This window comes from Ischnura elegans, chromosome 9 (genome assembly GCF_921293095.1).
Source record: "Ischnura elegans chromosome 9, ioIscEleg1.1, whole genome shotgun sequence".
NCBI classification, from domain to species: Eukaryota; Metazoa; Arthropoda; class Insecta; order Odonata; family Coenagrionidae; genus Ischnura; species Ischnura elegans.
Genome location: NC_060254.1, coordinates 85,213,140 through 85,501,497, shown reverse-complemented (window position 1 = coordinate 85,501,497; position 288,358 = coordinate 85,213,140). Strand labels below are relative to the sequence as shown.

At 38.0% G+C, this 288,358-nt stretch overlaps 8 protein-coding genes and 1 long non-coding RNA gene across 19 annotated transcripts; 4 read left to right on the top strand and 5 right to left on the bottom strand.

Annotated features, from left to right (window-relative positions):
* Nucleotides 1-43,180: 43,180 nt before the first annotated feature.
* On the top strand, nt 43,181-53,483 carry LOC124165302 (brain protein I3). The gene is made up of 3 exons (XM_046542654.1): nt 43,181-43,538; nt 48,377-48,597; nt 52,341-53,483. Exons 1-3 carry the CDS (start codon nt 43,487-43,489, stop codon nt 52,470-52,472), a joined length of 405 nt encoding a protein of 134 aa, XP_046398610.1. The 5' UTR covers nt 43,181-43,486; the 3' UTR covers nt 52,473-53,483.
* A 3,496-nt stretch (nt 53,484-56,979) lies between these two features.
* LOC124165393 (UBA-like domain-containing protein 1) lies at nt 56,980-72,794 on the top strand. The gene is made up of 4 exons (XM_046542785.1): nt 56,980-57,172; nt 67,961-68,038; nt 68,476-68,581; nt 71,223-72,794. Exons 1-4 carry the CDS (start codon nt 57,065-57,067, stop codon nt 71,345-71,347), a joined length of 417 nt encoding a protein of 138 aa, XP_046398741.1. The 5' UTR covers nt 56,980-57,064; the 3' UTR covers nt 71,348-72,794.
* A 4,839-nt stretch (nt 72,795-77,633) lies between these two features.
* On the bottom strand, nt 77,634-79,053 carry LOC124165322 (small nuclear ribonucleoprotein F-like). Of its 3 annotated transcripts, none has more exons than XM_046542678.1 (4): nt 78,972-79,053; nt 78,796-78,849; nt 78,592-78,720; nt 77,634-78,281 (listed from the first exon to the last, which is right to left on the bottom strand). In XM_046542678.1, the coding sequence occupies exons 2-4, from the start codon at nt 78,799-78,801 to the stop codon at nt 78,150-78,152; spliced, it is 267 nt and encodes an 88-aa protein (XP_046398634.1). In that variant the 5' UTR covers nt 78,802-78,849; nt 78,972-79,053; the 3' UTR covers nt 77,634-78,149. The 3 variants fall into 3 exon arrangements, with proteins under 3 accessions (XP_046398634.1, XP_046398635.1, XP_046398636.1); XM_046542679.1 differs by having other exon boundaries at nt 78,976-79,041; XM_046542680.1 differs by having other exon boundaries at nt 78,959-79,017.
* Nucleotides 79,054-79,119: 66 nt separating this feature from the next.
* Nucleotides 79,120-80,759, top strand: LOC124165321 (adenosine 5'-monophosphoramidase HINT3-like). Its single transcript, XM_046542677.1, has 5 exons — nt 79,120-79,308; nt 79,391-79,508; nt 79,644-79,710; nt 79,794-79,920; nt 80,001-80,759. The coding sequence occupies exons 1-5, from the start codon at nt 79,231-79,233 to the stop codon at nt 80,037-80,039; spliced, it is 429 nt and encodes a 142-aa protein (XP_046398633.1). The 5' UTR covers nt 79,120-79,230; the 3' UTR covers nt 80,040-80,759.
* A 3,197-nt stretch (nt 80,760-83,956) lies between these two features.
* Nucleotides 83,957-193,040, bottom strand: LOC124164856 (ADP-ribosylation factor-like protein 4C). Of its 3 annotated transcripts, none has more exons than XM_046542064.1 (5): nt 192,761-193,040; nt 144,420-144,511; nt 92,785-93,072; nt 91,409-91,715; nt 83,957-89,909 (listed from the first exon to the last, which is right to left on the bottom strand). In XM_046542064.1, exons 3-5 carry the CDS (start codon nt 93,007-93,009, stop codon nt 89,701-89,703), a joined length of 741 nt encoding a protein of 246 aa, XP_046398020.1. In that variant the 5' UTR covers nt 93,010-93,072; nt 144,420-144,511; nt 192,761-193,040; the 3' UTR covers nt 83,957-89,700. The 3 variants fall into 3 exon arrangements, with proteins under 3 accessions (XP_046398020.1, XP_046398022.1, XP_046398021.1); XM_046542066.1 differs by lacking the exon at nt 192,761-193,040 and adding an exon at nt 145,013-145,450; XM_046542065.1 differs by lacking the exon at nt 192,761-193,040 and adding an exon at nt 144,900-144,970.
* A 19,256-nt stretch (nt 193,041-212,296) lies between these two features.
* LOC124165384 (uncharacterized protein CG7065-like) lies at nt 212,297-226,417 on the bottom strand. 4 transcript variants are annotated; one of them, XM_046542773.1, is made up of 5 exons: nt 226,342-226,394; nt 226,109-226,247; nt 225,823-225,893; nt 217,419-217,552; nt 212,297-215,737 (listed from the first exon to the last, which is right to left on the bottom strand). In XM_046542773.1, exon 5 carries the CDS (start codon nt 215,702-215,704, stop codon nt 212,801-212,803), a length of 2,904 nt encoding a protein of 967 aa, XP_046398729.1. In that variant the 5' UTR covers nt 215,705-215,737; nt 217,419-217,552; nt 225,823-225,893; nt 226,109-226,247; nt 226,342-226,394; the 3' UTR covers nt 212,297-212,800. The 4 variants fall into 4 exon arrangements, with proteins under 4 accessions (XP_046398729.1, XP_046398727.1, XP_046398728.1 ...); XM_046542771.1 differs by having other exon boundaries at nt 226,109-226,417; XM_046542772.1 differs by having other exon boundaries at nt 226,237-226,417.
* Nucleotides 226,418-227,297: 880 nt separating this feature from the next.
* On the top strand, nt 227,298-228,276 carry LOC124165386. Its single transcript, XR_006866220.1, has 2 exons — nt 227,298-227,579; nt 227,794-228,276. It is a non-coding gene; the product is annotated as an uncharacterized LOC124165386 (long non-coding RNA).
* A 6,675-nt stretch (nt 228,277-234,951) lies between these two features.
* LOC124165385 (mitochondrial Rho GTPase) lies at nt 234,952-274,128 on the bottom strand. Of its 4 annotated transcripts, XM_046542776.1 has the most exons (19): nt 273,653-274,128; nt 272,999-273,051; nt 268,809-269,122; nt 266,308-266,416; nt 264,136-264,349; nt 255,859-255,909; nt 253,684-253,785; nt 253,540-253,581; nt 251,832-251,997; nt 251,112-251,232; nt 248,996-249,224; nt 248,066-248,204; nt 247,071-247,176; nt 246,808-246,907; nt 246,257-246,412; nt 246,050-246,139; nt 242,846-243,021; nt 239,492-239,578; nt 234,952-236,231 (listed from the first exon to the last, which is right to left on the bottom strand). In XM_046542776.1, the coding sequence occupies exons 3-19, from the start codon at nt 269,113-269,115 to the stop codon at nt 236,102-236,104; spliced, it is 2,325 nt and encodes a 774-aa protein (XP_046398732.1). In that variant the 5' UTR covers nt 269,116-269,122; nt 272,999-273,051; nt 273,653-274,128; the 3' UTR covers nt 234,952-236,101. The 4 variants fall into 4 exon arrangements, with proteins under 4 accessions (XP_046398732.1, XP_046398731.1, XP_046398733.1 ...); XM_046542775.1 differs by lacking the exon at nt 272,999-273,051 and having other exon boundaries at nt 273,653-274,125; XM_046542777.1 differs by lacking the exon at nt 272,999-273,051 and having other exon boundaries at nt 239,540-239,578; nt 273,653-274,123.
* A 3,208-nt stretch (nt 274,129-277,336) lies between these two features.
* LOC124165666 (40S ribosomal protein S15Aa) lies at nt 277,337-285,277 on the bottom strand. Its single transcript, XM_046543147.1, has 4 exons — nt 285,146-285,277; nt 284,599-284,733; nt 284,112-284,277; nt 277,337-277,492 (listed from the first exon to the last, which is right to left on the bottom strand). Exons 2-4 carry the CDS (start codon nt 284,729-284,731, stop codon nt 277,399-277,401), a joined length of 393 nt encoding a protein of 130 aa, XP_046399103.1. The 5' UTR covers nt 284,732-284,733; nt 285,146-285,277; the 3' UTR covers nt 277,337-277,398.
* Nucleotides 285,278-288,358: the final 3,081 nt, after the last annotated feature.

The following is a 288,358-nucleotide window of genomic DNA, read 5'->3' as shown; positions in this document are numbered from 1 at the left end:
TTAAAACTCAAAGTTACTTCGGGAAAACCCAATTTTCCTCAACCCATTTATTAATTACATGAGAAGAACTCAAGCAGCTGACGATATCCATCAGATATCAAAATAAGGTTTATGCATCCAAAACACGTTATTATTACACGATGGATTTTGACAACGTTACATAGATATTCTATTTGTAACATCCACGACAATTTTTAAAAATAACGTTAATTATACATCCGAGTTGTAATATTCGTGATATTCTTAATTGACATTTAATAGATAGTACAAACGTATTAAACTAAAAAAAGGAACGAGAGGACTGAGTCTTAATGCAATAAGGGTTATTAAAAGAATTATTGTGTAAAAAGTTAACGCACATGCTCTTTTTAATCAATTTTACCATCAATTCAAGTAGTAGCACTAATTTCCTTAAAAAAAATTTTATCCAAACAATTTTCAAAGGTAACAAATGCTCTGTATAAAATTGAAGAGCACAACATTTTTGACTGTAGGTCTGAGGATAAAACCATTATTAGCATAACCATTATCTACTCTTTATATGTAGTGAAGATATCTAAGAGATGTTGTGATATGGACCTCGATTGATTGCCGCTTTGTTATTCCTTAGTATGCTGAGAATTAATATAATACTGTTATTATTATTTATGCCAAGACCATGCCTTCTCTGCTCATTTCTGTATTTTCCATAGCCGATTGTAATCCAGATCTTTCACGGTAGGTAACTGTCAAAGAAATCGTATTTCAATTAAGTAGGAGCGGCGGCCCATGGTCTATAGCTTAGATACAGGTGTAAAGCGGAAGATATTGACCTCACAAACAGTTGATCTTTCTTCACCTCCAACTAAAACCTATAAGGGGAGATATTCTACCCATCTCCTAGCATTCACTTATTCTGAATTTGTAAAATTCGATTTATACGATCTGGAACAATGTAACCCTCATCTTTCAAACCAATCGTCGGTTTTCACGTGATAATGAGGGAAGGTATAAGATGAAACGAAAAATGATAAAACGAAATGAAAAATAGTGCACCAAAATACAATTTTCCATTCGGTGATAGGTGTGAACCAATTTTGGAATACACATCAACATGGATAGATCTTATTCTTACAGTTGAATTGACATTAAAAAGAAGAACTTTGTGCTGTCACATGATGACGCCTAACGTTGAAACCACGGTCGTGAATAAATATTAATGTGAAAGCTCAAAGTTCTTGTTTTTAATGTTAATTATGAATCGCTTTCACCAAGTTACGCCTCAAACAATCAATCTTACAGATGGAACTTAAAGCTGAAGGTTATAGCGCAGAAAATTTCGAATAATGGTGATAGCCTCAATATACGTCACAATAATGTCATTTACGTAGTCATATGAAGTCCTCCATCAGGTAAAGTTTTTATTCTACAACCTCTTTCAATCTCGAATACGGAATGTACTGAAATCGGTCGTGTGAATAAAATTGTTGACTAAAAATTGCTAGTAAGTTTTAATTTACGATATGTTAGAATTTCACCACATAAAGCCTGAATCAAAAATAAAAAGCCTGAATATTTTTTCTGCGATCACAGCATGATTTTTGACTTCGAGACTTAATGTCTGAGCGAAATCCAAGGGCGAAGTTTCCATTTCGTTGAGGAAGGATTTTCTCTGCGACATGGTCATTGCGCTTTCCTCAGGCTGTCCAAAAGTAGTACATGTACACGATATTAAGAACTAGAAAGCACAAAAATAGGCGTGGAGCTTTATGTAGTCGCAAATAATAAAGCACTCGATTTATTTTATCAAAATTTATTGATAAATTTTATCGAACATTTAGACATTTCATAATTTGGTCAATTGTACGAAAGAGTTTGGTAAAAATAACTCGATACGCTTCAGAGTTTGGTAACTTTCATCGAAGGGATGATTAATTTTACGAACATGCTTGCTTTTTTCGTTACAATTATCTAACTCTATTGATTGTTTTGATAGAATTTACTAATCGCTTTGCGAAATCTATCAAACGGACTGTACTACGATACCACGACTACGCAGCGAACCCTGAGAGTTTATACGCTAACGATTGAAATAGAAATAAATAGTATTTTTATCATAGATAAAGCCGCGACATCATAATTTGCATCGATGATCTAAATCTAGCATTTTAAAACATTGGTAGCATCAGAGCCAATTATTCCCGATTTACAAATAATGGAAGTGTTACCGACGAAGACGGTACTCTAAACGTAAAAGCCGAAGTAAAATATTAAAAATCGTCCCTAAAATAACAATGTACCAAAAATAATGAAATTTTCAGCGATAAAACTTAGCGTTTCGTAATTTTGTAGTGTGATTCGAACTAGGCAGAAATAAATGCCTTAGCCTTTGGCATTCCTACGTGCATATTCCTCGAGAATCGTTACTACTTTCTACCTCTGATCCCAAGTTAACAATGACTTCGAATGAATTGGTGCAATACGTTAGGAGAAATTAAATTCAATGGGAAGGCTGCAATTATCCTACGTCCGTGACAATTCTCAACAGGCTCTTGAATGTTTTATGTGAAATGGCGTCCAGTTTCACTTTCCGCGCCTGGCCATTCCAATATATTACGACGACGTTAAATCTTAACCTTCCTTCTCAGTTTTTTTTGTTTGGACTTTCCGGCCGATATTCCATTTCACTAAGCCATGACTTCACCTCTACTCAACCAGAAAATTAGCCTGATTTTCACGATTCAGCTTCCTTGAATTCTTTCCAAGTGCTCATTTTAGTGTTTCATTATCAAGGCATTTCCTATTGTCTCCTCAAGTCTGTAATGCACACACTCCATACTTCCTACACTCAGTGAGGGGTTCTTGTATACATGCATGCACAACCAAGGACAAAAATCACGTTCCCTGACAATTCTGACAGCCTTCAATATCATAACTCTAAAACTTAACATGGGTATAGTCCCTTCTTAATGGTCGCTTGCCCATTTTCACTACAGCATTATACACACATATCGTGAGACTTACTTATTCAATTTACTAAATCCAGATATTCTCTAAACTCAATAACTTGTCCCAAGACTTGTCCCAATTCTAGAATGAAATACACCAAAGATGATGCAATGAGAAAAATTGCTCGATGTGTACCAAATACCACCAAATAATCGCCCACTAAATTATTCAACCCGAAGGTTTGCCTGAATAGGTGAGGGTAGAGCTCACTCCGGACCAATCCACAGGCGTATAAATTGCACACATTTAGGGTAGGTAGTCATAATTCCTCTCCCTGCTCCAACTATTCCATGAAGATTTTTTTGGGGGTGCCCGAAGTGTTCTCCTTAAATTTAAGTAGAAGTGATGTCAGGCTACGGCGATACTCGAAATATTCATTATATATTTTTCTCTTTGCTGATACAAATATTCTCAACAATAAAATACCAAACTGTCAACTTAATCCTTTAAATTCAACCATAAGAAAAAACCAAAAGAATGACGTCCAAATTTTAATGGGACGAAGGAGGGAGAGCGAGGAATTGGAAGAGGGGTGATTTCTATTTTCGTGATCGTCTACATGATGGTGCAATCAATTTTTTACTATTTTTACCAATGATGAAACTTAACTTACTTTAATGTCTAATAGATCACAAAGTCAATATTTCATTCGGAGGGCTGTGTGTCCCTTTGTACATTGACTTTATTAGTATCTCTTTTTTATCAATTATACAACCCTAAGGTTAATTTCGACCGGTGAAGGCTGGGTGGAGTGATTGATTAGATATCAAAGGGCTGTGGGTTAATACCCCAGTGAAACCTTCGAACACCCCCGAGCAAAAAATCCCCAAAGGAACTGCCCCCCTACTAACGCGAATGCGTGGATTTCACACGGTAATGGGTTATTACACGGCGAGCTCTACTCTGAACTATCCAAACCAAACTTCGGTTTGAAGCTAGGAATGAGAGTAAGCTAATGCTTCTTCATCTTTACTGGCCCAACCTCCCCATGCAAACGAGTTTGCCACAGCAATTTAAAAGATCTCCTCTTGATCAACACTTCACCTTGGAGGATTAAATGTATTAAAAATTACTCGATAAGTATAAGAGTTGTTCTATCGTAGGGACTAATACATCCTTTGCCTTGACTTAGACCTCGTTCGACTATTTGAAAAATTGTCTTTAAAATAAATTAATGCGGGTCTATTTCGATCCCAATCCATCTCTAATGCCGACCTATCACTTGACCTTGCTTAATGTGACGAATGGAACAAAATGTCTAGCGAGCGGAAAGTTATTATGCAAATTAGGTCACAGAATGTTAAGCCGTTACATTGTTGGCTGGAATAAATCATTTATTTTCAAGACGATTGATACGAAGGCCAATCCACCCATGCAAAACCTATGATTGATCAGACCTCGCTTTACTTCGTTAGGCAAAAAGGAAGTATCAAGAGATATTTCCGACTCAATATCCTCGAAGCTTTTGATTGATGGATATTCTATGGCTCAGCGCGTATATTGGTTTTATTAGTCGCAGAAGAGGATAAATTAATCCACTAATTTTGAGGACGTATCACTCCTTATCGATCGAGTTAGGATGAGAATCTTTACAGGAGCGTAGATCGAAGTATAGGCTTAATTTACTTAGTAAATTCGACAAAGGGTGGGTGCAGCCATATGTAAAAAAAAGCAATAATAGCCATTTCGACGAGCGAGAGGAAAACGGCAAATAATTTGGACAATAATATGACCGGAATGTTGAAGTTAATATCTTGTCATTTGCACTTTACAGTGACAAAATAAAGTTTAAGTTGAGTAGGCAGTGTAATAAAAATTTTACATGTAATACTTATAAAGCCTGATTCAATTTCCACGAAGAGAAATTTGTGAGTGGCCCGGTAAAGTCAAACGTTTTCTCAATCATCAAGCAATTATATCGCATACCTCAGAAGGAAAAGTAAGAAAGATCTAGTAACCACTGCATAAGGGTTACGCCATATTGGGAGAGTACCGCGAGCCTCTGGATTTCATCCATGAAAGATGTGACTCGCGAACTCGCCAAAGTACTCGACACTATCACATTATCCATTGAAAGCAACCTAAAAACCTCAAAAATTAAAAAAAGTAAGAAATATAACAGAACAGGGGCGAGAGACAGCAAAGATATTTATGTCAAAAGCTAAACTGAAGGTGCTCAGAAAAATACAAATCTACGATCTTCAGTCTGACAATTAATTTTACTTTAATCGCGCCCATACGCGACAGAGACAACCCTAAACCATTATCGTCAATGGATATGCCCCTTTTCAACTAACAAGTCCATTCGTGACGTGATTTTTATGAACTACTCTTTGCAAGTTCGAAGGAGGCAACAGAAAAAAGGGAAATGCCTATAGCCCAGTAATGATTTTAAGTTCTTTCCAAATAGGCAATCTGCAAAATCTGCGAAAGCAACAAATAGTGCCTACATCATACTGCTTCAACCAACCTACAGTAACAAAAGACCATTCCTAGTCTTTCTTAACCCATAATTTCCTTTCTCTCTATGCAAACGTCCAAGACTCTCTTTGCTACTCAAGACTCATGGTGGAGTACCTACTACCTACGCGAAAATACATTTATCACAGCATTAATATGTATTTAAAGCCTAACATTTATAAGCATGTGTTTTCCAAACCATGATAATAGACAATGTAGATATTTGGTTACTCTCAATTCTTTTAGAATAATTGCACACGATTGTCGTGCTAATTGTAAGGTAAACTGATTGGTCAGAAGGCATCACAAAAACTCATTCCTAAAACCTTTCTTTCACGTTGTGTTCTTTTGAGTTCAAGGGGAGCTGTTTTTGCAGCTGGAACCATTACTTTAAGGGCAGTTTGCACATTTTTGGAACAGCGAGGCCTCCATAAACTTTTTTCCGCATTAGAAAAAAAGGAGAACAGCACGAATCAACAGAAACTTTAAAGGTTAAGAAACGAAGGCTGAAGAGGACAATTGATCTTTTAAGCCTCTTGTTACTTTCCCGTTGAAAATCAGACTTGTCCTCAATTTTAAACAATGATATAAATGCTGTTGAAACCTTTGCCTTCTCCCAAGCGATTTGAAGAAATAATACACCGGGTACTCAATTTAGTAAATATGCGCGAAGGTTTTCTCGTATCGTTAAACGTACTGGAAAATAATAATGTAACCGCATTGCCATTTCAACCTCAAGACCTACGATGCAACAGTTATGAAAATGTTGTCACTAGGTACCTACCCTGCAAGTATTAAAGACGAATTGTATATTTTCGATGCAATTAATGACTATAATTGTAAACTACTAGTCACCTAAATTGAGTTATTGTAAAATAAATGCCTTGATAAGTAAATAATAAAATAATCGCCATTAAAACAATCAGGACTGATGTCAGCTCTTCGAATGGAAAAAATATTAAACTTTATTATTATTACATAAAAATTAAAATTAATTCGTATGCCGATTTGCATTCGCGTGGATATTTCATCGTAGCTCGAGCTTCCAATTGAGTGCAACTACTTTATTGCTTTAAATGTGATTCCACAAAATTTGGCACTGACACAAATTAACGATAAAACCATGCGAGCTAGCAATACAAAAAAATCCACCTATCCCAACTATAACTAGCAAATTAAATATCAGGTTGAAATGTTTAACTTAGGGTGCGATTCATAGACGGCACTTTAGGCTGAAGTATACTTTAGCCGGGCTAAAGTCTGCTTTTTCCGTTTCATAAACGCCACTTTAGAGGAAAAATGGCCGAATCGTCACTTTACCGTAAAGTGCCCAACCGGAGCTCACTTTAGGGCTAAAGTGTCCTTTACGGACGAATAAATATGGCTGCACCGGCTGTTATTGAAGTTGAAATATGAAGATATTTGGGTTACGGAAATGAATATGAACTAATTTTTTGGTGAGAACACAGCAGCAAACTGGCGCGTTTCAAGAAATAACCAGACAAGTAATATATGTCTTTTCCCGGAATATATATAGAGTCGTTATTGATGCAGATGACCCAATTCTTATATTTTGAATTTTAACTCTATCGGTCGTGTGATAATTACAACACAGTAAGTGGTTGAACTGGTTGGCATAATTTATGCTGATTTTATATACAAGTTAATTGTTAATTTTTTAGGTTATTTATACGTTTATATTCTAGAATTTTCCTAAAAGATACTTGAATATGATAGCAAAATTCTGCTTACATTGGCGTCAATAGCCTTCGTAAACAAAGACTTGATTTTCATATCGTTTGGCCAGCCAAATACTAGTTTCTACATCTTGCATTGCATTTTAAGCGTTTTCATTCAATATTTGCTTAATGTACTCTTTCCGTATGCCTCCATATCACGTTTATCATGTTTCTGTCGAGTTTCTGTAGAGTCGAGTTTCTGTTTCATTTTTCGACTATGCATCTGAATGTTTACAATGATGATATAAGATCTCGTCATGAAAGGCAGCAATAAAAAGTAAAACGTACTTTCCTTCATAGTCATATTATCAGCAGCAAAGCAATGTTTTCTCGAGGATGTAGGATTGTTATGAAATGTTATTTACACAGCATCACAGACTTCACTGACATTTTTACTGCAAAATTCGTGAATGGATACTCGGGTTAGGTATTCACATACGTCGAGGCATTTTTTAAAGTAGACAAAGAGATATTTATTGATATAAGTCCATTCTCACATTCAACATGTTTCATTGCGTGGCCATTCATTCATTGGTTTTGATGATATATATATTCTTGAATGTACATTCTCGTCCATTTCTCTAGAATATATAACCCCTTAGTTCAACATTCCAAGAATTGAAATATTGGTAAGCACAAAAGAATTCAACAAACACCCATACTTCATTCAAAATATGCGTCCAACTGAGACAACCACTGACCGGTAAATCTTCAAATTAATTGGTAGTTTCAAGTTAACGCGAGAGAATTTCACTAATTCACCCACCTTTAATGAACGTACACCATCAAACTTCGACTAACATGTAATCCAAACAACCGTATGCAGTTAATCATATAAAATGACGTGAAAATATCAGCATTTGAATAATTACTTCGCTGGAAACATCGAAGGGCATTACCAATGCACGAAGCTAATTAAAAGTGAGCTTTTATTCAGCCAACTCAGTCATTAACGTACAAAAAAGCTAGTGGGGAAAAGCTTTCAATGACGCAGTATTCATTTACATATGCACATAATATGAGAAAACGAGAAAATGCAGCTTAATAAATCTTAGCAAAATACAACACGAAAATCCAGTCGCCAGAAACATGTAAACAAGTACGCATTTAATATCGTGTGTCATCTTTTTCTTCACTTTTTCGCAGCGTTCATTACCAACACTCAAAAATTTCAACGCATGATCGAGACTTTAGGAGCTAAAGTGCCACTTTATAAAGTGAGATCCTTGGGACGACTCTGAAACGAACTTTAGCTAAAGTCTCACTTTACCGTAAAGAGAGACTTTGTAAAGTGAGCAATTTCAGTGTCGTCTATGAATCGCACCCTTAAGAAGTAAAGAAAGGGGTAGGTAAATAACTTATATTCGCGTGTGAGGAAAAAGAAATATATTTCTTTCGAAACAGTCCTCCTTCAACAAAATCTGTTTTCACATTAAAAATTTTACCCTTAACGCGTCATCCCGATATCTTCCATATGAGAGAGAGAAAGACGCCAGCTCTCATCTTAGTCGACTGGAAACCAAAGCACGCGGTGACGTAAGTCAACAAGGGAATTTACCCCTTGTGATTCAGGTTCACTAGGATTACACCCACCCTTCTCAGTAGGGAGTCATATTGCATTCTGATGAAGTTACGATTTGCGCGAGCCTCTGTGGGTTCAGCCAACTCTCAGGGAATCTGTGACGTGGGTCCACCTCCATGAACTACCGTACCGGGCTGATTCTCTTCATAACGTCATACTTGAGGCAAATCCCACCGAGCTTGGCGGTCGAATATATTTCGAGAGTGTGACGTCGGAGAGCCCCCGCCGTTTACGATTACCTTGTCCGGGAAAGCCCTCAGGCATCAGGGAGGAGCTAAAACACCCGGAAAGGAAGATAGAAAGGGAAAAGGAACATGCGGCATTGTATAGCAGGTAAGGTGGGCGAACCTAAGGAAGGGAGACAGCGCAGAAGGAATGGAGATAATGACGCGTGAACTTTTGGGTCGTACAGATGACGACAGCATGAGCGACCGTATGACAAGGCGGTCATTACCCTTGAGACGCCGTACGTGACGTCGCTCCGTGACGCTTATACTCCTGAAGAAGACTTATAACACTAACTTGCATATTGTGATTAATTGGGATTTTTTGTTTGTCGAACATTCCGGAACGTAGTCCTCCTCCAATTAATCCATTACCATTGCATAACGTTCAACAACAGTTTTTGTTAAGCATAAGGCATGGTACATGCCGATTTGAAGTCATTTTACCTCCAATACATCAGGTTAATTTGCGTACATGAAGTTAAGCGATCACTATCAATATTAAATCATCGCAACTTGAAGATTCATGTTCAGCATTATACCTAAACATTCAAGTTTAAACATAAAGTACTTATAATGTTTTTGGTTTTACGAATATTGATTTAAGCCAAGACGTCTCCGTGGCATTATTTTACCAGAAAAATGATAATAATGTTAACTATTCTTTGAAAAATTACAGCTTTTGCTTGAGGAAGATGATTTAAAAAAATCTTTTTGGTACCAAAAGTAATCGGGAATGTTCTAAGATTGCAATTCTCAGTAGGTTGGTTGCCTTTCCATTTCCCTTGATATCTTCCATTTGTTTCCGTAAAATCCTGGGAGAATCTATGCACTCAATCGCCGCCGCGTATTTCCACCAGAAGGTTCCCAGGGCGCAGTCTAAAACTATGACTATAGCATTTTCACCATCAATCTGATATCGAATAGATGTAGGAGCCTGAGAATATCGGTAATCTACTATCTTTCATGCCTACTAATTGTAAGTAACTGGGAACACTTCTTTTCATAAATCATTCATATTTCTAAGAAAGTAGGTACTACTTTCTTAGAAATACTATCCTGGAATAGGAATGTTTATCATGCTGCGTTCCAATTTATCCATAGTCATGGAGGTTGTTTTCTAGGAAATAAGTCTAAAAAAGTGGTATCGAGGAGAAATACCTGAGGTATCTAAAAAAATAAAGGATACTCAAAATTACTTAGAACAGATTCGTATTGCAGCACCATAGCATATTTCTCGGACAAAAAGCAGCTGAAATTTATAAGGTAAAATGTAATCACCCAGTAGGAGCAATTCTTTTTGAAAAAATAACTTACCTAACTGACATCATGGATCGCGTCACTCGTTTAAAACTTAAATTTTTTTCTGGATGTATGCAAGTGAAATTCACAAAAATTTTCCTCTACCTCCAATGTAAATTAGTAGGTAGTAAATTAGTAAATGTAAGTTAGTAGGCTAAACTACAAGTCATCTAATCTATTTGTGAGTTCTAACGCTGCCGTTATAGTCTCTTATTAATCGTGGAAAAAGACATTCTGAATCTATCTGTTCTACAATCTGTCTCTCTTATTTTATTTACATGATCACATCAATCGTCTATTATGTTAGCGTTCGTATGATATGGCTCACTTCGTCGGAAAATACACCGCTCTTGATTTTATTTAAAGGTTTAGTCTATTTTTCAGTCTAGGGTCTGACAGAGATTTCACTCCGAGGTTATCTAAGAGGTCAGCTATACCATAGAGTAAGTATTTCTTACTCTATGGTAATACTAACAAGACTATCGTAGCGACTTTTCACGTATCTGGGAGCTCTCCTTTGCACGCGTTCTAGCTCTGTTTTTTAAGCCTATTTTATGAGGATCCCAATCTGTGGCAGCGTATGCTAAATGGGGTTTAACGAGGGAGAAGTGGCTAATTTCTCTCACGTAGTCGTCGCAATTTCGTAATATCCTTTCAGCAAAACCCAATTTGCCATTAGCATGACCTGTTACTTCCCGAATATGTTAATTAGAAGGCGTCCTCTTATTGTTAAACTTCATAAATACTCCTTGCGTCAATGACGTAATTTTTCTCTCAGTAAAATCAAGCGTACTTACATCATTTGTGAACCCTCAGCAATAACGCCATTAACTTTTTTGTCTTGCCAGGAAGGATGTATTAAACCAGGGGAAAGGACTTGAGTCACAAGATTTTCCACCGGAGATCATAAACTGATGAAAGAGCCTCCATGCGATTTACAACTCTTTGTCGGAGCAAATTTTGTTGTTGATTATTAAAAGAGCCAATGGCATTGTACCTAGATTTTGAAATGAGTATCCTTCACTTTTCACTTTCAGAAAACAACCTCTCTTTTATCTGGGTACTGAGGGGAAAATAAGTACTTGACGGCTCAAGTTTAAAGCTATTTATTTGATTTATTTTTCCGACCAAAGCGGATGAGGTAGTTTTCCTACGAGGCAGACGATGAAGACCTTGGCACCCCTCGCGTTTTCTACGCCTCTGAAGCCCGTGATATCTTAAATTTGCGCATTAAATTAGCTCCCTTTCGCGAAAATGCCGTTAACGAGACATTAATTACCTATATTTCCGTTACATTCCACCTCCGTCCTAAACGAAAAGTGTAAGCTGCTAATAAGCTTGGATCTTGGATGCCATCGAATATATGTAAATGGCGAGCTAATTTTGACAAGGAGTCTGAAATGAAAGAAAACCAACGCTGTTACTAGCACCCTGACTTGTAAATCCTCATACAGATGAAATGAAAATGCCTTGAATGAAAGACTTACGGTGAAAATGGAGACAGCGATAACTGAAAATGAGGAAACCCAGGTGGAAGTAATAAAATAAAGGTTAATAGGGCTCTTGGTGTATATATCATGCCAGCAGAACTATTAGGTCTACCAAACATATGGCAATTAATATTTCCGTTTCCTATTATACATCTACATCTACAAATTACCCTGCGAGCCACCTCTAGGGTGTTTGGCAGGGGGTGATCAATCACCAGCATGCAGCATGCATTTGGACTCCCACATGCACACCGCACCGTCCAAGAAACGTCCCGTATAATAACAAACTATACTACTATATGCTGTTAGAAATAGAATATAGAATAGAACTTCAGAAACATGCAGTAAGTTTTACAGAGGTTAATTATAATGATATCTATATATATCTAATATATAATTATATCTATCGAAGGAGTCAGTAAGGAGTATTTCGAGAAAGCAGCTTAATCCCGCAGAAAATATTATTAAAGAAATAAACAAGAAAATACCATATAACAATTAGTTTTCTTTCGCCCGCGGTAATTACCGAAAATTGTCATTTAAATAGTTTTACCTTTTCTTTTTCTTGGTAAAATTTACCGAGAAGAGCAGATTATTGGGAGATTAATGCAGGGAATGATTATCTTTTCGAGTTTAAAAGGTATGACAGTCAGTTATGCATCTTCGTTGTACAAACTCACACTTCAAAGAATTGATTATATGATAAAGTATTGTTTCATTAAGTCATAGATTCCAAAAAGGCATCTGAAAGGATGAGTGGGGAACATTAATTAAAGAAGCTATTATTGTAGGCAAAGGGTAATGAAAAATCATGCACAATTTGTCCATATCTCACGCAGCAAAAGGTAGGGCTGCAGATAAAGGGAAAGGACAAAGAGTTACTAGTCTTGGTTGAACTCGGTCATCTTATCAATTTAGCGAGTGGGGCATGATATTTGCAAGAGACAACAGACAGCTAAAGTCATTCACGCCATTAGGAAGGGTAGGTAATGTGGATGGAGAAAAACCTGGCATCAGCATTGGCCTACTCCAAGGTCCCAAGGAGCTTTGCGTCTCATCTGACGGACGGAAAGCTGTCCCATCACCGGAATTAGAACCCGGGCCATTCGGATGCGAAGTGAACACTCTATCGCACCATCCCGAGCCTCAAAATTAGGGCGTATTCCAAGAAACATGTAGTAGAGGTCATGCGAAAAACAGAAAATAAGAATCAAAGCAGACCCAGGCATCTGATTTGAGCAGTTTAATTCACTGATGGCCAGACGCTCTAGGTCTATCATCCATCGAATTCCATGTCGCGGTATGTCATAACAATGTTAATGTTGCCCACAAAATGAATAATGACGAGACTAAGAAAAATACGCTGTTTTATGAAAAGAATACATCTACATCTACATAATACCGTGCGAGCCACCTCTAGGGTGTTTGGCAGGGGGTGATCAATCACCAGCATGCAGCATGCATTGGACTCCCACATGCACACCACACCGTCCAAAAAACGTCACGCATACTAACAAATTATACTACCATATGCTATTATAAGTAATAATAAAATTAAGAAACATGCATTAAGTTTTACATAGGTTAGTAGGCTACACTACAAGTCATGCAATCTATTTATGAGTTCTATCGCTGCAGTTATAATCTCTTATTGATCGTGGAAAAAAGACATTCTGAACCTGTCTGTTCTACAATCCTTCTCTCTTATTTTATTTATATGATCTGATCTTCCGTAGTATGTTGGCGTCCGTAAGATATGGTTAACTTCGTTAGAAAAGACAATGATCTTGAATTTATCTAAAAGGTTTAGTCTATTTTTCAATCTACGGTCCGACAGAGATTATCTATCCCATCCGAGTTTATCTAAGAGGTCAGTTACACTAACAAGACTATCGTAACGATAACTGGTAGATGGCACGCAGGTAGTGCCTAGGGTGTATGCTATTGTCAGGAAGTCATTTAAAATGTATTTCTTCAAGCAGCTGGTTGTAATTAATTTTTCATATCAATCCCTAGATGACACACTGGCCCGTGCTGGGCCGCCGGGACACCGGGACGTATGCCGGTGCGCCCTCCCGCCTGGAAATCTTTGGCGCCCCCCGATGGACCCCTCCTGCACAGTGCTGGCGCCCTCTGGCCATGGCCGTCCACCGCCCTAAGGAGTGGTCCACAGCACTGGCCTGATGACACATGGTGGCAGCGGTGGGATCCGAACCCACGTCTCCGAAGAGACTGGTGCCTTAAACCATTTATGTTAACCCTTTATAACCCAATGTTGCTTCTAAGCAACATCAAAAATGTTTAAACTTTCAGCTCTATTTGGGGATATCTAAACTAAATATTATTTTGTAGTGTAAATTTTAATGACGAAATATTTAGCTGCTAGTATAATTATAATTGATTGTAAAATTTTCAACTTTTCAAAATGAAAAATCTTGAAATTTGATTCCTCCCAGAAACAGCTCTGGGTTAGAAAGGGTTAATGGGCTAAAACAAAAGTAGGCCAAAATATGAATGTGATAAAAGCATTTAATAACGATAACAACGCATGTACTCCATACAGTATGCAGTACGTTAGAAGACGCAATGGTAAATATGTTAAAATTGTATGGGCTAAGAGGAACTCTAAAAATAGAAGGAGAGTGAAGCGCACAATTTTTTCAAAGATCAGTGAAGAATTTAATAATAAGGGTAGCGTATTTCGGTGCGGAAAAGTGGACTCAAGAGACCAAATGGTGAGCATACGCTTAAAGTGTTGGAGATTTTGTCATTAAAGAGGACGAAAAGGGCGGTGGGTTGAAACACGAAAAAGCTCTTTAAAACGATACCTCAGAATAAAAGTACGAAAAGCGGGTGGAAACGTTAAAATCAGTTTGGTGAGCATAAGCATCACCTACGAATGGCACACGAGGTAAAGCCAGCCATAGCATTACTCTTCGACAAATACAGTATCATCGAGACAGAAGACATCGTAGGAGGCAGAGGATATAGGGAACCTAGAGCTAAAGAGACCACTCAGATGCGATTGAAAGACGAACATTTTTATGGAATGGAGGAGATTGACCAGTGATCATGAAACTAAAGTAAGCGTCCATGACCCTCTTTATGCCTATTTAACCCACTTACCCGAGAGACACCTCTGATAATAATATAACGCGTAACGCAAAATAAACATAATGTATTCATTTTACATTTTCTCACATTCTCTCAATGCCACCACAGAGTCATTCAAGTCTTTATCTGTAATTTACGTCGAACACTCACGACTGTCAATATTTACGTTACCCGACCGCGTATCTGTTTGACGAATTCAGTAAAAAAGTAGAACATTATGTAATGCTCCAATCAGGGATGATAGGAGAGGAGAGATAGCGAAAATGGTTGATTTCGACGTGTCTGAAACTGAAACGAAACAATTATCTTACAGAGAGAGCGCTAAACACACTTGAGTCGTTTATACGGCAGGAATATGAGATTATCAGGAGGAATCGATTTGTTATGCGCCTAAGTTATAATTAAGATAAAACTTCAGATTATAGAGTTTAATAACAAGCAAGCAGAAAATTCAATTCTATGTTATAATCAAGAGTTTTTTTTCTGCTTTTCGTTAGAAAATCTTATTTCAATTTTCATTCTATATTTCATTATTCCAATTATAGGAAAAATATTAGGATTTCAATGTCAATTTCAATTTCAACAGTTTTTAGGATAATAGCGGTTTTATCACATTAAAACTTCCCGATACCAATTGGTATTTCATGTTTGTTATTTCCTTAGCACCTGCCCTCAAGATAAATTATTCCCGGATTGTTCCATACACAATGCATGTTTTTTTTCTACATTGGTGCTCTTCAGTTATATTTCACGGTATTTTACACAAAGGTAGAGACGAGAAACATTTTTATGGGCATTAAGAAATTTAATAAATTATCTTTTATATTTGAGATTTATACATTGCGCTGGTAATAGCAGACAATAGGAGAATTCACTCCCACGATGTCGTAGTTTTAACACTAATTTTCCAACTCGAAGAAAATAAAGTAAGCACATAAAGCATTAAAATAATACTCAGATTATATTTTTTATAGTTAAGGTAAAAATAACTTCTTCGCTGTTAGCTATTATGGTTAACTCAAAAATGGAAGCCATCACTTATGAAAAATATCCATTAGAGAGGATAAATACACTGTAAGTACAGCGGTCAGATGTTGGAGGAGTCCTTACGTTTTGCAATACTGAAAAGAGAGAAATCAAGATCAATTCCCCTTAATCACGGTCATTAACGATATTATTCACTTTGAGAAATAGACATATCGATTTTCCCAAGTTTCACTATGGTGGAAGTTAGCAGGTATCCTTGACCAACACAACGGACATGGAAATTAGATGATGACATCAAGAAAGTCTGGATACATTTCTCGTTCCACTTAATTACCACGGGAGCTCACTTCACAATAGAGATGAACACATTGATTTCATTCATACAGCGATTTCGTTCATACGTACATCCTGTACTCCTAAAAAAAACCCGGAATTCTAAAACTTTCATCCCGTTTGTTGACTTCAAGTTTACTAAAGCCTGAGTTATACGATCATTTTTAGTAATGACTCCAATAATGGGTTTTAACATCTCCTTCTCCAACATTTGGCCCGTCGCTTTTTTTGTGACTGAAGTCGCGCTGAGAGCCTTTTAGCCAATCAGAACGAACGGCAGTATTGCGCGATTGTAATGCCACGGTCGGTTTTCAATGGGACGAGAGTGTTACAAACGCAATTTAACAGAAATGGAATGGAGTTCCGTTTCATACGGCGCCCGAGAGTTCGAATTTCCTAGTATAGAAATGACATTTTAAAGCAGACATTGTTCGACGAAAACTCTAAATTTTCCCTTAATTTGTCTTCAGGTCAGGTGCCTTGCACACATCGTGGAAAATGAGATAAACTTGTTTCTGGGATCAAACATCCTGCACCGCAGGTGAGAATTTAAATTTCCAATTTCAGTCCTTTATTTCAATACATGAGGACTCTAGTTAATGGCATTATTCATTTTCCATACTTTCAATACTTCGCTCAATTCTTTCATTTCTGAACAAATTAATTATAATCTAAATAAATAAGGCTTCTAATTACTGGAATCAAATCACATATAGTCCACATAATATTAATTCAACCGATTAAGGCGTATCGTAAAAGAAGTTCGATGTATTGAAGTGAAGTGAAAATTACCAATAACTGTGAAAAAGTGTAACTACCTTTTATTTCAATATTCATATTATATGCTCGATATAAACGCATGTCTATCTTAATGTCCGAAATATGTAAATAAGTCTTTAATTCGTTATGATAATTTTCATCTTGGCAAATTAATTTGCCTACTAGGCAGAATGTAAATTTTTAAAAATACTGCATGAAACAAGTGACTTCAAGGATGAAGTTCGCCATGAAATAGCGGTGTATTTTATTTCAATGCTCATATTATATACTCGATATAAATACATGTCTGTCCAAAGTTCTCAACTTTGTAAGCAGGTCTTTAAATCGTTATGATAATTTTCATCCTGACAATTTAATTTGCCTAATATGCAGAAGATAAATTTAAAAAAGCACTGAATGAAAAAAGTGACTTTATACGCAGTCACGCGCTCGGATGCAAATTTACAGAGACCAAGGATGAAATGACGGTGCATATAGAATGTGAAAAAGCTGTAGAGAAAATCAATTAAAATTCCTATTAAAAACGATGGAAATCAATTTCAAAGTCAAGATTCGTGGTTTACTGAAAGAGCAAAAATCATTCAATGGGTCTCATGCCATCAGGATTCCAATGCACCGTAAAACAAAAAGAAAATTGAGTATTTTAAAAAGAGATTTCTAGTTGTTGGTCGCGTACACGATATAGAAATCGTCAAAATATTCCAAGCAACCAAAAATTGAAATAAGTCATTACGGTAAATAAAACGTGCCTAGTGTCCTACTTCTTTCTCCCCTCTTTGACTAGTTATGAGGTTAAGGGAAGAAGGAGCATTGGGTACGGAGGAAGCGTTCACAAATTATGAGAAGATATTGCGGAAATTATGACGTATTTCTCAGATTCTTCTCCTTGTCACATATTCGGGCGAGAGGAGGGTTTTATGGAAGTTGAGGAACGGAGGTAGGGTCAATGGGAACTATTATTCTTGTCCCGGCAACGCTCCTCATATATTGGTGATTAGTACCTAACTGGAGTTTCAGGTCTTCCGTATACCTCTAGAAAATAAGGTAATAGGTGCATATTTGGAAGAGGCGACCGACATATTTGGTCATACTCCCCATGAGGTAAGTAATAAGGGTATAGAGAAACCTGGTGACAAGGTGAGCATGGTCATTATCTATTTCCATGGCTTGGTCTTCGAGAAAGACACGAATGCGACCAAGGCTTAACGTCCCTTATGAAGGACGAAGTGCTGTACTTGAAGTTGCCTCCACAAAGCGCTCAGCCTGGGATCGAGCAGTCCTTGGAAACCAACGCCGGGAATTGTACCCCGGGCCCTCTCTGTTGACTGAAATATTTCGTGAATAGGGTGGTTTCCTATTATTTTTTTTATTGCCTAAATCGAAAGATTATTACTCCTGGAGTGCGCATTTCAAGCTAATAGATTTTCGAATGACGATATCTATTTTTCGCGATTAAACGAAAAGTGAAAAATTTCAAGCGCGCGAAAACGCGACGGCTAAGTAGGAATGATGGGAAAAGTCCGTGTGACATATTTCTGGTGCCAGCTGTCGGCGTGTGAGGTGACCTTGGGGCGAGGCCTGAGCGCTGATACGACGCCGGCTGCAAGCAGGTAGCTGAGTACCTTGCTAGCAGGTAGCGCTTGGCTTAAATAAGGATTATTATTCCCCTATCAAACGAAAGCAACTTTACGACCTTAGGCAATTTTAATAGGTGATTATTAAGAGATCCTGACCCTGACCTCAGTGCCTCATGCATGCATTGGTAATCTCAGATGATGTAAAACTCCTGACTATTCGTTTAGCATCTGTATCCCTGTGACGTCACGTGGAGTGGCATCGCATGGGCGCCAATCTGGCCTTTTTCAAATGAGGTTAAAATTGACCATTAACATTCGACTAAACTGGGATTTCTAAAATCAAATAATTTTTATATTATGAATACACTAATGGTGGGTAAGGAATCGCAATAAATGCATTTCGTTTTCTTTGATGAAGGAAACTACCCTAATATGACAGGATGCACTGAAATAAATTTCACGACCAACGGGCGGAAGCGCAAGAAAAGGTTTGAATAACCGCAGTTCAATGCCCTGATGATAAGCAATTCCTATTACGACACCTGCGAAACTTCGCAATAGTGCCCAGCCGACCGTGGCCAAAAACTTGCCGCGGTCGGTAACAACTTCAGCCACCATTACAACTACCTACATCGGGTCAAGAAGCCTTGGATGCACGATGCATGAGCCTGCACAAGTGGACGGGTGGGTTTTACACCCATCGAAGTTGCATCGTCTCAACACCATATAATCGCGAAAACCAAATCATAGGTCCACGATATAGCCCACGTGCATTAATTTTCCGCCTCCAGATCACGCATCAAGCCGCGCGGAAACATATATCTAACTCAAAAGCGAAGGAAAAGAGAAACTAACTTGGTTTTCACAGAAATTATCAAGCTAGCACGAGAAGCAGATGTCTTAATAGCATCCACAGTTAGACATACTTCCGTGGTGAATAAAAATCATATTTTGGGGGCAAGATTAATGTAAGGTGAGGTCAAATATTTAAAAAAAAAGAATATCCTATGATAATATTCAAAATAATTGTGACAAACGCCCAGTATCTTCTCATTCCCTGGAACATGATTTATTTAAATATTTCAATTTGCGGTATATACTTATTTTTTCCCTCATTACTGGGAGGAGACAACGGGGCCCATATATTTCGCACCCAAACGTAAGCCCTGACGTATTTTATAGGATATTTTACGTATAATTGCTTAAATCCATAGTTTTGCGTCTTTTTTCATGGATGGAAAGTGTGCCCTTCACATTGCACGAACTTTGAGTTCGGAAATAAATTCGACACGAACCCATCCAGATGAGATCTATGCAAGTGAGACATACACGACAACAATTGGCATAATGCTTTCGCAAATGATGGGCAGTCACAAACGGACAGAAAAATGAAAAAGACATACAGTACTATAGAAAATAATGGTCAGTAAAATATAATCAGCTCTTTCGGGACGATTCGCAACCCATGATCACTCCTTAACTTCCATATTAAAATTACCCATTGATGGATGCTAGAGCGAAATATGTTAACTATGCTCTTTAACTGAGGAATCGATAATATTTTTAATATATTGTGATACTAGAAAAATACTTAAGTATTCAACATATTTTTTCCCTTATATAAGGAAATAACTTTCGCAACCAAATACCTACCATTGCCGACAATGTTCGAAAAAAATTATAAATTGACTAAGTCAACAATGAGTAGTCAAATAGGCAATTTTACTGAAAGGCAATTTGCTGCACAACACGGTGAAATCCTGATTGGATTCACATTAATTTCCGTAGCAAAATAATTTTCACGTAATGGAAATCAAACCACAAAACTTGACCTTTACGCCTAAGGACCGTAGTGGCTTACTCGGTGGGCCGGAAAGTAAAAGGTTCTATTCCCGGTCCAGGATTGTTTTCCATACCGGTGACTGAGTTTTTCATCGCCGTTCACGCGGTAAAATTGAAATATACTTCAGCTCTTATGACAGACAGAATATGAGCACCAGCTACGTCATCTTTAAAGGCCTCTTTAAATCAATATTTTCCCGCGGCTTTTCCGATTCAACACCTCGATTCAAAGGAGGTGGTATTTAGACAAGGCTATATTTTTTCGGATGAAAGACGATATTTTTCAGCAAATCAATACTCCACCTGGTTCGATAAGGGACCAAATTAATCGCAGAGGAAGACGTACTCACTCATCAGAAGGGCTTATTTCTGCCGACACACTGTATAAGGTTTTTTTTCCAGCAGAAAATACATAGCAATACAATAACACATTTCACAGTTATTTTGCCCAACAAGAGTAAAAATCAAAAGCCTGAACTCATTTATCATACACATTAACTAAACATCATGCGCAATTTCAATCTCTCAACCAACTCTTAATAGGAATTTGCAATCGGTTGTTACAGATATTACATTTTGTGAATTTTATTTTTTTAAATACTTACCTAGTTTTTGGGAAAGAAGGATTTTATTTTAAAGACAGCTAATCACTACGGATGGTAACCCTACAATAGGTATCATTCTTTAGGGTGCTACTATCCCACCAAAAAGTATTACTTGTGATTATTTTTATTAATTCTGTAAACTTAATTCGTAGTGAAATAAATGTTTTGGTTCTATCTTTATTTTGTGCTACAAGGAAACATAGAAGCTGAATAAGATTTTACTCAACATGTCGACTAGTGTGTGTTTTTGCATAAAACTTACTTTTAGATTGCGTTTCTTTCCCATAATTATAGCTGAACCGTATAAATGTAATAACTGATTGCAAGGCTGGCACGGTGCGTGTCACAGACCGCCTCGTCCGAGGTATCACTGGACTACGACAATGCTTCCCGCAACTTGCCGGTTCCAAACATGAAAAACTTATTCCGCATTCGAGTTTATGACCTTTAAAAATGAATGTTGTTCCGACACTTCCTCGACCATGTTACAGGAACCAAAAACGGGTAAAACTGGTTTCCGATTTTTTCGGAGGGCGTTCCCGTGTATTTGTTTTTTCTTTGGCGAATGATTTTTCTTCCTTCTGTCCCACATTAAATCTTTGCTTAAAGTGCTCAGGAAATTTAGAACGACGCGTCGGCGGACCAAATCGAGAGACAAAACAAGGCGTCAGAGGCGTGATTAATTATTCTGATGGGGCCGTCGAAATTTATTCTGGATACAGTTAAAAACCAATCTTGATTTTAAGAGGGAGATTTGCATCGTTAAAAAGAAAAATACATGAATTACTTTATGTTTAAGTAAAATAATTGGTAATTTGGGAACACCTGAGAAGAGTCTGGAGGCCTGTTTACACGGTAGGTACATAGCTCGTAGAAGTTCATATCTATATGCATGAACGCGAGAATGAACACCAAATTGCACCATGTAACCACTAAACTTGTGCAAATGCATGAACGAAAAATAGAACCTGTTCTAATTTGATGCACGCATTTTTACACGTCCCGTTCCGGTCTGCAAAAATTGTTCATGAAATCAGATATTAACTCGTGCGTGTTAATGCAGCACGTAAACAGGCCTTAAGAGGAGGAAAGGAGAAGTCTCGAATAACTCTCAATATGGAGCAACTAATGTTCACGTCGTGAAACTTGATGGCCAAATAAAGGCAATCGTCGCAGGAAATGTGTACAGCAAGAATGGAAATGGAAGAGATCAGATGAAATACATGCATTCTGCGATGGAAAATGTTACGTAGAAGAATTTCGAAATTGTTAATAGGTTAGCTCTCAGAGGAATTGTCTGGAGAACTGCATCAAAACAGTCTTAAGACTCGTAATGATGGGAGCTCCACGTTGACCAATAATATTCCGCCAAAGCCATAAATTAAGAGGGGACATTACTCAAGTTCGACCGATCGTATTTTTTCATAATATCTTGGCAAATTATACTATTGATAAAAATTTTAACCATCACATTGAAATTTATACCGTTGCAGTGAAGTTTTCTCGGGTTTCGCACCGGGTCAGGTCCTCCATTTCTCCTTCCAACGTTTCGACGGACAACTCCTCCATCGTCATCAGGGATTCAGAAATCCAATTCATTTCTTCCATTCATTCAATTTCCAATCCAATCATTGAGAAATGGAGGACCTGACCCGGTGCGAAACCCGAGAAAACTTCACTCCAACGGTCCTAATACTTGACATGTTGCTTGCTTCAAACTTAGTTCTCTGTTTGAAATTTTCGGGGTGTATAGAATAGACACTTGTCAACAGAATATCTTCTTTTCAAATATGAAATTTTCTTGTCAGAAAAAATACCAAGTTTACTGTGCAATCGATATTTTCTACCTATATTATCGGTATAACCTGAGAAAACTTCACTGCAATTGTTCGCCGGGGAAAAAAACAAAAATTATATCATTAGAACCGTTCGAGCGGAAGTGATGCTTTTGCTTAGGATATCATTATGAAAATTTGTTAACTAGTAACGATTTTGAGACAACGTGTAAGAGAACCAGAACTAAGTCGAAGGGAGAGAATCCAAACACACCAAAGCCCGTAAAAAATAGATCGAAAGAACCCATACGACAGCAGCCCGCATCGCGTGAGGGTAAAAAAGGTGTTTCTCTTTCTCCACCTCGGCTTCCTCGGACATTATGGTGGAAGTGAACTCAAGGAAATTCTCTCCCCCCACCCCTTCCCTGGCGGATTCGTTTCCTCCCGACATGCGCGGTGGAAAGATCAGCCTCGGCGGTTCGGATAAAGGCCGCCCCTAATTCTCACCAAGGACAGAGGACGACAGTCCCTGGACGAGAAGGCGGGGATACCAATTGGAGGAGTGGTGGGAATGGGCTGGGTTTCAGGGCTTCGCTCTTTCCCTTCCGTCTCATCCCCCCCCCCCCCCGCCTCTCTCTCTTCCGTCAACTTTTCAACTGTAGTCTTCGGCCCACCAAGGTTTTCTCGTAATGTTCCCGAACAGGATAGCTCCTTCCGCGTTACCCATCCTGTAGGGGCTTTCTCTAACTCGTTAACGTTTTGTTGTTAACGGGTTGTTAACGAAAGTCCTCTCTTGCAACGACACCCTCTTATCGAAAGTGTGTTTCTGTATCTCACCTTAACGACAGCTCGTCGTTGCAAAACAAGACCACGGCTCGTCGATAGCAAACAATACACCGTCGGCGCCTGCGAGTGAGGCTAGAATTTTCAACCAATCACATGCCTAGATTTATTCGTTCGGTAGCATTAAGAAGCAGTGCCTAACTACGGTAACTAATAAACGATAAAGAGTCACCATAAATAAACAAGAAGCTGCTAAAGAACGCACCGGTCGATTTGGAAAAGAATAATAAATGATGGAGAAAACTGATGAGTACCATTTTAGTAGTGGATTCATATACTGTTTTTATGATGTGTCGTAATATATTTTCATGATGAACGAAATAAAGTAAGGGGGAAATTAGTGTAAATAAGCATGTATATTCAAGGATTCAACAGTCGTCGATGGAAGAATATCGGCAACTTTTGGTGCATTATGTATCGTAATTTTCAAGTATAATTATCTTGAAGAGGACTCTGTCTGCTACTTACTCGTTCACCTACGCCTATAATAATTTTTCTCTCGCGGTTATAGTAGTGACAAAATTATTTTTATTAGTATTATAACGATGTAAATTTCGGAGTGCATCTTCAGCCACGGCTTGTTTACATCGTTTGCCTTATTTCCGCTATAAGTCCACAACTTCCACAGTGGTAGTTATTCAATTAGAAAAACTTATTGACGCTTTCATCATATTTTGGGATGTTTGAAATCAATTCGTTTATAAAAAATACCGAGATTACGCGGATGTCATGGAAGGAATCATCGCGAGTGTTGTGATTGTGAACTCGTGTCACAAACGTTTTTTAGTGTCAATTTCTTGAGTAAAGATTACGCAAGTGTTAATGATGTTGGTGTTGTTGTTACTTATAATTATATTCTACGCAAAGCGAAGATAAACACAATAAAGTAAACATAGAAAAAAATGCGCATTTAAGGAAGAAATGTAAATATTTTCATAGTCACTCACCATATTGAGGCATCGAATTACTGATTAAACTCACACAAAAGCAAAACGTAGCATAGGTTAATCGTTGGTAGCCACAATTCGGTATAGAAAATCACTGCAATCAGCAACTGCAAATGATATTAAAATAAGTGTATGCATGTATCCATCAAAACACAGGCATATTATTCGTTGGGACTTAGTTTAACAGCATTGCAAAAGTTAAAAGTGACGACTAATGAGTTCTGAGTAAAAGAGGGAAACCGTTATTTTTTTCGCGAACGGTGGCTTTAGCCAGCCAAAAAAGGTATCAAAGATCTGTCAGTGCTAGGGCCATATCGGGGGTTATTCAAAAGGTTGTTCCGAATTAAAAGTCCTTCGAAAATTAGGATTCTGAGTATTCCTAAGTCGTTCTCTCTGCACTAGATGCTTGATTATATTTGCTCTATCCTCAAGAGTGATTAGCTCCCTACCTAAAAAGTGAAGTCCCATCAATCGAGCCGAAAGTAACTACCGATTAAAATGTTCTAAGCACCAAAATTGGGATGTGTAAATATTATTTTCACACCAATTTTCACAAGGTTAATAACTTTCTTAAATCTACTTCAAACAGCATGTTTACTCCCCCGCAAAAACTAATGTCTCTGTTGCCACCATTTATACTAATTGATTACAGCAAAACGTTTTAAAGCTTTCCATCTCCTTCGCAAAAGTGTTCCTACAATTTTTCAAGTGAATATACCTTTATCGCTTTGTTGTAGCAGAATTAAAACTTTAAAACCGATACCGAAAAACATTATAGCGGGCGTCGATAAGCTTAAGACGTGCACTCAAGCACCCGGATAAGGTATCGACAATTTTCGTTAGTGCTACCGAGAAAATATCGTTTAGCAAGCGTAGAGAAAACCAATTGTCGTTAGTTAAGATTTTCGATAAGCTAACGACGTAGCAACGTCGATAAGACTTGCTATCGAGTTAGAGAAAGCCCCTACTGGTGTCTTAAGGCATTTGATAGTGACCACCTCGGAGTGAAAAAAAGCCATTTTCTGCCTCTCTGCATGCGACTACTGTCGGCGTCAAAATGATGTGCCGCTGTACTTTGCAAATTTATATCTGGACTTCATTGCATGCCATAATAATGAATAATACGTCATTTTAAATTAAATTTTATTTTCTATTCTGATTTATTTTTTGTTTTCTGAAAAATTCAAAAATGTAGATACGCGATTGCAATAAATGACTCCGCGCACCGTAAAATTAGCATTTTTGTGAACTTCATGAACTTTGTAACTCAACTAAGGGAAAACTACTACGTCTCCAGCATTCATCTCCCACAATGAGTTGCAAACATTTATGTAGATTAATTGAACGTTTAATTTATTTGCAATTTTTTTAATGATCCGAAAATATATGATTTTTATGTTGTATAGATTATATATGGGCATTAAAAAAATACGCCGGTGCGACGAATGCTGCGTTGCGGCGTCTTGCGCGCAAAACTTTGCTTCCTGGTAACTGGCATTGGCCCAGCTAAGCCCAAACATTAAATTAAAAACATAACATTAATAGAAGTTATTAAAATTCACAAATATCAATATTTTTTACGGATTGTGGATCATAGAAAAATTGGAAATAAATTAGGAAATGTTTCTATCAATTTTATATTTTCTTCCGGGGTTGACTGTAGGACTAGATAGTATTTAAACATTTTTGTTATTTTACAGCAAAATATGCCTTCTAAAAATACAAAACAAAAAATACAATTCATCTACATAAATGTTTGCAACTCATTGTGGAAGATGTATGCTGTAGACGTTGTAGTTTTCCCTTGGTTGAGTTATAAAGTTCATGAAGTTCACAAAAATGCTAATTTTACGGTGCGCGGAGTCATTTATTACACTCGCGTGTCTAAATTTTTGAATTTTTTATAAAACAAAAAATAAGTTAGAATAGAGAATAAAATTTAATTTAAAATGACGTATTATTAATTATTATGGCATGCAATGAAGTCCAGATATAAATTTGCAAAGTACAGCGGCACATCATTCTGACGCCGACAGTAAGATTGAGATAAAACATCCATTATCTAGTCATAGTACCACAGTTCTTATTGGCTGAGTAAGACGATAGTGTTTGTTTCGTGACGATAATGTCTGGACCCTCTGGATGGGAATCCTACACAATTACTGCTGTGACACACCAACGTGATGCCCGCAATTGTATCATGATCTGACCGTGGAACTTTAGATGAGAGAGTCAGGCGTTTGTGTTCACTGTCTTCATATTTTCAGGATGTCATCCTCGTAGCTAGGTATTTTGAGACCTTATTAGACAAAAGTGTTTGTCTATTCATTCCTTACTCCAATTGTGCTCTCATGCTAGTGTTACTCTCCAACGAAAACAGATATTCCAGGTGCTAGCTGCTGGCAGATGCGCAGAATTCGAGCTCAATATGGATTCTGCCGAGTAAACAAGTATGAATTAGGTCTAAATCTGCTAACTATAACGTGAGCAACCTTTTAGGCGTGCAGCTGGGGACTGTGAGGATAATATACGCACAGTTAAAATCCATGCACTAACTTAGTGATTCAACCCGAAGGTTGATTGACATATTTGAGGGCAGAGCTCATCCCAGACTAAGCGTGTTCAAGGATATTCTGAGTAAATTCAGAGTGTATGAGCCAGTTCCTTTAGCTTGGCCACCTCAAAAGAAGAGGATTTTGGTTTAGCGGTGTCCGAACATCGCCCGGAAGAGGATAGTTTCCTTCATCAAAGAAAACGAAAGGCATTGATTGCGATTTGTTACCCACCATTAGTGTATTCATAATATAAAAATTATTTGGGTTTAGAAATACCGGTTTAGACGAATGGCAAGGGTCAATTTTATCCTCATTTGAAAAAGGCCAGATTGGCGCCCATGCGATGCCACTCCACGCGACGTCACAGGGACCTAGTTTCTATACGAGTAGATAGGAGTTTTACATCGTCTGAGATTACCAATACATGCATGAGGCACAGAGCTCAGGGAAACATCTTTTAATAATCACCTATTAAAACTGGCTAAGGTCGGAAAGTTTCCTTCGTTTGATAAGGTATTAATAATCGTTATTTAAGCCAAGCGCTACCAGCTAGCATGGTACTCCGCTACCTGCTAGCATCCTGCGTCGTATCAGCGCTCAAAGTCTCGCCCCAAGGTCACCTCACACGGCTGCAGCTGGAACCAGAATGACGTCACACGGGCTTTTCCCAGCATTCCTTTGCCGTCGCGTTTTCGCACGCTTGAAATTTTTCACTTTTAATTTAATCGCGAAAAATAGATATCGTCATTTAAAAATCTAAAAGCGTGAAATACGTACTCCAGGAGTAATAATCTTTCGATTTAGGCAGTAAAAAAATATTGGGAAACCACCCTATTAAAAAGACGCGCTATGAAAGTAAACTCTTCCTGAGTCAAGAGTTTTCAGAGCTGAACCAGATTTTCGTCGTTGACTCACCCTTGTTACCGAAAGCCGCATTTGCTTTCACAATTCTCTTCCCAATGTCCTTGACAATGCGCCACTCCTCTACCAGCGAATCACCCCCACGATAAAATTGATCCGTCAATTCCATTCATTAGAGGTATAATTTTATGTTTATCATCGTTCCTTAGATAAAGACAGGTGCGTGGTATTGAAAAATGGAAACACTTCCGATGGAAGTCCAAGTAATTCAGTCCCACTTAGCATACCCGGAAGTCAAGTGTAGCAGGCTGCATATTAATCACAAAAAACAGCGTGCTTATTTAATGCGCAGTCTAATTCTAATGAAAATAAAAAAAATACATTTCAGCGTCAATGAATCTTGGCCAACCGAGGAGGCGCAGTTAGATATAGACACCTCAGCCAATAAATCACAAGATATATGTAAACATATGGGCTAAAAAATCATGGCGAATTTTCATAGGGATCGTATTTTACAGACGGGAATATCTAGCACATTCTAATAATTTGAATCTCTAAAGGCGATAATTTAAATAGCTTCATGAAAAATGAAAAAGCAGGAGCAATTTCCACAATTTTACATTTTTTGATACTACCGGTTTCGCTTTTCAGCATCATCTGATGATGAAACCGGCAGTATTAAAAAATGTAAAATTGTGGAAATTGCTCCTGCTTTTTCATTTTTCATTATGTCACGTTTCCACTCCATCTCGCCTGAAACCTCAGACTATGATCTCTCCAACGCGGTACATTGATCTCAGAGCGTCGCCGTCAATCCGATGTGCAGAGGTGCTCGCCGTCTGGTCTACGACCATGATGCTCGCGAGTCATTCGATCATCCACTCGTTCCCGCTGGTTGCATGCCATTGTATGATCCTTGACTGTATATTCCTTGCAGCCCAGTCATCAGAACACTTTCGTAGCTTCGAAAAAAAAAATAGGCCAGATACTCAGCGAAAATCGATTACGCAGGCCAACAAAAAATTTTGTTTGAAAACTTTTTTTATTTTAATAGCTGATCCTTATAGATTTTTATCTGCCGAATCCAAACCTGGCCTTAGCTTTTTTGTATCACCCATAGTTTCCAAACAATATGTATTTAATATTTAGTCTAATACCCCTATACGGTATATGGGGAAATCAATGAAACACTGTGTTACATCATAAAATTGTTTGTATTTACCTTTCACTACATCGAGATAAAATTGTTTGTATTTACTACAGCGTGATAATACAGGGTTCACTTGTCAACTGGAATTGGTCTTCATTTTCTTTCCCTTTTTTCCTTGAAGCTTATTGTGTAGATTTTTCTGCGATGAATCGCTTGCTAAACTTCTCGGTGAAGTACCAATAGTAATCCCCCATTATCTTCGTTCATTAGACCTAATTTTTCAATTTTATTATAACTATAAAAAAAGCTGTTAAATTCTAAAAATATTGTTTGATTTCATAAATTTAACTGTAAAGTGTGAATAAATGGTGGGTGATACAACTTTAAAACCATCATATTTCGATTCAGCAACTTTAAAAACATAAGAGTAAGGTATTTTCAGTAAAAAGGTTTTTTCATTGTTGGCCTGTGTTATCCAAGTCAAAATACAGGCTTGGATGTTACATTTTGTAACTCCCAGTGGCATTGTTACACTTTATGTAAAACAAGCAAGACACCCACAGTTTGAGGAGCTGTATCGTTCAAACGAAGTGAGCGATTTTAATGCAGAAAAAAGCATAAGAGAAACTCTTCATTTCTACATTTGACTCATCCACACAGTCATTCAACCCGAAGCGTCGCGACGGTTGGTTTGGATAGGTTAGAATAGAATATAAAATGAAATTTATTATTCCGGGACAAGTCTGTCCCTTAGGCATATATGGTTATTAGTATAATGGAGTCAGACATATTACAAGAATAAGTAGATTTATATTATACATCGATTTTACAGAATGCGACTAAATATATGGCAGAGTAGAACAAAAAATACATATGTATATATAATTAACAGCAAGACAAACGTATGAACTCATAAATACATCTGATTTTATTGAATGCGACTAAATAAATGACAGGTTTTTTTTTTTTTTTTGAGCGCACCGTGGCTCACCCCGTACTTACCCGTACTCACCCGCTACAGGCGAGTGAATATCACACATACAGAGGAGGGGGCAGTTGCTTTTCCTGAGTCACCTATAACTTCAAGGATTTTTTTTTAATTTGGCGGTGTCTGGAGGCTTGGCTCAGGATTGGACTATAAGCATTAAAAAAAGCCACTGCCCCTTAAGGTGCGTTAACACTGTGTAACATGTTATGTAAAACAAGTTACATATAACATGTTTTACGAAAAATTTACAAATCCGAGCAACATATTTCATGTAACATTGTGTTATGAAACAAAAATTCGTGTTTTACAACAAGATTTTGGTTTCCCGCTTCGTATGGAATACCAAAAAATTGTTGTATAACACGAATTTTTGTTTTATTACACAATTTTAAAAGAAATATGTTGCTCGGATTTGTAAATTTTTCGTAAAACATGTTATATGTAACTTGTTTTACATAACATGTTACACAATGTAAACGAATCTTTAGTTTTCACTGTACTAAATTTCTTCCAGATAAAGTGGCCATATTGCGCGCACAATATTAAATGATTTTGCATTAATCACTCGAAATTTAAACGCATGAAAGCGAAATCCCAATGGTAACAAACGGCTTCGTTTATGCCATTGATATGCAACCTGAATACTAAAATTACCTGCATTACTTATAATGTGCAGCATAACAGTATCAATTAATTTTCAACTAGGCCATTAATTTCGAAATTCATAGAGTTAAGCGTAGTTAACTACAACATATTCAAATTTAGTGGTACAAGCAAAATATCCCCTGAAAGTAGCTAAGAATGGGTCGGGCTTCCGTTAATAAAGACCACTTATTTTTGAAATGAAAATATGGGAATACCAAGCGTCCAAATTTGGGAAACTTGACTTACGAGCAAAAAATTTAGCTAAGGTATCATACTTAGCCGTAGAATAGTAAGCCTTTAAAAGAAATTGAAAAATATCCAGAAATAAAATCACTTAGCAAAGTTACACACATGGGCGTACCCAGCGAGGGGCAGGGGGGGAGGGCAGCCGCCTTCCTTGGAAGCAAAAATTGCAAAAGTCTTTAAGCAAAATCAGCACTAAATTGAAACGAAAGTATTCAACAAATTTTTACTCAAACACACGAAAAATGATATGTATTAGTATAGGATATGTAACTAAAATAAAATTGTTTTTTCAAGGAAATAATCTCATAAACTAATAAAGCCCTGTTATAATTTTCTTAAAATGTAGGTTTCATTCACCTTTTCCATGCTAAAATGTCACAACTTGGCTTGTCTCCACCCCTAGACCACGGCATGCCCCCACCCCTGGACCATGGCTTGCCCCCACCCCTGGACCATGGCTTGCCCCCCCCCCCCCCTAGTTATGATCCTGGGTACGCCCTTGGTTACACAGAGAATTTCCACTATCAAGGTTACCTTAAAAATGACAGTAGAAGTTGTAATCCACGTCCATGGTCCTTGGGGACCATGACTACATCGGTGAATCAATGGAACTTTAAAAAGTGATTATATTTCTATATATCGTTACGTGGTTCCATAAAAGGAAGCCTAATAAGATGATGTACATTGAAAAACTATTGGAAAAAATAAAAAATAACACATAAGAAGAATCTTCTCACAGCTGAGAGCACAAGCATAAAGTAAGGAAACAATTCATCAGATGCTACATGTGGAGCATGTTTCTCTATGGAAGCGGGGCTTGGACGTTGACAGCAGCAGAGAAATGAAGAGTGGAAGCATTCGAAATGTGGCCTTACGGAAGAATGATGAAGATAAAATGGATCGATCGTGTAAGTAATGAAGCGTGGGAGAAAATAGAAGTCTTCTAAAAACCTAAAGCAGAAGACGGAACAACTTAGAACTTGTTGGTTGGCCATATATTGAGACAAGGGCGTAACCAGGATCAAAACTAGGGGGGGGGGGGAGGAGGGGAAAGCCATGGTCATTCAATTTGTACCATTTTAGCATGGAAAAGGTGAATAACACCAACATTTTAAGAAAATTATAACCGCGCTTTATTACTTTATAAAATTATTAGCTTGAAAAAATAGTTTTATTTTAGTTACATGCCTTATACTTATATAATTTTTCTTGGGTTTAAAGAGAATTTGTCCAAAACTTTCGTTTCAATCCCGTCCTGATTTCCCTTAAAAACTTTTGCGTTTTTTGGTTCGAGGGGGGGTACTGGGGAGGGTGCTGGGTACGCCCATGTAATGAGACATGATTGCCTGGTGAAAACAATAGTAGAAGAACAGGAGGGAAGGAAGACGGGTAAGAGTTACATAGGACATGTTATAAAGGATGTGAAAGAGAAGAAATACGTCGCTATGAAAAGTCTATTGGATAGGAGAGAGGAATGGAGATATGCGTCAAACCAACCTTAGGATTGTTGACTAACGATGACGATGAATAAAATATTTCGGTCTTCCAACTGAGTCTTAGATACTTCATTTCTCCCCACTCTTTGCATCCTCAATCTTGAGAGTTACAAGTTATTTCCATTTATTTCCAAATTTATATTGAGTTTCAAGAGCCAAAGCTGAAGATAATGGGCAAGTTTAAAAAAAAATGGACGAAACGAAGCTTCTAACCTAATTGCAATGCCGGGATACTTTGGTAATGCTTTTGGATGAGGTTCAACAGCTATGCCATCGCAGATACCAGGCAAACAATCAGGGGCGCCGACTTATAAAAAATATTGGGGGGGCCCATATCGGTGGTCTTGCCCTAGGAAGAGGTTAAATTGAAAGTATGTCGCAGCACCGAAACACTACCATGATTCACACCACTTGATTCAGTTAACCTGATTAACCATATCATTATTTGTTTCAACACTCATGGTTGAATTTATTTTAAAAGGTAACTATCGTCAAGCATGGGAAATAAAAATCACCAATATATTTTTGTGATTTCACAAAGCATAATATAACTTAATTATTTTCTTGAATTATTGAGGGGGCTCCGCCCCCCCAAACGAATCTTTGAGGGGGCCTGGGCACCCTCAGGCCCCATGGAGTCGGCGCCACTGCAAACAATACTGACGATGAGTTATACATAGAATGAGCAAAAATCGAGTGTTTTTTTCCAAAAAGAATACTTAGATGTCCCCATCAACGCTATACGCTGGTAAAGCCATCTATCTTTATTTGAAAGTGTTTTCTCTCGAGCCTCGAGGGTCACACTAATAATCAACGATTTTCATGTCTTGTTCTATAGCTGAGTTATGACATATTACAACAGATTAATATTCTAAGCGAGTAAAGCAGACCCCATCGAAAATAAGCTCAAAGGTTAGTGGAAATATCGAGTTGAAATTCTACCATAGCACTGATAGGTACTTGTATATGGCTCACAGTTGTATACATACGGATAGTAAAGATGACAGAGCTGGGATTTTTTATGCCTATGGCTTTGAAAGAACCGGTACAAAATCAATTCAAAGACATTTTCCAGTCGAAGACCGGCCAAATTGGTCCAGCGGCTAAGAACGCCTGGTGTCCGAGTTACCGCTCGACTCTGGAATAACGAATTCCGCCTCCTCAATCAACTACCAATCCATTTTACCCCAATGACACGCCTCTCCAACCACGCTACCCCACCCCACCAACGGTCTCGCATAAAAGTAAAAGGGAGAGCAGGTGCAAGTGATTCCGACCGAAAAGTGGGCCAATAGAGCGATGAATGGACGAATGGCTGCGAACTGTGGAAAGGAGCCAAAAATCAGGAGGACAACTTTTTTGCGCTGCAGCTCTGTTTTCGTCTTTATGAACGTGGAAATGCGATGTGACCCTGGAACCGCCCCTCCCCCCTACTGTGCAATATTCACGCGACCGTGTCCTAAGGCCTGGTTGCATGATACATTAATACGTACAAGTTAATGCCTAAATGTATGAACGCGTCAATGAACACGAAAATGCACCGTGTAGCCACCCAACTTGTGCGAACGCGTGAACGAAAAATAGAACCTGTCATAATTGGTTCATGCATTTGAACCCGAGCGCGCCGGGTGGGAAGCCAACACTCTAGTAACCACACCAACCCTATCCCCATTTTCGGAGAGGGATGGGTTGCATCTCTTGACCACCCCACCCCTCACTATGGCCGCGCTAACCAGTGCTAAAAGCACGCGATAGCTTATCTTCAATAGTGCTCATGATTCCGACGAATGATCAATGCCGAATTTAGAAACAAGAGGCCCCAAAGCAAGATAAGCATAGAGGCCCACAAACAAACGTTTGCTTCTCCCTCCTCTACCCTATCACCCATGGATCCCAGATTTCTTATTGTGAACATTTATAATAAGACACTGAACAAACTTGAATATAAAACTGTGATATATCAACCCCAACCAATCCAAGTTGTATTCAGGACATTTGAAAATTAACATTAACAATAAAATTACTTATTATTTCAAAAGAAATTTCAATTTTTTCTTGAGTCTGCGAAGCCCCAAAGCGACTGCTTTACTTGCCTAGTGCTAAAGCCGGCACAGCGAAATATGGGTGGAGAATGCGTAGACGTTTTCTAATTTTCGACTTCTCATCCCCGTCAATATTTCGTCTTGGCGCCCTCGTTCTTTTTGCCAATTCATTTCTTCCGTAGCCTTGATCTGTAATGCTTACTGTCCGTCCCTCCTTAGTTTAAAAGAGCATACTATCCCTCCTGAATGAGCCAATAGTTTGTATCACCTCCTTTTAATAGATTAATTACGCATCCTCGATAATAAAACTCTATTGAGGACTCCTTAAACCGTAATTATCTGCACACAGTGGCTAACCACAGAATAATAAAAGGAATAACGTGGCGAAACTCGAAACCCAGCACAGGCTCACGGCAGGGGCATGGAATATTCAATTCCTCTCTCCGTGAAGTGGTACTTACAGATGCGGAGCCGTTGCGTTGTTACTTCTCATTGTATTTAAACCAAAGCTGACCCAGGGTTCCCCTCCTCTCGTATACTCGAAATACTAAATTAATTGTTCGATTCACCTCATATAGACGCTCTATTAATAGGGTGGTTTCCTATTATATTTTTATTGCCTAAACCGAAAGATTATTACTCCTGGAGTACGTATTTCACGCTTTTAGATTTTTAAATGACGATATCTATTTTTCGCGATTAAATGAAAAGTGAAAAATTTCAAGCGCGCGAAAACGCGACGGCTAAGTAGGAATGATGGAAAAAGTCCGGTGTTGCTTCCCGCTGCCGCAAGTGAGGTGACCTTGGGGCGAGGCTTTGAGCGCTGATACGACGCAGGATGCTAGCAGGTAGCTGAGTACCATGCTAGCTGGTAGCGCTTGGCTTAAAAAAGGTTTATTAATACCTTATCAAACGAAGAAAACTTTCCGACCTTAGCCAGTTTTAATAGGTGATTATTAAGACATGTTTTCCTGAAGTATGTGCCTCATGCATGCATTGGTAATCTCAGACGATGTAAAACTCCTATCTACTCGCATAGAAACTAGATCCCTGTGACGTCACGTGGAGTGGCATCGCATGGGCGCCAATCTGGCCTTTTTCAAATGCGGTTAAAATTGACCTTTGCCATTCGTCTAAACCGGTATTTCTAAAACCAAATAATTTGTATATTATGAATACACTAATGATGGGTAACGAATCGCAATCAATGCCTTTCGTTTTCTTTCATGAAGGAAACTACCCTATTATGTAATATACGCTAGTATGCGTAATATAGTTAATGACCGTGAGTTGTGCATGCGGCGGTCCTCTTGCATGCTGCATGTTGGTGATTGGTCACCCCCTGCCAAACACCCTAGAGGTGGCTCGCAGGGTATTATTTGGATGTAGATGTACACTAATCAAAGCAATAGCATGGTAATTCAGGAGGGGTCCTTTTGGAGGCGCTACACTTAACACCGCACCCGAATAAAGATTTCGGGTCGTTGAACCCCTTGCTAGAGCATGCGCAGATTTTATTTTCGGGTGATGGGTAAGATTAATGTAATCTTAGGTTAAATTATTTTAAATAAGGACAACCCATGATATTATATATTCAAAATAAATACCAAAATTAAAATAGAGTACGACATTATTAGTCTATGGATAGGAAGTACTGGGATAGTCCGTAGTGATAGACAGCTGCAATGCTTTAAAAATTTTCCTCATTTCGGGAGGGGGAAGGGCTACTCATTAGCTACTGCCCCCTCTCCTTATGTAGGCCCCTGACTGCTTGACAACCTCCAGCTCGCTATGACTATAGGTATACCTATCAGGGGCGCCGACTTATAATAAATATTGGGGGGGCCCATATCGGAGGTCTTGCCCCGGGAAGAGGTTAAATTCAAAGGGTGTCGCAGCACCGAAACGCAATCATGATTCACACCACCTGATTCAGTTAACCTGCTTAACCTTGTAATTATTTGTTTTAACACTTTGTTGAATTTATTTTAAAAGGTAACTATCGTCAAACATGGGAAATAAAAATTACCAATATATTTTTGTGATTTCTCAAAGCATAATATAACTTAATTATTTTCTTGAATTATTGAGGGGGCTCCGCCCCCCCAAACGAATCTTTGAGGGGGCTCGGGCCCCCTCAGGCCCCATGGAGTCGGCGCCACTGATACCGATCAAATCTTGTTTTTGCTTCATTGAGTACCGGAAGTTTTTTTTAACGAGTTGTGGAGTATTTAGTCAAGTGGACCCAAAGATTTAGACGGGTAATGCCGGCACCAGGTTTCTATCAACGCATTCTCCATCACTCGTATTTTTCTTCGCAGATTACCAGAGAATTAGGGGTACGATCACAATCGAGACTTAACGCCCTCGTCCAAACCACAGACTTGACGTGAAAAACCTGTATTTTACGGAAGGCATATGCGGGACTACCGCCTGAAGTGCACTTTACCATGAAACTGGCTGTCATACTATTACCGAGAAGTTTCTTTAAGTCCCCTCAAAGTGGCACCTCCAACGCATATGAATAATGCGGAAACTTTAGGAAGCGTTCATGTATCCCTGCGGAGATTTTTATCGTGCGCAATCCACTGCGGCGTGTAAGGGAAATTGAAATTCCTATGGATTCCAACCGAAGGATGAAATTATACGAAGATACAGTACCTATCACAAAGAAAACTTCTGTCCTGAATAATCTGAACACTGAAAATGTGATAGAGGGTTCTATCCCCTCACAGTTACTTAGTGTTTACTGATACGTATTTCCAAGAAGTATTTAACCACAAATTATGGCTCATATAACCACAACATGATCGTAAAATAAACATAAATTTTATGATCATTTTTGGACTCTATTAGATATAAGAAGAATTCAAATAGATCGCACATACTAACTACGTTTTTCTACCTTATATTTGAGTTTCTTGAAAGTTTCCTATAATTACATTAAATTTTTACGTCGGGTTATTTCCCACATAGCATTGCTATTTATCTAATCCAAAATGATCAATTTCCTCCGTGTATAGATACCATTTTTATTTATTTATTTATATTTATTTACTTATCAAATTGTCCACCTACAGCATAGGTTGCCATTTTATAGTGGCACAGTATAACAAACATAAAAAGCACAAACACAATCAAACATAATAAATTTAAATAAATAACAATACATTGAAGTCAACTTATTGACCTTATGTGTTTCTAATAAGGTAGGAAAGAGCGCGGTTTGTAAAGGAGTGTTTTGGAAAGGAGAACGGGCCAATGTCATCTGGAACGGAATTCATGAGGGAAGAGAGGCGGGAGAGGATGGAACGTTTGGTTAGTGACAATCTGGGAATGGGCACATGGAGGAGCGAATGCGTTCGAGTGGGTCTTCATAGAACTTCAAAATTTAGATTGGAGACGAGATCGGGACAGTCTATGGCAGAGTTCAGAATGGTATGTATTAGTTTTAAATCAGATTTGAGGATTAAAATTGTAATATTAGGTATAGAGAAAGTGTGCAAAACAGTATCAGCGGACATATCACGAAGATGAGGGGCTCTGCATTTAACTATATTAGTGAAAAAAATTGTCACACTATTAAGAGCCAAAATGTTGGATGGGGCTGAGGTTGTCCAAATAGGGGAGCAATACATTATAACGGGAATGGCAATAGTTGAAAAATATGCGCGTAATGCAAAGACTTGTAAAATGCTTTTACTTAAGAACAATGTATTTTCAATAAGTGATAATTTTGACAGTCAGTAGCGGTTTCTTTACTTTTATGGCTAGACAGTAATCTCTCATTCCATGGCATTCCCAGCAGCTAGCATTATCCAGTTCATTTACTATGGCATTTATAAATGCTCCTCGGACCAGTTCTCTGTCTCGGGTCAGCGGTAAACCCTCAAGGCTCCTGATTCACATGGTCAGGATGGTGGTAGCGTATTGAGTACAGCAATGGGCTACTACCCCCCGGGTCCCGGGTTCAACTCTTGGGTGAAGCCATTGGACACCCCGAAACAGATATCTTTGAAGTGTGAAGTGGTCCAGGAAAAATAACTGTCCCCTTTGCCCTAAATTTATGAAATTCACACACCTGTGGCTTATTACGGGTTGAGCTCTATTCTCACCTAGGCCATACTTACGTTCTTGTGAGAATCCCTCAGTCCCCTCCAATGCAATGTAATAATCACATCGTTACCCGATAGTGTAGTTTTCCACCTCACGGGAATACTTAACGTTTTGCATACGATTAGAAGAAGGGAATTGTGGAGCACCATATCTCTTCGAAGGACCGGGTGAATATGCGATGTCATAGAAGGCAGAATCACGTGATATAGAGGTAAACATTCAAGGATGATTCCACCGAGGAAGACCAAGAGCTATGAGTACTTGGGGGAGATGAAGAAGGGCGCAAGGGAGAAGAAACTCAGGGAGCTGAAGGAACTATATTGGGAAATGGAGGGCCGTAGTACGCCAATCTTGGGTTTGCAGTGTTATGAATGAATGAATTTATGGCACCGCCCCGATAGTTCCGAAAGAACTTCTTTCCTCCAGTGAGAGATACCTATCTGGCGGTGGTATGTGAGTGGAGATGTTGCGATTTCTTTTCTTTTCAATGCTTAATAAACTGTCCCATGTAACTCAATTGGGGCCGTGCCTTCTTCCCTGTGGCCCACCTTTTCTTTGACGATTTTTTTCATAAGGCCATCATGCCACGTAATGCGGCCAACAAAATTGTTCCTTCTTCTTATGATTTTGAGAAGACTTCTCTTTACTTTCTCTCTTCTAAACACTTTCTCATATAAAGAAAAATTGTAATTATGTATCCAAATGAGCAACAATATATTTTTAGAATATATTTCGTTGGTGACCATAATGTCCACGGTGCTTACTTGCGTCTATTATCACGACTTATTTATTCAAACATACCTAAAACAAAAAATTCCATTACCTACCTCATCTGCGTACATCCCTGAGCAAGGGCCTTGAGCTGCGTGCTTCAATTAATCTTTTACACTTACAAATTAGAGCGACTCTATAATTACTTTGAATTTGAATTGCATATCAATCATCAGAATAAAGACAAGGTGCAACAAAGTAGAAGCAGACAAGAAAGTCTCCGTTGGGATGTGAAGGGAGGATATAGATCAGGGAGACAGGTTACCCACTCAACACTCGACTGGAAGAACATGTACAGTCCTGCCGACTGGGGCAAACAACAATTCGACAGTGGCTGAAACCTTGGAGCACGTGACCGACTTGGAAAGAACCAGAATCGACGCCAAGGTAGGGAGATACAAACCGCGACTTAATCACGAGGCCATTGAGATATAGAAAAATGAAGGAAGAACAGTGATCTCCGAAAAAGTCACTTAAGAAACCCAATCTATGAATATAAGAGATTACGTTTGTTTGCTGACACATTCAAATTTTTTTTCCTGAATGAGAAGGTTTTCATGCCTTCTAATATGTTGTATCTTCCCCTCAAGGCCTCCCCGCTGATGCAGATGTTTTTGCAATGAGTTTAGTGCAGCGGTATAATTTTTTTTAAAGCAATAGGGTGGTTTCCTATTACTTTTTTTGCCTAATTCGAAAGATTATTACTCCTGTAGTACGTATTTTACGCTTTTAGATTTTTAAATGACGATATCTATTTTTCGCGATTAAATGAAAAGTGAAAATTTTTAAGCGCGCGAAGACGCGACGGCTAACAATAAGTAGGAATGCCGGGAAAAGCCCATGCGACGTCAGTCTGGTTCCCGCTGCCGCATTGTGAGGTGACCTTAGGGCGAGGATGCATGCGCCGCGGCGATGCAGGCTGCTAGCAGGTAGCAGAGTACCCTGCTAGCTGGTAGCGCTTGGCTTGAATAAGGATTATTATTCCCCTATCAAACGAAGGAAACTTTCCGACCATACGCATTTTTAATAGGTGATTATTAAGAGATGTTACCCTGAGCTCTGTGCCTCATGCATGCATTGGTAATCTCAGACGATGTAAAACTCCTATCTACTCGTATAGAAACTAGGCCCCTGTGACGTCACGTGGAGTGGAATCGCATGGGCGCCAATCTGGCCTTTTTCAAATGAGGATAAAATTGACCCTTGCCATTCGTCTAAACAGGTATTTCTAAAACCAAATAATTTGGCCTTACGGAAGAATGATGGAGATAAAATAGATCGACCATGTAAGTAATGAAGAAGTTCAATGAAGCGTGGGAGAGTAGAAGTCTTCTAAAAACCTAAAGCAGAAGACGGAACAACTTAGTTGGCCACATTATGAGACATGATGGCCAGATGAAAACAATCGTAGGACAGGTGGAAGGGAAGAAGAGCAAGGGACGGCCCCGAATGAGTTACATCGGACAGGTTATAAAAAGGATTTAAAAGAGAAGAAATACCTGGCTATGAAAAGACTAGCGGAAAGAAGAGATGAATGGAGAGCTCCGTCAAACCAATCTTAGGATTATTGACTGACGATTATGATGAATAAAAGCATTTCGGTCTTCCAAATGAAACTTAGATACTTCATTACTCCCCACTCTTTTTACCCTTTATCTTCAGGGTTTCAATCTATTTCCGATATGAAGTGTCAAGAGCCTAAGCTGAAGATAATGGGCAAGTTTTAAAAAAAAATTGGACGAAACGAAAGTTTCTAACCTAATAGGAAAACCGAGATCCTTCAGTAATGCACAGATACAGGGATGCCAACTTAAAAAAATATTTGGGGAGCCCAAACCGGGGATATTGTTCCGGGAAATTTTATCAGTAGTGAGTTTTAAGTTTTTTTTTAAGCATTTTAGAAGAGTCATATGATAAACAGTAGAACCCTGATAACTCGAATCTCGATATCTGGACACTTCGGGGAAAATCGACAAGCCTGAGACATTTTTTCCTCACACCCATAACGAATGATCTCTGCATTTCTTCAAGGCTTACTTCCGCGTCAGCTTGTTTGTAGACACACCTTCGACCTGAGGACGCTGGCAGGATAGCCAGCGAAACTGTTGTCTATAAACAAACTGACGCGGAAGAAAACCCTGAAGAAATGCAGAGATCAGATCATCGCCGCAGAAACCTATGGTCTAACACCCATAACGAATTTTTAAAGTGCTCGGGCCCCCTCAGGCCCCATGATGTCGGCGCCACTGCACAGATACCATACTGACGATATAATACTGACGATGAGTTATACCTAGAATCAGCAAAAATCGAGTAATCATCACGATAGTCGGCAGTCGGAAAATAACACAAATTTATAGGATACAGATTTCCTTGTAGTGCATAGGGTGTCCATGAGCACCCCGGGAAAAACGTTTGTCGCATATACTTTCTTGAAGCAGGGATGATGTGCAAAATTATTTATATCATTTATATATGAGTGATGATCAGTTGACTTTGTGGTGCATTGGTTTGGATGGCATATATTTTTGCAATTAATTCGTTTCTATTGGTGTACTCCGGAAGACACCAATGACGTTCTGAATAAGTACCTCCTTCAGGAAAAAACGCATTTTAGCGGTTTTAAAATTGAAAAATCTTATAAAATGCTGCCGAGATTTGTCTTATTAAAAAAAATAATAACACTGAATTTCTACAAATGCGCAAATAAAATTAGCTAACTCGGGGAATAGCGAAGTAGCGCCTGTACCACCACCCTAAAATTCATCTTAGCTGATAGAGAAAAAAGTTAGACAAGACCATTACATACCTAATTTTTTCAGTCCAGAAGTCAAAACTATCATTATTCAGTATAGTTCACGAAACGAAGCAATGAGTGATTTCACAGCGCTGGCAGATATAAGCCAGATTAACATTCGTGTACCCGAGAGCCGTGTTTGTTTATTCATAGAATTGTCGATAATCATTCGAAAAACGCGTAGTTTGATAACGTCATGACAGTGTCGGCCAATTGAGTTGAAAATAATAAAAGCTGACACCACATGCCACGTCCAAATTTACGATAGTAACAGATTTCGACACATAAAGAAACTTACCTACTAGCAAAGTATAGTTATTGCCATTAAAAATCAATGATTCATTCGACGACAGGTTATTTTATGACAGCGTACCAGAAGAGCTCGGTAATCGAGAGCGATGATGTGTACGACGAACGCATATTTAAAATTTTACTTTCGAGAGAGTATAAGTGTTTTCTTAGGGTGAGATTAAAAGTAAATACAAATATACGAGGAGTTGGAATACCCAGTACTGCTTTGCCTGAGGAAAGGAAACTCAAGTACTACACTATTTTGGTTGAAACTGACGAGAAAGTTAGCGTCATTAACGATGCTATAATCTCTCAAGCTCTCGGTCGTAAAGCTGCTGGCGGTGAGAACATATGATTATATCACAGTGAAGGCTTTCTTGGTAAGTATATTGGACGTAGTAACTGAGCCATGTATGAGAAAGTATCGTGAGTACATAATATTTTAATCTCTTAATTCAAATTTTGTAAATATTACACTAAATACTTTGAAGGCCTTCAGTTATTCACAAGCTCCTCTTACTGATGAAAGTTCAAATTGATTTTTCAGTTCAAACTACCCACACATCCACTAACGACCCCGGCGGTCAAAAGAGTAACTACCTCGGTACCCCTTCCACCGACCTTGAAGTCACGAGGGTGTATTATTTTCGTTATTCACCCTGCGGGAAATGAATTTGACGTGTGTTGGAAACGGTAGAAACATGATAATGTATTTTCATTAGAAGAGGAATTATCGTGACAGGAATAAGTACAGTGGCTAAAAAAAGGCAATAATTGCTTCTGTTTCGCTCATAAGTTTGAAATATAGCATTGTCAACCATTATCAATCGACTTCTCCAAGGGTCTCAGGAGAAGTTTTGTTGAAAGCAGTGTCGCAGTATCATCATAGGCATTGGTAACAGTATTCGCTTGCAAATCTCAGCTCTTAAAAGTCATTGCTATGCCTAAATCCGACCCGTACGATCCTCCGCCGCCGTATACACCACTTATAGGTCAGTAGATATTACGTAACGTATTGTATTTTAAGCGTAATTGCCTGAATGATATGATCTTGTCACTTATTATCCATCGATGACGCATTAAGCTATATCGCTTTAATGATCATCGATGCTAACTTGGCAAAAATATGTAGTTTTTAAAATATCTTTTCTCATTGTTAGCTCAATATTTTAACGTTAAATTTAAGCTAACTAAACCAGGAAGAAGTAAGACACTAAGTAATAGCGAATACATTTGAGGATTAATAACTTCAAAGTGTATCAATTGTTAGCGTCTTTGAATGTGCGAATAACTCATAAATGTATTATTACCATTAAGCATTTCCTCATTATAAATACTCCTATCTATCGGTATTTCTCATTTGTGTTCCCATCCAATTTCCTTGAATGCTGAAGGTGATAGTCGCTCTTTCATTTCCAATTTCCTGCTCTCAACACTGCCATTTGATCCAGTGAATGATATATTAAGAATAAAATCCAATTCCCAGAGTTCTAACGGCCCTTTGAAAATACATCGATATCTCCAGCTCCATACTGAAATAACCGCTGCTGTTGTTCGTCTGGGAATTTCTTATCTTCCTCCAATTTCTGTTTTAATTTAATCGTTTTAGAATTCCAGTGGTACTGTACAACAAATTACCATCCCTTCTTAGGGAGAAATGGCTCATATTAGCTATCTTTTCGAGCATCAGCTCTACTGTCCCACTCATTGAAATATTATTTGTGTCGCTGTAAGCATTGAATAAAATTTAGGAAAACTATGTTTTGCAAAATCTGGCTGTTATTGGCAGCACAAAAAATTAAGTATACTGTCATCATTGTATCAATACCTGTGAAGCCAGTGTGTTAGTCGAAGTGATCTTGTGAAGAAGGAATTGTCGAAGTTCAGATTCATGTTTGCATGCCAAAAGCTCTTAAGCTGATGCTTGTTCCCAAGTTTTACATCAATGAAACAATATTACATCACCTCCAAACAAGCAACCATGATGGCCTTAGAACATTTGGTTTTTAATGCCTACAAATTCTAATCCCTCATCGGATTTTCTTACCTTTGTAGTGCTAAAACCTTCTGAATAGCAAATCTAATTATTGACTGAGAAGTTGAAAAGAAAAAAAAATTCTCAATTTTCTATTGATGAACATGAATTCGTTCGAGAAGTCTTCTTTTCCTTTTGGCTTTTCCTGTGACAATCGGTGAAGTATGCTTCCTCAGCATGATGTTTTTAAATCCAGCATGGTAGTGTAAAAAGGCTCTGGGCTACACTCTTTTAAATCAATTTGTGTTGGTCATTTTAAAGGGAGAGATGTATGAATTGAAAGGACATACAAAAACTGCAGCGGAGTCACTAGTAACACCTGGGAATTTGTATTCCCATTCAACTCTCTTCAATACTGAAGGTGACAGTGGTAGGAAATAGTAAAAAAGACCATCATGTACGTACAAAGACACAACAAATACTCAGGAAATAATTGCTCTTGCGATTAATTTTCTGAGGAAATCATCCTTTTTCTTCATACATCAAGAGAAGAAATATTAACTCATTTAAGCAGTTGAGAAGTTGGAAGGGGGTGAAACCAAATTGACATGATTTATGTGGCTTAGATGCATTTACCTTAGACTCATGTGGTTCTTGACCAGAATCCATTCAAATTAAATTAAAAATGTTATTTCAATTTAAGTGGTGTTGCTTTGAAAATAAATATAGTCATAGGGATATTTAGGGGGGCACGTGCCCCCCCTGACACTTTAAAATTTTTTTAAATACAATTATCATTACGTTCGTTTTGTTTTGTGTATTATGGATCCTAAATCATTTAATTTCATATAAATAACTTTCATATTTAAATTAAGAGAAAAAGTTGTACAGTACTTGTTGAATGTTGTTTTTAATCTCAATTATGAGAAGACCATTTGCCTGTCAGGCCCTTGTGCCCCCATCCCAGAAAAAATCCTGGATCCACCCAGTGGTGTAGTCAGGGGGAGTCTAGTGGGCCCAGACCCCCCCCCCCAAACTATATGCACAAATTATTTTCCTTCATAAAAGAAAAAAATATATATCGAAAAATAATGATTTTACAAAATGTTTCTTTAGCAAATGAAGTTTTTTTCGATTAATAAAAGTAGTTTAAAAGCTATCACTTAGTACTCTGTTTTTATTAAGTTTTCCCCCCTGGTTTTGGACCCCCCCTCCCGCTGAACGAAATTCCTGGCTATGCCATGGTTTTGAACGTTCAGCCCTTCAAACCTCTTGTTTAGCCTTAACTCACTGATGACATTTTCATTAAGCTGAAATTGATGGGAACACTAGAGATTGCAAATATTTTTGTGGGTTTCTAGAAAAGTTCTTGGGCTTTCTCTTTGATGGCTAGATTAATTGTGTATTTGTGCTCTTATTTTATGACAAATATTATTTACATACATTACAAGTCATTTGAGCCATAAATTGATTATACCCCATTGTTTGAATCAGTATGTAGTGTAAATTATAATGGCATTGAGAAAATGGGCCCTTAGTGATGTGATGAAATTCTTATATGCAGAAATATATGGCAAGTGGGAACTATGAAGGAGTAAAGCCATTAACATACATTTCAAGAAGCTTTGAAGAACAAAATAAAAGAAGTTACTGAGAAATCAGAGTCAGATAGCTGGAATAATATTAAAAGTTGTCTACAGGAAGCTGCAAAAGGAATGTTAGGGGAAAGAAAAGTTTTCCAGAAAAAGCTGTGATCAAGTAAAAAGTGTTTAGGTCGATTTATGGAAAAAATAGTTGTAAATTTAAATATGTACTTTTAAAAAGATTAGCTTCACAAATTTTAGGCATTTATGGAAAAAATTAGTGTGGTCTGGATGCCATACATCATTCCTCTGCATAACTAATCGCAAACTTCAGGACACACTGTATTGAAATTGAGTTGAGTGATTTCTATGCAGCCTTGATGTCTTTTCCTGAGTTTACTCCCTCACTCCATATTATATCCATGTTATTTTTCATTCCAAGATATCTTCTTCCTTGTACCATGGGTAAAATGTACAGAAAAAGCATGATAATGTACAACAAATGACTTCGACTTTTGAAGCCTTAAAATTTCTTGCTAATTTCCCCATTAATTCAAACCCTTGCTAATTTTTGCACAAATTTTTCCAGGCCTTTGCTTATTTTTTTCATGAACACTGACATTGTTTTATGGGCGTTGGAATCTCAACCTAAGTGTTCCGTATGGATGACTTTTTCTGTATATAGACGGGCCTTTAGACTTTGTTAAAGAAAAAATAAAAACAAAAATGTGAGAACAGGAGGACAGATGTATTACAACTTAGCTAGAAAAAAGACTGCAAAATGAGAAGATCTAAAGAAATGTGATTGAAGGACCTGGACCAAGATTTTCAAAATAATATCTCACATGAAGAATTGGAAGCTGCTTGTTGATAGAGAGGAACCATTTCAAGGAAAAGATACAACATTCAGTGCTATCTAAAATGTGCAAGAATGGAAATATTTTGATTGAAAATGAAGAGCTAGTGAAGAGATATAAAGTATACCTGAAAGAGTTATGTAACAGAAGCAAATTCAGAGCAAAAATAACCAAAGAGGTAAGTGTACAATAAAAAGATGCCCAGGGGGTCAGAATTTGAAGATCAGAAGCTGATGAAGCAATAACAAACCTGCAAAGGTATGGGGCATCAGAAAAAGATGATATTCCTGCAGAGCTGATTAGAAATGCAGGAGAGAAGGCTTTAACAAAGTTCCACATATCCATCTGCAAAATTACTCAATAGGACCACTCTCAATGAGTAAATGAACCAGAACTTTCATTAAAAGTGGTTAGCAAATTTTTTGTTTTATTATTAATTATTTCTGAACTTGCGAGGGAGTACCTACATGTGGAAGGTTTTTTCTTTTGCCATAACGTATCTTACCCTTCCATCTACCAAATCCTTTTAATGGATTGTGATTTTGGATTGGTGTAAAATGACTATTGAAGTAAAAGTTCTCTTGATAGACCAAGAGACGATTAATTGATGCAGGTCAAGAGGGGCATGACAAAGAAGAACCACAAGATAGTGAAATACTGACATATTACTGGAAGAAATGGAGGGCTGGAGTTTGCCAATACTTATGACTTTATTAGAAATATATGTGCATATCAATTCATGAAAATACTTCTGGGCTAGAAAATGGTCTTGAGGAAAATGTTTCTTGTGGTAACACTTAAATAAATAAATAATTAGATGACTACTCATAGAAACACAGAAAAAGGGACACTCACAAAAGTTTTTCTCAGACGTTTTGGTGGGGTGACCCACCATTCTCAATAATGAGTGAGAAGGGACTTAGAAAATGATAGATATGACAAAGTACAGGATATATGCCCTGAACACCGTGTGTAGATTCATCGGGCTTAAACGAGTATGTATCCAAAACTCGATTGTTTCAGGTGTAACTTTGTGAAAATCCATTATAAAAAATAAAAAATGTATGGTACTTTTTCTCACAATTTATCTAAAACAACAAAATAACTATAAAAATAATGATTTCTGTACCTGAAGAAGTCGCCTCTGCAAGGAAACCGGTCGTCGTAAATAAATTGTGTGAAAAAGTACGTACATTTTTATTGTTTGAGTATGTATCTATTGAAAAAACTCAAAATTGTTGGTTCAAATGTTTTACGTACGAATTGCATCTAAATTTAATTGTAGTGAAAAGGGCAGACTGTTATGCTAAAAAAATTATGCTGCCCAGAAAATTATTCCTTTTATTTTTCAACCTCGTGCCTCCAGAATAGATATTTATTGTGCTAAGAGTCCTAAATGTCACCATCTTATTCAGGTGATACCCAGCCATCAGGACCACACTACAGTGCACCAGATCAATATCAGACCGATGACCGTAATCCTCCCATTGTTAGTCAGCCCCCGGGATACCAGCCCTATAGTGGACCTGCACCTTACCCTGCCGGACCTTGTGGGAATGCACCATGTTATGGATCTATCCGTACTGTGACAGTTCCACAAACTATCATCATTGTCAATGCATGTCCAGCATGCAGGGTAAGAAATTTTTTTAGACTACAGCCTGAATAAATACTAAGTTACATTAATGCTTGAAAATTTGCTTTTGGGGGTGCCTGACAGCAGGGGCGCAGCTAGGAATTAAGGCTAGGGGGGTTTTAGGCGCAACTAATACTTACGGGTGTTGGGGTATTGCATACCCACCAGGGTAAGCAGGAGTTGCGGGGGCCCTCCTCCAGAAAATTTTGAAGAATAATGGTTCAAAATGGCTAGTTTTACGGCTTACTGGGGGATTTTTTATAAATCCTAACACAGTAGGGTTGTTCAAGCCTATCAGAACGGTCTCAAAAAACGAATGGATTTCACTTCTGATGTAATTTCATTTTGATTGGGATTAATTACAGATGCGTTGAAAAAGTAATGGTGGAATTATTAGCAATCAAAATTCGAACAATTTCAACGCCGCCAAAAACGGTCCGCCATCTTGAAATAGAGGTGATGCCGTAGAAAGCCTGTACGCCTGGCCTGGCTGGCCTGTACCCTCGATGCCAAGCTGAGCACTCTGCATGCCGACTGGACATTGACCAAGGTTATTCCTTATTTTGAAATGGCCTATGTTGTGCATGAAACTTCCGGATGGATCAAGGCGACATAAAATCCATTCTTCAAGTTGGGCAGGCGAAGTATGTAGCGTTGACAGGAATTGAAAGTTTTGTATAGCTGCATTTGCTAGGAAACTACGTGCAGTGAACTTTCATTGTGCCTCTAGTGCAAGTGAACACAATTTGTGCCCTTAATGTACCCCTAAGGGAATGATTGCCCCCCCATTTAATTTTATCCCCCAAAACTTCCCCCTCACCGTGCCACTGCCTGACAGAGCCATTATTTTCAGCTTTGCTGTCTCTCTCTCCTATACTCTGTTCAAAATAGCTTTGTGGTTAAGAGGGTGAGCCTTAAGCAAATGGAGGAGGGTGCCCCGGGTAACATCGGTTTCTGTCAATGGGCTCTTCAGATATGGGAGGGGGGTTCTGAGTGTGAGGCATTGAGAAAACATGGTGCTGCCAAATTTTTATACTTTCATCTACTTGTTTAAGGAATACGTGAACCACTTATCTTATTGCATGGCTGAGATAATGTACAAGGATCCTCATTTGGATGCTACTGAGGAAAATCTCCATTCAAATACCTAAGCTTAGAGAACAAGGGGGTGTATTGCTGCCTGGTATACAAATTGTTTCTTGGTCATTTAAGTGATTAAAAGAACCAGGCAAGAATTTGAGCGTGCTAGTTAGTCTTCACGACTAGGAAAATGCAACATTTTATCTCTGCGGAATTTTGGTGCATAACATGTATGTACAAGTATGCTACATATGCGATTTCATGTGGGTACCACTTAAGTCAATGGTGGTCACCAAAAGTTTGTCTAGTGTTCAAAGTACAGCTTTATCTTAGGCATTGTGGTGCCCATTAATAACATGAGGAGTTGAGTGGTTTGTGGAGGGAGTCCTGCTAAATCTCACCCAATCGCCCATTAAAGGGGGAGGAGAGTATCAGCAAATATCATTTAATTTTTAATTCACAAGAAAAAGTGTAAAACAACAAGAAAACTAAGTGAAATCAATTAAAACATCTCTCTTCACTAAAATATGGCTAAATTGTTTACAATGGTATTTATTGCAGCCATGCAAAGTCTCATAGAAGCCCTTGTTAGATGGACTGCGTGAAACAAGTGACTTTGTATGCAGTCACATTCATTGTTGCAAAGTTAAACTGTAAAGGATGAAGTTCACGATGAAAAAATATTTGACTTAGCCAGGATTCGAACCTGGATCTCCCTATAGCTGGTCAGGCGTGTTAGCCAGTTGCTTCACTGAGAATAGAATGGCAAAGTTGTGTTTTTCTCTCCAACAGTGGCTTAGTAAGCACAACCTTTGCCTCATGTGATACAGTGTGGAATTATGACATCAACACCTTGCTTGGTAAAACCCATCCGGAAGTTCGCTCAGAGAAAATGGCTTGGTGGTGTAACTGGCTAACATGCCTGACCAGCAATTGGGATATGCGGGCTTTAATCGTGGCTACGTCTTATATTTTTTCACTGGGAACTTCATCCTTCCGTGCATTTACCTTTGTTAGATCAACATGGGCAAGCAATGATGAACACTGCGGCAAATGAGCTGGGTGGCAGCCACTTATGGTTAGGTCTTGACCTGGTTTGTATATGACCTTGAATTTTACGATAGGTCTCAATCAATGCTGTCTCTCATTCAAAATGTAATATCATGGTTATTATGATGCATGTATGAAAAGACACATCTACAAAATTAAGAAGTGCTGCCCATTTAAGTATTTTATTGTTCGATTTTCTCATTGTTATTCAAGACTACGTTCTTAGTAGTTTTAATTAAAAAAAATTAATATATTTTTTTAGATAAATCCTATTAATAGCATATGCATTTAATAATTCACAAAGAAAATAAAAAGGAGACTTGGTTGATTTCCACTGATTTAATTCATCCGTACGTCATGTTTCGAACCATAGAGGTCATTATCAAGTACAAAAAATTTGAATGGTAAGCAAGCACATATACTCCTTGAAGGGAATGGGGGAGAGAGTGGAAGGAGTGGGTGTCAGGAGGGGGAGGGGAAGGTGTTGGGTTGGAAACCCCAAGTGGAGGTTGTATTGAGAATTGAGAAAACAACTGTTGGAGGATGGCACTGGTGAGATGGAGGGAGGGAGGGGGGGGAGGTTGGTTGACTCGAAAGGGTTTTCCAGTGAGTTGGGGTTAAGGAAGAGGTAGGTAATTAGTGGGTGTGGAGTGGGGTTGTAGGGTTCTGGATTTTTGTCCATCCTTGATGTTAAGGAACACTTGACTTGTAGGAGTGGGGAAAACCTTTCAAAAAGTATGTCGTTAAGTAATTGACCATTGGTCATATGCCTCTTTATTTCTAGCTCCTCAATTTTGTCCAATTTCCTCCCTTTCCTCTCTAAATGTAGTATCTCCAGTACAAATTCGCTTTCATGATTTTCTTCCTAAAGATGTTTCGCAAAATGGGACTGCTCCAGATTGCAAATTAGGTAGCACCTCTTATGTTCTGCTACTCTTCTCACCAACGTGCACCCCATCTGTTCGACATATGTCACACTGCAGTTTTTGCACTTTAATTTATAAATGCCACTCCTTTACAAAGGTTGCACTTTGTCTTTCGTATTCCCCAGGAATTTTTTGAGATTGTCACTGTTATAGAATGCACACCTATATTTATCTTTCGGGAAGAGGTTTCCTATTTTCTCCAAAATCATGCCATAAATTTTGTGGTACTTTCTTAGTCAGTGAAATTTTGCTGAAGTTATTTAAAACAAAATGCGAGATTTTGTTTGGCTCCTGTTGCATGATTTTGTTTGGCAGGTTTTGCTCTGTAGCAAACATGTCACGTTTTGTAAAGGCTAGCGTGTCATGTTTATTGGGGCTTTTACATGATAACTTCTAGGCTTGAGATTGAACCTGCGTTATGTTGTTTGGGACCACGTATATGAAATATTCTATTTATGCACCTATATACTAAGCTCATGTACAAAGTACTTATCAAAGCAAGACGGATGGGAATTCTAGCTGTGATAAGAAGGAAATAAAAGAGGCTATGAAAAGTAATATTCGAAAGACTAATAATTATTCATGGATAAAGTGATGGGCAATATTATGTAATTATTTATATTTATGTAAATCCAATGGTGTGAAATTGAAAATTAGGTGATTAAATTTGATTTATATTCTTTCCAGATTGGAGTCCTGGAAGATCAGTACAATGCACTTGGCATACTATGTGCTATACTGTTTTTTCCCATTGGTATTCTGTGCTGTCTTGCGACAAAAACAAAGAAGTGTTCTAACTGTGGTGCCTACTTTGATTGAGGATCATTTTAGGTCTCATTATGCATACTTGGCATATTGTTCTCCAGTTAATCCCTGGTTTGAATTTTGGCTGAAATTACATCACATCTTTTTGCCATTATGCACTACTCCTTAGAGCATAGTGGAACAATCTCAATCAAAGTGATACTGGACCTACATGAGTATGGGTGAAATAACGTATTTGGGGTTTTGGTATGGCTTATAAAATACTTTTCTCAATTTCATTTATAGTTGTTTTTTTATAGAGATAATTTTTTTCTTACATTTTTTGCCCAAGAATGATAATGGTAATGCTAAATCAGGCATATTTACCAAAAGCATTCCAAATATTTTAATAATACAACATATGTTTGTTTATAAATTATGTCGAGGAGTATTAAATTTAGGGTATGGATTAGAGATTAAGAGTTGTGAACTTTTGAGTGAAGAGTTGTGAATTTTTGCAGTCATATTATGTATGTATTAACATGCTCATAATGTACCGATGGATTATATTCTATGTTTCCCAGCATTGAATTGACTCCTTAGGTCAATGTCAACCAAAAAATATATTTGATATTATGCTGGATGAGTTCAGGCTACTAAATTTTTGAGTGATGGACAAAAATGATTTGTTATTGTTGTATCAGTTAGATTTAATAATATTAAGTTTTTTTGTAACTTGTACTGTGGTACAGGCAGTATATGTTAGTTTGTTACTTGGTCTTTGTAAATAGTTATAGTTTGTGATGCATTGTGACAATAACCATTCGGATCCTAGCAATCTCAATATAAATTAGTTTATTTGAAAATTCTTGTTAAAGTGGGCTAAATCATAGTTTTTTGGTTCTCTTTCCGTATACATATTGCTGTGCCAGTCACAGTTGTATTTAATTGTGTCTCACCCGTGAGTGCTCTGGTCTTCCTTGTATTTGTTTCATCTTTTAACGGCATGGAAAATCTAAAATAAGTTTTATGAAATGTATTGATAACATTTGGTATCAATATTAATTAAAGTTATTTTGATATAGATATTTGTATTTTATTTACCTGTACTAACTACCTTATATTATTGTAGCTTGGTATATAAAGTGCATATGTATTTGGATTTAGATCGTCAACATTGATGCAAATGTAACCAGGCAGGCATTGTTAGTATTAATTCAAGGTAGTATAGTGGTCAAAGAAGGTTTTTTTTCAGGGAACAATTTGTGTATCACACCATCCTGTCCATTGAACCTGCCTCTTTACAACAATTCCTTTTATCCAAGAACTCTTCTTTTTCCTCCTCCATATTTTATTTTAAGCATGTTATTAAAGTATTCTGCTGGTGAAGGTAGATTTGAGAATTATTTCAGCTGTCTCCCTTTTAGTTGCAGTTTTCCCTCATCAATTCACAAAAAGACCTTTTCATTGCCTAAAAATCATATTTTTTTCCTATACCCTGTTCACAAAGCATTCTTCCCTCTTGCAGAGTTTTTTTTTTTACATCCCCTCCCAACTCAGTAATTGCTCTATCCTAATCCTATCTCCTCTATAATCAATCTTTCCTCCCCTCCCATGTCTAGCACTTAGACATTTTTCTTCCTCTCAATCCACTTCACTTTTTCCGTTCTCCTCCACACTCACATTGTGAATGCTTCTAGGCTCTACCTGTCCTCCTTCCTCGATGTTCATGTTTCCCCTCTTTTAGGCACTGCACTACAGTTTAGATGCTTGACTAGACTTTTCCAAAAAATCTTACCTGATGATCCTCTAATCAGGTCTTTCCTATTCATGTACGCCTCCTTTGCTAGTGCAATTCTCTTTTTGACGTCTTCACTGCTGTGCCCATTTCCCTCTAATGTGTTACGTAGGACTTCCTAATTTCCTTTCTTCTCCATCCAACTCACCTTATGTTTTCGCCTCCATACCTTCCACCCTCTGCATCCATGTTTCAGCACGGATAAGTGCTATGATTTAATTCAGACTCCTCACTGACCTTTTCTTTACACTCTTACACACAATACTCTCATCAGCTTCTCTCTATTCATGACTTCCCCCAGTGTTCATCCAATGTTCTTTGTAATACCACTGCTATAGGATCCATCTTCCAACAGGCTCCCAAAATATTCTATGTGCTGTTCCACCAGTTCAAGTTTGTGATCATCAACTTAAAAGTTAAGCCTCACTCCTAGCTCTTGAAAACTTTCAGAAGTACACGACTATGACTTTCTTGGGATAAATCTTTCTGTCATGTTGTTATTGATGTTTACCAATGGCATTCATCACCTGCAAATATTTGGCTGACATGCATACCAGATCATCTTGGAACCTTTCAGAATTAAACATCAACTTCATCCACTTTGACTCTGACTTTTTACTCTATTCGTTCCTCCATTACTATCTCAATCATTAGCAAACAAATTCCTAAATAGGTTTGAAATACAAGTTGGCCTGTAAGGTGTAAGTATTTTTCCCCAAGAATTTTGTGTTCTACATGGAGAGGTGGAAGCCCTACCTGAAATGAGACCTTGTATGTACTGCAAATGGTTGAGGAGTTTTGCCAAATCGTGTCACTTTAAAAGAACAGAAAGTATATGTAGAATACTTTGAATGCAACAGTGTGGTGGAGAAGATTTGGGTTGTTTCATATAAGGACAAAAATAGTGCTAAAAGTATATTGGCATCTAGGATAATTTGTGTGAAACAGAGCTCCTCTTGAACCAAATACATGAGGACAGGGCATAAATCAGAGAGGAGAAACTTGAAATTTTATCACTCCATATGCAATACCAATAGACAGTGAATGAAGAGCTAATCTTTCATGAAGTTAGCCCTATCCAGGGTTATGTGCAAGGGTCAGAATCATGAGTTTTATTGACTTAACCTCGGCCCACAATGAGTAATATACCGATACTACTTAGGAAAAATTAATGCTATTAAAATGATGAATCACATATTTTACATCTAATTTTCTCACTCCCACAGAAAGTTATAAATACACGAGCTGAACGAAGCCAAATGCATTAGAATTCTCTGTAACAATAATAGCCTGAAGAATGAACTTAGATTAATCGATGCCCAATTACACTTCAGAGAGAGTTCATAATAGCATAGTTCAAGGTTACATTACATGTAGGCAGCGAATCGAATAGATACCGCTCTCAGCCTGTACAGCACTATACCCACCTTATTATTGTGATACAAATTAAAGCACGGTCATTTTCGGAGCCAACGAAATTCATGGAATTTAAGGAGTAACTTCCATTAAAAATGAATATTGGCATTAGCTCACAGAAAAATAACGAGAATATATCATTAACACAATCATGGAGAATAAATTATATGTAATGTATTAATCATGAACACAGTCATTGGCTGTACGATTTGTGATTACAATATACATGTATACGCACCATGAACATACATACATATATGCATGTTCATGATACGCACTATCAAATAACCAAGTGAAAAATAAAATTACGTATATTATTATTGGTTGCGACGCGAAAAACTATCGCATGATAGGCCATGCAAAAAATTCTTTTCTTCATTATTATTGACATATGATATTGAGATATGTTTACATCATGTGCTGCATAAGACGGTAGCAGACACTAATTTTCAAATGACTATCGAAATAATTAAGATGTTGCCTTGTTGCCACACTACTCCCTATTGCTGTGGATCCGATCATACATTGGATCCACAGATATTAAAATTACATGGGATCATTTCATAATGTCACCAAACCATGTTACCCGAGCAGCATACTAAATTCCCCATAGGCTTAGACTAAATCGCTTACCCGCTTTTTATCATGCTCGTATAGGAGCATGATAAAAAGCGGGTAAGCGATTTTGCTAGTGTCAAAACAAGTCCAATCTAGGAAAGTCCCATTACCAGGCACAAAATTCAGTCTGTGGCATGTACAAAATGACATGAGTCTTAACATAAATAAATGTAGTGTTTAGGTGACGATACCTACGAAAATGATATCGCAGTACTGCAGTGGATTACATATATGAACTTCCATGAACACTACTTCTCATAATGACATGCAATGACACACGACAGCGATTCTTCAGTAGAATAAGTCGGCCAGTGGGATACTTATGCTCTCCTATTAACATTCGCGCAATTAGTTGACGTAATTCCTCATTCTAAAATATGATTTACATCAATCATGCTTTACCTCACGCTTACTACAGTAGTAGTAGTAGTAGTAAATTGTAATAACAGTAACGCAGAGCAGACAGAATGCCGTCATCCTCAGCTGGGAGTAATCGTGATTACGATCATTGATAAATGAAATTACACCCATACATATATATGGCAACACCGTTTATTTACGTTGACATGCATGACCCGATTTCCGCATTACCAGCATAACGGGGTAGTTTTACACGGCAATGGAGGAAGAATAACAAGGTGTGCAGGGGGAGCGACCGGAAAACGCAAGAGCCTTCTTTGGACGGACCAATCGCACTAAAATGCTGACGTCATTCATTGTCGTCCATGGAGGGGGAGGAGGAGAGGGCTGAAGGGGAGAGGGGATGAGTAGGTTTGAAAACAAGTCGGTGTGGTGTTGTGTTACGGTGTGATCTCGAGGTTCGTATTTGTGTAAAATGGACTCTTTGAAAGAGCAAGTGATGATAAATCAGTTTGTGTTAGCTGCTGGCTGCGCCCGAGAACAGGCGAAGCAACTGTTGCAAGCGGCACATTGGCAATTCGAGGTAATGTTTTTGTAAACAAATGTGGATCTTACATGAAAATGGCTGCGGCTCTGTATTGAGTTTGTGAGGGTTAATGGCTCTTGGTGGTCAAGGGTTTCAAGGTTGAGCCCTCGTACGCTGCGCTGACTTAAGTCAACTTTGTTTATTATGTTAACTATAGTTTTATTACATCGATAGCATTCTAATTTACAGCATGCATTAGAAATTATCGAGTGATGAATATACAACGTTGCCGTTTACAGCCTATCTTTCACCAAGACTAATTGTGAAATTCCTCAGTATGGTGGATTATAGTTGCTAAATTAAAGTAGGGCGCGTTGATCGACGATGTCTTAGAAGCAGAAATTATAGTTCTCGGATCCAAGGCTACTATCGTCTTATAATCGTATTGAACATCTTCACCCAAAAAACTAACCTTTCGAATGGTGCATTGCATCCGGTTTCCCGATGATAATGGAATGTTGTACCGGTTTGTCATATTCATTGATCTTTCCGTTCAAGGCTAAGACCCATGTCGTAACAAGTGAAATGTATACGTAGTAGTAGTGCACCTTGAAACCCTACTAGGGTTAGTGTTTGTATTAAAGTTTTTCAGAATGTTTTGATTGCGCTACTTCCCTAACCTTAAGCCTATTTTTAATTCTCAATGCCAAACATGGGCGAGTAATGTTCCTCACTGTGATTTAGTGGATGAACTGGGCGTAGCGTCAATTTCCTCTCAACAGTAGGCGAGAGGGGAATGTTTATCGGTCAACCTCGGCGTGAATAATTAGTGTTCGGTCAAAGCGTGCGAGACAGGTGCATGCATTCCGCTTGACTGCCAATATTCGTCTGCGGGTTTTAACATATACCTCACAACTTAATTTAATAAATAGTGTAAAGGGAATGGAACTACGTGAAAATTGATGCGTTGCTTGTTACAGCAGGAGATATTATAATTCTGATAGCTTCATTAAGAAACATATAAAATAGATTTCTGAGCTCTAATTTCATATGATGATATTATGGAAAGGGGTGTGTCTGGGTTTTCTGTGTACATAATATAAGCTTATGTGATTGCCCATGTGAAGTCAACGAGTCACGTGACTGTGTATGTGAAACGTACGATTTTATTTGTTCGAGACTTCTCGGACGTGCCCCGTATTATTGACTTGCCAGGAAATGAGAACTCGAGAGCTGTTGGCCTCTCTATGAAAGAACAGTGTTGTAATCGAGTAATAACGCAGCCGGCGTCTACCAGCATGTATTTAGGGCGCATTTAAATTTCATACGCGCATTTTATTGTATTCTGATGCGGGATACGTTTAAAGAGAAAATTTGTGTTATAATAATCTTATTTAGCGATGAGTGATGAATAAGGAGCAGTATTAGAATCTCAGACTGTCGTACAATAGACCCACCGAATTTTAATTCCATGAGGCCATTCAAATGCCGCGATGTAGAACATTCTTACTTCAACTGTAAGGATGTCAAGAAAGTCGCTGTATATTCGCTAATATATGACATAGGTTCAATAGATGCTTGGTAATCCGAAATTTGAGATATTTACTGGCTGAAATGATACAGAACTAACATCAGAAAAATCTGGCTGGCCATTCCTATTTTTAACAACTATAAATGTATTACAAACGATCGGGGAATGTTGAATTATCAAGTCTAGTCAACGGTATTTCTCATCTCATTGGTAGAAGTAAGAATAGAAATTCTGTCGGGAGCAGAAAATAAAAAAGTTGCCGTCGTATTATGATTTACGATAGTGGCTAGCCATTTGGTTACCTGTGTAACAATGACGTAAATCGGTGAGGTATGCGTTCCAGTAGCGTCCTCTAGAATTGTATGTATTGAATGAATTCGTATCGCCGCCCTCGTTCATATTTATTTTTATGCTAGCTCTCGTGGATCTTTTATTTACCTCCCGAGCTTAATTATTCCTCGCGCATTATTTATACCTTGAGTTCTCAATTAAGTTATTCCTTCATTCGAATCAAAGATATTTCGTACGAACGTGGTAGATAAAAATGGGGTTAATACATTATTCCTAATGACAAAGAGAAGAAAAAATACGGTTGGTGATATGACTCAACTAGGCTGAACATAGTATGTCCTCATGCGAAACGTGGGGAAGGGTAGGAAATAAGTGAATGCAGCTTTATGCGTAAGTCCGGCAAATTCGTTTCCCTCGTATAGTTGCTCACATATCGAAATGTCTTGGGAGTTTTTATGCTACCTTTTTTTACCTTGATCATGCTGTTGATCCTGAGGGAAGGTCATGTTAATTATCTGATAGTCTCACCGAATGTATGCGTCTATGCATTTTCGGAAGACAATATTTCAGTACATATTTTATGTTCTATTATTGTGGCAAAAATCATAATCCAATCTACCTCTAAAGTTTATAAAGCATTTAAGAATTATCAATGCTAACATAGTATCAAAATTTGGAATTTTTTTATCAATTGCTATTGTATAGGAAATTATATGCTACTTTTGTTTGAAGGAAAATATGGCGATGCTTGAAAATTCAGTAGCGATCAATTGCCTGAGAATTGGATCATTCACTCAGACCCAAAAGTAGCACTTCATTATAAGAATTCCATATGTTGAAGAGAAAGACTTGTTTTGATGGAGCAGGGGTATCCCTCGCATATATGAAGTTAGAAACAATTTAGTTGCAGCTCTCTTTTCATTAGATGGTTATGTTATTCGAGTATTGTATCATTGACTCATTCAGCGAGAGTCACTCATTGGGGGAAGAGATAGATCTCAAGAGTGTACACAACAAAAAACCCACAAAGTCGATGCAAGGAGGATAGTAGCTGAGAAGTGGTGACTGTCTTAGCAGATTTAGGTGATATATATCACCAACTTATCTATAAAATATTTAAGACCATTGATTTGTTCCCCGCACATACGGTAGCTCAAATAGTTAGAGGCAGGCGTAAAACCAAAAAAATACTAAGTTAAAAATATTCACTAATTTAAAATAAAGAATGAATGTTACCACCCACTTTTCATAAGTTGACGATGTCATGAGAGTCAAGATTCATTCAGGGAGAATCATTCATTGAGATAAGGAAACACTCACAAGAATGTGAACAATGTGAAACTGATGCGCCAGGCTGAGGAAGATGAGGAGATCCTCTAGACAGGAGTTTGTGACATCATTAACTCAATAATGACAGGGTTAAGGATATCAATATTTTTCTGCAGTTACCTTAAGATGTAGTTGACAAGAAAAAAATGGGTAAGAATTGATCTCTTTATATTTTAAGATGTGTATCAATCTACAATTAAATAATGGTGAATGAGCCCATTGAAAATGAATAAACCTATGGGAAAAATTTAGGCTGGTACCACATTAGTGTCATGTATTTTGGCTTCCCAGTATGCACTCAATAGGTCATTCCATGTTGGAGAAATTTCAGAGATTGTCTGATCCCCACTGAGGTGCTACATGAGAATTACAAGTGTTGCATTCTTGTATGTTGGATGGGATGTTCAAGTTGTGGGTCTCTTGGTAACTTTAGTTAAGATCATTTTAATGCTGTCACTTAGTTGCCTTGCCAGTCAACTGTTGCCTTCCCTTGTGGACTGAGTGACCTAAACTATCAGTTACCTCTAAAAAATTCCAATGCATAGACCTACTATTAAAAAGAGTTTGCAGAGACAAGGGGAGTGAGTTTCCTAAATTATAAAGTTTTAGAACATAAGTTAGGAAGTCAATGTGAATCAGCCCCTATAATGTCAATCTTATTGTACAATATTTTGGTTTGTGCAACATATTGTGTGATTTTCAAAATCTTGAAAATATATCGTGTAAACGGGATAATAATGTGCCATCTGTTAGCAATATTGCACAATATCCTATCAGTCTCTAGCTGTCATTTGACCTAGTTATCTAAATCACTCATTATTGTTGTGGGTGACAAGAAAACTGAAAAAGATTATATTGTTGAATTTATTGAGGTGTATCGTGGTCTTCCGGCTCTGGGATATGAAGTACAATAATTATAGTATTCATGCAAAAAATGGGCAGTAGTACAATGTGCTGATAGAAAAGTACCACGTGAAATACCCAGATGCTGAGAAACAATTAGTTGTAAAAAAAATAAATTCTTTTATAATGAACGTTTACGCAACAAGTTGACTTCATGAAATTCTGGCAGGGACTGTTTGCACAATGTGGTTGTTGGTCTGTGCTTGCGATTGTGCTATGTATTGCACAACCTTCCAAGTCACCTCCATATGGTACAATCTATTGCACATACAAGATACATATTGTAAAATAATATTGATCATCTAGGGCAGTGGTTCCCAACCCTTTATGTCTAACCTTTTAATTTTTTCCATTTTCGCGACCCACCCCAACCCCACCCATGATTACACACACACATACAAATACCTATGTATGCGTTGCCAGATCGTGCACAAACACTGTTACGCTATTGTTTTCGTTTTAATGTAATAGGCAAGCATTGCACCAAGATTTTTTATGTTGAATTAAAACTTTTGGGCTATATCGCCGCATCAGATTTTGGGTGGCCCCAACGTTTCCCAACCTATGCTGGTCACTTTCTCAAGGGAATCTGAAGAGGTGGGATTTAAAATTGATATATATAGGTATACGTGTCAGGTGGTGGTGGGAGGGGAGTGAGAGGTTGGAGGAGTAGGTTGTCGATTATTTTTCCTGATTACTGGTTGCCAAGTACGGCTGATTTTAAGGCCAGTGTCTCTGTTGAAGTTGTTTTTCTTCTCTTTTGATATTTCTATTGCTTCTCTTACGAGTATCTGTTTAAAGCCTTTCACTCTCGCAACAATTTTTGCTTCCTTAAGGTCGATTGTGTGGCCCAGCGCTGCGTGTTCGGCTACCGCGGACTTCGTTGTCTGCCCCAGTCGAATTGCTCTCTCGTGCTCCTCTAGACGTGTTTTAACTGATCTGCCTGTTTCGCCGATTTAGTTCTTCCCACAGGTCTGGCAAGGAATTCGGTATACCCCTTCGACTTGTAGTGGAGTTCTATCCTTGACGGTTTTCAATAGATGTTTTATCTGTACGTGAGGCGAGAATATTGTCCTTATCTGGAATTTGCGTAGGATATTTCCTATTCTGTCAGTCGTCCCCTTAATGTATGGCGGGAAGGCTTTCTTCTGGTCGCTGAGGTCATTTACAGAGGAGTTCGCTGCTTCTGCGTTTTATATTTATATTTATTTAATAAAGTTATCAGAAAGAACAACGAGATCAAAATCAACACCGCATAAGTTTTAATTCAACATGACGAGCACCCGCGAAAGTTTTAACGAAGAATTAAGATTTTTTATGTTAAAAAAGTAATAAAAATGACACATACATAAAATTAAAATTATCTGGTGAATCAGTTAAATTTGGTACATTTTCAAGAGCCATGCCGCGACCCACTAGTGGGTTAGGACCCACTGGTTGGGAAACGCTGATCCAGGGGTTGCCATCACAATATTGTGCAACCCACATTGCACAATAATATTGAACATCTATTGGCTGCTTTAAAACCATAGGCTTAGATAAGGATGGTTACTCATGGATATTTCTATCTTACTGTTGGCGTGGCCAAACTCAACAGCTAGATGGCACAGCCAGAAATTGCCCTTTGTCAATATTATCTAATCATTAGGGGACAACTAAAAATTTTGAATTTGGTGGAGCATGCGTAAAATTTAAAGTCATTCCGTGGACAAATTGTGAAGTATCGTTTAATTAATTTTTCAGGTCTCTGCAATCATTTAAAAACTCAGATAAATTATATATTTAAAATCTGTTTTATCATATTTTACCATAAAATTTGGATCATTTTTCCTGAATTGAAATAGTAATTTTGATCACAATGCATAAATATGTGGAAAAAACAGGTAAATTATTCTTTTTCATCAAGCCAGTTACTTATAATCACAAATCAGTAGTTTCTGGCAGTTGCCTTTCTCTCAAAAAGTTAGAATTGTGTCCACCTAAAATTATAGTTGTGTTGATATCTTCATGGAGGTGAGGTAATTAGAGCAATTGTTCGCATTATGCTCTCAATTTTTCTGACTTAAAATATGTGGATAACCTCAACTATAATTATCAGGAAATGTCAACATTGTAATGGTACTGACTGCCACTTTCAAATTGCAAATTTTTCGAGAAGAGTTAAAAGCATTGTCCATATTTAGAAATATATGAATCTGCGTTTCATTAGTTTAGCTCTGAGTTAAAAATACTGCAGGAAAATTCAGTTATATCCACCAATTACACCTACTAGTATCATTTAATGTTAACAGTCAATGAAAACTATTTTATGAAGTGTGTAAACTCCGAGGGACACATAGGGGTGTTCAAAATTTCTATCGAGATGATGGGAATACATCACTTGACTGCTTGAACCTAAAAAAAAAGGCTCCTGAGACTAAGGAAGATATCATATTTAAAATTGATCAATGAACAAATCTCAAGAATCAGTTGAAAAGATTTGATAAGGAAGTGGCAGACTTGAGGTTAGCATGAATATCAGTTTAAGGAAAGGCCATAGTCTGACACTCCCAACAATGCTTATCAGGCTCGCAACTATGTTTTTTTCTTTAAGGGGGGGTCAGGAAAGCCACTTTTGGTGTAGGGGAGTGCTGGGGTTCAAGCTCTCCAATATCTTTTCCCTGGAATGCACCATCCTGATCCCCCTCAGAGAATTCTCTAGCTACGACCTTGGAGTGCAGCCTTCAATATACTTAGCTCTACACACATGCTATTTATATAAGGTCTCGTTTCTATTAATACTTATTTCTTCGTCCAACAGAATCTTGTCCATGAGAGATGGGCTCTATAGCCCTAATGATTGTATGATATAAAAGCCTCATCAATTATTTGAACTATCTAGAAATTGAATTTTGCATTTGTGAAAACAAAACTTCAAAAAAAGAAATAGAAAGAAGAGCTTTAGAGTTGAAGGCTAATAATATGGACCCTTTACATGGTGTTCATAGTGTATATACTTTGTGAAGGAATCATCATTAACGATAAGATTAGTTTGATGTTACTCTCCACACAATTCTTAAATCAGCTGCTCTTTTTTTATGCTTATCTGATTCTTCTCTATCACATTCTTCAACACCTACTCCAGGTCTTCCTTTGTTGATCATGACATCCATTTTTTTCCGATGTGTTTTGTGTTCCTCAGCAATTACATGACCATGATAAGTGGATAATGATTAAGCAAATTGGATGATATCTCATTTTCCTTAAAATTGAACACATGAAAAGTAAGGTCTCCATGGCCCATGCTTCGCCGCATGAATTTCTGTGCAAATTCTGGCTACCCTGTCATGTTTGTTGTTCCTTCCCCCTTCCCACTAATGAGGTACTTAAATGGTACCTCATTAGCAAGCTCATTATCGGTGAGGCAGCCATTAGCAATGAACATCCCGATTTTTACCCCTGCCAAATGTAGTTTTTTTTAATTTTATGGTTTTATTTTTTATTTAGTTTTAGTATTCATATAAGTTGTGGGAGACTTCATCCTTTGAAAAACAGCTGAATGTTCAAGGTTTATGTGTGATATTAAGGTGGTCCTTATTTTTCCAGTTTTCAAATTTCTTTCGGGATATCCCCTCATTTTGCGCCAATTGGTGTTAAAACTTAACCCGTAAAACATTATTGCAATTGGATAACAGGAAGATGTGCTGCATCGCACTCAAAGTTGAGAAATTTTGACATTTTTGGCTGTTTTTCAGATATGAATGTCGATTAGAAGGTGCTGGTATTTTTCAACTGATTTTATAAGGTAACCAACGATGCATTAGACATTTGACATTCGGCACCTAAAATATTTTCCAATTGTGACCAGTGGTTCCCGAGATAAGGCCCCAAGAGTGAGTGCGTGCCACCCCAGGCCGACATGGGTGGCACACAGGTTGCATACGCTCAATATTTATTGATCATTCTCACTCATCATAAAATTCTTTAGATAAACTTTAAACTTCGTCAATATAACCTTGAATGCTATATCTATCAGTGGTTATTGCCAAAACGGGCTAGTATTTGTGTTTAGTGATTTATTCTCCATAGGTTTTGAAATAGTTATAAGAGGGGAACTTAGTGTCCGAAGACTTCCCGACCTTCGCTTTGAAGACACAATTTAAAACCAGCTTGTATATGATGTGCAGGCATGGTAGAATCGAGAAATGGAAACTAGAAATGCTGATCAAATATTCTTAATTCGTCATTATGAGAATTATTTTGTTGACTATAAGTTGCCATGTAATGGACGGATGCTAAGGTTTCTTTTCTATAACTTTCTAAAGGTAATTTTAAATTTATGATCTTGTTCTAGGCTTACATTGAAAGAAAACGAAGTTTTTTGGCAGAAAACGCTGTAATTTCAGCACAGCATCGGAAATTTGGAAATTCTTTACCATTAATGGTGGTTATTGCAAAAGTCAGGACGAAGAACTCAGTCGCAAATGGAAAAGTAGTTAAAATTTGTGCCAGCCCTCGATAATCTCCTCAACATCGCCCATGTTGATCGTTAAGACATGATACCTCTAGAATAAGACAGACTATTCCTTCTCAATAAATGAGAAGAGGGCAGACCAGAATATATGCTTAGACTGTATGACTCTTTAAGACACAGAGAAAGGAAGGCTATCCTGTGACTCTAACTAGAGTAATTACGACTACGGTGGTCTACATACAAAGGGGTGAAAGATAATAATTTGTTTTTATTTAAACCTGATGTAAACCAATCAATAATTCTAAGTACTAAACAGTTTCTGTAAAACCGTAATTTTATCATATGCAAATGTGGAACTAAATTACTCTTAGTCTTAAAATTTTGAAAAATTTTCCTAAATGTAGTTAAACCATCCCCTCAGAGGACAGCAATGACGAATGTAATGTGTCCAAATGGTTTTGAGGAAGAGAAGAGAACACTGCCACCAGTTCTTCCTACAGCCCGACGGTAAAGCAGGATCGAAGAGACCTGATCACTACGCGACTTGTCGCAGGTTTCGATAAATGCAAAGTGAGGGAAGCTGTTCGTATATTGCTAGCAGCTGCTCAAGCATTTCATCAAAATATTGATGAATTTTTCATAAATTGCTCATCTATCCATGAGGGCTGTGAGTGTAGCCTATGTAGAGCATTCGTATTAGAGGAGCTGGTTGCAGTTACCATAAACTGGAATGGGAAATTGCTTCCAGCATTGATGGGCAAAGAATTGATGGATAGGTTCCCTGTCATAGTCACCAATCCAGGAACTAAGCCTCTACTTGGGGTTACAATTTCTCAATTAGGCAGTGGGAAATATTAAGCCGTTGCTGTGTATCAGCTGCTGAATGAGTGGAACCTACATAAAAATGTCCAAGCATTCTGCTGCAATACAACTGCGACCAACATTGAGGGACTCATTTGCGCATGTCCTTTAAGAGAGCAGCTTTTCAAAAAGGATACTCAGCTTCAACCATGCCGGCACTACATATACAAGCTGGTTTTAAAAAGTGATGTGGCACGAAGTTCGGGAAGTCTTCGGACACTAATATTCCTCTGTTTTAAATACTTCAAAACCTATGGAGAATAAATCACTAAGCCCAAATACTAGCCCGTTTTGGCAATAAACACTGATAAATATAGCATTCAAGGTTACATTGATTAAGTTTAAAGTTTATCTACAGAATTTCATGGTTTTATGATGAGTGAGAATGATCAACAAATATTGAGTGTATGCAACCTGTGTGCCACCCATGTCGGCCTGGGGTGGCACGCACTCACTCTTGGGGCCTTATCTTGGGAACCACTGGTCACAATTGGAAAATATTTTAGGTGCGGAATGTCAAATGTCCAATGTATCATTGGTTACCATATAAAATCAGTAGCAAAATACCAGCGCCTTCTTATCAACATTGATATAGCCCAAAAATGCCAAAATTTCTCAACTTTGAATGTGATGTGGCACGTCTTCCCTTTATCAAATTGCAATAATATTTTACAGAATATGTTTTCACCTATTGGCGTAAAATGAGGGGGTGTCCCGAAAGAAATTCGAAAAATAAGGACCACCCTAGTGTGATGTATACATTGGCAATAACCCTCTGGAAAAAATTTGTGGATTTCTCTATTTTCCGGGTTATCGCCGCGTTTCGTGGCCAGAGGTGACGACAGTTTCGCCAGGATTCCACCAGGCATCTCTGAAAAAAAACTGGAGATCTTACTTTTCATATGCTCCTTGTATATGAGTTTCAAACACCTCATTTTTGAGAATGAATTGCACGTCTTGTATATCTTTAGCTCCTACAAAGAAAATCCTGAGGTAATTAAATGTATTATTTTGTTTTTTAACGAGCAAAATCAGCCAAATGCGGTGAAATCATCAAAATGACAGTAAAGGAATCTTCAATAAAGTATTTGAATGGAAAATGAAAAAGCAGGAGCAATTTCCACAATTTTGGAAATTGAAAGGACCTTTGGAAATTTTGGAACTTTGAAAATTGTGGAAATTGCTCCTGCTTTTTCATTTTTCATTATGTCACATTTCCACTCCATCTCGCCTGAAACCTCACATTATTTGAATCTTTGATGGGCCATGGTCATTGGGAGAACCTGTCTTTTGGTCTATGGCTTTCAAAGTTTGATGTTTTCACTCTTAAGTTGTGTGAGTAATGTGTGACATAAATTGAGTGAGAGCACATTAGATATATTATATTGTTACATCGTTTGCTCAAAATGTTAAAAAAATTAAACCCTCCATTTGATACTTTTCCTAACGAAGAATATTGTTTTTATTTTTGTTATAGACTGCACTTAGTATCTTCTTTCAAGAGGCAGCCATACCCAGCTGTCACCACCAAGCACCTGGAGCTCATTTTGGCCAGGCAAGTTATACTATTTTTTTTAATAGTTAAAAATGTATTGACCAAGGGCAACCTACTTCAGTGTTGACCTCTTGATTGGTCTAATTGCATCCTTATTTATTGGAGAGACTTATCGGCTTTCCAATGGTTTCATTGGAACTATAAGAGTCAAAATTGCACATGAAGTGCATATTGTTGAGTTATTGAAAATTATACAATTCTGATCATATCAGATAAATTGAAAAATATATTTTTTTTCTTATATTACAGTTGATGCATGTAGTCAAAAGTTTCCGAAAAAGTGAAAAAATAAAATTGAAAGGTTTTAGTTGAAGTAGCATTTGAGTGACTTAATTTAAAATAGTGAAATATCTGTGAAAAGTATGAGTTTATAATATTACAGTACAGAGTATATAATATTTAAGTGGATAAATTCTAATAAAGCTATTTTTTAATAGGTGTGCACCCCATGTAACACACCTGCAACTCCTCCTAATTTTCCTGATGCCCTGCTAGCGTTCTCTAAGATGTCTACAGCTGATAGAAGTGTGCCATCTCCTTCAGGTGGGTATAGTGTGCTTAGAAAGCATTTTTTTTCTACTCACTGTTGAGAAGTCAGTCATGAGAAATTACTGTAAAGAGAACTTGATTTTATGTCCTTGTGATTAGTGTATTATGTTTGTTATTTAACCTATTGTAAAACTTTTCATACTCAAGTCTTTCCCCCCGTCATGAAGATTTCTCTATCAACTAAGTATGATGTATTCACCTTATCTGTTTGACAGATTAAACATAGCCCTAAAAATTTTCTGCTATCACTTTACCAATGTACCATGCACGCTATATATTACTGAGTCACTCACACGAGTGATTTTTCCCATAGGTTGGTTGATAGGCAATTCATTATTAAGTATTAATATTCAATGAACACGAGATTCCTAAATTTAGCCAATCCTTTATAATTTTTAAAATCTTATGAAACTTGGAATGAGAAGGTCTGCTGAGAAAATATTACTACAGAAACTGTTTTTACTTATTTTGGTATACTGACCAGCTTTTGACACAAAAATAGTCCTGTAGTAGATTTGCAGGAGAAGAATTTGTTGCAATCAGTTCGCACTTAAAAGTCAGAACAGTGCACTCATTTTAATCAGTGAGTTTAAAAGTAAAAGAAATAGGGAAAAAATGACTTATTACTTTACCGTATATACTATTGAAATAAATATTTCATTTATTGACGTTAAAAACTATAAAAATACAGCATACTCTCGATAATCCGGCTGTGGTTTATCCGTGCATGAGTTTTAAACTTTTTTGATGTTTTCCACTATCTTTAAAAAATAAAAATGATGCAAAAGCACAAGGATATTTGCATTTTAATACTAGGCTACACCCGGACTTATTATTTCTTATAGAATTCCCTTCGTAAAATAGAATTATTTTATTTACTTGCTGACAAGGAATGTTTCAAGTCTACTTGTAAATCTGCTATAGCAGTGCTGATGGCGATCAGCGGCGGTAAAAAAAAGCTCTTGATTAATTTTTAAATATTCTTCAATGATTAACTAATCTTAAATTAGGAAAAATGTCATTAACGATCTTTAGGTGCGTATTTCATATCGAAAATTTGCGATTACTGCCGTGGCCTCGCATGCGGTTGAATACGGCCCAAAGGAGCCGGAGATTTTGTCGCACTTGGACATGGTTATGCCGCGACGAGTCAAGGTTAAACTGGAGAGAAAGGGAATAGTAGAAATGAAGGCAGTGAGGGAAGTGGTAGTAGAGATAACATGAGTCATAGTCAGGCACTCTCCTTCGTAGACAATTTTCTATAACTCCTGGTTACCTATAACCACTGCTGTGCAATGGCGTGATTGCGTGCCCGTTGCCTTCATGGGAGTTCTGTGTTCCTGTTTTCTAAGCATCTCGGTGCACGGTCGCGCTCAGTCAGAAGCATTCGTGGAAACCACTTTTCTGAATCCGTGATCTAGCAGCCACAAATGTGTGGTTTTCGGAAACCAGGTTTGGCACGGAGCAGTAGGAATTCAAGTACAAACATGTCTTCGCTGCTTTTAAGATCGCGGTTGGGAAAAGAAAGCTCTTAATGATTCCAGATAGCAATCTAAAATGACAGATGATGTGCATAAATAATATTTAATTGTATGAATTATGAAAATCAAATGATATTCAAGTGAAAGTTTGGATTGTTTGTGTTTTCCGATTATTCGTGCTGCCTCTCCCCATCATCAGCATGGATAATCAGGAGTATGCTGTAATAAAATCCTCTCAGTCCACATTTCAAATACATAAATATTGTGCTCATTATAATCTGTCATAGGGCAGTTTTATCACTGCCACCAGTTCTTGAGCTTAGAACCTGTGCTGTAACAATTTGTACAGAAACCAATTTAAAAACTTTTCACTCATTAGCCAAATTTCAAAGGAAAATGTAAGATTTGAAATGAAGCTGGGTAAAATAAGGTGCCTATTGAAGAAAATATTGACATCCACGCTTGAAAAGGTTTATAATTCCATTGGAAACTGTCGTCCACTTTCAATAATTAGGCTGGCAAATAATACTCCTCACTTGACTAGCTGAATGCTTAGGCGTTGAAAGTATGCTGCATATTTATGCGGCAAAAACTATTGATGCATGACAAATGTGCAACACAGAGAGTCAGTTGTAGTATAGTGAGGCATTATTGGAAAGTTAATGTAGTACCATGCAAGAAATAATGACTGATTTTCGAATTGTGGAATGAGCTTCCCAGTACTAAAACAGGTTGAACCTCTCTTGTCCAGCTCCTTTTTGGGTGGCTTTCTGATTGCTAAGTGGGAGTATTATTACATCAAATATGAAAGTCTCCTGGCAGCGTCAAATTTTCTGACAAACCTCTGATTAATGTTGTTGGAAGAAAAATATTCTTTGGCATATTATTATTATTTATTGGCATTATATGGCAATAGCCTGGTTCCAAGGGTGCCAGACTGGAGAGGTTCAACGAGTAGTAATGTTTGTGTTTGGAATTCCTCACGGCTCGATTTTGATTAGTGTGAATCATTTTATTGTTTATAGTGATGTAAATGAATGGTTAATGATTAAAATGCTGCCTATTAGACAGTTTGGTACGAGGAGAACTGGAAGGATGATGTAACCACGTTTGAAAGCATTTTGATGAGTTAATATTTTGTATTCTACATTTAGGTCCATATTCAACATCTCCTGCTCAGCAACAGGGTCTACCTATGGGACGACATGCCCAACAGACCCACCCAGTTCAACATGTGCAGGCAGCTACAGGAGGTCATGCCACTGAGCCACAAAGATAACTTTCCCACCAGGAGAGGATGTTGAAAATGTGTGGGTGAATTGGACATGCTACTTTGGAGGTGGATGGAGTGTGGGTGTCCCGCTACGAGTGAGCAAAAGCTATTAGCTTATGGTGTACTGGGTAGGATGGCGTGATTGACGCCATTGCAAAGAATAGCTTCTGAAGATGTTGACAAAGAAGGCAATCTCATTCTGTTGGAGTCCTCCTCCCTCTTACTATAAGATGGGGGATATGGAGCAAAAGCAGTAGCATATAAGCCCATCTTGATGTGGCCATGGATGTAATAATGTATACCCTAGAGAATGGATGAGTGAGTAGTTTCTTCTCACTCATATATCATGCTGCATTCTGTACTATAATAGATGTAATAATAATATTATTATAATTGGTGGGAGGAGCCTGGTGACAGTGCCAATATTGATCGGAGCATTCAAGACTTGAGGAGTTAAGAACCAGCTTTCTCGAGGTTGAAAATTATCTGAGAATGTACAGAATTCAAACTACTTTGATGTTCCGTGGTGTAATCAGTGGATCAATTGGTCTGCTAGTGCTATCAGCATGGGTTTTATAATTTGACCTTCCGAAGGTTAATTAGTCATCCAAATGTTGGATCCCCTGTATTGCTTTGCGTTTGATGCCCAGCACCAGGGGAGAGTGATACCCTATTATGCATAAGTGTAGCGCAAAAGACGCTCATAATATAGAGCTTTAAACTTAGTGTACAAATTGTGGGATACCAGGCGAGTAGCAGTTCCTCAGGGGAGTTGGGAGTCATTTTTGAGTGAAATTAAATAATTAATCATTTTCACTATGAGAATTCTCTTTTCCCTGCATTCTGCACTTGCCCTGGGGTGTGTCATTATTCTCAATATTTCCTATTTCTCCGCCAAATCTACGTATATCTGTGCTAATTGACATGTATTGAAAGTTAGTTGGATTTGGTGTGGTGCTTCAGGAGTGGTGTGACTGATGGGTTAACATGGCTGCAGTGGTTCTAAGAAGAACAAGTGGCTGGAGAGAATGGGCCTAGTAAGAAGAGAAGTAGTACCGGTTGGTTATTAATTCAACACATAAGACTTAATGTATAAAATTCTGTGGAATGTTCTTTAACGAAGTAACCATGAGCTGGAATAGAGTTTATGTTTTGAGGTATTTAGAGATGTTTTATTTGAATGAGAATAATTCACAAAATATATGATATATTGTTGCATAAGAGCTGCAAGAATATAAAAAGAAACTGTTTCTGTTATATTATTGTTTTCTTTGAATGCTTAATCTAAGTCAGAGTTTTACTCACGTTTTCACTTCATTCACTGTGAGTGTACCCATATTTTCATTGGAGGATGGTCAACCCCTTGCTAACTCGCAAACTTATTCATTATGACATTGGCTGCTGAAGGAATATTTGTTTTAATTTTGAATAAAATTTGTTTGCACTAGTTTAACTTGTCCAAATATTTTTCTTCACCAGTTAAGATCGACAATTTTAGCAAAAATTTGGCCTCATCTACCGAAATGGAGATGTACCGCAGAGCACACAAATAACAAGTTTCAAGCCATTCATCATCAAATACGGCCTTCCTAGCATACTAAAAATCCTACTTTTACTGAGTTGTCACATGATGGAGTCCCACATCATAGAAGTCCTTTGAGCTAGAGCAAACCCAACCGAAGATGCAGAAATTATGGGCTCGTGAGTTGGGTGTATAGAGGAGTACATATCAAAAAGGTATACAGAAAGTCCAATCAAATCATTATCTTCCTTGTTCTACTATGAGTTGTTTTACATTAAACCTAAATCTTAGCAATTTTTTAATAGCATTTATCAGGGTTGTAAATGGAAATAAACCCATTTATTCGGGTGTTGAGCAAACCATCAAAATTGGTTGCCCTTAACTCAAAAACAAGTCATTTTATAGCTATAAAACTTCAGTACCAGTTTGACACACAATGAAATGAATGCCTTAAGTTCCAATTATGTATGTTTTATATGGAAGGCGTTATTATGAAGTTTGCAAAATACCTGCATTGTAATGGATATAAATGCTGTTTTACTTAATGCCTCCAGTGATACATTGCACCCTAAGTTGGTACATATCATGGAATGAATGTATTAAATAAATAAATTGAAAACATGTCAGAACGTAATGATGTGACAATCTTGATAGTTAAGGAAACACCAATACTTATATCAATCAATATGTCAGCCTCCATCTTCAGGATCTGGTGAGGACAGGGACTTTCTCTATATGTATAGATACAACCTATGTATAGTAAAATATGTATCTAAGGTGGAGTGCTAAAGAAAAGCAGACTAAGCACGCATACTACGAAAAATTATGTAGGGGAACAGATAAATTTTCTAAAATTTCTTAGAAAATGTAATAGAACATTATGTTCAAACATAATTAGTAATCATAACACGGAGGAAAAATCATGTGGATTCGAAGTGTAAAATCTCCTTGTTCCCCAATTTGGATAATGATGGCTCAGTGGTGTTCAACTGTGTCACTAATTCAACTGGTTTGGATAGCATCGAGCTCATCCCAGGATAAGTCATTGGCAAGTGAACATCACACATTCAAGGTAAGGGATCTGTTCCTTTCTATGGGCCTCCTCGCACTTCAAAGATTGTTTTTGAGGGGGTCTGAAGCCTTCACCAAGAATCCTTCTATCAGGAGCCAAATGCTCTTTCTTCATTTGTTTGTTTAAATCAAATTACCAATACTTAGGCTGTCCATTAAAAAAAATTTACTTAAAATCAAGCCCATTTAAGTCTGAAATCACATTTAACTATTACTTCATATCAGTTGGCGTATAAAACACACTACCATTACTCATTATTAATTCATTGACTCGCAAAACCACTACACAGTGTTAATATTAGGATAGAAAGAACATAATGATACAAAATAATCAATGAATAATATTATGCAAGCATGCACTACATAGCAAATGTAAATGCTCGAGAAAAATACACTTTCCAAAATTTTCGCAGGCAGATCTGGTAATTCTATTTTTCTTGTATCCACAGTCTCCACACCTTTTTCTAACTACAGTGCACTTTGGGAGCTCAATATTGATATTGTCTAAAATTTTGCCCTAACTCAAAGGGGAGTGTTTTAATAGTTACCCTTCTTTCCACATGTTCATCTAGGAGCTCTATGGACAATTTCCTCAGTAATGCCGTCTGAGATTTTACCTCAACGTTTTTGTTTCTGACGTAAACAACGTAGGAATTCAGCCCAGCAAAATTTAGCATTGTGTAAATAACTGTTCAAGAATTTCTTGATACATTGTCCACCACACACAACTAATTTAGTTTATCAACTCCAGATGTTGTCATGTAACAAAAAGTTATCATTTCCACCTTTATTTCATCTCCAGTACATATTCAACTTGTAAGAATGGGAAGTTTTGCATCCTATGGTTTTTTAATGATCTTTCTCAGCATTAAAAAAAATCAAAAAAGATCATTTTTTAAAAATTCAATCTTAAATGCCAACCGAAAACATTAAACAAGGTCAACAAAGACAGAAAAAGGGCGGTGGGAACAAAATCAATCATTTTTTCGTGACTTAGAAAAAATATTTGAAATTACGAACCTCGATATTACGAAGTGCCTATTTTCCAGTCCCGGTGACTTCGCATCTATCCTCGAGGGAGGCAGTGTCTGGCTGTCTTTTGTCCTGGAAGCGCCGACTCATAAGGTATGGGCTTGAACTAAATTCATGAGAGAATGTGCAAAGGGCTTCAGTCGGTGATAAGCAAGTGTCTTAAGCAGCAGCTGAGACTAGACATGACAGCAGTGATGACGAAGATGTAAGTGAGGAAGAGTATTTTAAATATTGGGCTCCATTTACCACCAATTTATTTTGCAGGCTACTCAGAATGAAGAGGCACTTTCAACTATACCCATGAACTTTCATGTAGCACTCGTATCCATTCCCCCTTTCCAAGTCATCTTTCTTTCCAAAACCTTTGTTTACTCTCTCCTTCCACCTTTTGCTGATCTTCCTGGCACCCAACTTATGCATCCCATACCCCCTCCACTAGCATTTCTCACCCCTCTACGTTGACGGAGCTTGAGTGTGTTGTATAAAAACAAGGCCCCCAAACGTAGTCACAGGCAAGGCTGAAGGCCCTTTACCCACCCCTCTTCCTCCCTCCCTCCGCACTTCTCTTTATCCTGTCCCCACTTCCTTAACCAGGCAGCACGCATCCCACTCTTATTTACCCCACCCACTTGGAATGTTCTCTACCTGTGAAGAAGTGCATGGTTCATCTCTACCGGAAACAGGGTAAGTTTCTGACTGGAAAGGGGCTGGAGAAGTATTTTTCATTATCGAGGAAATGAAGAGGAAAACTGATATCCACATTCATCTTAGTGGCCACCACACGTGTTCTGTCATTTCTTGACATATTTTTAGTCTGTCCTCACTCCTGTGAAACTTGGCAAATTAGCATGCCCCCTCACGCAAAGATAAGGCTGGGCTACCTGCCTCACCAATTCCGTAATTGACCCTAATCATTTCAGCCAAGTTAGGTAGCACGAGTCGCATATTGGGGAAAACTAATCGATACACCAACCTTTTTTAATCAAGGTTAAATAAAAACACAGTACTATTCTACAACCTTATATTTATGCAGTCTGAGACTGCATAAATATAAGGTTGTGGAATAGTACTGTGTTTTTATTTAACCATGAATATCTCATCGTTCCACCAAGTAACGCCTAAATCTGTTGATTTTATTTTTTAATCAATTATTTTATGTTCATTGGATTAAAAAATTAGCAATCTATTAATATTTGAAAAGATGAGCCAAACACAGGTTACATATTGGTAACCGTCTTACAGAACTATCAAAAGTTCATCATATCTGAGCATGGTTATTTTAATTTCAAATTACATTGTTTTTATGGCTTGTGATGAGGATAATACAGAATACTACTGTTGAACTATGTGCCATATTCAATGTGAACTTATTAGCATTCCTACAAACCCCTTTTACTAATGTCTTAATTGATACGCATTGCTTACTAGACAGGCTTAATATGCTGATTTCAAACTATTTAATTTTTTTCCTACAATGCGAACTGTTGCAGTAATAACATGCTCATTGTTATTATTGCCGAAACATGCTAGGTGTTATTTTATGTGCTCCAATGCCAAATTAATAAGTGATGCTTCTCCAGTGCCGATATTCTACTTTCTCCTTGTAATGCTATTTTGCTAACAAATACATTGTCATTCAAATTTCATTTTTGCCAGTTTTTTTCTTAAGACATCACAGAAAACATCAGCATTCACTGGAAATTTCTGTGCCACCAGAAATTGTTGCAATGATTAGACTTCCATTGAAGCTCCAAAGAGATCACCTCCACAGAAAAGGTTTCAGTTTTTATAGCTGGATGCTTAGATTTCAAGTGCACTAGATGTATTATCACATTGCATTGCACGCATGAAGGACAAAACCCATTTCCTCTCATACACTACAATTAGAGAGAAAACAGTTTACCTCCCTGAAATCTAAGCCTCTGACTTCACTAACAAAACTCTAGATCACAATAAAATTCTGACCACTACAAGGAATTTAAAGGTAAAATTATGAATTATAAAATCAAAGCAAATAATTTCCAAGAAGAACATTTATGATAGATTAGCCATTTTCTTGACTGAAGCCTTCAGGTAGATTTCGTTCTAGCGAGGTTATAAAATTATTTAGGTTTGCGAGGCTTTTTCCTCATTGCTGCACATTGGAGGTACCCAAAACTAGAGCTAATACTATGAAAATCACAGGTTTTCATAAAATTTTGCAATATGGAAGTACATTTTTCCGAGGCTCAACTTGGATTCTCTTGTGAGGATCCAAGATTTCCAGCTAGGACATTCCAACATCAAAGCCAAAATTCCCAGATTGCAAGATCTAAAGATACAAATGATATTTAATGACTAATAATACAACATATGCAAGAAATATTTCAATAGCTGATGCAATTAACTACACGCAATGCTTCATTATGTTGGCTCAAACCAATCATTCGTTCACATACCCCTTCATGAAGTGAACACTACTGGCTAAATTTAGGTATTCTGCTACTCAGTATTTTCATATTTACATGACAGTACTAGAACTGGAGGTAATGACATACAATTGGTTAAGCTATGCAAGATATAAATAATAGACCATGAAGCACGAAGGCAGCTTGAGGCATGAAGGGAGAGCAAGGGCTTATTATTCACGGAAGAAATGTGCTTACACTAAAAATAAAACCTTGATACTGGTGTTTTAATAATGTATTTATAATTTGTCCAATTAAATCGAGGGCTCAAAATTATACCCAGTTCTGAAATAAAACATCGAAATATGGTATTTTCTCAAGACAAGTTCAAGAAATTTTCACAAAAACAGTGAATAAATAGACATTGGAGACCGATAATTAATATCCTTAGATTTGCATGGGAATTTCATGTACGTTTATGATGTCATAAATCAGAGGTGAAAAAGTAACTGACTTAGAATTCACTCATGAGTTTTACCCTTTACATTTCAACCAATACGCACAAGTCTGCTACTTGAAATGTTCAAGTAAAACGATGTGAATGAGGAAATATAAGAATAGAAATTCGACACTAGAAATAGAGCTAGAATCAAAAAACTGAAAATTCATGCCTTTCAGAAACAGATTTTCAGGAGACTGCACAGATCGAATTGCACTAGGCGACGTATTTCACTGAGTCAGTTGCGGTGCTCATTTCCACTTGTTGATGAATTTAGAGTCTTGGCTGAATTCACATTCATTCCCTCATTTCACCTTCTTCGTCTTCCTCGTCAACTCCACGAATGTAGAGCAAATTGTTACACCTCACCAAGACCTCCCCGAGGTTACCAGTGCATGTGTTATCGATATACTCTTCCGCATTGGCAAGCTATAAACAGAAAGTATTCAAGTTAAATAAAGTACGCCTCTCAACACATGCAAGGAATCCGTCAAACATGAGGGCGAAAACAACCTGCCCTGGGCGCTTTCAAACGATGATTGACAACCCTTAAGACAATTTTTTCAACTCATTGCCATAGCACATAATTTTGACAGAAATCAAACCAAGAATGAAAATGTACGCTTACTTGACAGATTGAAACCTTTGTATTACATTCTGGCAGCCTTACTTGAACAGACTGATTTCTGAATTGAGCAAAGAAAGTGGTAAGAATAGTTCACATAAAACAATAGTTTACCTGTATATTCATATAGCCATCAACGGATACTAAGTATCCTTTATACTCATGGCCCCACTTCAGCTTGACCATAACTGGCTTCCCAGTCAAACTGTTAAGGAAGGGCTTTGGATTCATTGGCATAATTGCCTGAAAGGAAATTGAAATTTCAGCAAAATTCATTGAGGTAATTTCAAGAGAATTACAAGAGACCACAAAACTTACCGCCATGGTGATGATTTAATTCCTACGACGATTACCAAAAATACTTCCAAATTCCTGTCAAGAACAATTAAACCACATGATTATATTTGATTGATTTATGGCAAACATGTGAATTGAAACACGGCAGTAATTCAGGACGCAAATAAACAGCAAAGAAAATTACTAATTATCTGTACCCACGCTTCTAGCGGCTTTCTTGGGCTTTCTTGCGGGCTTGCGGCGGAAACAATTGAACTCGTCGAAACATCGGTACATCGATGGCTCGATGGTATCTTCGATATCCTCGACCGGGTAAAACGATAGTATCGATTTCTCGGCGACGTCACTCGATATTTACAGATTTAAAAAAAAGCATTCTGATGTGATACTGCAAAGTGCAAAAATTCAAAATAATTTCCAGGTTGACGTTTGTTGTGCCAATTGGTGTGGTAAGCAATGGAGAAGCGTGTTGATAGTAAATGCGTATTTTGCAATATATGCAATGGGGACAGCGAGACTCGGTTGTTATATCAGGTAAATTGAGTTCGTTTGTCTTAATGCCGTTGTCCTCGTTGGAAATTATTGAAAATCACTGTTAGGTAATTTGATATTTCAGGATGAAGACTACATCGTTTTCAAGGATATACGGCCCTATGCTGAACATCATTATTTAGTGGTGACCAAGGATCACATTCCCGATGCTAAATGCTTAACAAAGGAGCAAATTGGCATAGGTCATTATAATAAGGCATTATTTTATGTTTTTAAGTTGATAATTTGAAATATATAGCCATTTGAAATAAATATAATTTACTGCGCATTTTGTTTCTTACGGACATTCATAAGTTTCTATTTATGACTTTTAACAGTTACCACCTTGAAAGAATTGGGGAGAAAAGTCTTAGAAGAGGCCGGAGCGGATTTAAGTGATTCGAGGTAAAACGTTTTGGCTCATTTAGCATTCGCATATTCATTGAAAAAAGTTAAATCGGTGATGGTAATTACTTTTTTGTTCTCAGGTTTGGTTTTCATTGGCCGCCATTTCACACAGTCAGCCACTTACACATGCATGCTATATCTCCAGCCAGTAAGATGGGATTACTGGGACGTATTATTTTTAGACCAGATTCATTTGGTTTTGTTACGGTATGTTCCTATTTCATTTTATGCTGATAGAGCTGGTATCTTACTTCGTAGATATCTGATTGCATATTTTTTCTTTACAGCCAGAGTATGTTGAAAGGAGAATAAGAGCGCAGTCTTAGCTGTCCTGTCGAGTATAATGCCAATCTTTTTGACACAACTGAAAGGTTCAGCTGGCCTTTCGCCTATCCGGTTGACTGCTGTGGGGTACTATGTGCCTGCTCAAGGCTGTGCTTATTGCTGAGACCAAGACTATGTGGCTTGAATGGCCTATTGGATATGCCCGCTATGATCAAAGAGTTATTCCCCATACCGTGATGGTCATCTGTGCAAATGCCTCCTGGTTTCCAATTAAGATTTATGTTTAGTATCAGTTGCCGAATTGTTAATATACTAGAAGTAGGTGCATACAGACTCGAATTCTGTCAAACATAAAAAGTATTTCTTCATCTGCAAGGTGTTCTGTAACGTTTTTAAGTTATAACTCTTTCTCAATAGTGTAATTTGCCACTCATGGCGTAGACAGTCCTCCCAGGTATTGCTGAGTTAACTAGTGGCAGAGGGTTATTCTATTTTACTACTGTCAAACAAACTGTCTTGCTTTGCAGTCAAACTTCAGGGTTCTCAGTCAAAAGAATCGTAAGTTAATGACGTGCTCTAGGTTGTCCCTAAGGTAGGTACATTATGGATTGAGCTGTTGTTAACTTTGATTAAAAGTCGTGTTTGTATCCAGCTTCCAATTATCCTGTTTTTGGATTATCCATATGATTTAATCTCCTTCTGGTATTGCTTTAAAAACATGTTAGTGATGGAATTTAATAAATATTTTGAATAAAAATCAATTCCAAATTCGTCCTAAAGGTTATGTTATACACGCCAGATACATTCATGTCCTATGTGAAAATTATTTGTTAGAAAAATGCATTTAAAATGAAGTGCTAGATAGTACACGTTGAATGCTACATTCCAGTGGTGCGGCGAGGGTGGGTTTTGGGGAATAAAACCCCCTCCTCAGAGCTCAGAGAAATGTTTAAGTTTAATCCATTTTACTTAATTGGATTGATATTACTACTAGAATAGTGGAAGGATTAATCAAATATCCCTCAGAAAGCCATAAAACTCACCATTTTGAACCATGTATGTTAAAATTCCACAATTTATTAATCTCGCACCTACCGCTTATCCTGGTGGGTATTCTATACCCCTACACACCCTGGTATTCGTTGCACCTAAACCCCCCCCCCCCCCAGCCTTACTTCCTCACTGCCCCCTGCTACATTTATCAGCTGAACATCACAATATGTGAAATACTTTCTATCCTTCATCTTGAATGTCAGTATTACAACTGCTTTTTTTATCCTTTTGATTTATCCAGTTGTCTTTCAGTTATCAGTGTCTAACCATGCATTAATTGTTTAGAGTTAAGTGTAGTGGTCTATCTAGCTTTAAATTTGATACGAAGTATTTAATCATACATTTCATGTTTGAAAGCACTCACCTCAGTGATTTAACCCTGAGGTTGGTATGTGTGTGAGGGTAAAGCTCATCCCAGACTAAGCTACATGCATAAGAATATCACACATAAAGGGGGGCCAGTTCCCTTCCCTGTGTCACCTGACTCTCATAGGGTTTCTTTGGGATGTCACCTGGGATTTGAACTTGGAATCCTCCAATCAGCAGCCCAATGCAGTATCCAATTGGCCAACCTCCTCCCCCATCCAATTCAGGCTATTGCTGTGATGTTGCCCCTTCTAATATCAATTGTAGTTATCAGTACTAATATTGGTTTGCAGTAACTCTCTCCTGATTTCTTTTCAATTTACTCTGTTATTCTTTGAACCTATGAAGTTTTTAAATGTTATGCAGCAGCTGTTGCTGTTTTTGGTGATGTATACTCTCAGATATATGGTGATGTCTTAGTGTGAATTGCTGGTGAAATTGACACAATAATTATTGTACCTGTGATACTCTAGATGATTTATCTGTGTTAATTAATGGAATCCATATTTATTCATGTTTTTTGTTAGTTTTTTTGGTGATAACCTATTAAAAACATGGAAATGTTGAAGCCTGTCGTACATTTTTTGCTACTTGCTACTACTCTTTTCTATCTACTCAATGACAAAAATTAGGATAATAGGTGAAGATTTTTGCCCATTTGAACATCATTATCATTAATAATGAAACATTATTGTACTTTTCCACACGATATAATTAATACGACCGGTTTCGTCGCAGAGGCGACATCATCAGGTACAGAATCCGTTATAATAACAGTTATTTTGTTCTTGTTTATCTGGTTGCTATTACGTTGGTAGGGGAGGGTTGCGTTGGGGTTGGAGCGTCACTCAGCTTCAGGGGAATCTCCAAGAGCCCCAACCCCAACGCAACCCTCCCCTACCAACGTAATAGCAACCAGATAAACAAGAACAAAATAACTGTTATTATAACGGATTCTGTACCTGATGATGTCGCCTCTGCGACGAAACTGGTCGTATTAATTAAATCGTGTGGAAAAGTACAATAACGTTTTATTATTAAGAATGGATTTTCACAAAGTAAAGCCAGAAACAATCAAGTTTATCATTATCATTGGTCAACAATAGGATTGGTTTGATGCGGCTCTCCAATCCTCTCTCCAATCCAATAGCCTTTTCACAGCGGCATATTTATTCTATTTTACATCCTTTATAATCCTTCCTATGTAACTTATTCGCAGCTGTTCCTTGTCCCTCTACCCTTCCACCTGTCCTTGTGTGATAGTTTTCATCAGGCCGTCATGTCTCATAATGTGGCCAACTAAGTTTTCCCGTCTTCTGCTTAAGGTTTTTAGAAGACTTCTCTTTTCTCCCACTCTTCTGAGCACTTCCTCGTTACTTACTCGGTCGATCCATTTTATCTTCATCATTCTTCAGTAGCACTATATTTCGAATGCCTCCATTCTGACTTCTCTGCTGCTCTCAATGTCCATGCCTTGCTTCCATATAGAAACATGCTCGTAGCACATGATAAATTGTTTGCCACACGAACATCTAAATAAAATCGATGATTTGAAAATTGAACTAACTCTGCGTGTTGTGTTTACCTCACACTTTAAGGGTTATGTTTGGGGCGCCACCAGGGACTTTAACCAGTACCTTTCGATCAGTAGCTTTGTGGACTTAATATTAACAAACTTCACCTATCTATTCTTCCATTTGCTTCTTTCCTATGTTTTCCTTATCTCACAGTGCATCCTCCCGTAAGTTAAGCTATTCATAAATTTTTTAATGTATGGTATACCATTTACTCATACATTTTGGTCGCTGTAGGATAGTTGATAAGGACTTCCCCGTGAGTGTTAAGGAAAGTTAGCATTCTCATTCCCCTACACTACATAGAATGTAAGGCATGGGTCGGTAGTCTGTAACTACCCACCTTGAAGGGTAGTTTACTCTCTCTATGCTCCTCCTACCCACCTAGGAGTTTATTTTTATCTGGGATTTTTTGCAAGTACTCCTAATGACCTTATCATTTCTTATGTAATTTCCACTTGCCTCATATCTCATGCAATGCAAATGTTAGAGGGTTTTAATTGAAGAAAGGGGTATGTTTCAGCATACATGAGGCTTAAGTGTAATTTTTTTTGCCGGGGAGGCCGATTTAAATGCAAACATTCTTTTCACTCTCTAACTCTCTATTCATAATGTAAAAAAATGGCCGTTTTACTTTTCCAATAGTAATTTTGGAATTAAAGAGCCTTAAGCTTGGTAGAAGGTATGCTTGGATTTGAAAAAAAATATATCTGTTATTTCTGTGACAGTACTTTTTCAAGAAATGGGAACCAGAAAATGCTGATTATATCACCAGAATCATAAATTCTTTCTAATGAAGCATATCCTTGTTTTTCAAGGAGCACTTTAAAATGAAAATTCGCCAAAGGCTTTCATTACATCGTATTTGACATAGTATGAAAAAACTTTGGCATATATTTGCTAATAACTTAACCTCAAATAGCATATTTAAATGCATCTTAAAGAAATAATTTCAATTTTATGAGTTCACTTTGATTGTTTTATTTAAAGAAACTCCATAACAAAAAAATCAGAAACAATGTACAAAGGGAACATCTGAGGCAGTAACAATTTTTCAGCGTGTAACAATAAATAGGGGAGAAGAATCATCTAGTCATCACTTCACTCTCTCAGTCCATTTCAAACAATTAGTATGCTAGAGATTTTCTTGGTATAATTCTTTAATGAATCCAAAGTAATCTCATAAGCAACATAGAAAAAATTTTATGGTGCATAAATGTTAATTACGTCTGTCAAACAGGAGCATGCAACTAAGAATCCATATTAAACTCAACTCTGTCTAAATAGCACCTGGGTTGCCAAAAAATAGAAAGTCTCATTATGTATGTATTATCAGTATCACATCCATCCATTAATATGAGAACCTGCATATAAAATGTGAGAGAGGGTAATGTTGCAAAATACAAAAAATTAACGAATAAAAAACATTTACAGCTTTGGCATCAATCAACAATATTTACACATCTGCCATACGGTTGACAGTATTTACATGGTAGGTACATAAAATTAAACACACTAATGAAGGTAACACCTATGGAAATTCTTATCATTTTGAATCATTAGCAAGTCACACACTACAGCCCACACATTACAATTAGGACACTATTGGTTCAAATAATAACAGCTGATCCAAGTGACACAGTGGCTCTAATTCAAAAGAAAGCCTTGGCATGCTGGAGGACACAAAAAATAGAGCCATTCATGAATTTGCAGTGCATTGGTCAATTCCCAAAATTTTCCTTCTTAAACTGCTGTTGGATGCACATAAGAAGCCTCGCCTTGTAATTCCACATCTCACATGGGCATAATTCAAGAATAATATCAACCGAACCACTGCATCACCCAAGATCACCTACATTTTTTTAATGAAGATTATTACGAAGCACTACATTCACAGGAACTCTGCCTTTTCCAAAAAACAAAAACTTGAACAACACTTTGACGTAGGAATAGGTTTCATTTTGCAGATAAATTATAGTTCATCTCAAATAATGGTAACCATTGATAATAAAATAAACACTACTCCATTGTGGACCAAATTTCCATTGAATTTCCGAGGTTAAAAAGCATAGTTTTCCAGAGTATTTAATAATCCAATGGCTAAGTATATCAAGCCAAAAACTATGCATAAAATTTTAATCGATGTTAAAATTAATTCTCTTGGAAAGAAGTGTACATCTTAAAATGATAATGAATCCGAGATAACACTTTAACATCCAGACAGAACACAAAGACATTCCTACAGGCCCTTTTCTTGATTGCAATTATGCAGATCAATAGATATACCAAATAGATTAATTTGCTGGAAACTAATATTTCCATGATTTTCCAAGTCATATTGCAACTATTCAGTGACAACCTATAAAAATGGCATCAATTCAGCCCATTGCAGACATCATAGTTAATTTTTAAAATGTTTTCACTCTGATATGGATGTGGCAAAAACCATAACTGTAGCTCTGCTCAAGTATTTTAACACTGTGAAGTGTACTTTGAAGTGATATGTAACAACCACTTTCTATTCAGCGATGAGCTCTCTATATAATTTTATCAGAAGTTGCATATTCCAGTAAAAAAATAATAAAAAGAGGCTAGAAATGATTAATTTTATCCTGCAATCCCACAGAAAAACAGCACCGATGCTTCAGAATGGCTTATATATCAAAGTTGAGGACAACTATGAATTCCTTTGTTGTTCGAGAAAAATTAAATGGCTTCCAAATAATGATAAAAAAAATTATGCTATTCCTTTAAAAATATACCAGCAAGATTTAGAGACCAGGTATACTTGGAACATGCTAAATTCTATTTACCTAAGGAAAAAAATAAGGATTGTATGTACCTCATGAGATGATCATTTAAAGCAGCCATCAAATAACTACATCAACTGAAAATATAAGTTGATGTGACAGCAAAAGAAGAGATCAAAAATTGCCACACAACTTTTTATCTATTCCTCCATGCATATGTTTATATTAGCGGAAGGTTTGACAGGATTGACTGACAGACAATCTCTCCCAATTATTTTTTCTCTTTAGTGCGTAACCTCAAGTTTAGTAGAGTGATAGAGAAAGAGCTATACACTCCAATAAATTCGTAGCTATCCCCAAATTCTTCGATTCACATTATAACCGAATGCATTTTCTTGCCTCTTTTTGGCAACTAGAAAAAATGATTACTTGAACATAAAACAATAGATGAAATGAAAAAGCTGCCAACTGATTATCGAATCTTTCATTCTCAGATCTATCTACTTGATTAGCTGCTCCAAATTCCCAGGCACACATAACTGTGGTTGCGAGCTTAATATGCAAAGAGATTTAGGTTGGATTGTTAAACTTGCCCTACCCTGATACTGAACAGTCATTAAATGCGCATGCCTTTATCATATGAATGCAGCAAAAGCCAATCTATCAGTAATTTAGTTACAAAAAAACTTAAAGTTAACATTGATAAAAATGACATTGGTTTCAATTGATATGAAGGTTTACACATTTGAATAGAAGTTCAACGTTTACCACACAAAGGATAATTTATAGCAAAGTCTTCAAAGCCACAAAAAGAGCAACACCAGAGATATTAGCTGAATGATCCAAAAGGCAGACTAAAAAATTCAATAAAACAATGCTAATGCTTGATGGAAGTCGGTGGTACCATTGATTTAGGAAAACTTAAAAGACACTTTGTTTCCCAGAATAAAGTCAGACAAAACCTGAGGAAAGGTATTAAGATAACCACAAAAATATTAAAAATTTACAAGAAACAAACAGTTATATAGTTAAATGACTACAGCAAATATGAGTACCAGAATGTCAAGAAAAATTGCTCAAACAAATAAATAAAAATATCACTTTGGCAAAATGAATTGGAATGATACACCAATTCTTCTTATGGTTCGGAAAGTAAAGGTTTTCAGATTCATCCACACGAAAATCCATGAGCACTTTCCAGCTGCCATGTGGTATCCAATCTTATTCTAATAATGGATTTTGCGCAAATCACATAGTTTTAACTTCCGTTGTCATATTTTAACTATTTCATATCTTGAAACAGTTGCCGTTGGTGGCCTAACAGTTTGCCAGACAAGGGGCAAAGAGAATGCATAATTTAGAATAAAAAAGTGAAAAGCCTCTCTAAGACGACTAGGATATAGATTTTAAAAAAGTAATAGCAGTTTTCAGGGTCCAAAAGTCTGCAGAATACATGAGTAAAAATATTCCACCACGGCAAGCAGTCTTTTAACGAAAGCATAGAGGTACAATCAAAATCTTTATAATTTTTTCTCTATTAGAGTTGTTATAACTTAAAACACATGCTCATATGTTTCAACTAATTAACCTTTAACTGAAAGTTAAATAGCAATCTACATTTATTGGTACCAAAGAAAATCTGAAGAGTGACTGCTAGCTTCCTGCACTTCACATTAATTCCGGCATTTTCCACCAAAAGCATATCTACTGAAACTTATTGCGGACATGGTTGTTTTAAACACTCAATTTCCAACACATTCCTTTAAATATATGCTCCCACTTTGAGGAAGTCAAGTTTTCAACTTGAAAAGCAAATAAAATTCATTTTCTAAGGCCTGCTCAAGGCAGGACATGTCTCCAGATTTGAAGGCATAAATTATAAGAGCATAGATTTTTGAATGAATACTAGAAAATTTTACACTAGTAAACATCAAGAACACATAACCCTTCCAAATTTTTGAAATGTAAATGAGAAGTAAAATTCAAACGATATTTGTACTTCATGTTCGACAAATGTATGTTAAGGCTACACCACATTTGATTACGAACTGAACGTTAAGAGTAAAGAGGTAATGTGTGTGCACTTTAGTAAAACAAATTCTAAAACACCATCTCAATTATAGGACAGATTAAGGCAAAAAAAATTAAAAAAGACTTTCTCCAGTCAACAGTTATTTCACGGAAAAGACTTTAAAAATGAAGATAAAAAAGGGGGTAAATAATACATCAACAATTTGTGCTGTGAGTCACTGAATTTCCCTCAGTCCAATCGATATTCAATAATTATCGGTTAAAATCATGATATGAAACTCCAAAGATCACCTACTGATCTAATACAGCCAAAGCCATACAACAAGCAAGTGAGGAATAGGTGGTATTGCCTATGTTTGCGCCATCATTGATTTATAAAGTAGGTAATGATTCTTTTGCAAAATACAAGCTTGTACTCATTCATTTCTTTACCAAACCCTCAAATACCAAAAATGCTTTAACAGCAAGCTTAATAACTTCAATTACAGACAAAGGGAAACAATGAAGCTATTAAAAGTGGGATGAGTATGTTTCCCAATACAATAAAGACCTCCCAGGAGTTAATATTTTGTAAGCATCATTACAAATGAGTGTGAATATTTTGAGATTCACACATATAAGGTTCAAAATATGGCATTATGTGAGTTGAGTTATTGTCATGAAAAATAATAATTAAATGGAGGAGAGAAATAAAAAAGTATATGAAAACTTCCTTTTAAAAAGTATTGCCGCATATATCCAATGATGAGAATTAGATCGTTTGAAAAGTTATAAAGGCCTTAATTAGATATATTTAAAAACACACCTTGGAAAACTAACATCGCACATGAGCAAGAAAATAAGTTGCTAAGCATACATACAAAATCATATTGTAAAAGCTCGAAGGTTAGGGGCTGATAGAAAGTAGTATCACTGTAATGTCTTTTTTTTCTTGAAAGTTAGTAGAAAAACAAGAGCATGAAATATATGCTCCTTCAATAAATATCAGGAACATTACATACTTCACTCATGGGCGGTTTATATGGGAAGGAGTGTAGGAGTTACCACGAAAAAGACATGGTTGTGTCGATAGATAAAAGCATAGCATTTTCTCCTAAGTCTCACAGCCTCTGCGAGTGAATGCCAGCCCAAGATTCTGATTTCGGTACATATGCATAAAACGGAACTAGAAGGAAAGGCAGCCCAACCATTGGCCGTGCTGCTAAATTAAATCCTTATTTGACTACCCTCTTTTATGTACATGGTAACAGCCATATCATGACATCATTTTCATGCATTCCTGAAATAATTCAATTGTCTTGATGGCTCACACCGGCAGTTCATATGCATCACAAACAAGCACCATATAAATACATATTTTGGTGATACTAATGGACTGTTGAGTATGCAAAAATGAGAATACATTCAGATACAAATATTCCTCAGCAAACTCTATGAAGTAAGCTGTAACACAGAAACTTTGCATACCATTTACAAACACCATACCCTGGTTAACATCTTTGCTAGGGAACATTCCCACTGACAAAACACCATCGCCACATGATGCATGCAGAAAAATCAGCCCCTTCTAGAATGTAAATGAAATATAAATCACCATTCACAGAAAATAGCAAATGATCACAGTTCTTCCAGAAAGTTGAAGATCCAGAAAACTATCGACCTATCTTGATTTCATACAAACAATAAATATCGATCAAGGACTGATGAATGTGTTCACACGGCAGGCATAGGGAGGACGTATTGATCAGACCCAACATCCCCATTTCATCACCAACCGCACCCCAACGGTAGAGGGATAATGTGCCAAGTGGCATTCAACAGCAACGCCAACTGGACTCGGGCTGCGGTGGTGGGGAAGGAGGACACCGCTGAACCTCACTAGACTGCTCCTGAGGGGTCCTGTCACTATGGCAACAGCAACAGCAGCATCACCGCTTCTTCCGGCTCTGCCGCGCCATCTTTCGCCGTTTGATTATCATCTCATAGAGTGCTTCCATTCCCTCGGCCAGGCCCTCGCCGGTGATGGCACAAGCTGGCTGCACATGCCAAAGGGGGCCCCCAGAGTCACCACTCCCACCAACCACAGCTGAGCCACCAGCACCACCCCCTATTCCACTCACACCCAAACCAGGCCCACCTGAAATCAATTTTTGAAAGTGATTTATTCTAGCTCGCCAGATCTTCCAATTGCCAGTCAGGTATGCGAACATTTACCAAGCCATCATCTTGCAAGGTGAATACCAGACTGGGCTTAGTGAACAATGTACCAATGTCTCAAGTCTAGTTTGTGGCACAGGAGATGGAAAATCTCTTTAGCCACTATCGCAGAGAAAGCTGTACTTTACAATTAGTCGCTAATCTGTGGTGTATGTTTTGCAAAGCACAACATAAAACAAGTTACTTTGTAAGCAGTCATGTATATAGGTGCTAATCTACAACAAGGATGATATTATATGCCATAAAAATCATTTGGCTTACCCAAGATGATAAAAATGTCAACCGGAGAATAGCGACTACGTAAGGTTTTCTCTCTGAAAGGGACTAAGTAAGCAGGACCCTTCATCTCCTCCACCACTATGTGGATATGAGATGTCAGCACCTAGTTTAGTAAAGCCAGTCTGAGATCACCCCTGGTTTATCCTACTTTAACACTAGAAATACCGGACTTGATATCCCTCCTAGAACTACCGAATGGAGTCATACTGACTCCAACCTTATTATATGTTTTTGCTGATTATTTCGGCTTTTATTGATACATTACTTAAGGTAATCATTTTTGTTTGATATACAAAATTTGAAAGTATATCAGGCGATCGCGTTTACCGCAAGGAGTCAAAATGACTCCATCGGTAGTTCTAGTGTTAAAACAAGGGTGCCCAAAACGAGGGGGTACAGTGCATATTGAAATTTTTGGAGGAGTTGTAAAACTGTAATAGCAAAAATAAAGGTAACATAATAAATGAATAAAAAATTCCAGCACAAATTAACAAAGAGTAGCACCAAGTAGAAGCTTAGAGAAATAAACATAAGTTTTGGTGGTTGGGGGATAATGTGCCATCTTTACTGGAGAGGCTTAGTTGCTAGGTTGAACGGAAAGCGGTGCACAGGAGGGGTTGGCCATCGAACAACGGAAGAAAAGTTTGGAGTGTGTTAGGTACATGATTGTAATTGGTAATAGATAAATTGAGGCTGATAACAAGATTTTACACATGATGAAATATGAAAATGATGATAAAATTTAAATTGGGCTGGGACAAAAGCAATTATCAAGCAATATTGATGTTTAAAAGAGTGCAAGAGACGGTCTACCAATCGAAAAACCCCTAGTCAGACCTCTTTTAAAAGTTTTCATGAGCAATCAGCTTTCTACTACACACCTATTTTATTTGTTGTTGGAGCCTCTTGCCAAAAAAAAATAATAAAAGTAACTATGCATAAAATTTCTGGTGGGACAGCATCAAATCCATGACTGCTAAAGGATGCAATTTTCACAGGCATCTCCATTTAAGCAGGTCTTCAATGGATATATCTCTAACATCCTTGGGCTCCATGATAGGCAAAGTCAGGGGCCTGTTATGAGTTCTCACAACTGTGGGATATATGAATAGCACATAGAGACTGAAGAGAGGTGCCCACCTGGCAATAAACCAAGAGCCCGCTCCACCTCCGCTGGTTCCCGAGCCCCTGGCAAATCCTGCTTGTTAGCAACAACCAACAAGGGAACGCCAGCATTCTCCGGGCTCCTGGCTGCTCGCATTAACTCCATCTTGGCCTCGTCCATTCGCTCGGCATCAGCTCCACTGTCCACTACAAACACAATGCCATCTGTGGCGCGAGTGTAGCTCCTCCAGAGGGGACGCAAACGCTCCTGCCCCCCCACGTCCCACACTAGGAATGCCACGGCACGGCTGCTCCCACCACCCCCACCCACACGAACTCTCACCTGCAAAGAGAGAGGAGTCCATCACAATCACCAATTCACATTTCATCACCTGCCTTCATAGTCATTCTAGAAATGCATTAATGTATGGTCAGGTATTTGGAGGAGGCAACCGCCGGATAAGGTCATTTTTTCCATAGAAAAGGTTAGTAAAGGAAGGGTGGTGAGAAACCTGGCATTGGTATTAGCCTGATCCTAATGTAAGGTGCCAAGGGGACCAAGGCTTAGTGACCCATCCGATGGATGGAATGCTGTTCTTGAAGTGCCCTTCTTAAAGCTCTCAAGCAGGGATCAGGGAGTCTGTAAAATCTCCACCACTGTCACGATTTGAACCTGGGCCCACTCTAGCCAGCACACCAACCTGAACTCCAAATTGCATCAATATTAATGCAAAAAATGCATGAAGATTAGCATTAGAATATATATAACCAGTCATTGTTGCACTTTCTTCATTACACATTTTACAGTAGTCTTGATAAAAAAATACCAGAACTTCAAGGTTAGAAGTGTCACACTATATAATTTCCACACCCAGATGGTACTTAGTTCGTTTAAACGATAGAAAAATTCTTTGTTACTCTACCTCATAGTTCCCCACACATAATTTCTATCAACCAAACTGGGTTTCAGGAGCTCAGTGCCATTTTTTGGGTTGAGTTGCTGAAACTTGGGTCAGTTGATAAAAAATTCAGTTTGGAGAATTACATTATGTGTTTCACTTCGACAATTTAAACTTCCACAAAGTGATGCCTTAGAAGATTTCTTTTAACCTCATATAGTTTTACTTTATCGTCATCGATCCTAAATCTTTGGAATATTTTAACTATCAAAATCTGGTCTATAAAATTTATTATATTTAAATACTGAAATTTACAATCACAAAACTTTAAGATACATAAAAAAAATTTGGAAAAACAAAATAGAGATAAAAAAATGCAATTCTAGCAGTTGATTTGATTCCACAAAGTTATCATTTCATCCATTTTCCTATGCCGTTCACAAGAGTTACCTAAGTTTCAATTTGAGAGATTGATTACAATTTTGAAATGAGTTTTGGAATTGTGTTGCTTACCCTTTCACAGTTGAATCCAATAGTTGGCACTGTGTTGACATACTGTTCAAACTTCAATCGGTACAGTGCAGTGGTCTTCCCGGCTGAATCGAGACCCAGCATGACAACGTGCAAGGGTGACTGGCCCACTCCGAGGGGTGGAAAGGCATCTAGAATACTGCCACTGCCCCCACCACTCCCACTGCCTCCTCCGCCCCCTGTCCCCCTACCCAAGGACCCACCCATGTCACATGTGCCAAAGTCACACCCCCCTCCACCCACCACCGGAGGCGGCCACTGCACTCAACACTGCAATAAAAGGACATTGGAACACATGAAGCAATCTGGTTCAATTGATATCATTTACCACAATCGTGTGCACTCAGATACATTTTGAGATCACAAGAAATATTGATGAATACTCGACATTATACCCAGAGACAAGCTCTGCTTCAGCTTCTGGTAAGTCAAATGGGTGACGATTAGTTTCAGCAAGCAAAGAAATAAAAAATATTATTCCTTCAATTGTTTCATTCTGTAAATTGTCAATCTTGTCTGGGACGCTTAGTTTATCTTTTATATATCCTAAATTATTTTCTCGAGCTGATCTCTTTATACATAAGGTATAGAGCAAATCACGCAGCTTATTTTCATCAATTTCAGCTGCAACAATATTGATATCGTCCTGCACAGTTCTGTTATGAAGCGTTTTTTCAAATACATAAGGCCCCAAGGTGGTCATGCAATTTTTGAACAACCTACAGACTAGGCAGAATACAGATTGCTTAAAACCCAAGAAAACAATTAGTGACCATGAAGAAAATCTCTATGACATCGTTCCTAGATAAATGATGGTTACAGAGGATTTTTCACCAAGTGGAAAGAGAAAAAGCCGTTTATGTATGCTTCTTCCACATCTCACACTGAAAGGAAACGAGGAAAATATTCAATGAAAGTGGGGACGAGGTTTTTTCCTCTAAAACAAATAAAACTCATAAGAGGAAGAAGATGCCTGATAAGTTGTGGTTGAACAGCTCTTGGAAATTCGGGAGATCTGATTTCGAATCACGGTCAAGGCAAATGATTTTTCCTCCGCAGAATTTTTGTACATTAAGTGCAATAGGAGTTGGCTCTGTAAAGATATACCACTGGCTAGTCCATTGTTATTTCCGTGAATGACGTCCATAAGGAACACCTTAGCATGCTAACTGTAAGTTATCGATTAAGGTTTGGGAATGTGAAGTTATGCACACAAAAATGCTGTCTTGAAGAAAATTAAAAATGAATAGGACGGGAAAATTTTCCTTATCAGAAATTAAGCATATCCAATGCATCTATAGTTTTAGGATTAGACTGTGAAAATGTTCCAAATGTTGATTTGCAATTCGATATTTTGCCCATCCATTTCATCTCAAATATGGACACGAGGGGAGTGCAGTGGGCAAGTGAATGATGGGCTAGGCGACTGATCAAAGAGTCCCAGGCTCAAATCCCGACGGAAGTTATCGGACAACCCTAAGCACAAAATTTTCGAAGCGCGAAGTGACCCAAGGAACGGTACCCTAAACTTGTTCCCCTGACCTGAATTTGTGAAAGAGTCACACTTCTGTGGCTTAGTCTGGGGTGAGATCTACCTTCAATTATCCGAGCCAACTTCCTTAATGAGCGAGTAATAGACCCACGAATATTACAAAAGGGGATCCTCCAGTCCAGGGGCGCAGCTAGGAATTAAGGCTAGGGGGGGTTTCAGGCGCAACTGACACTGGGGTGCTTGGGGTATTGCATACCCGCCAGGGTTATCGGGAGGAGCGGAGGCCTTCCGCCGGAAAAAATTAAGATAAATGGTTCAAAATGGTGATTTTTACGGCCTTTGAGGGATATTTTATTAATCCTCGCACTATTCTATAAGAAATATTTATTCAATTAAGTAAAATAGATTTAATTTAAAAATTTCTGTGAGCTCTGTTATCCCCCAAAACCCCCCTCGCTGCGCCACTGCTCATGTCGGCCTCCAGATGTGTTGCCACTCACTGCGCATTTAAATGGGTTTACAAAACTCGCCACTCGCGTCGCTGATGGGCAAAGTGATCCGAGTTTCACGAGGAAATAAGGTGTAATTCGGGGTTTACGTTCATGATGAGGTGATTTATCAAATTTATAGCTCTCTAATTCCTTGCAATTGCAAACACGATACTGCAAAATTTTGGGAAATAAAGTGAATCGCAAAACACCCATCAGTGCGCAGCGGACATTTTTGAAAATCGATTAAAATTAAACCGAAGCGGCAACAGAAATCAACCATCTATGGGATTGAAATGGGCCTCCTCTATGTCAGTGTGGGACAGGGACGCCGACTTACAAAAAATATTGGGGGGGGGCCCAAACCGGGGATCTTGCCCCGGGAAATTTTATAAGTAGTTAGTTTTAACTTTTTTAAGCATTGTAGAAGAGTCATATGATCAAAATTAGAACCCTGATAACTCGAATCTCGATATCTGGACACTCAGGGGAAAATCAACAAGCCTGAAACATTTTTTCCTCACACCCATAACGAATTTTTGGGGGGGCCCGAGCCCCCTCAAGCCCCATGGAATCGGCGCCTTTGGTGTGGGATACAGATGGGGGCGCGCGCCCCCCTCTGCGGGGCCGCCCGTATTGCCGAACATTGCAGAACCACAATTGTAACTATTTTATATCGTAAGATGGTAGTGTCTTTCACACGTGTAAAACCAGTTTAAATAAAACTTTCTTAAACTTTGTATCTACTCTGATTAATTTTTTTATTACGTTAAAAGTAAAGGTAGCTCAAAATATCTTTTGCGACCCCCCTGAGTTTTTTTCTGTATCCGCTACCTCTCTATGTAGAACCCTTAGATACACCTCCGCGAATCCAGGACCTCAACTCGGGGAGCCGTAATTTCCGAGCGCCACGCCAAATCAATTTCCAATCGACAGAATGAATCACCCGGTCTCGACGAATGTAGGTGTTTTCCGCGGCACATCTCGTCCACTTTCCCACCCAATACAATCGCCACCGCAGGGAGAGAGTGAATCCTTAATGAGGTGGAGAGGGCGTAATTCCGCGGGGGCCTTTCGAAAATGAAGCACAATAATGACGATGCGAGGGAGTGAAACCTTCCCACGGCGAAGAAATGTTTCCTAATCGGCAGAAATAATTGCGGCCGACGCGGGAGGAAGGTTCCTTGCCGTCCTTCAAGGAGTAAGCTCGCGCCTTTCGCAACCACCTCGAGAAAGCAGCCGCTCTCCTCGCGGCCATTGTCTCGCCGAAGTTCCTCGGCCGCATCTTCGGCCCTTCCCACCGGGAACTCCACGGACCTCGGAGGGACTAGCTCGGACGTGCGATACCCTAAAGCCCGTTTCGCACCAGTGTTGCAAAAAGATTCCCGAACTTAAATTCCCTGGCCTTACCAGGCAATTACCTTCATTTCCCCTGAATTTTCCACACTTTCCTTTCGAATATTTAGGGGTTAGGTGGGTGAGGGGACTTTTTAGACTCAACCTCGCCCGTGTAAAGGCATCTATTATTATTATATTGGATAACATTTTTTAAGAGAGTGAATTTAATACAATATCATTTTAGAAATATATTCAAGCTCTTTTGAAAACGCATTTATTTGCAATGAATACATGAAAATTGCAAACTTAATTTCAGCAAAACTAATATCGCCAATAAAAAAGTCAATGAAACTAAGTCCCTCGGCCAGCCAACTACACGACAGTTCTTTTGAATCGCGCGTCATAACATTAATTTTCCCAGGCTTAATGACGAGATTCTCTAATTCTTCTCGGATCCATTTCAAAACCACTGACTTTTCCCTGATAACTCTGATTTCCCTGATCTTTCAAACCCTGAGCACAATACTTGACTCAGCCCAGTTAATCCAGCCGAAATGCAGTTTTGCAGAGAAAATCCCGGAGGCAGTTTCGATTTATTCCTCTCTTCCCGTTTTTTAGGTCGCAAGATTCGAATCTATTCGTTTGATCAAAAACTTTGAGACACAATCTACTCTATTACTGATGTTAGGTAGCTCCCCTTCCCTCTTTGGTAGATGACGGGTAAAGTGGGTATTCCTTATAAGGAATCTTGACGATAATCTGGTAGAACACTCTCCCAGTTATAAATGGTGATCCAGGAAGGTGAAGATGTTGGAATGAAAATAAAGCACGATTTTGAAGGAAATTTCATCAAGATTTCAAATTTGCACTCACTACTTCCCTAACTTTCACCATCAAAAGTTGTGAATAAAACAAACAGAAAACATCATTATTTTTTCGATATTCCCATTAAAAACATCGTTTTTCAGCAGGAAGTTTTGTTGAAAAGCTTGCATTCGTGTTCAGCAGCCAAAAATACATTCTGATAGTAAAAATTATCTCTCCGTCACAATTCCACAGCTATAACTCCCAGATACATGGGCTGAAGAGGTACCTCGAAACGGCGAAGAAGGTCGAGTATGGTACGGAAGTAATTTTTAAACGGCGAACTTGATAAATGCGAGCCGAATTTTGCATAGTATTTTAGAAAAATAAATAAAAAGAAAAGTATGAAGAAATATTTTTCCATCTTAATGAAAGGCGTATTATTTCCATGAAAGGTTCATAGAGAAAGTTATCCATCCTACATTGGATTAAGAAAATACATGTAGAAACTCGCTTCTATTGGAGAGATTAGCGATTTTCTAACCTCCTAAGTTTGTTTCTAGCCATGTCTGACATAGAAATTATAATCAAAGTAATGATTATCACAACACGTGGTCTTAAATTTTGATACTAATTGTACTGCTTAGAGAGTAACTGAAATATTGAGTAATTCTATTAACGTGAAAAATGAACAGCACTTAGAACGATGCTCGTTAGTAGAAATTAGCGAGGCCCTCCACTAGTTAAGCTATATCTCAAAGAGCTAACATGAGTCAATAATTGGCGAGGTTAGAATTGATGGTACCGGCACAAATCGACACAAACCGATTTCCTCCGATAACTCCCCGACTATTTCTCATTCTCCATTTGCTTTGTTTTTAATGTGTACTATGCCCAATGGTTTAGGAATCACACAGCAATAAAAATAAGGAAAAAGCAATAATTTTGGTTATAAATGAAAATTTACAAGCTTATTTCTATGGAAATATTTGTTTTTCTCCACAAGTTAAGACAATCTAGATACTTTGTTTAATAATATACTTGTTTAATTTACGAATGTTCTAATAAAAATATTATTTCATGTACCTATTCTAAATAGCTATGGCTTGGTCCTGAAAACAAACTTCAACTTTATTGCGTTTTCACACAAGAGGATTCGGCTCCATTAAAGCTAACACACGTTTCAACATCAGAGCAAGTACTTGGCGAAGCTTCCATTTCCATCTTAAATTTTTATAATATTTTGTAAGTGAGTGGTAAAAGTCACCGTAAAAACTGAAAAGAGATTCCCAATAATAAATAAAGAACAAATGTGTGAGAGAAGATACATTGGATGGAGCGATTTCTTTCGCGAGGATTTGAGTTCAGTTCCGATTGTTTACCAGTGACCTTGCACATGCATTGATAATGAAACCATATTTGAGCACCCACAGCTCTGACATGTAGAAAGTTCTTGCAGGGCGACAAAACTTCTTTACCGATTTTCGAAAAAACATTTCCTGACTTCCCTCTTACCAAATACATAATTCGTGGGGTAGTAAATGTATAATACGTTTTCCTTCTACAATTTTCTCAATAATTAAATTAAATGCAATACAGAAAATAATACCAACAGAAAGTAATACCAATGATGTTCATCGTTACAAAAAATACAAGTGGTTAGCTTTTCATCATAACGGTACAATGCCATATTACAAAATGCGTGAATATTACCCCTATTATGCTTAAATATTACCCATATATCACATGGAAATATATGAACAGAAAGAATTACAAATTATTACTAATTGCTTTACCTTATACTTAAAATATTCTTGCAGGCTTCAATGGCATAAAACTGAGAGTAACAACAAAGGTCGTATAAGGTTACGACTTCGCTTCAGAGGAGCATATTTCGTCCATAATCTTTCCAAGCATCATCGAAATATATTTGAAGCTTCATTGAAAATTCGTATCGAACGTGCTTCTCACGGTTCCCCGAATCGACAATCACGATTATCCTTAGCTTATCTATTTTTGAATTCGTGCTCTATCTCCACATCGATAGCTCGATCCCTTGATAGCTACTTTGCATAGCCAGGGGCAACTAAGGAGTATCGGGAAGGCACTTGAACTTTCCGTTTTTTATTCAACTACACCTGGGAAACAGGCCAACCCCATAGAGAAGGATGCCGAATGGCTATAGAGTAGGGGGCAGTGACTCCATCATGAAAACGCGAAGCAATGGGCAACTTTGAACACACCTCAAGGGCATAAATCGCTTTCCTTGCCATGCTCGTCATAAAACCGAGATTATATCTAGTCAATACTCTTAGTACGAATACTATTGTTTTGGAGAATAGATAGAATTTTTAGTTAAGACTCCTTGTGTCCATTTTGTTAAGACTCCTTGAACCGAACGTCTATATTTAGTCTCAAGAGCTGAATTAATTTCCCCAAAATACATTTAAGCGCCAATCATTGCACTTGACCTAAGAACTTCCGATCAAAAAACCAAGCCGCTGCAAATTCAATATTTTCATCCTACCCAAAATCGAAATTTAATTAAGTATCCAAGGAATGGATAGGAGGATTATTGCAAGACTCCGATATGTTAGCGGTGACAAAATAATTCGTCCATATTCAAATATTAATGAATAAAAAAATCGATTAGGTTGTCGCAAAATTCGAAAATTTGCTAAGACATCAGAGAAACATTAGTATCCAGTTCATTCCCGGGAAAGCAAGAAAACCAGGACGAAGTGCAGGGCATCACGTGAACGAGCGAGAGCAACGCGTGATGTCACTAACTCTCCAAACCTGCTTTCGACAAAGAAATGATAACTTCGATATTTCGTCGCGCAGGTAATTCAAAAAGTAGGCAAAGGATCATATCAAAAGGCTACATTTGGGAATGCCCAGTCTTAAATCTTAACAGAATCGTCTATAAATTTGGTAAACGAACCAATTCCTGAAAACTGAATCAAATAAACAAGGATAATCACTCTTCAAGAAACTGGAAACAAATAAAATGCGGAGTTTACTCGCTTGAGATGATAGCAGGAAACGCATTATTTTTATTGTTTTCATCCGGGTGATATTATCGTAGACTACGAAAGCCATGACGGGGCAACAGCATTACTGTACGGAAGTATCCACACGAAGAATAAAGCATCGTCATACCACCCCGTTCTCCTACCACACTAAAAGAGATTACTCTGGATTTCCTCTCGCCTTTCTTTCTCATGAATATCACAACAGGCATGGGGTCGCCGCTGCTCTTCAGCAACGCAGCGTCCAGACCCTGGGATTACCAACGCTGCTGAATACTATGTGATGAATGCAAGAGGTTCCCGGTCACGGTTGTTTTTTCATAGATTGAATTAAATCTTTACGAATAATTCCCACTTGCAGCAAGTAGAGGCCCTGGTAGTGAAGTTTACGAAAAAACAGTACGCCTATAAATTTTAACGATCGTTTGAATAACACCATTAGACGCGTCATTCAATATCATAGCTTCAAAATTTTCACAAACGAAAATTCCACTGGTATATTGTCTAGATTAACATGAAGTATCGAGTAAACAATGAGGTAATACCATGCACGATATATTCGGATGGGATGTTGGCAGGACAATTGAAGACTTACATCAATATAAAACCTAACAGAGTATCAAATCGTTTTTGCCCACGCCCTATAAATGTATGACACAAAAAGTGCTACGGTTAGCAAAGAAATACGAATAAATGCAGCGGTGGCCATTAGTGGCAGAGTTAAAAAGGGTACAAATCAGTAAACAATGCATTTCGAAGGAGCAGAAAAAAAACACTGAAATTGAGATCATGCGGATAATAAAATAAATGAAAAGTGCACTTAGCTACTCACAGAATAATCAAAATTAAATGAAAATAAATATTGAGACACTATATAAGTTTTTCCTACTGATTGTGAGCGAATGGCGGATATATTACGGAAAAATTCTAATACATTCTCAGTGATAAGTAGGGGAATGTTAATGAGGTAGGTTCGAGACCGCACGATCCAAAAGACATACTTATCGCTGTTTGATATCAACTAATTATGCGTTTTACCATCATAGTCGACACCTATCGAGGTCCCACACCAATATTGGGGTACATAGAATGGAGGTTATTTCATGCTTATATTTTTAAGCTAATACTTCTTCCAGCTATGTGAGCCGACGGTCACACCATTTTCATTTAACTAACGTGATTTGACATTAAGTACGATATTCACTTGCTACCAACCAAATAGGTACGGTGTACGGTAACGTGTGTACATCTCATTTGCATCATGATTCTTAGAAGTATAACGAACAATATATCAGCTGCTAGCCCAAATGACTTATGCAGTCCGGCAGTATTCTGAACATTTTCCTGTAGGTATTACCAGTGGCGTAACTAGGAATATGCCTTGGGGGATGGGATGACCTGAGGTGGAGACCGCACGATCCAAAATTTTCCCGGTCCCCCCCGAGGCAACGGGGGGACCGGGAAAATTTTTGAAAAATGACATGCCCGAACCGCATTTTACATCATTTTGTTACCTAAAATTTAACGTAAAGCAGATGCAGTCATTATAAGTTAAAACTAGACAATGTCTCTAAATATGTTTTTTGTTTCTCTGAGGTTTTGGGGGGGATCTCTCCCCCTCACTCCCCCCATAGTTACGCCACTGGGTATTGCCATTAGATCCTTCGTAAAAATGAGGTTTTTTTAAATAAAAATTATATACATCATAGCCAGGAAAGACTACTTTATGTGACCCTTTGTCGATGAAATACACTTAGAAGATAATATTTCGTAATTTCCATGGAATGAGTTATTCTTCCTTTCTTGGACAACCTCCATAAGTGTCAAGGACATGGGTCCAGAGAGGAAGAGGATTAGTAAATACGGAATAGTCACGAGATAAGGAGAGAGCATAGCATAAAAATACCAATCACCTTCAATAAATATTCCAAGAACGAAAGCAACACGGTAACAAAACGCTTAAAACATTGAATGGAACGAAAACACGTGTATTACAATGAGTGATTCCTGTTGAATACAACAAAGTATTATGCGCGTTTAATACAAGGGTCCTTCCGTATCGATCTATCGAGGCGCAAAGGCACGACCCAAATTCAGAAAACTGATAGCGACAAAAGAAATAACCTATTATGGCGTCTTGCTCAATTCCAACATCGGATTTCGCAGCGCGCATGACCTCCGCAAAAATACCTTGGGTTCTCTGAGCACGTAATATCACCGCTCTTTCCCAGTTCTTCTCTTTTCATAAATTGCCGGCAGTAACCATATAGAGATCGACCTAGGACGATAAAAACCCGGACTGGATCCGTGCATTGAGGTCGGGCATGAGATCAATTCTGAATGGACTAGAGTCCGCAGGTCCGATGGTGTTTTTTTTCTCTTCTCTCTTCACCTCCCTCTCACACACGTCTGGAGGACTCCTACCTTTGAGGCACGTGCTATCTCCCCCGCCCCCTTGATTCCTCAGCATTTCTTTCTCCGGTGCGCCTGCGATGGGTCTCAGTGACTGACCCCAGCCTCGTCACGCCGAGCGGACGAAGAAAGCCCGTTTCGCTCGAGGCATTCCGCTGCGCAGTTTGGGGCAGCGCCGTCAAGGATGAGGAAGCGAGATGCGCGAAAATGCTAACGGCTTTGCAATATCCTGGCGAGCGCGCAATTTTATGCGCAATTACGCTGGCCATCACAGGAAGCGAAAGAAAAATGAGGCTCCTTGCGACAATGACGGTCAATCAATCACGTCTTCATTACAGTCTCAGAGAAAATATATGCAAGAGGGGCGATTAGTTGTTGCGCATGGGACCCATATTTAAATGGACAAAATCCGAGATCATGAAACGTGATTCGTCCACAGGGTCTGATTGACTGACTACCATGATGACTTTTGTTTCCATGACGTTCACTTCGAATGGAAATTTCATTAAAATATTAAAATTAGTACTCAAGAAGATGGAGAGGAATAAATGTTCTAAAAAATATATACATGGGTATTTAATTTGCTATTTTTCCATTTCCTACAATAGCATCCGAAAAATCGAGGTGGGAGGCATTAGAAATGTGGTGCAAGAGAAGAATGATGAATATCAAATGTATTGAACGATTGAGCAATGAGGTCCCAAGAAGAGAAGGAGAGAATAGAAACCTCCTTAATACTTTAACAAGAGGACGAAACTACGTCACCGGCCTTATCTTGAGACATACTGGCCCGATAAAGATAAACGTCGAGGGACTAGTGGATGCAAGAACGGATTATAAGACCTCGAATAAAACATTGGAACAGTTAGAGAAGGACGCGAAAAAGAAAGAAGTACACGGAAGAACATCACAGTTCGGGTTTCAATTTGAGATTCGCCCACCTGCTACGGCGAGGGCGTCATGCGCGATCTAGTACATATTTCCTTCGAGAACACGGAAGGCTTTCGTGAAAGCAGTGCTAATCAAATAGATCGACCGAGTGAGTAACGAGGAAATCCTGACAAAAGTAGGAGAGAAGAGAAGCCGCGTTGATACCATATTAGGAGGACGAAATAATTATACGTTAGAAATCACGTGCAAAAAATAATTTCACGGAATCGACCATTCAACATGTACCTCATTAGACGAGGCAGATATGAGTAAGACCGGCCGAATGTCCAATCCAACGGTTTACTCTCTCCAGCGACCATTCCGACGAGATCTTCGTCTCTCTTTGTCTCCGTAAATGTATTCTCTACTCCCATACCTCAAAACCCGTTAGACCTTCATCATTCTCGTCACTTATAAGACTACATTTTAGTCCCATAGAACTATTACGATCTTTCTCAAAAGATTTCGCTACGCTTACGCGTAACATTCCACCCGTCATTTCTATACTAGTTCATAATGCCTATTTTTTAAGGGCTATTCTTTGCCTGACCTCCGTTCTGCAGTGAGCTTTTACTTCCAGGAGAGCAAAGAATAGAACGGATTGCCTTGGAAAGGATTTCACGGGTGGCGGAAAAGAGGCGACGGGGAACTCTTTGTCGGTATCTGACCGCTCTGAATGAAAGGCACCGAAGGAAACATGGTCGCTAAGTTCCTTTCCGCTGGCTTACTATGAAAGAGGATGAGCTCGGTCCAAAATTTCATCGAATAGTACCAGCTTCATCCATTTCAAAGCTGAGCTGCAGTGTTTACTCGTCCATACACGAATATTGCATTAGAGGGTTCTCAAGTCCGCCGCTGGAATTGTCGCTCCGCGCGCATTAAAATCAATTCCAAAATCGTCACTCGCGGAGCTACCAGTCATCTATATCTGCTTTTCACGAATAAATACACAGCAGTAATATGGAATATGGAATTGACCCATTAAATCGTACAAACCACACATTTAACCCACGCGATACGACTGTCGACGAAAAAAGACCACTTCCATGACGGATAATGGCGAAAGTTACACTGGACGAGATACAGCTGCCCGGTAGCGTAGCCGAGTAAAGCGCGATAAACGGCAACAGATATAACGCTTAACAGCCAAGCTCTTGGGCCTCCTTTGATTTGTTTCAGCGTTAGAGGTGCTTCGATAGATTATACTAGCAGGCAAGGAGAATTAGATTCAGTAAAAAAAATATTTTGAGCACGCCAAGTCCGAGAAAATTACATTAATTTTCCGTTGCTTCAATTACAATTCCTCTTAAGAGTGCTGAGATAGCCTTTCGATCCCGCGGGGTTACATTCCATATGTGCTCCAGACCTTTTTCCCCAGCACTTTCTGAATAGGCTGATATTAGGGTGGGAATTATGAAACAAGGTCTTGACGTTATGAGCTCGACGACTCACCTAAAGTTTCAAATAGTTTGCGCGGCTCGCTGGGGGACAATATGGCACAATAATTGGGGGGACACGAGCTACCGCGAGAAACCTTTAATTTACTATTCCCAAGACAAGGAATGACCACCATATGAATAAGACTTAGTCGAGAGATTTATCTCAATCACTCTACGTCTCAACTTGAACACAGGTTTAGATATGTATGGATAGAGCTCACCCCATACTTAACCATTATCTAGGGCGTATGATACCAAAAAATTAGGACAGAGGAGCCAGTTAATTTACCTAGGCAACCTCACACTAAGGGAACTTTTGCTTCGGGTGTCCAAAGATTTACTCAGAGATTTGAGCCCAGGACCCTCCCATCAGTAACCCTACGCTCTCACCAACTAGCCTAAACACTCCCCTAAGACTTTTCGATTTCGATACTCATTTTTAGCAAAAAAAAATTCCGAAGATACTCCCGGATCCAAACATTTGTCGGTGCTCAGGTGGGATTTTCAAATCAACCAACAAGCTCATTACATCACTTTCTTATATCTGTGGAATGTTAACGATAGAAGAGAGACAGGATTCCACAGACAGGCAGAAGACCTTCCTCACCTTTTCACTACCCTAATGATCATCATCATCACCAACCTCTCCAGTTTCTCCTTCGCAAATTCTTAAACGGCTGGGTCATTTCAGCTACAGCACAGACATAAATAACTCACCAACGGACAACTACAAAGAGACAGGGGAAACGCCTCCTTTTTTAACTTTAGAATGACGCGCTATTGTCAAAACCTGGGGATTGAAAAATGATAATTGAAGGAAATTCTACCTCTAAACATGCATTCACTGCGCAGAACGAACATTTTTTCATGAAAAATGAAAGCCACGGTGAGTTATCATGGCAAAAAAAACTCACACATTAAATTGTAACCAAAAAAATAATTGAATTAGGAGAAAATGTATTTTTCAAGAAAACAATGTTAAATGCATGATATCAAACCAGGGAATTATTTCCGTGCAGTAGCTATAGTAAGAACACCAAATAGCATACACGCAAGCAGGAGGGGCTAGGACACTTGATAACGGCGAGGTGCATCAGGAATATGGAGAAGCACAGGGGTGCACAACACAAAGGCTATAAAACCAGATGATAGTGATGATGATTGCCATCTGTTTTTATTATCTTAGCGTTATGCATTCATCCGCTCCTTCCTATTCCTGTTGCACCTCGTACTTAATTACCTTCCCTGTCTCACCTTCCAAATTGAACTCCCCACTTCAGCAAAAAATAAGGGCAGAAAAATTAAAATTTTCAATTAAGCCCATGGAGCCGGAAAACGAAGAAATAAAATTTTAGAATGTGTAACACATTCTAGGGCTTCAGGTAATGGAACCAAAAAGCGTCATTTCGAAATATTTTTACTTAGTAATGCTTCATTTAAATCTTGTTCGATCTAAGTAACAACGAGTATACCCGCAGAGGAATGAAGGAAGGAAATATTCTTGAAAGTAAGACTTGTTTTAGTCAATTCACACATAATTTTTATGGATGAACTTTGACGATTATCAAGCTAAATTTTGAAGACAAACCTAACAAAAATAAGACTTAATGAACCAAACTGTAAAAAATAAAAATTATGATAATATCGTTGAAAAAAAAACCCATTGAAAATGTGTTTTACAAGGAAAAGGGTATAAAGTTTGGAATGTTCGGAAATTAAGTACGATAAATACACTGTCTGGGTTATAGGGATGCAAATGGATTATTAAATATGCAAAGCGCGTAAGGTATTCAAAAATAGCCGTCGAAGCAGCAGCGGAAGCCATCTGACAATTATGGTGAGCGGGCCATGCCATCAGGCGGGAATTTAAAGGAGGAGGCATTATGAAGCAAACACGCAATCAAAACACAAAAGGAATACAGTCCTCTAAGTTGTCACGAAAACAATACGTATACCACTATAAGCAGGAGACGCTGAGAAAAAGGATTTATTTTAAGAACCGCGGACTATCCTGCGTAGAAACTCAACGAAGTAATCTCTCATTTGAGAGAAAAATTCCCCAGAGGAAAAATCATTCCCTTAGACCCGAGTTCGATCCCGGATCCCCAAAATTTGCACTGAGTGCTAGCTAAAACCCACCGATATATCTTCATCAACGGCGAAATCATGGAATTCTGGAGGATAAAGAAAAAGGATAGTTGAGTAGAATGCAAACGTCCAAAGAAACATGTAGTTTCACGTTAGCAAGAAACCAAGTACTATGAAATTGGATGCATCAACTGCCCAGGGTAGGCTTAGGACCAGAGTCAAAAAAGGTTTTGAGCAAGAATAATCTTAGGGCTACCAATGGCCTATAGTCATAACCAAGAAAATAATTCACTTTTTCTACACTCGGTCATTCCCTCGAGAAAAAAAATCACGCATAAACTCTTCATAAGGGGGGCTAGCTGTTGGTCATAGGGAGTATCGGCCCACCCCCGAGTGTATCATGGAAGTAGGAAGGATTGGCTATTGCTGCGGGTAGATTTACATCCGTCCTGAAGTGGAGGTGGATTGGAGTACACCTTTAGGAGCAAATTTTGATTTTTTTTAAGAAAATGGAATACACTCGATCCTCGGAAGGACCTCTTTAAGCTGAAACGCAGTGGGGCGATCCGTATGCATCGGTGAGCCTGAGCACACAAATAAGTGCATCACTCTAATACTTGATATCTACTTAAAAGGTTTTCGGCATCGCTGGTTACCAATTAAATTAGTGAGTGAGTGAGTCAGTCATTTTTTATAACACTGTGCTTATGTTAATGGTCCACTGTTCTACATTTTTGAATAAGCTTTAGGAGAGGAAATGAATTGCCGAATGAAAAATATAGGGTGCCATTTTAAAAAGACATACCGCTGTTCATATCTTTGTAAATAACAAAGCTACAAGGAAGGCATTCATGCTGATAAATGTCCCCCAGACGGATAATGGACATTTGCTTGACACATTTTTGAATTTAAATCTGGACAAAAAGTTATTTCGGGTGGTCTAGATAAAGGGGACACCCTGTATCAGGCGGACCACCCGGATCATAACCACTTCGACCTGAAGACGCTTGCTGGGACGCAGGCGAAACTGTTGCCACAATAAAAAACGAACGCGGTTGGAGACCCCCGAAGATGCTTCCATTCATCACGCATCACCGTGGAGGCCTTCGCACCAACTTCAAGGGTCGACATTCTGTGTCTCAGCCAGCGCCTTCCAGTCTCTGACGGCCGAAGCGAGGAGGAAGAGGGAAGGGGAGAGAGGTGGGAATGAGAATCTAATAGGAGGGGATTCTCCCTGTAACTTCCCCTCTCCATTGCGGTCGGGCGGGCGAAACGGTCCGTTAAGCGAGACGCCGCTAAAGCGCTCATTTATTCATTTTGCGTGTCTCGGCTCGCGCGGAATCACACCCGACCGATGGCAAGAGAAAAAAAAATTTGAGAGACGGATTAAGAGGACTTCAATGGGGCGCAACCCGAGCGGAGAAGATCCCATTTCCACCTCGGAGAAAAAGGAATGCAGCGAATCGCCGGCTCAACTAGCGGGTCGAAAGAGCCCATGGGATCGCTAAAAGGCGTGCTGAGGCTCGCACTTAGGAGTGCAAAGTGCCCGAGGCAGACTACGTGCGACGAGAAAAACAGGACAGTGAGGAGTACGGCCATGGGAGAGGTTGCGAAAAGCCTTATGCGTGAAAATCGCAAATGCGATATAGATGCGATGTGCGCAAATAAATGCGACATAGATGCGATGACTGGACTTTTATGATATTTTCACCCAAACTTGCCTTTTAGACGGCAAAATTCGTGCATTTTGTGCCGAGTGCAGTTTAAATGCTCCGCCGACACTCACCGCTTAAAGCATGTGAGCGACTGGCCAGCTGCTAGTTGGCTGGGACTCTACGTGGCCGCGAACTACAAGTGGGCGCGAGCAAGCTACACCTCCGCCACTATATGTCTTATTTCTTTTATTATTGTTCTACAACATAGTTATTTTAAATATTCTGTATTTTGTCATATAACTGTGTTTCACTACATTTCATCGTCATCTACCTCAGTATGAAAATAGAAAATAGATGCCACAAAATGCGATAAACTGTTATTGAAAGTGCGATAAAATAAAAATGAAAGTGCGATTTTCACGTATCTCTACTTATGAGGGAATTGAGGAAAAGAATAGTTAGGTGTGCATTAGTGCTCAGGAACAGGTCGATCATCAATGAGACGTTAACTGCCTTGAATGGCGCGAATGTACACTAGGGCGGATCGCAAAAATCGATTTTTTCCAAATCCATCTGGCCCAATGAAAAAAAGTTGTGGGACCGATCAAAAATAAGGCCTGAAAAATTTGAGACCTCTACGTGAACCCCTGACCCTCGCTCAAATGCGATTTAGGGGGGGAAGGTCAAAATTCGAAAAATATAAAATTTTATGGTCATTTCCTATAGATTTTGCCGAGTTACTGCCCTTTTAGGGCAAAAATTTCGTGCATTTTGACGTATCTGCCACCATTTAGCCACAAAATGCCTAATTTGAGTCCGCGCCCGCGAAGAAAATATTACAACGCCCGCGCAGCGTCGCGGATACAAGAGCTGCTAGCCGATCCCGTCCCCTCCCCGCTCGCTTCTCCCCCTCCCATGCCTCGAATGCAGCAAAATTCATCTCGCGTGTGCTGCTAGGAGGGCGTTTATCTTTGATAATATAAATCGGAAGATGGTAGAAGGTAAAAAACGGTGCGTAGTGAGACGACTTGTCCCTTATTTGGAGCCTCGTCGGCGTTAAACAAATCGATGTTACCAACTTATAGAGAAGTGATGAAACATTTTTAGATCTGCGAACGCAGGAAAGGAGCCTGCGGTCTATGAAGACGCCTCTCGAGCGGCTATAAGGTGTGGGAACTTAGGATATACACTTCTATTCCGGTATTGTCCGACAGCTGTGTCTAAATGGATTTTGGGTGAAGGCCGCTCGCGTCCACTCCCCGCTCGCCTCTTCCACGCCCAAAATGCACCAAAATTCACACCAAGTGCGTCTTTCTTCGTCTTTCTTACTAATATTTGATGTTTCAGCATCGTCCGGTGAGGAACAATCACGAAAGAATTACTCAATTATCTTCTTTCCAGTCTATATTTCTTATATCAGTGTCATTCCTCGTCTTTCGCTGCTGTCAACAAAGTTTTGGTGAATTCTTTCACGAACATCTCGTCCGCATGTATAATAAAAAGAATATTTAACTTCAATTTTGAACGTTCACTAATAGATTTTTCATTTCCACAGCGCTAATGTCAGATATAGCCGAAGGAACCGGAGTCTCTCTCCAATATATCATCAGCGTGTAGTCCTTTACGTCGATATTAAAACCCAGCAATTAAAAAAATCTCAGATTTGTTGCCGAACGCATCCTTGCAGCAACGCAAATTGAGTCCCTAGATTACCCTCCCAATGTTTATGTCGCAAATCCAAGTCAGCATAGTGCAATTAGCAAATAGACCACAGTAAGGGATGAAACACGGATTTAATGCTTTCCCGACGAATGATGTGGGTTAACTCTTTTCGGGATTCAACAAAATTTATCTCTTATGATGAGCCCCGAGTCGGAGATTGAAATGTTGGCCATTATGGAAAAATTAACCCGGTGGGAATCCCGAGTTGAGTTTACTCTTTAAGGGATGTTGGAATTATGCTTATAGCAAAGGGATGATGCCTCCTTTTTTAATTTTGTGTATCTACTTTTCACTCCGAAAGGAATCGATAATCGCATAATAATAATTTTATAACTTTTGCTAATCCTCTGACGGGCGAAGCAAACCTCCAAAAGTGGGACCCTGTTTCTTCAATTAACACCACACATTCCCCTCTAAACTTGTATTGATAAGCCCTTTGCCTTTTTTCATCAGACAAGAGTATAGTCTTTCGTTCCAATAAAATGGAGCCCTTTGATGAAATCTCTCTTTTCTTATCCACAGTAGGCAGGGCTGGGCAAAATACAGGCCGAGGAGTATTTGAAATACAAAATACTGCACAAAAATGTATTTGAAATGCAAAATACCAAATACTTTGGACTTCGGTATTTGAAATACAAAATACAAAATAGTATTTTAAATACTTTTTAAAATACAAAATACGCTTGTAAGGAAACTAAGACATCTTTTAAAAAGTTCTAACACATAAATAAACATAAAAATTCTAACATACACTAATACATTTGAGATTTTTCAAAATAAAAATTATCAAATGTTGCTCTCTATGAATGTATTATTCCCCTTGAGGAATACAAGTTTTTCAAAAAGTTTGTCTGACAGAGCTCCCCTCACAGGGAAATGGATAAACCCAGCAAGTGAAAATAAGTCTTTCCACTGGTGAAGATGAGCATAGGCTTGTATTAAATCTGATGAACATTTTCTTAATATTCGGATAATTTTGTAAACTCGACAGCGATTTGTCAGTATGTAGCATCTTTTTCTGTGTACGTAAGTGATTCTGGTACACTAGCTTTGATGTATCTTACGAAGTTATGACTTTTGCGTCGGCTAAAGTTGCGGGAACGATAATTGCTGTTGTTGGTTCTTGCATATACCTCTATCACAGTTGGCAGACGCATTTTCCCCGAAGAAGTTCCAATTTGAGTTTATAGTCCTTAATGTTTATTTTATGAGGAAAGTAGAGATACAAATCGGCTAATTTCATTTTCTTTGAATGAATTGATGTAGAAAATTTTTGATACTATTTTCCCGTACAAGAATTGACGATGTTGACTCATCGATCACCGATTATTCCCTTTTTTCCTCAGTTGTCGAGTTTCTTTAGGATTCAATCCAGCAGCTATCATCTTTCTTTTCGTCAGCTTGTCTTTCAAACTACTTCTTCATTGGGGGAAACTTATGCTCCTCCTTGCACTTACACGCAAAAACATCGCATAATTGTACATGTTCCTTTAAAATTGTTTGAGCTTTATACTTAAATAAAACCCTACTTTTTGTCTATTCTAATTTTCCGTAAGTTATAGTACTTCCTGTGGTACCGCTAAATCCATTTAGTCACATTCACAATGGAAGAGAAGCGCGTCACCATAGTTCGCACACCTTTATAGCCACTCGAGAGGCCGCTTCATAGACCGCAGGCTCCTTTCCTGCGTTCGCAGATCTAAAAATGTTTCATCACTTCTCTATAAGTTGGTAACATCGATTTGTTTAACGCCGACGAGGCTCCAAATAAGGGACAAGTCGTCTCACTACGCACCGTTTTTTACCTTCTACCATCTTCCGATTTATATTATCAAAGATAAACGCCCTCCTAGCAGCACACGCGAGATGAATTTTGCTGCATTCGAGGCATGGGAGGGGGAGAAGCGAGCGGGGAGGGGACGGGATCGGCTAGCAGCTCTTGTATCCGCGACGCTGCGCGGGCGTTGTAATATTTTCTTCGCGGGCGCGGACTCAAATTAGGCATTTTGTGGCTAAATGGTGGCAGATACGTCAAAATGCACGAAATTTTTGCCCTAAAAGGGCAGTAACTCGGCAAAATCTATAGGAAATGACCATAAAATTTTATATTTTTCGAATTTTGACCTTCCCCCCCTAAATCGCATTTGAGCGAGGGTCAGGGGTTCACGTAGAGGTCTCAAATTTTTCAGGCCTTATTTTTGATCGGTCCCACAACTTTTTTTCATTGGGCCAGATGGATTTGAAAAAAATCGATTTTTGCGATCCGCCCTAATGTACACTTCGTCAGCCCCATAGACTTCAAGACAGTTTCCAAATGATTTACCGCATCGCTGAAATCAGAGGCGGATACAGATGGGGGGCGCAGGGGGCGCGCGCCCCCCCTTTGCGGGGCCGCTCACATAGCCGAACATTGTAGAAACACAGTTGTAACTTTTTTTTTATCGTAATATATTGACTTATATACGCGTATAATGAGTTTAAATAAAACTTTCTTCAACTTCGCACGTGGATTGATTAATTTCTTATCACGATAAAAGTATAGGTAGCTCAAGATATCTTTTGCGCCCCCCCCTTGAGTATTTTCTGTATCCGCCACTGGCTGAAATCGAATGAAAACTAAATCTCGAAGAAGATTTACGCTTTTCTTCGGGTTCCAACCGCGCCCGTTGGCTTTTGTTGACAACAGTTTCACCGGAAAAAAAACATTCCAAAGTTAGGGCTCGTTTACAAAAACTTTACTTGTTGCTACTAACTGTTAGAAAAAATCTCGAGAAGAGCCTCCAATGGTTCACAACAGCTAAGAGCGTTGTAACTCGACCTTTAATAGTCACGGTTGATCGGGTTGGCCTGGTGGCTACGTTGTTGCCATCCCACCCTTCGAGCCCGGGTTAAAATCCTGGCAGTGGCAGATATTTCAGAGACAGATCGACCCCTATTTGAGAGCTTAGTGCATGACATTTCAAGCACAGCATTCCGTCCCTCGGATGGGATATTAAGCCGAGGTCCCGTTGGCGCCTTTCGCTAAATGAAGGCCGACGCCGGGTTTCTCTACATCCTTCCTTCCCTAACAATCTCTCATGGCGTAAATGACCTCAGCTATCGGTCGCCTCCTCCAAATAGCATACCATACTCTAAATAATCACTATTTGGGAACAGGACAAATTTCTCTTTTAAGTACCCATTAAAAATGAGGATAGAATTGCATACCCACCGTCCTTAGCACAATCGAAGGCTTTCTTAAGTAGATTATATCAATTCTTCAATTGATACAAGCTCTCAGCTATGATTGGTGGAATATTTCATTTTCATTTCCGGGTGCGATTAAGTCAAGTAACGCTAAGTTAATTTGTGGACGGGGCAAATGCGGGCCCACTCGACAATAAGTAAAACCGATTGCCTTGGTCATAATAACTTGGAGTGAATGGGGTTTTAGAGTACTAGATCGATTGGTGAAATATTTACGAAATACAGGTAAGAACGAGCAAATATTATTTGATGTAATAACAATTCAGTATAATTAAGAGAGAGTCGAACTTTGGCCAAATGATATTATGATGAAGAGCACGATAAAATAAAAATAAAAAACCTGAGGCGTCACCTCGAGCAGTGCCAGCAGGCCCACGTTATGGGAAGCGGAAGTGACGGGAGTGGAAGGCGCCATTGTCTCTCGTCACACTCACAAACGATTGCACTTCCATCACCAGAGTGATGCGGGCTGACACGGCTCTAGTCACGACACTGCGGCCTCTGCAGGAGATGTGAACACTTTACGCGCTAAAAGGCATCCTTCCATGGATGCAAGGTATCAAGAACAGAGGTGAAGAAACTAGTGACACGAATGAAATATAATTCTGAAATTCCCACTCCATCAACATCTAGATTTATCAGTTTCCCCAATCGAAAAATCGCAAAAAGATCGTACATCAAAAGATGATTGAAATTATTTCGTACCCACCAAATTACACTTGAAGTTTGGACAACAATTTAAATGTATAAAAAACACATTAAAGCATCATTGAATCGAAGCTACAAGTCTCAATGGCATTCGCAAATAAACTAGGGGGAGTATTGACAGCCAATTTTAAATCACCCTCACTTTTCCCATTTGGATTTATCAATTAATATACCATACAGTATATTATATATATATATATATATTATGTATATATATATATACATACTGTATTACATATCTATACCAAAAAAATAATATTTAAAGGTTTTAAAACGAAAGATATATGTAAAAATTAGCGAAATGAAGCATAATTACATTCAAGCTTCTAAAATTATCTCATCATCCAAAATAAGCACGGCTTACATAAATATGCTTTGGCAGTCAATCTCCCTATAAGCCAAAAGATAGAAAAGCAACACGGTCTACCATCTCCAATATAATTTCTGAGGACGAATACAATTCTCTGACTTCTTTAAGGGTTAAAATATTCCTCACAATTTTAGGCTTTCCCTGATGATAGTCACACTAAAAATTTTTCATGGTAAAATGTGTATCATAAAATACAATGATAACAAATTATCTAGCTATGATAAATTCGCGATATAAAACAAAGCTACAACACAAGGTTTTATATAGCGGTTTTATCGTAACCAAGGACATTCTCATAACACCACGAGCAACAGGCGTAATAAAAATTTCTCGTCTAAAAGAAACCGCAGAGGACCTCGAACTTTCGGACTGATAAAGTAAGATGACTAAAAGAAAAAAAGTGTAGCACTTTGAATCGGAACTTTTCCCTTCTTCTCACACGGCCCATATGATTCAGGGCACTCGCAGAAAATGGAAGTTAATTAGCAAGAGTGAATTCCAAGAAAGAAAATCTGCAGCGGAGTTGTTGTGGAAAGCGCAATTATGCCGCTTGGTAAACTCAATGGGAAAGTAACAAGGCAGCTGTGGGTCCCTCCCCTAAGATGCACCGTCGCGAAAATTGACATATAGAAGAAGATTTAGGACTGAGCAGACCTTTTGTTACGCCCAAGGGACAAAGATTTACCAAACATCTATACAAAGCACTACGGAATGCTTCGTCTTTAACTTACAGCTCGCCGACGAATATTTTCTTCATAACTTTTGCAGCACTAACAGGAACAGTATAAGTAAGCGATAGAGAATATGAACACTGACAGACGTAAAAAAAAAACATCTATCATATTTTTAATGGATCTCAATTTTTCAATAAATCAAGCATATGCTCTAAAAATGGACCAATTACCTAAATGTCCATTAGATGGATACCTATTTAGATTTATAAACGCTACTTCAAAGCTTTCAACACCAACTTCGTTAGGAAATCCAATATAAATTCAAATATTCTTGATTCAAGAGCCGTTTATTGAAAATTACCTCGTCATGGTGAGTATGCATAGCAAAAATAAATCTTCCGCAGTATTTTGCGAAAGCTGAAATCATAAGAAGTTAGATGAAATTGTATTCAAACTAAGAAGATGGGATTTTTTAACTACCCCATTAAATGTACCAAAGAATATATTTCAATGTTGATGGACAGGAAGGATTAAATCAATTTATTTGTCTTTATCAAAATAGCAACAAATTCCAGGAGAGTGAACAGTAATATTACCTTCGGTATTTTTTTACTTTCGGTAATCGGAGTTCGTCGGTATTCATATGGATCGAATCAACAAAAACAATTAAGGAAATGTTATCAGAGCACTTCTGGATACAAATTACACACTTACTAAAACAAGTGATTGAGCATATTGCCGATTTTTGAGATAAATTCCGCCCTCCTCGTGATATTGCTGGTCGACAGGAGTTAGATCGAGCAAAAAAATAACAAGTGTGACTATTTAGAGCATACTAATTTCCTCATATTTAAAAAAATCTGGTTTAATTGAGGACTCTCGCTTCAGCAAAATATAAGCTGTAAGTGAAACTTAAGATCAGAGTAAGCATATTTATTTATTACGCGTTTTATGAACTAAAAACCCAGAGTAAAATTTTCTGAACGAGGTAACACTACCTAATCTTCTTTCGTTCATTATAACACATGGATCACCGAACTATGTTCACGGTATCCAGCTAACGATTTGATAAAAAATATATATAAAAAAGTATATATTATGTATTATCTACTTCCAAATAAAAACAGAACATCACGTATTCGATAGAAATCGACCTTCAAGGAGAGGGCGGCGATTCCAGTTTCACGAATCGCAACACCCCACTCACGATCCGTAAATATTTATAATCAATCCAGGCCCCACCACACCCCAATTCGAAACTAATGTTATCGGAAACGAAAGAGTCACGACCGATTATGAGCCAAGGTTGTGCTCAGATTCGTGACCACGGCGCCCACATTCCACCGAGAGTCGGCGCTGAAAATTAATACGGTCCGCCTTTCCACCGACAAGAATTCATCTTAGGCAATTGGTGCCGACGATTTCTCATTTGTCAAGTATTTTGAAACGCGCACTCTTCCGCTTTTCAACGCTTTCCTGAATATAGTTGAGTGAAGACAAAGAAGAGAAAGTACAATTTTCGATTCCATTCACGGGTGAAGTAGAAATTTAAACTCTTGCATGTCATCCCCTTCGATAGGTAACGTACGAGTACATACTTCAAAGATGATAATTTGAAATAAGACACGGTCTCCGGCGTTACTTACAATTAGTGGAACTGCTTCATCAGATGATGATAGCATGACATACGGAAACCCGGGTCGTACTATTTAAAATAAAGTGTGGAATAGAACAAAGTTAATTTATTTTATGATGATAATTTGGACTAAATAAGCTCTCGTGACACGTAAGACTTCAAACGTAAGACTACACCTTATCGAAGAAGCGCACGCACCACAACCAATGCTAAATTCGAAATAACAATAGGACATAAAGGGAGAATAATTTTAATTTTTCCAAATGTGGAGGTAATCATAAGAAAGAAAAAAATGTATAAAGAAGGTTTCGATGGGAAAATTTTCAAATTATTCGTTCGACATTGAAAGAAGACATTCGCATAAAACACTTACGTACGAAGAAAGTTCTGGGATCGACAATCATCGAAGGGTTAAAAATTGCTCTACATTTGCTGCCTAATAAACCACTGCTTACACTATGTATCCTACCTTAGTACAATTAAAATCAAAGTTTGGTGAACCAAATAAGGACCTTAGAACAACACTCATGATGCTTTTCAAATAAAAAAACTCTGTCATATCCTTCACATATCAAAGTACAGAGTTAAAACTTAAAACATTTAAATAAGAAAGTATAGAACGCAATAAAATGATAAATAAATTCAGGGTGATAAAACTAATGAGCGAAAAATTCAACCCATATCCCTTTATTAATATTACGCGGTAGTTAATGAATCTAGCAACCGAAGCAAAGCTATTCCTTCCACTTAATTTGATTCAGAAGCTAACAATATAGGCTATTAAGCTCATTTACATTCACATTATGAACGCAGACATTAATATTAAACTTGAGCAGCTCCAATATTCGAAGTTATTCAGCTCTTCCATTTGTATCAATTATACCGGTACATTGAACACTGAAAAATACAGAGGCGGAGAGAAATGAAGTTTCACGTTTTTAAGTTCATGCAATTTCCTATCCTGATAAATCTTAGGATTTAAATAAAAAAACACCAAATGTTGACACTATTCAGCTGAATACGAAACGACGAATCCTTATCTCTGTCCTTTCCTCTTGAAAAATGACGTATAAAAACCTAAGGGAAAAATGTTATCGATGAAAATTGAATTTGGAATAAGTTAGCCTTTTTCCAGTCTTTCCAAACACCTAATACCGACAAATCCATACGCCCGATGAAATGTGAGGGCGAGGAAAAGATGAAATGCATTTATACACAACCGTGTCTGTGCTACCTAGTATTTAAGCAAGAATATCCATTTTCAGCTTTAAATGCAAAAAAACGAATCATAATGTAGGCCAGATTTCATTCACTGCAGTGCTCTATACATTTTTAAAAATATATAATTAAATTCTTGGTACTATCTCAAACGGAAGTTTATTAAACAAGCCGATACATTTGTCCTGATGATTCCGCAGTGCAGAGAAACATGTTGAATGGCTAAATAAATGTAAATGTGGAATAGCGCCATGTATTTAATTCCATATCGACTATGGAATTCCGCCTCTATTGGAAATATCGGGCTCCGACATAAATTTCATTTCATTACAGCATTGCTTAAAAATAAGTTAATGCATTATATGGAAGCATTTCACGCTCACTTCACAGGCCAACGAGTAGCGCTTTTAAGGCTTCTTTCCGCGGCTATGAGTGACAAGAAACCCCTCAAGGAATTATGGTTTTAGCCGTCAACCTCACTTTTGACACCCGAGCAGAACCGAATTCGTCTTCCTCTCGTCCATTATCCTAGACACACAATGCACTACACGCCATGGTAACATCTGTACTTCTACTAGGATTATATTTAATATAATGATCTCAGAAGAGTTAAATAAGTGTGGCCTCCTCGATCTAAACTTACCTGAAAATTCCAGACTTTTCGGACTAAGATATCAATATCTCATATTGTTGATAAAATCAATTTCACCAAACTTTACATGACACAAAAATGTGATTAAGCGCAATTTCATTCCAAATTCAAAGCAAAGTAATTGAAATGGAAATATTAATCACGAATACAAAATAATATGGGGCACCGACTTAATTGCATAGTGGGTATTGGGATATTCAAATGTTGAAATATACCAATTCGTTATAGGACGAATAAAATCATCCCTTGATTTACAAAGCAAAGATGATTTCTCTAGAATTTTTTTGTAATTTACACTAACATTCCCCGGACTGCCCAGAAACAATGAAGTTCCATGGATTTCCATATTTTACAGAATTGTAGCCATCTAGTAAAATTACTCACATAGTAATGCAATCCTGAGATTGGTAAACTGCAGCCCCCCATTTCTCCCTATCCCAAGCTATTACTTTTTCCTCCCTGAAGCTCATCTCCCCCATATCCTCCTTGATTTGTCCTAGGTATTTGTCCCATGGTCTTCCTACTGGGACTTTTCCATTTTTATTTCCTTACTTTATTTTTCACATTAAATACACTAGCCATTATTGCATAGCCAATTCATGCATCTTTAAAGTGAGAGCCACAACGCAACGATAGCGGTAAACACGGAGTTTACTCGTGTCAATGTACCCCGACAGCTGACGGCATGATTCACCAGAAAATGCACCTGGAATAATCAATACAAAGAGGAGCTAACAGCCGTGCTCAAGAAGGAATCCGTACATGGCACGGCGTGCACAATCCGCCGCTATCATCACGATAGCAAAATAACGAGGTGAGCTGAAAAGCACGTCGACGACCTAAGTGGATCAAAGCGTAATTATACGACTCAAAGGGTTTTGACCTTCGGGGCGTAACACTTCGAAGAACATTCTATCTTAATGAACATCTTCCCGTCTACACGTGAGACAAAGGACGCAAGCGTAAATTTATCAATTCTATATTTAGCCCTACACAAACATTGCTTGCCAAAGTAACTGGCAAATATCCACGAGAATTCCGCAGCTAGCGGCTTCCTTCCTTTCCTTCTCCCCCTTAAACAATAACAATAATAAGTCATTGCACAATTTTAGGAGTAAAAAATCCACGACGTAAACAACGAAAACGTATGTCCAGGAGACCACGAATATAAAATTTTTGCAATTTCTAAAATCTAATAATGTACAAGAACCGTGATACAAGATATTATCCACTAAAAGATAACCCATAAATGTCTCTAGAACGGTCGTGTTAATTCTTTTTTTAAAGAAGTTACATCCTAAAAATTATGTTATCTTTGTTAAAAATTTCAAGGAGTATTCGATAAAAGCCTTTCTTAAGATTTTTTGATCTCTCAAATATAAAAATATTACATCCAAGAAAACACGGAGGAAATTTTTTAAAATTCTTGATAAAAACAAATTTTGACAAGGGTCATAATCGAAACGAAGGGACAACATCATATCTTCGTCACAGATGATATGATGGCTTGAGTTTTAAATGAGTAATATACGGCGAAAAGAAGTCCAGCTGGAGTGATGGGCACTCTTAAGAATTTCCCGCGGATGTCATAGAACAATGATCCAAAATGAGGAGAACAAAGATTTTACATTCCAAAACGAATGTATGAAAAAAAGGACTGAGTCTTCTTCCAAAATAAAACTTCAAAAATTCTTAATGCTTGAACGGATATGCTAGGTCAATGAAAAAATAATTTCTACAGATTAATCGGAACTCCATTGTAGTTTTAAATAAGCTACTAAGTTCACATTTTGGTTAGAACTGCCGTCTACAACACGATAACAGTTACTACAGAACACACTGGAGAATCATAAAGAAAAGAAAACTTCTCTTAGTTCAGGTTCCAAAAAAACAAGCAACCAGATTAAACGCGCAGACAGGTACTCACATTCGCGGAAAATTTTACTGGTGATGCGATAAATAGGTCGCGCCTAAAATCAAACATAGACTGCAAAAACCACAAAAATGCGATTAAAGCAACCTTATTAATTTGTCAACTTCTCCAACAAAATCAATACATTTTATGCCATAAAAATGTCGGATAAATACTCTCATTGGGTGCTGGCAACTATGAAATGTAACTACCAAATCGACACACAAAAATTGGAGATCAAAGGAGCAATAAGTACCTACACCAAATGAAACGGATGCATGATATGAACTGCAACCACCAAAACACCCGCTCCACCATGGACCAGATGAGTAATTGGTTAAAAAGGTTGACACAAATGAACCGACAGTTAATTTACATTCATCATATATATATATTACGTTTAAAATACGATAATGACGACATTTTTCAATAGGGGTATGAAAGCCGATGTTACCACAGAAGTGACGGCGTCCGAATGAAGATTTATCGACAGGTGAGGTTAGAATAAAAGGAATATGTGATTTAAGTCTAAACGTGTCATCCAAACGTAGCTTTAATGAAATGTATCAATATAAACAAAACGAAACTTTAAGGTTATGCATCAAATAGTAATAAAATATTTTAAAAAATTAATGAACTATAAAAACTAATTAATAAGCTATAAAAGTAATTAAACTAAAAAAATTGGATGAAAGATAAGAAGCGGCAAATCTTCATCAGTGCGATTAGAATTCGTTCATAAATATGCTAATAAAACTGTTTTTTGATCTATTCATTTGTAATTGAGAAAATTTCTCACTAAATCGACATTATGAGGAACTTCCATCAAAACCGACCGACTAGGAATGAATAACAAAATTTTAATTTCCTGATTCCTTTAGAATGATGGATTGTTGTGACGTTAGCACGTATGCAATGACTGGTTATATGGGGACAACGGAGGATTTTTATGGTTATTGGAAAATAAGCAATCGTTAAGATTATCCATAAAAACGAAATATTCATACATTAATCATTTGGAGTCCCAATATTGTAAGAAATATATGATTATATTCATGTCATTACTTAATAACTATAAATTAGCCTTACAGCAGCAATGTAGGCTATCTATTCTTATTATTTACAGTATACATGTGGTAGTTACAGTTCGAGAAACCCTTATGGCGTCGTAGTATCTTCGGTGGATCTGCATGCACAATTTTATAGAGGAGGTAAGAACTTACAGAAGAGTAAATAGATGGAAAAGTTTCGGACGTTGACAACAATTCATTGTCTTATGTAGCCCATTCGGGGCCGTCCCTTGCCCTTCTTCCCGTCCACGAGCTCTTAAGCCATGTCATCATGTTTCACGATGTGGCTGAGTAAGTTGTCATGTCTTTCTATTAGGGTTTTTAGAAAACTTTTTTCTCCATCTCTCTTTAGCACTTCCTCACCACTTACTCGGTCGATCCATTTCTTCATCATTCTTTGATAGCACTTCCTATCAAATGCTACCACTCTGCACTTCTCTACTGCTTCCGAAGTCCAAGCCCCGCTGTCATACCAAAGCATACTCCCTCTGTAGCATCCGTTGATTTTTTTCCATACATCTATCCTTTTATTCTCAGCTGTAGGTAGGTTCTTCTTTTTCGGATGGGCTTCCTAGGCAACAAAACTCTTTCAGGAATCCAAGCTTTTGTTTTCCAGTTTCATGTTAGTCCTGGTCTTCTCTTTTCTGCAATCTGATGTCGCAGTTTTATTTTTGTTGACTTTCAGCTGATAGCTGGTGCGAGCGTAAAAACAGCGTGACAAGGATTTAAAAATTTCAGATTAATATTTTGGACCACGGTCCACGTCCGAAACGCCTCCCATCCGAAGAAGAGCATTACTCTCCCGCTGAGGAGCAGCGACTCGCTGGCTGGGAGGAGGCGGACGTTGATGACGGACTGAAGCGTTCTCTCGTCGGCAGTACTCGCCCGCCGGCGCTATGAAATATGAACTCCGAAACTAGAGCAAACAGCACGGATAAAAGGGAGAAAACTGGAGCGTGGAGTCTGGCGAGCAAAATTACGCGGGGTGAAGGGGTTAAAGCGCTTGCATTTTTCACTGCAGGTATGAAATCCGGGGGTTCCCATTAAGGCGGTGCGAGATTGCGGAAGACTACGGGTATAAAGAAGCAAGAGGTCTTTCTTCGCCGCCTTCTTTCCGAAAGAGGGAAAGGGGGTGCGCGCCCGCACGGAAGTCGGCCCCCCACACCCAAGTTGATGCAGCCCCCGCATCGTACAAACACCACGTCCCCCGGAAGTGTGCAAAGCAGCGCCTCCCTACTTCCTCTTTCCCTCGGCGCTGGGAAATTTTTGAAGAATGGACCCACATTCCGGACGGGACGAGAGTGAAATGAATGATTCAGTCACGGAGCGTCTCAAATTATTATTCGCCACCGGCAGGGGAACTTAAATGGACGGCAACGGTCATTTTCACCAGCACCCTCACGTATACACGGTTCGAACAATTGCGGGGAAAATGTTGATGGGCAGCCACAATTTTTCATCGCTGAAAGGGTAAAAATGGTTCGAGTGTTGTTTTAACGTTAGAATTTGAGGGATACTTCGCACATGCGCGCGAAAATTCCCTGAAATGTTGTTACAATTTTCATAGCTCTAACTTTACAAATAATTTGTATTTTTGTTTTAAATTAATAGTTTTATCGAAAAAATTGAATTTGAAACTTTCTTTCCGTGCGTTTTTAGAAAGTTTTTTGTTAAATTAAATATGTCTAAGCTTGTAGCAGTAGCCATATGATTTTCAAAATAATTTCCGAAGAAAAGTACTGGAGCGAATTAAAGAAATACACCGTAGAAAGATGCAGTAATAAAGGGAAACTTAAAGTAAAATGGACATAAGCAATCAATCTCAACTTCACCTCAGGGAAGTTTATGACATTACGCGACATTTTGTAAACATCATATGAACAAAGTGAGAAAGTTCAAAACACAGTTGTACTGCTGAAATCCTGCTCAGGTTTTAAAAATAGTATTGAATGAAATGAACTTTTTTTTACGAACGGTTTTATTATTGCTAAATTTGATTTGCTTCAAAAATTCACGTGATTCGTTTCCATTTTATTAAATGGGGATTATATTGAGATTAATGGGGTTATGCACTACTTGACGGAGGCACACTCTGAACCCAGGAAACGACAGTGGGATTAAAAATGAAAGTTAGAATAGGCCAAGTTATAATGAGGGATTGAGCAACTCACGCACAGTGAACAAAATGGTAGGGACGAAAACACTGGATTCAAAGGGAAGGGATTGGAGAGAAGAAAGCTGCAGCGAGCCAATCTTCGGATTGATGACTTCCGACGATGAGGCATTTCCACCCTCGCTATCAATTTTCGCACGAGCCGAGACCCCTCCAGGTGAAATGAGGCCACCGCCAGATTCTCTGACGATTAACCCAATCACGAGCGGCGTGGGCGGTGCCGAGGAACATAACTTTTCGGGTCACCTTCCTCAAATTTCGACGAGATGTCATCGAGCTGTCTCCGTTTCGTAATCCGAAGGTAATTAAGCGAGACGGGGACAGTAATCAAGCTGGTTACGAGTCGGTCGGAATATTAGTGTGATTTCGAAGACTGGAAATACGCGTTGGGTATCAGTGCTGTGGTCAACTAACGATTGTGGAATCAGAAGTGCCAACGGCTTGGATACATAGCAGAACAAAAAATGTATATCACTTCTAAAAATATTATCGGGAAACGTATGAGGCTAAAGCCAAATACTACCAATTCTTTGCTTGACAGTGTTTCCACACTCAAAACAGTTTACGTCATTCTGAGAGGCAGGCAAGCAAGACTGAGAAAATAACTGGAACAGTTCGTGAAAGCACAAGGGAATCGGAATCAAATGAGAAATGCCGATTTATACAGTATGTGACATCATTGATAAAATTTAGGAATTATTATTAACCTGACATTTCATTATCTTCTGGAGGGCCACCGTCAATAATGGAAGAAATCACCCAATTCTAAATTCATCCACCATGTAGAAATAAGGTTTGTTTTTTAAAACGCGGACGCAATCCCACAGACGGCGCTAGCGAATCAATTAAGAGAAAGGAGTAGGTGGACCGGTTATAAGCCAACCTTGCAATGCCAGGGAAGTTACGATACTTTCATAGCCTTTTTAATGCATGCCAATCTACAGTGACACTGATTTTTCGCAAGGTTTTTATATTGCCTGAAAAATTGCCTCATTGGACTTTTAAACTGCCTCATAATAGCTTGTAATTATAATTTTTAAAAAACTTAATTTTTTGGCGAACCATCGGAAATTTAAGATTAAACCACCACTTTCTATCACCAATCTTGACGTTTAATGAGTCGCCGCCGCATGAAACTACGGCGCAGACGTGTAAATAAATTCAGGTCCACGGGAGATGAACGAGGAAGTGAATCAGTGAGAATCTACCCGAGCTAGATGCATTTGCAATTGAACCAGAGTCTTTGAAATGCAAACCCCTACTCGGCAGCCGCTCATTTTCCTTGACGATATACTTTAAACGCCCAAAAATTTCCATACTTCTCTCACTCATTGAACCACGCTGATAATAGTTTTTCACTGAGATTTGCACTAAACTTAATATTTTAGAAGGGAAATATCACCATCCTGCCACCTTTACCCTTCCTAGTGCACCCTTTACGGTGGTCCCCACCAGGATATTCGACTGGGGGACTATTTTTCCTCCAGATAATTTTACCAGCATGGATGACATAATGTCATGAATGTGAATGCAAGGCCTAAACCTCTAGGGATGGCGATGTGGTAGTTTGAGGATTCCCGTTGCCTTCCACAGCGCATTACCGATTTAATTAACTCCACTCTCACCCCAAGATAGCAGATACCGGACCGATTCTCTGGATATTCGCATTCCGTCATACCTTCTGGCGAAACTGCTACCTCCCACCTGTGTAATCGGGTAGTTTACGTAGCTAGTTGCCGGCTCCTAAAACTTGATTCAAATCTTCCAATTTTCCTGATAAAATATAAACCACAGGTGATAATTTCCACCCTTTAATATAAAACTCCACTACAGACCATATTAATATAAAACTCCACCACCTTGAAAATGACATAGAATGTAGAAAACATGGTCGGTAGTTGGTTTTTCACATTTAAGAGTGTAAAATTTCCATTTGTAGTTTATATTTCATCATGGATACATCGCATTTCCACCAACTCAACCCTGAAACGTTTTCATACGTTCCAATTTTCATTCTAAATTCGAAATTAAAAAGGCAACCTCCGACCTTCGGATCAGGAGTGCTAACCATAAAATCACCGCGTCCACAATTAGAGGAGGAGTCTTAAATTATCGTAGAAATCACCAATTCCTCCCAACAATCTGGCATTCGATTCGTCTCCGCAGCATAAAACTTGGGTGCAGACGGCGCGTGCGAATCAATTAAGGGCCGAGGAAGAGGAAAGAGGAGGAGGTGGACCGGTTATAACCCACTCGCGCCAGGTGCAGTGGGGCGCACCATTGCGAGGGAGGAGGGGGGGGAGGAAAAAACCGCGAGGGTGGGGGGCGTGGGAAGCAGGAGTGGGCTCGGGGGTGGGCGGTCGTATTTGCGTGTGGTGCACACACAGGGGCGGGTGGTCGATACGGAGGAGGTGGCCATCGGCAGGGCCCATTGGCCACGAGGGTTCGCAGGGGGGGCAACGGCGCGTGTCATGGAGACGTCAGGGCCGGCACCCGCATGGGACGACCACCCACTTCCCACCGTGTCCAGCCCAGATATAAAAACAAACTAAATACATTCAACGCCGTGAACGCTTAGGTGGAAAAAAGTTATGCTTACCAAAAATTTTCCGTTACTTAGCTTACTCTAGCATAGATTGTCGGTAAAGTGAGTTCCCTTTCGGAATTAAATAGTTGCAGCTGAAACAAAAAAATCTTAAGATTGGTATTTTGTCACATGATTCTCTTCGCAAAAGGAAAGAAAATTATTTCTTGCGCACTTTTGAAGCCAATCGTAACAATATAGCCAAGCAATGGAGAGTCGTGGATGATATTATAGGTGCAAAATCGTCGAGAAATAATGTTGAAAATATCAAATCCTTGGAAAAAGGTGAACTTATAACGAATTCGCAAGGTATTGCTAATGAGTTTAGCAAATTTTTCAATCAGATCATAGAGCAAAATACGGCCCGTATCAATGCAGTCAATTATACTCTTCCTCCTGATTATAATAGTTGGTTTCCTAAAAACTGCTCTCAGCACTCTATCTTCCTTGCTCCGACATCTATTGAAGAGGTGCAGAATATAATCAAAAGTTTAAATTCCAATAAGTCTAAGGGGTTAGATAACATTTCCACCAATACTGTTAAGGCTATTAACGAAAACGTGGCACCTATCTTAACTTATATTGTTAATTTAAGCCTGCAGCAGGGCGTGTTTCCTGATAAACTAAAATGCGCACTTATTGTACCTATTTTTAAAAATGGTGATCGAAAGGATATTAAGCAGTATCGTCCTATTTCTCTTCTTCCGGTTTTTTCTAAAATTCTGGAAAAAATTGGTTAAATCTAGGTTATTAAGTTTTTTACAAAATAATAATTATTTCAGTAAAGCGCAATTCGGTTTTCTGAAAAGCAAATCTACTGAGGACGCCCTATTGGAATTCTGCTCTGATCTATATGAGAGCTTAAACAGAAATAATAAGACTGGTGGTTTATTCATTGATATAACAAAAGCCTTTGACTCTGTTAATCACGAGATATTGCTATCAAGACTGTCGGAGGCTGGAATTAGAGGTGTTGCAAACGATTGGTTCAAGAGTTACCTGATGGGAAGGTCGCAAAGGGTAATAATTAACAATTGTATTAGTGAGGAGGTGTCCTTCACATGTGGTGTCCCTCAAGGTTCCGTCTTGGGACCAATTTTGTTTTTAATTTATGTCAATAATTTTTGCAACAGGGCATTTCATGGAAAACTTACTTCTTTTGCCGATGACACGGAATTATGTTATTCGTCATTTAATGTCTCCGATGTTGTATCACAAATGCAAAATGATTTGAATAGAATTAATTATTGGTTCTTGTGTAATAATTTTGTTCTGAGTGTAAAATCAAAGTTTATGTTGTTTGGCTTGAAAAGTATACTGGTGCCATCAGATGACGTTTTCTATAGATGTTCTCATTGCTTGACTTCAAAAGGTAGAGCTTGTAACAATTGCATAAAAATTGATCATGTAAATCATATAAAGTACCTCGGTTTAATATTAGATAACCATTGTAACTGGAAAATGCACATTAACAAATTGAAATCTGAGCTGATTATTTCCTTGAGAAAATTTTATCTTCTCACGTATAAATGCCCAGTATCCATTTTGAGGACGGTGTATTTTGCTCTGGTAAATTCAAGAATTCAATATGGAATATCTTGTTGGGGAGGCACATATCACTCTAATGTTAAACCAATTAAAATTATTCAAAATAAAATCCTAAGGGTGATCTTAAGAACCTCCAGGAATGAATCATCCTTCCCACTGTATGTAAGGTTAAAAATCCTCCCAGTTAGACATTTGTTTGTATATAAAACATTAAGAATTTTTTACAATCGTGGTGGACATAAAAATAAACCTTGTCCCTGCACAAAAACTTCAAGATTCCACGAAATTACTTGTATTCCTAAACCAAAAATTGAAGCTTATAAAAATTTCTTTAATTATTTAGCACCAAAATTGTATGTAAATCTTTGGCAAAAATTACAAGGTTGTAATAGCGAATCTGAATTTGCAAAAAAACTGAGAGACTGGTTGTTTAGTCATAAAAATATTGAATTTTTATTTGAGACAATTAAATAATCTGTTCGTTTAATTGCTTAAACTTATTTTGTTACAAAATTTATTATAATTTCATTTCATGTTAATTTTCCTATTACTGTATTCTAATCGTATTTTGTATGTTTTCAAGATTGTATACATGCACATGGACAAATGTTTCTATGAAGGACTCATAGAAGAGCCACTTTTGTTTAAAAGTTATTATAAAATGTACTGCCGAGCATTGCCTTATTTGTATGTAATGGCAACCCCTAATCAAGACTCATCTTAAGGGGAGTCTAATTTCACTGTTAATGTATGCATATATTGTAATATTTTGGGGCAGTGAAATAAATATCTTTATCTTATCTTTATTATCATCAATTACAAAACCAGAGTCAGGCAACACGAACTCCGCTGCGAGCCATGAATCTAATTCATGCGTACCGAAAAACCAATAGTTATCAATTATTTTCCTATTAACAATGGCAATACATAGTGAGATTAAGTATTAATTGAGTGACGTAAAATGACTACGATTTTATCAAAAATGTCTTGGGAAAATAATTGTTTCTTGGTGCATGCCAATTAAAAAATGCGGTCGACGGCAAAATAGATGTAATCTACTAATATAATAACTATTTTTATACGTAATAACCATATATTTTTGGGTCATAATTATTTTTGAGGCCGAATATTCAAATACGCCATTGAAATTCGAAATGAAATGAAATTCTTCCGCCAGCAGTTTAAGCACGCCACTGACCCTCCATCCGCAAAACGATACGTTTAAAGCCATTTTGTCATGTCTGGGGACAAAAGGCAAATGTTTGACACCAAACAAAGTCGGTGAAGAGGAAGGTCAGCAATATCACAAACAATACCACCCAAAATTGGTCGAGAGCCATGTTTTGAGTGCACAGTAGCATGAACTCGTGAGCTCTGGACAGTTTTGGTTGGCATGTTCTGACTATGAACTCCACTACCTCGATTAGTTCCCAAAAATTCTCCAGTTGTCCACTAAAATGAAAATAATCGCTGGAAACCTAGGGCTTTAACAGCAACGGCGCGCGCGGCGCCATTGTCTAGGCGGTAGAAGTTTATTCATGGGTCACATAATAAATTCGTTCCTAGGCATAAAGAGTATACGTTACTATACTTGAATGCTAGGCTTAAGTATAATGAAGCATAAAATAGTTGAAGGCATGCCTTACACGAATTATAGAATGGGAAATCAGGTGATGACGTCTAACGTTGACGTTAACGATGACCTGATGATGACGTCTTAAGTTGAAACCATGGTCGTAAATGTGTGAATAAATATTAATGTGACAGCACAAAGTTCTTCTTTTTTTATTTTTAAAAATGAATCGCTTTCACCAAGTTACGCCTCAAACAATCAATTTTACAAGTGGTAATTGAGCCTCAAATAATGTAAGACGTATCCTACAAGAAATATATTATATTAAGTCCGTAAAATAATTGAGATTTTCTAATTCCTGATCAAAGCTTGCTTTCAAGGCAACCCTCGCGTCAATAGCGGCAATATTTCATGTTGTTTTCACACAAGAAGAAGGGCCAGTCGCTGCTTTTACTTTTCGGGCTTCACGCTTTTCGCGAAGCGAGGGCGCCCCCTCCTAACTCCTCGAGATTTCTCTTTCCCCTTCCGGTGAGAGGGAAGCCGGTCCACGCCCCCGCTCTGTAGCGTCTGAGTGCCTCCGGCTGTACACCTCTCAATACTCAACGGAGACCCTCGATATAGATCACAATCGATGTGGCAGCGATATATAGAAGTGACGGCGCGGCGCATTGTAGAATTACTCGTCTGTGCCGAGGAGATATTTTTGCCTCCCGAACGGAGATGATTTTATGAATATCGGTGTCTCAAACATTACATGTCATTTTAATACAATGATAAAGGATAATCATCGTTCGCCTTATGCTATTATTTCATTCTTGAGGAGAAGAACTCTGAGAAAGAATGTTGAAAAATAAAATAAACGTTGAATAAAATTGGATAAAAGTTGTTTTTTCCTCACCATTACACTAAAACGAACATTTTTTCGCCATAACAGCACGTGCCTATCCTTTATTAAGAAAATACTGAAAACTAAAACATACCCAATGCTAAATTTAAATTTAAAAAAGTTTAAGCCAAATTTAAGGTAAAATTCTTTGCTGGTCAGCAGCGACGCTTCCCATCGAAGTAGATAACCCTCTTGAAGCAGTTTCACCGAGACACAAAGAAATGTTAATTCCATCGAAATTTCAAAGCATACAATTACAGTCGAGGGCCACAGACTTAGACAAAAATTGGGCTTCTATCCTCTTGTTTTTCAAAATTGCATTTCAGAAACGCGAATTTACATGGCCTCTGCAACGCGTCTTTTCGTAGAAAATTTGTAGACTCGATCAAAATTAAAAAATAATTATTGGCAACCGTTTGTATCACCCACAGATTTTTAGTAACTGACCCAGATTTCGACCAACTATGTCATCATTAGCTTTGATAATTATACAGTTCGTCGGAGACTGGGTCACTTCATAAAAAATACGTGGATCATAGAGACGTTTGTCTTGTCTATGTTACCTTTCACACGGTTCCATAAAATACCGGCATCTACCACTAAATTATGTAAGTTAGAACTGGCGTTTTTAAAGAGAATCAGATATGAAAATCGTCCGGACATGAGGACGATGATAAAAATGAAACGCAGGGACTTGCGGGTGACGCCACCCGCCGAGGCAGTGAGGATGTTGGATTATTAGCATCAGGAGAGGGTGCCAGAAATTCAAGGGCGCACACTCAGGCCTCAGAAATCCTGAAAATCTCTGATCGCCCTCACGTGTCGGGAGTTCCATACCGCGTTCAAAAAAATACGGGCTCAACCTCGAGGCCGATTTGTTAGTAGGCGGTGCGGGTGCTATAAATCAATTTAGCCTCCTTCCGGGAAACGTTGGGAAACTATAAACCACTTTCAACTAAGGGAAGTCCTATTAAGCAATTTTTTGGGATTGCTGTCTGTGATTTTACGCAGCAAAAATAAAATGCTCACCCGTGTCATTTCAATCATTACAGAATGGAGCGCAAAATGGGAATAATGACGTAAGATAATTCTAGATCCCATTAAGTACTTTTGGCAAAAGAGACGAAGCAAAAAATCTTAAGAACTCCCAGCCTCAGGAACAGGAAAGTACTCACACATGGATCTGACGTCTATTAGCACAAAAATTGATGTGGAGGTTTTCATCTCGTTTCGCAGCAAGTAAAATTATAATACTTTCTCACTTTCTCAAATTATAATAAAAAAAGAATCTCATCAAGTTCGAAACAGAGAAGGCTTTTACAAAAATACATCCTTGGACAAGACTTAGCACACAAAAAAAGAAATTCCAGAAAAAAAAGATATTAAAAAGTCAAATGTAGGACCAAAAACGTGTAATACCCTTAAAAAAATCCTCCGTTACGTTGATGAATTAAATCCAAACGAGTCTAATTTTCGAGAAAACGCGAAAATGGATTTCAAGAATGTAGAAAGATAGGAAAATTCGAAAATGAATAGTAGACTTCACTGACTTCCACTGATTCATTTCCTCCGTACCAAATACGGTACTGAATAAAGCGGAATCGCTGTCTCAGCCCGAACACCACTCTGACCTTCTAGAAAATTACATTCTTATTCACCATGCACTTCACCAATTAGATTCGAGCAGAATATTTGGTAAAAAATTAATGCACCGCTGATGGCACAAAGACGAGGTATGAATGATTTATTAAGGGCAAAGGCTTAATTCTTTTCTTCAGTAGACATGGCATACTTTTTCTTAGCACGTAAACGTGACTTAAATTATAAAATAATAGAGAACATGAAGAAGTAAGGACATGGATACTTCAATTCGAATGCTACTCTGGCGGAAACAATCCGTTTTTTTCCCAGCATACGAGAAAACATTGAGCAACTTAAAGTATTCAGTCGAGATAGAACACTCAACATCCGTTCCAACCACCACTGAAAATTTTCCAATCATTGCTCTGAAGATATTAGGTAAGGACTGAAGAAAACGAGTGAAATACTAGATAAATTTTCATGCTATCGATGAAAATTAAAATAAATGATAGTTTAAAACAAAGTTCCATACATATTTAATGCTGTTTAACTCCACAGGACGAGTCTAAATCTCTTGTCTTTAATATAATACAATAATTGCGCATTGTGCGAACGAAATTGGGATGATAGTTTCATAAAATAAAGAATATCCAAGAAATACCTTACACAGCGACTTGAATGCATTTCTGGAAAGGATGGCATGGAGAGATTATCCAGGAAGGACATGATAAAGCTACGTAAAATCGAGTAAAATAGAAATGAACACATATACTTTTACCAAACGGCCATGATGTCGTCATGTAGTATTGAGGAAGCCCAATTCGAACCGCTGTCGATGATCGATTTTAGGGGATAGATATTAATTGACGGACTTTATCTTCCACGAAGACCTCGAGCTGCAGCGCCGCACAGATCAATTTACCTCTCGCCATTTTCCCCGGCGTCATTTCGCGAGGAAATGAGCCGCACCGAACCTCGTTTCGCGAATCTTGATCGATGACCTGATTGGTGCGGGAGAAGAGTGGCAGAGGTGAAGAGGGGACAGGAGGGGTGGGGCGAGCGAGGTAACACCTCGAGGAAACCACGTTAGGCGCCACTTCCGATGGCAAGTGGGGGACCCTTCTGAACATATTGCCCTCCACGAACACTTGGAAAGGCTGGTATCCAAAAACAGGTAGCCAATATCTGCTAGAACCTCTTGCCATTAAATATGACAACGAAGACAATTTCATACACTGACACTTTTAAATGTACCCCGATTTGAATCAGGAGAAAAACCCCATGAAGAAGGTAGGAAAACTGAGAATAAAGAAAAACAATAAAATAAAAATAAAAAAATACCGCGCAACAAGCAGTGAAAAATTTTCACTGAATTCATTAAAGGACTTAAAGCGATATTTATAGTAACGTATTTATTTCCTTGATGAATATATTACGATGACAATCGTTGAAAGATCCTACTCGTTTTTTTCTTTTTGAAATGAGTTTTTACAGAAAAATTAATTATCAAAAGTGGATATAAAATTTTTTCTACCTTTATCTGTTAGTCCACTATAGTGAACTTCATACGAATATCCACAAAAATGATGTCATCAAAAGAATTGAATGAAAGGAATTAAATAAATTACATGCGAATTTCTGCCCAAGAAACAACTCCAAAATAATGAACAGTCCGACCTGCACATAATACATCGACCATAGGCCGGGTAATTAACGATACACGCGATATAATAAACAACAGGTTAGGCATCTTTAGGATAAGGAAAGTCATTTTACCGAGTTACACCAACATGAAAAGGTTGGTAAACGGTAAGATTATCGAAAAAAGATCTAATAATTTTATTCTACTGCTAAAAAACAGAAGCTCAATAACTCTCACAAATTCCCTACACAATCCGGCAACAACTTCATCACAAAATACGTGAATAATAAAAACGGAATACATTTAAAGTTTCCGAATATGATAAAAGCGCCTAAAAATGGATATACACGGAAGAGAATCCACGTAATCGACAATGCAAGCACCAAATGCTATTTCCGAGCAGGAGCGTCTTCATGATAAATGTGAAACATGCATAATTCATAGAAACATTTTACTTCAGGTAAGAATCCAATTTTCAGATGGGATATATTCCAAAGAAAAAAACAGGTACAATATTTATTTCTATAAAGCAGTCGAAAGCAGAGTCGAATAGCAGAAGACCAATTACAAAGGACTTATAATAACTAGAAAAACAATTATCAAATAATAAAAAAAGTAAAAAACGACCAATAAAATAATATTCGAAAGTATTATCAAGTAAAAAAAACAAAGAGTGGTAGTATTTATAGAGTGGGGTACATATGAGTGCAAGAAATAAAGAATTCAATGATTTTCCTAAACCAACCTCGAGACTGAATCATGTGAACCGATCTCGCGTATTCACGAGAAAGGATTTATCACGAGCAGACCCGCAATTCATTGCCTGCTTCAATTTCGCGGAGACATCACGTTCAAGAGTGGAAGCCGTTCAAGTGTGGGGTTCGAGTAACGTCGGTGACACTGGAATAGACACCCAATGAAGTGGCTGGCTGGAGTGGGCGGAGGAGCGAGCCCAGGGCCCTGGCTGCTCCTCGGGGAAATTGAAACAACGATTTTCATTCTTCCCGAAATAAAACATGAGTGGGGGAAAATTCAAGGGAATCCAAACCAAGGAGAGATAGAAATTCGCGGATGTGACCGATAAGAGGGCCGAACAACGACTCCATTTCAATCTATATACATAAAAGAGGATGTCTGTTTGTACGTCCGCTATGCATTGCCATACGGCAGCACGGATCGCAGCAAATGTTGGTATAAAGGTGAGTCTCATGCTTCCAAAGCCCGTGGTGCCACTTCCGGTTGCGTGCGATGCGTTCTTTGCGTAGTTTTCTCATTACAGTTTGCTACGTCACGTCACGCAATTCTGCTGCTAGACATCCTGCCGGGTAGGCACACTTATTGACACAATAAAATGAAAAACATAATTCAAAGGATATCTCTCCTAACTATTTATCCTCTTGCTGCAAACTTCTTCACGCAGGAAATGCGTTCACACAATGTTTCGGTCTCCAAACGCACAGACACATATCATATCTTTATCATAGCTGTGGAGCGGGGCATAAGCTGACCCCCTGCTCGGTATATGGAAATCGATTTTTCCTTTCTCTGGGTACCTACTATCCTTCCCGAGCAACGCCGGGGGGCCTGCTAGTTAAAATATTAAGTTTCGCCAACAAAATGTACAAATACTTATCGGACAACGGAAGAGTACAATAAAATGAGAATAGGCGAATGTATAGCAACGCTCATAAATAACGTTCCAAAATAAAATCTAGAGAGTGTAACCAATTTCGAGGAAAAGGAATGCCCGCCCTGGCGAGCAGTAAATCTTGAAGATTCTTGGTCTGCGTGAGCAGGAAAGGTTAGATACCGGGATTCATATTTAGTTTCAATGTTGTTGTAAAAAACAACCCTCTCTAAAAGGCCTGTCTACACGATACATTAACATGTAAGAGTTAATGTCTGTTTGCATGAATGATTTTTGTGGACCGGAACGGAACATGTAAGAATGCATGAACCAAAAAAGAACAGGTTATACTTTCTGTGCATGCATTCGCACAATTCGGGTGGTTACACGGTGCGTTTTGGCGTTCATTCTCGCGTACATACATTTAGAAATTAACCCGTACGTGTTAATATACCGTGTAAACAGGCCTTAATGGTGCGCTCTGCAACTGCAAGCGTTCATAGAATGAGTCATACCAATCGGTCAAAGCGAATTTATTTGCGGCCAATATAGGATTTGGAAGTAACACCATTATGGTTCATAAGTACTCAAGGCCTAATGCCAGCTGCTACGCAATTTTAAGCTACTAAATTATAATCATCCTAGCAACTGTCTTTCTCGAAGGTATGCCGCTTAATCCTCATGGAACATCGTACGTAAAGAAAAATCTAGAAATGGCATAGGCTGATTAAGAAGATGATATTATTCGAATGACAGTTTGCTTGATAATTTTGAGTGAGTTCAGTTAATTTAAATGGATTTTCAGTTTTAGTTTATTCAAACCAACCAATGCTTCTTCGACGTCTAATAGTTTGATAGATAAAGACTTCCCTCAGTAACATAATCACTCAACAGCCTGTCTTAAATATGTTCATATTAAATAAAATCTAATATTGAGACGACCTAAAACGTCAAAAAAAAAAAGATTGATGAAGCTCCTCCTACTTGGTGCAGTTGGTATGTGTATGATATTTTTTTATGAACAACAAAGCTACATATCTAACAGAATAACAATGATTTTAATGAAAGGCAAAAGTGCACCCTCGAATAACTTGGTAGATGCAAAGATAGCCTCTGACCACTATTCTGCTAACTATAAGTTTAGAGGATAACTATACCTCATAACCCACATCGTAAGGTAGGCCGAGTGGTCTGAGGCGCCTGACTCTAGTTCTGGTTCTGAAGGGGAGTGTGGGTTCGAACCCCACGCCTGATATTATACTTTCAGGGGTTAGATGGAAGATGGGATTTTCCAGCCCCTATAATGTCCAATAAAGACTTATTGTTTGAAAGTAATATGCCATTCGCTGCAAATAGTAACATACCAATTTTTACAAGGTAGCCAAAACAAAAGAGCTCGATTCCAATGTTTGAATATTTAATACGGCTACAGGTATTACGTAAATACCAACGTAAAAACAGGTAGGTTAAATGATAACTATAACTTGTAATCTACCCATTGCTTGATGAAAGTAATCGCTACTTCTTGGTACATACCATATCATGGCAAGTAGTTCAAAAAGCCCTCTTATTGTGAACGAGTGTATACTCACGAATATATCTTTGCCAAGTTACGATAATTTACCGCTGTAGTCGCAGTCCAAATAGTAGGAGGAAATGAAAAACTGGCAAAGAATTCATAGGATTCTAATTACACGACAGATAACGACCTATTTTGACTCCCTCGCCCACGATGCAAGACAATGCTAGTTTTCCTAACACCTCTACGCTTATAACACACAAGAAGCCCTTTCAAGCTGATGTGAGGCGCCTGTTATTTTTCCCCACTCTTCATTTAATGAGCGGATAATGAGTAAAATTAATCATTTGTCAATTAAAAGGTAAAGAGTTTTAAATTTTAGTTCAGCAAAACTCAGGCGAATGTATTGAAATAAATACTAGCATTTATCCACGATACTAAAATTTATTACGACCTAGATTTCAATTCATAAGGTCTTGAAGATAACATTGAAACCAAGGTCGTAATAACTTTATAATCGTGGAAAATTGTTAGTATTTATTCAAATATGGAAAAATTCCACTCCATCACGGATCTTTAATCTCCGGATTTAGTTCATCCGATTGTGGCGCACAGGCGTCCTGTGAAATTTTAAAAATTTCCCGAAAAATAACTGTAACAAGTTTCTCTTTAAATTGTAACTGGTGTATGTCACAGATTAAATTTTTTTATATGACTGTAACGGAGCCCAGTTAAATTTTTTTGATACTTAATCAATTTATGAGTGCCACCCGCCACTTGCGCAGCGATGGGGGGGGGGGGAGCTGGGGGGGGGGGTTTGGGATATAAACCCCCCCCAGAGCTCAGAGAAAATTTTAAGTTTAATTGGTTTTACTTAATTAGATTGATATTACCAATACAATGGTGTAAGGATGAATAAAATATCTCTCAGAAAGCTGTAAATCTCACCCTTTTGAACCATTTATCTTTAAAATTCCGCAATTTATTAATCTCGTATCTACCGCTTATCCTGGTGGGTATACCATACTCCCACACACCCCGCTGTTATAGTTGCACCTAAACCCCCCCCCCCCCCCCAGCCTTAATTCCTAGCTGCGCCCCTGCCACCCGCTTGACTACTGCGGGTAGAGCATCCGGGACTGCCCGTTTCCGAGAATTATTCAGTGAAATTTCGCCCCAAATGAGAAACGCCGTCTTGCGATGGCCACGAGGGAATTAGGAGACAATCCTCGAGGCTAGGACATGTTATTTCCCTGCACCAAGCGTTTACGTCCAAACCTTCCAAGAATAACTCTCCCGATCGTAACTGGGCTTCCCGGGCACAACACACGGGTGCTAGTTTGTAGGATTTCCGGTATAATTTCATGAACCACTTTCACGCCGCATTGCTTGCGCTGATTCACTGACGGTCTCCGCGAACATATGCCATGCACCTGTTGCGACCACTCCGGGTGCTCTCGAAAAGATTATTCGCTGACCTCCTTCCCAACTTTACGCCACGTCACGGGGAGACACAATTAATTTTATTACCTTACACAGGTTGCATTACATTATTTCATGCACTTGAAGTTATTCGAAAAAAAAAACTAGAAAAAATAGAAAAGAAAAATAAATTGGCTAAATAAACACATCACAATAAAGATTGAGTTCGAGGTTGGATGATCGAACAATAAACAAAGCTACCAAACAAATTCCTAATATCCTGAACAGAATGGAACCCTTCAGCAATGATTTTCTGGACATAATGCCCTGAAAATTCAGTACAGATGCGAATTATTTTTTATTTTTTGATGAATTTTAACTAAATCGACACTAAGAGCATTTGCGAGGAAGACGAAATGCAAAGGCGAGGTAGAAGTCGATAAAGCTAAGGGGTATACATAGTAAATAAAATATTTAAAATCATACACGTAACGTATATTGTGATACGTGTGCTGTAGAGTATAAGTTGGCATACATTCTAAATAAACTAACCAGAAAAAGAAACACTCCTCCTCTCGGTCAAGTACGATAAATTTAGAAAAAATTGATGATGTATCTCAAAGTGGTCTACCAAAATCATACCTACAAACCAAAATAATCAATAAAGGTTAATAAGTTAAACAAGCAAAAATGGTATTTTCAATAGCGGCAAGAATAGGATGAGGGTGACACAAGAACTTCGACGGAAAACACGCTGCTTATCAGCATCTGCATAGCCGTCTGGCGAGAGCGGACAGTGGGTCACGGGTCGGGGGGAAGAGGAGGGTGGGACAAGGCGGCGAGAGCGGTCAAATTCCAGTTCCAAAGTCCCTGCTATCAGCATCCCAGCACCAACGACCCAGAACAAAGACGACGCTTCACGGTCAACATTTCGCTGAATGCGTTTCGTCGAAAAGCATAATTAAACGCAAGCACATGAAACTTAGTAACGTGTAAACCTTTCTTAGGCCATTCCATTGTTTACCATAAGTATCTATATACTATAATAAAACATTTGAAAACCGGATAGGAAGCAATGATAAGTAGTGTGCGATGACCATTGTTCCAGGGTTTAATAAAGTTCTACAGGGAAACAGAGAATTAATTATTTTACATAAATTGATACGTATGTTTAGTAGCAACTCTCGACAGATGAACGAGGCACTGGCTAAAGTATGATGGAGAAATAACGTGAGAAACTAAATAAAATTTGAGAATATTTACTGGTTCTTTGTGAGATATCGTGATGATTGCTTGAACGGTTTTTATTATTTCGTAATGGCAACAACAAATAGAAAAGAAATGCTTTTTTGTAAACAATATTTTCGAAGGTGCGACATTATTTAAGAGACATGATACAATTACAGCCAGATACCTAACCACACCACCTATCACGCTATTATCAAATTAATGCATTTATCGAAGAGGGAATACGTTGATTAAACGGAAATGACGTCAGCCAGCAGCCAGCTCAAACAGTCATAAAAAGTATAAAACTAAAAAGTAAATCCGCGACTGCGTCCTATTTCAGCACCGCAGTATATCAAATGCTCAATAGAATTTTTCAAAAGTAATTCACAGGAACTGTTGTATATCAGTATCTTATATATTTTATAAACGTGTGGCGGAAATTTCAAGATCATCTTTATCTGATTTCAGCCCGATCGCGACCATTTTCAAGAAGTTTGTAAAACTTTCCAGCTGGAAAAGATTTACTAAGGAATGAACGCTACGCAGATTCGACAGAAATAATTCATTTTTTAGTAAAAAAACTTGATAACATCAAATCATATGCAGCAACAGAATCACCCATCTGCTTATTGCAGCACACCGGTTTCTTATTGAGAGAATTAGAAAAGTAAGAGTGTAAAATTTGGTTTAAGTAAGATCCCGAAGCGAGAATTCCACTTCCTACCACCCGTTGCTTGAAATACCCTTCCAGCAAGCCTGTTGTGGTATTTAGGGAACTTGGCATCACTTAAATTCTTCTCACGCCCCACGGAAGTAGGGAGTATACGAATCATACCCACTCAACAAGCCTTATTTCCTTCAGATTTCCTAACTTAACTTTCAATCAAATTGAAATTATCAGGGTACATGCAGTAGATCAGGGCTGCCCAAACTGTGGCCCGTAGAGCCCCATGAAAACTTTAGCAGTCCGCAAGATTCGTCACAATTTTACAAAGTATGTTTAATGGCAAACATGGAGAAAACCAATACATTAATAATGTATTAACTGCACATTCATTTATAAAAAAAATGAGTTCACGAAATTTTACAACCGACCTGCGGAGTAATGATGCATTTCCAAAGTGGCTGGTCAGATCATTTTGTTGGGCCACCGTTGTAGTAGACCTTTGCCACTATTTACCTGTTTCACAAATATGAAAACGTTACGAAATACAGAGGGAAAATTTTTACATGCTAGATACAGAAAAATGTTGACAAGCGTCTACTACATGTAACCAGGAGATTTCAAGACTATTGCGAAAGTTTAAACACTTAATAGAATAATAAATCCAGAAGAAATAATGTTCGAGCGAGAGTGATGCGCTCTCCGACACAAAAATCAAGCCTCTCCAAAATCCTAGAAATACCTAGTAGTCGAGACAACTTTCAGTTCATATTCCCATATTAACATTGAAAATATGAGAAAAATCCCTTTGATCATATAAAGACAGCTAGTCGGCACAGTCACGGTTATAACTTGTCCTTTTCAAGGGTGTACTCAAGGTGGGATCTTTGGAGTGATTCATCCTTCGAAGTACAAACCACCTTTGATACCTTCTTTTTCATATTGGATCTACAGAATACAATAAAGTACCTACTCTTGATTCATTTTATTCAAATAACATCTTTCCATTACTTTCGGATGACTGCATTGATCACATAAAATTTCATATCAATTCTTCCTCAAAGCTGGACTTAATAACAGCGACTATTCATCGAAAAATTGGATCAAGGAAAGCATGCATGCCTGAGAAGGTAGAGTAGAAAATAGCACAGCGACGAAATTGAAAAAAAAATAAGAAGCATCGGCGAGGACGCCAGAGGACGACCAAGAGCGAAGACGCACCGCATTCCGAACTTGGGCCAAATGTGTGAAACTTATTTTCCCTCCCATTCATTTCCCACGAAAGAAAAATAAGCGACCTTGCCCGTTGCCGGCGTCATTGGGAGAGGAAGGCGAGGAAGATTCCTGGGGCAGAACGATCTCCTTGAGCGCGGCGACACAACAGCCGACGATGCAGTTGGGCGACGACACGTTAAGAATGCCGCCCGGGGCCCAGTTGAGTCGGCGCCGGCGCCCGCATGGGGCGCCAGGCACAAGGGCGACACCCGTCACCGCCACGAGGTTAACCGACGTCGAGTCAGGAGGTGCATTTTTTTCTCCGATCCTGCCGACTGTCACAAACCTGTCTACGAGAAGAATGGACGAAAAACACGACAGCGTGAACGCTAGGGACGGGCCTCGAGAAGTTGAGGCATCTCGTCTTTGTCGAGGGACAACTTCTAGCATTCGTTCCGCCGGCGACGATTACTCAAAATGAGGTAGTGAAAAAGGCAAAATATTCGTTTATTCGCCTTCAGAGGGACAAAATCTCCCAATGCCGATGGAGCAATTCCGGCGAAAAACAAAAATCTTCACCTGTAGTCACTTGGAAAGTATGTCATGTCTGTACCTCACAATAGCATTTACATGGCAATTGACGTCCTTTATATCGAGTACCAACCATTTCTGTCGCACATGTTCAGGAACCTATCTCGAAAAGTGTTTCTGTAATTTTCGATTTCAGCCCACTGTGCGACGCAATATAATATGCATTAGAAGATTCCCCCAAACTTTTTCCTATGACGCAAGTCGTGCCATTAGTTCCCCACATGGGTGGCCTTGCTTGTATTCCAATTTATATCCATGGAATTCCGTATTGGAAGACGAGTTAATAAGTCTACCTTTCGGGATATGTCAATGAGCTGCAGCGTTGGTAAGTAACGACGGAAAATTTATTTCAAAAACATTTTAAAAATATTTTTTTATTGATGAGTAAAACAAAACTCAATATTCAATAACTTTACAGTACGGCGTAACATTTTACAAAAATAATAGAAAAAACAACTGAAAAAGTTGAGATAACAATAATTCCAAGTCTTAATACAACAGGATATCTCAAATCTGGCTCTATGCTCTCGTTCCGTGATCCATAAAAACTAACGTCTGTGAAATAAAGTATGGTTTCAGTCAAATTTCCCCAGAGAAAAACAATACAATACAGATCGCCTGAGTATCTATTGTAAGGCTAGTTCGGACAAATGAAATAACTGAATAATCAGGAAGAGGTGAATAAATACCTCAATAAGATACATAAAGGTGACTAATATTGTACGTAAACACGGTTTTATTGCATAGCAATTTCGAAACCAACCGAGTAAGAGTTTTCACTGGAACTTTTTCTTGTCAGAGCTAAATCTATACCCCACTAAGTGTGACACCTCCCGATATACTGCCACAGTTAAAAAGGATTAAGAGAAATGCTGAGGTTCCGAACAGGTAAAGATTTTGAGCGAGTTTCACCAGTGGTCCGAAGGCTCATGCGACACGACTCGTGAAGAGTTGGGCTGAAAGGAAAACTTCTGTACAGATGATCCCGGGAAGGTACAACACAGTGACAACTGGGACTCCTAACTAGAGATTTCAGAGGAAACGGAGCCCCAGCCACGGTCAATATTGAGAAATCACTTATGCAACGCATTGACAAGGAAAATCGGGACATCTATAAACATGGAAGACTAGTACGACCAATGAAATAAAAGCACTTGACATATTACACACAATACTTTGGTATGCATACACCGAGGGTTTTCATTCCCCTTTACATAAAATTATATTCAATGATACGTAATGATGCGGAAACATCATGAAACGCCCGATTCTGTTAAATTTATAAAGACGATTATTACCAATAAGTAAATGGTTTATCTATATAGATCCTCCCACATGCATTTCCCCTCTTGCCCAATACCGGTACTTCCATCTTCCAAAAAGTTACACAATACAGTTACACTCATTATTGTCGGAGAGAAATATACCACTAAAATGTATGAACAAACAATTTATTTCATTCAATGATTTCAGCGATAGAAATTAATATTTTAATCATATTTAAAATGTTTCCGGTACTTAGAACGCCTTTATCGCCAAAATATACGACGCAAGGTGAAGTTTGTTCACAAATTAAAAAAATAAGAGAATTAAAATATGACATATAATGCATGTATTACTAACACTTTTCGCGTTAACCAATTGTCAAGATAATATTCCGGGCCAACTCTTGAGGTATTGATGAGCTTGTTTCAATTTTAGAGACTATAAAAAACATATGGACACAAAAATTAGGCCGGTTCATTCAGAGCTCTTTCATTATTCATCATTTGAATGAAAATGCATGTGCAAGCAAAGACTGCTGACCTTGCGGTGTACTTAGCGACATACTGTGGATATCTCGTGGACACATAGGTGCTGTCTTCTGAAATAGGTACAGTTTCTGGAGCACAAATTAGTGATTACTCTCTACTTTAACGTGATGAAGCCGGAGGTCGACCAACTATATTCAACTAGTAGCAACTACCCTAGAGATTAATTGATTATTCAAGCACTCCTCATAATACGCCATTGCCATATACCACTGCCTATCAGTTAGAGGACCACTCTAAATCATGCGCAATAACTACGTATACCCATCGCTTTGTGAGGGCAGTAGAGAGATCTATGAAAGTGGCAACGGAGAGTGAATCGAACTTCGAAACAAATTAAGATTGAACTATTCTTGCATATAAATAAAGATGCAGAACCAAAACGCTTGTAATTTCAGGGAAAAATTTCGCTAACTTCAAATATTTTAAGGGAATTTACCGGGGATGCAATTTAAAAAAATGGAAATTTGGCATTTCGATAAAGGTACACTATTACCGAAATATCTTTCTCTGAATACATAGAGCGTATACATACATCCATACTAAATGGTTGCGATGAGCGATAGGTATAGGTTTAACACTTTATCCATAAGCATTAAATGCGCTTCAATAAGCCTTTGGGTATAAAAAGCTTTAGAATACTCAAAATAGAAATAATTACTCACCCAAATATACGCTACTCCCAAGGTCTTCAGCGCAGTTGATGTAGTTTTTGATCCAGCCGACGATTCTAAAGACATATGGACCACTGGAGGACCTAAATCGAGCAAAAAGAAAAGATTTGATTAAAGATTGACACATAAATATTTTCAAATAACTCACAAATATTAGCCCCGTGGTTATTTTTCAATGCCTACTCGTTTGCAATAGAAAATCTCGAGCTGCAAATATTTTACACCTTGAAAATCCGGAGATTTCCGCTAATTTTTGAATAATTTACACAAAACAAATTTTTACTAAAAAGTTGATTTTCAGATTGCCACTGATTTCTAGAACATTCATGGAACAATTTCAAAACAAACGAAAATATGCAACTACTTTCTAAAACAGAGATTGTTGCCATATTATGCTTCAGGTTTCCTATGACTACACATTATTTATTCAATAAAATAATACGGAATGTCATACATTCACATTCTTAATACCTTAAATACTTAAAAACGCATTAGAAAAATTAAACCTCGGGTACCAAAAGCTCCTTCTGAATATAATTTCGTCACACGATAATCAACGGATATCAACAACTGTTTCGGATTACCATATTGAAATCCGATCATCAAACACAATTTGCTGAGACGGATTATTTGTTGAACCACTAGGTTTATTGAGGCTATGTTACCTCACTCCCAACGGTAGAAAACAGCCTACTGCACTCGTGGATGGTGACTACATTTAGCGAAGAGAGATGGGGTTAAGTATGCGATATGGCGAGGTCAACGAGAAGCAGAGGACCCGAGGAAAAATCGTACGTCACTTTCATTTCGGATCGAGAAAGAAAACAAACAAGTTTACTCTGACGCAATAACGCAAGTAAACTTGTTTTCGCCATCTGTGAAAAGGAAAGATTAGGCAATGGGCCAGTTACATTGGAAGTAACGATGGTAAATACACGAAGGCCGAAAGCTAAGGAAGACATTAATGCGAAGCAACGAATTCCAACATTAATCCAAATACGGCACCCTTGCGAGAGAAAGGGATAGACAAAAGTTAAGTAAAAAAGTAAGTTCGACTGAACTGATGACATCAAGATCTTATTGATTTAGAACAATGTGGATTGTAATGTTTGACAAGGGAAAATTACTATCTATTTTAGGTTCATTTGAAAAAGAAAACGGTAACCAAAGCTCTATCGCAAGTGGGCTATTGATAAAAATCTGAAGCCTCATAATTAACCGAAATATAGAAGAATGTGACACGATAAAAAAGGAAATCAATGAAACCTAATACGGCAGGTGTAAGTATTAATCAAATGATTATCAGATGAACATAAATTTTAAATTATACCAAGAGCGCAAAAAGAAAAATTTCCCAACAATGAATAAATTTCAATTGATAAATACATACACTGAGCTGCTACCTCGCCGTGCAAAATTACGTATGTAATAAAATGAAAAATGACGACTAAGGAAAGAATTTACATGATGATTATTTTTCATTTATTGAAATAATTAACCTGTCATCCCTATCTCGACTCCCCACTAGACAAACAACGCTAGATTTCCCTAAAATGTAACGTTTCTGCACCTTGCTCTAGTGAGCCAATACATTACATGAATATGAAATATGAATATTATATTACAGAGAAATTAGTACAAACATAAATGAAGGAAGGAGAGTACAACTGCATGGACTAAAATCGTGCAAAATATGATGTAGTAAAATAATAGTTCTTAAAAAATCATCCATTTTCCAAAATTAGCCATTATTAGGCAACCCCGAAAAAAGAGGACTAAAAACATACCTGCCAGAAGTGAATGCTATACTGCATACCATATTTCTCTATTTCGTGTCACTAATATAATCCTTGAACGAATCAAATGGAGGAAAGCTAACGTGCTATAACGGCAGAGAGCATCAGTCACCAGATAATAAACTGATGGTGAAAAAGTGAAATCGACAAAAAGCAGTCACGCATGGCTGATTTGGAGTCAGATTCGGGTGGTTCAGATTCCCGTCTGATTAAATGTCTCTCAGATGTTCTACGCAAAGCGTCCGGGGAAAAGTGTTGGTTTTTCAGCTGCGACCAGAGCTTTTGTGTTCAAGAAAAACCCTTGGGTGGTCCGAACGACGTGGGCGGTCTAAGGTCCACGCTTTGCTTTAATAGACAGGCCCTCAGGAAATGCTCCACCTCCGGCTGCGGCGAAGGTGGGGGGCAGAGGGACATAGGTGGCCACCATGAGGGGTTCCATTAATATTAGTCGAGGATTAGGTCTGCTGGGAGGGCAAGCAAGTGATGGGAGTAATTGTACCCGAGCACCATCTACCACCAGCGTGATTCACCCTGGATCTGTACGGCAGAGGAATCCCTCCATTGACGCTGACAACACCCACTCCTATGGATATCAGGGTGGTCACTCAAACATCAATTTAAAATACTCTTGACTTTCAGACTTCAGAAGACCAGATACCTTTCAGAGCAACACAAATAACATCATTTTGAACCTTACCACTAGGGTCCGACAGAGACGATAAAATAACAAAGATATTTTGCAGGAATATTTCTCGGGTTTCCCACCGGGTGTCGTATCGGGTTGTAGTTCCCAACGTTTCCATGACTAAGTCCGTCATCGTCATCAGGGGTTAATGTTGAGCCAAGTTTTTTCTCCGGTATTTATACTCATAAGGGCCGTTCAAGTGGGCCCTGATTGGTCCTTTCTGAATTGGGGTGATTTATAGTGATTGATCACTGACTTCCACGTATTACTTAACTGGAAGCCTTTGTCTCTGTTTAGGTTCTTTTGGTGTATGTTGATTTGTATGGCTTCTTTGACAATTCGATCCCAGTAGTTGTCTGTGCAGCATAGCACTTTGGTACTTTTAAAATCTACTCGACTCGACCGCAGTTAAAACTATATAAAGAGATATTTTGCCGAACGGATAGGTAGAGGAATTCGCTTTCACTCCAAGCAATAAAGAACTTTAATAAATGCTAGGTGGGACTGAGAGGTGATACATCCCCACCGCGCATCTACTCTTTTTTTCTTTTCGTTAACGGCTGGTATCCTGACACCCCCGCCACACGCCCATTGAGGCGGCTAGCGGGGCAGTACATAAATACAGAATTTCCAGCTTTCTTTTTCAATTATACAGACTATGTGACAATATGTACTCTACAGAATGTTCGCCTACATGATAGATGAAAATGTAATGAGGGCAGAAGGAAAAAATAACCTGAAAACATATAATGTAAATTCATGATACAAAAAGTAATATCCTTCTCGACCCAAAGAAAAACGCGCTCTGGCAATGTGCTCGTCATTCCTCATAGAAAAGCTAAAACTTCTTCAAAATCAACTGCATTCAAATGCGTAACCATGGGATATGCTCGTTGACTGCCATGTTTACCTCAAGGGAAAGGTTACTCTGAGATAGGCGAAGGATAATTCAGAGGTGTACACATGATTCCCTCGAGTGACTGCCCTGGTCCAGAGGAAGAGGGGGGCGGATTGTGGCCTCATCTGGGCCAGGTAATAGAAATAAATCAAATTAAATCGAATGAGCCTCAATTCTTCGGAGTTCATCGCGAGTCATACTCTGGGTTGAGGGAATCCCAGTGATCGATCGTGTATTTGGACGACGAAGAAAGGGGATAGTTAGTCTTGTTTGAATTTTCCTCACCGACCAAAGAAAAACGACCCTCTGGAAAGGAAAACCATTTTTGCGCGGAGCGATAGTGGCGGCAAAACCTTTGTTGGGATACTTTTTCCCCCTTAGTATTACCATCTCGGCAGGCTGAACACAACTTGCCGGACGCGGACGGTTTTCGTCGGCGCCAATGTGAAAAGCATGGGTCGCGGACTGTCCGCGTCGGTAAGAAACTAATGGCTGGTATCCTATGTCATCTCTTCATAATTTTATTGAGAGCAAATTATTTTCCCAGAGGAAACCCAGAAAAACCTATCTTAGGGCCGCTATACACGGTGAATGATCATGCTGAATGATTACGCTATCATTCACGGGATCATGCGAGCAAAATCGAACACATTCAAATTTTCAGTGAATGATCATGCGCACGACGGTTAATTCGCGAATTTTTCCGTTAAGGCCGTGTTACACGGTACACGGAATTGCGCAATCTGGCGTACGTGCGAAGGTGCAATCAAAATTGCGTCGTGTAAAGCGATGAATTGCTAGAACTCATGCGAGAATGCGTGGATGCGAGACGGCAAAATACCCCCTGTTCTAATTTCGTTCATGCATTCGCGCAATTCCACGCCACTTTAGAAATTAATGCAGCTCTAACCTGCGCAATTCCGTGCTGCGTGTAAAACGGCCTTTATACACGGCGAATAATTCCATTCGCATGATCATTCAATCTGTATTGCTGCCTTTAGAGATGGAATGTTTTTTCGGGTACCATCCATCTGAATCTATTGTTACCAACAATAATTTGTCATAGCCAGTTTGCGAACTACCCAAAGAAACTATTCCATACTAAATGAAAGATACAATGCTTTACCAACAAATCACTTGCACGAAATTCACATTAGTTGCCATAAGCAAAATTCTTCTGGACTGGGAATCGAACCACAGACCTTTACCTTTCCAATCCACTGCGCAAACCACTACGCTATCCAGGTTGTTTAATTACCAATTCAAACCATAGGTCTGTGATTCGATTCCTGGTCCACAGGAATTCTTTCTCATGGCAATTAATGTCAATTTCACCGCCGCTCAGGCGGGAGGCTTGAAATAAACCACACTTCCATTAAATTTTCTTGGGTCTCGATGCGAGTAACAGGCAGAAGACCCGACATGCATCCAGTCAACAGCCCCATTGTGCTTTGAATTTGCACGCAAAACCGCAAAACACCATTTCCCACGCACGACTGAGCAATTTCGAGTGTATCGGCCGATACGCTGGACCCCTCACTATCAAGCGGGGCAGAGGCAGAAGAAAGAAGAGGCCCTGTGGGTTGGCAGAATCTCCGGGAGATGGTCCGGCGGAGACAGTGGAGCCCTCGCATTTTCTCCGCGGCCCGCCAAACCAGAAGAGATGAAAGAGGCACATGCCGGCGAAGATGCCGCCCACCCGCCGGGGCGCCCACCTACTTCCCCCACAACAGGGTTCGCATCCACCGCCTCCCGCGCGGGGAAGAGATAACGGTCCATCGCCACCGGCCCAACATCTCCCGTCGAACCTCGTTTCTTCCCCATCACCCTCGCCTCTCTCTCTCCAGCGGCCTTGTTACCCAAATAACATGCACACCTCGCCACCATCGCCACGGGCGATACTAGCATTCCTCCGGACACTCTGCCGAGGATGGAACGCAAAATACTTCGGACCTCGCAGATGTTTTTATCGGAAGGCGAGTTGCACGTTGTGGTCAAGGGGTTCTCACCCACAATACTAACTCAGCGATTTATCTCTAGTGTTGATTTAGATAGGTAAGAGTAGGGCTCACCCCGGACTAAGCAGCAGGCGTGCAAGGCTAAGGGAGACAGTTCCTTTTCCTTGACAAGCAGGTCTACCTACCACCACACTCATTGAGCGTATATTTCCATACTACATAGCGGTCGATAATAAAAGATAGTGAATAACTTAGTGACTATCGCCATCATTATAAGTCTATCTTCTTATTTCTAGCTAATACTTCAGAAATTCATCAATAATTAAAATATTTTTATACTTGAAAAGTAAATGGAATCTTCCATGCTTATAGTACATTTTTACCATTTGTTTCTCTTTTCACAGCAACAAATAGTGCAGAGCACCAAGTAATGAATATGCTTGAGGAAATACATACTACAACTCTTCCCAGATTAATTTCACAATCGTTCTAAGTGCTTGATAAAATTATTTTGACGAATATTCATCACTGAATGAATAAAGAGGCAGTTAAATAAAAAAATGGGATTCGTAACTCTTACACTTAATTCAAAATGACGACGCATGGATACAAATTAATAAGTTAAGGAAGATCGACAAAATGAACTATTAGGCAGAGGGATGCACAAATACCGCAGATTAATCTATGCGTAAAATGATGCGTAAAAAATTATCACTGACAACATTTACACGAAATATGACTTTGATAGATTGTTTACCCGTTGCATGGCATTCCACGTTTATCAAGATGCAATTGAATTCCCAGACTTTCAAGGTTTTTCAGAAGAAAGCCCACTCGAGGGGCACTGCCAGTCGTCGAAGTCACCAACCACGAACGAGCAAGAAAATGGCCAGAGTAAGGATGATAACGATCGAATTTAGCTCCTGCGCGAGAGGCCAAAAAATGAAAAGGAAAATAGTAAATAAAACTCTCCCCCATATTTACTTGATTCACATTACTTGCCTCAAAGCCACGATTTCATTAAGAATGAAATTCTATAATTTACACATAAGATAAATAATTCATTCAGTGATGAATATTCACATTTACATATAGATAAAGGTTAAGGATCAGAGGTGACATGAGGCCGTGTCACCAACATGGCTCCCACATTCCTTCTGTGCCATCACCACTGGGGGTACAGTGAATTTCCAATATTCCTCCACTGAGGTCAGTGCGGTCACTTATCATAAATATATATATGATAAGATTTAATCTAGAGAGTTATTCGGTTCATAGAAATTATTAAGACGGTACCAAGAATTCCATTTTACCTCTTAAATACCTACGCGGGGTACAAAACCGAAACAAAATCAGTTACAAATGTCTTCGAAATCGTTGGAGAATGGACTATTGTGCAAGACATTCACAACACTCACGGCCACAACTGATTATTAAAACAAAAATTCTCCTTTTCCTTCATTATCCTGTAATTTGATGCTCTTCCCTGTTGTCATGTGCCCCTGGAAAGGGCTTTGGCACCCTCATCCGAGCGTATACGACCGAGTATACATTTGTCCTCGAGGGAATAACCATTTCCTTCGTTAATCGGAATCGGTAACAGAAATATCGATTTGCACGAACATGGCACGACAGTGCTAACCAAATAATACATAAACCTCTTCAATACTATCATGAAAGAATTTTTTCGGCATTATTCATAAAGAGAGGATGTTTTGAAATCTTCGTAGTGCAAATACAATACACAGTATAGATTGATAATGAATAGTGCAGCCTCGTGTATATGATCTATTAACCATAAAACACCGACGCATATTTTTGAATACTCGCCCATAAATCCCAAATATCTGCACTATAATTATGTTGTTAGCAAACACGAAAATTTATTTACTATACTCCGTATCATTGAGGAACTGTACGTAAATACTGAATAACTAAAACACAACGGGTTTAATTAAAATGCGCATTAAATTTAGAAACGTGATGCCGCAATGAAAATCACTCCCGAGCACGACGAGAAGATGATTAAATGGCCAAATTGTAAAAGGTTTCCTTAAAGAAAGGCAAAAAATCGGACAAAATTTAAGATCAAATTCAATTTTACATTTATGAATATTTTTTTTTAATTTCTATAACATAGAGATGAGTTCTGATTCTGTGGGGAAACGAGGACGAAGGGAAGTAGTAGAGAATTCAAGGAACGAGTCGATAATCTTATCAACAAAAAATGCAGTGTAAATATCACGACAGAATACTGAATCAGTGAGTCCACAGCAAGCACGCCGACTTACAAAAAATATTGGGGGGCCCAAACCGGGGATATTTTCCCGGGAAATTTTATAAGTAGTGAATTGCAAATCTTTTATGCATTTTATAAGAGCCATATGATCAAAGTTAGAACCCTGATAACTCTAATCTCGATATCTGGACACTCCGGGGAAAATCGACAAGCCTGACACTTTTTTCCTCACACCCATAACGAATTATTGGGGGGGCTCGGGCCCCCTCAGGCCCCATGGAGTCGGCGCCACTGGTCCACAGACAAAAAAAACCTCTGTAGTTGCAGACGTGTTAATTCGAACATTAAAAAATGGTGGGCGTAAACATATTCAAAGAGAGATCGTATCTCATTGTGTCTTTTTGCGATTTAAAAAATTCAATTTTCTCTAGTCAAGTATAGAATCCTCGGAACAGGAGCTGAACTTCCAGATCCCAACTCCTCACGAAACGGACACGGTGAGCCGTAGTGCCGTGTTTTCATTTCCTCAATATGAGAAAAATGAATGATCACTGCGTTACAAATGACGATGCCCATTAAAGTGGACGTGCACAACGCGTTCACTGCTGAGCACAGCCCAAGCATGTACGCGAAGTCAATGAGCGGAAATAGTCAAATTGTACAGTTATAAATTAGCCCAACGAACTAATTCCCCATTATTTCCGCAAATTTATAAGCAGTGTTTAGAACTTACAGTAGAAAAAAACCAGTAGATACATCCATCCGCTCTGTTAGCCACAAACGATGCATTCAAAACGTAGACGAGACTTGAACGAATGTGAAAGCAGAATTTGTATCCAAGATATAGGGAAACATGTTTAGGCAGGTATTGATTAACGGGAGAGATATTTTCCCATCCATCCTATTTTTACAATTTTGCCGATGGGCGTAGGATTTCGGTCTCCGTGAATCCCCATAACCTAAATTTTTAACTTTCTTCGCTAACGCCCGAGGGCTTCCCATGTAAAACGAGTATCACACGACACAGCCAATGAGGCATGGTTTGAAGTGTCATTTATCTATAACGTGAGTCTCTATCTGACAACTCATCATAGTAAGACTCATTCAGGAGGAGTAATATTAAAATCACTCAACCACATTACCATAACTTATAAAAGCAACATGTACTCTTTTTTAATTTTTACATGCATAACACTCTACCAAAGTCCGTGCCACCCGTGGGACAGTATCGATACCTCCTCTGCACTAATGCTCAACTATCGCCCACCGAATCAAATCCGCTCATCTAGTAGCCCGCACGAGAATAAATCGTTCGCGATAAATTATTCATACTCTTTATAGGAATGAACTGCTAATAGAGTTGCTTCATAAAACACAACCGAAGGTCATCAAATGAAATGTTAAACGAGAGGCCACCATGCATTTATAACGCCATTATCCTAAACCTACATTTTAATGATCAAAAGGAGGCAATGAAGGGAGTAATGACACTCAATATATTTACAGATGTATAAAGGTTTCAAATAAAGGGCATCCCAGACAAATACCCTAGAAATGTAAAAATGAGCTTAAGTAAAAATAGAACAATTTCACAATGCCGCAGCCAGATTTTTAATCTTATCGGTTGAAATTAGTGCAATCGAACTGAATATAGCATCACCGGTAAAATACCTTTGAAAAATACCATGAACACATGTCTATCACACGAAACACACTAATATCAATCCTAGTACATATAAGTATTCGGGATGAGTGATATCATAAGAATTTATTAAAATACATTTGAATAAAAGGGGCGAATGCTATAAGAACTTCCCCTTTCCAATTTTCGTGACAGATGGACCTATACTAGATTATGGATATTATAATATTAATTGATAACAAAATTAAGAAATTAATTGTTTCATTACCATAGTATTTCATCGGCACATACATTTCGCTGTAATAGGTTCAACCTTAGGCAAACATGTAAAATAGGTATCATATTTCATAAAACTGTCATTCAACGAAATTTTATATGATAAAAATATAAGCCTTCCCAAGAAGACGAATCTGCGGAACTCTACTAAAATCTGATGAAGGAGATACTGAAGAGTCATTGTAAATGGTAAATCGGAGAACTGTTTCCTTTGCAAGGCTTTTTTATAAACCACGATTTCTCTAAGCATCTCGGCCGAAGGTCAAAACGTAAATCTTTAGATTCATCGGAACAACACGCACGACTCAATTCGAGGCCACAAACTGCATAAAAATCTTAGAAGAGGCAATCAAAACTTGGCGGAGAAATTTCCTCGCGAGGTATAACGGCATAGATAAAAATCTCACTGATTTAACATCGACGCGTAAAATCAACCATAAACTTACACCGTGATACGAAAAAAGGCAGCACTTGCATGACTGACCAGTGGATATCAGAAGTTAAATAATAACATAGGAAAGAGAGACAATACGAATAGCAGAGGCTATAAAAATATTCAGGATGTCCAGATGAGTCATTCAATTTCGAATTCATACACGAATCGGCCAGATGAATCTTTTTGATAAGCCAATTTGAAAATAAATTTCAATGGTAGCTCAGAAACAAAAAAAAAGGTCGTCACGTCACACCTGCTGTTATGACCATGTGGCTTCTGGTAATTATTTCCGGCAGATGACACGGTGTATAACACAATTATTGCAGTTTTAACATCGAATATTTTTCCGCCTACGCTTTGCCGCAATTAACGAGCAGAATCTCAAAAACAGATATCCCTTTTCAAATAAAGTCCGCAGTAGGAAGTTCAGCAGCAGGGCATTTGAAATATTCCCAGCGATTTCCAGTTTCTGTAGATAGCATTTTTACGTTCACAGAGGGAGTATTGATTATTTTATCGTAAATAAAACAACTAACTGATTTGGGTGTTGCTTGGTGGAACAATGATATGTTCATGGTGAATCAAAAGCCTAGTACTGTTCCACAAACTTTAATTTGCTGTCGACTAGTTTCAACGGCTATAGCTGAACCTCACTCTATTTTAAAGGTGTTGGTCTTTACCATTTTTACAGAGATTTTTATGGCTTTCATGTAATACATGGGATTTTTACATGTGTTTGAAAATGTCACTTTTTGTTGAAATTTGTCAAAAGTGCAATTTTTGAACATTTATAGAAAAAAAGTTTTCAAGTGAAAATCGTTATGAGAACATTTTTGAAAACTATAGAAGCATGTATACACCCTCTAAAATTTTTACTAGCTTCGCTCATTTGGTTTAGGTTTTACAGGGGCACAAGTATGGTAGTTTTGAATAATTGGACTGTTGCGCGGAATTTTTGTGTGTGCCTCATTGACTTCAAACACTCATACCTTGGAAAATACTTGCAATGGGTCTTTAATATTTTGGATTTTTCTTAACTATAGTTGAAACTAACAACAGGGAAAAAATGATCAAAATCTGAGATGGTGGGCGTGGGATCCCCCATAAATTGGTTGAGTTGACATGGAATAACCCTGTTACAAACTGTTTGTCTTGATAATGGCACTGTAGCCGTTGAAACTATAGTAGACAGCAAATTGAATTTTGTGGAACAGTACTCGGTTTTAATTCACCATGACCATTTTATCGTTAATTAAAGGTGTAATTTGAACGTTTTTTTTTATGATCAAACCAAAGAATCGCATTTAACCTTGCAAATTTGAAGTAAAATAAACGAAAAACACAATAATAGAAAACATTAAAATAGCATATTTCCATGCTTTTCCAGTTTTCCCAAGTGCTGGACACCCTAATTCGGACTGGCCTGAGAGCAGATATTATTTCAATCGAGTGGACGAAATGACACCGAGGTTTGTAATTACAGAGTTAGCTTAGAAATCACATAGACGACACTTAGAGCAATGGTAACATTCAACTAAGACCATATCTTGAGTTCGTTATTACGCCCACATGTTTCTTTAGGATGTCAGAAAATTACGTCTGTTTTCAACTACAACATCAGAGAAATGAACGCGATACCAAAAACATCGATATTTCATTTACAGAATATAGAGGAATCTCACAGTACACGTACACCAGAACGATTCTCCTCGACTGCGCATGGGACCAAGAAGGGCAAAATCTGAGATCACATGCTGGGTCTGATTGGCTGACTACGACGATAGTGCTTACTTTCACGTGGTACATTTCAATTGGAAATTTTATTTAAATTAAACGGAATTCCCACAAAGAAGGATAAGTATTACCACTTCAAGAAAATATTTTTGTAAGTATGTATTTTATTTACTGACACTTCTGTTCCCCATAACAACACAAAAGTTTGGGTTACAAGGACGGCCTCTGCTTTTGGTACTGTGCAGCCACCTAGAGAATTATATGTATCTGCATGAAATACATATTTTTTCTGGGAACATACTCCATAGGGAAAACTGAACCAAGAGAGCGAAGGGGGAAATGACAAGGGGCGTTGTTTGCCAGCCACAGCACTTCCATTTGAGGAAAGGAGCACTGTGAGTCATAATTGTCATTCGCCCACCCGTCCCCACGAGAAACCTCGGCAAATGAGTACGCCAACGAGCATGAGTCCGCATTCATGTAAAGTAATTGTGCAAGTATGGTTATGCCAATGCTGTCCCACCAATCACAAACAGTAAACGAGGTGCTTTTCCACGAGGCATACGGTGGTCGTAAATCTACATAAAATGCTGTTGTCATACCTGGAATAAATTAAGTGGCCGGAAAGTAATAGGTACGGTCGAAGGTGTGTGCGTAGGAGGCATTAAATTCACGTAATTAATGCTCGCTTATACAGCCAAGAGTAAGAATACAAGAAGAGAACATTACACGCGATTTAAGTTTTCCTCAGTGAATAATATTAAGGAATTCCGGTCGTGTTCTGAACCATGTTCTAGGCTTCCTTTCCTAAAGATGAGGGCGGAATCTGGTGCAATAACCTGTTGCAGAGCCGAAGAATTCCTTATTATTATAAAGTTTGGAGTTGCACACATATGAGAAAAGTACTGTTTAAAATAAAATTATACCAAATGTCTTCACAACGAAGATAAAAATTATGATAACGTTAAGCAAATATATCCTATTCACTTAGCTCAGCGAATACTGTTCTCATTTTCGCTTAAATTTTGGAGGTAATAAATACGAATTTACATTTCCGCGGTGGTCAACAGCACACCCATTTCTACCTCGACGCAATTCTCAGTCACTTGCCTTATCCATATCGTTCTAAGAGTTTCGACGAATTTCCTCTAAGTCATTTACCAAACCTCAATGTCATGCTTTCACGAGTATTCTACAGCTAGCAATGACAGTGAGGTAATAGAAAAACACGATCCTGTTTTTACTAATCTCAATCTTACCTCAACCCCATTATTCCGCGTCTTTACCCCGTCTAATGTGAGTAAACAGACGTATCCTGTCGTCCAACAGGAGCATTCTACAGCTAACAATGTGACTGTGAGGTAACAGCAATACAGATCTTGTTTTTACCAACTCAACCCCATTATTCCGCGACTTAACTCCGTCCACTTTGTGTAAACAGACGCATCCTGTCGTTCAACAGAAATGGTACCATTTTGAGGAACTCCGACGATGCAAGAGCAATTTGAGCTTGACAGGTAGACGCCGAAATACGCATGGGCGGAGGGAAAGAAGACGATCACCAGAGACCATAAACGGACATCAGAGAAAAGTAAGGAAGGGGGGAAGTAAGAAGAGGTAATGGGTCTCTGGAAGTTTATCGTCTCGTCCTCCAAGGACGGACGTAGAAGGCGTTCCCCGATGCCCAAAACATGCAGGCGCCCATGCCAACCAGGTAAACGGCGACACGGAAGGCGGGGAGAGCATAAAAGCGAGTCGGAGAGAGAAAAGGCCCGACCGCCCACACCAATCCTCCGAAACAAGACGCTCTGTGTTCCCAGTGACAAGGGATCAAGGAAAAGATGGGATGAGACGGGGCCTCGGATCGAATTCGGGAAAGGAAGCGCCGCGGGGCAAAACACCATTATGACCGGCCGACTTAAAAAAAAAAACGAACGCCAGATTATCCTCAGCACGGAGCATAGCGCGCGTTCTCACTATAAGGTGGAGGAAGTTCTGGCATCAGATTCTCAGAGGAAATAAACAGGTATAAACAAGAGCGCACGGGATCAAGATTGAAATGGCAAAATCTGATATCACATGCTGAATCTGATGGGTCTGATTTGTTGACTGCAACCACATCGTTTGTTTACATACGGCTTCTTTCCATCTGACATTTTACTAAAATTAAATCTAATACTAAAGAAGGAAGCGAAACATCAGGATTGTAAAAAAACGATTTATAACCCTTTATTTGGATGTTTCCATTCTCCATAATAATACGGAAATTGAGGTTTCGTTGCTGGTCACGTTTTGGTTACTCCGCAGCCATAATTTATTTCCTCCCACATTAGCACATGTCGCGGAAAGATGGCATTTGCGAGAAGACACATGTTGGTTCCACCTAACACAGAATTTTAACTTGTAAAAGAAAAATATAAATGGCGCAGAAAAGTTTCTCGGGTTTTCCACTGGTTAATATACTCCATGTTTCCCATTTCTCTATGTCCCCCTTGATGATGATCAGCAAGTCGCTGCTCGAAACTTGGGAGACATGGAGAATATCAACCGGTGGAAAATACTTGGAAACCGGTGGAAACTTTTCTGCACCATTTATATTTTTATTTTTATCATAAATATAAGTGGTTTGAGGAAAGTGAAGGATATGATTCAACACTATTACTTCTACACTTCAATTTCATCCCGGAAATTTATCTGTAGTTAACTCGGTTTCATTCATTGTTTACAAATTTTCGTGGATGATTTCAAAGGACCGTGTAGGTCATGAGGTCCATTTCTGGCTGAGATTTTTCGCTGTCACCTCAATTAGAATATTTATTTTAGAAATATGATAAATGGCATCACAAAAGTGAGGGGAAAGTGGCAATTTAAATTTTCTGCGCTCATCGATTTTCGCCGAATTGCTACAGAACTTTGTTTAAATTATTTTTCACGCATTTCGGTGTGAATTTGCAAAGGAAAAAAAATTATAAAAATACTTCGCTTACATCAAGTGAACAGATATCACAACAACGTGGAAGAGATTTTCCAGAAGAAAACTAACGTTTTACGCAATGAATCACCACTTAACGAACACGAATACATCATGATCATCCATTTCCGATTTTTTTTACCCGACGCTACCTCGCAGTTAATTTCACGTTTAAGCCCAAGAACTATTCGGCGCTAATTTTTTTCTATTATCTACCGAGCGGGGCCACGCGGGGCCATGGAGGGAGGTCGAACAACAGGTGGGCGGAGCGGAGGGAAGGGGAGGGGAAAGGCCGCAGAATGGGGAGGAACGGGGGGGGGGGGGGGAAAGAGGTAGTAGAAGAGGAGGAAGAGAAGGCTTGGAATGCGGCGAATCCAGCTCTCGCACGGCTCTGATCTCGCAATGGGTCGAGCGGCTATTAATCTCCCTCACTCCCTCAAGAAGAGATGAGGAAAGGGAAGAAGACGCGGATGCTGGGAGGAAACACGGCAAGGTGGCAGCGAGCTCATCACGCGCTCAGGAACACGCCCAAAGCACGGAGGCAACGACTACCCAACCGAAAATATTTCCTTCGAAAGAAAAAACACAACGTAAACCACACGCGCTGAGTAACAAACGGGCTGTTTACAAATGACGTCTTTACCCCGCAATCAGCTTCTATGTTGCCGACCTTGGTGTCAGCGAGGCACAATCATCGTCAGCCAAATTGAATGCCATGGGTTCGAGTCTCACCTGGGTAGGTTACCCCTATTATAATATTATAATCAGTTAACGCAAATTCATGGGTATTTTAACGTAAAATCCTTGCCATAACTTTAAGAAATGGTCATATTCTACTTGACTTTTTGATATAGATCATGACTGTGGGCATCTATTACCTCTAAGACATACATGCTTCATGGTTGTATGCCGTCGTTCATTGTCCTCTGCAGTAGCTCTCTGATGCAGAGGCTAAATAGTGCTGTTTTTGGGGCGATGAATATAAATAATTAATAAATATTCGCTAATCTCCCACATCACCATCTACTGCAAATTTTTCCTTTCTTCACCTTCGCTGTCTGCAAATACTTATCAGCCCGTCGACTCTACCTCCCTGGAGTCAACTGCTGAACGTACTTCGTGAAACAAGTTGCTACAAGTGCCTGCTAATGATATTGGGTCATCTGAAATTGCCCAATCTGTTGACTTGACCATGAATCATTCCTTAATTACTCTTTTTTATCTTTTCAAATCTTAAATTAAGAAAAATTCAACTTTTGTAAATGAAACGTATAATTGATGAATATAAGCTTTAATAAGTACATGTTGAATGGATTGAATGACAACACACTCAATAGGCTTATGATTCACTATTATCTCATCAGAAAAATACACGAAATTACACGTACTACTGAGAGGAGGCTCAAGGTTTCAATTGAAATACTCTTTTCATTTCATCTTTTTCATATCACAGGTCTTGATTTGCAATATTTGTCTTTCTCTACACCAACCGATGCATGTATCTTTTTATAGTTCATTTATGTATGCCTTTGAGATAATGAATGCCCCCAGTTATGCTCCATATCAAAGAGTTAACGAGGATATGATCAGTTTGCTTAAATTATTGGAAGGGAAATTAGTATTGGATCTACTTTTAAAAATAACTTTCTCAAACGGGAAGACTACCATCTAAACTAATTAAAATAATTTATTGATGTCACGAAATGAAATGAACAGATGTGAAACGCAGAAAACGACGAAAGAGACGAGAAATACGCAGAAAAATCCGGATATTCCAGATGAAAAAATCACGAGAGTAGCTCAACATTCGAATCGACACTCCATAGCCAGTTCCGAGACGCAAGCCATCCTCAATCACGTCTTCTATCCGCGGGGTTTAAGTCCAATAGACAAGCTTACATCCTGTCCTAGTAGAGATGAAGAATGCTTAGCCCGCATCCGCCCGCAGTTGTCGTTAAGCATCTACGAGAAGACGTAACTAGCTAAAATCTCTTAACACGCTCGAAGCCTGACAAGGATATTAGAGTAAGATTCCAAACCGTCAGGCGGGCATCGAAGCTTACCTCACTAACCTATCTTACTGGAAAATGAGGGAAACGGTTTTCGTATCCGTCTTAACGAATGATTATCAGCTGACTGTGAGTATTATAATATTGGTATCGTACACGAATGAAGTGCGTCTCAAATGACATCAGTGGCCTCTGTTAAATCTAAAATTGAAGCCGAACTTTACGGAAAAAAATATCCCGCACAACTCACTGATTATAAGACGTGTCATTCCTTTCCAATAAAAAAGTAACCCCTGCGATGGGAATGGGGAAGGTAGGACAAGAATCAAGGACAGTAAAGTAAATACCTCAGCTTTCATTGCCTAACAAGTGATCCTAAGACAACAGCTTAAATAATCTCTTTCAATGAACTAATCATACTGCGGTCCACCAAACGAAATAGATCATCTAGACATTTAAACCTGCGACTAATGGGAAGAGCTGGTTCCAGAGTCCCTACGGCTGAATAAGAGTGAATAAGTAGCTTCAAATACATTTTCACCTTTAATATAGTCTGTTATTTTTCTCACACTATTCATGAAAACCTCTGTTTAAACGAAAAAATTATACGTTGTAATGAAATTAATTGCTGCTGTATAAGCAAAAAAGAATTCGTTTCTGCGTCGCAGAATAAAACAAATGACGCACGATACACGATTTTGGACAAATTTAATGACGATGTTAATATTTAGCCTCAACTAGATAAAGCGAGAAATTTACTTATGTAATAACTAACATGATTTCTACTCTAAATATTATATTCTCAGGGCAATAGTAAACATTTCACGAGGTATCTCCATTTCATCTACCATCCAATTCTATAGTTCTTAGATCTCTTCATCACACGGACTGGAAAGCTAAAATTATGATGAGATATCGTTTTGCAAAATTTACGTATTTGTACAGTGGTATCTTTAAGGTCTTTAAGTATATAATTTAAAGAATGATATTGATTACCGTCGTCAATAAAAGCTCACGTGCTGTGACGCTTGGCCCCGATCACCCGTACATGGTGTTATTGAGGAACAAAATACAATTTTAAAATAAAGTAAAACCAACAAAATAAATAAGTCATATTTTAAAATAGTCAAAACAGTAAAATTCATACTGTTCACACGGGGAGTACGCCATTACCTCTAACTATGGCAATCATCTGAGGCTTACTATGATGTCGAAACTAATGGATGCTAAAGAGTAATTATTTCATGTAGAAGGTGATCATCCTTTATAAAATAATATTTATTTATAATTGAAAATTCATCAACATTTTATACGGGATTAAGAATTCATTAGCCACCTCATATGCTATATCACCGTAAATCGCCTTTACAAAGCACTATTCACCTTTTCGCAAAACCATCAGGCCGTAAAACCATAGGCCGGTGGCTGCAAAAGCTGTTAATTAGAATTCGAAAGGAGTCATGTAAACGCAGCTCAAGTATGATAAATTGATTTAATATACAGTTTGTTTCATGAACAACAAAATCTATACCAAAGTATATCGCGTTCCCCATGAAAACTTATCGATTTTGAACTAATCATCAGATGTACTCAGAAGCCGCCATATTTGTTTCGTGCGGGGTCCCTCCAGTAACCCTCACCACTCTCAGCACTTTATCCAAATAGCATCTAAGGTCTCGACCAATATGCAAACTTTTTAACGACCAAATGATCTTATTCTCTGAGAAGAATAAATCAAAATAACACAGAGACGCTTACATATTAAGGGACATATCTCAGTTCGCAACTTTTACCTTGAAATACGAATAGAAAAAGAAATAACAATTTCATTTAAAAAATATGCCTTCACTCCGCTCATATGTTAAGTATTAAATCAAGTGTTCCAAATCATGATCGACAAACCTGCTATCAAAGTGACTTTTCAGCTTGTAAATACAACGAGAAAATATGATCCCATCAAAAGTAACGTTGCGAGAGTGGTACACCAAACTGTCGAAAACCGACAGATTAAAAGAGGAAACTTACCTGCTCACGCATTTCCTTCATTATGTATTAGAACGAGACAGAAACGTATTCATGTAGTACGAACATTCCTCCAGGTTCTTGTTTCCCGCGTCCAAAATTCTTTCCACTCTATAAAAAAACTGTACCGTCTTTGCATTGCAGAATTAACAGTATCACCCCAAGGACAAAAAAATATGTGACTCAGCTACGTCCATAGATATTAAATATTTGCAACGGAACTTTAAGTGCATTTCTACTGAGTGAGACAAGAATAGAGTCGCGACTCGAAGAAACTCACGCGATGTTGGTGCAAACGAACGCAGGGATTTCAAAGAGGGATTATTTTTTAGGACTGAGAGAGGTACGAACGCAGAGATTTCAGGCACTCGAACTAATTCGTTCGTCTCGCTATTCTGGATTGAAGTCAAAAGTAAAGTAAAGATAAAGTAAGATAAAAAAGTATACCCGTAAGTGCTCCCTATCGTTGAACAACATACGATTACTATTACATTAGCAAATTACTTCGACTCACATGCACGAATGGGTTCAATAAAAATAGGAAGTCACTAAAAGTGAAAGACACAATTTTGGACAAGATGAGGTGGCTCCAAAATGAAATTAAGAAAAGACTCTCTGAGGAAGTAGGGGCAAAAATTAAAAACTGACCATTTTTACGTTGTGATGAATTCGTTTGATAGAATTTGCCGTTGAATCGATGTAATCATCCGGTCATTACATGCCAATAGAGTATAGCCAACAACGTAATAATATAAGGATGTTTGTTTCTTTATAGCCTTTGTACCTGATGATGACGCCGCTGCGTCGAAACTAGTAGTACCACAAAAATAAATTGGTGGATTTATACATAGTTTGTTCGCTTTTATTTATTAGAATGAACCTCCACAAAGTTGAGCCTGTTACGATAGAGATTATCAACAACGTAATATTTACAAAACCGCTAACGAAAATGGAAGATCATGTGCAATAGCAATTCTACAGATCGAAATTCTGTCCTTAAGAATTAGAAAAAAATTTAATTCCACAAAAGGAAAAATGTCGCTTCAGATTTGTTTAAGAGAACGGTTCTAACTCGTACTACAATAATTTATTGCAAAATGGAAGTAAGACGCTGAGATAGATACAAGATATACGAAGACGAAAACAAGTTTCCTAAAAACGGAACTGTTTCTGCGCACAGGAGAAAAAAATTACAATTTTTTTTTCTTCATTTTTTTCATTGAAATGAGGACTTATATAGCTAACCTAACAATAAAGACAGTAACTACAGGCTAAATTTGGTGGAATTCTAACAGTAGCCAATTCAAAGTAAATATTTGTCAATTTCCATAAATGCTTTAATTTTACTTCATGGCCAATTTCAATATATTTCACACTTGGAAGTAACGTGAAGATAATAAAAAATGAATTGAAACCATTCGAAATGTAAAATTTAAGTATTTTTGGAAAATTGCCAGTAAATTTTAATTTAGTAACACAATAACCCTATTAAATGTAAAGGCTACCGCCCATTGAATGCAAAAATCTGATAAAAAACTTCATGATGCATCATGATGCTGCCATTAATACGCCATATTACGTCAATACATCACCAGATACTTTAAAGCGGTATCATTAAAACACTTCCGTTAGGGACGGTGCTTTCTCAATCGTTTCAAGGTTGGCCACCCGGTAGCAGGTAAAGGTCGATACATTACGAACATCCCAGCATCCTCCTATGAATGAGTGACTCAGAAAAATTATGCGAGTTCTTGGCAAAAGAGACAATTGCACATTGGATTAGAAGATATGTTTTCCCTTTACCTCTGGGCCGTTGACTGTAATTGACTGGAGTGAGGCAATTTAAAAGAATAAATTATTCATGAACAGATTTCCACACTTTACGCCAGGAAAGTTGCCGAGATAGCACCCACTCATTCAACGAGTCCTGAAATGGATAGGACAATTTTCTGATTGGCAATTCAACACACGAAATCATTCACCGCCGCAATGAAATGTAATTATGGCGTAAAAAGAAGGCAGCCATGAAAAATACATAAAAATTAGGTCAAAATGGAACAGCAGCGGAATGACAATGAGAGAAATTACGACGACAAGCATTAAGGTAATCGCACGAACGAACGTATCCCCTTTTCACATGCACCGAGTGCATTTTTATGCGAAGGAGGATTTCCTGAGAAAAGCTGCCGATTAAAAGATTAGTGTCGTTCATTCGAGGATTCATTAAGCTCTTATTTTTCTCGGCTTTCCTTTCCGCGAATATAGGTAGGCCGAGATTTCATTCATCAGAACTGCATTAATTAATGCATACTATGCAGCTCTTATTTTTTGGTGTTTCGATGAAAAGGTGACGTCAGTGAAAAATCTAAATCTGCGACTCCAAAACACCCGTGCGAACCATAAGGACTTACAATTTTTGTATTTTCTTCCTTTGTAATTTTGCTTATTCTTACGGATTCATGTGTTTTACGTAATCCGTCAAAACTTTAATACGCATTTACAAAACAATTTAATTTTCCATAGTTCGATATCATAATTCGAGAGATATTATTATCATCTTCTGAGATATGACGATTGAAAAATACATTCAATTTGTATCAAAAATTGATATTTTCCTCTAAAAAATTCCGTAAAATGCATTAAGGCCTGGAGGAATCACTAAAATTAAAAACTAGCAATTTTTCTCCCTCATCGGGCTTAGCACAAGTCTTTAGCAGTTAAAATTCAGTATTTAAATAAATACTGTCCTAAAACAAAAAAAATATTATAAATAGATAAATTAAGGCATTGCCGAATGGCATTTTCGACTGCCAAAATAAACTTAAATGTTCTGACAAGCACAGGAGGAATCCGACCACCAACTAGAAACTCTGTAATGGCAGTACTCCACAATGGAGAGCACTATGGGCAACTACTGGGAGGAAATCGTTCGTTTGAAACAGCGCGCTCGTCGGGTCGATGTACGCTGCTAGCCACAATCGCATGGAAAAATAATGTCGTCATTAGCATGGCGAGCGAGGAATTTCTTCCTCATGTGTGCCTCGGGGAGTCTATCGCCCACATGTAGAGCCCACTATTCCGTTCCATTTACTCATCCTCAGAAACTGGCGACTTTCTCCGATGTTTTAAACCAACCGAGCAGAAATGATACACTAGGAGAGCAAAAAAACCTCAGGTAGCCGTTAACACGGCACCAAATGAACAAAAAGCAAATCAATTATTCTTCAATACAAGACACAGATAATGTAACGCGCTGCAATTTCTAAATACCGTTTGCGCTCCGACCCTATTGCCAACGACTTTCATTCTGATACGTAGATTTCCGTCGATTCAAATATAGGTAATAAAAATAATCGAAAAACACCATAAGAATACAACATTTGGCCCACAAAAAAATAATAGGGTGGAAATATTTTAACCGCAAACGGATGAACATGATTGTATGTAGAAGAGGTTTCAAAATCCAAAGGCTATTATTTATGGTGGGATGGAACACAGTCCTTAGAACACCTATATCCAGTATTATCATTGAGGAAGCATACGAAAAAATACTGAGAAAACAATAAAATCATCGCACTCAATACCTAATTCTTAATGACATTAAATTTATATGGTATTTCAATAATTTAATAATTAAAACTCATCCGTAGATACCAAAGTTGGTTAGCAGAGCGACTAAATATATACTCGCCAAACCGTGAGAAATTCGCTTTTCCAAGGATTTACCAATAAATGACAAGAAAGTTACCTTATGCGTGGGGATTAAGTACAACCACAGGTCATAGGCTTATAGAGATTGGAAAATAACAGAGGCTTGAAACAAGTTTATTCGAGAGTACTGGACGCCCCCCCAACCTCAAAACCTTCTGAAATATTTGCACCAACAACTGAAAACGTAGCTAAAGCGTAAAAGGTACCATTAAGATCGTGGCTGTTGTTTTTTTCGAGGGATTCTCACGAGAGTAATTGCGCACTCGCGTATTAATGGCATGGTACTTTTTCACATTAGCCATGAGCATATTGGGCTATGACATTAAAGAAAACTGGATCACAGTAAAAATTACCTGTATTTTTATGAGACTTTAAAAAATAAGCAATTCATCTCATTTTCTCAAAATTTCTAAAATACACTCCTTAAATGGTATCTCTCTGAAAGTCAAATGAAAAGCCAGGAGTTACCACGGCATCTTATTCCGAAAAGTGGTGATTAAAAAATATAGAAGTCGCTTTGACAAACACCGGATGCAAGGTAGGTCATAAATTAAGACTCGAAATAAAAACGAGTCGAGGGCACCTTAACACACAAGTTTCTGAGATATTAACTGGTATTACCGTTTTACTTGACGTTCAAATACGTTTATAAAATGAAACTACCAATACGGTCGGAAAAAATTTTTGGGGATTGAAATTCAAAACAACGAGGTAAAAATTTTAGTAAGAGCAATTTTAAAGAACATGGTTAAAAATTATTTGAATACTAATGAACTAAACAAAAAACCTTGCTATATTTCAACCAATTATTTGACGGACGGTTGACTTTTTTTGTGAAGGGTACCCTCACGGACAATGAAAACATGCCTGTATGTATGTAAAGGGTTCACGTATGTATGTGCCAAGGTCCACGGGTCGAATCTCAATATAACGTACAATTGGTCCAAAGTACTCAACAATTAAACTAAGTAGAGAAGATGGAAAAATATGCTATAAAAAATATCCTTCAATCTTGCATTTCAAGGCCGGGTCACATGAACATTTAGCTCTTAGTTACCCCCACCGCTTCCATGTCTTTTTTAACGATATCAACTTCAAGCTGCTCTGAATTAATTCTAAATGCTTTCATAAGGGGAATATTTTTCGTTGGAAGTTGCATTGCATCGAAACTGGAGCATCAACCCCGAAGAGGACTTCTCACCAACCAAGCGAAAATCCTGACAGACATAATTAACTAGCCAGCCACTGACGAATGATTGCGAATTGAATGACTGCGAAGCCATTTTTATTCCCATTGGTTTTATCAAATCACTCATGCAACACGATTATATACGCGAACGGTGTGGTAAAAATAAGAAACTACTTCATCCCTAGGGAAAAAAAGACACCTAATTCCCTGCGTACGAACATCCAAACGCAACATTCATGGAATTTTACATCACCGCGACACCCAACCATCGATTACTGCGCATCGTAAGGTAGGAGTCAGGGGGAACAAACAATGCTACTTCCGTTACTCACAAAATTTATTTTAATGAAAACCAGCCGCGGTTTCCTGCGTTTCAGGTCTTTCAAAAATTATGCATTCTTTGTAAAATTATGTATCGAATTCTATCCTAAAAGACCAACTTCCGGGAATTGAAGTCATTTATTTACTAGAATTACCCACCACAGTGTTGTAGCTCACGTTAATTTTTTTCGCATTATTTAGCATAAAATCAGAAGAACCAAGCGTGATACAGTGTAATTTTTCCATGTTGAAATAAACAATTGCAATTTCCCACGTTATAATAAACGTGGAAAATTGCAAGTGTTTAATTCAATCCAAATATTCCATCCGAATGGAAGGGCATCGCCTCTGAGGAAAGACATGAATAATAATTCCTGGGTCGACGTTGCACAATCCCTTCCACAGCTGTCAAATAACAAGTCTATAGACCAATCTACCTGTAAGGCGACACAAAATCCCGATAGAATCACGCTATATTTTGCACCAATGCGTAACTATTTCTTTTCATAAAGTACTTCATATACCAATCTTTCTGGTGGATTGTTCTAAATCTGCGGCCAAAGCGTAAATAAAATCAATACTATTTAACAATACGAAAAATATGAAATCGAAAGGGATCTAGAATTTCCAGGACACATCGCAAACACTGATCTGCATACAATACAAAAATAAATGGCATTCCTTAAGATGGCCATGGTAACCAAGGTCCTGTATAGAGTAAAGCTCAGTAGCGCAGAGGAACAGCGGCTCGAAAGCCCAAGGTCCACGGTTCGAATCTCAAAATAAATTAATTTTTCACATAGAAAATAAAGGGACCAATATTACCTCCTTAGGGCTCATTCCCAGACCAATCCTGGGAGATTTTATAATATGAGATGAACAAAACATCATGAAGGGGCGTAGGTTTCGCAAGGGAATATCCCCCCCCTGGCCAAACTGGTTTCATGAGATAGCCGACTCAAAAGTCACGCAGTCATAATTGCGAGAAGTGGACCATTGCTGCACCTTCGATGAGAGCTCTCCCACCGAACCTGCGAGTGCTGCACGGCGGCCTGTCTTCTTTCCACGTCACCGGACACGCGGGTTCTCCTTCGCGGGCCGTTCCCACAGCTAGCAGCGAACGCCCGCACCGAAGGGAAAGAGAACTCCGATAGGCGAAGCGTTTATCTCTCTCGTGCTTGGCTGACCGCCTTTTCCACCGATACACGCAGACATGGAAGGGAACAGTCCCGAACACGCTCCCACACCTGCTGCTCCTCTTCCTCAACCGACATGGCACGGTTGCGGGCGGAAAGAGACTGGATGCACCACAAGTGATTTCAGTCGAGAAGCAGCTCGCCCAGACATGTTTTCACAACTAAGGAAGGACAAAAAGCTAGCATTCGGTAGTAATGAGAAAGCTTATTTTCTATATTAATAGCATAAGGGTCATAGTGGAGCAGATATGCACGGAAATATTGTTCCCGCGACAGTTTTTCCAATATTTGATAAAAAATGAATATATTTCATGAATAGTGAATATTGGATATTGGTTATGGCATGAGAACTGTTCATTTTAAAAAGTAAGCACATTTCATTTACACTTTTTGAAGAACTTAAAATTCTAGAATATATAATAGTAACAAAAATAAAGAATACGTTTCTAATGCAAAATTAATTAGCATTACCACATTGGAAATTTTTCGTGTGCCTACACCGATGAGTAGTACGTATTAGCAATTAATTCTGACAGGCTTCACAAAAAGAGAGATTGAGGCGTGGAATAAGCACGCGCATTCTTACGTTCAGCAAAAAATACAAGTAATTCGTATTACCGATGACTATTTTCTCTAATTCTGCAGCACCGAGTGGTATTTAAAATACAATTGGATTTCCCACAATAGAAATTCGAGTGGGGAGCTACCACCCCCAGCACAGTTTTCAGAACTTGGGAATGGCTAAAAGTACAGGTATTAGTTTTCTTTCTCCTATGTATTCTACCTGCTTTAAATATTATCTGTTTATGACTATTTATAAGGCCATACGCCTATTGTAAAATAAATAAACACATAACTGCGCCAATGCCTAATAAGAGCTTTTTTGGATATCATTGGAGACCAATGAACCAAAAAAACAGGTTTTTTTTCTTCAAAAAACTATCGAGAAACTCGTATGCAAACGCACACGACAACGCTAAATTTTTACTAACATCACGGAAAATACACTTCCAGATACACTAGAGGAACAATATGAGACGAGTTTAAGAAGCATATGCCGTAACGGCGTCAAGTATACCCAAGGAAAAAAATATCAACAGGCAACACCTTCCAGGCTCCTAAGTGATCACAAATGGTATCTTTAATAGTTAATAGCAATTCCTACAAAATTTTCCTCTGAAGAAAATCATCTTTCATTCAACTAAAACCAACTATGCATCACTCCCTCCTACATGTATACCGGAAATATTTGGTTAAATCAGCCTCAGTCAAAGTTAACTATTCAAAGGCATACACTCAGCCTTATACGTAGGTACTCATTATATAGGTCGCACTAGAAGGTTTGTAAAACTTCTTATAACCCAGGACGCTCTCGTTGGCAATCAATACTTGTTTCCAACTGCTACGGGCCACATACGTTGGCGACACATTCGATTGGAGGTCAAGAATAAAAAAAAACATGCTTTTTACTTTTTCTTCGCCTCTTCGTTTGAATAAACTTCGTATTCCATGACCGTGAATGTATGTCGAGAACAATGCTCATCCAGCACGAGCAACACTGCGGCTAACCACAGGTTACAATGGTGCTCGTCGAGTATGTTTACAAACAAAAAAGCGGATGTTATTACAAGCCAAAAAAGTAGCATGAAGATAAGGGCTATTACTCGAGGAACTGCGGGTAAACCAGCCATCAACCATTGCGCGTGCGCAGACAAAAGATGGTCTCCTGCGTGAGAAAGACAGTACAATGCTCGGGAGTGTAGAAATGTCCCACTAATTACGTGATAATTGGACGCGAGAAAAGAAAGGACGCCTCCCTCCCAACCACCTCTTTTCAACTCGGAAGAATTACCCCTACCACCCGTGAAGGAGGGGGTCCTTTATACGCGAGTCATTTAACGCCAGACTCAAAGGCGTCTGGCAACACTGCCAACTGTTCAATGAGCGAGTCAATCCCCAGTCCACTTCCTACAGCTGTTCCGCCAATCCCAAACCCAATTGTGGTTATCACAAAGCCACAGAAGTAGCCGCTGCTTTTTTATTCCAAAGCGTCTATTGAGAAAAGCCCCACGCGATAATAAATAGTAGCACGAGTAAATTAACCTGGGAAGAGCCGCTCGTGGCGAAATAAAGCATGACTCATAAGAAAAAAATAAACAGAATTCCCGCTCGTACTTGAAGTGTGTGCGACGAGAGATAAAAATATTTAACGATCTGACAACCGAATAGGACGAAAAAAACAGCAGATACGGCTATCAAAATTAAATGTCGGAAATGCATTCGTAAAACAGGCGTGAATTTATCTGGGAAAAAACATGGGAGTAAGTCAACAGAGATTTCCCGATATCGTTAGAAACACAAATAAACAGACACTGCCATCACGACGTCCTCGTACAGGGACCGTTTAAAGTAGCTCATTCCCAGTAAGATTCGACTTTCCTATGTCCTGGATCACGGTAGCCAGTACACGAGGGAAATATGGGGAACATATCTCTGTGGTAAAATTGAGTTTTAATCAACTTCACTGCTCTAATACCGAGAATATTCTCCCATCATCCGTAATCGTATGGTGGCCTTAAATTATACGGATAAACTAAATATTATCTTATTTTTTGCTCGCAGTGCTAGTTTTCTGATAGAAAACGAAATGAAATCAGCCGTATTAAATAGTCTGAGGGGCAGAGAGAGAGAGAGAGACGGCAAGAAACTGTAGATCTAAACATGAGATGATTTTTTTTCAAATATATTGAAATCTATTCCCTGGCTCGTTTGAATCCACTTCATATCACCCAAAGAGATGGAGTTAGCTGTCCATATACACAGTATATTATACATTCTTCCAACAGATTTGCGTTCCTTGACTCATCGAACAGTCGGAGCTAGGATCCTCCGAAGATAGCACCTAGTTGAAAAAGGCTTAATAACAGAGTTAGAACGCGTGCAAAGAAGAGCTGCCAGCTATGTGAAAGGTCGTTACGATAGTCTTGTTAGTATAACTGACCTCTTAGATAAACTCGGATGGGAATCTCTGTCGCTCCGTAGATTGAAAAATAGACTAAACCTTTTAGGTAAATTCAAGAGCAGTGTCTTTTCTAACGAAGTTAACCATATCTTACGGACGCCAACATACTACGGAAGATCAGATCATATAAATAAAATAAGAGAGATAATTGCAGAACAGACAGATTCCGAACGTCATTTTTTCCACGATCAATAAGAGATTATAACGGCAGCAATAGAACTCGTAAATAGATTGCATGACTTGTAGTGTAGCATACTAACCTATGTAACACTTAATGCATGTTTCTTAATTTCTATTCTATATTCTATTTCTAACAGCATATAGAAGTATAGTTTGTTATTATACTTACGGGACGTTTTTTGGACGGTGTGGTGTGCATGTGGGAGTCCAAATGTATGCTGCATGCTGGTGATTGATCATCCCCCTGCCAAACACCCTAGAGGTGGCTCGCAGGGTATTAAGTAGATGTAGATGTAGTTAATTATGGTATGACACTTATTACATGATCAACACGGTCTACCTACGCTCAAACTTTTACTTAAGGCATTTATTATTATGCCTCAAGATAAATGGACCCTGACTACTTGCTATCCAAGAACAACTTTGTAACCCCACAATTAAATAAAATGGGAAGCAGGAAACTCCTCCACGTACACGAACCCATGAGGTTTGCTTCGAATGGAAAAAAATACACATTGATACGCTTCACGTACTGAATTTCCCGCAAACGTTCCCACGGCTTTCGATTTCTTCATCGGTCCTTCAATTTTTCTCAGACGTTCGCCCAGCTTCGCAAATTAAGCCGCCCTTCAAATAATTTCAACATTCAACCTCATTGCACAATATTCGCTCCATTTTCCGAATTAAATTTAAAAATCAAAAACTGGGCCACGCCCGAGGACTCACTGACGGTCGCCTAAGAATTTCCGAAGCACCGATGAATTGAAGAAATCAACTAACTGCTTGCAGTGCGCATTACAAAGTATTAGTGCAGCATTTCATTGACAAAGGGATGTTCTCTGATTTTACGCATGGTTTAGCGGCAAAGGCCAATCTCATCCGCTGAAATCGTGATCATTACCAATCGTGGTCCCTCAAATGACATGGAAAATTATAGGATTAGAATCAAACTATCAGCTCTTTTATGAGGAAAAAGAAGAAAAATACCTAAATGATGCATTGACTTCATTAAATAATCACAAGATTCACTTAATAAGATATTTAGTATTTACATGAATGCAATCATCCATAAGAACTCTCTTGAATTATGCAAAGTTATTAATTAGAACAACCTTACTGTCACTACCGAGACATGTATCAAGTGTACCACGGTAGCCACAAACGGAAATCTTTCACCCACAGCAACGTCAATACCTAGATTAAAAGTTAAAAATAAAAATTTTTTAACATCGGGAATGAATCAAAGAGATGTACCCTGAAAATGAGATGGATGGTGTTTAGAGTGGGAAGAGAGGATTATCCATTATCCATGGATGGCAGAGTTACATTCATGACAGGTTCACTGGTTCCACCATTTAGTTACGCAATGATCTGGGACGCTGCTTTTTGCTTTCTTTAAAACATCGGAATCGCACACGATAACGCCTTTTGAGTGGCTTAATTCGATCCAGTAACCTGAAAGCCTTCATGTAGAAAAAACGAGAGAGAATTCGAGTTCAAAGAAATACGATTTCCTTCATCCTGGTGTAATAAATTTATAACCTTGAAATTGTAGAAGTATGAAGTAAAAGCTGGGAAGACCTACGTAAAAGCGATGACGAACCCTCGCAACCAACTGACGGGAAGATTACTCAAGAAGGGCATTTACAGCCCATCAGCTCATAAAATAAGAAACTCAACAAACACAGAAGCAGCTAAATTTCGCAATCCTGTGAACGTTGCGAGACAAACTGAAACCTGAGCAGTCTTTTGTCCAGGAAAACGGCAATCATCATCGGCTATTATTGTGAAGACATACTTTCCGCAGCTGCACTCACAGCGACGCTTAAAAGAGGGAGGGAAAGGCAAAATCCCCACGACCCGGGGTAAAGAAAAACATATTTTTCTCACTTTCGAGAGGAACATATTTGTGACCGTGCCGAAAGGAATCTGACAAGATTCGAACTACATTTTTAAGTTAACTTTCCAAAGAAATGTTATTGTTATTATTACAATGGAGGATAGACGGCGAATGGTCAAAGAAAAAAAGTGGAGGACAAAGATTATAATTCGTAGCCCCACGGTCCACCTCGGATCTCGACTGCCCAGCTAAGTTCGCAAGACTTTATCAATCCTCTTTAGACTCGTAAAAGCTATAGGTAAGTCGCGCGTGATAAATATAAAAGCCCCTACCCTCCATCCTCCAATTTCAGTACAACAATGCGATACCCGGCGTCTATATTTGATTTTTCATCTATATTTAAAATATGTACTTACTACAAAGTGAATTATCTAGTGAATAAAATTTAAATCAATACTTCTTCTTGTCGTGAATCAGTATTTTATTGCAAAAATGTTGGAAGACATACAAGAAACTCGACAAAATTAAGTGCAATCAAAAACCCGAAACTATTGACCAATCAAATTTATTTTCACAAAAGAATACAAAAAGAATTTGTATCCACATGGAACGACTAGAATGATTGCTATAAATACGAAGGAAGCGAACTGGACAACCGCCTGGCTGCGTGGGAAAAATACAATCAGGAAGGCGAGATAAAAAGAGCTACATAGAGACGCACCTATAGATAATCATAAATACACAGGATATATTTAACGTGAACCACCTTATCCCTTACAAAGCCCTTTATACTTAAAACATCGGACAGGGTCGAGCGAAATGATCCATTACTAGCAGATTAAAAAAGCAGACGTAAATTTCAGACGAAAATATTGATTTCGTGCGGAATATGAGCTGTTATAACTAAAATAAATATTAGTCATTCCGAAAAGTAAAAATTAATTGACACGAACCATTACTAACCGCAAAACAGAAAGGAGAGCATGAGCCGGGAGTTCCTGGCACTTCACATGACATCCACCGAGAGAATATGATGATAAATATAACAAAGACTGTGCCTAATCTCATTTCAAAAGCAATCAAGAATTATTAATGAACAAATAACATGCATAAGGCTAACATCCTGAACGTAGTTTTCATTTATTAATAACATAAACGCTGAGAAATGCACAAGCGCAGATAAAATTCCATAAAATCTCGAGAACGAATAATAAATATAAAACCTATGCAAACATCATCATGACATCTAAAATAAAAAGGCATTCTGTTAGTTATGATCCAAAAAGAGCAGAAACAAACACATTTTATTCGAACAAATTGTGTGTTGAGCACTCACACGGTTTTCCTAAAGATAAAAATAGCCATTTAGGGTGGCGCGAAATGTACTTTTTTCTGTGATAGGGGAAACCTTTGCGAAAAATATTTCTAACGTGACACACCATTCTGAGACTAAAACAACCGCTAAATCTGTACAAGATTCATTCAAGTTGCGTAGCTTTATTTTTAAAATAAGTAAGAGTTACAGGAACAGATCACTTTGAATTGACGACGAATCGGAGGAATTAAATGGTAATACATCTGATGGACTAAAACAGTGTCTTCACATTTCTCTAGAAGTTTAAGGTTTAAAATAATTAGCGAAGAACATATACCCGTGCTGAATACCTTAGTCCTCATTTTAGTCGCAGTGACTAACATTCAACACAATTTTAACGAAAGAAATTTTTCGACTGCAATCCATTTCCAGGGGTGAAACAGCTAGGTCCGAAGGGAACAAAGGTTAGCTCACTGGGAGGGACAGGTACGGGGATTTCCAAAGATAGACGAATTTGAGAAGGTATTGAATAATTTTCTCTAGTCCTTCCCTGACACACACAGTAATGGTCAAAACGCTGACCAGGGAGAACTAAATGCTATTTTCACGAGTCCGTATCCATATAGCTAGCTACCTCTAGTAAGAACCAAGAAAAAAAGACCCATGCAGTGCTTTACGGAACACCTAAGAGCAAGAAGTCCGGGCATAGAGCCCGTAAAACCAGCACAAAAGGCGACACACCAATTAGAAAAGCCATTTTCTCCACCAAGAGCCTTAACGAAATGGTCATAGAGCGTCCGAGGGAAGAAAAGAAAACTTTAAACTTTCGCAAGGTCCCCTCATTAGTGACGGTTGACAGGAAAAGGGTTATCATGCCCCACCTACAGATAACAAAAGGCGCGTGGAGAAAGGTGGAAACAATATAAAATCAAGTGGAAACGTTTCCATAGGACTGAACGAAAAAGAAAGAAATGAAAAACTATTTTTTCCTGAACTTAAATGAAGACGAAAAAAATAATTTCTGTAGAAAAAAAAAAAAGAATGAAAAATAGAGGCAATAATAGGCAAGATATATTTTGGTAAATTCGATTGAAATTAAGGAAATAATTTCGAGTGCCTTCATCAATCAACAAGGTTTTGAATTGTTCTTCAAATCGGGCTATCGTATTCAACAGTTAGTTTAATCAGTTGGGTCCGGAAAGGCAAGATAATACAGACTTCGCCTGAATAGTCTCTACTTCGGGTAGCCGCTCAGTGCAATCCCAAAATCCTCGCTAATCATTTCGAGGCCTTCACGAGTAAGGCCCCAAGGTTTCGAATGCAATTTCAAGCACGTTCCGAACATATTTCGGACAAGGTAAGGGCTCCTATATCGACGATTCTTCCTATCCTTGAGCGAAAGCCAAAACCGAAATCTGGTTCTCCTCCTCACTATTTCCACACTCCCGAATGCGGGCGGAGTTGCATCAACGCAGTGCACCTTGAAGTGCTTGGAAATGTCCTTCGCCTTCCGCGGAAAGCCACACCTGTTTCCGAGGAAAAAGGAGACACCCACAAAAGAGGCAAATCCAAAACCTTTTTGGGTCCAAATCTGATAAGATTCGCAGAGGAGTTCAGGACGTGTTTACTTAGGAGGCCTGGGACACCCTGCTACGTAGCGTTGCCAAAGGGAGGGGGTGTAGGGGACAGATGCCCTTCAGACAGTTCTTTGTTGCCTTCAGAGGATTTTTAGCGAAGGAAACGATCGCCTCCACGGAGTGAGTCCGCTGGACGGAGTTAGGCAGTTGAATTCTACTCCAACTGAAACCATGAAACACGGAAAGAAATGTTTTTTTGTCTCAGCAATTGCAAATTAGTTGCAAACTGTGCAAAATACGACATATATCGGAGTTCACAAGCGGGGAATCTCGACGGAGACGGAAGAAGTTAAAATCCAGGAAGCAGTTGTTATTCAATTCAGTTCTAAAACTTTTTCGCGTGATTTAGAGAGCGAATTACTATGAAAAACGATAAGTAAAGGAGCTATACTGCCTTATCTGGTAGAGTTGTAAAATTATGGGATAAAAGGACCTTTCTACATCAAGCGACCATACTCGAACTCTGATTCACTATGCACAATCATCATTGCCGTAAAAGCCTTACCTCGTTTGTAAACAATGGTCTATGTTTCCCAAGAACAACCGCCTATTAATTTACAATGAAGAACCTTGATATATTCCTGAATTGATAAACTACCAAAAGTGTAAATATTGAATGCAAGGAAGACAAACACACAAAGTTGGTATCTGAAGTTGCTGCTAGACGAAAGGTTAAAAACTACAGGTCCGTGGGACCCAGTGAGTAGCTAATTGTATGTTCAACACGCATTTGGGGAGGATGTTTATAATTAACGACCCCGACCTCCCTTTCCCGCCTGTCGCCCTCAGCTCGAAACCCAGCCGTGTCCACATGTCAATGCTCCGTTCGGCATCTCATCATTCAACCGCCACCAGACGAAGACGATGGGGGAGTCGGGAGGCAGGAAGTGCAGGAAGATGAGCGAGTACCCAAAAGGGGACTGCCAAACCTTTCCATTTCAGGCGATCCGACGAAATCCCATCCGCTCCTCCACTTTTCAGGGAGTTGCCGCCGCCGCCTCCCGGATGAATATCTGCTCGTATACGGCTTCGAAATGGAATGGAAGCAAAAACAAACCGAGACCATGGGAAAATTATCGGCCGAGACGAAACTTCCCCCAGTCCACAACGCACGTAGAGTTCCACTGAAAGTCTCAGGCTCTAAAGGAGGCTGGTCCGAGAAACCAAGTTCATACCATTCTCATGAAAATTCATCAGAATTCGATTTTTTTTACTGAACCGCAACGACTGAAAACCCAAAAAAATACGTATTTAACTCCACATTTTCTGGAAATTGCATTGAAAATACGAAATTTGAATACTGTTACCATGGGCAAAACTTATAATAAGTAAGAAAAAACGATGATTAATGCTAGAATATACAACGTTTTGACCAAAAATTAATATATTTTTCGGAACACCATAAAATCGATAAAAGTAAAACTTAGCCCATGAAATAATCATATCCACGCATGGCAAATATACGATATGAATAACTTTGAAGCAGAACTCTCCCAGATATTAATAAAGATGTTAAGAACAATTTCCTGATAATATTACGTCAATAGATATACCGATAGCAAACGACCAAAAACCACTCAGTGGTTTCTTACGTGAAATTTCATTTCCTCCTGCTATAACGGAGGCTTTTAGTCATCGCCTCGAATTTGAGTATATTTAGTATTCGGCGTGCCGTAAAACAAGAAAAAATCCACTCGGAAATAAATTTTTGGACTACGTATAACAGATCGACCTCGAAAAATGCCCATATCCGGAGCAATGACTGAAACCGTTTGCTAAGCTCATCAATTACTTAAGGTTAACGAAGACATATTTTGACACACTTCATCAAGTTTGCGAGTTCTGAACATTTGAAGTGGAAAAAGATGGTTACGGTACATAAAACCGGCGTTTTGCTTTGCTGAAATAAAAACCAAGTTTAACCAGTTGCCATTTCTTATGTCAGCATTCCATTTCCCTGACAGGAAATAACTTAATCATAAGAATTTCCTTATAGATTACCATAAAAGATTTGACAAAAAAACGCCTTCGTTGGCCGTTGGTAGGAATTCAAACACTTACAACTCTACTTGTCAGTAACCACCGCAGTTGAGTTTTCTCAAGGTTTTCATTGGCTTATAGAAATAAGGCGTTAAAACGGTAGCTTTAAAGTAAAGGTGTAAAATACCTTCCTTAATGGGCACCTAAAATATTGCATACGGAACATACATTCTTTGGGAACACTTAATTGTGAAAAAATGAAGATGTACGAGAAATATCGCATCGAAATGACGACGAAATCAAATACTTCTAGATGAGATTGCAATGTTGAAATTTTTTAAGGAACGCTTTGCCCGGTAGGTACCTGACCAGAGTTTCACATGCCCTTACCACTACGTTAAGAGGACGCCTCGACCGGTCCACTTTCCTTATGTATTACTAGTTTAAAACAATGTATAATTTAGAATTTTGATGCATGTAAATTAGACCCAGCTATTATTCGCTTCCAAATAAAATATGATAATTTTACCTCAAAATCTTCTCTGATATATTGATTTAACTTGATACAAATGTTAAAAATGGTCAATATCGCATGTGATGGACGTATTACAGATGATAGCCTTAGTTTTAAACTAGTTAAAGGTCAGGCAGGAAGACAAAATACGACCGGTCTAGCGGGCGTGAGACATTTTCTTGACGTAATATCCTGAGATGAGAGGCACGGCAGACAAACCAATCGAACCCGCGAACTTCGAAGACGAAGGACTAGCGCATCGGGCTGCTTCGTGCGACCACACCTTCGTGCATGCCTTAGCGGTTGAATGAAGACGAGCAGCTTGCAGGCAACCGCCGAGCGCTAGGGCAGCGGAAGGCGCACGTAGGGCGGGGGAATGTTGTACGGTATTTCTGTTTGACTTTCGTCCGATGAGTCCGTCCGGGATTGTGACCATAAGCGGAATAGAGAGTCGTGTCGAGGAGGAGGAAGGAGGGGGGTCCATTAGAAGAATAAGGACGACGCGGCCATCTGGCTAACGGAGGAGGGCCTGCGGGGGGCAGAGGTGTCGAGGAGTGGGGGAGGAGGCGGAGGGGCAGGGAGTCGGAAGGGAGAGAGATGAGCAGGCCCGAGATGGATTGGGAAGGTGCCAGTGCAGCGTGGTCACTCAAATATTCCGAATTGCCCAGGTTCAGTGATTAATATGACGCATCACTCCCGATCAACCTGCCAATATTTAGTGACGCATCGTTAACGTAAATATTACGCAATCACTTCGCAATATTCAGGGAACTTCGAGTTAATCCTTATAGATATTTTAAATTTTATACATCAAGTCTCCACGCTTCACTAGGTGGAACCGCATATCTATAGTGCGAAATAACTCACTTCGTAATGTTCCGCAAAACTTTATCATTCCGACCCTGGGTTTCAACCGCACGATAGTCATTATCAAGGTTCCTTGTATTGATTACATTGGTATTATCATCACCTTGATAATGACTATCTATTAGTTGAAACCGATGGTCATAATAATTAAGTCTTGAAGAACGTTATCAAGTGAGTTATTTCGCACTATTTTAAATTTTAGCCCAATAACAGAATGACGGTAACATGTTGAAACCAACGTTAGTTTATGTTTGCTTAAAGAGGGAAATATTACTGACATTGGGGTTTTCCTTCATCGTCATGATTGAAAAATTCTGCAAGGTAAAGCTTAAGCCTATTTTTTTATCTCAGTGCTTTTTAGATGTAAAATATTAACATTTGAGAGCTTGCTTGCATCCGAAGCATGCTTATGAGGATCTGCTCTATCCTTCCAGAGAATTTCGAAATCATATTATGAATTATAAACAAGCAATTCACCATCAAAATGGTAATATGGCCAGATTCTACAATAGGAGGCTACTGGCTATATTTTTTCGACAAGGTTCTGACTGTCATCCAGGGCAAATATGGTACATATGGAAAACATCTATTTGAAGAAAGATTCAAATGAAAAACTGTTTTCCCTGAATTTTAGAGGATATACGAAGTAGCAAACTGATTATAGCAACTTAAACTTTCCTTTGCCATAAATAAAACAATATACAGAGATAAAACTACCCCATGCCCCGAGACCTGATTCTGGATCCGTCACTAGAAGAGGAAAAGAATACGTTGTATTTGGTCGAAATTCTACCGAATACTTCAAGTATACCTTCATTATAACAAACTATAGCCTAGAAATTGATAGCTTTCATAAGACGGTGTTAATATTATAACACTAATATAAAAGTAATCAATAAATCCATCGCATATTATTTAAATAGCCACTACGATATTAACTGCATACTAAAAAATATCCAAAGATGGTGCCTTTAATTGCGAGGTAAGTTCACCGGTCCTTTCCGGTCCACAAAAATCATTCACGCAAACATACATACGTATCGTGTAAACAGGGCTTTAAAACTGGCTAAGCTCGGAAAGTTTTCTTCGTTTGATAAGGTATAAATAATCCCAATTTAAGCCAAGCGCTACCAGCTAGCAGGGTACTCTGCTACCTGCTAGCATCCTGCGTCGTATCAGCGCTCAAAGCCTCGCCCCAAGGTCACCTCACTTGCAGCAGCGGGAACCAGAACGACGTCACACGGAGTTTTCCCAGCATTCCTGCTTAGCCGTCGCGTTTTCGCGCGCTTGAAAATTCTCACTTTTCATTTAATCGCGAAAAATAGATATCGTAATTTAAAAATCTAAAAGCGTGAAATACAAACAAAATAAGGAGTAACAATCTTTCGATTTAGGCAATAAAAAAATAATAGGAAACCAATCTATTTGACAGGAAAGTTCGTTGGCAAGAAACATTCGTTACACAGGTTAACGTGACCAACGGCATCAAGTCCAGGATATAGAAAAACAAAAGAAACTAAATCCTCCCTGGAACACAACCGACACGCTCCTAAAGACGCGGAAGGATAGCGTCAACATTTGATCAACAAAAACCGGTGGCGAAAAACTGGTCTCTCACATGCTTTCAGACAAAATAAACGCATATCTTATAGCAGAAATAAAATAAATTAAATGGCATCATCTCTGGCCACAACCAGAAAAAGTTTTTTTTACCAGAAACTAAATTATGCTAAGTTACTTTTCACACTATTTAAGTATTGATGAACATGATTTAGGTAAGTATGGATTACAATTATCAAGGCCATAAAATATAATGTAATTGCAGAGATAGAGTTACTTAGTTTATTGTGAATGATGCGCAGGGTTATGAAAGAGATACTTATAATAATATTATAATTATCTCTTTCAAATTAGTATTATCAAAAATTTGATGGATTTCCTGTTTGTGTCAATATATCAAAGTAAGAATATTTGAAAGTTTGCTATTAAATATAGAGGGACGGGAATTTCCCTCCCAGCCCATACCGGCCACCAATATATCTCTCCTACTTCTTACTCACCACTCCTTAGCCGAGTAGACGAACGCAACAGAGTATCATTTCGGCAGCTCAGCAGCAGCTATTGAGCTATTGTGGGCTAATAAATACCCTCACCCCACCCACTTGGACTGATTAAGGGCGCGTTCCGTAATTCACTGGCAGTACTGCTACTGCTGCTGCAAAACGGAACGGAAAACAGTACTGCCACTGTAAGCAAGACAGTGATTTCGGAACGGTCAACAGTAGCTGCCGTTGATAATTTCGCGGGAAATAATGAATCGTGCAAATGCCACTTTCAAAGTAAATTCAATATGTAAGTTGCAAGCATGAAACTTCGAAATTGATGTATTGCAGCCTAAAGAAATACTTTTTAAATATCGATTGCAATCTAGGAGAGTCACGTAAGACCTGTAAAATTAAAAGTACTTCAATCTCAGGTTGAAAATGCCTTCCATTGTTAGGTTTTCAGTACGCAAACATTATCAAGAACAATTTACAAGTCACCGATGCAGGATTTAATTAGCCTGCCCCTCAACATTCATGATTGAAGAAAAGTTAAAGACAATATATGCTTTACTACACATCATATTTCGTACTTCATGCACTGACGCAAAATAAGCGAGTATGCTGAAACTCAAGCAGACGAAAACATGAGTACAGTGATAGGGTAGAAGAATGTCAAGGGAGACGAATTTCCAACGTACAGTTAAAATTGCGTGTGCCACTTCCTAGAATATGCTTACGTATTTAACGGTATGGCATAGAACAAGAAAGTCGCATCGCATTGATGATAGAAATCAAGAAAGTTTATGCATACATTTCTGTAATGATACACATACATGCGTGGAAAACGTAATTTTAATTATAGTTTCTTGCGTTGAAGTTTTCTGGGATTACTTCTTATCTACAATTGGAGTTAACGATAATTATTCAAGACACCATCGGTAAATCACACGAAATTAGCAAACCAAATGTTTCATATGGGTATACAGAAATTCATTCGCGCACAACACTGGCCATTTTCACATCCAATGTATATTTATGAGTGGAAGTTATTTTTCTCGGTTTACTTGAATATATTCTGAATTATGTCCATTATATTTCACTTACTTGCGTACTATACTACGTATAGCGTTCTATTTGTTTTGTATGTGTTTTACAAGGCGTTTGTTGTGTTCCAAAAACAGGTGAACATCGGCTTGCGTCTGCTTACTGCCGCTGCTCCTGCCCAAGGCAAGAGGGTTTTCTCGAGGGTAAAGCACCTTCATTCTCGGGCAATTTTTTTAGGAATTGTCAGCAAGAACGATGCCAAATAGAGTCACGATTTACCATCGCTTTAACAATTTTTCACAAAAATCATATTCCATTAGGCTTTAAAGATTAATAGGAGTAATTTAAGACCTGAATTATCTTCGTCAAAAGTAAGACAACATCGTTATATTTCTATTTTACACTGTAAATAGAATGTATCCAGAAACGATGGATTACATTTAACTTTGACTGGACCAATAATTCAAAGAAGACAGCAAAGCAGCCTGATTTACCATTAGCCCCCAAAAAATCCACTTTCTCGGTTGCTGAACACTTCACGAACCCTACTTTTAAAAAGCAGATATTCGAGTTTTTCAGTCACTCGAAGTAGATAATATACATGGATAAAAACATTTTATTACCCTTTCTACTTATTCTTTAGTGGCAGTGAAGAGATAACTCAGGCATTTATTATAACTTGCATCTTCTCGCGCGCGCAATGACTATACGAAAACACACCGCCAAGTTAAAATTTTACCGCCAATCGTCTGCTTACTGCCGCTACTGCTGCTCTCGGCTTGCAGTAGCCGCAGTAGAGTTCACCGTAGGGAACGTCATCAAACGGCTGACGTCATCCGTTACTGCACCGTACTGCCAGTTGATTTCGGAACGGTTTGGCAGCACTGACAGTACTGCCAGTGAATTTCGGAACGCGCCCTAATTCGAGCAAACGATCGAGGGACGAGCGGGTGGTCCCCTTGAGAGGTCCGCATGTCGTCCAAGAGAAGAACTCGGCGTACGCACTCGACGACAGCTATAATACCTATGATTCCAGGCGCTTCCCCTCTGACCTTGACGGCGATTAACTGATGACCCACCTCTCGGAAAAGGAGGGACCCCCGAAGGCGACCATGAGGGGAGCGGCCACGGGAAATCCTCGCCGCATGCAAATGGACTCAGACCAACGGGCGGAGCGGACGGAGAGGAAAAAAAAATGATGGCTACGGGCGGGTGAACGCACGGCGACGCCAACACACACACGCAGCCATGCGTGCAGACGCGAGAGCGCGTGAATGGGCATCGCCCGCTCCGCTTCGGGCACTGTAAACCACTACGCTCTTACACTCACGGTAAAGGAGCCCACTTGGGAGAAGCGGCGAGAGGATGGGGACGGAAACGTTCGAAACACGCACCATTCCCGCTCGACCGGTCGTTTTTTTGTGACACATGGCTGGCTATGAACTTACGCATCATCATGTATTTTCAGGGAATAGAGAGTAGACCCAGTAGTTATAAGAAACTAGGATGTAAATGTAAAGGAGACTTCGTTGCCTTCCACAGATTTATTTCGTCCGTACATGTTTCGAACCATAGAGGTCATTATCAAGAACCTAATATGACCTGTAGGTACTTGATAATGGGTACTTGACAATAACCTCTATGGTTCGAAACATGTCGTACGGACGAAATAAATCAGTGGAAAGCAACGAAGTCTCCTTTTCATTTTCGTGAATTAATTTCCACATAGTTGAGCCTAATACAATTGAACGAAGAAACTAGGATGTACAGGGTGCGGCAAAATAACTTCCTTTCTTGAAATGTACGCCATTTATTTCTTTGATATCGTAGCGGAACGCTAGTGGCCTTTATTGCGAGGCTTGACTATAAAGTTTTGTTCCCATAAAAGTTTAATTTCCATCATTCGTTGGGACAGTGAATAGCGTGCGGGGGCCGTTGCGGCATATTTTTCGAGCACTTGTCACGGCGCCTCATCTCAATTAGGTGCGATTTGGGGTGGCCAGCCTGCTCTTCGGATTTGTTCCCTTGAAACTCTTCTCCGTGTTTTTTTTTTAATCCCGTCCAATGGCCCCACAAGCTCAGAAGACCAACATCCTGGGAAATACTGCTAACATAACCCCCGCTATGCTGGCAACAGTTATGACAAACTCCCCGCACTCTGTTTACAAAATGTATGGAGAATGGGGGACATCACGTACCTGATTTGATATTCAAAACTGTGGAAAACAGAACTTTAGGCATGCGCCTTAAATTATAAAAAACAAATAAAAAAATTCTGATTCACAATGAGTTCTGTTTATGTTTGAAAAAAGGAAGTAAGTTGCATAACAAGAATAGGAGAAAAAAGGGAAATGCGAAGCTCCATAAACCATAGAAGAACCCTGTTAACAGGCAATGCCGTAAGTCTAGGCCCTGGAGGGAAAATATTTTGGGTGGGGGGCTATTCACCTGCAGAAGAGTTAAATAGGTGGGGGTTAAGTGGAGGGTGCACGCTTTAAAACTCTCTATCTAAAAATCATTACGCCCCGGTCACATCAAGTAACTGAAGAAAATAGTTCGAAAAAGGGAGAAATGAGATACATAACCATTTTGAAAATGTCATTCTACGTGTAACTTGAGAAAAAAGCGTAAGTTGTAACAAATGATTGATCACGGAAAAAAAACAATAAGGCCAATTTAATGGGAGTGATGTGGTCCCAGCAGCGCCATTCACAACAACAGAACCTGACATTAATTCGATGCTGAGAGCGGGAAAATAGTGTCAGGCTTTCCCAACAACTTAATCAGCATAGTTCCACCAGCAAATACTTCTTGACAGCTGGATATAACTTAACTTTCTTCTACTTACAGCCAGGTCTTCACCCCTACCACTCTTAGCTAGGAAGCTCAACCCCTTCCCCCCCCCCATAAGCACAGCTGCTGTCTCCATATCGGCAGCGAAAAAATTTAAAATTGTTTACACTAATAAATAAATCCTCTTCTTAAATAATCCCTACTCTTATGAAGTCATAAAAAAGATGACTGCTCGGGTGCTACACCGGGTAATCTCCTCCATGCTTGTTAACGGTCTGCCCCGAGGATAGAGTATCCCGAAGACACGTATCCTGAAACGTCGGTAACAATGGATGTAATAACGCGGTGGAGAACCTGAGCAGCCATCACTACCAGCATAAGCCGGGAAAGCATCAGATATAATTCAGGATAATCCATTCAGTTTTTATTCCTAGAAACAATTAAAACAATATCGTAAAATTATGAAAATTAAACAGGAAATCGAGATGTATACCTCCCACCAAATAAGAAGAAGCATTACATGTATAATATGGTAACGTTTAATCGTCATTATTTTTATCCTGCCCATCCGGATAAACAGTAAAAATACGATACAGATGCCACGCGGTCAAATTATGGTACGCTAATACTAATCCAACTATTAGGTGAATGTTGGCAAAGGCGGATGAAATGGGGATTAAATTCGTTGCTCTTCTCATTTTAGCCGGACGTCCTATTCACAACTTGGTAGCAAACTCTACCAGTATCACACGCCACATTGACGTACCTCACTTGACATCATGAACGCCTAAGTTGATATGGAAACTTATTCGCTGCCGGGGTAACAATAAATTAATAATTTGCCTGATGTGACCGTTCGGGTGGAATTTACACTAACAAAATTAGGTTTTTTCCAGTACTCGAGGAGTCCGTTCATTATGTTTGGTCTGAAAACGTCTATTATAAATTAATATGTCGTATTGCAATACTCCCCCCGTCTAACATACAAAAAGCTGCTCGTATAGGATATCAAGTAAATAAAGATGCAACGTAATATACGTTAAATTTATAACCTAACACCAAAGTTACCTAAATGTTATCACACTCAGTCAGCATAGAAGTACTACCTTATCCCCTCACAAAGATGATACGAAATAATTATGAGTAGCCAATATTCAAATAATAATTTTCTTTGACTGATTTTCTTTTTGTGTGCAGACAATGAGCAAGAAGAAGTTGAAAAAGGAACACCCGTGAAACCAAACACGACTCAAAGGTAAGATGAGACAGCGAGACAGTGACGCTATGATTGAACTTGACCTACAGAGAGGAGAAGATACATCAAGGATCTCTTTAGCACGTCCTCATAGACACAACGACTGGCGCAAAACAGCTTCAGCAGAAAATATCAACGATTCGTGCTTTCAGATTAAATGACGCACAAATTCGTCTAATTACAAACGGCGAGTTATAGTTGGCACGGGATCCGAAAAGGTACTCAGACGGAAAGAACATTGAAAATAATCTTTTCAATGGAAAAATGAATGCCTAATCTATAACAACCATTATTGATCCAAATCGCTTCGGCAAAGGAAATTAGGTTACCCTAGTTAAATTATTTACCATTACCTTTTATCACCAGCAAAAGCCCATGCATCTTCTACGAAATTCAAGTATCCATTAATCAGATAAATGCAAAGACTGCACACCCCACTTGGCCACACATGTTTTACTCTCCTCGTAGCACAGCGGAAAACGGTGTTTGAATCGGTAGTGTAATATCCTAGTACTTTGGCATAGCAAGTGGAGGAGAATGGTTATTATTATATACCCTAAAGAATCCGCCGCCTACGGCTACAAAGGTGTGTCTGGCTCCCCTGCTCCTAGGGGTTGTATGATGAATACTGACTACGCCTATTACCCATGTCGTGCCAGGACTGAAGAATGAAACCAATACCTTTATCCCTGAAAACTACGATAATGATACTAAGTGCCATTTGAACAACTAAATAACCGACTAAAAGGCCGTTGACGCAGACGCCGCCACTCCCATCACTTGAATTTTTCCTATTATTTATTACGGTATTCTACCGATTAAGGTAGGTTTCCATGGAGTATTAAAGGAGTGATTTCTACGTCCACTATTTTTTCTCTGGACAAGCAATTATTCACGAAGAAACACATCAAACAATCAGCTCCCTTGAAAAATAATATTTTTTGTCCATTACTCATGAGGGTAGGTAGACAAAATGTTAAATGATTTCGCCAGGCAACCTATACGGAAAAGCAGACTATCAACCTCTATCCCTCTCAAAACATTACGAAAACAGACAATAAGTACCTAATTACCTACCTAATTAGGTAATAATTGTCTATTATTATTGTGTATATTAATTAGTACCTAATTGCATAATAAAATAAAAATCCATAAACGAAAATAGATAAACGTGGATTACAGATCAGAGCACTGATTACGACAAGAGCAATTTTTAATTTCTTCATTTCCTCTGAAAAGAGTTCCGTGCACGGTAAATGTAATGTAAAGTATAATATTTTTGTGGTCTCCGCAGCATTAATTGATTCCCGAAGAGATTATCAGACTTCCTTCCTAGCTAGTGTCTAGAGGCGACCACAGTTTCTACAGCCACTCATTCAGCATCTTCATTTCATAAGCATACTACTTTTTGCCATCCCCTACAACGCTGATTACTATGTCCGGTAGAGCGAGTGTTCCCAGCGCATCATGGCGTGATTTACGAACAGAAGATTCGAAAATAAATATCTGCACCAACAAGACGAAATCCGCTTGTTTCCATTTGAGAACTCAAAACATCTACAGCCTCTATCACATTCGGCCACTTTCACCGCGCACCAGGAATCTGATATTTTGGGAGTGCCTATTTATTTTCATCTGGCACTCCACCTCACCCTCAAACATCGCATTTCGGACCGCCTTGAAAAGGGTCAAAAGTAGGAAGTAACAAACCTACGGAAGTGTGTCCGTATTAACGACACGCGTTACCTAAACCTCTGCGTCTGTAACAGAAAAACAAGAAATTGAACTAGCCGCCTAAAACGGTCCACTCCACCATTAAGGTGTCAATGTCAGCTGGAAACATTTACAGGATAGAAAAATGTTTCCAGCGGTGAAAGGCACTGCGACACCACTAAGAAAGACCATGCACTTGAGATGCTTCTAAAACGCGTTAAGTCTCAACTTATGGTCGAAACACGGCAACACAAAATCAGCACACATAAGAACGTATATCGACAGCTAAACATGATTGTGCTAACTTTCCGCGGCGTACAAATTACAGCCAAGCACTGGTCATCCGGCTGAAAAGTGAGGAAACCCTTTTTATCGACGTGGATAGCCGAAGAACACCTAAAAATACCCTGCTTAAGGAAGAAATGGATTACAAAATATTTCAGCACTGAACAGTAAACTGAGTCATTGGTAATTCATTTTTAGGAGACTTTCGAAACTAAATATTCATTTTCAGTTCTCAATGTCGATTGACTGAGTAGCATCAGTTCGCTGCGTTAAAAATGTAGTTGTAACCCATGAACAACCGTTTTAAAACTTGGAAACCCTAAGCGTGAAAGTTTTTTCCTAAAAAGGCACCGCTAGTATCTGCTTGAAAGAGCCCTGTACAAAATGAACTTAGACAAAAACAGGGTCTTTTCGGCCCTCTTAATTCGAATTAATGAAATTAGCTCAAAATAACTTAAGTCGGATATGAAAAATTAATCAAGCTCAGGGGGCCGATAGTGAAATAGTTCTGCGTTACCACGAAATAAATCACCCTTTTTCGAAGCTTCATTTTTTATTTCAAGTGATATTTACCCTCCTACGAAGTCAAAAGGTGGATGCAAGGGAACAATACAATTTAACGTGGGGTTTCGGTCTTTTTGTGGCTGTTCGTATTTGAGTACAAGATCTTTGTAACTCCTTCAAGAGAAATGTGAAGAAATTGATATCTTTACCGAGAGAAGTAATCAACACAAAAATTTGGCTTCGCGAAAATTGAGACAATATCACAAATTCTTCAAAGAATATTCTTTCATTGAGCCTGATTAATTCCTCTATCAAAGAATCTAATCTAGCCCATATAGCTGCACTACCAGATAACAATAGCAGATCTACACATTTCGCAATCGTCTACCCTATAGATATTGACGATTTTTTTTCGACCCAATTGAACATGCCAAACACACATACTAATATGTAGCAATGGTTGAGTCAATACTCCGCGGTGACCAATGCGCAGCGTGTTTATTCGATAATCACATGGCGATTAGAGCTCCAACAGCGAAACCAAGCATTACAACTAAGAATTGAATATCGTATTTTCTATCCCCTTACCTAAGACCGTGCCCCTTACCAATACTTCGTGCCAAATGCTCCGCCGTTACTGCAAAAGTCTCACCACAAGGCTTTGTTTATTACCAAAGGGAACGCAATTTTTTGAGCAGCTACATCCGCCAAAAAATATACCTCATTGCAGAGGCAGAGAAAAGGCAACATGCCCCATACAGGCATACGAAAGGAGTAGAAAGAAAAACACACAGAAAGACCCCTTCCAGGCATGCAATCTCCAACCGATGACCAACCTTACTCAATGAAATAATTATCACCATTGCCAACACATTTATAATCCTAGACAAAAACGAACATCAATTACATCGCCCAGGCGGATTGCCATGATTACCCACTTCTAGGGAAAGACTTCTGGAACACAACTGGATACACTAGGGCAAAAAAATGATAAACACGGTGGGTATACTCTTCAGGATACTGGTTTAATTATAACATAAATCACCGCCTTCGGGTGGATGAAATTATCGACAAACGGATTCCATTTAGGAGATTCTCTATTTTCCAAATTGTGGTTCCATGGGTGTATACATTAGACGTGCATTAATGAGAAAGCGTCTTTAATTCACTTCAACAGTTCAACGGAATATGATCTATAAATGAAAACGTGCTAAATCAAAGTAGTAAGCAATACACAAAAATAGATATGTAGATGCAATTTTAGCCATTCCAGCTAGCTACAATAGTCCTATAAACCTCAAAATGCGTTACGTTCAATATCTGGTAATCCCAACGCGAAGCACGTATATTTTAAACTCAAATAGTTATTTGGGAGCAATGAGAACCACTGATAAGGAAAAATACATATTCCTGTACTTTTCAGTCCCACGAGTATAAGGGCTTCCGTCATACAAGGAATTGCATGTTCTAGAGGAATAAGTTCACATCAACCGAAAGGAAAAACGTTGATATTAAGTCAAATCTGTTTTAGTCAATGAGAAGCAGCCAGGGTATTGCAGACATAATGCTGAAAACAATGGTGCCAATCACAGAAAAACAGGAGGGGAATCCTCTGCTTATATTATCCAATGAAATATGTGTAGATTGACGTTAAGGCGTTAAAATAATTTTTAACTGGCATAAAAATCTGATTCTGTGATAGACTGCTACTCTCACGACCATATCATATAATCTGAAAAATAGGGACTTCCCAAAATGCACTCATTATATACCTGAACATTGGTAATGAAAACGCAAATTTTCAAGCAACAAATGCGTTGGGGAACTATTTACGGTACATACATCAGTAACTCCAATTCGAATAATTCTTCAATTAGCTAAGCAAAATTTTCTCGAATTATAATGGTTAAATTCCAAACAGAACATGAGAAAAAATTGACCAAAACAATGCTGCAATGTCAACGGCCAATTTTCAAATTACGTCGGGGTACCCCGTACCCTTGTACCCTTAAAACTCAAGGCATACAGCTGAATTCTCTACCATTGTTCCGATTTCTCTCGATAATTTTCAATGTATACAGCGGAAATGTAAGGAGATGTAAGATACCAGTGCCGCAAATCGAAAATATAAAAAATAAACACAGGTGACAAGTAACGAAATCCCTAACGAGCACCGATCACAAACAAAAATAAGCAAAGAGGTACACGTGAACATAAATTGTACCAGAAACACGATCAATACCGGTGGCACTCACCTTTATAAATACGCTCAAATTAGATATCCAGTCGGGATCAACACAATGCCAGCATTCAGGTGGGCGGATCAGTAAACGTACCCTGAACGAACTTCTCTCACAAACACACACAGTAGTATTCCGGAATAAAATTCCATAATTGAAAAACGCACTTCCACGTAACGTATGTCTTCCACACCTCCCAATAAATTTTTAAACAGTCATTTAAATACCAAGAGGGATAAATAACGAACTTATTCGATCGAGCTCCATCAGCGCCATCGACCTCCGACGACGACCGCCATCGCACTGACGAGTTTTGAAACAAGTGGCGGGGATAATAGCGCGAGAGGGCGAGAGCGCTGATGGCGCTGCGTGAAAATCTGTGACGTAATCACGTAATTCGAGGCGGGAGCGGGGGTGTCGGTGGTGGAGGAAACGAGTGCAGAAATCATGAAGACGTGAGATATCACTTATTTTCTAAATGTTATGTAAAGCTAATTTCCGTAGAAAAACTAAATAGGAATTCGTTCTATATCGTGAAGGTTATCAAAATGCATCATGACGGATGTGGTACTTTCCTTAAACATGATTAATTTCAAACCTCTTGCGAAAACTTAAATCGTTGACATTGTATGAAATTACTCAAAGTCCAGTCCCATGTGAGTAGCATCAGCACTATTTTTTCTTAGGTGATAAAGATTGCAAAAATACTTTTGTATGTCAAACTTCGGTGGAAATGCTAGTCGCCTTAACTTCGGTGGTAATGTCAATCGCCACTTTGTTATTGAACTACTTGATACAATCGTAGCGGCACCAAGATTTGCACAGTGCTGTGATCTGTATTGTTTTCTTATTGCCTTCTTGATTACAAAAATACTTTTAATGTCAAACTTCGGTGTAAATGCGTCGCCTTAACTTCGGTGGTAATGTCAATCACCTCTTTGTTATTGAACTACTTAGTGCCATCGTAGCGGTACCAAGATGTGCACATGCTGTGATCTGTATTTTTTCTTATTGTCCGCTTGCGTATCCTTGTATTGGCAACTATTTGCTTTCTGGTATTGGGTTCTCCGTTTCTGAGGCGTCTGTCGGACATGGTCTAATTTCTCTTTTATTTCTGGAACTTATTTGAATCTTCATTGGGTCAAAATCGGCTGTAAGTCGAAATGTTCTTATTATAGTAAATTACTCTTGCTTGGATATCAATGGGCTGGTTTCTACGGATGAAATTTTGAATTCCGCAAGTTTCTCGTTACTCCAAGGATTAAGGATCAGGTTCTTCTATCATTTTCTTTGGAAAGGAAAATTATTTCTTCTACCATTAACGTGAAAAAATGTTGGTATTTATTGCTTACAAGGGCTTCCTCTTCATAATCGTCTTGTTATAAGAAGCTTGATATGAATTCCCGGTTATGTAGCATCAGCATCAATATGATGATATTCATATTTTTGAGAGGGGTAAAGTCTGTACATTATTCCTGTTACTAGACAGATTCTCTCTTGACAAATCCAATTATGTTTTTGAGTAGGAAATTATGCGGTAGTATGCATACAATCTATTTGAAAGCCAAATGCATCAATATTCACCACAAAGCATGCCTGTTCACCTTGTTTCCAGTGCATGTTCTCTGGATACAAGGCCTATTGCTGTAATTGAGCAAACCACATAAATCTTGTATGCACTGAACAGCCCTGCATTGATCCTTACCTGGCAGCAACTGAAAACTTTCTGGAATCCCCCTTATTTTCACCTGTTTCAGAGTAATTCCTTTCCCTTATATGTGTTTATATCCATCTTCATAGTTATCCTGGAAACAATACAAAGTACTTACACTGTCCAACTACCAAGGAGGTTTGAAATATTTACAAACTCGTTGCCCTCAACACATACACTATCCTTTTGCTGTAGTGAACATAACTCACATGTTTTCCTTGGGACATCACTAAGAATTTAATTCTGCTGATTCTTATACTCTTTATATGGAAAAGGTAGGCCTGTTATTCTACGTGCAACTGATGGAGGATGCAAGGAAATAACATAAAAAATATCTGGCTGTTGTTACTAGTGATTTTCTACCCTCCCCTGACTCTTAACTCTCCTGGACTGCCTCAAATATATCTTCGGCACAGCCCAACAGTGATATACTAGAATATAATCCATACATGCTATTCTTTTCATCATCCTCCACTTTCACATGTTGAATTCCCTCCCTAAGCCCTCATAATACACTAACACGGCCAAATGCCTTGCTCCTACAGCTCTAGGCTGTTTATCTAAGAAAAAGCTGTACAGAAAAGCCAACCATTCCCACTAAAACACTATTCAGAGTACTTCCACTCTCTCTTGGCCTGGGTAAAATACAAGGGGCTGATTTATGCAAATGGGCTCAATTATTACACAGCTCAGAAACAGATTGGAGAAGGCCCTTTCTTACTTCTGCTAAAGGTTTTGAAGGGATTATTTGCTGAGATCATGTTATATATCTATTTAAGAATGATCAACACTTTCCTTGAGGTGAGACCTCAATGGAGGGCTGCCAAATTTTATACTCTTTTTAGTTAGCCTGAGATTAATAACATCGAAAGAATTACATGTATTCATTATATGAACATGTTTTTCATTTTCCCTCTCTGGAGCATCTCAACTCGGAGCAATGTACTTTGAGTTTTGCTGATTGTGTACAACAAGGTTTTTCAGGCAGGAGAAATATATTTTCCTGGGAGAAACAATTGTAGGCATTTTCTTTAGTCTTATAGTGTCATAACTCCTTAAGCTGTGGCACAAAAGCAGTCTCTGATGCATTTTCACTTAACAAAACGAATGCCAATTAACAGAATTCATAAATTTCACCCTCAAGTAGTGTAGTTAATTGAATATTATTAATTTTTCCATATAATTTTTAAAAAATTGCACCCGACTGCATAGTAGTTTCAGAGAAATTGAGAAAAGAGCATTGAAGATTGCTGTGCAGTAGTCAAAAGCTGAGGACAACACTGACCTGCACCCAACTTATGAAAATTCTGATGATTTCAAGAGAAGTGCAAAAAAAGCTTAAAAAAATAAATGTACAATAGAAGAGTTTATTGAAACCCTGATATCTCTCCTCCTTTAATTGTTAAATTTAACATCAATATTTTTTTCAGCCAAATTAAACAGACTCACCACTCTTGTATTAACAATACCATGGACAGAATTGGTCGGTGAGTGATGTTCCTGGCAAAAGGTGTTTTTGGGTTATTCTTTCTAAACTTGTTCTTTGCGTTTTCCATTTATATATTTTCTAACCATGCACAGTTGCTGTAATTTGTTCTTTCCTTGAAATATTTACCCTTAGAGTCCGTTATTTTGGTAGAAACTTCCAAAGATGTCATGGGCATATCAAGAATTGCCACCATTGGGTTTTTTCCCTATTGTGATTCTTTACATTTCTTATTTGGAAGTGTGTGAATATGACATGAAAGGTATTCTTTTACTATGTTACTTAATCACAACAAATTTCTGTTGTGATAAGTTATTGCAGAGCACTTAAATTTCTTTCTGATTTTTAGAGATAGTACCAGCTTTATTTCTGAAAATTGGGAACACAATTTCTCTTGCCAAAACTTCCTTCTATTTTCTTACAACCAGTATGAAAAACTACTCACTACAATTGTAACAGCTTGGTAAGACTCAATCATCAATATTGTTCAATAAAAGTAATGATAACTGCAGATTACTGAAAAAATATTTCTAAATGGTAGAGCCAAGCTTTCAGATACAGAATGCTGATGATACAATACTTAAGAGCCTAGATTATCTTGTGATTGATTAAACCATTTGATGGATTATGTATCATTTATTTAAACATTCAACTCTACCCTACTTTTTTCTTATCCATTTTCTCATTCCTACCTTCCTCTATCGATGAGATCTCATAACAACTAACCATTCAGAGCTACCGACCCAAAAGATTCAGAAAAAGCAATACCCAGAAACCAGTGACAATCACTTAACCCTCTTAATGCTATCCTTCTTCATGGGATATTGGTAAGAAATACAGAAGGTATTTTCATAAAATGTAGCAACTAGGAAAAAAAAGACAGCCATTTTATCAAATATCCATGCGAGTTTTTATTTTTGATTGACGAGGTTAACCTGGTCAATATAGAAAAAAATATTTTTACACTTGGTGAAATAAGTTAAAGTTAAAGCAATATAATAAGCTACAACTAATTAATAATGGAAAATGCAAGAACCAATATATATGGGCCCGCTGCACTTTTTGCCCGAGCAGCAAAAGCCAATATATCAGCCACACTATAAGGGTTAAAGAATGACGATAGTTTATTTTTCTTCAGTTATTCATTCTTGGTTTACAACCTCAAACAACAAATAGTCGAAGCTCTACTGCACCATAATGATTATAGCTCATTAAATGAGAATTACTGTACTTTCTATCAGTTGCATGTATTCACTCATGATTGACTTGAAGGTTATTTTAAATAGTACACTATATAACGAAAGAATAGTTTCTATTTGTTATAACAAAGATAGGTACTATTTGAAACAGCCTTTGGGGTACTACAGTTTATCTACAGGGCACGGGAATAATAAAAAATGCATTAGTAAGGCATAAGTTATACTTTAATGGCCACCAGTATTGAGCATAAAATATTGAGGATCATAGATGAAATACAAGGTATGTTCACTGAATGATGCCATTCAGCGAATTAAAATCGCAAAATCAATTACCTAATAAAGAGTGGATAAATATTTTTCAGTAAGACGATATAAATTCCTCAGAGCAGCAGAAATTAAAAACAAGTAGTTAAGAAAAGGTTGGTAAAATTTATCACTTACGTCAGAAATTTTTTATTAATTTTTTGTATTTTCCCTGCTCACCAACTTCGATTGTGTTGACTAGGTACAAAATTTATATCTGCTATTTTGGCTCTGTGGGTATAACTAACAGTTAGGTAGCACATTTGGCACTTGCCCTGGAAGAAGAATTATAGTATTAGTATCCATTGCAAGTCGCCACAATGACAGCTCAAGATTCTCCCTTAGCGAACCTATCCAAACATTGGGCATGCATTTTGCCCATCGTGTCAAGACTCCCACCCCTAATTCCAGACCTTGATGCAGGGTTAAATTTCCATATACTTGTAAATAAATGTCTTAATACTTTGTTAAATGTCCATATACAAGGCATCTGAAACTGCTCCAGGTTGAAAGACACTATGTATCAACATAATATCAATAGAAAGACTGAGTCCATTCTTTAATAGGATGGCACCTGCATTTATCTTGAAACAGTAAACTCACTGTTTCTAGATAAGTTGCATCTACTGGTCATGACAAAATTGCAATTTCTTTCCTTCCAACATAATGCTCCTATCCATCATACCTCTTCCCAGTGTGTTCTGGTATAAAGATAATGAGCTTACGACAGGAAGTCACGGGAGATTACCAGTACAAGATGATGTATTCCTTTTCTTCCTCGATTCAGCACATGATCAACATCATTGTAAGCAAGAAAATTAAAGTAAGAAAACTGAAATCAAAACTGTAAAAAATTCAAAAAGCAAAAACTGTTGCAGTTACTATCACTATGATTTCTAGATGCCAATAAAAGGGAGAAAAGATGGTTATTAAGTATATGCCTAACAACAATCTGAGGAAAAAAGTGAGTCATTCTTGAAATTATCTTGGCTCACTTTGAACTCAATAGGGGCACTTTTGGGAAAGAAAGAAAGTTAGCATACACAGAAGGGTCTCCTTAGAGATGAGAATGCTATGCAGAAGAAACTAACTGCAGTTATTAATTCAAAAGCAAAACAAATGAAGATAGAAAGTGGTAAATTAATTTATATAAAGGCTATTTTGACTCTTACTCAACTAATACTAGAAATGGAAAATTCGTTCTGATTTTTTCCGCCAGACTGAGCACCCCTAACAGAATACTGGGACGCCCTTCCGAGCCTTGTCCGATGACAAATCTGTTTCCCAAACACCACCATTGGAAACATAACATTTATATTTGTATCCCCTCAACTTCTATACTGTCCATCTTAATCCATTAACTTCATTCACAATAGGGTAGTTTCCTTCATCAAAGAAAACGAAAGGCATTGATTGCGATTCATTACCCACCATTAGTGTATTCATAATATACAAATTATTTGGTTTTAGAATTCCCAGTTCAGACAAATGGCAATGGTCAATTTTAACCGCATTTGAAAAAGGCCAGATTGGTGCCCATGCGATGCCACTCCACGTGACGTCACAGGGACCTATTTTCTATACGAGTAGGTAGGAGTTTTACAACATCTGAGATTACCAATGCATGCATGTGGCACAGAGCTCAGAGAAACATCTCTTAATAATCACCTATAAAAACTGCCTAATGTCGGGAAAGTTTCCTTCGTTTGATAAGGTATTAATAATCCTTATTTAAGCCAAGCGCTACCTGCTAGCAGCCTGCATCGTATCAGCACTCAAAGCCTCGCCCCAAGGTCACCTCACACGCCGACAGCGGGAACCAGAATGACGTCACACGGTGTTTTCCCAGCATTCATACTTAGCCGTCCCGTTTTCGTGTGCTTGAAAATTTTCACTTTTCATTTAATCGCTAAAAATAGATATCGTCATTTAAAAACCTAAAAACGTTTAATATGTACTCCAGGAGTAATAATCTTTCGATTTAGGCAATAAAAAAATAATAGGAAATCACCCTATTGATGTACAAAATAATCTATATTCCTCTAAAGGTTAATAATGGAGTTGTTCACTGAACACTTGCAAACGAGATCCATTAAGATAATTCCATAGATGGATGGGAACAATAGGTCATAACTCATAACAAAAAAAGAAGTCTTCTTCATTTAGCTATTTTCTCACTACTGAATAAGAAAAACATGCTAAAGTTGCCACCCTCTTCTCATGAGTCAGCTTTCATTCACGGGATCGAGCGAGCAAAATAGAAAATATTGTAATTTTTGACTGAATGATCATGCGTATGAGTTCATTTGCGAATTTTTCTGTTTTCATACACATGATCATTCACCATGTACAACAGCCTTTAGTGTGTTAATGTACGTGAGATGGATGCAAAATGCTGAACAAGTAGTGGAAAAGCAGGGAACCACTCAGCAAGACTCGGTGGCATCATGAATTTGTCAGCGAAAGGGGTAACCTTGTTGATATTTGGCTACTGATAACTTGAGAAGTAGGAGATAGGTTTAGAAATGGAAAAAATATTGGTCTCTTTATTTTTCATACTCTATAGCAATCAAAAATAATTAAAAAATGGCAAATGAGCCCGTTGTTTCTTGTTCCTTAACCTAATGCATGCAGTAGCTTATGGCTAAAATGAGGGCAAGGAAATATATTAATGGCATAATAATATTAATAAAGTGATATACTTAACTATTTTAACCAATGTAAAGGAAAGCTCAAATAACCAAATATAAAAGATGACACTTTTTAACATTTGCTTTACAATAGGCACGACTCAGGAGGCATTGGATTTGTTAAAGAGAATCAAGGGAATAGGGCAGTGAATCAGCAAACCAAAATAAAGTTGTTCACCCCATGATACGGTTTATTAAAGACACACCATCTACCACCTCTTTCATATGTCTCCCAACCATTTCTGCCTCGGTTCTCCTGACAAGAGCACATTCCAACCCATCTCCAGATCTCCACTTAGTGATCAATCATGTACATGGGAACCAAAGAGCAAAGGAACTAGTTGGGAGCTGGAGAAGAATATGGAGCAGAGAATCTCAAAAGAGTGGAGAGCACTCCATGCAAACCAATTTGAAAATTATCTAATAATGACAGTTTTTTCAATGCTAATATGTTCCACCAACTGCTAGCATTTTAAAAATACAGATAAAACCTATTTAACCTTTTTGTGTCGAACATCATGTGGAGCCGATGAGCATTATCGTACGTAGAGGACCTACATCAGGTCTAGCTGGCATGGATATTTCAACGCAAATGACTGGGCAGCGGCTATAGGTGGTACGAGAGAAGGGAAATGACCTCTGAGAAGCAATGGTCGAATGCATTTAGGCCCTGCCTGAAACCCAGCTTAGTGAGACCTTAGGGCCACTCCTGGGCAATTAAGCTGGACCCTTATACTCATTTATGATCCTCCTTGCTGCAGGAATCAATTATGAAGTGGTTATATTGTCAGTGGTTTTTGCAAAGAAACATTTTGTTGAATACTCCTTTTTTTTGACTCTGAAAAAAGTTTTTTTCAGTGCTTAAACAATTTTCAAACAAAATTTTAGCGTTAGTTTAGAGTTTCAGTACCTTGTGTTCACTAACTTTGCCGTTACCAATGCTAGACATCCATTTAAAATTCTACTATGCTTAAAAAAATGTTAGTAATTCTTAGAGAAGAGTAATTAAATATAATATTTGGTTTCAAAAAACAATGGTAACATAATAAGTTGACCATAGACTTGTACTAAGATAGGCAGTGAGTTAAGAGTCTAGTCCAGTGGCAGGGGTAAGGGCCGGGCACCCCCCTGAGTTAGGTCCCAAATCGGATGGATGTGAATACCAGAGTAACTTCACCCCAAAAAAAGAGCTCCATACAGAAAGGTTTAAAATATTTCTATGCTACTCGTAGCAAGGAAAAAGTTTTCCTCTAGTACACGCAGGCAGGAATGGGTTAACACCACTAATCCCCTGGATAATCAGGCGGGACTTGAACACGTGACTTTCAGTTGAATATGCGAGGATACACCAGCCACCACTGAGACCAGCTACATTGAATCTTAAATTATATAAGCATTACTGCTCACAAAACTATTTTTTTGGTCTTAAAATAGTCTTCTCCCCATAACTCTGTAGTACATAACCATTAGAAAACTGAATTGAAAGTAGGGGACTTTTAACATTGAAGTTGAATTGGATACCATGCCAAATAATCATTCAAACTATTCCGCAAATTGATGATCAGAAAACAGGAAATATATACCATAAAACATAACTTAGGGCAACAATATTTTCAAGAAACACATATCAACCTTAACCAACCATCAACATTAAAATCCAGCACTGGAAAAGATCGAAGGAATAATAATGACTTTAAGATGATGCATGGAAACCTGGGAATGGCTTAAATCAAAAGGGAAAATTACAGTAGGATTTAAGGAAATATGGGTAAAATGGACTACAAACAAGTCAGAAGATTCGGTCATTACAGTTGGGAACATAACTAACTTGTCAATTCCACAAAATAAAAATAAAAACTTTTACAACAACTCAAACTTTGCTTCTTAACCTTTTCCCTACTGAAGATGTAAATATACGTGTGGACATTTCTTGACCCGGGAGATGAAAGCCGTATATTTCGGTCTGAGATTTTCTTACGCAAGTGAACGAGAGCCGTATATATACGTTTCCTAGCTCTCCCCCGTTTATGACGGTCGCGGGTGTACGACGTCTTTGTTTCGGGACCCAGCACTGCGGGGTTTAGGCTTTACCCTTGGAATCCGGGAGCAGGTACCCTGACCTCTCATCTTTTATTACCCCTCTTAGCGGTCATGCAATTGTTTATCCAGTCAGTTTTCGAAATAAATATTTGTCCTTTTCTCAAGAAATATTAACTAAGAATTAAATTCTTTGTCTTTTGAGCTGCGTTTACAATTTTTAAACAAAATTCTACGTTAATATTAACTTATATCTCGAGTTCTGTATAAACAGTAACATGGAAATTGTTGCTGCATTACATGCGTTAATATTGACCTTAGATTTTCATTTAAAATCTGACAATGCTCTGAAAAAATGAGAAATTCAATTCAAAATCTGCAATTTACGCGCAAGCAACAATTATCCATGTGCTAAATACATATAAGCAATACATAGGTTGACCGCAAACCAATGCCGCAGGTTTGGTCGTAAACCCGGAAAGGAGAGAGCACAACTACTCTTGGAGTCCGAGATAGTGCGGAGTCCCAGCGGGGAATGAATGTCTTCCAAAAAGGCTCCGTACCACGAGAAAGAAGAGTCTCTTGGGGCTCAGTACAGCAGTCATGCTAAGACGAAAACTCCGCCGTCTCGAGAGGGTTAAGTAACATCACCCAAAATAGGTTACAATATACACAAGCAACTTCACAGGTACCACCACTGCAAATGGGAGGGGACTTCATTAGAAGCAGTGCCTTACTAGGTGAAATGTGGTATATAAATTGATGTTAATAATAATTATCACGATTTTAAGTTTGTGCGCTCAAGCAATTACTTAAAATTATTTCACAATTTCAGTTTGCATTTAACACAACGATGTTCTTTTCCATGATTCATTTTTTTATGCCATCAAAGAGCTTTATCTCAAATACTAAATAATGATATCCATGGTTATAAGCACCATTCATGTGAAATATGCATTATAGTACATATAATCAAAGCAATAATTAATACTTACATGAGGCATTGCTCGCTCATTCATTAAGCTCACCCTTAGCAACACAGCAACTGTTACTCATTTTATTCTCCTTTTCTATATCCCAATCACAGCTTCTACTTCCTAGTGGAACTAATAAATCATTGGTCAATATGTCTCACAAGGACTCACCTCCACTCCATGTTCATTGTGGAAGATTCCTTACCTCGGATGCTTATAAGTCTTATTTATATCCATATCTGCTTCAAGGCGGTGGAAAAAGCAGAGAAGAATCCAGAACAATGTCACCAAATCTGACAAAAAAAATTCCAGGCTTCATGGCAGCACTGTAAGCCAACTTCTAAAAACGATTTAGTTTACTTAATGGACTTAAGATTAATTCGAGAAAAGTGAACTCAAAATAGAGAATCTTTCTAAAACAAGGGAACCTGACCCTAATTTTAAAGACTTAGTAAATGTCAGTCAAATATTACGGTTACAACCGATAATTTCACCACACAATTCCAAACAATGGTAGCCATTCAACAGAATTATAGGCATTACAAGGAAAGGGTATGGCAGGTACAATTGTAGTTGAGAAAATTATTGAGAAAAAGGGAAAGTACTTAGGTCATGATTTCTGCCACTGTCTCAAGGGAAATACATGGTTGACCTCCTTGATTTTGAAATCCTATGTATTTACTGAGGGGTTCAATGATTTCAATCATTTTGTTCACTTTCTTTCAGATGCATATAATCATCTAGTTCTTTGACAAGTTGCAAGATTCACTTGGGCAGTTTTGACTGGGTATTTCAGTCATATTCTGATAATAAACAAAAGTAATGTGGTCCATCATATTTCTTAATAATTCACTTTAAAAAACGTGTATCTCTACATAAAAACATTGTAATTTCTTCACTTATTATATCAAATATTTTAATCAAACCCGTGGTCTGTGAAGAACGATTTGTTTGTATTGGTAATACAGGAGCTAAAATCAGCTTGAGAGAATATTGGTCACAAAGATTAGTAGTTGTTTGATAGTAAGGGTCAAAGTGGTTAGATGATAAGGCCAAAAATGCTTTCACAGGGGTCACCTCCTCTACATTTGAAGCCTTTTCTTTGTGACTCACAATCAGACACCCTTTTGCCCAGAAATCTGAAAATAAGGATCAATCTGAGTTTCTTCCTCAGTTTATGAGCAGCTTTTCATGCTTGCATATTGAAAATGGAAAAATGCATAGTTGGGCAAAAATAACCTGATACACATGATAATATAACGGGAAGTTCAAGTCCAAACTGGTCTTAACATTGCCACACACATTTGAGGCAGACATTCTTAATCTTCATGTGAGCCCATTGCCTAATTGCAAATTTTATACAATAACACAGATATCATGAGCCCCAATGAATTGCTCTTCCCTTAACCTGGTCTTTGACCAACAGTGAATTCTTGTATGCTAAAAAGTAAAGTAATATGTATCCAATAATAATAATATCCAGGAAATAATATGTAGCTGCCCAGAGAGCAAGTATTAAGTGATAATGAAATCACTGCCTCAGCCAGCATCAAATCAAGCCACCAAACAAATTACATCTTCAGTTGAGAAAAATACTGAAAATATCTCGGGTTTAGGTGAAAATGTGCATTTTCTCAAACAATCACCTCAAAGTATACATTAATCGCAGTATCATACATATTTTGAGCATTTTTCATTCAGGCAGAAATTAACAGTAAATATCAATACATTTTATTGATCAAATGAAAAAAATACCTTTTTCATGCCTAATCCATACTCAAGTTTTCTGGTAGGGTATATTGACACATAAATGATCATTCATTATATACTCAACCCTAAAAAAAATAAGAATTTTTGTTTTTTGAACCTTAAGTTATGTCGTATATCAATGCTAAACATATGTCCCACATTCTCTAGATAGTCAATCACCTCAAAGTATACATTAGCTCGAGTGGTTTAGGAGGGATTAAGCTACTTATATTGACTTTTATACATATAAAGATAAATACTTTTCACTCATGACCGTTAACGTAAATGGCAATAACAATTTATCCATTTACTAGCTTAAGCCACCATGATATGCATATGGTGGGAGATGTTGAGGTATCACATCTGCACGCATACATAAAAAAAATTAATGCGCACTGTGAGAGATTTGAATGCCTGAGTTTGACTAGCATTCATTTAAGTGAGTCCTTCAATGTTCAAGGCAAAAATGAATTCCTAAACCAATTCATTCAACAAAATATTTCTCTTACTTTATCATTTCTATTTGACCTAGAAGTATAGATTAGTTTTACGATGATGTACTCCATGTTACTTTTATGTTTATTAATCTAATATATAAAAGTCTTGTGTCACAGTTTTTAGTCACCAAACTCCTCTGAAATGGCTGGATCGATACCTATGAAATTTTGTGTGTATATCCAGTAGGTCTGAGAATATGATGTTAACTATTTTAATTATTCCACAGTGCCCATGAGGCCCTGAATCACTTCCATAAGAAATACTCTCCTTCTGTACATGTTAAGTTTGTCATTAATCCCTGCAGAACTTTTTTCTTTTGCATATTGTGCACAATTGTGCATTTCTATTGCATTTTGCATATGGCATGTTGCATTGGATATTGCATTGCATTTTGCATATTGTGCATTTCTATTGCACATTGCATTTGCAAATTAGGGATGATAGTCACATTTAGTTGATACATACACCATTGGAAAGAAGAAGAAATGCACATTTTTATCCTTGCAATCGATTTGCATTTCGCACATGATTTATGGTTGAAAAATGTGAAAAATGAAAAAATTTGAAAAACAATACCTAAATATGCTGAAATTTTAGTGTTTTTTGGCTAACTGTCCCCTTGATGACCATCAGTATTGTTTATGTAGTTTGACATCTCTTCTATCGATACAGTTTGCGATACCAGCGAAGCTTCAAATTCTCCACCGGAGTTTTTGAATTAATTGGATTTGTTCGGCATGCCATCGCTCTGTTTACTACAAGGTTGGATCTCCAGTTAAATATGCTTCGTAATTTGAACCCACTGCGGCTGTGCAATGGCATGCGATTAGTCATTAAAAAATTGATGAAAAACGTTGTCAAACATTTTGAATGGAAAGTTCTATGGAGAACATGTACATATTACTACTACCAAACCCTATTATTCCGACAATGTGCCAATTGAACTCAAACGGGTTCATTTTCCAATTAAATTAGAATTCGCAACGACAGTCAATTAGTCCCAAGGCCAAACGATGTCGGTTTTCGGCTTAGATTTGGGTACACCATGTGTTTCACACGGACAATTATACATGGCATACTCTCGCGTGAGTAAACCATCCAATTTTGAATTTTCTTTTTCTTTGAGGTTTCTTTCATTGCCTGATGATGCGCCCTGTAACGGATGCGAAAGCTTGCAAGACAAAGCGCAACACGCAGCTGCACCCATAAGCCATTAGCGACGAAACCATCCAGTTTGTTTGTGTTGGCTTAAGATGGCCTTACTAAAAATATCATACAATCCATTGCACTAAGAGACTGATAATGTCTATTTTTTTAATTGCCAATATTTGTTTAAGAGATGACAGTTGAAATTTATTAAGATAAAGAAGTACAATGCATTAAAAAAATAAATGCTTGATGTTTGTTATTTTTCCAGGTTGTAATCATTCACAGTGCTCCACTCCTGTTCGAGTCATACACCACATCCCCACACGCTTACAATAAGTCAGTATTTTTATTTGACTTTCAAAATATTCACTAGAAATAATTTACAAGGCAAAACAATGTTTGCTGGGTCAGCTAGTAAATATATGTGTAAACAATCTATGTATGGCACATAGTCCCCAAGTCTATCATCGACTAACCTAATTAGTGTAAAAGATGTTATGTACTATGTTAACTTATCACAGGTTTTGATATAACACAGTGCTTCCCTTAGTATTTTGTTTATTTCACAGATCCTTTGGGCACCGGATCTCAAACGCTTGCCGCATATTCTAAGTATTACGAGCTGAAAAATGCGACGTAGCACCTCTCTTTTCCTTTCATATCACGAGGACCTCCCCACAACATACTTGACAAATCCTTGCTTAATTATGCCTCAGTTACAAATATTTCTTATACTTTTCCCAAAAATAGTTTCAAACAATGAAATTGTACAATCATTGATAAAATATTTGTTCCTCGAATCCTGGTAGACAGGGAAGAGTCAAAGGAAAGAAATTGAAATAAAAATAATGGTAAAAGAAATGATTGATGGTACAACTGTAGTTATTTACCATGTAACAAACAGTTTAAATAACAATATCAAAAAAGTAACTGTTTGACACAAACTGTTCAGATAGAAAAATGTTAAGGTAACATGATGCATAAAGTCAATAACTATATTAACAAAAAATAACAGCATCTTTGCATCTTACCATTTGAAATAGGTATTACTGGGTTTACTGGAAGTGCAACAGGAGAAAAATCAGAAACTAATAGTCTTTAAAATAAAAAGATTTTTCTACACATACATTCATATTTTGCTATTTAATTGATATTCCATGGCATTAAAACTTGTGAAAGTCCCTTAGTATCCAGGAAAGTGGTCACTCAGTGTGAATCATGTTGACACAATGCTTCTTTTATTGTGTATTTCTACATATAGGACGAATTGCAAGGCCAACCACTATTTCACATGCGTGTAATATCATCACATGTAGCTTTTTGGTTAAGGGATGATATATGGATTTTTGAAGAGTTCACAGAAAAGCCAAAGTTATAGTCCTTTACTACTGAATGCAATTCAATCATGACATGTAATTTAGAGGAAGTCAATTCACTATTGACAGGAAGTAAAAGACTAAAGAGAAAGTAAGATGGTAGGTAGCCAAAACTACATGACTTTTACCGTGGTTCTAGCTAGTGCATTTTGATTGCTATGGATGATTATCCCATATAAAATTTCCGATTCCATTTTCCTTCGTAAAATATTTTAAATACGCCAAAACATTCCTTTTGCAGTAAAGAAAGCAAAAATCAAAACTTTCCCATTGATATATTACGAAAAGGCTCAGCCTACCAGGCCACCAATTATAAGCATTTCTTCTGAATTTATGAGCGATGGGTAAAATCCATATTGGAGGGTCAGACACCAGTGACAATCATGTGGTCACAAAAACTGTATTTGTACCTCTAAGCTAGAGCAGAATATTCAAAACACAATATAGAGCAGCATATTGAATACTTGGCTCAATCCCATTTGTAGCAGGGTTTGAGTGAAGCATTGCATTCCATTCATTTGTCTCAACCATTGCAACATGCAAATTTCCAAAAATATTCTTAAAAGCTAAATGTCTTATTTCTACAGCACCTGATGGCACCAGGCTTTCTCTCCATGACCAGAAATACTAGCAGTAAAAAATTGGGGTTAAAAAAATCAGAACCTGATATAAATTAAAATACTATAGTCTTAATTTCTATAAAATATTATTCTCAGGAGTTAACTTGTTATGACAAATCGATGAAATATCAGAAGTTACACCACTAAGACAAAATAAGATCAAGAGTAATATAATTTTATTGATTATTAAATTTTCAAGTTTTATAAAGGTTTTCAAACACTTTCTAAAGTAAGTGCTATTTATAATAAATTCTCAATGCAAAAATAAGGCAACCCAACATTGGCAAAAGGATTGCTTGAATTTCTATCTCAAAAAAAAGATACATTTCAGAGTTGAAGAGCAAAGTCAATGTCTTACTAATGCTAAAAAAATGTAGCAAAGAAAAATCAATTTCTCATAGAATCTCCTGAGAAATGCACATTTCTGCTTGAGGTTACTTAATCATTTTTAGAAAAATAGAAATTTGCAATTACAAGGAAAATTCTTCAATGGACTTCGGCAATATTGCCGCTATGGCTCTACATCTGATCACTCCTTAAACCAGAAATTCATTTACGAAAATAATTGGTCCAGATCTCATTAAAATATTTATTTAAAATATTCTAAGCACACCATATAGTATTTGTGCTTATAATACTTAGGAAAAGGTGACTTGAAGGATTCATTTAATTATGAAAGAATTGTCAACAGCAAAATAAATTTGAGTCAATATCTAATGCAAAAATTTCCACCTATAAGCCAGATTTACGAGAAGCATGGTACATGTGTAATTTCCTGGACATATCCATAAGATATCTATGCAACAAAAGAATTTACTTTTGGAAAGAAGCTTAAAACAAATGAATTCTTTAAACACAGCAGTGAATATAACAGAGACCAAGGATTCAATAATTAAGATACCTTCCAATACAAAAAACAATTGAATACTTTGGTTTAAAATGTCATGGTTCATCATGCCTAACAATATTTATTTGGGTACACCTGTTGACAATATCACCTAATAGTTTTGTCTCCACTGCAGGTCACCTCCTAAGGGTAATGACAATTGTTTATTATGCATCAATGGTTTATATCGACAAGAGGGTGTAGGAATTAAGGATAAGAATGCGGGAAGTTTATTTTCCTTCTTGAAATGACTCAAATTTAGGATTGATCTTCTGTATATCTCCATCATACCATAACTTGTAAACTCAAATTTTCATGTCTGCCACAGGATGATGAAAAAGAATTGACAACAGGAAGAGGGCATATTTGTCCTCTTCCTGTTGTCAAATTTAGTTTATAACCACCTACAAAAGGGCCAGAATTTTACAGAAAAACCATGCAAGAACAAAATTTTGACCACTGAGGCACACCAGACACATCAATTGCAGTGTAAAAGAAAAAGATAAGCTACAGAGGGAGTATGAAAATTAAGTTGCCAAATGCGAAAAAAAGATGCATGTAAGAGAAACATGTGGGGTCATACAAGCAAGAGTAAAGTAGAATGGGGCCTCCAATCCATCTGGACACTTCAATAAGTCAGACACTTCAATCGCGGGGTATTATGTAGATGTAGTGATCCATTGCGAAACATGCCATGATATCTGGATACACGACTTTCTGAGTGATCGTAAACAATAAGTAGTTCTTGACGGAATTGGGTCTAATGTAGTTAAAGTGACATCGGGAGTTCCACAAGGAAGCATAAGCAGCCCCCTTTTGTTCATGTGCATTAATGACCTCTGCTCCCAAATTAGCAGTAAAATACATTTATTCGCTGACGAAGCTGTCATCTATCATTAAATTACAGATCACTCTATGAAATTCTATTATCAGATTTAAACAATGCTCATCTGTGGAGCCAAGAGTGGGGACTCTAACTTAATCTGAGCAAATGCATGGCAGTACATTTTTTGCAGAGTTCGTCCAACTATAACCATGTTTATGCAGTGGATGGTATTAAAGTGAAGGCAACAGATGAGGTGAAGAACTTGGGAGTTAAGATAACCTCAAACCTCTCATGGGGATCACATATAAGGAATATTTGAGGCATAGTCCTGAAGAAATTAGGATGGGAAAATTGCAGAGAAAATAAAAGAAGAAAAGGTGCTATTTAGCACTCATCCCAACACACCTTGAAAATGCAGTGAGCATGGGATCTGGTACAGAAAGACTTAAGCCACGAACTGAATGAGATACAAAGGAGGGCTGTGCGGTTTGTCAAAAACTGCTACGGGCATACAGACAGCATCACCCAGATGTTAAGCAAATTAGGCTGGGATCTGCTGGAGACTTAGTGGCTGAACGCTAGGCTTTGATTGCTTGAACAATTGAAAATAGATATCTTTAAAGGCCTGTTTACACGGTATATGAACACGTACGAGTTAATGTACGTTTGCGTGAATGATTTTTGTGGACCGGAATGGAACATGTACGAATGCATGAACCAAATTAAAACAGTCTCTATTTTCTGTGCATGCATTCGCACAAGTTGGGTGGTTACACGGTGCATTTTGGCGTTCATTCTCGCGTTCACACATTTAGACATTAACCTGTACGTGTTAATGTACCATGTAAACAGGCCTTAAGAGCGACACAGAGACATAATATAAGCAACCCACTATATTTTCAGGTCCTACAGAATCGAGAAATGGGAATTATTTTTTACCACGAACCATAATCAGTTTTAATAAATGCTAATTGTAATTTTGCATTTTCTTTTTGTGTGTGAATGGCTAGTGTCCTAACACACCCTGGCACACGCCTTTTAGGTGCCTTGCAGGGTAGTAAGTAGATGTAGATATCAAAATGACCATTGCAAGTATGGTATGGTATTTGGAGGAGGCGACCGACAGCTGAGGTCATTTGCGCCATGAGGGAAGGGTGTGGAAGGAAGCGTGGAGAGAAACCCGGCGTCGGCATTAGCCTGCTCTTAACGAAAGGTGCCAAGGGGACCACGGCTTAACATCCCATCCGACGGACGGAGTGTGGCGCTTGAAATGTCCTCCACACAACACTCAAGCAGGGATCGGGCAGTCTCTGAAAATTCTCTGCAACTGCCGGGATTTGAACCCGAGCCCACCGGGTGGGAAGCCAACACTCTAGCCACCACACCAACCCGACCCCCCCCATTGCAAGTATTGTGGGGAAAAAAACACTTTAGAACCAGAATAATTAGGGAGATCTTTGAAATAAGAAAACAAAAATACTTTTAACAGAAACCAAGGATATGCCATTATTTAACCTTAGCTTCCAGTCATTTTAAGAAGGAAAAGAAACTTCAACTTTCTGCTGCCATCAACCCTTCCACTCACTAGACGATGAATAGTGCAATAAACAATTACCCTGAGGAAGCCTCCAGCTGTTGAGACAAAATTGTAGGTAGAAAATTCAAACCTTGACACTGGTTTACCCAAAAAAAAAAGATACCTAGATACTGAAAACTTTCACAAGGTCTCACTTAAATGAGTCAGAATCATGAAATTAATCATCAAGCTCACATGTATGAGAAGTGAATTACATGTGTTCGCCCAACTATGAGTAACCATTTTGAATAAATGACCAAGGAAATGGTCAAAACTCCACAGTAAATTTCTACTTAAGAAACAATTTATTGCCTGGTCAACTATCCACATTTGAGCCAGTCACATTTATTATAAAATACTTAACCTTATACTAAAGTACACACCACAACAAGTGACAATGAGGGCCAAAGTCACAGGAGATAATAGTCGTGTAGAACCTCAGCTGCAATCAATAAAAATCATACTTCATAATTTTTCTTTTTCCTATCACATTTATTATATGAAACAAGGTTTCACCCAATCTCTCACATCACAAATCCTGAATTATCACCTTCCTGTACATCATACAGGGTAAAATCAATAACTTGAATATAACAAAAGTATTGACCAAGTTCTCAAAAGTAATATAAAACATGCAGAAATCTAATGGATGGTATGTTGACAGATTCCCGTCACAGGAAATATAAAAAAAATCTCTCTTGCTCCAAAGCATGACAATGCATGCATTGAAAATCAATTTCTTATACAGCAACACAGAATAAATTCATTTACAAATATAAATGAACAAAGTTAATACAATATGCACAAGAAAATTAATAACAGATGCTCTAACCTACAATTGACATCCATTAAACATATAAAAATCATGACTTAGAAGTTAAATACTTATAAATTAACAATGACAATTGTAAAATCATTAGAGCATATAACTTCATATGAAAGTTATCATATTTACACTGAATTTTATTCGGCTAACTATTTTCGATAGTTAGCACTACTTCTTGCATTATTAGGTAAAGTTGTTGGTTGGGAGGGATACTGCCTTGGCCACTGTGGGAGAGGAGGACGATAAATCATATTTCCACCACCACTGTAGTAGGGTGCAGGTGCCCCCTGATGGCTTGGGTAGTACAGACCAGCGTTCTGGGGGTAACCAAGAGCAGCACCAGGGTAATATCCTGGTTGCATTGCCCCATATTGCTGAGCCTGGGGATAGCCATATGAGGTATTATACCCTTGAGGGGCTGCAATGCTAGTTGTAGTGGAAATTGTCTGGATTTGCATAGGCATTGACTCCCCATTTTCACCTGATTCATTACCAGTTTTCAAAGGACTGTTATTCTGGGCAGTCTTTGATGAGTTATGAGGTTTGTTGGATATCACTTCTATTTTTGATGTCTTATTTTTTAGCTCTCCCATCAAATTGTCAATTGCAGCGTCAAGGTTCATATCCGTGCCTATGGAGCCAGATGGTAACACACCAGTATTCTGTAAAACTTCTTTCGACTTATTCAAAATTGAAATATTTTTTTCGTATCTACCAGGTGACTTCTTCACATTGACTTTATCATATGCCAGACCTTTGGCTTTTCCAAAGGAATCTAAGTCTATATCAGAATCTGAGTCCCAAGCCCCAATAATCTTCTGATCTTCATCCTCTTCATCAGAAACAGGCAGTGGATTAGAGGTTTCCTCCCGAGAAGAAAATGGAGAGAGATTTTTATTTATTGCAAACATTTTCCTGGCATTTTCATTCCTTGCAGCAGCCATAACCTTTCTCTTCATGGTTTTGAATATCTCGGGGGAAGGACTTTTCTTAGCCTGAGAAGACCGCTGGGGAGTTTCTTTCCGACCAAATGGAGTAGGTTTCTTTTCTGGAGTAGGAGCTTTGTCAGTAGCTTCTTTAGTTTTATTAAACTCCAATTTAAAAGTAATTTTCTCATTTTTATCTTGCTTCTCTACCTTAGTAGTTACATTTTGATTGACATTAGACGATATTGGTATGCGTGACATTTCAAATGAATCATCAGAGTCTTCAGATGACCAGTCATTTGTTTTTTCAACAGAATCTTTTTTGATCCCTGAATTAACAACAGACATTAATATACTTAAGGCATCAGTTCCCTTAGTGACAGGGTCAGGGGCAGTGTTTTGGGGCACGACAGTAGGCTCAGGCACTTTGGGAGCAGGGACTGGAGTTTCAGAGGGAATGACAGTGTTCGTGCTTGATAGAACTGCAGAGACAGGAGGCTCTGAAGTCACCTTATTTTCCTCAGGAATCTTAGCAATAATTTCAGATTTTGCAGACTCTTGAGCCTGCAGCCTTTCTTTGAGAGCAGCCATTTCCTTTTCTTTTTCCTGAGCAGCTTGTGCTTCTACCATTCCCACAACTCCATTTACTAATTCCTGCAGCTCAGCTTCAGTAACATCCGTCTTCCCTTGCTTGACCAAAGCCTCAGCAATTTGTTGCGCTATGGCAATCCTATCAACTACCCCAACACCAGGCACATTCACTTGGCTTCCAGCAGTGGGGCCAGCAGCCCAGGAACTTCTGTCACCAGCAGCATAGAGCTGATTGTGAAAGAGTGACGGATTTGGAGGAGCAGAAAATTGAAGAAGCTCACAAATTGATTTAATAGCTTCCTCAACTACCCCTTCAAGTGACTTTTTCACAATTTTTGACTGCATTTGACCCAATAACTTCTCCTTTACCGTTTCCAATAGCACAAAATTTTCTGGATTGGAAAGGAGAGAGTCAGGATCACTGCCTTCAATTCTTTGAAGTGAAACTGCCTCTGACAAGAGCCCATTCACTCGAGGACCAAGGGAGCCAAGCTGCTCCTCAACAGCTGTCACAATACGCAATGTGAATATTAATCCCTTATGAGCCTTTTTAGGTGGAAGGGGATCAAGCTTCCCACTACTATCCCTTGCTTGCAAGTAGAGTGGCATTTCTGCATCTTCTGGTAGCTTTAACCGTCTCTTGAGAGCCATCTTCTTTCTTTCATAGTCCATTTTAATGAGTTCACTCATTCGAAATTTCCAGAAATAAGCCCATTCTGACTCAAAGTTATGCAATTTGGGATCATCCCCACGATCTAGTATTTCTTGGACACGACCTTTATAAAATTTTTTCCATTCTACATTATAGTCAGGATGTTTTTCTGGATCTTTGTCAAATAGCTTCTCTTCTTCTGCTTTAATACTTTCTAAGGCAGCTAATTCTGCATGGAATGTCTCCCAGGTCTTCCTCAAGTCCAAAAATGTACTAATATGGCTTAATTTCTTAGATGGGGACTTGGATCGAGATTTGTATCGCCTCTTCGAGTGCTCTCTTGATCTAGATCTGGATTTAGCTGATCGTCGACTTGATGATTTTGAATAGGATGAAGATCTCCTGCTCCTCGAACTCTTACCATGGGAACGAGACCTTGACCTTCTACTTCTGTACTGTCTGCTTTTGGACCGTGACCTTGATCTCCGACTCCTGTAAGACTTACTACGAGATCGAGATCTTCTACTCTTACTCACTCTACCTCGAGATCTAGATCTTGATCGAGATCGATATCTTTTCGGAAGAGACCTTGATCTAGATCTGGATCGATGCTTACTCTGTGGAGACCTCCCTCTCGAGCGTGACCTTGACCTGTAATTTCTGGAAGGGAACATGCCTCTTGGTTTAAATGTCTCAGAAGAATTATTCTGTAACTGTCTGTAATCCCAAGATGATTTTACAGTAGCATCAGAACTTTTAGCAAGGCGGCCAAGAATCTTTGGGGGTGACACAGATGAACTATTTGACCCATTAGAACTGGAACTCACAGTCACAGGGGACAAAGAAAATTTACTACGAACATCTTCTCTATTGCCATCTCTCATATTTCTTGCATTGAAGTGCTAGTGTATTTCTACCTGAAAAAGACATTTTTTCACATTAGAGGATAAAAGAAAGTTCTTAAAAATCATACATTTTGGTTATTTTACAGGCTATCTATTCATCTTCAAATTGAAACTAGGTACTTACCAGAATCACATTAATTTTAAATAAAGACTAAGTTTTCTAGAATAAGGTGCTCCATAACTTGAGATACAGTAGATCTTACAGCAATATAAGCCAAACGCAATGAAATGCACTTCATTGGCTAGAAGCATATGAAAACTTTGCCTAATTTGTCAAGTAAAATAAAAAAAATAAAGAATGCCTTAGTTAAAATTTATTCATGTAATATCAGACTGTATCTCAATTCCTTGAACACAAGCAGGAATTTGATTCACAGGCCAGAAATCACAAGTGATCATACAAAAGGAGCAGGTGCCTAAAGGATTTAGAGAAAGTGTCTTAATGAGAGGATTTGCACTCAACAACAAAATAATCTATAAGAGTTTGATGCAAGCAAGCAAGCTCCAATTCATAATCATAGAAAAGAATAGGAGAAGCTACAATAAAATTGTACCATGATTAATTGGGAACAATAAGAGAAAAGAAAGTCCTGCAAAGTACAAAAGAGGCATAACTATTCATTTGAAAACAGGAAAAACTAAAAAAGAATAAATAGAAAAGCTTACGGAGAAACAGATTTTAAAAAACTTGTTGTTTATTACTTGAATTTTCAAAAGTTTAAAAATAACACATCAACACAGGCATACACATTTTCATTATGAAAAATCAAATTTCAGATTTCGAATCATTAGTGCGATAAATTTTAATGACATTCACCTCAGTTGATATTCATAACTGTGTCGATGAATTGTAAACTTAAAGCAATATATTAATACCTAATTGCTTCATTCTCGTCCAAGAAATTTTCACCACGAATTCAAATCAAAATAGCCCCAAGTAATACAGAAGGCAATATCAAATTTTTATGAATGGTAAAGATGATTGAGATTAAAAAATCAATTACCTTGTACAGTAATATCCATTGAAGGAAAAAATTGAATCTGTTACAGTATGTTTCAAATAAAAATAACAAAAACTTTTGAGGGGATGATTCTTTCTGAGTTCAATCAACTACATATCTATGAAATACAGAAATGTTATCCTAGTAATACTGTTATCAACACACAAGGTAGGTTGGTATTAGGAGAAGGCAACCAAGAGCTGAGGTCATCTGCAACATGAGGGAAGGGTAGGGAAGGAGGCAAATAGAGAAACCCAACATTGGTGTTAGCCTACTCTTAATGAAAAGCACCGCAGAGATCACAACTTAACACCCCATCTGATGGACTGCAAATTGTGCTTGTTTCAGCCATAAAGCATTCAAGCAGGGATCAGGCATTCTGTGAAAAATCTCCAACAACATTAGGATATGAACGTGGACCCACAGGATGGGAAGCCAACACTCAATCCACCACACCAATCTGTTACCCTCAACACACAAGGAAGTTGAAACAATTACAGATGAAGAACTTAACACTACACTGGCAGCTGGCAACATTGAGATAACACACAATGATAGCAGCAAATAACTGTATTGGATCACTTCTGTGGCTTCTGGCCCTTTGCGAAACACAAATAACCCACTTTCCTGCAAATTAACAACCTAAAGCTACAATTTGCAAAGTAGAAAGAAAAATAACTAGGAATCTTTACCTGAACTAGTCTATCTTATGAAAATTCACACAGCACTATAAACTTCCTTCAACTGCCACTCTTGCTGATGACTTAACGATCAGGCAACAGAAAAGGGAATTCTTGTTTATTCTAGATCTTCTGGAGATGCCAACCTGAGAATTAAACAGCACGACTGATGTTATGACTAGGTAATATTAGAAAATGCATCCACTGTTACACAAGAAAGGCAGCACATGAAGTATGGAACCATTTGCGGTACAATATGTTCAGCTCACCTTATTGCATTGGAAGATTCAAATTTTGAGTACAAAATGATGACCAAGTTCCTGACTTCGACAATTGCTCGCAAATACAACCGAAGATCGAAACACACCTAAACTCCCGATTAGCGATTTTATGATTTTCAAACCACCTCTTATATTTTCAGTTCCTATTTCAAAGATTTTATAGTCGAGTCTCATTTTTTTGCAAGAAAAATAGTATTTCTAGGACTTAAACCTCAATTAGTAATTTTAACACAATACGAGAAATTGAACTGTAACACATTCACATTCATGATTTTTACTACATAACTCCATTTTATAAAATCAGTTACCACTTTATATTATACTATATTTATAAGCTGTCTAAATATGCCTGTAACATATATTTCTTCTAAAGTCATTCTATATCCAAAATTTTGACATAAAATCAATATTAAAATATCCAAAATTTTGACATAAGATCAAAGTTAGAATAAGAGTAAAGACATCAACATCAAAAGCAATTATTGATAGAAAAAGAGATGGTTCCAATTAAACCAGTAATAAATACATGAAACTTGTAAAATGTACGTCATTTTCAAAGACAAAGCCTCATTTATCATACAATAAAAATAGTTAATCAGGCTACGGAGATGCCAAGTACACAGAAATCAGCCATAAATGCAGCCTCTGAAAAGCATATTGGTATTCAAGGTTTACAGCATGTTCAACGAATTACAGGTCTCCACAACCAATTTGATTCACTCATAAAAATTTTCAAAATCAGGAAAAAGGGGAACAAAAACTCACAAAGTGCATGGACAATGGGCAGCCAGGTTTCTGGCTCCACAATCACAGAAAATAAAAATGTATTTATTTTTAACATGGAAATTTTAAGGATTATTAAGTAATAAATATCTCCTAAAATATGTTGGATAATATTTCTCACAACAAAAATTATAGATATTTTGAAGTCACAAACAGAATGATTATTGCCCTGAGGAGAATGCAATGCAGCCACCCTATCACTATAACCATTAACTCTGACCCCTGGAATCCTAACCACAATGTAAACAGAGGAAGCAGGTTTATTAGTCTTAGTAGGTAAAAACTCCTTTTCATTAACTCAGATATAAATTACCTCCATGACAAACATACAGCTAATAGCAATCACTTTCACAGGCTTTCCTTCAATTTCACAAAAGTACTCAATTACATAAGCAGAGTAACTGAGCCAAAAAACTAAATTACCAATAAAAATTACATTTTTGATAATTTTTATGGACGATTGTAGCTTTTCACAATATGACCACTAAAATTTTAGCTTCAAAAAGCACCAAATAGATCCTCTGTACTAACCCATTTCCACCCACTGTAGCCATATGGCTACATCCTTCCATTCCGAGTATGTGAGGCTCTTTATGAAAAACTATGCTCTATTTTGTTTTTAAATTGCTACAAATGTGCTGCTAAATGCTTTGTTGACCCAATCCATGTATTAGTTTATTTTTGAAGCTGTTACAAGTATTCGCATTTGCTTGAAAAGATGGGTGCAAATAGGAATTTCAGACATTATTCTGGGCGGAAATGGGTTAACATTCGAGAACATTTTCAAAATTCTAACAGTGACACACAACTGAAAACTAGATACTTATGTAAAACAACCACTCAGTGATTCATTGGTATGTTAATTACGATACGTGGGGGAAAAGATCTTCCCAGACTTAAACACTAAGGCATGTGAATTCACACATACAAGGTAAAGGGGCAACCTCAAACTTAGATGATTTTAGAGTGGGGTTTCCGAAGGCTTCACCTGGGATTTGAACCCATGACCTTTTGGACACCAGCCACACCACACTCCCTGATACTGAGCTCAATTATATTTTTGAATAACCAAACAATAATTATAATGAAAAGCAATTAAAATCAGTTAACTAACTGAATGTGGGCACACTTCATGAGAGATACATCTCACACAGGCCACTAACATGTAAATTGTGTCTAATATGAGTGAAAAAAATTATTTACAATAAATTGTAAGTATCAATGAATTATGCTGGTTTTTCCGGGTATTCTTCCGCGTTTATCCATTTTGAAGGACGATATTTCGCCAACGTTCCAGTTGGCTTCCTCAGGTCCACTGAGTCCACAGGTCCACTGAAGTGGACCTGAGGAAGCCAACTGGAACGTTGGCGAAATATCGTCCTTCAAAATGGATAAACGCGGAAGAATACCCGGAAAAACCAGCATAATTCATCATAATCTCCGCGGAAGCTTACTTGGAAACTGTAAGTATCAATCTATATAATGATAGTCAATTCCTACAAATGAGCAAGATGAACATTCGCCTTATCAGTCATAAAAGTAAATTAGAAAAAACATTTAAATTTTCTCAGGCATATTATTTCTATACAAATTTTCTGATAGCTCTAAACAAAAAATTGAAGAGTTTTAAGCATCAGGACAGAAACCAGATGATTTTTGATCACATCTTAATATAACTAACATTCATTAAAATATTAAAATAAATAACTTTGACACTTCACTCAGGAAGTATTTAACATTAATAGGCAGTTATACTCATGGTATAATGATGGACAATAATAAAATACCTACCAACAATAAAATTCTAGTCAGAACTTTATTTAAGCTTCATTGGTCATTTCATGGTAACATTTCACAGATCATACAGCCTGGAGGTGTAATTAACCCCTCTGAAATCAGGGCAACGAAAAAAAATCGACTTCGAACAGCCAGGAAAAGAATAAAGCTTCCCAGGAAACTATGAAATTACAAAAAATGGCTGGGCTACGATAAATTACAATTTCATTTCAGCCTGATGATACAAATAGACACCACATAAATAAAAAGCAGGGATTCTTGATTTTTACCAATGCAAATTTTTGCTATTCCATTGTGGCTTTGAAAATGACAGGCAGGTGCGAACACCATCTAAATTAATGGAAAAAATTGTAAAAAAATGCCGTATATACCAAAAATGATGTAAGAATGCAAATAATATGAAGCCACAAATCAAGGATCCCTAACAATAAGGCATATGTAAACAGCAAATAGCTAATTAAAAATCTAACAAAAAAAGATTATAATTCACAAATAGATGCTCATTCAGGACACAAGTTCACTCACAATACAAATCATAGAAGAATAACCTCAGTTGACGATGTGACTTCTGCACATCTCCATATTTTGAGGGTTATACACAAGTAGCATCCTCAACCATGTTAAAGCACCACTTTTGAAATTACAAACTCCTCTATCATGGCTAATAAGACGTATTCTATGTGCAATTAAAATTTGGGAATCAAAAATAGCTTTTAAAACTGCAAATGAAACTGTTAATCATCTAACTTCATGCTAAAAATTGCTAACCAAAATCAAAGTCGCATTTAGCTACTAAAATAATTGAAGACTTACTAGGTACGGGTTGAATCAAAGTTTCAAGGCCATGAATTTAATGATGGGCCCACAGTACCACCTGAGCGATTAATTGATAAAACTGTGTTCCTGTCTGCACAGCTGTGGAGAGAGTATCTTTCTTTTTGATTCATGCTCTTGAGTGTTTTAATTATTTCTATGACCTTATTGACAAATATTGTCCTTAGCCTCCTTTAAAATACTCCTAATGACTACTTCAAGATGCAGTGGATATAGTGACACAACACCCCTAAGAAGGCCCTTAGAAGAAGAATAATTTAAGTGACGATTGGGGAACATAGATATCCTCCAGACAGCCCAAAAGATGGACAACCAGACAGAAGTGAAAGGACACACTATCATTCTATTCATATTTGGTACCCCAAGAAAGATTCTGAAATAAACATGATGTAGTCACAAGGTTCATATGTGTGATGAAGACAGAAAACATCCCACTGTGACCTTGAGAAACTCTACCTAACAACCTGCAAGGAGTCTATAGGGTACCATGCTTCAGCAGAATGGACTACATTGGAGAGACTTGCAGATTGTAACGTCTGGTTTTTTATTTTAATTTTTTGATATTTTCAGTAATAGTATCCATACTTAAAATTTGCAGCTGGACTGTTGAATGTTTGTCGATGGTTGGGCACAGGAAGTGAAGGGGGATTTGTTGAGAGAAAAGAAAAGAAGAGAGAGGAAGCAAAAAGAGTTAAGAGGAAATTGAGAGCAAATAGATGACCATGGCCATGAGTACATACCTAGTTTTTACCCTAGCAAGAAGTTCAATGAAACTGAACAAATGTATAGCATGATCTATAGGAAATGTGCCACAATAGCAAAGGGGTGAAAAAACTTGATATCTATCTTGATGGTAAAGGGCCGTTTCAAATAGTATTGGATCACAACCTCTTACGATGGTAGGATAAAACTGTAGGAAGTAATGCTAGGCTTATGAGATGGCAGCTTCTTGGAGAATTCTTCAAAAATATGATTTTGAGATCACATACCAGTCAGGGTCAGCTCATAAGAACAGATATATGGTTAGCTAGGCATTAGATGACCTCAGCTAGCTTGAAAGTCCGGAGAGCACCGCTCAGATGTGGTGCCATTTGGCAGGCTCTAACAAAATCTCAGTAAGATTTTTTCCCATTAAAATTCCTGAACAAAATTCTTCAACGGGTGCAGGAAGACTGTACATAATGTTTTTTTTAATACAATTTAAAATGATTTTGTGTTTTCTGAAATTATTGCATACATAAAATTTTCTTATTTTTGGTTGGATTATTGAGAGAAAAGGAGAGAAGAGTGAGAGGAAGCAAAAATTGTTGAGAGGGAATTTATACAGGAAAAGGTTATCGCATTGTGGAAATACAGAGAATAGAGAGAAAGAAAGACATTAAAAGATCAATGCCAGTAAATCTACAGGAGAAAAAAACAAACAATCTATCTTTTAACTGTCATGGTATGCCTGGAGCAACACAGGCATAATAACCCCTTCAATGAAGCAACGATTGTGGCCAAAGGGAGACGATATTTTCCCAAGTTAATCAAAGAAGCCATAGAAATAATTGAAACACCAATGAGAATGAATTGGAGGGACAGATAAACTCTACAGAGCTCTAGAAAGAGAGTTTTCCATGAAAAAATCAAAGCAACCAATCATCTTCTGACTTGAAGAATCGGCACTAGAGCCCTAAATGAGTTAACTAAATCTTTCACCCTCCATAAGTTTAGCAAGCATTAGATACATACAATTCACAAAAAGAAGATACAATAGTTTTTGTGAGGGCTAATAACACAACTCTCATTACTGGAGTAACACATGAAGGAGATTTGCAAGTATGTAATACAATATTTTTTTCTCAAGACAAAATCCTAGTTACATAAATAGCAACAAACTGAACACTAAACATGAGATTTTTGGCTATCAAATGTCATACAAATTTGCTTGTCCGCGGTGATCTTTAATTAACAACTCAATTTTTACTCAATGTTACTTTTACTCCATAGGCAATAACAGAATTTTTCAATTCTCTTCTTTAAAAGTAACGTACATATAAGAAATATAACATATCATTATCACTACAATAATGGTGCACATTACTCATGACTAAATTTATGTAACACAAAGGAGCATGATAGATTATAAAATAATAATATGATACACCCAAACTAATTGACTTACATCTAAAAATTCTAGCTTAGTTAGCCATTTATTCATAATCCACTTCACAGTAAAATCATGGTACATACTATTATAAATAAGACCAATAAATTCTGCAACCCCCAGATCCTCTTAACAAAATGTGATAAAGACCAATGAATATAGAGTTTGTCATGTGTTATGACAAATGATATTAAACCAGAAAAAAGTTTCATTTATATACTATATTTTATTAGCAGTGGCGTGTAGTTCCCCCCCAAAGCTTCAAAGAAATGAAAAAAATGATTTAAAACTGTTGTATAGTTTTGATGTATAATAACTGCATCAGCTCAAGCTAAGGATCATTAATTTATACCATGGCAGTGAGACGAGTAACTGAATACTGACCGGTGACTGAGGAGTCAGGGAGGGTTCGCACGCTCTGCGACGGTACTAGACTCCCCCATCCCTCCAAAGCATATTCCTAGTTACACCACTGTCCATCAGTATGCACACACAAGGAATGCAGTTTCTCAGGCAAAAATATTATTTAGCAATAGAGTGAAGTATAGAGGATAATGTATATAGTAGTAGAAGTATACAGTATGAAGGATAGAGGAGGTAGAGAGGATAGAAATGACCCATGAATAACAAAATCGTAAAAAAAAAATTATTTAAGAGTGCAAATGGTAGGACTTATTTAAAAAATTTCCATTCCATAACTAAAAATATAGCAGTAACAATATTTATACAAAAATAACTAACCACAAATATTAACTTTCAACAATCCACTAGACAGCAGTCTCACATTTTGTTTACACCTACTATCTTCCCAGATCTCCTCTCATTCAACATATCAGAACTGAAGTCTTTTGATGAGAAAAGATATATCTCGAGAAATTTTATGCACATGATCTGTTGCTTAAATATGATGATGAAAAACCCCATTTTGCCTCAAATGGAGCTTGAACTGCACATATTTCCCCTTCATCTTGAAAAGTAGTCACGATAAAAGGAATCTTGACAGCACAGTAGTCTTGGTAATAGAAAAATCATATTTTGTGATGATCCATACAATCAACGATGATCATTCGGAAAGGATTGTAAGCCACGCAAAATTATTACTGTCTCTTCATTAAGCCTCTTTCAAATCCAGCTGAAAATTAGTAAACGAGTTCCGATGTAGCTTGACGTTCATAACGTGGTTGAGTCGCCAGATAAAATTCTTCCGAGTTGAATTGCAAGGATTATTAGGGCAAATCGATATGTTGGAACACAACTTGGAGGTACTACAAAAAAAGCACCACAGTGAAAAACATAGTCTTCCACTGGCTTAAGTCTTGTCTAAATCTTTATTTAGATCGAACAAATTACAACCAATATATTTACAAAATATAAACAATAAAATGTAGAAATTAATGTAAAAAGGTCACTAAAATCAGAAATGGAATCCCTTAATGGGGGCAATGTCATTAGGAAAGCTGCCATTTCAAAGTAACATAAAGGTCTTGTTCACATTGAAATAGCAGCATAGGCTAAAATCTACTATTACAGTAACTAATAGGAGCTTGTTATGATTGCCCTCTCATACAGTTGCTACTAAGTATAAACACTATAAAAATAATAGGAAAGCACAGCATGAGAGCATAAAAACTGGAGGAAGAGTCACAAACAAAAACTTTGATCAATTGCACAAAAACACAGAGAAAACTCAAAACAATGAAGATACTGCCCGCACAACGGCTAAGTTCAGGTACTTTTTAATAACTCCTGGGGCCTTGGCAGGACAGATCAACCTAAATGGAGTTCCTATAACAAGGCCACTCACGAAACTCCCATGTGGCCTCTAGTGCTTGAGAGGTCATCACTGGCTGCCATGAATGCAACATGGTAAAAATGACACCACCGAAGTCTTTTCCACAGCCAAAATCTCTTATGACATAATGTTCTAGTCAGGCTAAAATAGAAAACCTTTAACACCTAATTAACTTCAAGAATTTCTATAGATTGTTAATCAGATATTTGCAACAGTAGGTGACAGCTACATCATTTTAATCAATAATGGCTGTCTGTGCATGTGAAAGTAAGGCCATCAAAAGGCTGCAAACATCTATTAAGTGTCAAGTCTGTGACAATAATTAATAGCTTAAGTCCTCAACTTCAAATAACTAGTTCCCTCGATCTAAAATCTTTGATGATTGCAATGCAATATTTGATTTCTATTACCTGCATCAGTCGGATGCATCAAGTTTAACTCAGTGCTCTCGCGGCACACTGGGCCAAGGGATTACAGCGAGATTTGACAGATCTTGTTGCGGTAATTGCAATAAATTTTCCGGTTATGATTCATTGAGTACGAGTGAAATTATAGTACAAAATTACCCTTATCAACTTATCACATCTGAAACGCATTGCACAATATTACCGTAAAGGTTTGCTGTTTGTTTGTCTTGATAGCCAACCTTAGTTTTAAAGAAGACACTGAAATACTAAAACATTAACTAATAGCATTTATTATGCCATACAATGACCAGCTTAGAATTAACGATCGAGTAAATTACGAATAATGCTAGCGGCCAACAACTATACAACTTACTTTAATACAAGTGATACTGTAGATATGGTTGACGCTGGTTCCCGTAAGCTCCCGTTTACTATGATGCCAGTCTGAAAAATAGCAAGATTATAAACTCGTAGCACCAAAGTTACCAAGAAGCTGCAATAAATCCAGTGGATGAGTTAATTGGCAACTCATACACAAATATCACATCAAAAGGGCAATGACATACGATATTCAATAATCTCTGCGTAGTACTTAATCCACCGTCGGCAATGGATACAAAAGCATAGCACAGAATAATAATAGCAGTTTATAAATATACCTTCGTTAGATTTACTGACTTCATCAAAACAATGCTCGGCAACACCGATCTTAGCAACGCATCGACTAAATCAAGAAGCCACCATGACGGCTTCAATAACCTTAAGCAATCAAGCTCAAGCTCTTTACCTTCGCCGACTCTAAATGGTGATAAACGTCCGTAAATTTGAACTCTTTATAAGTCGTAAATTATGTTTTATCTGCAAACTTTCCCAAATTTTTCACGATTCCTACCGAAATATCAAAGTTCATAAGCAACACCAGCCATTACACACATTTCATTCAGAATGAACAAGCGAATGACGTTTTGTATTTACGCCGAAATTGCGCCAATTCAATTGCGGATTTAACCCTGTTCATTTGGATGGACATATAAATTTCAACAAATTACACTAATCATTGATTAAAAGCGGTGCACAAAGTAATTCGAATGGTAAAAACAATGTTTTTAAAATTCAGATTGACGTCGAAGATAAAAAAATCCGTGTTTTTTCTTCAATGGTTGTCATGGTGGTCATTCAATATAACATAATCTAAATTGGCCATTTATCAAAGAGCTCCACCGCAAAAATTTTCTGTGGCGTGCTTTTATTTCAAAATCGAAACTATTATATAAACACTCTCATAAAGGGATAATTTATATGTAAACAATGAATGCTTTTACTGAAGCAGTAGAGAAACAGAATAGGATAAACTTAAAGTGGTTTCAGGAAAACTATCATAAACTTTATGCCAACGCCCAAGATGATGACAAAACTTCTCAGCTTCATGAGCTATACCAAGAGTTGAGTAAATTGAGAACTCAAAGGTATCAAGAGGAACCTAGGCACGTCAACGTGCCCAAAATTCCAGAAATTAAAAGACCTACGTCAACAGACACAAGTGTGATGAAACCAGTGCCTTCCGAAGTCAAATCACTTCTGTATGATAGTGAGAAAGGGAGGAGTCACTATCTTCAAGCTCGGAATAAATTATACCCAATTGATAAATATTATGATATACTTACTACTAGTGGAGACTATGGATGGTACCTTTGCAAGATGGAGCCACCACAAAAATCCACTTTTGGGAGGAAGACCATAATTAAAAACAGTTTTTACCGTCGTAATGGGATAGGACCTAATTACTTTTCTGGAAAAGGAAAGCCTCCATTTACACAGGCTGCATTTATGCTCCATGGAATATAGAAAAATTTCCAGTAGTCTTGAATGAAAACTGAAATTCTGTGGCGTTAAAAGGTTACCTGATCAGAGAATTGATAGGAGAGCACCTTCAAACCAATTTTTGAATTGATGACTGTTATGATGATGAATATGAATCACATCAAGATGACAATATATTATAAACATGGGTTTAAACTTGAAGTGAACCTACAACCAGCGTTTACCATTAACTGGAACAAGGAAGTTTTCATATGAATGAATAATTTAAGATGAAATACAACTCTGAACTTGATTACGGAAAAACAAACTGTGAGTTCCTCATGTAGTTCATTTATCCAATAAACATACAAATTATTATTCAAAGCCACGAATAATATAAAAAAATTATTAAAGGTACATAATATGATTCCACAGAGTACAGCAGATCTATCTCACAGAAATTAAATGTAAAAGCAGAAAATCTTACCCCTAATGAACTGCAGTCAATAAAATTGAAAAATCTTCCCCTAAATATGCTTTTCAGGTGCTTAGGATGTTCGCAACCAAAGACAAAAATGCTGTTCAGAATTGTGGAACTCAAATCCTGGATAAAAGTCTTTACAGTGTGCCACCAGGGATTGGAAGACGAATAGCAGTAGCCATATTTGCATTTATGTACCTACTTTGAATCACATAGCCATTTTTTCTATACACTTTCTATTGATCTCTCCCTTAGGAGTGTAAGTATGTGTTAATAGAACACATTTTTCTCTGTATCTTTAAGTAGAATTTTTTAACCCAATTCAATCAATGAAACTTATATCCTATTTAATTTTAACTTCACTCCAACTTGTCCACTGTAACTGCATCACAGGTAGATTTTTATCAAATTTTGAAAGGATTTGACCAAGGCAGTTAAAATTTTCACTTTAGCATACTCATTACAGAATTTAAAGAGGCATGGTAAACATAATGCATGTATTTAAATCACATTCGCTAAAAGTAATAAACTACTAAGTTTTTATTACCAGAAGGTTTTTTTTACAAAAGTTTGATGTACCATCTATATCATGAAATCTATTTTAAACACCTGCACTCCCGGGTCAAATAAATTGCTGAACAGTGTGCTCAGAATGAGAAGGACATACTTTCACAATGCACATTATTCAAACTTATTAAAGAATTATGCAGTAAAATGTGTTTTGGTTGGTTGAACAAGTTTTGTTGAGGGAAAAGTGAACCAATTGCAGTCACTTAACACTTCAGGATATTTACCTGAAATTCTCCAACAAATCTTGCTGATGAGCACATCGGTACATTTTAAAGGCTTAAAATATACTTTTTCAGTATTTGGTAAACATAGGGTTGTAAAGTCTCTCGGGTCCGCCGGAGGTCGCAGAGGGAACGCGAGGAAGGGAATTAAGGAATTAATAACCAATTCCCGGTCCTTTCCATAACTCCTCTTTATTCGAGTTAAGATACAACCATTCCACAAGGCGTCTACAAACCAACTCCACACGTCGTGTCTCCTTCCCACCGACGCCGTCAGCCAGCTTGCAGTTCCCACCGCTCTTCTCACCGGATGCAGGGAGAGGTGGGAGGAAGGCATTAGGTATCTGCTTGCTCTACAGGTAAGTATGGTGGGAATGCAAGTCAGCGTGAGACTCACACCATTCCCCCCTCCAAAAGAAAAATTGAACATAGTGAAATTTTTCTAACTGTCAGCCGACCACTTGCATTCCCACACCACATAGAGATTTATACCACTTAACATTAACAGCTCCATAAAAATTGCAAACAATCGATTATACTGAAAAGTCAAAATAAAAAATAAGACATTGGTCACCACCGATAGGAGAATAGGATAAAATGTCGAAAAAACAAGACAGGAATACAACACCACAATGAACCCAAAACCCAATATAACGCTATGAAGAAAATCACAATCCCACACTATATTGATTATGGTAACCCCTTCAAAGTCAGCACAAGTCATTTAGAAAGAGATTTGAACAATTTGCGTGCTTCGTAGTAAACCCAATAACCCCCCTTGAATCAACACAAACACTGTACTTATCATACAATCAACTGGGCAAAGATGATACCATTACCAACTCAAAATTCCAGAACATACAAAATCACTGTTCGAATCATGAAAAGACATAACGCAATCACCAATTTTAAATATTTTTCTCAACCAGTACTCCATCATCCAAATGGAAAACACTCTGTCCCGTCGCACTTACATAGATGCTACATTCGTAGACTTACATACACTCAAAAACACTCAACGCCCCTCGGGCAAACACTCGGCCAACACCATAATGGCCTCATCACTCACTTTTTAACATGGCCGTGGCCTCAAATTATATGGGCAAACGGCTAGCGTCGTACTTTCACAATTACTCTCGCTGCTTTGCTCATCATATGCACCGGGACACACTTGGGGGGAATTTGCACTGAGGGATGGGAGAGCTTCAGGGGGCATGGTGGTCGAAGGAGTCTCCGCTGCTGTCTGCGTTATCTTCGCGCGGTCCGCGCTATCTTCAAAATGGGGTGGGGACAGGGAGGAAGGCAAGGTCATAACGGGCAAGGTCGCCGCCGACGTGTCAACAATCTCCACGGGGTCTTCCTTGTCTTTATCAGCAACTCGCCGCCTACTTCGCAGCGGGTACGGCGAACGCTGAGGTAACGGCTGCTCTGCTCGGAGTGGGCGTGGTCGGTCGGCTTTCCATTCGTCTGCGCGCTCGTCCTCCGAATGATCGGAAACCGCCGACCAAGATGCCTCGCTCTCCAAATCGGAAACGGCATCAATTTTCGAAGAAGGGACAGGGAGGGAAACTGTTACTATTTCTTTCTTCCTCGTTGTTGCATTTGGAGTGGAAGAAGGGGAGGTGGAAACGATTTCCGGAGACGTTGATGCTTCCTCAACTCCTTTCCCACTCGCCATCAGTAATCTCGGACGCCCACGCCTTTTCTCGCCCCTGATTGCGTCTGCGAATTCATGTTCCTTATTTCTCACACCCCTATGTGCTTTAACGCGGTCTTTATGCACCACGATAGTCCTAAAACGTAGCTGCAAACGTAGATTAGAGTCATTGAGCACCTCAAGGATTTTATAAGGCCCCGAAAACGGTTTGTGGAACTTGCGGATTCTGCCGGGCTTTATACAGGGGTCGTTTAGGTAAACGTATTGACCCGGCTGGTAGTTCACATCCCTGCTCCTCTTGTTGTATTGCCTTGCCTGCGACTCAAGGGCCCTCTCACTGTTCCCCAAACATTCTTTCCAAATCTGCTTGAGTTGATCACTCAGTTCGTCCACATATGAATCTCTCGTACTAGTCTCTACGGTCTCTAAGCAATGGAAGGGCGTCTTCATTTCGCGACCGAAAATCACCTTGAACGGAGTCACTCGCGTGCTACTATGATAGGATGAATTATATCCGGCCACCGAAAACGCTAACAACATATCCCAGCTATTGTCTCTTCCATTAACATAGTGGCTTAGCATTTGCGAGATGGTTCGATGCACTCTCTCACACCTTCCGTTACAGCTGGGGTGAAAGGGTGATGTACGTAATTTAGATACCCCTAGAAATTTACACAAATTCTGGAACAAAGCCGACTCAAAGTTAGGGCCCTGATCCGACAGTATATAATCAGGAACACCGAATTTCAAAATCCACCGCCTAAGTAGAGCGTCGGCCACCACTTCCGCTGTCTGTGAGGGAATGGCCACCATCTCTAAATATCGTGAAAAATGATCGAGAATGGTAAGTATAAACCGGTTGCCGTTCGAGGTGCGCGGCAGGGGCCCAACAATATCTATGCTGATGAAGGAAAATGGGGAGGTACTTACTGGAAGTTTCTTCAAGGGTGCCCTCGTCTTGCCGTAAGGGCTACGTTGATTACAAGGAACACAGCTAGCAATCATCTCTCTCACATCTTTATCAAGGGAGGGCCACCAGTACATCTGTCGTATTCGTCTAATAGTCGGCTTTACTCCTAGGTGTCCTGACAGAGCGTGGTCGTGATGTTGGCGGAACACAGTTTCCCGTCGGCTCACAGGAACCACCACCTTTAATCCCTCACTTGTCGATCGGAACAGCAGTCCATTTTTCTCTTCAAAACTCTCGCACGACTTCCACTCCTGGCATTCCATATCCTCGGCTTGGTACTTCTTCCAATCTTCATCATCCATTACCTCCATCACTCGTATCTTTCGGCTTAACCCGTCGGCGTTAAGGTGGAGTTTTCCTGGCTTGTGAATAACCTCATACTCATATTCGGCTAATTTCAGCGCCCATCTGGTTAATCTACTACTGGGATCGCGAAGACTAAAAAGCCATCGGAGGGCGGCGTGATCCGTGATTATTTTGAATGGGCGACCCCACACATAAGGGCGAAAATACTGAACCGCGAATACGACCGCGCACAGCTCCTTCTCCGTGGTCGTGTAGTTTATTTCCGCTGCTTGAAGTTGCCGCGATGCATACGCGATGGGATGCTCCTCGCCGTCTATCTCTTGCGACAACACCGCGCCCACCGCAAAGTTGCTGGCGTCAGTGGAGATAACGAATGGCCTTGCGAAGTCAGGATAGGCGAGCACCGGAGTGCTTACCAAGGCCGCCTTCAAGGATTCCATCGCCGCGTCACAGTCAGGTGTCCATATGAATTTAGTTCCCTTCTTGAGGAGCCGCGTTAGCGGTCTTGCGACCACAGCGTAATTATTTATGAAGCGCCTATAATAATTGGCGAGTCCCAAAAACGATTGCACTTCCTTGGTATTACTTGGTGAAGGAAAATTCATAACCGCGTTTATTTTCTCAGGGTCCGGACGAACACCCTCCCGGTCGATCACATGTCCCAAATACCTTACCCTTTCTCTAGCAAAGTGACACTTTTCAATTTTTAACGACAAACCTGACTCTTGCAGCCGATCGAACACGCTTCTCAGCCTTTCAACATGCTCATCCATGGAGGAACTAAATACAATGACGTCATCCAAATAGACGAGACACTGTGTGGGCTTTAGTCCTCTCAAAACGCCGTCCATCATGCGTTGAAACGTGCTAGGGGCGTTGCGTAATCCGAAAGGCATGCGGTTGTATTCAAAATGTCCGCCCTCTACATTAAAGGCAGTCTTCTCTCTGGAGTCAGGATGCATAGGGATCTGATAATAACCACTCGTTAGATCTAACGTGGAAAAGTAACGGCTCCTCCCTAAATAGTCTAACGTTTCTGTTATATTTGGCAGGGGATACACGTCTGGGGTAGTCACTGCATTAAGGCCACGGAAGTCAACACAAAATCTATAAGATGGGGTGCCGTCAGCTGATTTTTTTGGCACAATGACGACTGGTGAAGCCCACAGGAAGGGGCTACTGCTAGGGACAATTATCCCGGCCCGTAACTGCTCGTCCACAAGGGTTTGAATCACTTCCTTCTGGTGATATGGCACTCTATAGGGGCGGCGATAAATGGGTGGAGAGTTGCCCGTGGGGATTCTGTGAGAGGTAATTGTTGTGGCCGGAGGTATTTTTCCTTCAGTGAACAAACTCTGGTACTCCTTCAACAGGGGTAGCAACGCCTTCCTTTCCGGTTCATCCAGATCCGCTAACTTCTCCCGGAAATCTATCTTTCGCTCTTCGGTAGTCGTTGCTCGGACGTGCCTTATGCCTGTGAAGTTACCTTTAAAAATTTTCTCCACTTCATGGAGAGTTGCCACTTTTGTTCCCCGTCTCAAAACAACCTCATCCAGTCCGAAATTCCCTACTTTTACCATAACCTCCCGTCCTCTCTCAAACTTACACACACCCCGCGCTACAGCACAACTGTGTGCGTCCGTTATCACCTCTGGCTCTGTAATGTATTCTCCTTCAAGAGGGGCGTCATCTGACAGTCTGCAACACACTAATTTTTCGCTCCTGGGCGGAATCACTGTCTCATCAGTTAATTTAATAGGAACTTCAACGTCCACTCCAACGACCCTTGCACTCTTTTTTTTCCTCTCCTCGCATCCTTCAGGCGCGCTGCACTTGCCTCTCAACGAAACGTAAACGTCACCCAATTTCATCGTCTTTTTACTCACATCAATTAGTCCACCGTATTTTTCCAAGAAATCTAACCCTAAAAGCCCCTGATATTCTCCCACCGAATCTACCACTATCATATCTATACTATAAGAACACTTTCCCAGCACTAATTTCACCGTTTCTACACCATGGTTATACACAGTCTCCCCCGAAATGCCCTTTATACGATATGGGGATCTTCTAATTCGTTCACCCCCGTTCACACCACGCGCTACCAAGGAAACTTGGGCACCGGTATCCACCAAAAATCTGCAGTCTTTTCCCACGACGCTAACTGCCACCACTAAATCCTCTGTCCGCTTAGCGGCCTCTAACCGTGGAAGGAACAGGGTTACAGGGGTCCGGCCTGGGTGGCGCCTCCGGACCCGCCGCCATTTAAAGGCTTCTCTGAGGGTTTCCGCTGGCACTGATAAGCGATATGGCCGGAAGCTCCGCAAGCATAACACCTCCGGCGGGGGCACCTTCGCGCGAGATGGTCTGGAGAGTCGCACTCATAGCACCTCCGCCCCGCCTCCGCTGGGGAACGGAAAACACGGCGGACCGGCGAGGGGGCTCGCGGACTGCGATCAGCTTCGCGGATCCGAATAGCCGTCTCAAGGGCCGCGTCGAACGACGCCGGCACGGCCAAGCGGCACAGACGACCGAGCTCACCGGGAAGACCACGAAGGAATGCGTCCAGGGCCCTTTGGTCGGCTTCATGCTTGATCGCGGCAGCCATGTCAGCGTGGGTCGGAAGTTCATACGTGTGAGAGTTAATCGATCTCACCCGGTCCGCGAAGGACTCTAAGTCCTCTCCCTGCCCTAGTCTCACCGATCCTAACTGCTCGCGATAGAATCGAGCCGTTAATTTCGGGCGATATCGATCAAGGAGGTACTTCTTAAAAACTGAAAAATCAGCCGCCTGGTAGCACTCCTCCTTGATACGACAGAACTCTGCTGCGTCACCGCCCAAACGCACTCTCGCTGCCTTCAGGGTCTCTTCGCTGGTCCAGCCACTCAATTCTGCCACGCTTTCCACTCGCTCGATGAAAGCTACAACACTCTCCCCGGGGCGGCCAGTGAATACATCGATGCCGCTGATGAGCGAGAATTTGTTTCCCCGCGACGGAGCAGAGCTCTGAGTCGCGCTGCAGAGTCGTTCCTTTAGCTCCTCGTTTTCCTTAGCCAGAATGCTGATCTTCTCCCCGAAGTCATCAATGACACTCTGCAGCGGCATTTCATGCCCCCCAAAACTCACGCGACTCGCCATTCTTGCTGCTTCCTCGCGATATCTACGATCTCCGGTTTGATCGCGCTTCTGACACCACTGTAAAGTCTCTCGGGTCCGCCGGAGGTCGCAGAGGGAACGCGAGGAAGGGAATTAAGGAATTAATAACCAATTCCCGGTCCTTTCCATAACTCCTCTTTATTCGAGTTAAGATACAACCATTCCACAAGGCGTCTACAAACCAACTCCACACGTCGTGTCTCCTTCCCACCGACGCCGTCAGCCAGCTTGCAGTTCCCACCGCTCTTCTCACCGGATGCAGGGAGAGGTGGGAGGAAGGCATTAGGTATCTGCTTGCTCTACAGGTAAGTATGGTGGGAATGCAAGTCAGCGTGAGACTCACAGGGTACATATAAATTGAGTGCTTAAGGAACATTAAATGTACAAGCAGTGAACACCTCAATTTATTCAGGGATGAGAAATGCTATAAATATGATTGAAGGTAATTTACAAACATGCTTTTGACTAAGCATAAAGGTACTGTATTTTCTTGGAACTAAGAATGGAACATAATTCAACTATAATACACTATTATACAGATCACTCATTGCTATGTACTGCTGATCACTTTCACCGTGGCACCTTATTTAGGAAGAACATTATTTCATAGTCAGTAAAATTACCAAAAGCATTCTTCTGTTGCACCAATCTTGCTCCCATAATAATACTATTAGTATTGTTTGAATATATGAAGTACCTCAGAAACAGCTCACTCACTCAAACTGCTATGTAAAAATATTCTTCTTTCACTATTTTGAAGCATATGTAATTACTACACCATCACTGGAGACTCAAATTCATCACTTACACATGTGAATAGCACTTTAAATTACCCCATATATTTTCATCCAGAAATAAATAATTCTGATTATAAATGTTGACTGATTTTTCCAATAAAATTTTGGCATATTTTTTTTTTACCATAAGTTGGTACAGATAAAGTTTAAACACATGCATGTTTACACTTCACACACTGTAACTGGGCAGCAAAAACCTCAATGCAATAAATCAGGCCAATACATACTCATTACCATGCTGATTCAATAGTATTTCACCTTTTTGAAAGAAATGACAAAGGCATACATAGAATGGAATAGTTGTCAATCTAAAATTTAACACATGTCCAAAACTAAAATTTAATACTGAAGCAACTAACTGAGAATAAACCATTCATTTTAAAACTACCTTACTCTTGAGAAATGAGTAAACACCAACTTATTTTCAATGAAGAACTATGCGACACAAAATGTATGTTTTATAAATAAATGCTGGCCTTCATTCTTTGAAGATAGTGGAATTCCCAGTAAAAAACATTCTAAAACAATCAGGGACAAATGAGTGCTACACAGGTTTGGAGTCAGACATGCACCAAAAACTACAGCTTATATAGTCATTAAAAATGACAAACCGGTACAAATACAATGAGGTTTGAGCACAACATAATGAAGGCTGGGCCAAAAAAAAACTCTTCACCTTACAGAAGTATTCAACTATCGTCGGCTATCAGACTTGAAGACTTTGGCCAGAAAAAATCCCACCGCTGTGGCAGCAGCAATGCAAAGCCCAGCTTTCCACCAGCTTTGCTGGTCTCCAGGGAATATCCCAAGTTGCTTCAAGTGACTACAAAAATAAAAGAATTACCAAATGTTAGAAGCCATCATTTAGTGATCCATAGGAAGTAAAAAATTCCGCAGAAAGATAAAATACATTGGACAGAAGCATTAAGTCTAATGGACACTTGAATGTTTCACACTGTCTGTTTACCACAGGAAGGAATCATGAAATGGTTCCATCAAATTAATACCAATTTTAAAACAGTACTTCATACAAGCAATTTAATAAATTTATGTTCCATGACTTCCATCCATATTTATTATAAAAATTTATCAGGTAAATTTATAGACTTAATGTTACTGGAAAAAAAGGAATTATCTGCATTGAATAAAAATAATATATACGTAGGAGTATACCTATGCACAAATCTAAGCAAATTTTTCAACTCAATAATTCAATTTTTAAAATGCATAATTCCGTCAGTATTGTTTTTTAGCTAAGAGATGATACTGCATGTTGCCTAAATTACAGTGAAAATTCACAGTCAGCTTATAGTGTAGCATACGAGCTGCTCATGCAAAGTTTTCAGAGTATGTACTCCAATAGTCTCTGAGTGAGAGTTAAAAAATTTGTTCTGGCAGCCTGTCATATTGTATCTCTCTATGAGCACTAAGAAAAAATGAGTAGGTATATAAAGGCACATAATGCTCATTAAGTTTATTTGCATTTATGAGGATAACCAAACAATAATAACAAGTTTTTAAGAGCATTAGTCTCCAGATGTAAGTAAATGATAATACATTCATACATAGTAATAAAATTGTATCATGCTAGCAAATTGCAGTAATAAAGAAAATTAGAGTTCACATACTCCATCCAAATAAACGCTACAAAAGAAGCAAAACTTGAATATCAGATAAAACCTCGATAGTTCACCATTTCATTTATATATGAAGCGTACTACCAAACGGTGGAACACACAACCTGCATTTTCAAGATTAATGATAAATTCGTGCGTAGGTTTCCGCGGCGTTGTTCACGATGACTGCTAATTTCCGGGTTCTTCAGCCGCGTCTGTCGTTTTTGGTTGACAACAGTTTCGGAAGCCATCCTGCTTCCGTCTTCAGGTCGAAGGTGAGAAGTTTTCATTTTTTGTCGTCTTATATAGCACTGGCCGATCTCCTCCTGTGCGCTGATTGGTCAGAACTCTCTTCCAAACGTTGCTGATTGGGTAGCCGTTGTCCCTGTTAATATTTTGTCTTTTGTAAATTTCAATTGCTTCCCTGATTTGCCTTGGGTAGTAGCGACTCTCTTTTGCCACTATCTTCGCTTCTTCGAATTCAATGTTATGGCCGGCCTCACTCCAAACATGCTCTGCAATGGCTGACAAGTGCAGTTGTTTTTTATTGGTAGCTCTCACATGCTCCTTCATCCTTGTCGCCATTCCTCGGCATGTTTCGCCAACATATGACTTTCCGCAGGAGCATGGCACTGTGTACACGCCTTCGCATAGTGCCTGCGGGATACGATCTTTTGGTCCAGGTACAATGTTTTGTATCTTGGTCACGCAATTGAACCTTGTGACCACGTCATGCTTTCTTAGTATCCTAGCAATGCATTCTGACACTCCTGCTATGAATGGAATTGTAAGCCGTGCCGTAGGTTTGGTCAATTTCTCCTCCTCTGTGACCTGGCGTTCTTCAGATGGTCGTGAGTGCATCTTTTTGACCTTAGCGGCCCTTTTGAGGACCATTTTCCGGTCGTAGCCATTCCTGATTAGTGCTTTGGTCAGGTGCTTCTTCTCTGAATCTAATGATTCGGCGTCGGAAATGGTGAAGGCTCGGTGGAGTAGAGATGTTACCACCGAGGCCTTCTGGGCGGGATGGTGGTGTGATTCTGCGTTCAGGTATCGGTCCGTGTGCGTTTCCTTTCTATACACCGCATGTCCAAGACTGCCATCGTCTTTCCTCTTAATCATCACGTCCAAGAAGGGCAACTGGCCTTCGCATTCCTTTTCCATTGTGAAGCGGATCCTTCAGTGTTGGTTGTTGAGATGTATTAAAAATATTAACAGGGACAAAATATTAACAGGGACAACGGCTACCCAATCAGCAACGTTTGGAAGAGAGTTCTGACCAATCAGCGCACAGGAGGAGATCGGCCAGTGCTATATAAGACGACAAAAAATGAAAACTTCTCACCTTCGACCTGAAGACGGAAGCAGGATGGCTTCCGAAACTGTTGTCAACCAAAAACGACAGACGCGGCTGAAGAACCCGGAAATTAGCAGTCATTAATGATAAAGTTGATAAAAGGAAAAACTTGTGACTGCCACCAATAACAATGCACTAGGGAATTCAAAATAACATTTCAAAATCTTGCTTAAAGTCTCATGAGAGCTGGACTTCTATTGTTCAACAGAAACTTTCTCCCTAGGAAAATAACTATGTACTGGCTAACAGAAGTAAAGTGACAAGGAGACTTATACCATGGCAGTCCTAAGTCCACGTTCCCAGAATAACAATATATTACACCTATTACAAATAAAAAGCATGTTCAGTACTTTTTTTGGATAGTGACTCCTTAACTAACGGATATAATTTCTGAACTATCCATAATCTTAAATTATGGTTCCAAACATGTATTTCCAAAGAAAATACACCTTTATGTGAGATAAATAGTAGCACTCATTTTCCTTTAAATACCCATCAACACACCAAATTATGAAATTATTCAGCAGTTATAAAGCAGAATTAAAAAAAAAAAACCTAATACATATCTAGCCCAACAAAATTATTATTCAATTCACACTCGCAAACTCTAGTATGACTCTAATATACTTAAAAAATGGAGGATATGCATTTCTGATAGGTGCCACTTAAGATTTGTAATTACAACCAAAAGCATGGCAGTGAAGAGAAGGAGAGAGACAGAACTAAGTAAAATCTAAAAACCTACAAAATTGTAGAAAAGCTTGCAACCTGTCCCATTAAGCAATGGGATAAATTATATCCTTATTGAGATGGCATTACTTAGCAGCAAAAACATATATACCCACTTAGATAATTAAAACTATCCTTGAACATGATATAGTATGTATTGCCAGAGCTCTTACATCAATAGGCATATAAAATTTTAGTGAGAATATGGCAAAATTTTTTAAGAATATATATTGACATATTTTCCATTCAATAGTTATCCCATCTTCTTAATTTTATTTTATTTTATGCATTTAACCAGTGAAAAGATGGGCCACTTCGATGAAAAGAAGAGAAAAGAAGGAAAGAGAATGCAAAAGGAGGAGAGGCATCAGCTTTTCTGTTTACCGTAGGGCAAATGAGGAGCCACTATGCAAGAGCGAAGCACCGACCGACCTGTGCTTGTAGAAGAGGACCCAAGCAGCTTGAAAACGGCTGGCCATGGGACATCCGAAGCAGGCAGGGAGGTTGGTTCATGTGGTAACAATTGGTTGTTCATGGATTATTGGGGGAAGGTGGTGGGTATTAAAGGCAAAATGAGGGCTCAGGATAGGTTGGAGGTGAGGGTGAATGGCAGGAAAAATTGACGCGGGAACATACACAATGTGATTCAGGTAAATCAAACAGTAAAGGCATTCAAGGGAGTCAAATAAAATGTCACAATAAATGAAGAAAATCATAGTTGGAAATTAGGTTGGGCAAAGTTAACCAGGTTAGAGGAGAGTAGGAGAGAACAACATGAGATTAGTAAATGCACTTTAGAAGTTAAATACATGATAAAAAATCATATAGGGATAAGAATCACAATTGAGAAAGTGTACGTACTTTTCTATTCTACCAATAAATATCTTCATCTATACTGGTAAAAACTGCATAGAGGCCTAGATGATCCTCATTGTATAAAGTGGGGGACAAGAGGCAGAATTGTTGCTTAATTAAGAGGCAAACTGAAAAGTATATATTTCATAAGCATGAACTAGTTTCACAGATCTATTTTAGTCAAAAATGGAGCCTAAAAAGAGAACAATTGAGTTGCAGAGGAATAACAGCCACTTATTGCATTTTTTGCTCAATTAAATTAGGTAATTATTAGAAATCTTACTTCAAATATAATACACTAACATTCTGATATTTTTGACACTCAGTTTCTTTCTACTGCACCCAACTCAGGAGCTAAACTAAGCCTATTCAAACTTTTGAACAAACTAAATAATTTGTTACTAAATATGTTTGTAAAGGAATTTGATTAAAAACTGCAGTGAACATGTATTGTAAATCCTAGCCCAAAGTCTGAGATTACCTGAATTGAGTCACTGAAGAGCAATTTGGTTTCATATTTATCACCATGCATACACTACAAAACTTGAGCACATAAACTCTGGACTAGAATGATGTTACATGGATTCTTTGAAAAGGCAATCTCTTTCCCATCCAATAATGCATTTCTGTGACACACAATGATGACTGAGAAAAAGGATGCATCTGCCTCATATCTCTATATTTTCTTAATTTAGGTGAATAAATAATGATATCACGAGGGACTTAAGCATTCATACCCATTGCCAATTATTAGAACTATAGATTTTAAATTTCAGGCAAAAGCAGAAATGGGTCCACACACAATGATTAACCCTCATCACAAAATTTTCACTGAAATGTTCAATTTAAAATTACCCGATGTGTACCCTGTTGTGTACTCTACCCATGCACCTTGGTTGACTCCCACTCCTATGGTTAACACGGTTTTACGATCTCGACCAAAATCCTCCATTACTCCCACGAAATACCAGCATCAGTTTTTTATGTTCAGTGGAACTACCCCAACTTCATCCGTGTTAACACTGACAGATCAAAGTGTAACTCTGCTAGTACATAAATGAACAGCTCTCTCTCCTCTCCATGGAGTCATCAAGGCAAAATTACATCCTGTGTGTAGTGTTTAGACAGCAGAACTTTTTGCAATTAAGATGGGCTTGGAAGTCATATGCACCGACATCCTCTCTATAATATGTTTCTGGCTTCTCACCCATGCACCCAATTGTTCAAGACATTCACTCCATGCTGCAGACCCTCATGAGAAAGGGAGTATGTGTTTGTTTTATTTGGGTTCCGGGACTCTGAATGATAATTAACCCCGAAGCATCAAGGCTTGGCCTCCTCCGCCAGGAACAATCGAAGGGAAGATGTAGTAATCACATGGTTGAGGATAGGGCATTGCCCTTTGACTCATGCCTTTCTCTTTACTGAAGAGAAGCAAGCCCCTCAGTGTGATGAGTGTAGGTGCCCTTTAAGTAACCAACATATCGTGACTGAGTGTGACAAATACCGTGATGTGCAGATACGGTTCAATATAGGGGGAGACTTGAATCCCTTCTAGGAGACCACCCTACTTATTTAAATGGTACAATTTTGTTTCTCAAGGAAATAGGTCGGATCAATAAAATTTAAAAGTTCCAGTCTATTTTATGTACATAAATTGTGCAGTGACGATCCCTCTATCAGGGGGATGAGACGAATCCAAAACACCAAATATGATTAAAATTGGTACAGCCATTCTTGAGTTATAAATGGAGTAACTAACACGATTTACTTCTTTTATATACATATAGATTTCAGAATTCCAAACAAAGTTTCAGCCCCTAAAGAATGAAAAGGGGAAAAGTGGAAGACATTGGTCCTGGTCGAACCTTTATTTGTGCAATGCCAAAGGGTCGCAAGATTTTCAATTTCATATGCCATATCTTCACCATATTTTTTTGCTCACTTTGGAGATGAAGACTGCAACAGGTGATACCGGCATGTCATTATCTTTTCCCTCATGTGAACATTTGTAAGAAACCCTATGAACACACAATCAACACCACTAGATTGCATGCCACAATCTCTAACAGCATGAGATAAGAGATGTTGCACTTGTCTTATTATGCTCATAATTGAATTTGCAAGTCAAAATGGCTCATCTTATAAATGCCTTAGACTTTTGAGCACTACATGCTTTTATGGGGTCTGCGGCAATCAATAGATGAAAACACAGAGACTCATTAAATACCAAATAAAGATGGGCAGGAATTCCTACGTTTTGTAGTTTATATTATCTATTTAGATATTGCTGTGATAAAAACTATACCTTTTTTATGAATTAGATTAATATTATCAATACATAAAATGAAATCTTCTATTTAAATTTACACATTTTTCTCTATAATACTCCACAAACAATGTTCTTGTCATTAGAAATATTCTACAGAAATTTCATGAAAGGAAAATGAGATGGACTCATAACGTAGTTGCATGCAAAAAAATCAGCCATGATGGATATGGTAAACATACACGAATTCCTATTTTTTTAATTAAAAAATTGGGAAGTAATTAATAATCCATAAATATTGAGAGAAATATGGACTAATAAGTTTTTAATGGCAAATGTCAAAAATATTAAATTAAACTCACGCTAGGAGCAAAAAGCAAAAAGGCATAAAAATTTGCTTAACTTGCCATCAGTAAGGATGCAAACAATACAATAATAAACCATACGAATTGCAATACATATTTGGTGCTAAATTGTATACTAATAAAATATTCAAGATAGACGCATATAGCTATGCTTGTAAATGCTCTTACCTTGGAAAACTTCATTTAAATCTACATGTATAATGATGCTACAATGCCATGAACTTAAATATTATTAATGATAAGACTTACGGAAAAGCAGCCATTGTTCCTAATTTGACGAAGACATCTTTAGATGCACCACTTCCTAAGGGAGCGGCATGGAGCAGTTGTTCACCAGACTTAGGGGGATGAAGATTCACAGAAAATGGTTGCAAGGGGGGAAGGCGATTATCTGAGCAGAACTGTGCTGGTTGCACTAAATACTCCTGTTTGAAATAAAATATAAAAATTTAATGACAAAGACATATCACTTTCATGGATAATATTAAATTATTCCACATGTTTCGATGTATATAACATCTAGGATAACTAGCATAATGTCCACATTAAAAGAAGTCACCATTATGGAAGTTCACACACAGCTTTGCAAGTCCATGCATGTGATTTTAAAAAGGTGAGTTACAACATTTGTTGTAAAGCACAGCTAAGGGATATTCATTGTGAAGAATACATTTCAATGCCCGTTTCGCTAACATAGGATTTTCTAAAGTAGTGCAAAAATTTATGACCCCCTCGAGTGTATTCCTGGGGAAGCAATTATTTTCCCATTAACAGGAAGTTATTAGTATTGATGGCCTTGTGATTGATAATTTTTCAGCGGCATGTATAGAATAACAAAAGCCTTTGACTTAGGTTAGTTCATACCAGGATAATTACAAACTATGTGGGATCACCTATGAAATGAATGTGGACATGGGAGAAACCATTATCACCTTACACTGTGACAACCTGTCCACATTACATGGGTGAATATAAGAATGCTGGATTACATATATACAACGTGATTGATTTGCTCATATCACATGCTGAAGCAATTCATTTTCAGAAAAAGTTGTCACAGCCCACATAGCAACGAACCTCTCAGAGACGTCTCACTTTGGTCTCGAATGACTCGAATATCACGTATGTCTCACAGATGTCTTGGAGATGTAATCGTGAGACGTTCAGGAATTAAAAAAAAAAGTATTTAAACGCCAACAATGCCTTTCATATATATTTTTCGGTGCAAATCTGCAGTTTTGATTGTTAAAATCACGACATTTAATATGGGTTTCTTATTTTCAAAAGGTGATCCATCACAAAATTTGTCGCTAAAAATGATCGAGAAAAGTAGGCCATAACTGTATAATTTAAAGTTAATTATTTTTTTGCCTAAATTTAAAGCATACCATAGTACGAAATCTAATGAGACATCTCAGAGACTTATGTGAGACGTCTCATGAGATGTCACATAGACCATTTTTTTGGACATAGTGACATCTCAGAGAAGTCTCAGAGATGCCTCTGAAGCTCTCAGAATGTCTCTGAGACGTAACATGTGATATTTGAGACGTCTCAGAGACGCATCCGAGACGTATTTCTGCTGTGTGGGAGACTGACTGACAAACTTGATATAGACTGATTTCATAACAAAACCTTAGTAAAAATTGTATCTTTAAAAATATTGAATAAACTAGATTATTCACAGGGTACATAAATACTTTATAGATCCGCTATAAATTTTGTTTACATATAGATCTACATTTATTGTCAATTTTGAAAGCAGGTGGTATTGCTTAGACTGTTTCACGATATGACCTGTGGTTGGATTGCCGATGAACTAACATAAGCAAATACTTTAAGAGTGGAGGAACTACAATGCTCTAAATTGATTTCTGTTTAGTTTTCTCAGCTGTTTCAGCATGAGATATGAAGAGGAAATGTAAAAAGAAGAAACTATTGGGTTTAGATGCACATAATATAAAATACCAATTTTGAGCTACTAAATCACCTTGTATATATGCCAAGTTAGGTAATTAAATAGCCCGCAAACAATGTTCAAGGATCTTCTGAAAGATTGTATTAAATTGTATACAGACTCAATGAAAATAGCATATATTTTTATACAAATTGTATAGACTGTATACATCCTGTATTAAGTTTTATACAGCCACAGCTCAATACAATTGGAATTTTATACAGGTCTGTATACAATGAATAAAAATTTTATACATTTGTATAAGAATGTATACACATTTTATACAGTTTTATACAATTTTTTCATAGGGGATGGAACCCCTAACTTACTTGAGTTCACTTAGATATCATTTTATGATGATGAGAATACAGACCATATTAGGTGAGTAGTTAAATAACCAGACAAACACATTTTGAACCCAGCTAAATCCATCGCCATAGGTTGAGAAAGCTAGTTGAAGATGATTATTAATATTTAAAAAATACTATTTTGAGTTCCCTAAGTATTTGAATGAAAATAGTGTAAGTAATAAAGGCTACAATGAAATGGAGTGCTAAGTGTGGTGTATACTATATATAATACTTAACTTGTACACATCACTCACGAATATGAAAACCACCCTCAAAGCCTATCAGCTGAGATACAATGCAAAACATAATAATGCTTATTTCATACCATTATCAGCTTCAACCAAGGAGATATGTTATTAGATTTTGATAACAATTATTGGTAACTAAGGAACTCATTAAATGGCCACAGTTGCTGACAATAGAATCCAAAACAAAATATGTATAATAACCTGCAGACAATCATGCCTTGTCACCCTTGATAGTAAGGCAAATATCTCAGTTTCTGTGAATCATTTCTAGGTTCATTGATAATCAGAATTATGATTTGATAATCATATAAGTAACACACATTACATAATTACAATGAATAAATATATCACCAACAAACACGTGTAATGAGCAAAACTTGAACATCATTAGGAGATGACCAATACCCCATCAACATGTGCATAAAATTCAGTGGAGCGTTCTCTGAACATGGACATTTATTTTATGTCCTCTGTTAATGATATGAGCATATTAGAGACTGATTTTTTGCAAAAATTTTCAAATTTTGTGTTATTAATTATACATTCTTCCTCAAGTGATTTGGTGGCAGACATTATGAAATTTAACTGTAAGGAAATCTGGGAGTCAGAGGAGAGGTGACCCTGGGCCAGTGACCTCCTAAGTATATGTATGTTATTAATTGATCCTGGCTTAAAATCATATCTGGTAATAAAAGGACATTCACCCCACCCCTATCTCCTAACGAGAAAGATCATTGACGTGCACAAAAAATTATCATAACCCTGAGGTTTCTAGCAGCAGATATAAAACTGCTGGAAGATACTTTAAATTGTGACGTGGGTGCACACAAAAGAAGATTGCTAGGATATGGAGTACCATTAATTATAAATATCAGATGATATACCAGAGATAAATTACCTGCCGAACAGCATCTTCTAAGCAGTTTCCACACAATTCAGCATGGCTACCAACTATTAACACAGGAATAGGTGCCTCAGCATAATACTTCTGAAAATTTGAAAACATGAAAATACTAGATTAATGCAAGAACAAAATGAACTATATTAAAAAAGGATTAATCAATAATTTAAAAAGAAATAAGGAGATGAAGAGTCAAACACTCACCAGGTATATCCTAGCTATTGACTGAAAGGAGTGTGGATTTGATGAATCATATAAGAGACAAGCAACATCACAATTGACTTGAGATGGTAGAAGAGCAACACTTGGAGGGTCCAGTGAGATTTCTTCCAGCACCAGGAACTTCTCTTGCCCATATACCTGTAAATATGAAATTGACCATCCATCAGCATTATTTTTAACTTACAGGCATAACAAATGCATGGCTACAGATTAATATTCCAGCCGGACAAAAGTTGAAGACGAATCTTTTGATTCAGGGGTATGAACAAAGCAACTTTTTGTGTGTCCACTTTGAATAAAAACTGTTCCAAATTGCCATTTGCAAGGATGGGCTGAAATAAACCATTAAACTTTAGCCCTTTAATGCCAGATTGAATTTGACTGCTATAAATTAATTCACCCATATGGGAATATGCCGAGTGGAGCTTTTTTCCCAAGCCTGTATGGGCTCGCAAGGCATTTAAAGGATAATACATAGATTTAATGATGTTGCCACTATTATTCAAGCCACAATAAATCTTAAACTTTTTTACCTGAACTGTATTAATGAAATATTGGTATTGTAGAGGCAGGTCACCGGCAGCCGAGTCACGATATGATGATGTCACCGGAGGAGGATATGGAAGGAATGACCTGGTTTAAAAAGAAAGGAAATACTTATCATATCAAATGATAAATTAAAAAAAATAAATATGAAATATCGGATGGCATAGAGGCAATTGTAGTTTTAACTCCCTTAGGCATCCTTTTACCATTAGCTATTGTCAGTACGACTAGGAAATAAAACATTTCATACCTGCAAAATGTTGACTTCCCACAACCTTTTGGTCCAATCACATGGCATTTGAAAACATTCCTATTGGTTTGCTTTTTGGCTAAATCAATCTTCTTATCTCTTGTCACTAAAATAATAATAAGGAAAAGGATGTCAAAATATATACTGCACTAATGTAAAAAAATGTTTGTGTAATGTACAGTTACGCCATTAATAGTACGATATGAACCACAATTTTTTAAAAACTTCCATATGTTTAAACATGCAAACACAATTCCACCTAACAACATAGCGTTTTGCACATATGAGCACCTTGGAAACTAAAGGAAATAAAACACACTAGGAAAAAAGTGACCATCTCAATAAACTATTACCCCATGAACAAATTACAGATTTGTATCACAAAAAACATTTTCCCTCTTCCTCATTTATTCTATTTGCTTTTATCCAAGTTTGGAATAAATGACCAATCACTTATGTCTTAATATTAATGCATATTTATTCTAGGGGTGATAGCAGAACATAAAATCATTAACACAAAGGACACAAATGTGAGATATGTACAAAACTGACCACATTACCTACCTGCATTAAAGTAGAGATGAATTTATGAACTCTGAGGAAACTGATAGAATCTAGAATGAGATCCTCAAACTCAGTCACAAATTTTGAATAGTTAACTTGTAAATTGCAATTTAAGTATAGGGGGACTAGCCACAGAGATTACTTCACGGAGTCACCCGTAATGCACAAATTTTAGCCCCAACGTAATGTAGACACATAACGTAGAGGCATTCTAATAACCTCCAAGACCAATCAGGAAATCTATAATCAGTATTCCCTTATGACCTGACAACTCTTATACTTCGTTCCCCATGACTTTCGTGAGGCACCCGGATTTTGCACAGATTATGGCAGCTGCCATTTATGTCATATGCTAAAACATCTCATACGTCATAGCATAATTTTTAGGATGAGAAAACTTCTATAAATCAATTTAAACTATAATGACTAACCTTGAACAGCTGACAGCTGACTGTCATCAGGTGATGTGGTATTGTAACCAAGATAAGCCAAGCATTCCAGTGCTGAGCCAATATCTACCAGCGTGAGCAATGACCAGCGACATAAATAACCATTCAAGGTGGGCCAACCCTGCAAAAATCATTATGTTAAAATGTAAAGTACACAAGGTACAAAAAGAAATTAGCTTATTAATAACATGAAGGCTAGACTACGCCACCTGAAGTGCACATTTAAATCAATTACACAGGCTTTAGTTAGGTGTTAAGACTTAAAAATAACTTAAAATGAAAACAAAGCATAAAAAGGCAAAATTAATATTATGCTTCCAATACATTTTTCTGAAACACACATTAGTTTTGATTTCATTCATACACAGCAGAAATGAATAAAAAAATCATAACTACTATATATTTGATGCATAAATAAAAACAGAAAAATTGAAACGCATTTATTTTCTGACATTATTGTCTTCTTCTTTATATGTCCTACGGATAAACTAATCAGTGTTTTAACCTTAAGGTTAGTTTGGATACGTGAGGTTAGAACCCAACCCTGACTAAGCCACTCATTTGTCAATGACTCACTCTGTATAGTGAGCCATACACACCAGCAATGCATGTCATTGACCAGTAAGGTCATGAAGTTAAACGGGGTCCGTGGACGGAGTGTGCGGGGTGAATGGGGGCTATGCCAGTATTTGACAGTAATCTGAAATTTCTTAAATAATTTGCATTTATCAATTTATTAATGTAGGGCTAAAATCTGCAGTTGATGGATTTTTTTGTTGAAGGAAACTTAATTATTCCTGGTATTGGTAAGTTGCCCACAAAGATCTCAAACTTGATAATCCTCATTTCTTCCACAGAATGACGAGCAAAATTTTCGCTCACTGATTCATAGGAATTTGTGGTCAAACTCACCAGACGAGTTGTGGGTGAGAGGGCTCGGATGGCTGGACAGTGCCCCTCAATCCCAGGCCTCTGGAAGGGGCAGCACACAGAGAATGCAGGGACAGGTGATAGTAGCACTTCAAGCTCCGACGGACAGAGGGCACCATCATGATCACGATCAGCTCCTTCGAAGAGCCGTGTGAGGAATTCCTGTCCCATGGGCGAGAGCTCAGTACTGCATCCGCTCTCCACCCTCAGGCTGATGATCACACAATATTTAAAAAATATGAAAATTACCATTAGGGAATAAGTAACAGATGGGATTCCTTATGAAAAACATAATATTTTTTATTCCACCTTCACAAATACACTACAGTGGAACCTCGTTAAAGCGAGTACGGGCTATAGCGAGACCCCCGCTATTACGAGAGATAGCCGATGCACCGTCAATTGATCCTATAATAAGCATGTTAAAAATTTTGTTTTTATGAGGCCCTTTTGGTGTTGGCTCTCGCCATAGCGAGGGTTTCACCGCCGGAAAAACTTACACCAAGACTCCTTAATCTCTGTAATTGCTAGCGATCTGTTAGAAATGAAGTTAATGGGGTGCTCAGTCTCAAATTTATGTGGTAAACTGTCGTTCGATAAATAAGTAGTTAATTTTGGTGAAAATATTGTGGCATTAGCATTTGCGAATGCTTGATCTTCTTTTGTTCCTCGGGCGGCAGAAAGCAGACGGCAGCATACCTGCACGTCCGTGAGTTGCGTGAATAGGAAGCATTTGATGGAACACACCATGGCCAAAAAAACACCAAACACATCTAAGCGATAAAATAAAAATAAAGGAGTAATATGAGGTATATTGGCTATTATTTGCACCACCTCCGGTAAAGCGACAATTCGCTATAGCGAGTGTTTGTTGGTGCACCGTGGGGTGTCGTTTTATCGAGGTTGCACTGTATTTCAGTTTTTACAATTTCATCAAATTTTAAAGGGGAATATAGGCTCAAACAGAAGAAATCCTGAGTTGGGATTGCCATCACGTGATATTAATAGGTAGCCGCTGAAGCTGGAACTTATTATTCTTTTCTTCACCCAGCGATTTGATATGATGGCTTACGTTTACATCAGCATTGTTAGGTTTTCATTAAATTATTCAGAACACAACAGGATTTTATCAAAGTTTTAGCATAAAACAGAAAAAATCATTTTAGATTCATTTGCAGAGACATTTTTACATGTTAAGAGCCAATTAATTATATGCAACTGATTGAAAATACACTGATGGAATCAAAGAAAAATTGTACTAAAATCTCCTGACGGACAACAATTATTGGCAGCTTGGAAGCCAGCTAAGGGATATAAATGGTGGTGATAGTTTATGGGATTCAAAAATTCTTTTGTAGCAATCTGCAGTCTACACTTCAATGATATAAAATAGACACATACTCCACTGATATACTATGCATTTCAAAATATGGGACAGTGGCAGATTAAGGAGCAGTCACCACCTTACCCCGTAATTTCCGGAAAAAATTGAAATGATGATACATAACCTATAAGATGCTTCCCTAATCAAAGTTTTCATTCCAACATCTTCAAAAAAATAACTGATGTTTTTCTAAAAGCCACTTGTCTAAGAACATCAGGCCTCAGATGCATCACCACTTAGAGGGATTGGGTATCACTAAGGGACCATGGAAAGTGATGAACAAAATAATTTTTTCCCCCTAAAACAACAAATGTAATTTGCCCTTGATTTGGGAAGGAGTAATGCAACAATTTTCTGAATCCATTTTGTGTACTATGAGAATCATTGGGTGGGAGGGGGGGGGGGGTACAGTAGAGTCATTATTGCAAATTTTAGGGATGGAAAACATTCAGAAGTATGAAGTCACATAAATTAACATCATAGAAATGTTTCTTTCCACGGCATCATTAAAAAATACTGTATTTCTTACATAATTGTCCTTAACTTAGCTGTTTTTAGAAAAATTATAATTTAATATGTACTTAATATCATTCATTTAGTAAAAAACACATGCTACAACTATATATAAATCCTACCAGAAGACAGTAGTGACTTTTTAACCAGTCAACAAATTATGTGTCTTTGCCATAAGAAAAAAATAAAACCTGGTCTCACTTTGGTCTGAGATATTCCAATGAAACATCTAGCGAATCATCATATCCAAATTTTCTGAGCACAGTCCAAGTAGTTTCATTGCGGCCCCTTTGAATAAAAAGGCAGTGCAAGAAAAGGAAACCTAGGGACAAAAAAGACCAAAATCAGTATGGAAAACCATGGGAAATCAAAGAAAATAGACAACAGGGAAGCATATAAAAAGCAGACATGATATAAAGAATAAACATGAAAGATGGTAAATATTTTTCCAATTTCAATTGTACAGCAATCTGATAAATGTGTGAGCTCCTGTGCACTAAATCGAACTACATTAGGTGTATCTAATGTATAAAATTGTATCTAATTCTACCACTGAAATTTTTCAAGCAATGAAGAGGAATATAAAAAGAGCATGAAAAATCCAAAAACTGGATAAACAAGAATTACTTCAAATACAAAATAGATATATATTACTTTTTTATAAGGCTCTTTCATAAAGTTATTAATATTTTTTGCCTCATTAATCAATAATTTAGGCTAGAAAGTCCATCATAAAGATATTCAATATTTTTTAACCATTAAAAATAGTAGCAAGAATGAAATTATAATAATATTAATGTGAAGGACAATTAAGGAGTCACAAATTCTTAGCCATTATGCAGTCACAGAAAAGCAACACAATTATGGAATAAAAGTAGGGAGAATGATTTAGCATATTAGGAATAAATAAATAAAAGTTACCAGGGAGGGTGACGCAATCGTTCTGAATGCCATCTGGGGTGGAAGACGCAAGGAGGAGCTTAAGATTCCTAAGCACGTGAGGCTGAAGGGGTGCCTGGAAGCAAAGTCTCTGGAAGCCATCTAATTCCTCATCTGATAATAACCCATCACAGTCTGCATCACATATCTGCATGTAAAATTAAAGACGTGAACAGTTAAAGAGTTTTCAAAAACTTGTAACATTTCAAATGAGATGAAATCCCCACTTGTTAACAATTTCTGGCTGCTACAGACCTTTAACTTATTACAGTAAAACCTCTTTACATTGTAATGGAGGGGACCAAAATTTGGGCAATTTGATGAGTGGAGGTTCACTATAGAGAGGTTTTAGTGATATGCACAATTTTTTTCATAGCCTTCAGAAATGAAAGGCACTACTGTCTTTCAAACCATTACATTTATGTGTTTAAGCAAACATGCATGCATTAGTGAACATGTACTTATTATTTAATACTTAAGTGAGTGCTATCGCATGATTTTTACCATGTTTTGAGAGAAAATGATGTGATCTCTCTTAATTCAACAGTCACTTAAAATGATTAGGATAGCTGGATACCTTTTTTTCTTATTTATTGCTAGGTATGCTCTCATATGGAAAAAAATGGCCACAACTAATGATTAAAGTGAAAATTACAGCATAGTAAAGGTGTATAAGGAAAAAAATGGTCTCTAGTTGTCTCGGTACAATTTGCGGAGGTAGTTAGGCCATCTGAGGGGTGTCTCCTTGGTATGATAAGTGGAGGTTTTACGAGATAAAGAGGTTCACTACAAAGAAGTTTGCCTATAAATTTACAAATTAATCTGACGGGACCATAGGGGTGGTTTGAAGTATGGAGGTTTATGATGTAAAGAGGTTCACTACATAGAGGTTTCACCGTACTTAGCAGAAGAATTAGCAAAAGAGATTACATTAAGTAATCTTCATCTGAAATACTAACAATGAAACATTTTCACAATAAATTGCAGCTATTTTCATCCTATAACATTACTTTACAATCTAGGATGCCTGGTTACCAGAAACACAGAAAATGGAGGCATTTTTCAAAGAAAAGTGTGATAGCAAAGAAAGGAGATAATAAAAGCTAGTGCAGTAATGGAATTCTGCCCAGCAGCACCATAATTTATTTGAAATGTAAGCAATTTGAATGCCTTCCATGGCAATTTCAATGCATTTATGACCATTTTTGATAGACACCTATATAGACAAATAGAATTTCAGTTAGTCTTGATAATGACGGTGTAAACGTTGAAACTAGTAGACTGCAAAAATATAAGGTTGTGGAATAGTACTGTGTTTTTATTTCACCATAAATAGAATTTATGTTTTAATTCAATTTAATCACACAGAAATAGATCATTAACCCTTAGACTGCAGGAACATTATTATAAATTTTGTACACTGACTGGAAAAACGTTTTTAAACGTTTGACCTTTGCTTGACTTCCATCTTCAGTTTCCAAAAATTTTTATTGCTACCTGGGAAGAACACAAGTGTACTTTTCCACACTTTAGGGATTGCTATTGCAGCTTAACTCTCTCTGACCATCCCAAAAATATAAAACTTTTAAATATGTTCCTGCAGCCTAAGGGTTAAAATCATACAACCTCAAAAAAGGTATTTCAATGTACAGTAATTCATAGTTACTTAATTGAAAAAAGGCGTACTTACTTTAAATATTCTAATGAGGGCTTCTTTACATTTATCAGTCAGCTGGAAGAGAGGGAGAAAGATGCATTCAATTCAATTGAAGTATTACACCAATCACTGAATACCACCTACATTCACAACTAAATTTTATAAATCAAAACTTACATCCTGTTCATCTATTAGGTATAATGGTGCAGTGGGATGCAAAACAGCTTTCTGGGCGTAATAGAACATTTCAGAAATGTTCTTTAATGTTTTAGCAGAGCACTGTAAATAAAAAATTCATGCATTAAAATCATTCATGGATATTCAAGGATATGGCTACTTAAATGAATCAGGAGAAATTTTAAGATGAAGACTGGTGACCAAGTACCTAGTTCCAATACCCACTAGAAAGTTCAATACTTTCAATTTTTTTTCTTGATGAATAAAGATAAACTGGAGCATGGTAGACCATATTAAACTTAACTAAATTACTCAATAAAACGATAATATGTATGTAATAAATACCTTTAAAAGATTGGTATATTTTAAATGCAACAAAGAGTAAAATAATTCCATCAATCAAACTATGTATTTTCTCAAGACTTGTTCCTAATTTCTGCACTATTTTATAAAAACTTATCACCACACATTTTTACTCATCAAGACAAACAGTAAAACACTACTGAAGTAACACAAAATCAGAGGCAAGTAGATACAACAGTGCCCACTTATAACGAACCAGCTTATAAACAAGTCCAACTTATACCAAAGTGAAAGCTGTCCTCCATCAAAAAAGAATATATACCATATAAAAATCCTACTTTTAATGAAGGCATACTGAAAGGAGTCTTACTTATAAATGAGCCAACAATAAAAAAGTTGGTAAAGCCACAAGACATATTTTATACTTTCAAACTCTTCCAAGCTGTTATAAAACATAATGGCAATGCCATATTCATTTTAAGAAGCTGAGAGCTCTATTATTTAACTGCATCAATATAAGACTGAATTATATTATGCATTTACAAGAATAGCCCCTCTCCAACTTTGGCCATGACTTCAACAGTATTTGAATGGAAACCTTGCCCACCCACATAGACAACCTCATCTCTACAATGGATGGCTTGTCCCTGAAAATATATCCAGTGCACATTCTGAAGTATGACGAAAATTTCTCTAAGAAAACAGACGAATTTCATGAAGTACAAATATGAGACGACAAAAATAAGCCTTTCTCTGATTATTTCTCAACTGCACAAAAGATGGTGGCTTAGATGGAGAATAGCAGCAATTTTCTTTGTCATTCTGGATGTTAGGTCCTTTCCCCAAAGCTTTCAGACATTATTTCCTCGACTGCAAGGTTATAAAATAACTGCTGCAATATTACTACGGTAAGCTTGTTTCAAACTTCAATTCAAAGTTGACAAATTCGTGTACACATATTGCGAACTTTGGTAATAACAAACTAAACTCCTGGCCCCCTCAACTTCATATTTATATATATATGGGCTCTGGAGTATTATAAAAACTGAACAGGCAATGAATGTGCTACATAAGATACATGTAAAAAAAGTAAAGAGGATAGCTGACAGAAGTTCAAAAATAAAAATTATTTTCAAACATGAATTCATCGAGATCATAATGAACAATAGGGTGGACCCTATTGGTAGGGTAGTTTCCTTCATCAAAGAAAACGAATGGCATTGATTGCGATTCATTACCCACCATTAGTGTATTCATCATATACAAATTATTTGGTTTTAGAAATACCGGTTTAGACGAATGGCAATGGTCAATTTTATCCTCATTTGAAAAAGGCCAGATTGGTGCCCATGCGATGCCATTCCACGTGGCATCACAGGGACCTAGTTTCTATACGAGTGGATAGGAGTTTCACATCGTCTGAGGTTACCAATGCATGCATAGGGCACATAGCTCAGGGAAACATCTCTTAATAACCACCTATTCAAATTGCCTATGGTCCTAAAGTTTCCTTTGTTTAAAAGAGTAATAATAATCCTTTTTTAAGCCAAGCGCTAACTGCCAGCAGGGTACTCTGCTACCAGCTAGCATCCTGCGTCGTATCAGCGCTCAAAGCTTCACCCCGACATTACCTCACTTGCGGCAGTGGGAACCAGAACGACGTCACACGGAGTTTACCCAGCATTCATACTTAGCCGTCGCATTTTTGAGTGCTTGAACATTTTCACTTTTCATTTAATCGCGAAAAATAGATATGGTCATTTAAAAATCTAAAAGCATGAAATATGTACTCCAGAAGTAATAATCTTTCGATTTAGGCCATAAAAAAATAATAGGAAACCACCCTATTAATGTAAGACTTGATTCTTGTACCTCTATGCAGCTCTCAATCTCTGGATACTGCTCCATTATTGAAAGCACTACCTGTAAAAGATGAAAAACACATTGTCAAAACGATTGTACAGGAAATTAAAAGTACAGAACTACCATTATTGCATTTGAAAAGCTTAACCCACATTTATCCTTTCCTTGCAATAACAATAGGGGCACATGGGCTTCTGATCAAAGCCTCCTAGGTTTATACCCAAGGTGAAGTCTTCTTAAACTCCAAGTAAAAATTCTTAAAGTGTGAGGTGGCCAAAGAAATGAAATCATCCTATCTTGATTCCATACTAAAGTTCACATACCATTGGCTTAGTCTGGGTTGAGCTCTATCCTCACCCATCCAAAGCAACTTTTGGGTTGAAAAACTGATTTAGCGAGTGAGAAATTTAATTGAAAAACTACTTTCAACTGCCAGTATTTCAGCAAAATTTCAGTTTAATTTCTTTTGAAAATGAAGGACCACTTACACATAACTTTGGTCATATGCCCTAAAATAGAAGACGAAAATATTCAACTTCTTTACAAACTGTATATTTTTTGGTTTTTTCATTGGCACTCAAAATTCATCACTGTAGCTAAAGCAGTAATTAAGCATTTAACTTAAGATATTGAGAATGGAATTAAAGTATTACAGCTTGAAAACAAAAAGGATACTATGGCACTAAACCAATCATACATAGACATACATAGACTTTAGAAAAAAAAATCGATTGAAAAATATAGTGAATTACAAGACAAACCATGAAGATGAACTTTTCATCAGCAAAAATGCAACAGACCAAGAACCGCAGGGAGGAGGGGGAATTAGCATAAAGAGAATTTTGAATAATTCTTCAAGAGTTTTTTTTTCAAGAAAAGCAAACAGCAAAGAGATGGGATTTGCAATTCATGAGGCACAAAGAATTGACAATTTGAAAATTTGACAATTAATGGCTGTGAATATGAAAAAGAGAATAAAATGCCTGACGCAAAAATAAACAACTACTGAGTCCAAAAACTTTTTACATGACAACATTCCTAATTCCAAATTTTCCAGAAAATTTGTCAAGATGGCTTTAGCTTGCAAATAGCTGCTGGTTAGATTAGGACTTATTTTTAGCACACAGTGTTGTAGTCAATGATTTTATGCAGTTTTCTGCCGTGCTATAAATAACTCAAAATATGAATTGTGGATGAAAGCATCTTAAAATGAAAATAATTAAGCAAAGATATTTGAATGGAATGGCTCTATAAAAGACATTATGGCAGTAATGGAACATCTCTAAGCTGGTTAGATTAGCAGTTAGCTTGTACAGCAATGACATACGGTATACAGTACATGTTAATTCTTTAAAAAAAATAAACCTCAAATTCATACAGCTTACCCTCTGTTAAGCACTTCATTAACACTAGGAGGACGGGAGTTCCACGCTACCTAGAAGAACGGCTAGGGGTCATTTGACCCCTAAAATGTATTTTGGAATACAACGCCCCGAGTTGTATTTTGATCCAATATTCAGTTTTATCGTATTAATTGTTGAATTAGTTCAGTGAAAAAACACTAGTTAACATTATCAAATATTATTTCCATTGTCAAAAGTTAATAACAATTATTTAAAAAAAAACATGAATTAAACCATATTTAATGGTCGATTGCAAATCTAATCATGAAAATACATGCACTCAATACAAAATTTGTGATTTATATTTAAACAATACGCACACTGGATTTACAAAATTTGCATGAAAATTTTTTTAAATGACCACTTTGTTGTAAATCTCAGACAGACAGTATTTTTTCAGTGCTGTTTCCACAAAATAATTTTTTGCACTGAATGCGTACATTAGATGATTTATTGGTGCAATTTGGTGATATTTGGCTACTTTACCTTTTTGTGTGCGTGGGGATGTGGCGGCTGGATTTGTAGATGTGTAAATAAATTGATACATGCTATCCATCATGTCTACTCCTGCTTTGTTTTTTGCTTTATGAAATAGGATGTTATCTTGTTTTCTTTTATTCATTTCGGAAATAGTGTCATCTGAGATCAAGTAAAAGTACATTATTGTTCAATTTTGCCTGATACTACGTAAGAGTATGGCCTAAGGTATGTTTGAACACTCGATTGGAATGGATTACAATATTTGTGCGTCATGCCTGTTTTTTCAGATCGTCCCTGAAAGAGAAGTTTTCCATTTTTTTCTAATTTTCTGCCAGCTGGAAGGATGGAAAATAATTGTTACAAGTTACATTTATTCCTGAATTCTTGTATGATATGGTCACTTTAGTAACTATTTATTACCCCAACGCTTGATTTGATGGCCAATCTTCATCTTTGCCACAAAATGGAAATTCATTTAGGTTGTATTTTCATTTCACATCTGTCAAAACCCAGTAATCGATTCCAAATTTGTCTGGTTTATTTGGAATATCTATATATATATAAAAGAAAGTCGAAAATCGTGTTAGTTAGAACACTTATAACTCGAGAACGGCTGCACCGATTTTAGTGACATTAGGCTCTTTGGATTCGTCTCAGCCCCGGATAACGTATAGGCCATTAAAAAATAGGAAAAGTTCACAAAAAAAATTCAACTTTATCTTTGAGATATGTTTTTAGGAGTTGATTGTTCAGACAGTCAAAAAAATAAGATTTTTTTTTCGTTTTTACTAAAGTATTGACTGATCTTTTTAACAACATTAAAAAACATTCAAATATTCAAACATGTTAAAAACATTAAATTAATATTAAAATAGTATTAAAATAATTGAATTAGAGGTAAGCTCATCTCGAATTGAGTTGTCAACAAACACATAACTACCGTGTGTGTAAACAAATCTCCAAGCAATTGTTGATTATCAGTAATGTCCGTGTACTCTGCATGAATTCAAATCTTTTAACTTTGTAATAAACGAAGATGAAGTCACCAACTATCTATCTGAATATTTAAAGTCCTTAGACGCACCTGGCTTATCACGGCACCATTTACAGCTAAAGGTAGGCTCTGTGTTCATGATCTTTCGGAACCTAAACCAACAAAAACTATCCAACGGAACGTGTTTGGTTATTTAAAAAACTGATAATGAAAGTGATTCACGCCAATATACTCAAAGGAAAATTCAAAGATGAGGAAGTTCTCAATCTGAAGATTCCATGATCACAACTTATATGCCCTTTTGAGCTTAAACGTATTCAATTTCCAATTCGTGTTGCATTCGTGATAACGATTAACAAATCGCATGGTTAGTCTTTCAGTTTTTGTGATGTTTGTTCTCATGTGTCAGTGAAAACCCATGATTTCCTCATGGTAAATAATGTGGTATGTTTACGAGTCAGTAAACCATCCGCTGTATTTCTTCCTTCGCTTCAAGGGCGCAGCAAGGAATTAAGGATAGGCGCAGCTAATACTGGCGGGTCTGTAGGGTATGGAAAACTCGCCAAGGTAAGCGAGAGGTGTGTGGGCCCTCCCCAGACATTTTTTAGGATAAAAGGTTCAAAATGGTTGGTTTTGCGGCTGTGTGAACAGTTAAATATTTTGTGACTCATCCGTCCCCCTAATATTAATAACCAAATGTTTTATAAAAAGATTCTCTGAGTTTTTGGGGGGTTTTAACCCCCCAAAACCCCCCTCGCTGCGTCCCTGCTTCGCTTCGCTATTTTTATTTAGCTTCATTCGCTTTATCTTGCGCCTGATAACAAAACAAAAACTGTTGTTTATCAGAAGGTGCTTGACGCAAGACATTAAACCCGAATGTGTAGGGTATATCGCATGTAGCACGTTTACGTAGTGTATTTTTTCCAAATAGAGATACTATAATTGGCCCGCCTAAAGTCATTTGATGCGAATGCTGCTTCATTGGGGCTTTTCTTACACTATTTTCAGCATCAGTCAAGCGTCGGTCTAGCGTTGCGTTAACCTGCCCCATGAACGAGCCAAGTTTACGCTGCGGACTTATACCTAAAAACGTTTTTTTAAGGTTAATAACACAAATAGCCAACAACTGAATGCGTATAATTTTTATTTCATCAACATTTTCTCATTTAAGTTATAATAAATCAAATATGATTAAAACTATACAGCCGCCCTTTACTTATAAATGGTGCAACTAAACTATAAGTTCATTGAATGTTAGGCGGTACGAAGTTCGCCGGGTCAGCTAGTACTTCATAAAAGGGCAGCTGCATTTCATTGTATAGAGCGGTGCATTTGCTGTTATGCCAAAGTCGCCATCGGATTCACTATCTTGGACTTCGTCCTTTCCATCACACGTAATGATGATGGCTTGGTCAGAATGTCCTTGAACTGATGTTTCCGATTCACTTCTAGACTGATCTTCTATATTCTCTACAGCTATTTTAATGGCGACGGTTCTCTTCTCTTGATATCTTTCACAACTTCTTACTTTCTTACTCAACTCGCTACTGACATGCATGCGAAAAAATCTATAAACAAATGGTAGAATCTTCTCCAGTTGCATTGGAGGTATAAAGAGCTGGAGAGCATTAGAAAAGCATACAACAGGACAAAAATTTCAGAAGTAACACTAATTGCCGTTTGAAAGGGAGGGACTCAACCGCCAACCGTATCCTGACTCGTATCTTCCAAGAACTTGCAGTAATGCTTCTTCTCCGTCCTACGTGCGGATTCCAAGGGTGGGATATACAATGGAATTTTACAGTCCACCCAATTCCTCAGCTCTCTCAAAGGGAGACAGGATTTTTCCCTGGGGCGCAGCGTGCAGTCCACCCGCCCCCAACCCCACAGGGTCAGGCAGCACTAAGGCTGGACACACAGCAAAGGGGTAAAGCCAAGTGACATTGCCATCCGCCCAGGAAAATGAAACAGTTATTCGTTAACCTGACGAGATGATGAAAAATGATATCTCTAAGAACTAGAGATGTGCGAATAGTATCCGCGAATACTCGAATACCTCGAATAATAGAAAGTATTCGATATTCGAGATCTCGAATAGTTATGCCAAAGGTACCGTCTCGAATACCTCGAATACTTTGAATTTCGCGTCATACACTGTCGCTCGCACGTCGTTGGTAGTTGACTCGGAAAAATGAGAACTCGTCTAGTGCATGCAGCGCCGTTTTAGGCAAGCTGACGAAATACATCAAATTCACGGGTTTGAGCGGTGAAAAGAGTTCGACGTGGGGAACCGAAATTGATCGGATGAAAAAAATCCGAAAATCCCAGGTGTCCCCTATCAGGAGAACCTCAGTTCCGTGGGATAGCGACATTGGCGCATTTCCCACGATCCGCTATCCCCATCCATTCAGCGTTCGCCCCCCCCCCCCCCTCTCAGACGATTTCCTCTTCCCCGAAAACAAAAAAAAAGGTCCCGGCTCGTGCAGGGATCATATTACGAAGACCTCAGCTTTGAAAAAAATATCAAGTTACCGGAAAATAATAGAATCGTGTTTCACCCTTCCCTCTTTCTCCCCACTGACCATTTTCCCGCATCCATCTTATGATAAAATGAGAGGAGGTGTTTGCCGTGTGTCCTTTGTGGCTAATAATGACAAGCACTTATTTTGAATCTTCCCCAGGAGATGAAACTACCATAGGGAGGAACTCAGTGCCGTGGGATAGTGAAATTGGCGCATTTCCCACGATCTGCTATCCCCCTCCATTCAGCATTCGCCTCACCCACTCTTGACGATTTCCTCTTCTCCGAAATCAAACAAAAGATCCCAGCTCGCGCAGGGATTGTATTACAAAAACCTTAGCTTCAAAAAATATCAAGTTACGCGAGAAAAATAGAAACGTGTCTCGCACCCACCCCCTTTTCTCACCCACTGACCTTTTTCTACCTACCTGCTTCGAATTTCCCCCTTTCTCGAGGTCAACTGCTGCATGAGTCATCTACTAGCCCGAAAGGTGTCTAACAATGACTTTCGGCAATTGTTATTACACCTTTATTGGATTGAAATATTAGTAATGTGCGCGTAATTTAAAAAAGAATAAGACCAAACACGACATATTTCTGACTTTATTTAAGCATTTTGCGCAAGAAAATAAATACCGGGAAGAAGAAGAAATACGACGGAGGCGTAATGCTCAAATAGGGTGGTTTCCTATTATTTTTTATTGCCTAAATCGAAATATTAATACTCCTGAAGTACGTATTTAACGCTTTTAGAGTTTTATAAGACGATATCTATTTTTCGCGATTAAATTAAAAGTGAAAATTTTCAAGCGCGCGAATACGCGACGGGTAAGTATGAATGCCGGGAAAAACTCCGCGTGACGTCGTTCTGGTTCCCGCTGCCGCAAGTGAGGTGACCTTGGGGCGAGGCTCTGAGCGCTATTACGACGCAGGATGCTAGCAGGTAGCCGAGTACCATGCTAGCTGGTAGCGCTTGGCTTAAATAAGGATTATTAATACCTTATCAAACAGACTGTGTGATTATTAAGACATGTTTCCCTGAGCTCTGTGCCTCATGCATGCATTGGTAACCTCAGACGATGTAAAACTCCGATCCTCTCGTGTAGAAACTAGGTCCCTGTGATGTCACGTGGAGTGGCATCGCATAGGCGCCAATCTGGCCTTTTTCAAATGAGGTAAAATTGAACATTGCCATTAGTCTAAACCGGTATTTCTAGAACGAAATAATTTGTATATTATGAATACACTAATGGTGGGTAACGAATCACAATCAATACCTTTCGTTTTCTTTAATGAAGGAAACTACCCTATTGTTTACATAAAATTAAAATATTCCATTAATCAGCTAAATTCCTGTTTGAATCCTTTAAAGGCAATCACAATTACTCGCCAAAATCTTGGGTTTCCTGCTGCATAGGCGACCTAGTCAAACATTTTCACATTCATCGTTTAGTATTCGAGGTATTCGAAATTCGAGGTATTCGAATATTCGAGCAATGATTTAATATTCGAATTCGATATTCGAATTCGAGAAATCTACTATTCGACCCATCCCTACTAAGAACATGTTTAATTATCTATAATTGGGATACATGATGATTTTCCAGTGTGGGTAATACAATAATCATTGAACAATAAAAGAAATATGAAATTAAACTATCATAATTGCATGAATTTCACAAAAAAATCAAGGATTGAGAATGTTTTATTTGCCTTTGCTGCCCGTAAAATATTGAAAGATTTTGAACAACTAGTCACTATGCCTATATTTTGAAATACAGGCAGGAGAACATGGGATGAAATTGGCATTGAACCGGGTACTTGCTGGTTCAAAATCACGCAAATCATCTACCACACAAGCTTTTTGCAGCCTTTTGCATTATATGATATACATAGCACAAAAGAGCCCACGGGCAAGAAAAACAAAGTATAAAATAGCGCGAAAATAAGTTGTGGGTCAAATGACCCCCAGCCGTCCTTCTAGGTATAACATGTCATAAAAATTTAAAACAAAACATTATAGTTGAATTTTCACTAATTTATCAAAATATGGACCAAAATGAATAAAGTGAAAAAGTTTCAAAATTAAAAGAAATAATTTATAAGAGAAAAATAAATTTCAATTCTGAAAATGGGTCAAATGACCCCTGCCGTTCTTCTAGCATTAAATTTTTCTCATTTTTTCCAACAAAACCCTGGACGACTATGTAATGTGCGAAGCATAACGGCAAGTATGGGTTGCATACCTTCAGGATAAACTATAACTGGATCGAACTCTTTGGAAAACACTAGTACTGCATATATTTGATGAAGATCACTCTGAAGTACCACACTGTAAAAGGGATCAAAGCCATTGAAGTTGGCAAACCATATCCTTCAAATGAGTTCTGCATGGTATTATAAAAAAAATTCTACATATCCTTTCTGTCTGATATTTAGGCTATTCATAAAATAAAATGGAGACAGTAGGAAGTCTAAAATATAATTATGAGCCATCATGCAAAATAGCTAGCATCTTCTTCTTAAAAGTCCCACCTTGTCACCCATACCATTTCAAATGTCTTGGAATATATGATCACACTCTTTATTATATTGATAAAAAAATATTTTCTATGTTGTAACACCAAACTAAGTGGGCATTCCTATTCAGGTATATGTGACAGGTATTTTGAACTGTGCTCCTTCTGAGACTGTAGAAAAAAATTCTAATTCCAATTCTAACTGAGGTGAGAGTGGCATTGCTTCATTCATTACAACGCTGAATTCTCTTGTACCTACTCTGCACTCCCTTTATTCTGTAAAATATAGCTGTTTCGAAACCTTGAGGAGGAGCAAAAAGAGTAATGTGACGGGTCAAGAGACTGATGCGCATCAGTCATTGTACTCACATCGATGGAGGGCTCATCCACGAGGTCCACTTTGTTCCCAACTAGGATGACAGGAGGAGGAGGGAGATGAGGGGGTGGATGTGGTTGCAGAATCACTTCCCCACCATCGAGATCACCTTCCACATCAACCTCAATGTCCTCCTCATCCAATGGCCAGCACGGACAAGGCTCAGGCCACATTGGATCACAGCAGCGGCGGATCATTGGCAGCCACCTAAATGCCAACATAAAGAATTGGTTTGTGGCCAAAAAAAGAGGGATCCACTAAAATGTTTATGGTGTAACACAGTATGCAACCAGCATATTATGTATCACCAAAAACCTACCCTTCTTTTGTAAATTTATGTAGCTGAGAATTTTTTCTACAAAATGGAGTAAAAAATTTATGTATGTTGATGATCCATTGCTATCTGTAGGGATTCCTAAATGAATGTAGCATCACACACCCCTACATGCTGTAAATAGAAGACAACAGTTCCCTTCCTTTCATGCACATCTTACAATTAGTCCAGTAAGGAGACTAAGGGATTTTACAAAATTGTAAAAAAAACTGATTAGTAACTACCTATATCCAGCATCCTATCATCGCCTGAGGCAGAAAGCAGCACAGGTTAAAATTCTGGCACATAGGGCCAAACTAATCTGCATATACTTCTTACAATTAGAATAAAAAAAAACACATTATGGTGGATCTAGCAAAGACTAGTTTTACAGGGTTCCCACTCTAACTAAATTATAAAATTCACTGTTTTTTCCAGGTTTTCACTGTCTAAATATCGACAAATTCACGGTCTGTTGATAAGCCATTTTAGGCAGAAATATTTATGACGTAACAATCACCGCCCGCACGTTAACTACAAATTTATCAACAGCGGCAGGCGCCGTGAATTCAAACGTAGCAATGAAAGTGCTATTTCTCATGACGTCACCTATCAATATCAAAATTTAGGTGAAGCTTAAGGTTGTGAGTGGCAAAATGGAGGGAGCAGTGAGGTAGGGAAGTAAAGAAGTGTCTGGTTTTTCGCCAGGGTTAATGAACACTTTGTGTGCCAGTCTTCCAATCACAGGCTCAAGATCAATGTGTCGTCATGGCATAACGCACCAATAATTGCACTTTGAATACATGTGTGGAGATAATTGTGTGGACAGTGTCTGTATGTGGCTCAACCTTGAAACATGATTGAAATATCTTTTTTTCTTTTGATCCATCAATTTTAGTTCTTTTTCTGTAAGTTTGAGAGATTTTTAAGGTTTTATGATGAAATTCACGGCTATTGCCAGGTTTTTTCACGGTAGACGAAATTTACAGTTTATTCACGGTTTTAAGGTTTTCACGGTTGAGTGGCAACCCTGAGAGTCTATGTTTGGAGGAATATCAGACAGAATAAAAAATCTAACAGGAAATATTGCCTCCAGCTGACAAGGCACATTGCCATTCCTTAAATCTCAGGAATATCAAAAAGAATCTCAAAGTCTTGAATACGTAAATATAGCAGAAAATGAATCATGAGACACAGTTTAGAACACTGAATAGGGACATTTTACTATCAGCAAAATAAGTAGTGGCTGGTGACTTTAAAACGTGGGCGTGTACTGGCCTTCGCATTATGTGAGGATTTGAAATGGCATATATTGCTTTAAGTCAAACGTCAATAATTTGAACTAATATAAACAAAGCCTTTTAATTGATTCTGGGTCATATATAATATCTGAAATATGTATATTCCATCAATAGGCCTATTTTGAGACATTTTATTTCACAGGTGTCTTTGACGGTTGCAGACTGATTATGAAGATCTCCATGTTTCCACATTAGAGTACATTAAAAACTTTTTATGCTTAGTTTTATAACACTTATTTATGTTCTAATTTGATTCTGGCAAACTCAAGAATGTACTTTCAATGATTTTGATTAGTTTTTAGCCAATTCAAAAGCTATGTTTTTAAGTATTTTTTAAAAAGAATTTTCATAATTAGCAAGGATACAAATTTTAATGGGATAAATTATTTCTCAATTCACTTTTTCAATTATTATTGATAGCCTCGAAAAATTCATGAAAATTCATAAAATATCACCGTAAAATAAATTTATAAAATATTATTGTAGCATGAAAGCCAAATGAAAAATCACCCTAAGACAAATACTCAAGTCGATCTTTACACTAAGCTTACCTAGTAGTCACTTTTTGAAGGGAATCACTGTCATTGGCAGCATATACAACACAAACTACATGAGCTCTTCTTAACTCAGCACAGAGCATTTCTTCTGTTTGCTCAACAGCTGGAAAAGAATTAATACAATCACCTAAATTTGTTCACTCATGATAGAGGCACATTGATTGAGCTGCCAAAGGAAATATCTCATTAGAGATTTAATAAAAAAACAATAACACTGGATTGCTTAACACACTCAATGCTGAGAAAATTTATCATAACACACCGCCACGCGGAAAAAATATTTTGCAATAATATCAGATATTATGTCTTCCTTAATCGTATACAATCATACATAGTTCAAAATTATTAAAATTTGCACTATTAATGAAGAAAATATTAAATATTATAATAAAATTATAATAAATATATTATAATAAAAAGAAGGCAAAAAATCTGCTGCAAGCAAACGACTTGTATCCAGTCACAGGAGAAGACACACTGAGACGCTGGGCACAATTGCAGGGTCTAGTAGAAGACGCGGAGGCAGATGGCGGGCCGAGAAACCTAACGGGACCGATGCCTAGTATTCAAGGCATCCGCGTCCTAGGCTAGCGCGGGATGCCTTGAATTCAAGGCATCCGCATTGAGTGTGTTAATACAAATGTAAATGTGTTAGAAACAAGAATTTAAAATTACAGCAGACTCCAGATTATCCGGCTGCAGTATATCCGTGTTGCAGATTATCTGTGCATGATTTTCACTTTCGCTCAATATTTACCGCGAGCTTTATAAAAAAATTAATCGGACGCAAAATCATCGGAATTACTGCATTAATGCTAGGATACACCGGGCTTAATATTTCCGTTAGAATCCCCTTCATAAAACAAAAGCGATCGCACGCTAGCTGCATTCACGGGAGCACCGTGTTCCTGTTTTCCAAGCCTCACAGAGAGTGACCATGCTCCATGATCACGGATACACGTCCACGGAGGATTAATAATATGAGTACAACCATGTTATGGCCGCTAAAAAGATCGCGAAATGGAGAAGAAAGCTCTCAATGAGTCCGGGAAGTACTCTAAAATTACAGAAAAACTGCATAATAATAACATATGTATTGTTTATTTTACGTATATTATGAACATTACAAGAGATAATAGTGAAAGTTTGAGTTATCTGTGTTTTCCGATTATTCATGCCGTCTCTCCCCATCATTACCACAGATAATCAGGAGTGTACTGTATTCATAAATCAATAAAGATAAACTAAAAAATAACAAAGGATTTTTATCTTAGTTACAACGCTGCTTCCCTTTCAAACCATTTTATGTGTACAATTATGAATGAGTACTTTTATGAGTTTCTTTCTTTGAATTTATAAGTACTTGTATAACATGTATTTTCAGATCATAGAAAAATTATAAATAAATTATGAAAATTTTCTATCGATTTCATTTTTTCTTTCAGGGTAGACTGTAGGACTAGATACAGTATAAACATTTTCGTTATTTAACAACAAGATATGCATTCTAAATATAAGCTAAAGCCATTTTATTGATCTAAATTAATGTTTGCAACTTATTGTGGAAGATGAACGTTGTAGACGTAGTAATTTTCCCCACATTGAGTTACAAAGTTCATGAAGTTGACAAAACGGCTAATTTTACGGTGTGCGGAGTCATTTATTGCATTGGCGTGTCTAAATGTTTGAATTTTTCATTAAAAAAATATATAAGAATTGAGAATAAAATTTCCTTTAAAATGACGTATTATTCATTATTATGGCACACACTGAAGCCCAGATATAAATTTGCAAATTACAGCTGCACATCATTTTGATGCTGACAGTAGAGTCAACATCTAATGCAATTAGACAGATATAGGGATAGAATAATGAGCATCACCCTGGAAAATGGTGGAACTTGCATTAACATGAGCATCAGCATAGGCCCTCCTGACAGGTTGTGAGGATCAATAAAGGGTGGAATGAATTATTCAAGGAGATACTATATATACCCCCAGAAGAAAGATGCTTCATTGGGGGTACCTACTTGAATGGCCACACTGGAAGATACAGACTAGGGTTCACTAGAGAGAGTACAATGTTATGCAGGATTTCACATTTACTTGATTTTACTATTTTTTTCTGGTTTCCAATGCATGCTCACACGTATTAATTAACTGAAAGTTCATGTATTTTATTACTCATTTATGCATTTAATCACTAGTCTAAATTTATTTTTCCTTTGACTTGTAGTTCATTAAAGAGGACAAATGTGAAATGAAAGATTAGAATTGTTCACTCTTAATAAAAAAAAATAGCAAGGGTGTATTTCTTGCCCAAAAAGGTTTTAGTCATTGTAATTTATATATTAAATAGCTCTTTGTAATCTAGAGTTCGTGTATGGTATTAAAATTCAGCAAACACCTTAAATTATTTTCAATTGATCCAAATTGAATATCAATTAAAAATAGGGATGTTTCTAATTTAGAACACATTCTACCATTCTTTCTTACCTGAATAATCCACAATGTGAGTTGGCACATTTTCTGGAGTGACATCAGCAGGAATGGTAATTTCCTCAGCTTTGGCTGGCAGTACATTGCCCATTCTGATTCCTTCATCACCTCCTCCTTCTTCACCTCCATCTTCATCTTCTGGGAATTCCTCGCTCACCAGAGACAAAATGAGTGATGTCTTCCCTACCCCACGCTCACCAACTAAAAGAATACGGACACCATCTCGCTTCCTTTGTGTCCCACGTCCATCTGCTCTAGGTGAGGAGACTGATTCACCTGAGGCATCCCTTCTGTGGAAAACCATGCTTGACCTAGAATGAAATATAGTTGGAAAATCCACGAGAGGCCTGCATTGAAACATTTGGAGCAAAAAGATTGTTCCAATTTAATGATACATTGGGTTGAAATGAAAATACACAACCCTGGTAACTTTTCACTGGAATTTTTTTAATAAAAATAAAATACTTGTTTCGACGCTGAGGGGTCATTCTCAAGTACACTGTTTATAATATCGACAATCCAATAAATACCCAAATTCTGACGGGGGAGAGGGAGAAGGGTTATAAAGGGTGGGAAATTTGGGGTGGAGTGGGAGGGTTGGTGAGGGAATGGTTAGGATGCGTGACAAAGCCTACGCTAGGAAAGGCAGGTAAGGTTCCTTGGCTGGGGGAAAGGGTCGGTTTGGAGCGGGGTAAATTGTGAAGAAGTGCAGTGGTAATGAGAGGTGAGTTTCTTAGGAAGATGATGTCATTAAGGACATGCCCCAAACTCAAATTTCTTTCAATCTCCATAGGTGCTTTGCAAAGTGGGATTGTTGTAAATTCCCCGTGCGAAAACACCTTTTGTGCTCTTCTGTTCTGGTCAGGAACGCCCTACCTGTCTGCCCCACATACTTACACTGCATCACAATCATTACACTTGAGTTTGTATATCCTGTTGCCTTCCAACTTCTTCACTTTATCTTTTGTTCTGTTAAGGAGATTCCTTAAGTTTGCGTGGTGATAAAATGCTGGTCTGTATTCTTTGGGGAAGACACTAGTTAGTTTTTCTGTCAGCCACCCGTAATACGGTAGTTTACACCATTTAAACTCACTGTTTTTTTCCTTGTTTTGGCATAACATGTTATTGGCTATTACAGATTGTTTTTCTTTAACATTTTTTCTACTAAATTGTCTGAATAACCATTCCTTGCAGCTAAAAATTTAATAGTATTCAGTTCTTTTTTGAAATTGTTTTTAGAAAGGGGGATGTCTAGCAGCCGGTTAATTAAGTAGTGGAAGGTGGATAGTTTTTGTAAGAAGTGGTGATGGGAGGTGGCTGGTATGACATGATCGGTAGCGGAGTTTTTTCGGAAAATGGCAAAATCAAACTTTCCACTCGTCCTTGATATAGTCAAGTCAAGAAAATTTAGTTTTCCTTCATTTACAATCTCATAAATGAATCTAATGTTGTTGGATTGGGAGTTCAGCGAGTTTAAAAAGACGTCTAGCTGTCGAATTGAGCCCGTCCATACTGCAAAAATGTCATCCACGTACCAGTGAAAAGTTACCAGGTTTGTGCATTTTCATTTCAACACGGATTTTCACAAAGTAAAAGCCAAATTGATTGAATTCATACATTGGGTTTCTCAGGATTCCTTTAACAGCTAAACATTATTGACAGTTGTGAAGCTCACAACTGCACCTCCAGCAGGGCATAATATACTCGATACATAATTAAGATAATTAAAATAATACTCGATACATAATTAAGGGTGAATAGTGAGTGTGGTAGCCTACTGGGTAGAGCACTTGGCTGTTGATCACAGGATTCCCGTCCAAATACAGGGTGGACAACCCTGAACAAAATCTTTAAAGGGAGAGGTGGTCAGGGGAAAGGAACTGGCCCTCTAGCCTGAATATGTGTAATTCAAATACCTGTGCCTACTTCTGGGTTGAGATCTACCCTCACCTATCCAACAATGAGTTATGTAGTTAAGAGTGAACGTGCAATTCTCCTTCTATATTCTACCCTGTTAGTTATTGTCAAACAATATTTTTTCTCGGCTGCTGGTGCACTTTTCAACCCTGCTATTGCTGTCCAAAAGTTGCAGGTAGGCCTCTATTGTAGATAGAAAAGCTTAAAATTTATTAAGTTATGCAACATACACTCCTGAATTGTGTGCACTTATATTTCAGGTAGATGAACAAGACGCCTTAGCTTTAAAAGCAAAGCTACCAGCCTTCCGAGACGTTGGGCCTGACTGCTAAATAGATGGCTACATATATTTTCATCGGCAGCTAATAGAAATGTTGAGAGAGAATCCTGGTAGTTTATGCAATGTTAATCAAATATTGCTTGCCATCTGCCAGGAAAAACCTGATTTTGGAAATGCTGCACTCCACACAATCTGGGCACCAGTCTGCAGCGTGGATGCCGGGAGGTTTTTCAGCCACTACAATTTAATTGTGACTGACAGACGCAACCGGTTGAAAGAAGGAAGTGTTGGAACTTGTTCCATGTCGATGTTCAACTAGTATAAGTGATATTCTGGTTTCTAGTCTCGTATTTAATTATTTACTATATGTCTTATTCCTTAATTTATTATTGTTCAACATCATAATTATTTACAATATTCTGTATTTTTTCATATAACTGTTTTTCCATAAATTTTATCGTCATCTACCTCATTCTGAAAATAAAAAATACTCTACAAAATGTAATAAACTGTTATTGAAAGTGCAATAAAATAAAAATTAAATCGCGATTTTCACATATCTCTAATTATGACAAATCCTAAACATCCTCCTTCTGTATAAGCATGGCCACTGGAGAACACATAGGTATTATTATTGTTGTTATTATTTTCAAGCCAGAAAGATTGTGTCATGCTACCAGGTTGCAAGAGTATAATAACCAGATCAACATCTGTATTTAAGGGGACTACAGAGTTGATAAAATGCCCTGGATACTGATGGAAGCTCAATTCTTTTGGGAGTTTCACCACACCACCGTTCCCAGTGAAAAGACTTTCTTATTCATTCCAGTAAGGAGGAGTCTTCAGGTGAAAGTGTTATTGCTGCGAACAGAATCACATCCATAAAAGGCAATACAGAACCAAATTTATAGGTACAACATCAATATATAAAAAATATCAATAAGACGGAAATTTATTTCCATGCATATTGATGTTACACCACACTATTTATTCGTGAGGACTGTTTTGCCCATATTGCTGAGGTTACCTTCCCGTTGACTAATCCCAGAAACAGCACAACTTAAAACATGCCTACGGGAACATGGGAAAAACCGTCTTCACTAATACACCAGAGAGGTGAAACATCCATTAGCTAGAAAATACATTTCAGTAACACTTATTAAGTCTCAATTAGGGGCGGATTTAGGGGGAGTTTACAGGGGTCATAACTCCCAAAATTTTAAATCCTAAGGAGTACGGAGTAAAGTGAGTGTGTATACAAATGCATGGCGACAAGTCCCAAATGTGAGAAGATGATGAGGAATTGATGTTGTATTCATTGTAGAGCGTAACACTCCCTACTGTAAAAATGCCCCTCTCTTCCAGGCGGTATTCCATATGCCCCATGACCCCCCCTCCCCTACACATTTTGCACTGAATGCACCCCTGGTGTCAATAGCCCTACGATAAAGTCCAGAATCATTGTATAAAAGAACCCAATCTCCATAGAACAAATAAAACACCCCAACACTGGTCTATGAAGAATAATTGAAGAATGATAGTACGATTTAATCATTATTCAACCATTATAAAATTCTACTGCAGATATTAGGTAAGTAATATTTTCAAAGGTACTGACATAATTAAAATGATTATTAATGATAATATTTGAAGATATCGATAGTAACCATCATGAAACCAAAAGAGAAGTGGGTGTGGCAATTACCTCTGTTAAGGGCAACTTGGACCAGAGCACTTACATATGCTTATGTGGAAAGTAAAGCCAGAAATTTCCTCATCATACTTGGAACTTGACACTAACTGGACAGAAATACTTTCGCAAGGCATAAAGCTTTCAAAAGAGTGTTACTTGCGATGATGGCAAAAATCTAGAATCATCAGTTTTTCATGAATTAGAAATTTAAGTTGAAAGCAAAATAACAGTTCTATATTAAATATCAGAAACACAATAAAGTACAGTATAAATAGGGAGCGGAAAATGATTGAATACCTTGAATGGCAGCCAGGAACTTAACTAAGAATCGACAGCCATAGGGTTTACTTCTACATGAAATAAAAAAATCAATACAGCTTTTACTACTTCATATGGGATTTTACTATCAGCAATGAGATGTTTATAAGTTAACCATCAATGGCATATGCATTTATGGGCTTGCCATGTTCTGGTATTCACAGCCTCTTATCATTCTCCCAACGGAGTAGGTATATGGCAGGGAGGCATGATGTAAAATGAAAGAAGTTGATGAAATGATTCAGATAAAAATAAAGCGTCTTCTGCAGTCCCTGAATGCAAAACATAACTGCCTTATTTGAAGCTTTTTGTACCTCAGAGAAATCCACTAGACAACAAGACTGACATTGAATTATGCCTATACACCCGTTGTAGAAACAGAATGGAATGCTATGAATAAATTATCTTCAGGAGTTCACAAGAAATTTTAAAAAAGTGTACCAAACAATTAGAACTTACACGGCTATGTCACATGAAATATTCAAGATAACAGACACGATAGGCACGAGGATAAAACGAAGTTTACAAATTGACTAGACGAATTTGGAAAGTGATGTTGGTATTTGCGAGAAAAATTAAAAGGATGAAAGATATGAATTTCAAATCATCTCACTACAAACATAAGAAACTTACAGGAGGAATCGGCGGTGAGTCCAGGAAAGATTTGCTTGAGCCGAACACTAATCACAGGAAATCTCTAAGCAGGCATGAATCATTTCCAAAACGTCCATTGAAAGTGATATTAATGCAACAACAACCGAAATTCACAATCAACTTAGAAGCACACGCACGGTAATCATATTCCGGTCGATAAGTACACACATAACGGTTAAGAAAAAAATAAACCGATTTCACAACTCGGGATCGTTTGTAATTCCTTCCTTCCCCGTCAAAACTTTGCACTCATTTTCACTTAAATTGACGTGAAGCCAACGTCAAAACAAATAAATCCAACGAATGCAGACAACTGTGCCTACGCTAATTTTCTGATAATTCACTGATCGACATATCGACAGACTCAAATACAAAACAATTCGACTATCAGTCCTCGCTTGTTTTTGCGAGCGCTTTGTCTGGCGGAGCGGATGCTAAATTTGAAACTGTCCGCTTGTCGGAAAATGATTTCCTGTTCATTGCAATCTAGTTTTTCTGCGTCTGCTTCCATGTAAGTGAATGGTGAAGCTCCAGGAATCACTTTTTCTGACCAAGGGGTACTATTTCCGTCGCAGCTATTTATTCTATTGTGGGTGCGATGCGGGGGTATTCTTTGTAGGGGGCAAAAATTTATGTAGATATTTGATGGTCGTCTATTATCCATTATTAAAATAATCGTTGTTATTTAAGGTATGAGGAATGCATTAAATTGTACGAAGAGTTAAAAATTCTTGGGGCATTCATTGAGGGGAATTTTTCATTCCCGTAAATTTCTATTATGATGTGAGGAGGAGAGTCAAATCACGAAGTGTAGCCTAGCTCCAATGCACCACAGGGCTGGCGATGAACCCAGCAGGACGGTCTGACTCATAAAAAGCATCAATTTGGCCGTAAGCTCATGGTTTCTCATCTTCCCTAGGGAAGCTAGCAACTCTTGGAGCACCTCTTTAGGACAAAAAAAATCCAAGGTAATATAAAGCAAGCTAATTATTTTTTTTTTGAACTCCAAAATTTTGTCAACTGTGCATCCATGTGTTACCGACAGTGCTTTAAAATTTTCTATGAAACACAGAAAACTAAAGTAGCAGTTATCGGTAGCATCAATTTTTAGAGCTAACCGCACCAGCCTGTTAAATATCTCTTAAGTGTGGCATTTATGTGATGGATTAATTGCTTGTTAAAACTGATTTTGTTTTTGAGATATGATGTATTACTGTCAGCAATTAGAATTTTTCCATCCTCACCTAGGTGGTCACTAGTCCTAAAATAAAAAAAGTCCCCCCTAATAGAAAAAATTGCAGAAGCAAAGCAAAATCAGTACTGAATTGGAACGAAACCATTCAACAAATATTCTTTAAACCCACAAAAATGATATGTATAATTAGTAGAAGATAATTAACTAAAATAAAACTATTTTTTCAAGGAAATAATCTTATAAACTAATGTCACTTGGTTTGCTCCCCCTAGACTATGACTTGCCACCTCCTAGTTATGATGCTCGGTATACCCTTGGATTGAATAGGATGATTAAATTCATATGTTATAGACCTTTGACTACCTAAACAGTTAATGTATCACTATAGCGAACATATACATATAAGCAGCAATCGATTCATAACAGTTATGCTGGACAAGCTTTCCCTATAATTCCCATATCTAATTTTCTAGGGCTACTGCCTAAATTCTCCATGCCCAAAAACACACCAATGATAGAACAGCAATGTCTGGGAAATTCCTTGTAAGAAGAGGAAGTGATGAGGTTACTTACCCCACAAACTTGAGAAGAAAGGCTCACAAAGAGATGTACTTTTTGCACCAAAGGTCTCTTGAGTAATGAACCCAATCGAGTGGGAAAACAAGCATCAATAGAAAAGTCTGCAGGGAAGGGTGTACAGTTGGGATGTAGAAATGCGTTGAGGGGCTAACACACAAGTGTCAATTGTTCAGCTACGAATAAACAAATTTTACCCTCATATCTTACATATTTCGTTAAGTCTAATCTTAATCATAATTGGCTACTTCTTCAATAATTATCTAAATATATTAGTTAGTGAGAGTTTCCTAGTTCATGCTTTGTATCTAGCAGATAGGATTAGCTTCATTATTGGCATGTGATTCTCCCTCCATGGCTTGGGAAAGATGATCCTCTCTCAGTGGCTCGTGGGTGATAAATGAGGTGTTGGTCAATTGTGAAAAGTAGCCCATATGGTGAGTGGAGAAGGTATCTATCAGAGGCTCTCTGGAGGGTTTTATGGCAGTTGACGAAGGTGGAGCACTGTCAGATAAATGAAAACTGAACTTGGTCGCAATGAGAATATTCTGGATAGCAGTTCACTTTCCATAGTTATTTGGATATAATCAGCTACTATTGCTCCACCTTCGAATAGCTCAGCACCACTGTAAACCATGGAACATTAGGATTTGCCCTCATCCTTGGTTCCCCCCTACATTTCTCCTCCATGATGAAAGATGGGTCATTGCAGTCTGATATCACATGTATCCGCAATCTAGAGGGAATTTCAAAATATTTAATCCGGCATATCAAATGGTTGTGACAGAATTGCTTTTTAAATGCATCCTGATAAGCCTTTCCCAGCAATGCACAAAAAATGGTTTCTGCAGAGGAAATGACAACTATAAGTACTCGAGATTTCACTATGAGAGAAATCCATGCTCTCCTGGAAGCAGACTCATCACCCCATTACAGAGGGTTCGCTGTTCTGATGTAGAGGCATAGTTCAGTGACTATATTAATTTGAGACTCCCCGTGGTCAAGACGACATCAAAATGAAAATCACGGCAATGCTTCCAGTGAACATTGTCAAATAGAAAATTGCACTAATGCTTTTTTAACTTTCACTATATTTACTGTGAACTTACTCAGCTCAAGAGCAGATTTAAAGCAAAGCAGATGTGAAACCATGTGTGCATCACTAAGAATATACCTAATACAAAAATCTTGTGGCTCCACCACGTACGTATGATGAAACAAATACCTACTGTATATTATTCATTTACTATTTACATTAGTAACAGATGGAAATTATCAACAATGGTATAATGTACTCCAGAAAACATGACCAGTATGGTTTAATTAAATTGCTACCTCCAAAAGGCCTTGTAATTTCTTGACTACTCCTTTCACTACAGTCATTAATAAAAAATTAACTTCCACTGGACATTTCTGGCATTTCTCAAGACGTTCACTTGGACTATGCCAATGATAGATACTGGAGTCATATACCATATTAATGTCTATTACTGGCAGAGTTCAAGTTAATGTATGTTTTGACAAATTAATCATGTTCCATTCAATCACAACAATGGTCATGGCATACAGAGTTAGCAGCTTCTATCTAATGTAAAAAGATGATAGGACGCCATGATGACCTCATTAATATTTATAGGATACATATTTGCTAATTCAATAGATAGCATCACCAGAATTACCAGTACTAAAATTTGTCTTTCCATTCGAGGTTTGGTTTTTTTGGCAGCTACCATCCACTATGCGTATGATACTCTGGGATGATGGCTAGAGAAGAAGCCAATGCAGAAATACTTAAATCCCATCTACCCATCAATGATGGAAGCCTTATTCTGAGATATGGTATACTAACGACAATAATTATTCATCACCTTTTTAATTAATACACAACTGAACAAGTTTTATGTTTTTAACATTTTACTGGATGTAAAAATTAATATTATACAGGTTACAATTCTCAGAAAAAGAATCCAAGAATTTTCCCTCCTAGATGTTTCCGTCTTGCTTCTTCATGGTCCATAATTCCTCCACTCGTGGTGAGCACAACATAACTGAAAAGGAAAAAAAACTTGAATTCACACACCTTGTATCAGAATATGAGGCATATTTTAAGCAAGAAACAATCTATACTATACAAAGCATTCAACATGGGTGTCCCATTTTCATGACAATAAGTGATGGCATAGCAACATTAGAAATAAGTTCACTGACTCTTTTGAAACATTTATCCACTGTGTTATACCAGGATAAAACACAAAATTAACCCAGAGAGTTCACATTATCCCAACCAATACTGTGTGTGCAGTTCTTAACTTCTGCCATTGGTTCTCAATGGATAATGTTGGGAAAACTGTTACATCAATAAATAAAAATGTGTCTATATCAGCTAGGTCGAATATCACCAATGCTCTTTCCATAACAGCTGCAAGATGCCATTCATTCCACAAAGATAGAGGGTGTTAAAAATGTGAAAATTCCAAAGGAAAAATCATTGGCGATGACTGTGATTGAAACCTTTTGACTGTGGCACAGTTAACACGCTGCCTTGTATGAGTAACAACAAGAACCATTTTATTTCCTTAGTCAAAAATACTCCACAAAGAAGATGCCTTATCAACAATGAAAGACACATCGTTACTTTTACAACTTTATTAAGAAGAAATGTTGTTCAGAGTAACCACAACTTTATCTCCATCATTTCCTCATATTTTCCCCCATAATATCATAAGAAATCGCTTATTACCGACTTTCAATACCTCTGGATAGTGCACCTAAATATATTTGGGTTAATGGAAGAAGAAATCAACAGTTATCGCCAATAAATTTTATTAGCATGAAATTAAATTTTTTGATAAGAATAAATGTTTTTAAATATATGAGAGAATATTTTATCTTGTCTCCTAACTATGTAAGTTTTACAGTCGAGGTGTGGCAGTTAGGCACCAAGTTAAGTTCTCCACTTGGAATAAGATTCCTTATGGCATCAATTTCATATTCATTTAATCGAAAGTGTGGCAGAGGGAGCTGATATTCAGACATACATCTCTTCTTTGTCGTAACTGGAAGAAAACATAGGAGGAGAGCACCAATGGCTCACGTGCTGCACGGTATAAGGCACTAATTACCGTGTATGTCTGAATATAGTCCCCCCTTTTTTTCCAAAAATGCCTGTGATAAAAGTTAAGGGGGGGGGACTATATTCAAACCCATTTTTTAAATTTTTTCCCGAAACTCAAGCCTCAAAATTAGGGGGGGGACTATATTCAGAGGGGGATTATATTAGGAGGAATACAGTATTTATTCCCACATATCAGAAAAGATTCAGTTATCCCACATATTTCCCTGTTAAATTCCACCACATATATTTTCCCTGTTTCCGATTTGCGAGCACCCTGTATTACATTTATGAGGCAAATTCATAAAATTAAAATTGTCTTCAATAACGTTCTTTTGATATTTGATGAACAAAGCTGATTATCAGAAGAAAATTGTGCTTCCCACTACTAGAAACTATAACTGATCGCAAGGAATGAAGAGACTGCAGAAATTAGCCCAATTTCAATAGGGATTGCAATTGGTTCAGAATATAAACACGAACAATACTAAATGGATGAAGTGTCAGGCAACTGTTAAATAACAGAAAATTATAAATTGATGTTTGCCTGAATTAAATTAAATAAACAAACATTTAATGACATTTATATAATATCATATATCTAGGAAATTATGATTATTGTAGCAATAATTATCCCTTGCTATATTTTTATAAAATGTCCGACTACTGGTTAACACTGAAGTATTCTCTATTATGCTAAGTGCTTTCCACATTACAAAGAAACGTCAATCCAACGACTATAGTTAATATATGCTTTCAATTGTGGGTGTTATTTCGATTAACCAGGCCTCCCCTACATCTATTAACATAGGTAATCGGGAGAAGAGTATTTTCTCATAGTGAAAAGACTCAAGCTTGTTACTTGCAGGCACTCTTAGTCATAAGGCTGTTTAACACAGGGCACGTCATTGTACAATCTGACACACGTACGAAGGCGGAATCAAAATTGCATTGAGTAAAATGGTGAACTGCTAGAACACATGCGAGACTGCAAAAGAGCCCCTATTCCAATTCCAAGCTTGCATTCTCAGAATTTCAACAATTTTTTCCCCAATAGATGTCAGTGGTAACCATGAAAATTATTCAGAATATTCTTGTGAACTGAGCAAAAATGACCCAAATTGCTACTTAAAAATAAGTATCAGATGTGAAAATGACAAGTTGTGTGAGGATAAATGTCTGAGTACCTACATGAAATATTAGGTTTTCTAGCTTCGAGTGATTTGCTGATCAAGGTGTCTAGACTAATGTCACGCGCTACTCCAGTGGTAGATAGTAAATGCAAGGATATAGCATTACAGTATCATTATGTTATCGTGTTACATCAATTATTGAACTAAAGGAAGGTTTTCAATCCATAAGCTTTCATATTTCTGCAATAGCGGTTAGTTTAATGTGTGAATCATTCATTAATTCATTTCAAGTGTACTTTCTATGGACATGCATATTAATTTTAAGTTCATTGTAAGTCATTACACTTTCGAGAGATTCCAGATTAACCATGCACATATATGTCACATATTCCAGAGCATTCCATGAATATGATAGATGTAAAAAATTTATGCCGTATTTTCTGGTAAATAACATGCATTTTAAATATTTCTTCTCAGTGACATATGCATCGATAACAAGCATTTCCAATTTGTACTATTTTTCATAAAGCGCTTTAAATATCATTATAACTACCTTTCTATGGACAGATGAACTAGGAAATAAACAATTTTGGAAATGGCATCGATGGTACCTAATTATATTTATATCAATAGTACCTAATTATATTCATTATTGTAAGGCCACGAAAGAAAGAAAAGCAAAAACACACTTATCGATCATGGCATACAATGTACAGTTTAAGCTGGAAGTTATTCAGTTTGCAAAAGTTAATGAAAATCGTGCAGCAGGGAGAAAATTCAATGTAAACGAAACTAGTGTGAGAGAGTGGCGAAAGAATGAGGAGGTTTTTAAGAAACTGCATTGTGGAAAATGAGGCATGTGCTACAGAAAGTGTTTCTGGCCAACACTTAAAACAGAACTTTAAGACTGGATTATTTTTTAACGATCTAGAGGAATAAGACTCTCAACAACTAGAATTTTACTTCAAGCAAAGCAAATTGCATGAGAGAAAAACATAATCGACTTCAAAGCAAATCCCTCTTGGGGAAGTGTTTATGCCTTGACTAGCATTGATCAGAAACTACCTGTAGATTTGGAGGCCTAGGTGATAAAATTTAGACAGTTTGTGAAAGAGTGCATTTTGGAAGTAGAAGATATGCACGTGGGTAAAGTGGATGAGGCCCCAGTAAGTTTTAACCTTCCAACTGCAAGGACTGTGAATCTTAAAGGTGCAAAGGAAGTGTGCATTACTACGACAGGACATGAAAAGTCAAATTTTACAGTTGCATTGAGCATAACGTCAGATGGTTCCAAGCTATCTCCTATGGTGGTATTTAAGAGGAAAACCATTCCAAAGGGGCGTTTTTCGTAAGACCTTATTGTTACCGCAAATGAAAAAGGATGGATAAATAAAGAAATGATGAAGACCTGGTTGGATAATGCTAGGAAAAATGTAAACATGCTTTCTTCAGCCCCAAATCTGTTTTAATTATGGATGCATGTCGAGCCCATTTATTGCCCGAAGTAAAGAAATTGGTCAACAAATACTCCAAGGCACCAATTATCTGCTGGACTGACAAAGAAACTTAAACCCCTTGATCTAACAGTGAATAAATCCTTCAAATCAAAACTTCGAGCTAAGTGAGAGGAATGGATCATTGCAGGAGTCCATGAATATACAAACTCTGGGAAGATGTAGCGACTATCTTATGAGGAAATAAGCAAATGGATATCGGAAAGCTGGAATTCTGTGACAGTAACTTGTGTCCAAAGAGGTCTCAATAAATCATTTGTAGATTTGCAGGATACAGAAGCAAAAGACTCAGAAATCGATGAAGCTACTGAGGAAAGTGAAGTTTCTGATCTTCTGGTGGAAATACTGCGAACTATAGATTCATTCCTGTGTGACTCGGGATATGAATTTTATGGTTTCAACTAAGATTTATCAAGTTAGATAGAAGATGTATGTTTGCAAGTTTTAATGTAATTCTTGTACTAATTACATAAATTTCTTTTTTATGCTTTCCTCCTTTGTGTCACGCAGACAATGTTTTTTCACCACTGTTTTGCAATAATTACTCTTATTTTGAAATTAATTATACAATTACAATAACATTTACAATATGTTGGTTATAATAAAATTGCCCTAGTGAGTACATACTATGTAACATCTGTGATATATGATGGGAATTGTTTAGTAATTTCTTTCGGAGTTCAATATTCAATTAAACTATATTTTCAGTTTTATAACACGCACTATTATTTTTATCATTTTTCTATATTCTCTGTATAGATATCTACCAGAAAATATGGTAATTTTCAATTATGATTTCAGTCTTATTCTGATTAGGGCACGCCGCGAAAGTATAAATTTTAGGCAGTGGCAAAAGGAATCTTAACTATCTATAGTCTCCCTTTACACTGTTTTACCTTATTAATTGTATGCATATTATCGTCTGCTCAAGTTTCAGGATAATCCCCTCACTGTCAGTGCATATACATGCAACATACCAGTTTGTCAACAACATAGTGCACAGAATTTCATTTATTCCTTGTCCTAACATGTAACACGCTAATTGTGCGCTCAACAGATGACAAAATTTCGTGAATGAATGCTTGATTGAGTGTACCATGTTAACGATAATGCATTTGTCTGCACAGTAATTATTGCACACAAGATTGAGAAATGAATGCAATGCTAACCTGCATAATGACGTGCCCCATTTAAAACGGCATACAGATAACATTCCAAAGATTGGAGAAGAGAAGTATAACCACTCGATACTTATCACAATTGATTGAAGGACAAATAAATCATCCAAATTAAACAATTAGTGGCCTATCTGCAGCTCTGACATGAATGGAATGAACAGATTGCTACGGACTGACCACACCACGTCATGAAACTTAAACCTGAAATTATGTCACCACTTTCGTGTTATAGAGTTGGTCAACCTAGCCAACAAAGTTTTTGAAGGTGGAAAGTTACAGCAATACATTGTTAATCAAAATCTGTGATTTAAACTCTATTCGACTTAAGTTATTCAAGGGACATTTCCTTGATGTGAAATGACAATGGCCTTAACATAAAGGTCTATGGATAGCAAAACCTTGACCTATAACCTTTATTATTTCAGCATGGTAAAGCCTCAACAAGTTTGGGTTTCTAAATGGCTGCTAAATAAAGTCAAACATCTTATGGGGGCAAGCATGGCACCATATATAGTCTCAGTATAAAAATTTATACTTCTTAAGGCTAACTTTAATTGTTTTCCAAGAGGTTGATAAGTGACCACGATGTAAGTAAACATAAAAAAGGAGTAAAAAACATTGTTACATCAACGCACTTCTTACATATCCATTACTTGAAACTTCCAGCATAAGTGCTGTACAACCTACATTCTACATTCACTGATATGTTGCAATGTTTTATCAGAACTTGAAATTCAGCACCAGGTTTATGGCATTAAGTTTTTCCTATTATCTTCATTCACATAGGAGAGGAATTAACAAGAAGAATCTCACATTTTAAGTACATCAGCACATTACCATGTAATTAAAAAGTATACGAAATTAGAAAAAAAACTTAACACCATAGCATAGGAACTGCATGATGATGAGGTAAAATTGTTTACCTATAAACAACGTTTGGAAATTATCTTTTTCACTTAATAACAAAGCACTGTGTACTGCTAGCCTCATTTGTACCACTAGCAAGTTATGTGCCCAGGTATTTTTTAGAAGCTGATAGTAAATTTGGAAAAATACATAAAATTGTTTTACTTAACACCGTTACTGCCATGGTGAATACATACACGTACACCTAAGGACTGTGTCTCTTCAAGATCAAACACATTTACAAAGTTTGATGAGCTACTTCAGAAGGAATTGAATTATGCAAGCCCAATTAATAATTTGTCTCTAATAATATTTGACAAATTTTTAAATTTAACGTCCATGTATTTGGATATTAAGAAATGATATAAAACTGTTGCAAGTTCCACAAGTTGCATGCCACTGTGCAACTATGTCAGGAAATTATTTTAGTGAGTTGATAATTCAACTATTAATAGATTCCTCATAACTTCCTCCTGCAATAACTCACTGGCCAAGATTTCTAAAGTGGACTTCTAGCTCCAACTCCCAATAGTCCACTTCTTCAACCGAGACTGTATAACCTTAATTACACTCGATACATGAAACAAAATTTGTAAATTGTATGGAAACGTTCAGTATTATACCACTAATATCCCTGGTATGAGGAGTAAAAACATCAAAAAATTGAAAAATACTCCATTCGTTAACTAAGACCAGTGTATGTACACAGCCAAGATCGTGACTATCGAGAAACATTCTCAACTAGTGAGTGCTGGGTGATCAAATCTCAAATGCAAAAATAGCAAAGGCATAGGTGATGGGCATTAAAAAATAAAGAACCTTACCCAAACTGTCTTGATGGGAGGAGGTCGTTTGTCCACTTCTCAATTGATGAGATTGGAACATCAAATCGTGGTGAGATCACTCCGCATTTATTGAGTCTTCCAGTAAGATTTACTACAATCTTTCCAGCCCTATGATCATCGACCATTTCGAACTCTCCAATATAACCTGAAATCGAGATGAAATCAATAATTAGGAAACGAAGAATGAGACCAAACACCTCTCCATTAAAAGAATGGCAGGATGTTACAAACAAGAGACAAAACACGAAAATTTCCAAATTGTATACAATGTGCAAAACATTCAACCAAAGAGGAAAAATCATTATTTCGATTTCACTTCCAAAGAAAATCACTGGCATAGAACTACAACTGGTCGGTTATGATATTTAGCAAATGCTATCCTTGAATCACACTGACCCCAAGGCACCCTACCGGAAGCGTGGACTAATACTAAATAATAAGTGGATGTGAAGACTGCTGCACTTACCATGCTTCATCATTACTGAGAGGAATTTGACGATGACTTTAGAGCAGGGCCTGAGCAACACCTGCCTCTTGCCTCTCTTCTCGGCATTGTTTATTGATTTGAGGGCGTCACTAAGCACGTTCATTCGCACCATGGCTAAAAAGAGAAATGAAATGTCATCAATAACATACCACACACTCCCAAAAAATGCAGGGGAGCATTAACCTTATATATTAACAACCATGCACAACTTGGTCTGACAACTACATGCCACGACTGCAGTGGCAACACTTAAACCACGTTTTGAGAATAGAAATATCATACATATTGAGCTAGGACTAAGGAAAATTTATTAATTTATCAATTAATTACAACTATATTGGCTAAAGCGACCAAGAATACAAAACCCTGGGAACATAAATACATCAACATGCTTGTACTAAACCTAAGAATCATTAACAACTATCAGTTTAGCCATGAGATATGGTGACCAAATGAAGGCTGGACCTCAGAAAATACGATATAATTCATTACATCTTGTCGTAATGATAATATAAACGTGGATTACCTGTGATTTAAATTTTGGCCTTCCTCTCCACTACACCGCCAGGTTACACGCGACTTCAAAGAGATCTCAATGTGGTGCCATCTACCGTTTTCGGCAGGGAGTTTCAGAAACGAAATCCGACACATCCGGTGGCGCTCCTTCCTGGCGCTCATTCAAATGCCCGCCATGATGGATTCGGTGGTTATTGAACTGCTAGGAAAATTTGATAAGAACGCCGCATATTGGGTAATTGTCTTACATTTAGTCGTATTTCATTGTGAAATGTTACTACTAAGTTAATTAAAGTATTTCAATAGTGATTAACCTCTTTTTTTGTTTTGTTCATCGATTTAGGCTCATGTGTTTTACTATGGAGAAAGTATACTGTCTAATACTATCTGATACATCCATTTCAGAGCTCTGCGGCAGAAAAATTGATGGTGTAGTATTTAAATCAGTTCTCTTGGTTTAATTAAATGACGCATTTTAAATCAGAATCTTTTAAAGATGCGTATGTTATATTCAATAATTCGGGTAATAGATTTGAATGTCCAATTTTGTCGAACCAATTGAATTAATCCATTAAGGATTATTTTGGAGATTAATCATGATTAACTCAATTTCACTTCTATATCTTCGCTATGCTCATTAAGTATTTTGATACATCATTCGAATTTTGTTTTTTTTTCTCATTTTTTGTGTCCTCTACATTCTTTCTCTGTGGTTATATTCCATTTCCGCCATTACAGTGTAGTGCAGGGAACCATGGAAATATTCTGTATAAGTAGTCTGTGATAGAACATAACTTGCTATATTGTAATCCTTCCTAAATGGTCCATATATCTCGACAAAGCAGCATATTAACCCTAATACGTGCAACATATTTTTCTGACATAATCGGGCAAGGTGAGTCCAATGGACTCTTTTAACTTTTGCTTTTAATTTAAACTATTAAACAGTGAAAAATATTACTTTTCACATCAATTTGTACATATTGTGCACCTTAGAATCATTTAAAATAAAATTGATTATTATTACAAATTTGTTTAACAAAAGTTTTAAATTACTTATTAATTTCATATATAGTCAAACAGCGAGTACAGTGGACTCTATTGACTAATTGTTTCTGTTTTTACTGCATAAAACACCAAATATTTATCGTTACATGTGCGCATAGTGATAATTTTACATTATTTTGACAATTCAAACCGGCTCGGGTTCTAATCCCGGCAGTGTCAGAGAATTTTCAATGACTGCCCGATCCCTGCTTGAGTGCTGTGTGGAGGACATTTCAAGCGCAACACTCCGTCCGTCGGATGGGACGTTAAGCCGTGGTCCCCTTGGCGCCTTTCGTTAAGAGCAGGCTAATGCCGACGCTGGGTTGCTCTCCACCCTTCCTTCCATACCCTACCTACCCTCATGGCGCAAATGACCTCAGCTGTCGGTCGCCTCCTCCAAATACCATACCATACCACAATTCAAACCAAATATTTGTAAAATGCACATTACTTTTTACATTTCGTGCAAACAGACTCACCTTGCCCGTATTAGGGTTAAAGTAACCTTATTGTGACTTTAAAAGTTTTTAACAACTTGTAGCATGCATACATTGAAATTCAACCTTGAACAAGAAATTCAACCTTGTTGTACAGTTTTCAATTTTGTAAAGTTGTGGTGAAGTATAGACTTCAGTGGCCTTGTAAGTTAGAAACCACAACCTTATGATTCAGTTTGCATGTTAATCTCATGTAGAGTTTCAACTTGTGGCATATTGTTTTTGTGTACAACACTGAGTTGTGACAAAATGGGTAACAAAAGAGGACTTATAATGAAGATTAATTCCCTGAAAGTCCACTTTCATTTAAAATCTCTTTGTAATACCTGCTTACAATATGTGAAGAAAAAAATCACCAATCACTACCATCACCAGTAAACCATTACCTGGTTTTATCAATAGTGCTGATTGTGATTATTATTTTAGTATTTTACCGATTAACTCTCTCCCTATTGAAGTTTAAATGCCTCATTCTCCGCTCCGTCCTAACCCGGCCGAAACCGGCCGCCGCCGTTTAAGTCGCTCCTTCATAAACCGGCCGAATCCGCCCGGCCTGCCCTGATTCGTTTGGGGCAGCCTTTTGAGCTTCATAGGCATCTGTTTTATCTTGAGAGTGTTTATCTTTGCTAGCACAAGCATCTTTCCTATCTCTCGTTTCATTAAGAAGGAGCAGAACGTCGTCACCATGAGCTAACATCCCGAGACAATAAGGTGCTTTGTTCCAGCGTGGGACATTAACTGAGAAGTAATGAGAGAAGATTTTTAAGCTATTACGATGGGATTTTTACGAGGGCCAGTTTTAAAATGGTGTGATACGAAAACCCTAGGCCTGCCCAGTGTTATTTAGAGTGACTGTCACATCTAATGGCGATATTTCTTTCTGTGTGGTCACACACAAGCTCACACTTTTCCTATCTCACATTGCAAGGAGGCGAAGCTCAGCTCAAATGAAAAGAAAATTAATCCCCCTCAGTTCTGTTTGTGGGTGGTCACACGCACTCTCACACTTTTCCTATCTCATATGGCGAAGAGGAGAAGCTCAGCTCAAATGAAAAGAAACCTAATGCCCCTCAGTTCTGACCATGGCTTCGTTAAGTGAGGATGCTATCGCAGAAGAAGTGAACAGAAGCGAATTTTCGTGTGATTCAGATAGTTCTAGTTGTTTGAATGGAGAAGAAGGATACAGTAATAGTGACAGATCAAGTGAAGTAGAACTGGAGGATGACGTTACCCCAAGTACGAGTGATTTAAAAGGTGATGATCAGGTGCATGACTCTTGGAGGGACACCCTGATTTTTGAAGAACCATCGGAGTTCAAAGAAGAGAGAGGGCCTATTCATAATTTGGCGATAGGTGAAAATGAATTTTCCTTCCTAAAATATATGCTAGGGGGCGAAGATTTTTTTCACAACATTGTCAAGAACACAAAAAAATATGCAGAACATTTTTAACATTCCTCAGGAAAGGCTGACAAAGACTGGGTAAATGTTACGTGCGATGAAATGGTGGCATGCATTGGAGTGCTTGTATACATGGGAATATTCGATTTGCCTGAAAGCAGGGATTACTGGCATAGCCAAGATATTGACTGCTCAATTGTTCGTGACTGTATGACCTTTGGAAGATACACAAAAATTTCAAAATATTTCCATATTAGTGATATAACTCAGGAAAAAAAC

Excerpts from the sequence above, each read along its gene's own strand:
- LOC124165384 (XM_046542771.1), bottom strand. The coding sequence starts at position 215,704 with ATGAGAGATGGCAATAGAGAAGATGTTCGTAGTAAATTTTCTTTGTCC.
- LOC124165393 (XM_046542785.1), top strand. The coding sequence starts at position 57,065 with ATGGACTCTTTGAAAGAGCAAGTGATGATAAATCAGTTTGTGTTAGCT. Across the intron at positions 57,173-67,960 it reads CGGCACATTGGCAATTCGAG|ACTGCACTTAGTATCTTCTT; the intron begins GTAATGTTTTTG and ends TTTTTGTTATAG. Across the intron at positions 68,039-68,475 it reads CTGGAGCTCATTTTGGCCAG|GTGTGCACCCCATGTAACAC; the intron begins GCAAGTTATACT and ends ATTTTTTAATAG.
- LOC124165302 (XM_046542654.1), top strand. The coding sequence starts at position 43,487 with ATGCCTAAATCCGACCCGTACGATCCTCCGCCGCCGTATACACCACTT. Across the intron at positions 43,539-48,376 it reads GCCGTATACACCACTTATAG|GTGATACCCAGCCATCAGGA; the intron begins GTCAGTAGATAT and ends CATCTTATTCAG. Across the intron at positions 48,598-52,340 it reads ATGCATGTCCAGCATGCAGG|ATTGGAGTCCTGGAAGATCA; the intron begins GTAAGAAATTTT and ends TATTCTTTCCAG.
- LOC124165322 (XM_046542678.1), bottom strand. Across the intron at positions 78,282-78,591 it reads ATGGCTATATGAATATACAG|CTTGCCAATGCGGAAGAGTA; the intron begins GTAAACTATTGT and ends TTCTGTTTATAG.
- LOC124164856 (XM_046542064.1), bottom strand. The coding sequence starts at position 93,009 with ATGGGTGGGTCCTTGGGTAGGGGGACAGGGGGCGGAGGAGGCAGTGGG. Across the intron at positions 91,716-92,784 it reads TTGGATTCAACTGTGAAAGG|GTGAGAGTTCGTGTGGGTGG; the intron begins GTAAGCAACACA and ends CTCTCTTTGCAG. Across the intron at positions 89,910-91,408 it reads GGCTCTTGGTTTATTGCCAG|GTGGGCCTGGTTTGGGTGTG; the intron begins GTGGGCACCTCT and ends AATTGATTTCAG.
- LOC124165321 (XM_046542677.1), top strand. The coding sequence starts at position 79,231 with ATGGAGAAGCGTGTTGATAGTAAATGCGTATTTTGCAATATATGCAAT. Across the intron at positions 79,711-79,793 it reads GCGGATTTAAGTGATTCGAG|GTTTGGTTTTCATTGGCCGC; the intron begins GTAAAACGTTTT and ends TTTTGTTCTCAG. Across the intron at positions 79,921-80,000 it reads ATTCATTTGGTTTTGTTACG|CCAGAGTATGTTGAAAGGAG; the intron begins GTATGTTCCTAT and ends TTTTCTTTACAG.
- LOC124165385 (XM_046542776.1), bottom strand. The coding sequence starts at position 269,115 with ATGGTTTTCCACAGAAGGGATGCCTCAGGTGAATCAGTCTCCTCACCT. Across the intron at positions 251,998-253,539 it reads CCCTCATTAGAATATTTAAA|ATATGTGATGCAGACTGTGA; the intron begins GTAAGTACGCCT and ends TTTTACATGCAG. Across the intron at positions 246,140-246,256 it reads CAATAGCTAGGATATACCTG|AAGTATTATGCTGAGGCACC; the intron begins GTGAGTGTTTGA and ends TCAAATTTTCAG.
- LOC124165666 (XM_046543147.1), bottom strand. The coding sequence starts at position 284,731 with ATGGTGCGAATGAACGTGCTTAGTGACGCCCTCAAATCAATAAACAAT. Across the intron at positions 284,278-284,598 it reads CTCAGTAATGATGAAGCATG|GTTATATTGGAGAGTTCGAA; the intron begins GTAAGTGCAGCA and ends TCTCGATTTCAG. Across the intron at positions 277,493-284,111 it reads CTCCCATCAAGACAGTTTGG|TTATGTTGTGCTCACCACGA; the intron begins GTAAGGTTCTTT and ends TTTCCTTTTCAG.